The sequence below is a fragment of the Corapipo altera genome, unplaced genomic scaffold (genome assembly GCF_003945725.1).
Source record: "Corapipo altera isolate COAL_440 unplaced genomic scaffold, ASM394572v1 22, whole genome shotgun sequence".
Classification (NCBI taxonomy): Eukaryota; Metazoa; Chordata; class Aves; order Passeriformes; family Pipridae; genus Corapipo; species Corapipo altera.
Window position 1 is genome coordinate 2,702,723 of NW_020884886.1, and position 279,085 is coordinate 2,981,807.

The 279,085-nt window shown below is 40.4% G+C and overlaps 7 protein-coding genes and 1 long non-coding RNA gene across 12 annotated transcripts in view; 2 read left to right on the forward strand and 6 right to left on the reverse strand.

Annotated features, from left to right (window-relative positions):
- SORCS2 (sortilin related VPS10 domain containing receptor 2) overlaps positions 1-18,883 on the reverse strand; it is a 543,833-nt gene extending 524,950 nt beyond the window's left edge. Inside the window, 3 exon segments of the mRNA XM_027642785.1 lie at positions 18,369-18,773; positions 18,775-18,825; positions 18,827-18,883. Of these exon segments, the coding sequence (XP_027498586.1) occupies positions 18,369-18,773; positions 18,775-18,825; positions 18,827-18,883 (513 nt within the window).
- Positions 18,884-66,037: 47,154 nt separating this feature from the next.
- GRPEL1 (GrpE like 1, mitochondrial) lies at positions 66,038-71,896 on the forward strand. The gene is made up of 4 exons (XM_027642792.1): positions 66,038-66,139; positions 66,941-67,109; positions 68,299-68,380; positions 70,688-71,896. The coding sequence occupies exons 1-4, from the start codon at positions 66,060-66,062 to the stop codon at positions 71,032-71,034; spliced, it is 678 nt and encodes a 225-aa protein (XP_027498593.1). The 5' UTR covers positions 66,038-66,059; the 3' UTR covers positions 71,035-71,896.
- A 2,124-nt stretch (positions 71,897-74,020) lies between these two features.
- On the reverse strand, positions 74,021-79,572 carry TADA2B (transcriptional adaptor 2B). Its single transcript, XM_027642791.1, has 2 exons — positions 79,274-79,572; positions 74,021-77,972 (listed from the first exon to the last, which is right to left on the reverse strand). The coding sequence occupies exons 1-2, from the start codon at positions 79,541-79,543 to the stop codon at positions 76,980-76,982; spliced, it is 1,263 nt and encodes a 420-aa protein (XP_027498592.1). The 5' UTR covers positions 79,544-79,572; the 3' UTR covers positions 74,021-76,979.
- Positions 79,573-82,019: 2,447 nt separating this feature from the next.
- On the reverse strand, positions 82,020-152,891 carry TBC1D14 (TBC1 domain family member 14). Of its 3 annotated transcripts, XM_027642786.1 has the most exons (14): positions 152,655-152,891; positions 146,548-147,283; positions 129,895-130,015; positions 112,438-112,556; positions 109,725-109,807; positions 107,593-107,710; positions 105,190-105,296; positions 104,218-104,298; positions 102,709-102,803; positions 101,588-101,659; positions 100,119-100,247; positions 97,070-97,179; positions 86,774-87,032; positions 82,020-85,303 (listed from the first exon to the last, which is right to left on the reverse strand). In XM_027642786.1, the coding sequence occupies exons 1-14, from the start codon at positions 152,695-152,697 to the stop codon at positions 85,238-85,240; spliced, it is 2,139 nt and encodes a 712-aa protein (XP_027498587.1). In that variant the 5' UTR covers positions 152,698-152,891; the 3' UTR covers positions 82,020-85,237. The 3 variants fall into 3 exon arrangements, with proteins under 3 accessions (XP_027498587.1, XP_027498588.1, XP_027498589.1); XM_027642787.1 differs by lacking the exons at positions 146,548-147,283; positions 152,655-152,891 and adding an exon at positions 136,211-136,320; XM_027642788.1 differs by lacking the exons at positions 129,895-130,015; positions 146,548-147,283; positions 152,655-152,891 and adding an exon at positions 116,812-116,932.
- A 228-nt stretch (positions 152,892-153,119) lies between these two features.
- LOC113946932 lies at positions 153,120-160,851 on the forward strand. The gene is made up of 2 exons (XR_003527586.1): positions 153,120-153,720; positions 157,169-160,851. It is a non-coding gene; the product is annotated as an uncharacterized LOC113946932 (long non-coding RNA).
- KIAA0232 (KIAA0232 ortholog) lies at positions 159,098-225,942 on the reverse strand. 3 transcript variants are annotated; one of them, XM_027642994.1, is made up of 9 exons: positions 225,782-225,942; positions 207,334-207,837; positions 193,769-193,906; positions 180,856-180,922; positions 179,447-179,528; positions 174,883-178,180; positions 164,723-164,804; positions 162,718-162,815; positions 159,098-161,748 (listed from the first exon to the last, which is right to left on the reverse strand). In XM_027642994.1, exons 2-9 carry the CDS (start codon positions 207,562-207,564, stop codon positions 161,569-161,571), a joined length of 4,176 nt encoding a protein of 1,391 aa, XP_027498795.1. In that variant the 5' UTR covers positions 207,565-207,837; positions 225,782-225,942; the 3' UTR covers positions 159,098-161,568. The 3 variants fall into 3 exon arrangements, with proteins under 3 accessions (XP_027498795.1, XP_027498796.1, XP_027498798.1); XM_027642995.1 differs by lacking the exons at positions 207,334-207,837; positions 225,782-225,942 and adding an exon at positions 205,496-205,543; XM_027642997.1 differs by lacking the exons at positions 193,769-193,906; positions 207,334-207,837; positions 225,782-225,942 and adding an exon at positions 182,980-183,063.
- Positions 225,943-266,748: 40,806 nt separating this feature from the next.
- On the reverse strand, positions 266,749-270,662 carry S100P (S100 calcium binding protein P). The gene is made up of 2 exons (XM_027642903.1): positions 270,349-270,662; positions 266,749-267,032 (listed from the first exon to the last, which is right to left on the reverse strand). Exons 1-2 carry the CDS (start codon positions 270,484-270,486, stop codon positions 266,883-266,885), a joined length of 288 nt encoding a protein of 95 aa, XP_027498704.1. The 5' UTR covers positions 270,487-270,662; the 3' UTR covers positions 266,749-266,882.
- An 8,161-nt stretch (positions 270,663-278,823) lies between these two features.
- The window catches only part of LOC113946904, a 9,561-nt gene continuing 9,299 nt past the window's right edge, over positions 278,824-279,085 (reverse strand). Inside the window, exon 5 of the mRNA XM_027642930.1 lies at positions 278,824-279,085. This exon is cut by the window's right edge and continues 871 nt beyond it. The gene's annotated coding sequence lies outside the window, so the exon portion shown is untranslated.

The window sequence follows — 279,085 nt, forward strand, 5'->3', positions numbered from 1 at the left end:
TATATGAAAATTAAAAGTGGCTTGGTAAGAAGTATTTTTCACTAATGAAAGTATAAGACATTAAAAATACATGAAAATGAAAAAACATTCATAATGCTCTACTGCTTGTACAGTACAGCATTTAAAAAGCAATACCATGTAGGATGTAAAGCCACATGAAAGCTTGGGATATGGGACTGTGAAATGAGATTCCCTTATATCAGACTGACATCAGAAAAATAACTTTCCTGTGTAGATTGCCACTCTTTCCCTTCTGTTTACCTATGGTAACATGATCACACAAATTTCCAAGGTATCCAAACACTTCATGATCTTTGATGTTGCCCTTATAACCAAAGAGGCGGAACAAGACTTCCGTATGGGACATTCAGACACAGAAAGACTCGAGTTACCTACTCAAGGTAGAACACAAAGCCTCTGGTAGCCCTGCAAACCAAAGGTGGTTCTCCTGAAGTCCAAGAGATTCAAAACAACTGGACACACCTTGTTTGCCATTTCTGCAGGAACGCTTCATTTTGCAACCGCTGACAGTCCTCTGTAGAGAAATCACAACTCACCTGCAGTATGTCTTTGAACTGAGACAGAAAATATGGAAATGGAGGCTTTACGCTGTTGGCAAAAAATTCCTACTTTAGGAATTTACTCAAGAGAAAAACTGGTTGTGGATTAGCTCTAGACCGAATGGTTTGAAAAAAGTATCCAATGTCTAAATATCTTGATCAGAAAGCTGTTCAAGGTTTGAGCAATGCTGTTCTGTTCCATCAAACAGTATGTTTTTTCTTTATTCGATTTCTGTTCCTTAGCAGAAAGTTACAGTCAGATATAATCACAGAGCATTAGCTCAATATTGGCCAGGTACAGCAAGTTTGTAGGAGCACCATTTTCTCTGACAGTAGCACCACAGTTACAGCTGGCAGGAGTGGACAGGCTTTCCCAGTTCCTACAGAGGAGTTGTCCAGGGACTGCCCATCTCAGCCTCTCTTTGAAAATTTTACAAGAGAACACAGTATATTTTATTTATATTTACCTGTGTTTTCAAAGACCAGCAGCTCAAACTTTAAATCTACAAACTTTATAGCCAGAGTAAGTGCCTGAAACAACCTGCATATGTAGTTCCACATACAGCTCATGCACAAAACTGGATTCCTGTGTGAAAACTAAGTTGAGAACATACAGGTTTGGAAAGCACAAATTTCAACAGAAGTTTTTCCATGCCTAGTGGAAAGTAGTTTCATTTCAGTGCAAGTTACATATCTTAATTTTATTTAAAATGTCTTCTGGAAACTATGGAACATCCTCTCCATCAATATCTTACAGCATGTCTCAGGCACACATGGGAACTGCCCAGCAATACACGGCAATACCACATACAGGTCTGTTCACACAGCACAGCCATCCCAACTGAATTTGCCTTGTAGATAAGGTATAAGCAGCACTGCTTACTATGCTTCACAGCTGCCTCTAACAAGGTTTGAATGAAGGACGGAACAAATACAAACAAAATTAACTTCCTTTTGCACTTAAATTTTGACAGACTGGAAACTGTCCAAATTATCCTACTATTTTGTGGCTAAAATAGGAAAATCCCGTCTGCTACAAAAGGAAAATGGTCCAATTAAACACATTTACTACTGAAAAACTGTCGTCTCCGGAGCTGCCTTGTAGCACCATGCATCAACTAATCTGCCTGCTAAGGAAGCATCATGTGTATAATGACTAAAGTTTGTGACATTAGCAAAGACCCTTCAAGAATGAAAAGTGATACAAATTGCTGTAAGCTTTGCTTTCTAAACTTCTGATTGTTCCTAAATATGACACAAATAAAATCAATCTAAAATTACTCATTTTTCCAACATCTGTTAAGAACTCGTAAAAAGTCTGTCCTTAGGGACAATTTGTCACATCACAAAATGATGACATTTCCACCACGACATGCTGACATTATACTATCCTATCAACAAGTAAATGTCACTATTTGTGACATAAACACTGCCCTATGACAACCTCACTGAAACCATAGACAAATATTTGACCATGTAATGTAAATAGAATAAATGACACGTTTGGGAACAAAGCAGAGCAAGTCTGTTCCCTTGTGTAAGCCAATGTCAGCTTATTTGCTCCTAATTCTATAGTACGAGAAAAGCCACAAGTGTTACATGCTCTGATCCAGTGACACAAACCCTCCTCCTCATCTCCAAACGAGAACAGTCTGACATGCAAGGAGGGAGGTCCTTGCAGCAGTCAAGGTAAATGAAGCAGCAACAGAACTCTACAGTCAAAATCTTTAAGTGGTAATAGGGAAGGATGAATCCAAATTAGCCTTCTAATTATTTTCTCCTTAACTTGACTATTTAAGTCATTACCTAACTTACACAGTATAATGCATTGAAAATTTTTATTATAGAATAGACTTGGTTTGCTGCACTACTGTTCCTTCACCAAAAAACTGAGGCAAGAGAACCATGTTTTTTCCCCATGTAGTTAAAATAATGATGCCATATTATTATATCCCCACGTAGATATAATAGTGATGCCTACTAAAAAGTGCACGTTATTCCTCAGAATTATTAGCATGTATGAGACTCAGAAACTACAAAAAATTACAAATAAAATTGGTCCTGCTTCCATTGCCAGGATGCACCTCGTGCTGTCAGCAATGAGAGGTAAATGATCCCTCCTAACACTTTTGGGGGTTAACTATCTCGTAACTAACACAGACCGGTGTGGTCACAGCCCTAGCCCAAGGATCTGATCCAATACACCCTGAATCCTGCTGTCACCTTTCACAGGCTTTGGGCCCAGGAACACCACGTGGAGAACCCCACCTGCCACAGCTCGGTGACAGCGGGGTGCTGCAGTGAACTCAGGATGATGGGACTCCACTACAGGGAGCCTTCTACAACAGGAGAGTGACGAGGACTCAGGTCTTGTTTCTCTCTATTGAATTGATTGCCTGTGCAGGGAGATTGATGCAGAAATCAATTCACTCAATGCCAGCTGGTTTCTCTCTATCTGCAGTGGTGGAAAGTTGATTGGGATATTAGTTTCCTTCAGCTGATGTGCCTTCCATATGTAAGATGCTGACCCCAGTGAAGCTGAACAAACCAATACAGCAGCTAGAAAGATTAAATTAACTTATCCATAGGAAGGAAGGTAGAGGACTAAGAGACAGTAAGAAGACAAAGGCAAAAAACCAACTCTGCTCAAGCAAACAGCTTGGTTTTTCTAGATAAACTCAGAATTGTTTAGCAAAAAATGAACAGGAAGAACAGTAAGAAACAGCAGTGTGGAATTCAACAATTAAAATATAATTCTTGTGATATTAACTGTTTCTAATTACTTTTCACCATTTTGTAGGCTCCTACACCTCTTCTTTTCCATTACTGTTAACATTCCACTAACTATGAGACCAATCAAAGCCAAGAATCCTTCCATAATATGTGAAATTTAAGTCAATGAAATGGTGCTGCTTTAGCCTAGCTGAGAAATACAATCACGGCTTGGGTTCCTCTGGAGTCCATAGACAGACCACTATAACTGAATGCTTTTACTGATGTCCTTCAATACAATATTAAAAATGGAAAAAGAGCACTTAGAAATCTTTATTTAAAGATCATGAACTATTTGTAAATAAGAATGAGCTAGACTTTCAAAATACACCTTCAGTACTTCTTAAAATCTAAAAAACTTGATCATGCCTGTTTAATAAGCTTTTAAGCACCTTAAGAGAAAGAGATTGATTTTCACTTCAAAAGAATCACCAATTTTTACTGAACAAAAAATCTAGCTTAACTATGGCACGCAAACTTAGAACAAACAAGCAGAATTTCTTGTATGTATCAAAACAACTTCATTATACAGCACACCAGAAGATCAGCTGTTTTAAAGTCAAATGCCAAGACATCAAAGGCATATTTTTCATACATGGAAAGGGTAAGACACTTGAATACTCTCAGGTAAACTTTCATAAATTAAAAATGAGACTCACTTGTTGATAAGAACATATACTGTATTGGTTATGCACCAAAAGAATAATGGCTTGAATTTAAAATTAATCCTTGCCCAGACGAGACTGTCCAGTTAATGAACATTTATTCAATTTTAAATAACCAAGGAAAACATTCAGGATACTTTGTGCTTTTTCCATATGACAATACCATCATCCACACTTCTAAAAAGATGCTTTAATAAATTCCATGTAAACAAAAAGACATCTAAACCACTTTTGCCATGCATCTTTCTTTCCAGAAACAACATTCACTCAAGAGAAACAGTATCCTTTAAACTTCCCAAATTGATAAGAAACTTACAGTAGAAAAAAAAATCTAATTAAATTATGCATTGAGAGATCTACTTGTTACTTTATATAATTTGTCTGAACTTAAATACTATTTAAATCAATATAGTAAGAAATGGTTTTGAAATTCCAAAATGTAGCTACAGATCCTCAAAATTTAAATCATGCAGAGAACATACCCCAAAATTTGAACTCATTTAGGTTTGTGGAAAGGATGATGTAATCAATAGAAATCCAGTACTGGAAGTACATAAGCTCATCCTTCCCCTTATTTTCATATTTATAAACAAGGTGTATTTCTTGCACCTGAAAAGCTTTTACAGTTACCCCTGAGCCACAAATTGCTGTTGGTCAGAAAAGCTGTGTGGTGAAGGATCACAAAATATTTATCTGAGTCTGATGCTCTTCCCTAGATATCCACAGGTCTAGCCTAGCACAGACATCCTTATGTTGTTCTCAGAAGTCACTCCCATAAGACAGTATCAATTTCATGTTAGATAAAAGCACTCTAAATCTGTTCATCTTCTTTCAGTCCATGAACTGTAGTGACTACACAGCAAGTGCACTTGCATCAGAGAAATAAGCTGTGCCAGAAACCAAGACCTTACACTTTTCTGCTTTTGACTCCCATGTTTTCAGGGCTCAGCTAAAGCCACAGAGCTCAGATATGTGAACCACAAAGTTTCCCTCCTATGACTGCTTCAAACTCATTTGCTGTCTCTGCTTTCCTCAGTTTGCATTTGTTTTCAAAAGGAGCTTCATTCATTTAAATCCCTGCAATAAGTAACAGCTTATAAATATTTAATTTCATCTAAAGGAAAAAGAATTCATTGTCTACAAGTTGCAAAAAGTAATAATGAGGCACTCTTGGCAAAGTCATATCTCAGAATGACATCACCCAAATATCAGTGACATGCACTAATATCTGAACTTAATCCAGACAGTAAAATCCACAGTAATAGACATTTCAGAAGTTGTGTTTTGCTCGCAATCCCTCATTTACACATTAAATCTAACTGAATAGATTATGATTATTTTTCAGTTAAACCTAGATGAGCAGCAGTCATCCCAGTGATAGGTAGTATACAAATTCCTATTAGATGGCATGTGCAGATCACAGAACTGGAAGTGGAATTTTGAGTCTTTCATTTCTAATTATGATTATGTAAACTCACATGGAAGTTTGACACAGAAGAACTGTATTTCACTTTATGTCCCCAATCCAAATAACCCCAGGTAAGTATAAGAGATCACTCCACAGCTTTCGATTTGGGGCATGAGATAAAAAACACTTCTCCTGGACCAGGTTCAACTGAGATGATGATATTTTGGGGACAGCTGTTTTTTTTAAACACCTGCTATTGCCATCCTCTAGAGCTACAGATACTGCCACAAACACAAGGTTTCCTTAAGTAATGCCATGCATTGTGTCCCAGCCTGCAGACAACATTTGACCAAGTGCGAACATCTATTTTCACTGGAATGGCAACTCCCAAACTGATGACATGTCAGTGTCATTACTAATCATGTCTTTGAAGATCTTTTTTTCCAGATGGAATAGGGAAGATGATGCTATTTAAGCCCTCAGGGGTTAGAAAGGTGATTTAATACAGAGACGGAAATGAAGGCAGAATAACAAAGGAGGCACATAGAGAAAAGAAAGGGAGGAGGAATGAGACATACAAAAAAGCAGACAGAAAAGTAACAGAAACAAAGGATAGCTGCAGAAGTTGCCTAAAGGAAAGCAGAGTTTCTCACTGAGTGATAGTGACTGTGACAATCAGGTTCACTTAATAAATACAAGTCTATTTAGTAGCTACAAAAAATAAAAAGCTTGCATATTTTCTGCAAACCATGCACATACAAGAGGCTGTGGATCAAAGACTATGAACTCTATATAATTTCCTGGCACACAGTCTATGGCTAAATGTGAATTTCAGTGCTCTCATCTCAATGGGCTTGACTTCTGAGCTACCGACCCCTGTGAAACATCACGCTGGAGTGAGTCCTGCTCCCTCAGGGAGCCTCAATATACTTCACAAAGTACAGTAATGCAACAACCAGACTTGCTGGCAGTTTCTGCAAACAAGATAAAGATTATATCCTTCTGTAGCCTTACATTCCCATCTTCAGGAAGAGTCTCTTCACAGGCACGAACATTAGAGCCAAGATGTAATCCCTCACAATAATATGAACATTGATTCAAACAGGAAGTGGAGGCTCTTCTTTTCATGCAGCTCCAGTGTTCATAAAGCATCTCTTGCCTCAGGAGCACACACAAAAGCAGCCTGAACATTCCTGCGTGCTTACAGACCGATCAAGCCGAACCAAGTCCACCCGCTGATGAAGAAACTTGCCTTTTATTCAGTTCTTAAGTTTTAGCAGTTCATGCCAGTTTAGGAAGTGGCTTTTCTGCAGTTAGCAAACTTACAAAAAAAATGTTTGTATTGATAACGTACTGGCTAACAATTCAGTTCTCACACAGATTATATATGGTAGCCTGATATCAGTCACCTCCCTCTTCTCCCCCAAGGATTTTTAAATCAAGAAATGGAACACAGGGCACAGGGTGCTTATACAATAAATTCTAAAAACTCTCTCAGGGTTTTTCAGGAGCAATGAGATTATTAAAAAGAATACCAAGGTTCAAAGCCTTCTAAATGTAGACCACTTTATAAAAAAACATCTGGTTTAAAGCAGTTGGAAGAGGAGGAAGGAAGGAAGGAAAAGAAGATCTTGTTAGTGGCCTCCAGTGCTCTGCACAGTAGCCCTTGAGAGATGCTGCATGAAGATGAACATATGTATTTCATTATGAACTGAAAATGTGTTCACTGAGCTACATCTTACAATTTTTAAGCAGAGGTGCCTGATTCAGCCTATGTGCAGGGAACGTGTTCCTTCTGCATTTTCCTTCACAGAAGCTGGTAGGAGCCAACCTAATCCCTGAATCACGAAGTGGGTTTCACAGAGCTATAGAAGTGCTGTTTGGCTGAAGTGCAACAGACTTTCTTGCTTCTCTTCTTTACAGCAGTTTTAGACAGTCTTTAATAATAGTATCTGTGACCCAAGAGAAATTTAGAGCATTGATAGTGGGCTGCTTGCTCCGAAAGTACGGACGCTTTTGCTCCACCTACATATCCTCTCCCCTCCTGCATGTGCTCAGCAGCACCTCGGTGGGTGTCACATACAAGAGAGGAAAAAAGAAATTGGGCTCTTTCGTATTTGTTTCTCCTATCAGGCTGGGAAACTTCAAAAAGAACAGGATCAGATCTCAGCTGACTCCGCTGGTATTGGCCTCCCTCATCCGGGGGTAAAAAAAAGCTCAGAACCACCAATAGTAAGAGCTTCCCAATTCTCTACCCCAAACAGCAGGACAGCCAAGGGCAACCAGGGAGTTCACTGTCAGTCTTCTGTAGTCTGTCACTGGTGCTCTGGACACAGCTCTCACTCTGAAGCCACCCTACTCCCAACGTAGATGTTTTGCATAGTTTCTGCTCAGCTTGTACTTCTCACTCAGGGCAAAGAACATGTTTCAAGACTGCTCTCAAGGCAGCTGAGACCTTTTGACATGCTTGCCATTATGCAGTTGGGTAACAGGCAGGGAAACACAGGAAACCACTGATTAAAAGCCAAACAAATTAGCAAAATAAGAAATGACCCTCTAAATCAAAAGCTGCAACTCTGATGAAGTCCTAGTGGGGGGGGGGGGGGGGGGGGGGGGGGGGGGGGGGGGGGCGGCATTTGAGCCTGGGAGAAGAGAGCTTCTTCTATGCTCTAAGCACATGAAATACTACAATACTGCAGACTCCAAAGTCCCATGCATAGCAATTAAACTTGTGTGGGTTACAAGACTAAAATGAGAGAGGTCAGGAGGAATGATGTTCACATAGTGCATTCACAGAGCAGTTTGTAACAGCCAAATCTGATGTGAACCCTTACCAGTCTCAACAGGGCCCACAACGTGCTCAGGAAGAGGACAGAGGGATCACTCTCAAAACCAGATGGGTACTTAGAAGTTTATTAATACCAACCTGCCATAATGGGTTTTCTTTAGTTAAGAATCATCAAGATTAGAGCCTGTAAGTACAAACACACAAACACACAAATGCATAGCAGATCCTAATAATCTGATTTTGACTTCCTTTCCCACCTCAGTGCAGGTTGAGGTGAGGTGAGCAAAAAACCATTAGTGTTTCTGTGCCATCCAATTCCATGTGTTTACAGGTGTCCGGCATCTACATTTGCTGCTACACATCTCCCTGGAATTCACCTCATGAACTCTGTAACAGGCTGATTGTTTGGAGAACTGTATATGTGCACTAGATCCATTTGGGTCCCCACTGACATGTGGTGGTAATTGACAGGTAAAAGATCTTATGCACCCAGAAAGTAATCCACCTGTTCCTGGCACATGCTGCTTTTGTTTTATTTCTGTTTTTATGCTTCATTCATGGAGCCCCTCAAAAGCCATGCACAAAATAGAGCTGCCCATACAAAAGTGGTTCACGAGTTCCCTCAGGGTTATACTCTTATCTCTACCTGTGTTAACACTGATGCCTACTTGGGCTTAACACCCAAAACAATACCTCAGAGCACAGAACAAGAACTTAGATAAGTGTTCTGCTTTCCATAAATGGTAAGGTTTAACAAGTACTGCTGCAGATTTAGATGCCTTAGACTCACGGTATCCTTCTGCCAGCTATCACAGGAAAAATATCTTATTGTACTTAAACCCTTGAGGATTTTATGGCAACCTACTCTCCCCGATACAATTGTGTTTTCAATGAAGAAATAACTATTTCTTCAGAATCAGTCATATTTACCAATGTGAAACACTGTGAAACAGTGCCTAAAGCTCAAAGAGTGATTCCAACATATTCCTCTCACCCTCCAGCTCCATTCCCTTGGGCATCTGTCTTGCAGTGACAATTGCTGGTGGAGGGAAGCATGGGAATGCATATCCATAAACAGGCTGGTTTTCAATACCTGAGAAAAGCAACGTTTTTCTAGTGTAGCTCACTTAGGGAGGCCAAGCTACACCCTGCTGAAAATAACAGATGGAACTGCTCAATTCTCAGTCCTCATCATTTTTACTGGTATTACAGAGCACCTAAATGCCACCAACTCAGAGCAGAACCCCAGTACACATCTTGCTCATGGACATGCAGGGAGAAGACTGCTCTTTCCCTGTGGCACTTTTAGTCTGGGGACCAGAGAAGATACAGTAACAGTAACAAAAACTGTGTTTTCACAGAGTGTAGCTTGCCATTTGCTAAAACTGAACACACTGGCCAGTGAACACGTGCCCACTGCTCCACAGGAGTAAGGACACATCAGAGGGGTTGGTGCTGCAAATATGCTTCTGTGACACTTTATGTAGCTTTACTGTGTCCCCAGTGATGTTATGAAAACCAGGAAAGAAACACAGTACATAAAGCAAATGGGGAAAAGAAAACACTAAATACATCTACTTCATCTACTAGAACAAAATTTTAATGATGTTACTGCACAGAAAACACAAAAATTAGCTTTTTTGCTAATGACCGAATTATTGTGGTGTTGTTATGACTTATCTTTAAAAAAAGAAAAACTATTTACTGTTCTGTGGGTCATCTTTTTAGAAAACACAGATAATCACGAGGACGTTGGAGGGAGATTAGATTAGAAGGACGCCAGAAATGAACAATAATCTCTGTGTCTAAGTACATTTCTAAAAATGTGCCAGTCAGATATCCAGCGGACAGGTACTATGTAGGTAGTGTCTTATCCAGCTGGTGGAATTAAAGAGCTAGCAAAAGTGAGCTATAAGGGAAAATTTATAAGGTCAAAATTAATGTTATTCAGAGAAATAATTACTAGTCTACGAGATCTGCAAAGGTACAAAGTGAACAAACACTGAGAAAGAAGCACAGTTATTTCATTATACCACTAAACAAAAGCACAAAATATCATATTAAATACAGGTTAAGTTTCACTGATACTGGTTTTAGTCACATAATCTTAAGTCTGTTCAAAGATTTTGAAGTGCTAGAGGCTAGGCATTTAAATTAAACTGGACTACACATTAAAAGGAGCCCTGATCAAAACAAACATCAGAACAAGCAGAGAAGTTTGCATGACCTGTGAGAGCCTTTTCTTCTCTAATTCCTAGGCTGTAGTGTGAAATAGTCAAAGGAACAAAGGAACCATAGATGTGATTTTCTATGGTCCTGCCTCTTTTAGGTGCTATAACCATGGTGATAACCATTACTTTAATATTGAAGTGCACAGCTTATTTAGAGCAACAGCCACCCTAAGAGATAGGAAAGCACTGTTATTTTCACCTTGCAGGTAGGAAACTGCAAAATCACCTGTGTTAGGCAAGTGGTACCTCAGAGGATACTGGTGAGGTAACGGGCAAAGTTCTTCAGCACTCCTGTTCAGCTTCAATTTAATCCAACAGCTGTTCCTTTGGAACAGCTCTGCCTCCTATGCTCTGCCTCTGACCAAGCCTCAAATTTCCCCAGGGTATCCCCGTGAACACCACACTCTGCCTCAGAGCCCACAGACGTGGTGACAGGGCTGCACAGACCCTCCCCATCTCTGCCAAGGGCGGCATCCATGCTCTCATCCCTCAAGAGAGCAGTGCCTCAACATCCCTCCTCTTCCACAACAGCCTCACCCAGGGCTGACAAAACCAAGAGGATCCAAAGGCATGGTACTTCCACCAAAGTCAGCGAGTCCAGCAGATGTGCAGCACACAGCTACAGCACCGAGCATTTCACAGCGCACAGGAGCAACTCCCTGAGAAACAGCTCCTCACAGGTGACACTGCCCTCCTCACCCTTCCACAACAGCAATGGGGCTACAGTGCTCACCCAGCAGAAGGGTCTAATTCCTACTTCTGCATCAAGAGTTGAAATACACATTTCCTGCCAGAGCAGAGACTCACAACTCTTACAGCTGAAACTGCTTCACTTTTTCTTGGTGCAATTGCAGATCCACTGACTTCGGACAAAAGAGAGAGAAAAACATAAACATACCTACATATATACACAGAGTGGGCATGTTTCTAAGCACTTGATTAACTCTCAACTCAGAGGGGAAATTTCTGGCTCTGGCCCCATGACTCCTTATGTATGAATATGCCAATCATTAGGAAAAAAAAATACGTAAACAGCTGTTGGAGCAGCCCATGGACTGAAACGTAGAACTTTATGCAACCTCTGTCAGAGTACATCCTTTAAGCATACAATTCTGTTTCTCAGGGGTGTATGCAGGTAAAATCTTTAGAGCTGCACCTGCATTTTTGCACTGGGGTTGTGCAACAGCCACCACAACAGAGTCTTAACCCATAACTGAAACTCCGACAGCAATGTCACAGCAAAGGACAAAATAGCTACAGCACCAACAACCTCCACCTATTTGGATCTATGTCCAAAAAGTCCTGTGTTTCATCACAGTTAGTCAGCCAGGCCCCTCTCCAATAGGCTGAGACAGATGACATGCTTTCAGAAGTCAACTCATCCAAGCTTTCTTAAACATAGCTGTTAAGATTGTCCAGGATCAATCCAGGAACCATCCCCCTCTCCCTCCTACTGCAGAAGTCCAAACTTAGGCTTAATGGCTGAATCATAGAGTTACAGAATGGTTGGGGTTGGAAGGGACCTTAAAGATCACCTAGTTCCAACCTCTCACCATGGGCAGAAACATCTCCCACTAGACCAGGGAGATGCAGGTTGCTCAGAGCCCCATCTGGCCTGGCCTTGAACACTTCCAGGCATGGGGCATCCACAACTTCTCTGGACAACCTGTGCCAGGGTCTCACCATCTTTGCAGTGGAGAATTCCTTCCTTATATCCTATAATGAAGTAAGGCACAGCAAAGGATCCCATCCATTATTTCTTTCAAAGTGGTTTTATCATTGGTGATTTGTTAGAGTTTTAAATTATTATTACTGGGGCCTGGGGTTGGGGTTGGGAATGTCTGGTAAAGAATGTGAGTCTCTGAGAATAAAAATGCTGAAGGAATGTTGCAGGTCATCAAGTTTCATCCTGAGCTACAGAGAGCAGTCATATACTGGAAACTACTTTCAACCTATACTTTCATCTTTTGCTTAAATGAAATTGTGTTTTCAGGAACTAGAAGGACCCCACTTGCACTGTAGTGCAGATTCTCTCCCCTTTATGAGAACAACCTTTGGTCTTAACCGGCAGGACCATAAAATATTTTATTTGGACGTGCAAAGGGCTTGGCACAAAAGCTTCTGTATCTGGGCAGTTTTATGTTTTAAATTCATAAAGTTGTACACACCTTAAAGAGCTTCCCATTTTAGCAGAACAGTTTTTCTGAAAAGCTCATAATTTTCCCCTTCTGTTCTTTCAAAAAAAATCTACTAGTCTATTGAATTTTAATAAAATCAAAAGGGAAGTCCTCATTTCTTTCTCTGAAGACCTGTATCAATAGATTACTAAGACCATCAAGCTTGGGAAGTACACATTATGTTCCCACTGTGATATGTGAGCTGCTATCCACAGCCTAAACACACACCTGTAATGATTGTTATTAAGCCAGATTTGGTTTATCATTCACAAGCAATAAATACATTGGCAGTATCAGAGAGAATTTCAGTCTGGTGTCTCTCTTTAGTGTTCATTGCTTAATTTCCCTCCTAGATTTAAACTGAGCTTATCCCAATGTCAGCACAGCAGTACTTCCAGTAGCCTGCTCCTAAGCAAACCAGGTAACACCAGTTAAACGAGCAAACCAGGTAAAACCAGGTATGGCTGCAGGTGTGGAGGGCTGTGCGTGGAGGAGGACTTTGAAGCACGTTTGAAACACACATTTACTAATTAAACTATGTATCAATTTTAAGTGTCTACTTAGGGGTTGAGAGGAGGTGCTCTCTCCTTTAGCCGCTGGAATTTGCTGAAACGTGGAGAGAGCTCAGCAGGCAGTGACATGAGTAGCAAGCTGTAGGGCTGGTAGAGAGGGAAAACAGAGGTTAGTAGAAGGAAATAAATGAAGTAAGCCATAAACTTTGTACCATGAAAAAAAAAAGAAAAAGGAAACATTCAACTCCTGAGTTACTTCAGTCAGATTAATATCATTCTGCTTTCCATGTGGGACTCTGCTGTTCCATTCAAATATGATTATTGGGTTTAGTTTCTGTTTGTTTTTATAATCACACTATCATCTCAAAGAATTTTAAGAAAAACCCTCCCTATGGGAAATCTGCCTTTCACTTTGCAATATATGTGCCATTTATCAAAGGTCTGAGCCGTCAGGATTTTTGACCTCATGCTCCCTTTAGTTTCATAAAATGTAGTCTGGTTACTCTGCAGAAACAGCACCAAAACCTTACCACAAATGGACTTTTGCCCAGTTTGGATAGATAATTACATTTACTATTACAGGTACAGCTACAGTAATATTGCTGTCAATGCTTATTATAGATTCCCTCAGCACAATTTATTGCAAACTGAACAAAACACAAAACCAATTAAATAAAACATCTACCAGAAGAATACATTAGTGATCACTGGGCTCTACAAATGCTGAAACTGTATCCCAAAGAGTTATAGTTTTTAAATTAAACAAAGTATCTGTATATCAAATACAGAAAAATCTGGATCAGTTAAAGATTTTGTGTGTAGCAACTTCTGTAGATGTGCAATAAACCTTCCTTTCTGGTAAGATGCTGCTAAATATTTAAGTCTGGAAAAAAATGTGTGTATATTTATGTTTATTTTCCATAACTAAGACCTACATGTTTATGATGGATCATGACATCAACTTAGGACAAATAAGCACCTGCACGTACTTACTTAATATTTTGACTACAAGCAAAAAAAGGAAATTCTGTGACCATGAGAGTGCAGACTTGGAAGAAGCTGGTCCAAGTTCTGTTCACAACACTTGAGCAGTCTGCACACTGCATGAAGAGCAACCCATGAATCAAAATCAAAATATTTCTGCTTTGGCTTTGATTTTAATTTTTTTTTTTAAATCAGCAGGTATTAATGCAGAATGGGAATTCTCCAGGAGGCTCAAAAAGAACATAGTTTTGCAAAGAAAGTTGTTTGCCTAGCACAAAAAAAGCTCCTGGGATGATTATAAGGCCTCTTCTAAGGAAAAGCAGGGTTTTTAAAAGCTGTCATGAATTGATTATTTTTCCCCAAATCAGAAAGGGTTGCATATTTTTAGTAAATCTGAGAACATACATATTCAGTTTAACACAGAAAGAGCTATTGTTTTAGCACATTACCTGTATTTATTCCGATGCACACCCCCATGTTATTTATCAGTTACATAGATGTCAATTATTGGCCCTTCCCACAGTAAATGGTGTGCTGCACCACCCACCTGTCATGTCTTCAGTTTATGATATTTTAAGACTGGAAAGGAAATTAGTTCCATTTGCATGAGCCTTTGTTAGAAAGTAAGAGTGCACAACAGATTTCTGTGGGCAGAGGGGACAGAAAGCAGAAATACTAATTGCTAGAATTCACTAACCAAATACACTCTTGCTGTTACAAGTACTGGCTTTGTAAGACTTGCCTCACTAGTGATGGCTTTGACTATACACCCCACTGCCAAGAAAGGTCGGGGACAGACTCCTCGTTCATGGAATCTATAAATAATTACGAGAGTACAAAATAAAATAATGAGGACACAAAACAGGAAGCATTTTGCATACCTCCCCGTTCAGCTCTCTCTTGCCAAGGCAAGGAAGTGTAGCATGATCTTCCCAGTGATTCAAGCTCACTTTACAATCAGTGCAACCATATCCTCTGCTGTGCTACCAAAGCCACCATTTCTCTAATTCACAAAACTAACAGCATTACACAAGGATAATAAAGTACACATCAGACTTCTACAGTACAGAAAAGAAAGGGAAGGAGACAGGATCCATTTAATTTATAGCCTCCCTAGTTTCTTTCAAGACATCTCATGCAACCAAAAATCTCATGCTTCTATTATTGCAGCACAGGAGGATTTACACGACGCAAATTATTTTTTCAAAGCTCCATATGCACATCAACCTAAGCTCAATCCCTTCCAAATTTATTTATTTGCCCTTGATCCATACACATGAGCACTCCATGGCAGCACTTTCAATGAACTATTCATGCAGGTGAACACGCCTTGGAGAAGCAGCTGCCCCCTCTGCTTTTATGGTTATTTGTCTCTTCATCACGGAGCTCAAAGGAATAATCCTACTGCATATTTCTTCTTCATTTATTTTACTAGGTGAGGTGTTTAAGAGGATATATGGTCATCTGGAGCTCATCACTGTCAAATTTTCAGCCACACAGCTGTAAAGGGTAAAGGAACTAGTTTAGCTCCTTGGTTTACAAAGTGCTGAGTACCTCCAATGAGGTGCCAAACGTGCGTGGTGACACTTTAAGATTGCTGAGTGCCTCCTGAGGTTCACAGGACCTGATCCAAAGCCCCAGTGTTAGGAATGACAGCCCTCCCCTTGACTGCAATGTGCCTGGGACAGAACAGCGCTCCATGGCTCACGCCTGCGCTTCCAAGGCAAGGAGAGACCATGGATTTAAGAACACAGGATAAGGTGCCAGGTTTGAGAAGCACTGGATCTTAGCATTCCTACCTCCAAACACTTAACCCGGGGTAATACAAATAAAAATATACATATCTACTTAAACAAACAGAAATTCGAGACTACCTTAAATATGTTTGGGATCAGGTGCTGATTTTCAATTGTTTTAATCTCACAAACAAACATGCCCATCCTGCTTCCTTTGGGCTTACAAGAAAAGAATGGGAAAAAAAAGCTGACAGTCATACTGTAAAACATCCAGTGCAAAGACTGGCTGCTTTCATTTGGGTTAAGACAGCAAAAAGTCTTTCATTACCAGGTCACTTGTTCAAATACAGTCCCCCTTGACAGTAATCACTTGATGGCAGGCAGAGTAAGCAACATTATTTCTAAGTAACTCTGCAAAAGTATTTTTTATTAAGTGCATAAATACTGTAGAAAAAGTCCGCAGGCATTCATGATTAGTGCATTATCCTGCAATACTCAATTAGTAGAGAGCAACTAAGCAAACAAAAAACGAACTACGCTGCAGCAAAGACTGTAACTACTTTCATTTGTTCTGACAGTTGCCATTTATCTTTGCTTTTGAAGAGACTACGTGGTAGTATTCTAGTAAGTGAGCTGTAGCATACTGTGAAAAAATAATAACATTTTAGCAATACAAGCCCTCGCTGCAGCATCTGTTATTAAATCTTTGCAGAGGCGAGGAGAGACTGCTAGTCATAACTGTGGATTAGCAAGGTTCTACTATATTCATTTTAGAGTGCAGAGCGCTTTGCATGAAAGCTGTTACTTGCCTTTTATGTCAAAAAATGAACTTATGCCAACTTTTTAATACTGAATTCTTCAAAGCAGTAGTTCTAAAAGTCTGCAAGCACTGTCCGCAAAAAAAAGCAGTCTAATAGCAGAGAAATGGAGGAAGGGCAGCACTAGAATAGCTGATGCTGCTGATTTGCAACTCTCTCTTTTCACAGAAAATGACCATCATCTTGCACTTCCTTCCCGAGTAAATCAAAAACTGCCTTTGAAAGTGTCAAGCTTTATGATGCTGACTTCAACTCTGACACCTGATTATACAAGAGCGTTAACATAAGCGCTCAGCATGCTCCAGGGAATCACTGCATCCTCATCACTGGAGCCTTAGCAGCTCCACATCCTGGCTGACTCGCTAGCAAAACAGGCAAAAAACAGGACTTGAGGTCCTAGAGAAAGGATGATAATTCACATACTTATGAGAAGTACAACACACGCACTCTGAACTGAGCCAAGTTTAAGTAAACTTTATGCTAAATTCACAAAGTTCAAGCAGAGTCGGAGCTTAGCTGAACTGTAGTGAAAACACTCAGGAGCTTTCCAGAAACACTAAAATCCTTCAGGACAAAGTTGATCTTGAGCCTTCATAACCATATTTTCCTGACTAATAAGTTACACAGACGGTGCAAGGTGCTGTGTAATATTTACCCATGACGACCGCTGTTATGATATACTGTTTCAGTGAAGGATAAATCAGACGCATCAAATCCCTAAAACTACCCGTGCGAATACACACCCATTAATGGATCAATACATAAAGAAATGAAGACTAGCTGAAATTGAAAATGTGTTAAAAAATTACTAGGGGCGCTCACAGTGAGAATTGCCGTCTAAATTAGATAAGTAATAAAGGCAAGACGTACTTTTAACTGCGAAAAGTTGTGAACACTGACGCTCTAATGCAATTTCACTAGTTCCAGCGCGTGATTTTTATCCACCGATGTGGCTGTAAAAGCCCCCTCGGAGAGCTGCTGCTATTCTGGAGCTTTGCGGGACGCTCCTCCGCCCCCGCGGCGCTCGGCGGGGCCGCACCGCTCACCCGCCCCTGCCGCTTACATCCACCTCAAACCCGGAGCTGCGTTTTATTTCATTTTCGGTTTGTTTCGGGTTTTTCTTTCCCCGGCGCTTGCGAAGACAGAGCGCGGCGCGGGGGAGATTACACGGGGATGACTGAATCGCGGTGAATCGATTAAGCCTCGACAATTTAATCTGGGACTTCATGCGGGGCCGGAGGAGATAATCCCCGCGCCGCAGTTCGCCCCTGCCCCTCCTTTACCCAGAGACCCTGCCACAGCCCCGGGGGCACTCCGACCGCACACGGACACCGCTTCGCCTCTCCGGGGCCAAGCCGCCCTCCTCGTCCTCGTCCTCGTCCTCCTCCTCGCAGTGCGGTGCACATCGCGCACCCGGCCCCTGTGCGAGATGCGCGCTCGCAAACTTTCCAAACTTCTGGGGAAGTGGCGGGGGATGCGCGGGGCCGGCCCGACCACGGCGGCGCTTCGCCTCCCGGCGGCACCTCACCGGCCGCAGCCCCCCGAGCGCTGCCCGCGGGATCCCCCCGCCCCGGGCCGGGCAGCGGGCGGCAGGAGCACCGGCGCCCCTGTCGCACCGAGCCCGGCGGAGCGCGGGCTGCGCACCGCAAGTTCGGGAACCAAAGGAACGGCAAGGGCAGGGACCCCACACCCCGCCCGCGCTGCCCCTCGCACTCACGCTGCTGTTCTCGCCCGTCCAGTGCACCATCGCCTGGTTGTGAGACGCGTCCCCTTTCAGCACGAAGGAGGTGCTGATGAGGGAGACCTGCTCCCGGCCGGCCGCCGAGGATGCTCTCCTGGAGCGGCCGCTCCCCGCCGCCTCCCCGCTGCCCGGCCGCGGCTCGGGCGGGCTGCGCGCCCCGCGGGTCAGAGCTGCGGGACGCGGGCGGCCGCAGGGTTCCGCGCAGCGCGGCGCGGCGGCGGCGCCCAGCAGCGGCGGCAGCAGCAGCAGCAGCAGCAGCAGCAGCGGCGGCGGCAGCCGGGCAGCCCCGCGCGGAGCGGCGGCGGCGGACACGCGTGGCCCGCCGTGCGCCATGGTGGCTCTCCGGCGTGGTAGTGACAGGCGGGGAGGTGGCGGGGAGGGAGGGAGACACCGCGGCGGAGGGCGGGGGCGGGGGAGGGCTGTAACCGGAGCGGGGCTCGGCGGCAGCGCCGTGCGCGGGGCTGCGCGCCCAGCCGGGGCGGCGCCGCCATCTGCTGGTCCGCGCCGAAACGCCGGGCGGGCTCGGCACACACGGACACGGACACGGGCATCGCGCCCCGCGGGAGCCGCGGTGGGGACGGGTCTCCCGGCGGCGGCAGGACCCGGCGCTTGCGAAGTTTCACGCAGAGCTCCGGTGAGAGGCTTTCGAGAGCGCCCGAACGAGAGTCTCGCAGCCCCTCGGGGCGAGTGCGCTGCAGGGCGAGCACTCCCCGCTGCCCCTTTGGACACGGGCGATGGCCCTGGTTTGGCCGTCCCTCCCAGGAGGCTGCAGTGAAAAGATCGGAAGGGGTCTGTGGTCAGCAGCGGGGAACCGAGGAACAAATGAAGCAGGTGCAAAAATATGATTCATGTGATTAAGACAAAAAGCGCTTCCGCGGGGAAAAGCACCCTATCTGTTCTTCTGCCCCTCAGCTCCTGGGAGGCACCAGGCTCGTCACATGCGTTGTCCGGAGCCAGTTGCTAATCCAGTGTTGCCCACCGTGGGGACATGTGGCTTGTAATTAGGGACTGATCCATAGCACCATCAGGAAATGCTCACGGCAGAGGGGCAATGACTGGGGCTGTGCAGTGTAACTCAAAACTGACAGGTGAAGCAGTGGAAGAAGATTTAGGCATCATAGACTGGGTGCTCTTCCTGCTTCACTGCAGCGCGCCGTGTAACTGTGAATAAATTGGGACTTGTGAAGCAGTTTGCCTCATATGTGAAGAGGGCACAAGTTGGAATCTCAGAGTAACTCAGGTTGGCAGGGACCTCTGGAGGACTCCTGGTCCAACCTGCTGCACAGTCCAGGGCCAACTCCAAAACTGAATCTAACTTCACAGTAAAATAAAGTTGCTCAGACCTAAGTGTCAGAAAAACAAGTTTGAAAGACAGCTGAGGAAAGTACTGACTCCAGGTACAGGCACCTAACAGAAGAGATCCGGGCTGGGTAAAACCAAGGTGAGTAAAGTTAATAAACCAGCTTTAGTTGTAATCTGCCTTTACCCTAATGGCCTAGAAAATTAGGATTACAAAGGCTTTTCTAGGAAGATTAATAGAAAAAATAGTATCCACTGGTTTAACTGTACCATTACAGGCCTGGGATGACTACCACAATGACCTAAAGTGACCTGGTCATCCCAAAGTAATGTAAAAATTACTTTCAGCAAGCTATATGATTACATATTAGCTGTACACTTTCAGTGCTGGGAGACCTATGGTAACCTGTCCTGTTATTACTGTAATGGCTCAAACTAGAAGGTAGTTTCAAATTCAGAATTACTCTCCATTTCAAAAGAAATACAGAATAGAAGTTAAAATATTTTTTTTTAAATCCTGTGTGCTTTTTCTGCAGCTCCCAATAAAGTCTTCTTTCATAGTTTCTAGCACAGCCCCACAGTCTCAAAACAGCTAAAAGAACTAAAAGAAGAAATTGCCCCTTCTCTGCCAATCTCCAGCTGCCACTTTTGGAGATTCTGCCCCAAATACTGTGCCAGCAGGAGCTTGGGCAGCAGCAGGAACTTGGGTGGGAAGCACCACGTGGCCCAGGTCATCAGAAGTTGCCCCTGGGACTCTTGAAGGGGTGATGTATTGAATTCATTCCTGAAGGTATATCTTGTGTAAAGAGCAAGTTGATTAATTTTTTTTCTCAGATCTTGATTTCTGAAGACAATACCAAAAGCTCAGAAGGCCTAGGAGAAGCTATAGAGAGCTGTCTAAAGGAACTGAAACAAGAGCGTGAGACAAGACTGATCTTTGCATCCATTTAGCTTTGTTACAGTGTCTTATCTCTCTGAAACAATACCCTTGTAAGAGGAAAACCACCTGGGTTTAAGTGGGCAGAAAGTTAGTTTTCTAAAGAAACCCCTTATGACTCTTGTAAACTGGTCTCAATGACAGCTGGTGGTCAAACGTTTGTTTGAATCCCTGCTGTTTGGGTGTGTTCTTTAGGGATGCAGAAGCTGGGCAGTGATTCAACAGTTCACAGAAGACACACAGGCAGAGAGTCATTCCTGTTGGAGTAACAGTTGCATATTAAGCAAATTACTTTCCATCTTTGACATCTCTGCACAAAAAGGAACAAGAGAAAAAAATGCAATGCTGAATTGTTAAGAAAACATAGATCAACCACAATTGTATCAACCAACATGAAGGGGTGATTTGCCTATTACTAGGAATTCAGTAATTTTGATTCTGACATTATGGCCTATCTCTTGTGAAATTGTGAAGATTACCCAACATTTGTAGAATAACCTAGAAATACTCAGAACAGGTGGAAGAGCCTGTGTCTCTACATGTTAAAACTGGCATACAAACCCTAATACTTCATCTGACTGAATACAGCTGGACTTTGTTGTGCTCATTCATTTTGCATTCACCACTGTGCTCGACAGGTGGGGCTCCCAGTGAGCAGCAGCCAAGAGAAGAGATGGTAACATCCACATTCCTAAGTCAAGCTCTCTGTACCTGTCAGTTACTGATATTTCCCATAATGAGACCTAAAAGGAAAAAAAAACCCGAGAAGTTGTCCCAGAACTAATGAAGCCTGCATTCCTCCAGCCTTGCACCTTATGCTCAACAGCAAGGTCTGCTTGAGTCTTTCCCCACTGTCAAAATGTCTTTTCCATGATCTCCACAGGAACCTAGCAAATCCACTAATAAAGTCCTCCTTTATCACAAAACTTGACATTTATTTTTGTGACATCCCTAGTTTGCCAATTTAGTTGAAATTTTCTTATGGGTTCAGAAGTTGCAAATCTTGTTTAACTGGAACTTCTTAAGGGTTGGCAAAATGATGGTTTAGATTTAGTTTAATGATTTCTAAAGTAAAGAGGCTTCCCTAAATGTCTGTCACCTTTTATATCTCCTATAAACTCTGGCTCAGCAAATACACAGAGGCAAATAAAAAGACAAATAACTGAGTACTACACACCTCTAACCTCCTCTAGTCCCAGAATAGAAATAGAAATAGAAATAGAAAAGGTTGGGAAAAAATAGTGTTGTAAATTCAAGGCAAGTTTCTTCCTGTTAATGGCAGAATTATTAGTGCTATACTAATAAACATCTACTCGCATTTTTACTGACTGTCAGATTATATTAAGATTTATAAGGCTTCAATTAACCCACTTTATTTTTACTAGATTAATTTCTAATCAAAAACTGAAAGTATTAGAGAAAGCTTCAAGTTCTGCTTGGGCAGAAACCAAGATGCCATGCTAATATTTCTTTTTGCTTGCAATTAAAAATATTGATAACAATTTATTCTATGTTTCATCCTCATAGCCTTCTGAGGTTGATAATGCAAGAATACTGCAGATACACAATAAGGTAGAAAATCACCGAAGAATTACCCATTTAAGCATGCTTCTTGTACAGTGTTCACCTCTTTTAAAGGTTGATTTAAGTTAATGTATCAAGATGCATTTAGGATACCTTATTCCATTAATTAGATACAAAACAATTTCCAGTTACATTGTGTTTATGTTAACAACATCATTAAGAGCACAGTGACCTGCAGGGTTTTTGACAAAATGCTCATGCATGAAAGCAACTTAATCTCACACGATTCCTATCAAAATGCCTGACTCCAAAACAGCCCTATTACTCACTGTGACCACATTCTAAGCTAACAAATTAATACATGCCAAAGCTTTATTGCCTTGTTACCCAATTAACAATGCTCAAATGCTTTATTTGTGTTAAATGCAAATTATTATAAATAATGCCATACCCTTATGCCAAACAGCAGAGGTTTTATTTGGCTAGGCCTCTCAAAATAATTTCTATTTGTATTACTACAACTACCAAAAAAACCTTTCTATATTCAACAAATCTATGTGTCTTAACAGTTTTCTCAATAGTTGTTCCATTTGAGAGAACAAAAAAATCAAGCAGGTGTCAGATTGTTTTGTTCACATTAATTCATTGATACATTGCTGTCACCAGTCAACCCAGATGCCCACAGAAGAAAGCCTGATTAATAGGAAGCATTCCTTGTCACTAGAAAAACAAAACTCTACTTCTGTGGGCAGTTCTGAAGTCAAAAAAGTAAGTAGCTGCCTTTGTTTTATGAAGAACTGACAAAGCTACAAAGTACATGTTCAATTATCCTGTTCAAATTTGAACAATATAAAAGAGTGGATTTCAGTGTAGTGTATTGTCTCTGATGATTACAAGGAGTTCTCTTCAGGTATGGGTGTACTGACATACACTTACGAGAAAAAATTTGGAAGAGCTGTAAATGATTTGAGGAAAAGCTGAAGAGCTTCCTATTTTACCAGGATCCAGTTAGCAAATGGCATATTTGCAGTAAAAACTGACACAACCACACACTAGGCCAGCAGCCCAAAAACAGGGATTCACTGAGGTTGTCTAGAAACCTCATTCTTTGAGCATCATCAGCTCTCCTCTAATTCAATTACATAACTGAGCTGCTCAGCACCTTGCAGGACTTTTACTAGTGAGTAAGTGAATATACACTATAATTTTCTCTAGTTCTAGCTCATAAAATTAAAGAGGAAAAAAGTTGTAAAATTACTGTCACTTAGCAAACAAGCTGGCAATAAATACAAGCTGCCTTAAGCCCCTGAAGTTTTATCTTCCATCAATCAGAAGAACAAAAAAATGCAACTAACCTGTATACATTTGTTTTGTCACAAAGCCTGAAACAGGGCTTAGTCTGAAACAGAAAATGTAATGTGAAGCGTAATGTTTTGGTGGCTAAGATTACCTGTCTTCAACCTTCATCATTTCTCATCAGCAATTAATGAGCAGAGTTCTGAAAACATGAGAGAATTGGATTCATTGTCTACAAGAGCTCACAACAGAACAAAAGGTTTTTCTTTTATGAGACCAACTAGACTGTGGGAACTTGTTTTTCACAGAATAGCTTTGCACTTGTGTTTTTTCTGCCCTAAAATTCAATGAAGTTTATTTGAGAAAATATGGAAAGTTGAGAAAGATTTTGGTATTTAGGTAATTAAAATGGGATGTGAGGGATATAATTCTCAGGTTTACATTCAGCTTCATATAGGTACAACCATGCAGTTCCTTTTCTTTCAAAAATACTGTCAATGTCTTACCAGCCACTTAAATTCTGACCTAATCTTAACAGTACTTTTATCAGTGTCATTTGTTAATCAGTTTGCTTAATACAGTTGCATTTCTGAGAAAATTGTGTGAGAAAAATAAATAAATACTAAGCTCAACTGAAACCAACCCATTCTAAATCACTCTTTTAGTCTTTTGCAAAGGAGCCCTGAAGGCACCATTTTTCTAATGGGAGATGTTCCCATCTGGTAGATGTTTCATGGGAAGTCAGTCTGACATGTTTACAGCTACCTCAATCCCCTTCAACTCTTCATGGAAAGAGCTTAGTGAGGAATGCAGATGTGAGTAGGCTCCAATTTATGGTTAATAGGTTTTGACCATGGAGCAAATCCTTTCTATTGCAAGCACACCAGCTTAAGTGGGTGTGGGACTGGGTCCCAACTGTGTGGTCTTGCGTGCTTATTTTAAGGGATGGGGAAGGGGTTTGCTCCAAGTTTTCCAGGGAATTTGCTAAATTTTGTCTCATGGCTGAGGTCTGCAGATATAGCACTGACTGGTTCAAAGCCAAACCAAGAAAAATGAGAGGATTTTCTGCAAAGACATATTGCACTAAAACATCACAGAAGACCACACTATTTTTAATCTGTGAAATAGATTTACTTAAAGTAACAACCTTTAGGAGTGTCTGCTTTAAATAATTAACAGAATAGTGCATGAATTTTGTTTAGGTAGTACCTTTTTTCTGAGCTGGCTCTTCTTTTTCATGTCTTTTCTTTTTTTCCTTGTTTGTTTGCAATATAGATTTGCATGGTTTCAGTGAAGAGATAAAGGTTAAGTCTTTCCGCAGAAAAGGAAGTTACTGAAAGCAACGTAGCACTGTGAAAAATGTGAACTATCAGATGCCAGGGAACCTGACTACCACACATTTTGGGGAAGATAATTTTCAAAAAAAAAGCCGTATGGTTAATAGTGAAAATTAAAGTAATAGAAACATAAAAGACAACTGGTGCCAATTCCTCTCCCACAAGCCATTGTTTCTGAAAATTGAAACAGCTGAAGGCAGATGTTTTGTGTAAGTAAAAGGCTGGAGGGCTTTGGAATCGTGAGCTGGAAAAATACAAAGCACTTCACACTTTCCAAGGCTCCCCTGATCAAATCCATTTCTCCATTTAAGTATTAATTTCTTTAAGTCATTCTTGCTCTGCATTTGAGGTAGTAAAACAACAAAAAACCCCACAATATTTTTAATATCTTAAAAGTCTTGGTTTTTGCACGAGGTCAGGTTACCTATATCAAGACATTATGCTAATTTTCCCAAAGAAAAGGTACCTTTTATTATTGTCTTATGAATACAGGATGACCTAACTAACTTCAAAAAAACAAATGGGTGCATAAATATCATACTGTTCTGAACAGCCCTCTATACAATCTATTATTGGTACCTCGTAGAAACACACAGGATTAAAAAAAAAATAACCAAAAGAAAGGTATTTCTCTATCTTTTTTTTGTTTTCTACACAATATTTTCTCTCCAACCCCAAACGATTGCAGCCTACTCTGAAGTTCTCTTTGATCCAGAATCGTGAAAGAGTCTAAATCCCTAAAGATGCAGGTGGGCATTTTCAATGCTCTTGGCTCCTAATTTCTACAAAGATCAATGGGAGCTAAGAGTCCATGTGCTTTAGAAAATTAATTTGCATTTAGAAATTTGGCATGAGTCCTGTTTCAGTTTTCTTTGAGATTATCAAAACCCAGGGAACTCTGGGAAATTTCTGTGTTTTTCCCATATACCTGGTATATTGTTCACTTGGACTCTGGGAATAAGGACTGTGTGAGAGGTAAATAAAAGCAAATGTGTATCCACAGGAAACAATTCTCTTGCCCAGAGAGGTTGTGGAATCTCCATCTCTGGAGATGTCCAAGACCAGGACTGATGGGGCTCTGAGTAACATGGTAGAATTTTCCCTGCCCATGGCAGGGGAGTTGTAACTGGATGATCTTTAAGGTCCCTTCCAACCCAAACCATTCTATGATTCTAATATATATAAAGCTTATACAGCACCTTACAGATTAATATTATATATTTTTATATTTATAACATTATATATTTTATATATTTATATTTATAGATTAATATTATATATTTTTCTTAGAGCTCCAGCTGTAGGAATCAGCTGCATAAAAATCTCAGTGCTGGGTTTAGCAGGTGTGATAGTCTTCATGTTTTCAAAGACTGAAAACACAGAACAAATTAATCTTCCACATTCAGGACGTTGGAAGACAAAGAAAGTGGAATCAAGACTTTGATTTTAATGTCACATTCTTTAAGACATTCTCATGATTTTTCAGCATTTTAGTCTTTCTTTTGCAGTACTGTGGCAGAAATGTCTAGCACGGTTTTCTCACCATCTTCTGCAGCCTGACTAAACTTATAAAAGCATTTGGTGGTTATTACATTACAGGACCTGAGATGATTGCTTCTGCTTTTGAAATGATACTTAGAATCACAGAATCCTGGAATGGTTTGAGTTGGAAGGGACCGTAAAGACCATCTCGTTTCAACTCCCCTGCCATGGGCAGGGAACCTCCCACTAGACCAGGCTGTTCAAAGCTCCATCCAGCCTGGCCTTGGGAAATCATTTTTAAGAAAAAGGGACCATAACTAGGATTTTTTTTTCTATCTTTGGTTGATAATTCTGCATCCCTGAACTACAGAAGACAGAACCAGAAATCTGAGAAAGGTGACATTAGAAACACCTAACAACACAAATCTGCTTAGGGCTCACAAAAGAACATATGAAATTTGAATTTGCATCACCCAAACTGTAAAAATTGACAAAGAAACAGAGAATGACTTCTATATACATTTTAGTGACAAATCTACTGCTAAATTCCCTCACTTCACTCTAATTTCATATATGATTCAGAGTGTAGCTAGAGAAGTAATACATTTATCCTCCAAAGTACTTAAAATAAATATAACTGTTAAAAAAATATCAATTGAACAGAAGGATCATATCTTTTCTTCCAAGACAATTTGCTCAAGAAAAATGCAGTAAGGCTGCAGATTTGTTTCTGCTATTGTAAAGATTCTGCAGTTTTGGTCTGCTGTAATCATATAAATTCATCCATCATTAAACTTAATTACTGTAAGTCTTGTTCAAGAAAAGCCATTGAAAATAGCTGAATAGCAGAGCAAAGACACAAGTCTGAAAAGCAAACAAAACATCCATAGCTATTTTTATAAGACCTAAACAACCTATACCATACTGTCAAAAATTACTTTTCCCCATGAAGTTTAAAACTGTTTCATGTGGCAAAAATAATCACCCTTTGTGCCTATAGCGCAGTGTTTATGTGTTTTCCCTTGTTCCGCTTTCAATCCAGGAATAAATCATTGTTCCTGCAATTTTCCAGCAGTGCTCTTGTAGTTTCAGCCTGCACAGAGCTGCATCACTGGACACAAATGTCCTGGTTTGGGAAGAAAAAAAAATATAAAACAAGACTTCTCAAGGGGTCTCTGTTGTCAGCAGAAAACAATATCAGAGAAGAGATACAGTTGTAGTAGGCTTGATACAGAATATTTCTCATTCTCAGTTTATCTCTACCACTTCATTTTCAAGCACCTTAATTTTCTAGCTTTTCCACCTCAGCTGGATTCGTAGTTATTCCTAGGGATATGAGTATTACTGTGAATCAGGTGCATATTTGATCTTTTATTTTTTTTATATTGCTTGAGTCTCTTCCTGTCTCCAAAACCAGTCTAATTCTTTGTCAAGCTGTGGAGTATTGCACATGGCTCCAGACTTTATTAGCTTGATCAGTCAGCACAGCAGCATTTGATACAGTGCTTGTTGTTGAGTTACAAATTATGGAAAATATGTTGAGTACATTACTTTGCAATGAAAAAAAAAAAAGACCACTAAAGGAAGGTCCTATGTCAAGTCTTGCAAATCAGCAGAGACCTTGAGCACGCATTTAAGTGAGGCAAGTAAATCCACTGATTTCACCAGGAATCTTCCTTTGAATCCCTTGAAACAAAATGTTTTTATGCATTTTTAAAAAGGGTTAAAATGGTGAAAATACTGATGTCATGCCCATTGCATTCACTGAGCATTTCAGCAGAGAAGGATTGACTTCATGGTAGTATTTCCCACACTAATGGTGCCCCCATGCAAGCTGTCATATTGTCATCTGCACTCTGTATTTCCAGCTTACTCCAAAGTCTTATTCATGCTGTGACCCCTAAGCTAGGTTGGAAACCCATTTGCAGCACAGTTAAAAGGAGTGGCCACTTATTAATCTGAGGTTTGTTTTGTATCTTAGAGGTATGAAACCTTAGAGATACCTGGATCCCAGGACTGCCATCAGGTCAACAGACCAGCCAAATTAAAGGACATTCCAGTGTATGGTTAATCAAAGGATGCTAATCCAGGACAGGTCATGCAATGCCATAGAAATACAGCTGCTAGCTGTGGTCACTGAACACCTACCAGGGAATAAAAGTAGCCTGTGGCCACTCAGAAGTTGACCACCTTTGACACATACATCAAATTTAATAATGTCCTAAGAGATACTGCCATTCACTTATTCTTCTCCTACTGTAAATGCTGGGTTTGAACCTTAGGTAGCCATACTGCCAAACAAAGCCTACAGGGATCTTTTTAGGTGGATGTATGCCTTAAATAAGCTCAAGTGTAAGAAAATGTGATTCCATTAGAGCCACAATGCTAATGAGATATGTTTCCTAAAAATTTTGTTTTGACTAGGTTCCATTATTTCCAGTTATTTAGTTACCCTTTCAATCTCTCTGAAAAGTTTAATTCTTTCCCTTCACTATGGTTATTTGCTTTAAATAGTTCTGCCAATATTCCCCATCATCATCATCTTATAATTCTGGTTTCCCTAAGTTTTACACATTAAGCCAGATTCACACCTAGGGTTAAAAGAGGCAAGTAGCTCTACTCAAGTGCAGTCCTGCCATTCCCAGCTGTCACCAAGGCTGCTGGGCTCATGCTGCCTCACCCAGCTGACACTGATTCCTCCTGGAGTCTCTTGTGTCACTGGACACCAGGAAGAGATTCACGCCCGCGCTTGGTTTTTCCTTAGGGAGCTCCCTGGAGGTGCAATTCAGGATCTGACTTCTCTTCATTAAAGGTTTACTGACTATGAATGTTCTGTACCACTTTTAATCTTCTTATCTCATCCAGACCTCCATAACATACATACTGGGCACCTGTGTATCCTGTACTAAAAGAGGACCTTGCTTTTCAGCAGCAGAGCTTTCATGAGGGTCTGTGCAACTAATACTAGATTTTGCCATGCAGATTGTAAACTATGCCTTTATAACTTCACTGAAATCAGTAAACATACCACTTACTTCTGTAGTTATTTTGACCCTGCAATTCTGAATATTAAACTAAATAAATCTACAATAAGATAACAAAAAAATACAGAAGGCAGATGGAAGTGTTTCAGTGTCTCCCTTAAAACAAACAAACAAGAAAGAAGATATTTGCAAAAGTTTTAATTGGAAGCTCATGAATGTGAACTACAATCTCATGAAATATTGCTGAGAGATGACCCAGTAATAACAAGATGAGAACACCGTTATTGCCTTCGGAGGGAGAAAGATGAGGCTTTTTAGATAATCATACACTAGTCTAGTGAGTCAGGGCCAGAGTCTGCAGGTAATCAAACACCTCCTGGAAGCCGCTGTTCTGATGAGCATGAGCAGATCACGTCACCTTCTGTGCCATACACATGCTTTACACTTCTCAGAACAGCATCTTCTTCTTTGATATATGTGTGCATGTGTTGCAAGTGTTCGGGCAAGGAATCCCTGGACAATAATATTTTAGAAGAGCTTTCCTTGACTCTATTTATTTTCTAAACAAGTGCAGGTGTGAGAGGCAGAAGGGTTTGGCTCTTGATGCCACAACATTCCTCATTTGCACACCTGCGCTTCTGGCTAACGATCTGAGAGTCTGTAAGTGGCACTGCTGTATGATTGATATTAATGTTTAATATGTACCAGCCCTGTGTATTGACTAAGCTAAACTAAATAATGTGTGGCACTATCAACAGGCTAAAAATAGAGCAAATTACATCAAATTCCTATCCCTTTTGAAGTCAATGGTTAATTGTTCCAAACACCACGTGTTGAGATTAGGCTTGGTTGTAGAGCCAGTACAGCCACAGCACTGACCAGTATAGAAAAGGCATTCATCTGGCATGTTATCTGAACATCCTCTTTCCTAATCCTCAAGGAACCACATTGGATGAGATACTTAAAGATGGTCTTGTCCTCACACAAAATTTCAACATAGCATCTGCTGTATTCAGCAGCAGCCAGGACATCAAAACACATCAAATCTCTAAAACTCCCACAGGATTCTCCTGTGATAGGCATGTGATATGCTGATTCACTCAGGATACTTTGTCATGTGGCTGGACTGGGGTGCTGAGCTTCCTTTTCAGAGCACTTTTTATTGCCAAAAGAAGCCTGTGAGCATTTATCTGGTTCTAGAAAAGCAATGAGAACAACTTTCTCAGTGATTGTTTCACATGAAAACTGAATTTTCCTCTCTGCTATTTTTATTATGTATTTCTCCAGTAATTATCAGTAAGCCTTCCATCATCAGAACACTTTAAATAAAACACATTCAAACTAGAATTCAGCTATGAATGTCCCCTCCCACCCCCCCCCCCCCCCCCCCCGCCGTGTTATTCCCAGGTTGGATTTCTCCAGGAAGCATTCTCCTTTTCAAGCTAGGATTTTCTTTGAGGCTTGATACAGAGGATTCATACCTTTTTGATTGGCTGCTAGATAGTCAGGGTATCAGTCGAAATAGTAGCTACCAGTAGCTGTCAGGCCAATGTGCAAATGTTTCTTTGTAAAATTAGACAGAAATACAGCATCTGTACTGTTTTGCTGATGACCCGAGTTCCCTGTCTCCAGAGGTGAGCAGGTCACTCGCAAGGATATCATACCGACATAAGGGCTGATTTTGGGAGGACAGGAGTGAAGCTTGAGATTCCAGCTAATATGGCAGCAAGATCTCATTCTAGTCAGCTGAGGGTGTGGCCAGAACCAAAGGGTCTGAAGTGCAGAAAGAAATATTAAGGTTAAGTATCAGGAAAAGTTCCATAAAGTGAATTGCCAACACTTGGAAGAGAATGGTCACTCTGCTGACCGCAGATCCCCAGGAATTTTTTAAGGACTCGTAGAACAAGGCTTTGTCGAGAATGGGCGAAGTACAGCTGATCCTGATTTGGAGCCAAGAACTTCACCAGATGGCCATTACCAGCCACAGTTTGCAAGTGAACAGGCCTTATTTTAAACCAGAACACCACAAATGAGAGTTTAGCCCTCAGCTGCAGGGATGTCATGCATCCTGAGCAAAGCGTTCAGCAACACCTTTGGCTCAGCTCTTCCTCCACCCCTTTTCAACCAGATGTTCCTTTAACTCCTTTCAAGCTACAGTCCTTCCTGTATACCTCAGTCTCCTGGCTCATTTGCATACAATTTTTCAAAGCTCTTCTATGCTTTAGGCTTATATTATCATTTAGTTTTCCAGTCACTCTGCTCGCCAGCTTCTTTACCCTCCATTACCTTGTCTGATAGAGTTTAGATTGCTGTTCCAGTATCTACTTCACCGAACCATTTAAAAGTCATTCTTGAGCACTCCTGTATTATTTCTATAGCAACTTTCATTTATTATTCTCAAAACCCCTTACATGTTGTACATACAGGTCTAAGATTATGAGGAGAAAAATATATCTTAGGTAGAAGATATGCAGACATTTCATCCATCAATATCATGTCATAAGTACAAAAGACTTTTTGTGCATAAAACCATGAATACAACACTATGATAGTGAGTGCTCCTTATTAACAGTGTATTTAGTGTTTTTATTTAGTATTTTTATTGCTGTAGCTGCAAAGACCTGGTGGTTTTTTAAAGTCTTCACTTGAAGGTAGGTCTGAGACACAAGAAAATATTGTCTCAATTGTCACTCCATGCATGTGAAGGCAGTAGGAGGAGCCAGATAAACAAAGCAAAGGAGAAGGAGCATATACAGCATATATATATATATATAAACAAACACAGTATATGTATGTATGTAGTGTATGTACCAGAATATGCCAGATATTAGCATGTATAAGCTGGGAAGCATCTTTGCACACATAACCTGGGGAGCAGCAGCTACATCAAGCAAGCAAGCAGCCAGAGGTAGCTGTGGGGCTCAGAAGTGAAAGGGCTAAAGGAAGTACAAGTCAAAAAAGTATCTGCTCCAGAGCCAGTCATATCCAGTGAAGTGATCCCAGCCATTTGGAAGCTCTGAAAATCTTTAAGAGAAGGAAAGGGTGCATTAGAGGAGATAGAAGGGTTAAGGTCTCACCCTCCTGGATGAACTGCACAGCTGATTGTAATGTAAATGCCCTGTAAAGACCTTGTAACTGGCATGAGAAAGTACTCAAACATTATTTTCCCCTAGGATGGTCAAAGTTTTAGAAAAGAAATTGAGAATAGATGCAAAGAGGGTTTTCACTGTTTTGTCTACCTTTTACTCAGAGAAGCTGTGGATGTTCCATCCTTGGAAGTGTTCAAGGCCAGGTTGGTCTAGTGAAAGGTGTCCCTGCCCATAGCAGGGGGGTTGGATAAGGTCCCTTCCAACCCAATGAAATAGGCTGTGGAGTGCTGATCTTTCCATCTCACAAAGGATGTAACAGAACCTAAAGAAGGAAATGTGCAACAATGATGATTGGAAGTATGAGCAACACTTGTGTGAGAAGAGGCTAGTCAGACTCGAGCTTGGATGAAGGATAACTGAAGAGGAGTACAGTACAGTTCTACGAAATAATTGGTAGGGAGAAAGTAGCTCAGGAATTCAGCATGCAGAAGGTCTAAAACATATAATATGAAACATTTTTTAGCATAATTAAATTCCACATGAGATGTTGTGGAAGCCAGAAGTATAAAGAGACAATAGAGAGAGGTAATAGCACATCAAGGCTTTCAAGCATCGTGGTACAGATGAAAAATCCAGGTCTGAAAGTCCCCGAGTTGCCATTTACAGAAAGGTTGGATGGCACCAGGGAAAGATTATTCAGTATTTGCCCTGTTTCCTTTCTTTTTCTCCAAACCTCTATTACTGGAGATTGAGAGAAAGTGTTCTATTTATATATCTCTGCTCTGTCTGTATCACCATTTTAACTTTTTAAATGCAAAGTAGCTTAACTACAAAAGGGGAGAGCAGCAGCAAGCACACCTTTCTTTCTATCCCTATGAAGCTACACTCAGATACAAAGCAGTAACAACAAAATAACAACTCAGGCATGTGAAATTCAATGACTGACATGATTTTCCACTACTTCAAGGGCATTATCAAACTACCAGCATTATGTTCTATTCCTACGAATTTCATGAAATTGAATTGACTTTTGCAAGATATTAAGTAAGTCAGCCATGTGAACATCTGGGTTCAAAAGCACCAAGCTTAAAGTCTCCCTCTTATTGACTTCAGTGAAGGAAATGGTGCAAGATTACTGAGTTGCAAGAATTCATTACTTAGTCACAGAAGGATTTAGGAATATGAAATGACTGAGTGTCTCAGAAATCGAGAGGGTAGACTGGAGTATGTGTTCTGGACAAATAGGATTAAAGATCTAATGGCAAAAACAGAACTGCAGAAGGAAGTCTGTATCTGCTGGACAGATTATTATTCTTAGTTACTGGACATTTTCAGCAACAATTTGGTTAAAATGTATTGAACTCCTCCTAATGTATTGTGATAGTAAAATTCTCGTAATGCTCACCAGGAAAAAGGACCTGCAAACTATTAAGTTTCCAAACAGTTCTAGCCTCATGCAGGATGACAAGTTTTTAAGTTTTTGCTGCACACCAATCTTCTCTATATTGCCTACTGAACTAAAACATCACATGGCACCTACCTGCTCCTTTGCTTTATAATGAGGTGCAAAGTCTGTTCCAGATTGATTTCAGCAAAGTCTTGTCACTGATAACATCAGAAATTATGGTCTCTACCATATAATTAATATCCACCTGAATAGAAGTAAGGTGTAGACTCCTTGTTAAAATCCGAGCTCTAAACCATGAAAAACATGTATAATTAATTTCACAGAAAGAAAGCCCATTCTACCAAAATCAAGTGCCCTCTCACCAGTCACAGTGAATGTTCTGTTACTTATGGTCTGCATATGACTTAATTTAATTAATCCTCTTTACTAAAGCTTTTATTATACTAACTTACAATCTCAACATATATAAAGTGTTGGAAGCTTTGATTTTACTGTATTTAATGACCAGTCCTTCTGAAAAATATCTGCTTTGCTGTTTGAATTACAGCCTTTGTGTATGTTAGAACCTTAGCTTACAGTGAGTTAAGGGGTACAGTCTATTCCAATAATGAACCAAATCACACTGTTTCAAAGGGACTGCAAAACCAAGTTACACAAATTACAGTCCCAGTGATTTGGGGCTTAGTCACGTTGTTCAGCATAAATGGAAAGACAACTCCAAACCCCAGAAAGGAGAGCTTTCAAATTTCAGTCAGATGAATCATAAAGCTCTAAAGATTAAGAACACAGGATCAATATGGTTCCATCTCCTGGAAGAAGTCTTTATTAAATATTTACACTCTGAAAGCATCATGATGTACCTGATTTCTGTGAGTTTGAAAAATGGATCAAATATAAGGATCTGAGTGTTATATCTGCTCTTAAATTACATGGGAGGAGACAGGCACAGGATTCTTAGGGAGACTGAGGTATCTGCCTTGAGCTTCTGCAGTAGAAACTCTTCTTTATAAATAAATAAATTGAATTATTTTTTCAATAGTTTTTAAGGACATTGAGAACCTTTAAAATTTCACCAATTATTTCTTGTGCCATATTCAGAAGCTGTATTTAAAAGCTTTATCTAGTTTAAAATGAAACAATTGCTGAAAAAGTGACAGAGAATCCAGTTTTTCCCAGACAAAGCCTTCCAGTGATAAACTACAATCAAAATAAACTATGATTTAGTCGGTTCCCCTGATTTAAAATATGTACATCAACAATTACTAGCATTAAGAAAACCTGATACTCAAGATGGATTGATACTGATGCCTGAACAACTTCGAATCAAAGGTATTCCAACACTAACAGGTACACCGTCTTCACCAGCCAACCTGTTCTCACAAAATGTGCAGGAATGTTATACTTCTGGTAGCTCTACTCCCTTTCAAATTCTGCTTATTTTAGCACAACTGTTGGTGCAACCAGACCTGGCTATGTCATTTCCCTGGGAAAGAAGCTGTTACTATTTTTTGTCACAAAACGACTCCAACAAATTTCTTGATGCTGTTCTGAGAACAAAGGAAGCTTAAACCACAAGTAAAACATCCATCTGCAAAACCACACCATTGTCTCGAAAAACAGAATGGATACAGCCACAGGAAATAAAAAACAAAAAAAGGCGGGGGTTGGGGGGGGGGGAAAATTCCTAATATTTCAGAATCTGACCGTAAAGGAAGGAACTTCTTTTTACAACAAGAATCACTGTGGAAGAAGGTCAGGGCATGGTACTTCACTCCCTTCTCTCTCCCTACACTTCACAAAGGTAGATCCAGAACTCTGGGTGTGAGGAAAGCAGGGCACCAGGAGGAGCACATGGTTTTACTCAGATGATACAGAAGCAGTTATCCAGCAGCATCTCTTCTTTCAGTTTAGGGCTGCATCTGGTACTGCCATTCTTCTCAGGTCTATTCGTAGCATTCTCTTGACCTTTCAAATCTCTGAATAAAAGCTAATTATTTTTAACCATTTCAAAATCAGAGGGACAATTTTCAATGCAATGGTAACTCCTGAAATCAAAAGCAACTTTGCTGGAGGTCCATGTAGGAAAAATAGTGGAAATACAGCTCCATAACACCTTGAGATCCTCAAACTCCATGATAAGGAAAAGACGAAATTAATATATAACTCATATCCCACAAAACAAAACAGAAAAACCAAAACCACAAACAAACAAAACAATAAAAAAAGCCCCAACCCTGAAAATGCATTTAAAATGAAAAATCATTTAAAACTTTTCCTATAAACTTCAGATGAACAGTATTTTAAAATCCCTCTTCCTTGATATGAGTAGTAGATTCTGTGATTTATAATCACAACAGAAGATGTAATAAACAAAATAGAAATAAAAATAAATTTCTCCCGATATTTTACTTCCTTCTTTTAAAAACAATGATAAATTCTGAGTTCTGTGCAGAATGTATATCAGCAGAAACAAGTAGTTTGAGAAGATGAAAGCTGCTCAAGTGCTGATCGTGTTGGCCTTACGCAGATGACACTGAGTGATGCGAATCCTATGATCAATTTGACAGTTTGCAGACATATTGAGCAGGAGCAAGACTGAATTAGAATTTTAAAATATCTCACTGGGAACTGTAGCTACAGCATTTGCTGTGCAGTGAGCCAATCTAAAGATGAACTGGTGAAAATCAAGACAATCTGTAGAAGGTGGCTGACAACACACCACCAGCTACAGAAACAATGTAAGGGGAAGGAGAAATGGGGAAAGGGAGTTGGATTTTGCTTATTCAGTACGGTAAAACAATCTTTCAGCATCATGAAAAATTACCAGTTTGGGCACCTGTGCTTTGCATAATTAATATGCAAATAATTAATTATGAACAGAGTACAGAAGATGAACAGAGTACATGAAATTAAGAGCACTGAAAGAACAATTCTCAGTCTGTTTTGTATGAGGATTATCAATATACCCAGGTCCTTCTGTGGAGTCAAACCCACAGCAAACTGGGACAAGGGAATGACACTCATAACCTCTGCAGGTCTCTTTCAGTATCAGTGTTTTATGGCTTTAGAATTCGTTTATCTGACCCAGAGATTTAAATTCCCACCAGGTTAGAGCAGAAGCACCTGGGTCATCCCCTTTTTTCATTACCCACCTCTGCCATGAAGCCTAGAAGAAATGAGCTAACATGAACCAAGCTAAATGGTTGGTTTCTCTACTCAAACTAGCAAAAATGGGTGATCCATGCATGTGTGTGCTCTACACATGCAATGGTCATTTGTTTTTGATATTTTGACGTTTCTCCACTTCTCTTTTGGCAACTTCAACCTTAGAGTGTAGAAGCCAGACAACACTTGACTACCAGCCTCATGCAGCATTAAGCAGAGAAAAGAGCTGGTCTTCTCCAGGTCTTCCCAGTAAGACAGACATTAATAGTGGTGATGAGTGGCAGAGTCCTGAACAACTCCAGTACCAAGACAGAGTCATTCTAATGTTGCATGTCTAGGATGAGTCTTGTGTGGACTGACTGCCTAAAGGAGGGAACTCTGAGGATAAAAGCTGATTTTGTAAGTAATAATTGATGATCTCTGGTAAGACTTATCAGGACAGGCTGACTCATGCATTAGGTGAAGATCCTTTTATAATCACAGAAAGTATGTAATAAACCCTCAGATTGTTTTATTGCTGTGCACTTGAAACTTCTGGAAGCAATAAATTCTTTTTTTCCATCCCATATAGAGCTGTCTAGATAAAATGTGTGCAATTTATAAGATGTCAGATGTATGCTACTAGGCAAAAATATTTTTTTAATTTTATTCCCATATCATATATACATATACTAGATATATCAATCTATATCAATCTAAATGACAGGTAACTACTCATATATTGTTCATTTGTGTACCCAGTGTATTGTTCAGCTTCACTCTTTGAAAACACTGTGTACATTCTTGCCATGAAATGAGATTTTCATATCTATATGCACATCAGGACTCAACCAGGTAATAGGCTGTACACTGTACTGCTCCTGTACAGACAGACATTTATTGTCCATTTGAAGTGTTTTGAGGAAAAGGGATATAATTTTCTTCAGATTTTCCTCATTCTGCACTCCTGGACATATTTCAGCTTCTTGCTTATTCCTGCTAATTGCAGCTAATGAAGCTGTGATTCTGAGGCATAGGTGTTTCCTAATCAGGATACATTATTGCTGCTGGATCCTTTGGCCATGGCCTCAGAAACCAGCACATTTTTGAGCTGGGTTTGCTCAGGTTGTTAAGGGAATGATATATCAGAGTTGTCAGACTCATTGACCCAAGGAGCACTGACCTGTTGGAGCAAGTCCAGAGGAGGGCAGTGAAGATGCTCAGAGGGCTGGAGCACCTCTCCTATGAAGACAGGCTGAGAGAGGTGGGGCTGTTCAGTCTGAACAAGAGAAGATTCTGAGGAGAGCTCACAGCACTTTCCAGTACCTAAAGGGGCTACAAGAGAGCCAGAGAAGGGACCTTTGATAAGAGCATGTAGTGTTAGGACAAGGCGGAATGGCCTTAAGCTGAAAGAGAGAAGGTTTAGATTAGATATTAGGAAAAAATTCTTTACTGTGAGGGTGGTGAGAACACTGGAACAGGGTGCCCAGAGAAACTGTGGATGAACCATCCCTGGAAGTGTTCAAGGCCAGGTTGGATGGGGCTTTGAGCAACCTGGTCTAGTGGAAGGTGTCCCTGTCCATGGCAGGGGGGTTGGAACAAGATGACCTTTACTGTCCCTTCCAACTCAAACCATTCTAGGATTCTATGATTTCTATGAAAAGACACTCCGGACATCCCTTTGGGGAGAACAGAAATATCATTTAAGTCCCTGGCTGACAAAAAAACCCCTTCCCTGCCCTTCCCCCAGGCTTTCTTAGAATCAATAATGTAGAGGGAACCTCGGTGTCAGCTTTCTCACTCTGGCCCTTCCCTCAGAGACACCTCCACAGGCTCTACTTCATGACAGCCTTGGCCTCTTGGTGAAGACTTCCTAAAAACATACCAATTATGAAAGAAGTGCCAAGATGTTATCACCACAAACTGCCTTAGAACTGAAAGCCACTGCATGCTTTCACCAGTCCACTCAGCAACCCAATACATGAGGATTTTAATCCAGACACAGTTTGCTATACATTAATCCTGTCTGAATTACTTAGACACGGATAAATTCTAAACTAATTAGAACCTTTCAGGAAAGAGACAGGAGCACTACTGTAAACAGATTGAATACAAAAGCTTCTGATCAACACACAACTGCAAATAAAGAGGCAAACAATGTGTTAGGATTATGGGAGAAAGAGCAGAAAGATTTCTTGAGATCCTCAGACTTATTTTCTGTAATGGACTGATACAGAAAAGAAAAAAAAATTAGCATGCCTTCTTATTCAAGTCATTAATATGTCTTCTGCTGAAACAGTGCATTTAGTTATGGATCTTAGTTTCCTTAGTTTATGCATCTTAGTTTCCTCCATTATCTTTGAAAATAAGTGCTTCAGCAAGATGTCAACAAGAAGACATATGATGGACATATATAAAATAATCAGCAGTATAGCCACAGTCCATCAAGGTCTGGTATACCTTCACTCAGTGAAATAGTGAAGGTGAAAGACAGAAATATTTAAAATATAAAAATTGTCAGTTAACCTCTGAAATTCACTGCCATCATTAAAAGCAAAACTTAAATGTTTATATAAACAGATGAACACATGATTTATATAAGCAGGAGTAAAACAAAAAAAATTAAACCTGTGTGCATTTCTCACTGACAGCCATTACAAAAATGCCTCTCCCACGGGAAGGTCACTGTGCGATGACTCAGAAAAGAGTTTCTCAAATCTCACTCTGGAACAGGCCAGTGTCAGACCTGGGATACTGGACTAGACACACAATATTTTTATATACATGGCAATTCTTTCTGAAGTATATACACCATTGTTCACTAAACTGATGGTTCATTTAGGTTAGGGCATTAGTTATCTTCAGCAGCCTGGCAGAAGATAAAAGAAGCAGCAGTGACTTCATCTGTTTTTACCCATTATCAAGCACTAAGAGGCCCAGAGCTGCATCGGTCTGTTAAGGTGATTATATGATCAAACTGCTTGCAAGACCAGAGGACAGGATTCATTGACGAGGCAGGATCCTTCTCGTCCTAAATTACTAAATGCATATTGTACTGGAAAAGCAAAGGGTATCAAGATTTTTACCTGAGGACCACGACTGCCATTCAAGACAGTCAACATCAGTTGTGCCTGAATCTCAATCAGTTTGGTTCTGCATGCAAGGCACATACATGGAAAGAACTCTATAGCTTTACATCTGAGCCCACAAAAAGCGATGCAGTGATGCTTGACTGAGCTTGAGCCACTGGCAAGACATCTGTGCTTATTAAAAGCAAGAAAATATGAAATTCATATTAATTTTTTTGTCTGATCAGAATTTGAATTTCATATTAGTTATATGTGTTCAGATTTAGAAGCATCTGTCATCCAAACCCACCAATCAATATTTTATTCATCTCAAACCATTTAAGTCCATTGAGAAACAAGCTGAAGTAACAGCACAGAATTTAGAAGTATTACAATTAAAAATATAGCTCAGCATTTTCAGTCCAAATTTATGGTCTTCTGAGGGCTTTTGTTGTTGTTTCTCCATTAAGCTCATATCCAAAGGTAAACTGCTTTTGTTGGCCTTATTTCCTTCTGGTGGTCAGTTTATTTTTATCTATTTATAGTTAAAAATACAGAGAAGGTGTTACCAGGAGTAAGAAGGCAGAAAGTGAAAAAGCAAGAGAGCATGCCTAGTCTCAGCCTGGCCAACCACCATATAAGTGAACAGGACACTGCAGTGGAAGGGATTTCCTGCAGGGTAAGGCAGCATTTCAATATATGGAAGAACATCTCAATTCTCCTTGAACTGCTGAGTAAGCCTTTTGCCACTGAGGAACTACTGAAAACATAGTTGTCAGGCTCCTTCCACTGAATTTTTCTTCTATTTCCCACCTTATCACAGAAATTTCTATCTTTGAATACTGAAATTGTATGAAGAGTAAAGAAAGTCATGCTGCTGCCTTTGAATTACAGACAATTTGTAGCCATGCTAATTGCCACAGAATTCAATAATCTGAATTACCATGTAGAAAACCTTAAATAATAATTGCTTTTGCTTTGCAATTGTATTCTTCACTTAGTTCCTCTTTACTGACAAAAATAAATTAAGACCTTATTTGAGTAATGCACTATTATTTGGACTCTTCAGGGTATTAGAGTCAGACTTCTATGAATAGCACCTGTCTTGTTTATTAAATGTCTGCTTCTGTGTAACTTCTGTCAAACTGAATTAGGATTAAAAATTCTGATTAATTCCAAATGCATAACACAGCATTTGAAGTTATTTTATGATAAGTAAAAATCTTCAGTCTGCTGTATACCTGAAGAAAAATGTCAACTCACATTTTCTTTACAAAATTTTCTCATTGATAAGGAAGTTTTTGCTAACCTAAAATTAGCAAACTAATCTGATTGTCTCTTATTCCTGTTGTCTCCAAGTGTTTAATTAGTAGATCTGATCATCCTATCAACAGTTCGAGAGAAAAACAATTTTTTTGCTCTTTCAGCAGAGGTCAGTTTCTCAGCTTGGAGTTAAATAATTACTGAACTGAACTATTTGAAAATGCCAAAATAAGGCAGCATTTTTTTGTGTCTGCAAAAAGAACCAAAACCTATATTCTAGCCTCAGTAACCTATGGTTTCAAACACTTACTTAGTGACTGCAGTGGTTTGACTACTGAAAATAGACAACAATATAATAAACTTTTAAGAAATAAAAATAACTAAAAAGTAACTAAAAGTAATTTTTACTAATTTCAAGGCTTAGTATATACTCCTATTTTAAAGGGTTTTTTTAAGATGTATTTTCAGAAGAAAATATGTTTAATTTCAATTTTTAAAATAATTTTAAATTACCTGGGTTTTATTCTTTACCATTACAAGCAAGCTTGATAAATAATTAATGGCATTGGAATGGGTTGCACAGGAAGGCGGTAGAGTCTGTCCCTGGAGGTGTTCAAGGAAAGACTGGATGTGGCACTTACTGCCATGGTCTAGTTGACAAGGTGGTGTTGGGTCAAAGGTTGGACTCGATGATCTCAGAGGTCTTTTCCAACCTAATTGATTCTGTGATTCTGTAATTCATCAGAATTGTTTTTTTCATTATCACAAAGGCCAAGAAAGAAGAGGAAAACAAGCTAAGTCTTAATTATGGCTGGTCACCTAAAATACGAACATAGTTTATGTACTAACATTTAGGATGGCATTGATCTTATGGTTTGGCTTCTTTAGAATTAAGTTGAAATTCAGGGTAACATATTAACAGTGACAGAAGACTTGGAAGTTTTCTAATATAACAGCAAAACAAGACGAACCCTTGGCTTGATTTCAGAAATAAACCCAGCCTGCACTTGTTCTTCAAGGGGAGGAGGAGGGATCCTTAGTGTTGCTGTGCAGACATGTTCTTACCTACAATGAAAGCACTAAATCTGACACAGGGGACTGGCCACTGCAGACGGCAGATAAAAGAAATATCCCTCAGTGTCGACACAGGAGGCATGTATGGGATTTGGCTTTCCCTGGAGTGACATTTAGAGGCTGAGTTCTCCTCCAGAACCACTGCACTGTGATCCCAAGGACACAAGGTGGAAGGATGTCAGCCCCAGAGGTGTAGTCCCACCTGAAAAGCTGTTAAGATCTCTTTGGCACGGGTACATCCACTGTGTCTCCCTGAAAGCGTAGTTATTGTTATCAAGAGAACTTCATTTTGCAGCACTCTGTACACCACTGACTGCCTGCCCCTTGCACCAGAGGCTGTGCTGAGGTTAGCAAGCTCTTTGTTCTGCCACTGGGTTATTCTGCCACCAGAAAAGTTTGCAGGTTTCTCACAGTACAATAATAAACATGATCATATTTTTCTGGGGCCTCAGAATGTACCTTGTTGGATCTTCTGGGAGTCTGAAGCAGCAAGACATTTCCACCTGGGATGACAGCAGAGAGTGGGCTGAAACAATAACTAGATGGAAGAAAAAGAGATGCTGTATAAAAGACCAAGGTACTGTTCAGAACTAGGTTCAGCAAAGACAGATTGCAACACAAAGTATTGAGGCAGGTGTTGTCCCAAGAAAAAAAGAAGGAGCAAATTTCAAGGTGGTCAACAGCAGCAAGCACCAAAGCACATTTGCCATATGGGCCTTTATGTAGCAAGGGAAGTACCTTCCAAGTGCTGCACAAGCTCCCAAATGTGCAAGAGCCTTTTAGTGTGCATTCTATTCATGCTGGAGACCTTCGTAGTGCTGAGGGCAATTAATGGTTTCAGTCCTCATTATTAAGGATGGGGGCATATTTGGTACATACCCACAGTGGATCTTCTGGTTTATTCTAAGCAATCCAGCTCAGCCAAACTGCAACCACTCATGACATAAAGAAATGCACAATAAATTTTGACAACTAGGAGATCTGCTTCAAAGTACTGTCCTTCTTCAAAGTGGGCTGACAGTGAATCCACTAAACGACACATTGCTCAGCCTGGATCTTCCTTCCACCCAGACCATCATGCTGGTCCTGCCACATGGTAGGATGTCATGGCATACAAGGAGGAGGAGGGACATTGTTTCATGTACACCACCACACAAAGGCTTAACTCCTAATTTCATCCACTGTGAGATGGGAGCCCTGCACATCAAGGCTAGATGTGTCTCTTTTGGAAGAGGTAACATTCATTCTGACATTTCCTGAACTGATCTTTCAGAAGCCACTCATAATATTTATGTGTGCAATCAAACCCATTTGCAGAATTCCACAATAGCATAGGGATGCTGATCTAAAGAAAATCCTCTTTTCTTACATATGGTAGATGGAGGAATACACAGGAGCAATAAGCCAATATCGATCTGCACAACAAGCAGCATTGCTGCAGGATGGAAAACAAAGACAAAATATGGGCTACACTTAATAATAAGGTTCCATTTACAAGTATTTTATAAAGGTTAAATAACCATAACATGTTACAAAGATGGTATAGATTTCTGTTTACAAGATTTACATATTACAGCTGACAAGATCATTAGATTTAATAGCTAGTTAAAGGCAATGATCATAAACAACCTACTGGATTGTAATTGCTGATTTGGCTTTTACTCAACTATCTCTGAAGTTTTTTATTAACCCTCTGTATGATCCTCACTATAAGTCAGGATCACAGCATGGATTTTTGAGGTTTTTTGCATCCTATACACTTGACAATTTCCATAGGCTAAAAAAACTATTTTAGACAGTGCTTGTAAGTAGGTGTCATCAGTACACAATGTTATGCTATTGGGAAAAAAACCAGTTTATTGTAGTTCTTCTCAATAATTTTAAGGTCTCTGCCACTGGGGAGGACAACACTGCTTACAGAAAGCATGTTTCAAAGCAGTTTAAAATTAGTTGCTTCTTTCTGCTATTTACTGGCACTCTTTCCTTTCTCTTTTCCTTTCTCTATGTTCCCTTGGGATAGATGGAGTGAGTAACAGTGAATAAAATGATACAATTGAATTAAATGCAGCAAGCTTCGGCAAGCACAGTTCCTGATCCTGCAAGATGCCAAGTACTCTCAAGTCAAGATAAGGTACTTAGAGCTCTACTCTGAACAAAACAAGCATAAAAGACTAAGTACAGAACTCATGAATATGGAACAGGCACCAAAGAAGAGCATCTCTTGCCTTACCTACAGGACTTCTACTGAATCACTGAAATGGTCCATTACCCAGGTCATCACTGCAATATCAATTTCCATTTTTGACTCCCACAGCCCTGTGAAAATCAATGACTACACCATTGGTGCATATTGGCTTTCATACACTTTGACACTCCCATTTCCCAAAACTGTTGAAGCCAGTAATTGATATTACAGTATGTTCTTTACAGGTTGCTTAATAACAAAATATGTTTTTAATGAGCCCAGTCATACCCCATTGTTTTATTTATTTTTTCATAAAGCTACTTAATGGTAAGGAAGTGACAGAGGATAACTCCATGGGCCCCATTCAAAGCAATGCCTGTTTTCCCCATTAGTTAATCAGTCAATGGAAGACAGAGGAATTGCAAGCCAACACATGGAGTGGTTGGTTAGCAACAGCAGCTGGTTAGCAGCACACCACTATGCTATTGTGTGTCAAAGCTTAGAACAGTACTCATGTCTAACTGCATAGGGAAATTAAATGTATTGGACTCCTTCAGAATCAATTTAAAAGCCCTAAACCCATCAAAAATCTTGAGTCTTCTGACAAGTTTCACTGAAATTAGTTACACTGCTTGTAAAAACACAGGAGTAAGGAGTTATCCTTGTAGAGTGGGTGTATGTCAAGGGCACTAAGGTTAGTGTCTGTTCTCAAATCCCATTTTTATCAATACAAATTTCAATCAACTGAAGGACAGGCATGTTGTCCTGAGTTTAGCCAGGGTAGAGTTAATTACTTCTCAATAGTTGTTACAGTGCTGTGTTTTGGATCTGGAATGAGAATGGGGTTGAAAACACACTGATGTTTTTGGTTTTTTGCTAAGTCATGCTTATCCTCAGTCAAGGACTTTTTCCTTGTCTCATGCTCTGCCAGTGAGAAGGTACATAAAAGAAACTGGGAGGGAGCATAGCTGGGACAGGTGACCCGAACTGACCAAAGGGATATTCCACACCTTAGAATGTCATGCCTGGTATATAAACTGGGGGCACTTACCTGGAAGCATAGCTGATCTGGGTTTGGGAAGGGGGATCTGGCATTGGTCAGTGGGTAGTGAGCAATTCCATTGTGCATCTCTTGTTTTTCCCTTTTTATTCTAATTATTATCATTATCATTTGCCATTATTACTGTATTTTACTTTATTTTCAATTATTAAACTGCTTTTATCTGAACCTACAAGTTTTACTTTGATTCCCCTCCCCATTCCACTGGGGTGGAGGGCAGAGAGAGGGCCTGAGTGAGTGGCTGTGTGATGCCTAATTTCCAGATGGGTTTAAACTATGACACATGTAAAGGTACCACAATCATAAGCTTAAGGAAAAAAATTTACTCAGCCTTTTCTATGCTGCAAGTCAATCCATTAGCCCCACATAACTTTAAGAAAACTACAAAATCCTTGAAAATACAGAAACTTGAAAGACTTATTTGAAAATCATCAGACCAAAGAAAATTTATTCAGGAATCAGAATTATCCATACTGCAGTTAAATGGACTCATGACTCCAGAATACAGTTTGAGATCAGTATAGTTCGACTGATCTTTCTGGCTCTCTTACCACCTTATTTGCCTCTCTTCATCACATAAAAATTACTACTAACAAAAGTCCAACTGAATTTTACAGAAGTATGTGCATAGATATTTCTTTTTCAGCCAACATAACAACAAACTATGTTATCACAAAGGTATTTCAACAAACAAGGAAAGATGATAGATTATGCTTTAGAATAGTCTCTTTACACAGCTATTTGTCAGGTGTCACCACACACAGCAGTTATCATAGTCTACAACAGAATGAACCAACCAAAAAAAAAGCCTTAATCAACAGGGCTGTTGTCTTTGATAAAGACATCAGGCTACTGCTGGCCATCAATTAATCTATTTTGTGTGCAGAATTATGCTGTAGATCAGCTTTCCCAGGATTATCACAGGTCAAGAATTTCTTGTCATAAAATTTGCTAGTGAAAGAGACCTTTTGTCAACTATGTATTTAGTCAAGATATTCAAATTATAGCCTATTAATTTCAGAAGGATTTAAATTCCTCTTCTGAAGCTACACTGCAATACTGACAATCATACAAACAGTGTTACTACAGACAGCAATGTAGCTGCACAGAAAGGCAGAAGCTGCATCGTGCCATGTGTCTTCATAGACTTTAGGCATTGTTGGCTTTCCTCCCTTGCACACATTTTAATCCAGTTAGCAAACAACAGAGCTGAGAATGGCACGGTTTGCACCAGAAACATGCTATACCTGGGTGAGGTCTAATTTTTGGGTTGAGATTTACAAAATAGTATCATGAACTTTCACACAACAGTCCATTAAAAGTTCATCCCATCTGTATAAATACCAAGTCTCTGTTGTACCTGCCAGGGCTTCTGATGCCACTGGAGTACACAGGTATGGTGAGACACCAAAATCCAGTGACTTGCTGGAGGCCACAAAGATAATGAAGAAGAAAAAACCTAAACTCCTGTCATCAAGTCTTGTGATTTATCTGCAAGACCAGCATTACCTTTCTAGTTGCATATAATTACAGATGACTTATAGATCACATCCTGGAACTTCACAAGGAACAATGAGTTAAGGAGAGGCAGTAACAAGGTAAAATTCAAACCTTTTTTCTTTTTTTTTTTTCTTTATGAAAAGGGTGAATTCTGACAAATAATTGCTGTGAACAAATATTTTTAAAAGCTTCAGCCCCATCCTGAGCTGTCTCAGATATAGGCTCTCAGTTTGGGAAAGGTAAGGAAATCAGCAAACAAGGTTCACACTTCCCTTATCCAATGGTCAGAAATTAGCTTGGCAGACGTTGTTGTGGGAGCAAAGGGGGCTACTCAGGCATCTCATACTGCTGAAGCACCACATCACGTCCTGGTGGTACCCACAGTTGCACAGACCAGGAGAAAGCAGTAACACAGCGCTCTCCCACGAGGGAGTTGATCTGCCCCTGGCCATGGAGTGGTTGTATGTGTGGTTGCTCTGCTGTTGCCTCATGGGCGGCAAAACAACCAGAACTGTTCACTGGTTTCTGAACTCTTCATTTCAACACTTGTTCCAGCTGCCTTTGTAAGCAGCTGCAGGGACACGGCATCATCAGACATTTCCTTCCATTCTGGAAACGGAAAGAAAGGAAGCTGCAGTACTGCCAAAAACAATTCTAGTGGCAGCAAATTTGGCTACAAGAGAATCTCCACAGACTACGGCAGCAGTCCACATCAGTTATTTTTCTTAATTATGGCTCATAAATCCTATGAGCACTTGACACCAACATTAATTGGAAGTCAAGGGTTCACAGTCCCCTCCAGGAATTAACTACAGAATCCACAGAAAGTCTTCTACCAACTCACATAAGGATTTCAGACCCTGTGGTTTTATTTTTATTTTGGGAGGAGGGAAGAGAAGGGAGCCAAGGTACAAGTAGAGTCTTATGAGCAAATACAGATTCTTCTCTTCTCCCCTGCCTTGCCCCATTAGCTGTAACAAGACTCTTCAGCCCTTCTCCTCCAGATTACTCTAATTCAATCCCAGTTTCCAGTCACCATTGCTAACACTTCCATTTACAATATGAGTTTATTTAAGTCTCTCTCTGGGAGCAGTACAGCACTGAGGACTTTTATTTTCTCTCAGTATTACACAACAAATGTAATCTGACAGAAATTCCAGCTATAACATTTTGCATTTTTACAGCACTGTTCACTTTCAGGCGGTTTTACAAAAAACAGCACTTAGAGGCTTACCCAATATGAGGTCCTGGTGTGCTGTATGCTAAACAGCTAGTTAAAAGTCACTTCCTGAGCCAAAAGGTTTGCAGTCTAAATAGGGAAAGAATGGGAAAGAATGGGAGAGGAAAACAAACCAGTGGCTTACACATTATCAAGGCAGCAGCATCATCAAGTCCAGAAGCCAGCTCAGTCTTGCACACTGCACCATGCTGCTATTCTGGCATTACCTGAGATCTGTGACACTTCTAAGGATCAACACACCCATGAAAATGAAGAGGAAAGCTGACTCAAGGACTAACCTAGGATCTAAAACATCTTCTAGGAAAGTACATGGAATAAATTCCAAACCTCACACTTCTTTCCCATCTCCACGCCACATCTCTCCTACATTTCAGATGGATGTCATCTCCGGAGGTGAAGACCTATTATAGAATGGGATAATTACAGAACAGTTAGATTGGAAAAAACCTCTGAAGATCAACAAGCCAATGTCGTCCTCAAAACGTGGTTAGTTTCAAAATAAAACTGGGTTGCTCAAGGACTTAGCAAATTACAATATCCGCAAGAATGGAGACTCCACAACCTCTCTGGGCAATCTATATCAGTATTTATTACCCTCCCCTAACTGTGTTGCCCCTTCCTGCTGATGCATTGGACCAGGCTGCCCAGGGAAGTGGTTAACTCAGCATCCCTGGAGATACTTAGAAGACACGTAGAAGTGATGCTTAGGGACATGGTTTAGTGGTGGACTTGGCAGTGCTGGGGTAGCTGTGGGACATGATGATCTTACAGATCTTCTCCAACCCAAACAATTCTATAATTCTATGATTCTGTGGAGATGCTGAACAGTCTCAGCCCCTATACTGATCACTGAGGAAGATCACTTACCTGCCATTTCTATTCCAAACCGTAGAGGAGTCTCCTTGAGCAAACAGTCCAATTTTTCAACTACTACCCAATTCATGTCTCACCAATTTAGCTACAAAGGTGGTATGGGAGACCATGTCAGAAGCCTTGCCAAGGTAAACAACATTCACAGCTATTCCTTCAACCACAGAGTATTCATTTAATTTCATTCTAGAAGGTAATGAATTGGTCATTTGTCCTGGTAAACCAGAGCTGTTCTCAATTATCTTCTCGCTCTTCAAATGTCTGGGAAGTAGATTCCAACATGACTTGCTCCACAATCTCTTCAGGGACTGAGATGCTACCAGAGCTGCAGTTCACATAGTTCTCCTTCTTGCATATTTGTAGAACCTCATTCATTTAATAAACTTGTGGAAGGATTGATAAGAGGCAAAATAGGAGCAATCAGAATGAAAACCAGCACAGTAGAATATGAAACTACAAAATCCTTACAATGTTTCCTGTGTCTTATTTGGCAGCAGAGGGAGGAAGAACTCTAAGTATCCTGAGCTGACACCTGCTGTGCCAATTGTCCACGTGGAATGGTATTTGAAGCCAAAGAACACAATTATTGAAACAGAATTATTAACTGCCAGATTTTTTCCACAGTGTCATACAGGAGAACACTGTAATCAAGCGTGTATCTGGTTAGAACAGAAACAAGACAAAAAATACTTCTGCTTCTTCAACTCCTCTTGTAGACTTAAAGACGCTTCTCTAAAATCTCACTCGTTCATAAAAGATATCAGGAAATATATTTAAAATTGTAGAAAGGAAACTGGATGCCAAATTCTTATCTCAGAGGATGCTTTTTTTTATTTTTTTTTTTACTTTGAGAATTCCCACACCTATTAAACAGTAGAATACCTCCTACTGCTTTCAGTATGTATTAGACTGAGCCATTGGTTGCACTGAGCACAAGATTAATATGAAGGAAGAGACCAGCATATTTCAATCTGATGCTGTTTGTTCTGACAGAACCAGAAAAAAAAAAAACAACCTTGCCTCTAGAAAACGACCAGGAATTCAAAGTTAACAACTATTTAAAACCACCTGTATTACTTTGAGGACACTTAAGCACAGTTTAGAGACAGGAAAAACTGGAAAACACTATAGTATTCAGCTCAATGTGAAGTGCATATGAAACCCTCTTTCAGACTCAAACTACACTTCAAGCTGCAAACGTGTCTGCCTCTCTATACAACATTCCTGTCTCAGAATTCATACAGCATTTGCCACCTTTGATTTCTTTGCCATTGATCTATACTATGCATTTGAGTCACGTTTAGTTTATGAGCTGTTTTTTCTCTTAGGCCCCTCGCGGGGGTATCATTTAAAGAATCAAAAAATCAGAAATGGATGGTCAGGGAATGATTGCTCCTTTCACAGGCATTAGTCTAATCTAGATCATTTCCCAAAAAGATTCAGTAATGTACAAAATGAGTCACAATTTAGTACAGTGCATGACATTTAAAATAACATGGGTTACCCAGGAGCCAAGTATTATTGACTTTTCATGACATTTGTTCTTTCCAATGCCCAAGTTGATTTAGAGAGTTGGGCTTAGTAGTTTTTGTAATGTAGTACCCTTTCTTCCCATAAATCTCTTTGTGACTTGAATGAGTCAAATGAATTACATTTTGAAGATTATGCTTAATTATTATTACATTCTTGCACTACATCTAATCCGGTTAACACCTGTGTAGTTTGAGCTTATGAGAGTTCATATTTTTATGGTACAAAACTAACAAATATAAACTAGATTTTCAGCAGCTGTCTGGAAGAGTTGCTGCCCTAACACTGCCTTAGGCCGTGTCACTGCCCTAGAGCCACATGTTGCCATGGCTTGGCTGGAAGTTACTCCCATTGCATGAGAGTCAAGATGACAGCATATGAGTCCTCCTCATTTCTTCAGGACAAGGTCAAAGCTTACCTTAAACCATGTCAGCCTTGGCTGGGGCTACAGTGGCTGATTTTGCATCACACTGCACATCTACCAATGAGATGCTCTGCGTGAGGCATGCCAGCCTCCAGCTGAAGAGTGTGTCTGTCCCTTCACCCACCTGCTGGAGAACAACTCTGCCCACACTTCATCAACGCCTACACAGACTCCAGCACAGATTCAAACAGTAGCTCAATAGTGCCCTTACAAGTCAAATCAAAACTGACAAAGCATGCAGAGCAGTTCTAGTACAGAAGTTAATATTTCAAAAAGCAGAAAGATAATTACTTGTAAAATGCTGCCTTGAAAACAAACAAAATTATGCCTGCTACAGAAAACCAGGCTGTGTAACATACCATATAACCATTAAGATTTTTACATGTTAGTTATCACACAGTTAGCACAAGTCCCTTTCCCTAATGTGGAAAGATCCTAAAGCCCCATAGTCCATAGCTCTGCATAATTTTCAGCAATTTAAAGTAAGGCAGAAGTGTTCAGTGTCATTAACTCACAATAAAAGTGTTCTGCATTCCCATTACACTGTTATAGGCAACCTGAATCACTGCCCTTACTGAAAAGTTGCAGAAAAAATCAGCATATTTGTAATGCTACAAGTTGTTCTTCTATTTCAAAATAAGCCTGAAGTATCATTGAACAAGTGAAATGGAAGTTCAGGTAACAGTTCACATCCATATTTGCAAGCAGCACGTATCAGATATCAATAATTTACAGTGGCTTGTTCCTATCCCTTGCCACAGGGTGGTGCCCCCAAACCTCTCCTAGTAGAAGAAACAGGCAAATATTTTTCCTTTCCTTCCATGCAAAGCTAGCTGCCTGAGCTCACTTTGCCAGGAGACAGTTTGGGATCACCTGCAGAGTGCAAAGCACAGTGCTGCCATTTCCAGGGCCTGTGGGGATGACTAATTGATGCAGCTTCACCCGAATGACCACGCCCATCCAGCCACAGCACTACATTCTTCTTTATAGGCTGTATCCTACACAGCATTTTGCCTACAAGGTTGCCAACTTTTTTAAATGCAAATTTCGCTAAGGAAAGATTCCTAAATTAAATATGGTAACTAACACTTCTGCGAAGGAAAGCCCACAAAATATTTAAAATGGCAACAAAGCTTCGAAAGCAATTTCACATTAGAACTCAAGTTAAGTGAAAGAAATAATGAGCTGACTAAGCTTTACTCTTCTCTGTAATGCCTGAATTGCTTTCAAGTGAACTCTTCATGACAGCATTTGACATAATTAGGAAGTTCTGCATTTTAATTCAACATTCAGGACTTGAAAAAATATCAAAAGGTGTCTATCTATTTATTTTATATAATTGCTGAAATTTAAATTAAAGTGGTAGAATACCAATTTAGGTCCCAGCTTGGTTGCTGCAAAAGTGCTGAGAGACTCTGCTGCCATTTAACACTCAAGAAGTAATTCCATACGGAGATACTGACAGTGAGCACAATGATGTTTCTGGATTACATAATGCACTAAGAGAGACCTCAATTTTTATTAAGCAGATAGGGAATTCTGCTCACTGAAATTTTTCTATTCCATTTCCAAAATGGAACCTATACTGTCTCATTTATATATAAAAATAAGCATTGTCACTAAACAATTCATAAATTTTATGCTGCTTTATAGTTTCTTTATTTAGAAATAGGATGGGGAGAAGAATCTCAATTTTTACCTATATCTATAATTAATGTTTTTAGAATTTAGTTTTTTTAAGTGTCTTTCATGGACTACAAAGCACACAACTCTACTGGGTCCCATATAACATTCTTTCATTGTAAGATATCACTGGAACCATTAACAAAGTCAATTAACACAAAGCCAGATCAGAACCTTGTGAAAAACTATGTGGGTCTGTTAGAAGTCAAATCACTCAGGACATAATTTTTATGTACTGATAAAAGAAAAATGTGGAATATTGCTGCTTCTTATCAAATATATTCCACAGAAATAAAAGAAATGTAGTAGGTTTGTGAACATTTTGAGACAATCAGCATCACACAGGCAAAATGAACTTCAATTCTAGATACACCGTTAGTCAGAACACATAAAAGGTGAGACTGCAAAACTGACCATCACAGCTGAGAAGGCAGAGAACCAACAGAAAGACCTGGACTTTTGGGAGCCACCTTAAAAGCACAGGACACTAATAGTAAAGGTTACATTTCGATAGATTACAATATGGCAAAATCTAAGTGGCTTTTCATGAGACCAGCAGCAGGGAAGCATCCTCACCTTCCAAATCAGCACTGAAATGTATCAAGGACAGAAGGATACAGTACAGTGAACAGAGTAAGGAGGAGAGAGATGCACCAGAACCAGTCCCGTCCTTGCGAAGGGGTTATCAGATTTCAATCTACAAAAATTCTGAGAGGACTGTGCTTTGTAACATCACAGCTGAAAGAGACATTGAACTATCTGAACTGTTTATCAGCATTAAAAAAAAAAAAACCAACATGATTCTAACTAACTTAGATCAACAATCTGAAAGTCAAATCTAATGCTGCAGTCACCAAGGTGTGCTGTATGGAAACATCTGTGACACTCTGGGAGTCTTTAAACTCCAAGGTGAAACAGAGTTGAGAATGCTTTATATTTACAAAAGAATGTAGTGACTAAGTTACATTTCCTTTTAATATAATGTATTTCAGTCCTTTAAACAGAAGGGATCAGAAAGTCTTCCTTGCTTTACTAGTCTCTTGTCATTCCACTAGCAGCACTGTTCTAGCAAAGGGTGAACAGAGCTGTTAAATCAGTGTACATATACATGTGACCTTCAATATGGAGTGTTTTTTCCAGCAACCATGAAGTGTCTACAATGGTGACAAGTTATTTTCTGAGTAATCTTGTGTGTATATATATCACAAGATGATATAAGATTTCATGTAGTAATCTTACTCTGCTCAGTGGAGTTAGGGTGACATATGCTGCTTTGTGATATAGAACAGAGTAAAATTGAGTTTTATAATATAAGTCCTGACAAAAATAGCAAGTGAAATACCAGTATTGCCAATGAAGATGGGGCAAATAGAGCCACTATTATGGGCTTTGTAATATCTCAGACACAGTCCTTGATTTTTAGAATTAATTTCACTGGGAAATTGAATGTCTGACAAGACACAGAGGTGATTTTTAAGAGGGCTATTGACAGAAGCGACCTCAATTTAACATATCAGCTGAAAGATAGTACCTCTCACAGTGTAGCTTCTTCTAAAATCACTCTTCAGTGACAGCATCAAATACGAGTCAAAGTCCCAGGGCAATACAACAACCACCTCATAACTTTCTGCTCCAAAAGTGAATCCACAGCGAAAAAATAAACACTGTCATAACACCAGGGACTACCTGGATGAATAGATATTTGTCAGAAATCACAGGCTATGCAAAAAAAAACAACCCTACTTCCAATCCAAAATACTTCTCTTTCCTTATCTCCCAAGAAAGAAAGCAGCATCGGACTCATTTCACAATGAAGGACCTGAGTTTTAAGAGATACAGAAATGTGAATTTTCAAGAATGTCCTAGCAAGTAGCTCCCATTGAGCTCAGTGAAATTTGTGTAACTGAGAGTGTTTAAAAATCTGCCTAAAATTACTTGTCTAGAGCTGCAAGTTAGGCACAAAGTCATAAAGGCACCCCTCCCTGCCTTGAAGCTGACCATATCTCTTCACACTCTCTTTTCTATATTGGATTCAATTGGTCACACTCTGATGCAAAGAACTGACTGCAAATGGTCCAGAAATGTAAAGAAGGAGTTTAAAATTTGAGCCTTGGTTCCATTTCATCAGTTTATGTCTGACCTCCTATTGTCTCTGCTTCACAGTCCAAATATCCTACATTTCTGTGCCCTTAGGCTGCTGTATTAGCACTACAGGACCTCCCTCCCAAGACATGTTGCTTTTCACATTTTTAACTCCATATATCATTTCTATCACGTCAGAAGCAGGAAAACCTCCAAAGCAGTGTTAACATCTCACTTCCCAGCTACTCATGTTTTAAATTAATATTTAGAATGCTAATAAAAAATTCATGTTTACCATAGCAACCTGCATCATACATATGCTACTGATGAGAGTGAGAGAATCCATTAAAAATAAATAAAAATAAGCATGCATGGAAATGAACCATATACATTTCTGGAAACATGATCCTTCCAAGGAAGGAGAAAAAAATGAATCAGCTCTATTAAAAAACAAGATTTTCATATCAATACAAGGGAGACTGGAATAGGAAATGTTGGGAGTGAATTATGAATCTTCATTTTATAGGGAATTTTCTCAACTTGGGTCTCTACAGTTTAATAGTGAAAAAATAAATAACCTCAAAATAGAAAATGGATGTAAAAATCTCAGTTTGATCCTACTTCTGTCTAAACTTTGAACTCCTTTATTCCTTTCTGACACATTTCTTTTATTAAAATAGAAGCTTTTGAAAAGCTCCCATCAGCCTATTTTTTTTTTTTTGTCCCACCTGTTGGTTTGGTTTTGTTGTTTGGTTGGGGTTTTTTAATAACCACAAAATATTCTGATACAACACTAAAAGCTTATTTTAAAAACCAAAGCTTTACCCCGCCTTGATTTCTGGAAACTCTATAGAAAATACCAAGCCTGGACACCTCATGAGTACTAAACCCAAGTTATTTCTAAAGAAGGTTTCTGCCTATCAGATCTGTGCAAAAGCATTTTAGATGAAATATGTGCCAAGGAACAGCATCCCTCCCCTGAAACAACAAAAGTTCATCTAATCCACCTGAAAGGCACAGATCCAAGTTCCTGTGCTCTCCTGTCTGTGCTGGCTACAACCATACAAGCAAATGCAGAGGTAACCCCCTTTACCTGTACATGTGTATTCAACTGAAAGGAAAAAACTCTGCTCGAGTGCAGCCCCCCCTGCCCAGAACAACACCACAAGCAGAGCAGGTCACTCTTGTGCCTGGCAGAAATAACTCTGCTGATTTCAGAAAAATTACGCCAAGGATAAATTTAGCTCTGCACAATAAAAATAAGAACTTTACTGCAGCTGAACAATTGTCTGTACTCTGTCTTTCCTGAGCAGACATAAAACATCAGAGGATGAATTCTCAGTATGGTTTATTATTTTTTGTTGTTGTTCTTGATGCCAGTTACTGTCAAAAAAAGAAATACTTTCAGAGCAGAAAAAAAAAAATCATTCCTATACTTCCTACTCTTCTTTAACTATGGGAAAAATATATTAAAACATCATGAATTACTATTTTTGATATAGGATTTTTATGTGCAATGACTTGTTTCCAACCATTAATAAATCAGGTGGAAAGGCTTGGTCTCCTTGCAAAACAGAGAATACATTAGGTACAATTTGTTTTTACTGATTTTCAGGGGCATTTACAGAACACAAAGTACAGTATAAGAAGAATATATTACTTAAATATTTTCACAGGCACGTTCTTTTCACTTCAGAACTTTAGAAAAATAATAGAAGACCTTTCCAATCTGGTGTATGCTGGCTGCCACTTCTGTGTGGTACACGGGGCAGCATTTCCTGTGAAATGCAATTGGGTTTATTTTCAATATGGTCCAAGCATCAAACATCTGATTTCCCTTCCTTATTCACTTAGAAGGAACTAGTTATCCAAAGCCACAGAAGGAGGCTTTTAAGGAGCATCTCAAGCCTTCTTAGGCCAATGGTTTGGTTTAAAAGCCTGTGTCCTGATGTTGTCTTAAGGTTCAAAGCAAGCAGGACATGCTGGTAAAAACTTAGGAATTCAACATGAGACACAGGGATGCACTCAGGTGACTCAAATCCAGGTTATGGTGACCCTCACATTTCTGGCCAGCTCACAAGACAGAGCACAAAATGGAAGAGTCAAAATGCAGAATATCTCCTGAAGCAACTGAGTAAACCACTGACAAGAGTCAGAGTCACAAGAAATACTGTGAAGCAGATGAGAGCAGAGCCAGGGAAAACAGACTGAAGACCAGAAGCCTGAGCCAGACAAAGGCCTCAGGATGATTCTGCAAGGCAGACTGGAAAGGGCATAAACAACTTTGCCAAAAGCCAAGCAGACACACTAACACAGGGGATGCACAGGCAGACCCAAATGAAGTAGAGCTGCATACTGACTGCAAGACTGAGAGCAACTTTCTGGGTCTTAAATATCTTTGAGATGCTCTTCTTTTGACATGCAAAGGAGGAGCTTGTACACCAGCTGCAGTGATATGGCTGATGTAGTACATGCAGAACTGTGGCTTACAGGATTTGTGTAGACTTATTTGCTAGAACTGATGTTTGAAGTGACTCAGGTCCCTAAAAATAGATATAGAAAACCATTAGTATGGGGCTGGTGGAAATAAAAGAAGACTTACTAAGCCTTGTGCACTTCTGGAACAGCTGTTGGAGGCCAGGTGGGATATGTGAGGTGTCTACAACAGGACTGCACAGATTTAGCACCTGGATCACTTTGTAACTCACACAGTGGAAAAGACAGAAAACTGTTGTCAGCCCAAATGAAGTTCCCAAACAGAAGTTCCACAGTGGTCTCATTGGCCAAAAAAAAAATAAACCCTGATGCTCAACTTATCCTTTGGTCCTTTGTAGGTCAAAACACGGCTTGGTTTTAATAATGTATTACTGTTTCCAGCATAACACCACCTTCATCTCATATCACATGTCATCTCAGCTCCTCTGCTCCAAATGATCTTCCACTCCAGAAATAAATGTAACAAATTTCACATAAAAACCTGAGTTCATGTAAAGTAGGAGTGCTTACAGGGCAAATGGAGGAATGCTAGAAATGTCAGTATGCTAGAAATGTCAGTCCAGAAAGTCCCTAAACAGAGTGAGATTTCACCACAGGGTGGCACAGGCTTTTCTAGAAGAAAACTTGTTCCTGTAGAACAAGTTTCTTTAAACCAGAGGTTTATATTTATCTAAATTTACAGATTTATCCAAACTAGAATTTCACTTAAATATACCAGGAAAATATGTCATGAAAAGCAAACAAAAACTCATGAATACACAACCCCTGTAAAATGAAGCCAATTACAAATTTTCTGGAACTACAAGTGAAGAACATGTCTGAAGACCAAAATATTTATGTGCACAAGTAGAGCTCAGATACACAACTTGAGCCATTCCACTTGAAAATTTTGCTTATAGCTTTCATAAAAATTATCAGTAGTTTAAGATACTGTTTTTTTCTCTGTCTCAACTGGATACATGTCACTAACATGAACCACAGAAAATAAGAAGAGAAGATACAACTACAGTAGGGTCATATTTAGAGTTAGCAGAGTGTTGATCTCATTGAAAGGTCAGACCTATCTATTACATTATGCACTGGCTGTGGCTGGGATGGAGTTAATTTTCTTCACAGCAACCTGTAAGATGCTGTGTCTTCAATTTAGGATTTAAAAAGTGTTGATAACACACTGATTTTTAGCTAACACTGAGCAGTGCTTACAGTGTGCCAAGGTCACTTCTGGTTCCCCCCTTGCCCCCCCCCAGCAAACAGGCTGGGGGCAGACAGGAGGCTGGGACAGCTGATCCAAATTGTCCAGAGTTATTCCATGCCATATGCCATGCTCAGCAATAAAGGCAGTCATTGCTCAGACGCTCTCTGTCTGTAGGTGAGCAGTAAACTGTCTTTATCTCGACCCACTAGATTTCCTTGCTTTTGCCCTTCCAGTTCTCTCCCCTGTTCCTGCTGTGGGAGGACTGATGTGCTGGTGGGTGCTTTGCTGCTGGCCGGCGTCAACCCATCCCATTGTGTCACCCGAGGAAGACAAATGTATCCTGTCTCTCCCATTCACTGGCTCTGCCTGAGAAGCTGAGACTGCCTTAAGTCATCACCTGACAGGATCAGCATTTTGCATGCACTTAGTGATCTGCAGAGCCCTTACAAAGGCAGGGAATAGCTGAAAAGTAAAAATCTGGGTAAATTTATTTGCTGCCTCAAATTGCCCCCAAATGGAAAATTATTCCTTACAAACCATGAGCTGTAACAAGGAAATTGTCATTAATGCAGAAATGTTTCCTGTGCTGTGTTCTTGCCTGACCTTGCTTGTAGCTGTGCTGGCCAAATGCTAACACAACCTACATAGTTTAGCTGGACTTTATGGAAAACTTGGCTCTGAAAAACATTTGCAATGCAGAGAACCAAGAGAACAGACCTTCTGAGTCTGTCATGCTGTCTCCTGGCAGAGGAGTACAGCATCTACAGCTCTCAGAGTTATCTCTGAATCCTCCACTTCTTGTTTAAACATCTTTTATTCACTTGGGTTTGTACCAAGGTATTAAAAATTGTTATTGAAAAACAACAACCAGCAGTCCAAAACAGCTCCTTCTGTTCCAAATAACAGAAAAACTGTCAAATCAATGTGTGGATAGTCACTAATTTATCTGCAGAGCATTACAGAGCTGCCTGAGATAGAAGGTGCCTCAGATACTTGTAGCTTTCCAAAAACACAACCAGCTGGGAGTTAATTAGCATGACAATGTACAAGGACACTTAAGCAGGTTTTCCAGTACATACAGAATTCTTTGGTACTTCCTGACTACTGTCAGCTTTCAACTTTTACAAAGTTAGCCTGGGTGGATCTACCCTACAGAGCAAACAGCACTGTAATAATAGCACTGATGCACCATTCAGCATATGTGCATAATGCAAAATTAGGAAGACCAATGCTTCAACAGTTCATACCTGCAAAATAATCTTACAAATATTTTTCCTTTGTATTCCTATTTTACTTCAAATAACTTCAAGATACCTACATTCTATGATTCTATAATTCTCATTTTCCTCAGCTTGTACAAACTCACATGTGCCATTCCAAGGAGGGAGTGTATTTTTATAGCTATAAAATGACAGTAATTTTATTCATTAAGACTTTGCCAGCCAAAGCACTTGGGGAGTAGTAGAAAAGTAATAAACACATTTCAAAAGACACGATAGAAATATCTTTTTAAAAACAGAGTTAGAATACAAATGAAGCAAGCAAGGAAAGGTGGTCTAATAAAGTACAGACAGTATTAGTCATAAAAAAAAGCTGGAAGTTCTCTGAAATGGAAGAGTCTGCTTTGTTTGGTAATAATGATGACCTAAAAGAGAAGCCACAGTGGGGTGGGGATTCTCCACCTCAGTGCTTTACCACAGCACAGGCATAATTCTCAACCAACACTGATATCATGGACCAGAGCAGGAGGTGCCAGTCACACCATCTCTAGCAATGAACACAGTGCTGTTGAAGCAGTGCTCAGGAGCAAAAAGGGGAAGGTGCTCTTATCACAATGAGGTCTTAGGCAAGGATAGCTTGGCAAAACCTAGGAATGAGTAAGCAGAGATGGAAGCACTGTGTTAAAGAGGCTCTCCCACTCTGAACACAACAGACATGGCAATGGCTTGTAAAGGTGATGAGAAACAGCTTGTCTGGTCAGACTGCAGAACAGTGCAGAGACTAGGAGCTGGTAATGGAGTCAGAGACAAAGCCTACGTGGTTTCAGGTACAGCAGCAGAATTCCTAAACTAATTTAACACCTATCATGGAAGTACAGATTCCCTTCCTGCTATTTTATTTTATATTCACCTAGAACAAGAGAATTCACAGTGCTGAACCAATCATTTTCAGCCAGTTTCTGATTGATTAATAACACATTAACCTGAGGTGATTCATAAATCTGAGGCAACCTTTAGAACAGCAGCGACAGCACCGTGGGTGACAACTATTAGAAAACTTAAACCAGCCACGTTCTTGCTTTCTGAATAAGGTGCAAGCAGTGTGTATGTAAAGCAAGTGCTTTCTTTCAGTTCTGTCTGTACCTGCCTGGCACAGGCTTTCTATTCAAATTTTATATCCAAAAAACAGAGATACACCATAGTAACAGAACCCAACTGACTTGGAAGACACATATTCCCCTTAGATTTCATTGGCCTAGCTTTATTGATGATATAAGCTCCTAGAAGAGGGTTGAAGTTGTGCCTTCAGAGATGCTCGTGGAAAGCAAACAAAGTGTGAAGCCATCATTTTAGGGACAGGTTTAAGTCCAGGTTCAGAGACTGTGACCTTCACACAAAGCACCAAAAACGTGTTAGGGTCATTTATATGGCAATCAGATTTCTGGAAGCATTTTATTCCCTCCCACTCCAGCTATTTTTAGCTGAACTCTATGTCCCCATTCTGGTCAGACTCATCTAGCCAGATTAGGACTAAATGGAGCACAGCAGTGGTCCCACAGGAGTGTTCACCCACTCCTTTATTATGCATAGAAACACAATTAAAAGCTCTTTCTGCTCTCTAGAGTTGAATAAAAGTAGAAGATAACCTTCTTAAGTTTTGCTTCATGCTTCTTTCATTCACAGCTTTTCAAAATCTTTGCACAACACCAGCGGAAGGAGCATTCCTTCTTTGTCATCCAGCTGGGAGCACAGAGAACAGCCTTCCGAGAGGACTGCACTGGGAATGAAAGCCCTCAAACATCCCACTGCAACAGAGCTCTGTGCACTGGCCCAACCAACCTGTCGTTCAACATCCTGCCAGTCATCACAAAAAATGTGTCAAATCAAGGGAGAAACATTAGCACAAGTCAGACTTGAGCAATGAACAGCCACCTCAGGCTTTTAGGGTGCTCCTGGCAGACTGTTTGCCAGCATCTGGCCTGGCAGTCCTTCACTGTACAAGGTTCCCTTTGACTAATACAAATCACTTGTACACAGTGGCAGGAGAAACAGGTCCACAGCAACTAATTCATCAAATCATAAAGAAATATTAATAAAGAAAAATGTAGATCTGAATGAATGTCAAAAGTACCATTCCAGTAACAGCACCTCCATTGTTAGCCTGTGTGCAGAAACAGACACCAACAACTGCTGCCTTCTTGGCAAATGGGAACGTGACCACAAAGCTGATCTCCTCTTCTGTCCAATTCTTCTGGTAAATCAAGGGGCAACAACTGATTTTTACAAAAAATATTAATAAAATCCATGACACCACACTAAGAGAATCACAGTGATTTGACAAGTCTTCTCCAAATGCTCAGTAAATTTGTCTCAAGGTGGAAAGCCACATCAGCGTGACAGCAGGTTGTTTCTGTGCATTTGAACAGCTTGGTTCTGACTGGTAACTAGACTAAAGATAGACAATGCTTGATTGAGAGAGTTTTTCCATTTTTGTATCTCCAGGAATGTTACAAGGCATACACGAGTACCCCTGATAACACGAGAGCTAAGAGAATAAACTGTAACACATACCCAGGTTTGCACATCCTTGGGATACCAGATGACTTATGCAAGAATATTACAATAAATTGCCTCTGAAATTGTGGCATGCTGCTCTGGGGAAGGATCTCCTCAGTGTTCTCCCAGGAACAAAACTTTTGTTATTCTAAATTGCTCTAATTAGCTCTCTTCAGAGCCCTGTGGCTATAGCTATTAGATTTTCAACACAGCGACAACACTCTCCAGGCAACAAGATGGTTACAAAACGTACCTTTCAAACTAGTCAGCACAAAGCTATGGGAACTCAAAAATGCTCCTTATAATCACAGCAAGATGTATGATTCTATATTTTCAGCCTAAGGAGAAACTAGGCAGAAAGTGGGTATTAGACATTCACTCTTGGGAGTTTTCTTAAAATATTTGCATTAAAAATTATCAATTCTGAATGTACAGATCAACCATTTTAGTACTGCTCTAACTAAATCTCCCTACCCCAACCTGCATTACAAGATTTAAAGCTTCTAGATTCAAGTAATTATTTAATCTTTATTGTCCTCTGTCTAAAATGGACATAGGGTGTAGCTGATAATAATAATTCTTGCCTCAATAACCCCTGTAGAAGAAAAATTGTTATTATTTTATACAAAAGGATCAGTCCCTTAATTTTCTCCTACACATCTTCCCACAATGGACTGTTGGATACTATGGTCATGCGGTCTGATCTGAAATCTTTTGTAGAGGGCACAGATATGAATGTTTGTCTTCACTGCTATATAGTTCAGTAACAGTCTTACAGCTAAATTAACAGTTTTAAAATTTGGTTTAAGGATTTCCTGGTAACTGGCCCGACAGGTCACTGCTAGAATATTTACAGAGATATTTTTGGTATTTTTTTCCCCCACACAGTTGCACCCACCACAGTTCAATATTTGGTTCTGCTTGGGAGGACACATAACATGTCTGATCAGAGACGATATGATACCCTTTTCCTTTACCCTCAAAATATTAACAATAAAGTTCATATTTGAAACACAAATGTAATGGTATTCTGTCTGCTGGTTGAATATCAATAGACTACATCTAGGAGACAGAACTAGGTTTGGGGTTTTTTTTAGAGAAACAAAAAAGCCTTAATTTTTCATTTAAGCACAAATCTTACATTTGTGGCATTTTTCATCTTGAAGGATTACAAGTCTCTTTACCACAAGTGCAATATTAATAATAAAAAAGAGACATTCAGTTGGAGTTTTGAATTTTCAAAATATCACAGTAATTCCCTCACGCTCACTAAACAACTTTCTTGTAAGGTACTGAAAGTTTACTGACCTTAATTGTAGTCGTAGAAATGTGGAAATGAGGTTAAGTAACAAGACTACAAAGTTAATCACTGGAGAAACAGGGAATGATATCCAGACTACTTGATTCTATCACTAGCCCACAGAAATTAGCGGTTAGAGTTACTTTTAACCACAAGTTGAAAAGCAGCAGCTGGCTGATGGTTTAGAATTGAGGATAAGCATTACTTACCACCAAATCATATTCAAACCTGGTATTTATGTGAGCAGCCAAAGCTTGCTTGACATGGAGAGGAGTGTTGGAAAACAAAACTGTTCTATGTTACTGAACACCTGTGACTGCCAACCAGGTCCAGCAACAGATGCTCAATGCTCCGTGTTTCAGTTTAAAAACACCCAACCCACGAGGTGGCACTGCAATGAAACCAGAACAGCCTTCAACAGTTTGAATCAGAACAAGGCATGAAAAAGTCGGGGGGTTTTTTTGATCAAAGTGGGATGGTACCTAGATCCAACACCAGCCATGATGCAAACAAGCTCCAATAAACTTGCATGCTTTTCTTCTGTGCTGTACATGTTGTTTGGCCTTGATCCACCAGCACCTGTGCTAGCTGTAGATTTTTCTTGAGAGCTGTTCCACTTGCACAGATCACAACAAAATGCATTTTCACTGCGGGGTGTCTGGAAAGTTTGCTTGCAGAAGGCCTATGAACTGTCATTTGGGGTAAATGCGTTCTAATACAAGAAGGAACTTGTTCCAGATATATTGAGTCCAATATATTTCTTTAGTTATTAACGGAGACAGGCTGGCAATGGGCTCTTCTCAATCTCTGGTTATCAGTTCTGTGATTTTGTGATCAATCATTAATCAAGCACGACTTCCAAAAATGGTAGGCAGTGGAGAATGATGAAAAGCTGGAACAGGTAGGTACATGCTAAGAGTGTCAGGGAAAAACAACCGACAATAAAGATGAGACAGACAGACAGCTTGTCTAGGTTTTGTACAGAACTAATAATCTTTTCAGGAAACATTTTAAAAACATCAGACCTAAAGATCCAATTGCTTTCTCCATCTCATTTCATCATGGCCTTCTGTGAATACTGTCCTTTATGGCTATTCTTGGTTTTCTCCTTGTATTCTCTGATCCTTCCTCAGCATTATCAGCATCTGAAGAGATTTCCTCAACTAGTGTTTCTGAGGATGAAGCTTGGAATTTGTGGCTCATCTACTTTTTGGAAAGTGAATACTGACAGCACTACAGCCACTCGGTGTACAGACAGCACATCCACACTTCCTTTCTCTTGCTGTACAGGCCATGGAACTGGACTATTGTCACATCACAGAGCAGTCATTGGCAAAATAAGACTCCTTGGGATCAAACACTTGTCATGGTATGAGGCCACTGGCTTCATAAACCATTTATCCTGCTTTCTGCAGAGGCAATGGCACAGCTCACCCCAAACAAACAAATCTGCCCAACAAAGACTGGTTCACTCTGCTGAAGTTTGACTGAACCAAGCAAGGTCCTGCAGGGTTCTCAGGTAGCAAGCCAGAAATGTCTTCTACAGCTTCTTTTTTAGCAAATCCTTGAAGACATTCCTTCGACTAGAACATTTACTGAATCTGCAGTGTGGAATTTGCACTTTATCCCTCAGACTGCCTGGAGAGGGCACAAACACACAAGGACTCAGGTGAACAGCTGGTGTTCAGACATCTGTGCATCATCTAACACCCACTTCGAGGCTGTATGATAAATACGTGACCCTGATTTTTTTTCTCCCTTTTAACAGGATAATGACAAACCAATTGACAACACTGCCAAAGTTCAGCCATCCCAGCACAACCGAGCAGGGCTCCTGCAGCCTCTGGTCACACGGGACACTTGCACCAACAGCTGGCACAAGCAGGTGGCCAAATCTGGAAGTAGAGGATTAGCAATGTTATCCTATTTAATGGAAGCTCAAGACTTCATTAAATCGAATTATTATCCAGCAAGAGCACACATGGCAGTTACACAATGAAAATCTTTGCACGAAGGTTTGCAAACTGCTGACCAGTGCTACTGGTAACAGGGTTATCCAGCACTTAAAAAGAGCTGAAACCTCCCAATTTTCGCAGGCACAGCTCGCACAGGATGCGGATCACCGAGGAACACCGAAACCATAACAAACCCCTCCCGGAGCCTCGCGCCCCTCCACCCAACAAAATGGCGTCGCCGCGCGCACCCCGCCCGCGGCTCCACCCCCCGCGCGTGACGGCGGGGGCCGAGCAGCGCGTGCCCCGGAAGAGCCGAGGGCTCCGCCCCCCGCCCCGCCTGTTCGGCCCGAGACCGCGCGCCCGCCCCGCCCATTGGCTCCTGGGTGCGTCACTCCCGGCCCGCCCGCCCGCTGATTGGTGGCGGCGCGGGGGGGGCGGGCGCAGGCCCGGCGGGCAGGAGGGCGCCATGGCGGCCGTGGCCCAGTGCGTGCGGGGCGCGCTGCGCCCGCGACTCCCCCTGCACCCGCTGCTCAGCGCCGCCATCAGGTGAGGGGCGATCGCGCCGCGGCGCCCGCCCGGCACCGGGCACCTGGGACGGGGACTGGGCCGCGCTCAGCGCCGAGCCGCGAGGAGAGTGAGGCCCGGCCTTGCCGCGCGGCCGCTGGGGCCGCCCTACATTCCCCACCGCTTTCGCTGCCTTCTTATGCTCTCCACCGGGAGGGCGGCCCGGCCCTGCCCTGCGGGGAGTATGAGGGGCTTCAGGCACGGGGTCGCGGGCCGGGTATTCGAGCCCGTGTGTCAGCGCGGTCTGATCCGGGGCCGCTTTGCTCGGGCGGCTGAGCTCGCAAAGCCCGAGAAACGTCACGGGGGGATAAACAGTCATTATTTATGCGGGCAGGCCCGAGATGTTTGCGGCGGGGTAGGCACCGCTTCGCTGCTCCCCAGCGGTCCGCGGCCCAGCCCTGCTCTGCTCTCCGTTTGTTTTCTGGGAAGCTGTTGCAGGCGATTGCATCACGGAACTTCTTCCTGATAGAGCACTGCGCTGAAAACGAGATCATATTCCCCTTAAAAGTGTTGTGACTCTATAAACTGAACGTAATGGACATTTACAAGCTGATATCTTGCAGGAGTTATTTTTTCCTATAGTTTAAATGGCCAGAGGTCTGTTGCTTTTTATGGAGGGTTCTGCACAGTTTTCACAGGCCTAGGATTTTTGTTTTAATTTGTGCTTTGATGTGAGAATTTTGTAGACACTGATGTGTCAGATGAAATGTCCAGTGTGTCTAGACAATGCTAATATATTACAAAATAAGCAGCTGATTAACGTTGTCCATGTTTTTGCCTTAGAACTTCTCCACGACTCCTCTGTGCAGCAACACAACAGAAAAATACTGGCCAGAACTTGGAGGAGGACCAGAGTCAGAGCCAAAATGAGCACAAGGCTGAAACCAGCTCTGCTGAAAAACTCTTAGCTGAAGAAAAGGCTAAACTGGAAGAACAACTAAAGGAAGTCACTGTAAGTGTCTCTGGGTTATCGGTTGCACACCTTACAAATTGTGTGCCCAGGTGCCTTCACTGCGGGTTCTCAGTGCACAGTCTGGATACAGTTGTGTGACTCCTGTTTAGCTGTTGAATAAAACCTACAATTTGACCATTTCTTTATACCTAAGACTAGACGTACTGCAAGACTTGAGGTGCATCCCTGGTCCAAAATTAAAGTTTTGGATGGTTTCTTTTCAGTTTCTAAATGGAATTGGACCCTCTCCAGCCTTGAAATTTATTACTGAGTTTCACTTAGGTTTTGCTCAGTGGAGAAGTAGTTTTTAGAGGTCATGAAAGGGTTTGAGTGTGTCTCTGGTATGTGCATTTGTGTGTGCTAAGAGATGGTTTTCTGGAAACAGCTGCCAGCTTTTCAAAGGTCAGAATTAATGATGCTTATACAATATTTTTATACAGTAGTGTACTTATGCCATACTTAGCAAGTTTTAAACCTGTCTATTGGAGATAGACATGAGGCTGAAGGGTCACATCCCCTCTGTCTGGCCTCATGTGTCTTGCATTCTTTCCCTTGCACAACTCCAGCCCACCACGGAGTCCTGGATTTGGTGGTGAAGCGCTCAACCTGAATTTTTATTTTATTAATTTTATTGAATTTCAGTCTTAGTACATCTGCCATATTGCTGGGAACAGACCAAAACTTGACCTGAGCAACAGAGGAGTTAGACTTCATTAGTTTGTAAAGGTTGGAAAAACTGGAGGGCACTCTGGTGTGTAGGAGAGGGAAGAGATGGTTTGAGAGTCATGGCTAGGTTGACTCTCGTTTGCTATAGTGTCAAAGTACCTCATGACTCAGGAGGGCTTTCCGTGAACACACAGCAGAAATCTTGGGTTTATAAAACTTGATAGATGCATAGAATGAAAAATGTATTCCAGCTAATCTGTTGTCAAATACTGAAAGTCTGGAAAACCTTCTTATTTCCTTTACCTCGTTTCTTTCTGCTCTAAAGCAAAGCAAACATCTGTCCTGGTAGGAAGGATGCTGTGATAATTGGCATGTGTTGTCTTCAGATTACTCTAGATGGTGGGTTTAGGCTATGAAACTGTTTAAAATGCTGCTTTATTTTGAATATGCTGGTTTGAATTATTGTCACCTTCCCAATTAGCAGGAATAAAATCTCTTCTGTCACTGCTTTTTATTTCTGTAGGACAAGTACAAGCGTGCCTTGGCAGATGCAGAAAACGTGAGGCAAAGAAGCCAGAAACTAGTAGAAGAGGCAAAGTTATACGGTCAGTGGAGGCTCCTGTTGTGTTTACTCAATGAGACCTGGGAAATGCAAAGCCTGGAAAAATTAATCTGAGTGGTCTGCAGTACTGACAGGTTGTACTTCCCAGTGATTCTGAGTACTTGGTTAAAAGTTGCATCTGGGGCAGAGAGGTTTGAACAGTTCCTCACTTTGCATCAGAATTGTGACCATCTCCCCAGCCAGAGGCAAGACTTAAACTGCTGGAGTCAACAGCTTTTGGGGACATTTGCTTTAAATTTGGTATCTGCTTTCCTACAGTGTGTACTGCACTAGTAGATTTTTTTTTAGTAAGGTTTGCAGCTTGAAGTTTGCTGTTTTCACTCACTTTGGTTTCAGATCTGAACAGGAGCATGGAATACTGCCTTTTCTTCTGGTTTGGTTTTTTTTTCATCCTTGGTGTTTATTTTGGATTTGGTTTTTTTGTGGGTTTATTTTTTTTTTTTAGCCTTTTTTATTGAAGGCCATAGCTTTCAAATAGAATTAATACATTTAGATGGATGGATTCATTTCTGTAGTAGGGATGCACAGTCAGACTATGAGGAATGCTAGAAGCATGTCTTCCTTTAAGAGCCAGGCTACTAATATCTGATTTAGCTTTTTGACATTTCAAACACAAATCTGTAAAACAGAAATTGTATGCAAATGCTGCAGCAGAATAATGCTGTTTCATCCTGGTGTTTGACTGCCACTCTCACTTGAAAATGAGTTGGTCTTTTTCGCCACACACTGTACCACAGCTGTATAGTTTAATTCTGAATGCAAAAGTTCTAATTTCTGAATAACAGGGTCTTCAGTTAGTGTGTACTGTAACAAAGAGTAGGTATTATTTTTGTGCCCTTTTCCTGGACTTTGAATGCTTCGTTCTGAAGTTGATTTGCAATAAGTATGGTTTCACTAATGTGCTACTTGGAGCTCAGACCTGACTCAAAGTCCCTCTGCACTAAGATGCTACAATATAAATAAATATTGAAATAAAATTTATCTTGAAAACTGAATTACATATCATCTGTAAATTTTATTGTTTGTACATGACTGCTTCTTCTGTTGAAGTAAGAGAAACTCATTTCTGAGACTTGCATAAATTCAGAGTTGCAGTCACAGATATTTGCAAATACAACTTAGGCAATAAAAAACCCCAGCCAAACCACCCTCTGAAGAGTTTGGTTATTTGGTTTGATCCAGACCACTAAGCAGCTGGTTTATCTGTGTTTGGGATACTTCAGCCCTAACCACAGCTTTAGTTTTAAAACTGTGGTTGTTTTGTCCATATTTTTGGAACTACTTGGACACTTAGTTACTGTTCTTTCAAGAGCTCGAGTCTCTATGGAGTTAAGCAGTTATTAAAGTGACCCTTTCCTGAGAACTAGCAGATCCCTATAGAACTTGAAAGGTGCTTCCACAGTTCTGGGGTTTTTTTGTTTAAATCAAAGACTTGTCCTCTGGTAATGCTCATATCACTTCTTGGTAAGGAAAAAACCCATCCAGAATGTGAACTAGAATTAAAAAGACTGTGTGGGTTAAAAAAGGGTAACCAAAACCCAAACCACAATCCAGTTCCGTTTGTTCTTTGTTTAATTCTATGTAGAAATGTGTTATTGAATTGTGTTGATTGTTCTTGACTACTAGATACACTTTGCCTTAAGTGAAATCAGTCCAGATTCTCTTAGTGTGAGCCAGAGAACATTTTCAGAACAGGGACTGTCATTAGCTTTGGAATTGCTCAGTCTTTGCAAAGCACAGCTGCTGACTCTGTAAAATTGGTTTATAGTGGGAGGGAGAGGTGGGAGTTCTTTTCATTCAAGGAGGAATCCCTGTTCATCTCTTGGACTCCTCATCAGTCTGACCACATGCTTTGTCTTCTGCAAATATTTTTGTCACATCAGATTAAAGGGTAGGAATAGGGCAACATAATGCTTTAAACTTCAGGTGAATCCCAAGATGAGAGAGACGTGAGGAAATTACATGAAGCCATCCTTTGGTAACTTTGGTTGGAGTTTTAACTGTTCATGTTAGGTCATTAGCATAGCTTTAACTCTTTTGGAATAACTTTTTTTTCCCCATAGAAGTAGAGGGGATGATGTGGATATCTGTATCAGTATCTGTAACAGTTGTATATAGACATCTGAAATTGGAAAGGATGTTTTACCCCAAATAGTTACAGTATCACATATCATCTTAAAAATCTAAAGGAGCACAGATTATTGCTGTAGGTTTTGGGGTTATGGGGTTTTTTAACTCTTCTTTCTGTCAGTGGACTAATCCCATTCCCTTCTCTTTTACATATTTTTAGGGATCCAGAGCTTCTGTAAGGACTTACTAGAAGTTGCAGACATATTGGAGAAAGCAACAGAAAGCGTTCCAAAGGAAGAAATTAAGGATGATAATCCTCACTTGAAGAGCTTATATGAAGGTCTTGTTATGACAGAAGTACAGATTCAGAAAGTGTTTAAAAAACATGGCCTGCTCAGACTGGATCCTGTCGGAGCCAAGTTCGATCCCTATGAACACGAAGCGTTGTTCCATACTCCCATGGAAGGGAAGGAGCCTGGCACTATTGCATTAGTATCCAAGATTGGCTATAAGCTGCACGGGCGTACTCTGCGGCCTGCCTTGGTGGGTGTTGTGAAAGACCCTTAGCTGCTCAATCTGAGAATTTAAAATGCCATACAACTATTAAAACAGCTGGATGGTTTTTGTCTCACACCATGCTTTCCTTGTTCCTCTGCTCCCAGAGAGGTTTAAATGAGTTGGTTGAGGCCTCCCAGTGAAAATGAAACAACTGATGGAATTCTCCTGCTTAGTGGCCTTCAACATCACTGTTCCATAAGCTCTTCTTTGGTGTAAAAGAGCCATTAAGCCCTCTAATGCTTTAGATTAGCTTTTTACCATTGCTCCTGAAGGTGCATTAAATTGAAAAGAATGAAACATGAGAATTTTGCAGTCTCACGTTTATCACTGTGTGTAGATTGAAAATCCAGATAGTGGTTCAGACATTTCCTTTGGTTTTGTACAATCTCTCATTGCAGAAGTGGGTGAAGTAGTACCAATAACCTGCTTTCTGCAAACACCCATCAGCTTCTACACACTGATGTGATAAATGCCATGTTTTCCCTATTCAGAAATAATCTCTCTCAACAACTGAAATTGAAACCTTTGTGAATTCTGACCTGTAAATAAATGACAATGGAGATTAGTTACCTTTTGTAATTGTTCAACCCTTTTGTCCTCTACTAACATTGACTCAAGAAAACCATCTAATACTTGTATGGCATTGAAGAACCAATAGAAATTATCCTATCTCTGGATTTTTAATTTAATATTGTATAAATTGGTTTAAACAATTTTGATAGTCTTGTAACTTCTAGCTTTGCAATCAGTTTGTTATGCAAACTGTAGTTACAACCCTGCTGAGAGCCAGAACACTCAAAGGAGCTGAGATGGGCATATGATTTCTTTCACACATAAATTGCATGTGAGTGGCTCAAACAAAAATGTGAACTCAGTTTCATTTTCGTTATTTCCTGCATTCACTCAGCTTGGATCTTAGGTTGCACCAGAACTTTTCCCATTGCCACGTCTAACTCCAGCTGCTGCTCCCAGTCCTGCAGAATCAGGCTAAAATACAATACATGATTAACTGAATGTTTTGTTCTACATCTGTCTGGTCACCTGGATAGGAGTGGGTAGGACTTGGCAAATTACACAACTGACAAAGCATCCGTCCTCTTGTATCCTCAAAGCCCGTATGTTTCACACACAAGACAGACACTTCAAACTTAGGGAAGTTATTAGGACCTGGTAAACAGTAAGTACTTCTGAATTTTTTACCATGTTTCTGGTTATCTTGGATTAAGGAGCTTCTTATCTTAAGGTTTTTTTGGTTCAGATGCAAGTTGCCAACAGCTTTTTGAACTCTAGACCTACTCACAGTGAGAAGTGATTACTTGTTCCTTAAGATTTTTTTTGCAGTATTGGTTTGCTTCATGGGAATCAGACAATTAACTAGGAACAACTCAAGTGCATACAACTGTTTGGAAGGTAGTCGTGTTTAAGGATTCATTCTTTCTTTCTCAGCTCTAAGAAAGAAAATCCATGCTTTGACTGGGCAGAGGAGAGAGAGTAATTTTTTGGGATGTGTGCAGACAACTACAATGTTAATTTCTTAGAACTAATCAAGTACAGGGATAAAAATGCAAAAGTTGAATGTAAAAATTCAGGGAAAAAAGGGGATTCCAGACACTGAAGTTGAATTAACTTCCCTCCTTCTGGGTTTTAAGAGTGCACTGTAGCTGTGTGAAGTAGGATTGTGTACTTTGATCAGGACCCATTCTAAACTGATGCCATAAAGGGACCAGGATCAATTTTATATACCTTTTAAGAACTGTCATGTGTTGTTTTGTCCCCTCCCAACCCCTCTGGATCTAAACTAAATGTAATAATAACTTCCTTAGAACTTTTTCAATAGGGCATTAGAACAAAGGGACAGCTCCTTCCCTAGTGAAGATTTTTTTTTTTTTAATGAGCTTCCTAGTGCATCAACGAACTCATTTTTAGACTACATTACTTCATTCAGGGTGTTCTTAAGCACAAATTCCTGTTAAATGTTCATCCCAAGATTCATCTTTGAAGCTGATAACTATCTCATTTAAGTGATATCTTCCCTGGCCTCTGCCCTCAGAGAGGCTTCAGCACAGAGCACCTTAGTCTGTACAGAGAGCTCCAACCACCTGTGCACTCTGCCATACCACAGGAAGGAGCACTGAAGAAATCAAAGAACAGAGGGAAGTGTTCTGAAATTTCAGCAGCCAACAAAGCTACCACCAGTACTATCTATTCCATAAATACCACTTTTCCACCCATCACTGTTCAGCTACACTGCATCTCCATTTGTCATTGCAAAGACTTAAGCCATTTTCCTCACTGCAAAAGCTGCGTTACTGTTAAATCAATCATGGGAAGAAATTGTAATACAAGTTTATTTAGCAATACACAATGCAAAAATGTAGTAAAATGCTGTGTGCACAACATCAGTTGGGTTTGACGTGATTTCAGCACAGGCATTTGTGTCTGGCATAGCTACACCAGCACACAATTCCAGTGAGTGCAACATTCCCTTTAAGGAAGAAAGAAGCTGATGAGCTGAACATGCTCACAGGGTGCCTGCCTTCACAGTATTTAATGTGTCATCACATGAGCCAGTGGGGCACATGCAAAAACATTCTGTGAGAAGAGAGTAAACAGAAAGGCTCCTGAAGAAGTCTGATTCAGTTACAGAGAAATGGGATGCAGTGGCTGCACAAGAGAATAATGGCAGAGTGCTTAGTTTGTGTGATTTACAAAGCAGTTTGTGGTCAAAGACTCGTGCAAACCCACTGACACTTGTTAAGCTTGCTGGGCCTGCCATGGAACATGGGGCAGGAGTGGCTGCAGCCAGAACAGTGCAGCAAGGCAAGCACTGTGCTGGGCAGTGCACCCAGGATGGAGTCAGGGCTCCTCCAACACATCCCTGGGACTGCACAGACTTATTGTGGCCTCTGACCGGAGCAGAAGGTCAGTATTTTGAACAGCTTAGAGAGTGTTGCTTTTTCACAGGTTTACATCAATGCTGTTAAGACAGATACTATTCATTAGTAATAACTTTAATTAGAAAAGTCAAGAGCATTAAGCATATAAAACACCTTGTCATTAGCAACATGAAGGCTGGGTTATTTGTACAGTACAGGAAGCACTTCCAGATCAACACAAGATAGAAGAGCTCTTTGACATATTTCTCCTCAGCCCCTTCACCATAGAAGAGAAGCAGCATAGCTCTAGTAAATTGCTGGATTAACATTAACTGCATCTCAACTTAAAAACAATCAAACAGAAAACCAGCAGCTCATAACAAAGGAATGCTTAGACTAAATCAGTTCCATGTGAAATATGGAACAGCAGCATCCTCTAGTGCAAGTCACCTTTAAAACTAAAAGCATAGCTGACAATGAGACACTGCTTCTATGGAAGCCCTTTCCAAGGGACTAGTATTTGCTAAAGCAAACATTTACCACCTTGAATTTGCTTGCAAGTACAAAATAAATATTGATATCCATATTTCATACATTAAAAATACTTTATTTTACATTCATTTTGATGTTCAATAAGTTACGTCTAGCACCAAAGAAACATTTTGGAGGGGTTGAGGAATTAAGCTACCAAGTGTAAATGCAGAATTCATTTCAACATTTTAATGACTCATTGGTGCCTAGATTTTTTTCCTAAGTTATTGTTCAGGTGGGCTTGACGCTATTGCTTCAGTTAGACTTAGATGTGCCAAAACAGTGTAGAAATATGAAAATCACAGATCTGAAGAAAAAAAATCCCAGAAGAACCAACAACAAAACAATTCTCCTAAATTCCCAGCTACATGCAGAGTTGAGGCTTCACAACACAGTTGGGTAACAAGTTGAGGAAGAACCAAATTGCATAACTAGAACAATGGAAAGAAAGACTGAGCTTCCTTCCCACAGGAGTAGGGCAGAGAAAATAACCAGGGGTTTACACCTCATCAACTTGTGTGCTGCTTGTATGTGCGTTTAGGGTGGAAGTGGTTCCTAAAGCTGCTCAGCACACTGTAGTTAGCTCTGCTGCCAAGGAGAGACAGTTTGGTCTCAAGGAGGCCACAACAAACCACTTACGGAGAAGCCAAACGAAGTATTACATCCAAGAGGACATAGCCCTTAACTTTTTTTGAAGGGACATAATATCATAAGCTCAAAAGAAAAGGCACTAGAGTTTTGGGTTTTTTTCTTCCTTAGAAATGCTGGCTTTGTAATTGTACCCCTTTTATTCTAAACTCACTGGTAACACTATTTTGGTAATGCTGGATGTATTAACTGAAATCCAGTTCCGATCAGAATACCTCTGCCAAACTGCAGAATTAATACTGTTTCAAGATTTTGCGATATCCTCACTGACTACAGCCCAAAGCATCAAAGCAAGATGACCTTTCCAGTGCTTGCACTCATTTTGAAGCCAGTCAGGTTCCAAGTTTTGGCACACCTACACTCCAGAAGATCCACCCAGCTGGTCTCCAGTCACAGCTTCCAGCTCCAGACACAACCAGCAGAGAGGCTCAGGCACAAGTAACACTGTGCCATCTTCCACATGTGACAACCACCAGTTTTTATTCATTTGGTTAAATACCAGCACAGGAATTTAAGGATGAAATGAGCACAAAAATCCTTTCATAGTCCTCCTTCAACATCTTTCCCTTAATCAGTAGATCTTACTAGAACAGTACTGTGGATCTGGCATTTCTGTCACCTGCTGTGTTACACCCCAGCTGGTGCCCAGCTCCAGCATGGCTGCAGGCTGTAGCTGTCAGAGCTGGGATGAGTTCCCTCTCAAGGTGCACTGTCCTGCCTGTCAGTAATTTCAGTTTCAATGTGTGTTTCAAGGTACGTGCAACTAGAACCCTGTAGTAGCTGGATTGACCACTCCATACTTTGAGAACACAGCTGTGCATTTTGACATGATCTTCATCACTTCTTTCTTTTGTTTTTAAAGACCAACCTAGGAGATCATGCCCCATTTGAGAATCTCTCTCCCTTTCCCTGACCTTCCCAGCTAAAGTCAGGAGGCAGCTACACCTCCTCAGCCCATTTGAGCTCAGCAGTTACAGATCCCAAAGGAGGAGCAGGCTCCCCCAACAAGAGAAAACAGTGCTTTTGGTGCCTGAGGCTTCCAAGTGCTGCAGGATAACTGGCTGCTTATTGTCCTCAGCCCCATTTCTGGCCCAAATCAGGGACCCCCACCATAGCACTGACTCCTCCTCTGGAACACAGCACCACAGCTCCTGGGTATTCCTGAAACTACAGTATCAATCAGGTCACATCAAAGCTTCAGAGGGGTCTATTTCAGGAAAAACTCAAGCCAAAACGATGCCCAGATTAGCTGGGTGTGAAGGGAGCTCCTCAAGAACCTCCTCCACAAGTCTCTGAAGCCTCTCACCTGCCACATTTCCTTCCACTCCCTGCTGTACTCTCGACAGGAACTCTCACCCTGCTGCCCCTGTGCCTTGGCTGTAGTTGCCAAGGAGAATGTTCCAAAAGCTTAGCAATGGTCACAAAAGTCCCTTCTCACCCTGCTCCCGAGCTCAGGACTTTTGCAAGCGTCACTTTGCTGCCAGCACTATGCCAAAAAAAAACAAAACAAAGGATGAAGAAAGTTCCCAGCAAATGAAACTATCTCCTACCTTCAAAGAAAAGCAAGGATTACACTGATACTCATTTATCCAACAGTATGGACTAAAGCAACTACTCTGGGACTACTGGACTTGAGTAAGTTCACATGAAAAAATCTGTTCTAAGAATGTACCAAAAGCAGTGAAATCCAATGTAGAAGTTTCACAATTGAGTGTTTTCCATGATCCAAAGAAAAGTCTATTTGAACCACCATGGATCATGATGAGTGAGGGGTTTATGTATTTGCTTTTTCTGGTTTTAAGTGACATGTTTCCTGTATCTTTGAGGAGGGAAGGAAAAAATAACGGAGTCTTTGAGGCTGTAATGGGCCTCTGCTGTGTTTTCTCAGATAGCTGAGTTTCATGAAGCATCCCTGGATATCCAACCACTTTCTGTGAGAAAGTTTAAAATCCTTTTCTTCAGTACCTTATCTAAGTAACTGGGAAGGCGACTCTTTGAAGGAATTCCTTGTCTTTTTTGGAGATGGTCTTTAATGATAATAGTTTTTACAGTCAGATAACGTGCAGGACTCAAGTTTAGAGAGCTGCAGAGCACCTTTTCCCTGTCCGATAAGAGTTCAAAGCCAGGCAGGTTTTCAATGGCAGCAAATTCACCTTCTTTACCCTCCTCCTTCCCTCTCTTGGAACTAGCTATGTTTTTGTTCTCCTTCCTCTTTTCCCGTTTGTGCCTGGCTGCCTCGTACTCTGCCGACTCTTCCATTTTGGTGATCCCATTCCGCCGATACCGCTGCAGCTCCCGAATCTTGGCTCGGAGTATCCTCTCCTTGTGCATGTTCTCAAAGAAGTCTTCAAACTCCTTACAAGACATGAACTGGTACAACGGCCTCAGTTTCAGCCTCAACTCCTTCTCTTCCTTTGTGATCTTCCGTTTGGGAGTTTTCTCCTTGTCCTTTTTGTCCTTCCCCAGGAAGGCCGGCACCAAGTTATAGTCCCGCGCGATGTTCTTCCGCCGCTGCCTCTCCTTGAGTTTCCTGACGTACATGTCCACGTGAGCCCTTTTTAGCTCTATCTCCACATCGTCGTCGTCGTAGTTCACCGAGAGGCCGCTGATCAGAGTCTCGGCGTCCTGGTCGTACTCGATCTCGTAGTCGTCCCGGAGCGGCATGTACCCCAACTGCTGCTGCTCCGCCACCGAGATGTCCAGCGGCGGCAGCGGCGTGGTCAGGCTGGGGGACAGCGGGCCGCCACTGGGACACGTGTGGTCCGTCACTCTGTTTGGAATGGTGTCAGGGATGCAGGCTTTCCCCAGGTTGCCGTGGATATACATGCTCACGTAGTGTTCCATCACCTCCTGAGGTGTCCGGGATGCTCCCACGTGAGCAGCCATGTCCTCCTAAACAGAAAGAAAGGAGGAGTGATAAAACGATTCTCATCACATCTCCAGCATAATGAGCACTCAGGTAGGAACACAACTTTCTCCCTGCTCCTCCAAAGACAAGTGCCAGTGCCTAAACTTCTCTAGTGACGCTCTGACACTGTCTGTGTTTCCATCAGATCCATGTTTTCAGGTCCAGGTGAGCATTTGCAAGTGCCTGGGGGCAGATAAGCCATGAAAACAGCACCAGGAACACAAGATACTGGATCCACACAGTGACTCCTGAGCATCCACCACACTCTCAGAAAGCAGCTTACCGTCAGCAGGAAGCTTCCCAAGTCCCAAGGAGCACCAACAGCACTACGCAGCTTGGGGTTTGTTCATTTATATCACAGTGCTGAGGTGCTTTTAGAGCAATGTGGAAATAAAGACAGACAATGTTTACAAGTGAGAACGACAGTATTTACTCTTTTCTAGTTATTTAAGAAATAGGCAAGCTGCAATGATCATACACTTTAAGGTTTTAAAAAAGTCTTTATATTTCATGAAGCAAAATATAATCAAGTAACAATTAATGAATCAAATGAATCAAACAGTCAGTGGAGGACAATGAGGGTGACTGGGGCACTGGAGTGTCTTTTTTTGGAGGAAAGGCTGAGGGAGCCGGGCCTGTTAAGACTCGAGAAGATACGACTGAGAGGGGATCTCATCAATGTCTACAAATATCTGAAGGGAGGGTGTCAAGAGGATGGTCCAGGCTCTGCTCAGTGGTGCCGAGCAATAGGACAAGAGGCAACGGACAGAAACTGATGCACAGGAAGTTCCACCTGAGCATGAGGAAGAACTTCCTTACTGTGCAGTGACTGGAATAGATTGCCCAGAGAGGGTGTGAAGTCTCCCTCGCTGGAGGTATTCAGGAACTGTCTGGATGGAATCCTGTGCTATGTGCTCTGGGATGAGGTTGGACCAGATGGCCCTCTGTGGTCCCTTCCAGGCTCACCCATTCTGTTACTCTGAAATGATGCTGCTTCCTCACTGCTGGTGTTCGCAGCTCGGCTGAGCGCAGGTGACAGGGCAGGTGCGCAGCCCGTCCGCAGCCGGGACACCCTGACGGCACAAGCCGAGCAGCGACCAGAGGGGGCTCCAAGGTCTGTGACACGGGCGGGCCGGGGGAGGCAAACGCAGACCTTGGGGCAGCGGCAGGTCCGAGCCGGGTGCGCCTCGGGGACCGCCCGGAGCCACCGACAGAGGGGCTGCCCGGGGTCCTGTCAGTGCCGCCCGCCCGCGGGGGACCTCGCCCCGCACCCTTCGCCCCTTACCCAGTTCCCGAAGCCGAACTGCTCGATGGCGTCCAGCAGCAGCTGCTCCTCGCGGCTGCTCCAGCCGCCCTCGGCCTCGGCGCCCCAGAGGGTGAAGCGGCCGCCGTCCACCAGCTGGTATCCGTGCCATCGGCGGTGCGGGCCGATCTCGGCGCCCGCCGAGAAGCAGTCGGGGCAGAGCTCGATGTCGGCGCACTCGGTGCAGCGGAAGCGCAGCGGGCTCACCTCGGCCAGGCAGTACACGCAGTACTTCTTCCCCAGCTCCGCCATCTTACCCCGCCCGCGCGCGCGCGCAGCCCCGCCCCCCGCGGCACGACGGCCAATGGCAGCGCACCTGGAAGGAGGTGCCACCCTGAACTTCGGCCAATGGGGACAGAGGGCCCCGGCGCGGGGCGTGTCAGAGCGAGTGAGGGGCCGCGATTGGCCGAGCGGGGCCCGTGCACCTTCCCCGCGGCCAATGGGAGAGGCGACCCCGAGCGAACCCGCCGCGGATTGGTCGCCCGGGGAGAGGGGGCGGCGTTGCCCGGCAACAGGGGAAGCGGTGGGGGCGGGACCGCTCCGGTTCCCTCGGAGAAAGCGGAGACCTTTAGTCCCGTTTGCGTGCCCGGGGCTGGGATCAAAGGCACAGATTTACGGGTTCAGCGGCTGCGGAACTCACAGGAGAGAAGCCACATCCCAGCGGTAAATAAGTCCTTTCATTTTCCAGCACAGGCTGGAATTGCACCCCTCTGGGACCAGGACTGCTGAGCTGTGTTTGAGCTGCTGGTTCCGGCTTCAAAATGAGGTGTGTGTGCATTTAAATAAAGCACACAAATCTCTGACTGCACATATATAGGGATAAAGGGCAGATAGACTGACATAAAGACAGGTGGGAACGGCTCACACCTTCCCCTTTTAAATCGCCTCTGAATTAGGTTTTCTGAATTGCCTGTAAATTTGAGTGACAAAAGAAAGTTGTTATTACCCTATTGAACGTTTAAAACTTGTTCTTTTCTCATAGTGAAAGAGAGACTATATCAGTAATTTTATACTCCTCCTGTAGTAGTGCCTGATGTTCTCCTGAGGTCCTGCAGCTCTGAAGAACTATTGCACAAGCACAGAGGAGCAGTGCAGGCTCTTGTTCTGCAGATGACTGAGATACTTCATATCTGTGGCAGCTCAAACACTCAACTCTTGAAGGGACATGACACAACTAATATTCAAAAACTTTTCACAAAGTACCAGTAGATCTGTCTCTGTGGTGGTTGCTGGACAGTAAATGGAGAGAAGTGTAATTCAAACGACCTCTCTTTGAAAAAAAAACAACAAACAACAACAACAACATGAAAATCTGTACCTTTTATCTTAAGTCCTGTTAACGAAGTGAGCTCCTCTGCTGACAGAGAGACTGTTGCACAAGTTCAGAAGCCTCCTGGAGCTCCGTGATGTTTTCATAAATCACTTCAGATGATCAGTGGCCATCTCTCCTTTTTTACAGCTTCCTGCCCGGAAAATTCTTACACTTCTTGTTGCTTTTGGGTTAAGACACACAAACCTTCCCTTAACTTTGTAAATAGTATTAAGCAATAAAGGTAAATAGATAAAGGGAGGGGAAACAGGGGAAATGAATCTCAGGTGCTTTTCACTGTGCATGTTTGACATTTGGAGAAGGCAAGAAGGGTGCAGGCAAGGTTGAAGGTGTAATTCTCTGAACTGAGTGTTTCTGCTGAAACAAATACTCCCAAGACATTGTTTAACTTCACACACCTGCCTCCAGGACTTTTTCTCTCAGCCCTGAGCTGCAACAACCCTCTGCTACCCTAGCCTTCCAAAGCACCCTGAGGATGAAGATCAAAGATTCCTTCATTTTCCTCCTGTAAATACAGGAAGACATTCCATTAGGATGCAGTAGAGACAAATGTCTTTTTAGTTCCTAATCTCATGTGCTGGCATGGAGGAAAATACTTCCCTTCAAACAGACTGGAATTCCTACTGGGAAAACAGGAAAAGGAAAAGTAAATCTAGTTTTGAACAGATTTGTGCAACTCCTGTAAAAGATACAATGTAAACCTCTATTGGTATTGGCTTATGGAGAGCAATTCTGATTTTACATCCTAATTCAGCAAATCAAACAGCAAAAGATACTTCAGCAAAAGGAAGTGGGACATGTGCTCACTGGAGAAACCAGAACCATGGCAGCCAAGGCCTCCTTGTTACCCAGGTACTGCCTTCTCTCCACTCTTTTATCCATCTTTTATTTGGTGCTTCAGCCTCTTTTCAGTTAAGCAGCAGGAAGCCTCTCCACTTCAGGCTCTGAAGTTACGCCTATGTAAGAAGTAAAACAGTACCACCTTAGGCACAAAACCGCTTTGTGATTATAAAACCTACAATAAACCAAGATTTCTTCTTTTCAAAAAAAAAAAAAAGACAGGATAATGTATTCAGGCATTTCTGAGTTTTGCACATCACAGAAATGTATTTACAGCTATTTTTCATAATATATTTATCAGCTCTCAGACCTAGTCCAGAGAAAGGTGTATGAAATGGGATTAAAGCATGGGCACCATAAAGTATTAAATCTTCTAACTGTCTCATATAATTTAACAGGTATTTTATCTTGGAAAGCATCAGTAAAAAGTCCTCCACCTGCAATACATAAATGGTCTGAAGTCCTCTTTTTGGACAGACAAAAACTGCTGGAGAAGCTTGTGAAGAAAGAGAGAGGTACTGGGATTTTGGGTTCTGAATTACACTGACAACAGGTGACTAAGATAACTTTACATGACTTTATTTAACAAAACCATATATTTACAGTTGAAAAAAGTTTCAGTTTGAGACACATATCTAAACAAAACAAACGTGGTAACTACAGAAACCCAATTTAACCATGATGTACAGGGGATGTATCAATAGTTCTCTATATGTCATTCTACTTTTTAAAACATTCAAAAATAACCTGTTACAAGGTACCATTTTTTCTGATTGAAATTGTTTACTAAGTGAAATAATGTTAATGATTGACTGCAGATCAAAGTTGCAAAACTGCTTTATTATAAAGTGCAGACTGTAGAGAATCTCAAAGCTGGTTGAAGTTTTCTGGTTTCTCTGATCTGCTGCATGTACAGTGGTACTTCTGTGCATTGCAGCAGTTTTATTTTTCCTTAAACCCATGAAGAAGTTTGCTTGATGGGGACATTTGCTCAATGAAAGAAAATCTCATGCATCTTGTTACAGATACTCTCAAGCACCTGAACAATAAAATTGTCAAATTCTTTAATCCAATTCCCTGAATTCCTTAAGGAAGGTTTCTGTAATAGCTAATTAAGAGATTTGGTATGCTGCAAGACACTTAAAAAGCTAACTGGCAAGTAATTCTATGCCCTTACTACTCATCTCTGTTTTTTATCAAAATTCAAGCATTACCTTCAAATCAAGTTACTGAGAAGTTGAAACAACTGCATGTTTAGGCAGGTGATTATTTTTTTCACATGTATTTTGTCTGAAAACAAACTGTGCAAAGCTCCTTATTGCATTGCTGTTTCTTCATTAAAGAACATACCTTATATACACAGAGAAATCATTTAGAAAATATATACAACTTCTAAGAACAGAAAGATCAAATCACAAAAGCAAAATAATTACATTTGCAAGTAACAAACAGTGCACAAGTGTTGCAGCAGGCCTTTTTCCCCACAGCTGTGCCCACTGTCACTGTTACATTCAACATCTTATTGAGAAGAGAAAAAGAACAGGCTGTCAATGGCTGCCAACATACCTAAGTAGCTAAAAAATGCATTTTTAACCAGACAAATGAGCCACACCTGTAGACTTGTTTCAAAAGGAAATACAAATGTGGTTGCAAAGAAAACTTAAATCGCAAAGCCAGTTACAGTACTACCTAAAAATGTATACTGAGGAAGAAGTTCTCTCCGTGTTTAATAAACCGTTTAAAAGCATAGTGCAAATGTTTTGGATGGTAGGCCTCTCGTATCCTTCATGGAAAGGCATATTTATTGTAGCAATAGAAAAAGTAATATTAAAAAACACTTACTGACCTTCCTGCTTTCTACTGCACTTCAAAGCAACGTAGCATACAAGTACCAGTCACTGGAGGACCTAAGCTGTACAAATTCTGGGAGAATTAACACATTTCCTATCAACGTCTTAATGTCTATTTTCAGTAAGTGATGACCTAGAAGAAGTCTTGTGGAGCAATTAAGATGACCAACAAAAAATCCACGTCCATTACACCAGGTACACGAAGTGAACAGGAAAAGAGGTCAATGAGGTATCAGACTTGCAGGCTGTATTTGCATTACACATCTTTCAAAGTGATTACGAGTCCTCACTTACCAGCAAATCTTGTTCTCACTGTTCTTAACATTACAATCAAATTATCCCTCACAGTAACGCTGTCTGTACCAGAAGACAGTATTTTGATTATGTCCCACAGTACTTAACATTAAATGTTGAGTTGAGCAGTGTACAACTATTCTTCTCATTATTTCATTCAGACTATGCCAAAATAATCAGCATAAACCAGACTGAAGAGCATTGGGAAACTGCTGACCACACAGCTGGAGGATTTAGCAACCCCTGTTTACAGTTAACACAAATATTGCTTTAGTTATGTTTCCCTTTTCAGTGATCATGATTATAAAATAGATTTTATACTACACGCTACGCAATAAACATTCTTGTAAAGCAGAGGCACTCGTGATTTGCCCTTCAACATTCATCTGGAGGCAGAGGGGATCTGAGATGTGTAAGGGGTTTATGTAACTGCGGTTTGCTGCCGCTGTAATTTGCTCTCATGTATTAGAGGCCAAATAAAACACTCGGAATGACAGCTTGTACTCATCCTGATGGTGTTTGTCTGGTACATTTCCCAATAAACTTCTTTCACTTGTCACTGTATGATTAGCTGCACATAACGCTTTTCCCCTGGAGCAGGAGCAGCAGATCCAGGAGATCCCACAGAACCTTTTCTTTCCAGCAGCAGCGTTGCAGAACATGACTGCTCCCCTCACCCTTCCTCCTCAGCTTTGCCAGGGAGCAGAGCTGGGATTTAACGTAACTATCAAAATTGCTTTTAACCATTTCTCAGTTTATCTGCTCAGCCCACAGTTTTATCAGTGTGACTGGAGACACAGAAACACGCCTCTAGTAGTATGTGACCCTGGCTTTAACCAGAGGAAAGAGAGTACAATTGGGAAATGATGCCAGCTTAAAACTAAAACCCTCTGGGTGAGTTTAGAATCTAGTCTGATTAATGGAATTTCCTCCATATGCATCCAGATTTCCAAGGCATCTTGAAGAATAATTGGTTTTGCACTGCTAGTGTGACTTCTCTTCCAAGGTTACTTTCTACTTAACTTTTTCTTATTAAAGAAAGGAATGTAATTCTACGTCTACATGATTTCTTTGGTAAATGGGACCCACAGCCTATAAAATAGAAGCATTTCTAAAGAAATGGTCCTCACATCATTGAACTATAAATTCCAGCACCAGTTATTTAAAATCCAGATCCAGTGACTTTTATAGGTATTGGAAATATATCCTGCCTAAGAATGAAACAGGGGAATAGCTTTTACAGCAACCAACATTGCTGAATGTCCAGTCTTTTAAAACATCACAGGAAAGAAATTCAGAAAAATTTAAACCCTTGATATTATTTTGTTTCACTGCTCTCATCAGAAGTACAGAATGTGTAATGCTCTCCACAGCACATGCTCACCACTAAAAGTTTAAGGCTAAGCCTAGGTTTAATTTATAAGGGGTTTATCCCCTGATTTCCTTCCTTTTTTTTTTATTTTTTTCCTCTTCCTCCTCCTTATTTTTCTTCTCTCCCTTTTAAGGCTATCCTACTACTAAACAAAACTCTGAAATAACACTTTGATTTGCAGGCTCATACATGTCAAACAGTACTCAACAGTTTTGCCACTTTAGCTCTTTTCCTTTGAGTCACAGGAGGCAAACCCAACGTTAACGTTTGAGTGAAGGGCTTCCTTTTTCCATTTCCCGATTATCTTTCTGCAGAGCAGCCAGTATCTAGACATTTCAAGGAATGAGAGAGAAGAAAAAGATTAGATTTTAAAAATTACTCAATAATTCATTGTCTGAAGAGCTACCAATTTAATTATGTTATTTAATTATGTATTAATACTATTTTAACAACTAAATGTAATCAAATTTAGAGAACCTCTCCACTGACAGAGACCTCTGCCATAAGCCCTTGTGGTGTGGTAGATAGAAATGGATTTAACAAAGGTTTAAAGTCCACTTTTGAAGCCTGTTATTTGGGGTACTTGGCAGAACAGGACCCCTATCTCTCCTTCCCTGCAAGGGAAGCAGCAGTAGGCTGAGAATTTATTTGGAATGCAATCCTCACGCGCACATGACACATTTAAAGAAGGTGAGTGAGGTCAACTGAATGAGGAATGAGACTGGGAGGATACTTGCAGAGACTGGCTGAAAAATGTTCTTGAGGAAAGAAACAAAGCTGGATCTGTGCTTATGACTTAGGACCAAGGCCAGAGGTCAAATGCCAACTACTCTGTGAGGAAGGTGGTGTCAGGGAGGACACGCTGTCCCTGTGCTGCTCTGGGGTGGGCAGTGCAGGCTGTGCTCCCTCTCACACACCACATAAGGCTCAGAGGGCTACAAGCTACTCCTGCTGTGAAGGTGAGAAATCTTCACCTCAAAGAGCAAGCTGGCAATCCCCAGCACCTACAGGCAGATTTCTACCCTAGGAAAGGACCATAAACACCCAGTTGCAGCCAAATTGCCCCAACCACCACATTTAACATCACCTTTGCTTTCACTGCAAAAAGATAATTGGGTAGGATGGGCAGAGCTCTGTTACAGAACGACTAGTGAAGTGGGTTGTATTACTGCTTTGAACAAATTAAAAACAAAAATAAAAAAGGGGGTTTCCGCTCTCCAGCATGAATGGCTGTTACAGCCACTTAGCCATTTCCACATTCAGATGACATATCCTTTTTCTTTAAACTGGAATTTAGCTGAAATTACAGTGATGAGACTATTTCTGAAATCACATGACAAATCTCAGTAAAGAAGTCAGAGATGCAATCACTTTTGTACAGCCCTAAATCAGCCAGAAGAGATCCTCAAGAAAATTAAGATGACAACTGTATGATAATGTGTCCTGATAAATTGTCATCATCTCCCAAAGAGTGAATTTCTGCTTACAAATATCAACTTGTAATGTTGCCAGCAGCCTTTGTAATTGATAAATTTTAAAAGCTGTGTGACACTTCATCAATTGCACTCAACATTTCAATTTTGAATGTTGGCTGAGTTCTCCCTTTCCAGAGGAGAGTAAGCTCAGGGAATCCACTCACCTCAACCTATGCTAAAAGCATGGAGTGAGCTACACAGTCCCACCTACCTCTAAAATGAAACACTAGCTCTGCTAAAACATTCTTCCAGATGTTGCCAAACCCCATTTTCATGAGTACAGTACAATCATCAGTTATCAAATATTGACATCCTCTTTACCTGAGCCCATTTTTTGTTTCTACTTTGCATCTGAATGGCAGCAATAGATGTGAAGAACTCTTCTGAAGGCAAGTCCTCAGGTAGCTTTGTTAAAAACTGGGCTATATGAATGAAGTCCATTTTAGTCAAAATATCTTCAAAAAGTTTTAATATTCCCAGTGCTGTACGGAATAAGAACTCTTCTCCATCACGGCAGAACACATCCCAGACACGACATGCCAAGTCTAGTGGCAAAGATTTGCTGTACAATGTGAATATCCTGAAAAATGGAACAAAATTTTCAGAGTTACTGGACAAGAAAAATGTCTTGGGTAGTTGCAGAAGGACACAGACCGACCACCAGTTAAGTTTGAGGCTTCTCAGATATTTATAACTGAATATTCCTTTCTGGTTTTCAGAAGTACTTCTCTTCATTGCAGCAAACCTACCCACAAAACAATATCAAATTGTACAACCAGTAAGGCATCTTGCTATCAGCCTGGGTCTCCAAGTTTGATTTTCTTGGATCACACCAAGGACACAACATATACGGTTTTACGATGGGCATGCACTGATCACAGGTATAATCAAAGGCCTGTTTAATCATCAATTCAGAGCTGAGGATCGATGAAGTTTCAGCTGCGAAAATACAAGAAGATGAACCTTAAGACAAACTGCAAAGGGAATTTTGTGGATCAGATAAAAGAGATGTGTAAAATAAACTCTTGTATTCTAGGCTTGACTGACTGGTAAAATAATAACAGCATGACTTTTGGAGGAAAGATCAGCTTAACCTCTCACAAGTTGAGAGAAACAGCAGGATGTCCAGAGAGAAGGTCCAGATAGCTGCGATAAGATGGTGGCTCAGTGTGGCTGAAGGGGTGTGATCCCCAAAGAAAAAGGGTAATGGCAGAAGCAAGAACCTCCTCCCGGTTGCTAAAACTGTATTTTCATTAACTACCCAGAGCACATTCCTTCCTTCACCAAAATGCTGACAGCCTTGCAGGCAGGAACACGAAGCTGCTCCCCCCTGTCTCTCTATCCAACACTGGCTACACAGCAGAGCACAAGCTCTCATTGCCACCAACAACGACCCAACAGCAAGTGATGAGAATTGAGTTTCCTGGAATCACTTTACAGTATATAAGGGAAAAGAATTACAGGGGTTCTTTTCCTTCAGTATTCAGAGAGAACTTTTCTCCGCAAATGCACCGCACAAAAATCTCTGTCAAACTGCAAAGAATTCTCTCCCCGGCAGAGGTCAGCAAAGGCTCAAATTTAAATCAAACCTTTCCATGGCTTTTCACAAAAAAGTCCCTTTCAAGTATGTTGAATCAAACAGCAGCTATCCTGTGTTTAAGACTATCCTCTATCCCCTCCAAGTTTTTCATTTAAGAAACTCGGATTTGCATTAAAAAATAAAATTGAACAGATACATACACACACATATATAGGTATGGAACATGAATTAATGTATTTTCATAGCAAATCCTAATAATCAAAGGTTTTCTGCAGTATCTGCTTTGTACAAGATTATTTGAATGATACATCAAGTATCCGGCTTCTGTATGAATCAGCACATGACAGAAAAAAGGGAAAATATATTCATTTTAGAAACATCAAGACAAAACTAACGTTTGCACATGCTCAGGTGACAAGTGAATTGCAGGTTTATGATCCTTAGGATTTTACTCTTTTTGGTTTTTCTCATCTCATTGCAATCTTTTTATAACAAGTGGAAATCATTTAAATTCTGTTCTCCAAAGAGCTAAATTAGAACTATAAAAATAAATAAACAAGAGTCTGGGATGAAAAAAACCCCCACAAAATTGCTCATGTATGTATTTTACACACATACACAAATGTGAAAGAACAGCACAATACAAGCTCTTTCTTTGGGTTACTGGCTGATGGTGCACTGCAGACTTTATAATCTTTCAATATTTTTGTACAGCCACATACCACATAAAACTGTCTTGCTACAGAATACCTACACAGCACAGTTAAGACTTGTGTCTATACACACACATGCACAGGAAACAGCAACAGCTTTTCAATTTAAAAGGAACAGTGTAATAGGAAGCAATTCAACTGAGTCCTTTCCTGGTCACCAAGCAGCAGGCAAACACCCGGCCAGAAATGAGTCCTGGTTAAAGATAAGTAACAATGCCAATTTTTTGGAACTGTTTTTATTCTCAAAAGGTATTATTCTGTCATGATTCAGACCTAACCGGAATAACCCATGTGTATTAAATCTACAACTATGTGGGAAATTAACTGTCAGAAGAAAGAACTATTTATTAGAACACTACTTTTGTATGAGAAGATTTGCTCACATCAAAAAAGCTGTCACATCAAATAAGGTATTTGCCATTGAGCTCTTCATAATTTGGAAGGAAGCACCATTTGCAGGAACTTCACAAGGCAATTAACTTTCATTAATCCTTGGATGGAATTGAGGCATGAAGCCCTAAGAACAGAGACTCGGCCCCCTAGAACAAGCAATGAAACATCAGTAGGAATCACTGCTAAGAATGGATACAGCATTTGCTCCTTTCAAAGATTTCCCATTAAAAGATGTTTTTTATTAGACATCTGAGCTACTGGTCCGAAACCCAGCTGAAATTATCACAGCAATAAAGCAGCTGCCTGACTGAACCAGTTAGAGCAGTGGCTCTCAGCAGCACTGGCACACTCCCTGCACATGATCTGCTCCCTCTGTACTGTGGATGATTTTCTGTCTGCAGGTCTCTTCCAACCACTGTAAGTCCCAGGTGCAGACAGCACAGCCAACTCACACAGAGGTGTCAGGGTCACAGGAGCACAGGTGCAGTCTACTGGCCTCTCTGTTTGGAAGAGGGAAAAAAGTATCAGAAGCTCCTGTTCCTCCCCAGATCTACTTCTGATGAAAGTGTTCTTTGAGGTAGATGCATGAAGTCCTGGCTGGTTTGCTGCTCACAGGAAAAGCAACAACATAATGCTATCAAGAAAGCAAAGCACGGCTACCATGATAATCACAGGCTCTGTGCTTTCATTCCTTTGTTCTGTCCTCCATCCTACCCTTTTTTCTCTTTTTTTTCTGCTTAAAAGCTCTTCATAAGATATTGTTACCAAGAGCAATGCAGACAGGTATCTCATATTTCAGATTGGCAAGTCACGCACAACACTGATGCAAATCAGATCTTGTGTATTTCTTGCACTACACATTCTTTTCTCAGGTCTGTAAATTTTAAAATCATTACAGTTAAAAAAAAAAAAAGTGGAAGTATTTACTTTGCTCCTTACAAGGAAAAAAAAAAAAGTAAATATTGTGTAAAATAAAATACTGACTGCAACAGAGCAACTTCTTAGCACTCAGCAAAGTGGATTGCATTGTAAAATGTATCAATCTAATATAAATACTGTGCATGTTTCTAAGCAATTTCCAACCAGTCAGAAGCAACCAAAAAGCCTTGCTTGTTCACCTTGCAATATTTCTCTTGATTCCACCCCAACCTGCAGTGACATAAGGATAAGCACACTGTAAACTGGGCTGAACACTGGGATCTTTTGGAGTCTGGTAACAATTCCAACTCAAAAAATCAGGATGTCCCCAAAAAACTTTAGACAGAATTACAGTCCATTTTTTCTTTGATATGGAGGCATGCACTTAAAATATCATCCTAAGTGGCATTTTTTGGCAGCAGTGTGGACTATGCTTTTCTTAAAGTAACACAGAGCAAGCTTATAAATATTTTACTGGAAGCGCCCATGGAAAATGGCCACACAAAGTGGCCTGGACCTTTATCATAACAAGCACACGGTGTCAATACAAAGTTCATGTTCACAGAGCACAATCACAGTCCATGTAATACCACAGAATCACTGATCAATCCATCAGTACAAACACAGCCTTTGGCTATAATTATTGCCAAAATCATTTTTCTGAGTAGGGATAAAGAGGTGTTTGTATAGCAGCAGCAGGCCATAAATAGACAGCATGTGTCCTTGGCAGACCCACATTATGCTCTGCTCACAAGAGCCTGCAGAACATCAGCTGACAGAGTGAGAGGCCAAAACTGGGCTATTCAGACACACTATTTCCCTCTGTTCTCTGTGAACCTGACTGCACATTGCTCTTTACAGCTCTTTCACACCTGATCCCCTTCATATTCTCAAAAAAAAGTCAAAACCTGTATAGCCTTTGAATTCTTTCTGTGAGATTTATCAGTCGGAGTTTGGGTTTGAAGCACATGGGTCTTTTTGTAAAAAAGATAGCTTACTTGTGGCAGGTATCCTCTGATAATCGTGTCACTGTACCTTTTAATAAAGCAACTCAATCCTTGGACTTTTCCCATCATGGTAGGCAGTGGGGGAACTAAACTGGCAGGGGGGCTCCCCTTTCTAAATCCTCTACCCAAGAAAGCCCAGAGCAGCAGTGCATCACCTGCACAGCTGGGCCCATGCACAGCATTTCTTTTCCTTGGAACACATCCCTTCAAAAATTATTTAAGCACACCAATTTTACTGCCATTCCCTGCAGCACTGGTTACAGGAAGAAGCACAAAGGAGACTAGTTGATTCCACTGTAATTGTGGCAGGAATAGGAGGGTTTCCCAGCAACTGATCTGTGCAGTACTGGCTCCTAGAGCCCTCCCAGAGCTGGCACCAGCTGAGCTTTGCTGCACACATGCCTGCACAGTAACCACACCAGTCACAGGAATAGCAGCAGGCATCCCTCTGGGGCTCAGAACAAATGCTCATTTAAATAAAAGTAATGCTGTTAGAGCAAGGCTGTTTCACAAAGATTCCTACCTACAAGCAAAAGGTCTGCCTACTCAATGTGACACTGTACCTTATTCTTCTCTGACTTTAAACTCCAGCCACACTCAGTGGTGATTTTAAAAAAAAAAAAAAATCTAAATCTGTTTCCTACAGGATCAAAGTATTTTGAAGTATAAAGTATGCATGTGTATGCACACACACGTATACATCACTTACACACATATAGATGTATACATTTAAATGAGATATGAAAGTTTTACATAGATAAATACAACCTGCTCTGCCTAACAAAATTAAGGACAGAGGTGGTACAAGCTGTCTAGCTCAAGACAAGTGTAAAAAAGTTTAATACAAGATTGGGCAGGTCCATCTGGAACAGCCTACATCCCTGTGCAAGTCACAGTGTTGTGACTCTCTAGGGACAGGAGTAACACAGTAAATTGTCCTTGGAATTAAAATAAACAGCTTGAATATGGATGCAGGTAATCAGCAAGAAATGCTAAGGGTTGTCAGTCCACTGATACAAAGACTTTGAGAAGTGCCATCCACAGTCACTCCTGACTGAAGTTTCTTTCAAGTGCTCTTAACAACACCCACAGAGGGAACAAAAAGGGGACCTGATGTGCTTCAACAGTCAACAACACTTCACACAGACTTCATCACTTCAGTTCTTTACTCACAAGTCTGTAATTTTTTCTTCTTTTGGTGGTTTTTGTTTTGTTTTTGTGTTTGTTTTTTTTTATCCTACATATGTGCTAAGAGAGAACAACTGATCACATAAAGGTTTGCTCAAGAAAATACAATAGTCTATCTACTGAAACTGCTGAAAGGAACATAAACCTTCAACCTTTTGTCAAAAGAGTCTGTTTTTCTACATCTCTGATTTCTGCTGTTGTTCCTTATATATGTTTCTCCTCATATGGCTTCCCCTCAAGGCCCTTTACCATCTTTGTTGCCCTCCTTTGGACAATCTCTAATGGCTTAATATCTTTCTTATTTTGTGGTGCCCAAAGCTGCCACAATATTCAAGGTGAGGTCACCCCCGTGCAGAGCAGAGTGGGACAATCTCCCTCGACCAGCTGGTGATGCTTTGCCTGATGCCCCCCAGCACACAGTTGGCCCTCCTGGCTGCCAGGGCACTGCTGACTCACATTCAATTTGTGATTGACCAGGACATCCAGGTCCCTTTCCTGGCACTGCTTTCCAGTATCTCATTCCCCATGTCTGTACAGGGTTGGCCCATCCCAGGTGCAGAATCCAGCACTTTCCCTTGTTGAACTTCCTATGGTTGGTGATTGCCCAGTCCTCTCATTTGTCCAGGTCTCTCTGTGGGGCCTCCCTGCCTTCCAGGAAGTCAGCAGATTTTCCACTTTAGTGTCATCTGTGAACTTGCTTCGTATCCCTTCTAGTCCTGCATCCAAGTCATTCATGACAATGTTGAAAAGCACTGGGCCCAAGATGGAGCCCTGTGGAACCCCACTGTGATGTTACCCCATTCACCATTACTCTCTGTGCTTGACCCATGAGCCAATTACTCACCCAGCCCATGATGTGTTTATTCATTTTGTTCAGAAGGATCCTGTAAGAGAGGGTATTGAAAGCTTTACTGAAATCTAAAAACATTACATCATCTTAGGAGGGTACCTGGGTCATAACAGGAAATTAAGTTGGTGAAGCAGGACTTATGCTTTGTGAACCTGTGCTGGCTGTGACCAACGACTGCATCGTCCTTCAGGTGTTTTTCAGTATCTCCCAGAATAATCCTCTCCATAATTTGACCAGTTCCTGTAGTGAGAATGACAGGCTGGTAGTTTCCCTTTGTGCCTGTCTTGAAAACTGGGACAGCGGTTAGCCAGCTTCCAGGCAACTGGGACCTCTCCAGGTTCCCAAGATCATTCAAAAATCATTGAGAGAGGCCTAACAGTGACATCAGCCAGTTCTTTCAGTACTCTTGGATGAATCCCATCAGGCCCACAGACCATCCAGTTGGTGCAGCAAGTCCAACAGAAGCTCAGGTCAAATGGGAGTTTATCATTCTCACGGCCATGGTCTTCCAGCTCAGGGCTCCCCAAAACCCATTACCGGTGCTGAAGCCCAAAGCAAAGGCATTAAACATCTCTGCCTTGTCTATGTCCTGTTTGTGAAATGCCCACCCTCATCAAGTAACAGGTCAATGTTATTTCTGGACTGCCTCTTGCTATTGACATTATTACCCATTAAAAATACAATAACCTGGTGATTTCAATGTTGTTTATCCAGTTACTCTCCCACATGTTTACAGTCATCTTATTCTGATATCCCTTTTATTCAATTGCTTCCTCCACACACTGGCTTTTCACAACATTGTCTGAGGCAATACAATTTCAACATCTTTCCTCTTATCACTGAACACACCAGCCTCTGCTCTCTTTCTTCCCTTCTATCCTATCCTAGTATTTTTTCCATACTCTGGGCATAGATCTAGTTCAGTTTAATATTCTCAGCCTTCAGTCAAAAAATCCTTCTAACGGTATTTCTCCCATTAAATGTTGGGAGAAATGAGCCTGTACATTACACACCCTCTCATTGCCCTACTCATGGTGCATTAATATTTAATCCCAGTGTAAAAGCCAAGTCACATAAAACCCATGGTACACCACCCTCTGTACAAAAGGCACATGCAAATCAAGGAACTCAAGCAAAGGCAGCAGGAAGCCTGTAGGGATAAACAAGGACCTCCTGACAAAACTCAAATATAAAGAGGAAGCATAAAAAAAGGCTGAAGGAAGAGGAGGTGACCCTGGAGAAATGCAGAGACATTTTTGAGTATACAGAGAAGGGGCTAGGAAATAAAAAGTCCATTTGTTGTTGAATCCAGCAATGGATGTTAACAACAAGAAGGATTTTCCTGCACCAGCAGGTAAAAAGATCAAGGAAAACACAAGCCCACTGCTGAACAGGGCAAGGAACCTGGTGACAAAGGTCACTCAGAAGGCTGTTGTACTCACTGCCTTCACTGAGACCTGCCTTCAGGAAGCCCAGGTCCTCCAGACCAGTGAGAAAGCCAAGTGCAAGGAAACCCTACCCTAGCTGGAGGAGGATCACATTAGGGAATATTTAAATGAATGGGGGATATAAAAGTGTGTGGGGAAACTGCCTGGTGTCGTTGTGAGGCCACTCTCTATCTTTGAAAGACCCCAGTTATCAGGACAGGTTCCTCAGGACTTGAAGGAAACAAATGCTATATTCAAGAGGCAGGATCCAGCAAACTACAGGCTGGTTGGTTTCACTCTCACCCCTGAGAAAGTAACAGAAAAAAAAGTCCTGGAGACCATTTCAAAAATATGATGGTCAAAAAGGTGATTGGGAGAAGCCAATATGGATTTATCAAGGCAAAATCATGCCTGATCAAACTTCACTGCGTTATTCAATGATATGACTGGCTTGGTGGAAGAGGGGAAAGCAATGAAGGTTGTGTATCTTGATGTTAGCAAGGTTTTCAATGCTGTATCCCATAAAATCCTTGTTGATAAACTGATGAAGTATGGATTAGACAAATGGACATTGAGGTAGACTGAAAACCAGGTGGCACTGCCAAGCTCAGAAGGTTATCATCAGTGGCATGAAGTATAGCTTCAAGTCAATACACTGGCAGTGTACTCCAGGGTTTGATATTCATCCAACACTTTCAAATGTCTTCATTAAGGACCCAGATGATGGGTCAGACCATACCCTCAGCACATCTGCAGGTGATAAAAACTGGGAGGGGTGGCTGATACACCACTCCACTGCAACCTGGAGACACTGCAGAAGTGAGCCATCATGAATCCCATGACATCCTGCAAAGGGAAATGCCAAGTCCTGCACTTGGGTAGGAAATAAGCCCAGGTACCAGTACATTTGGGAAACCAAGTGGCTGTAAAGCAGCTTTGCAGAAAAGGACATGGAGGTCCTGGCAGACACCACACTGAATTTAAGCCAGCAATCACAGCAAAGACCACCACAAATCCTGGGCTGCAGCAGGAGCAGCACTGCCAGCATGCCATGGCAGCTCACCCCCTACTCAGCACTGGGCTTCTCAGTACAAGAGAGACATGGATATACTGGAGCAAGTCCAGCTCACCACGAATGTGACTAAAGGCTTGGGGCACCTGACACACACAGGGAGAGGCTGAGCAGGCTGGTACTCTTCAGCTGGGAGAAGAGATGGCTCAGACCTAAATGTCTAAAAATACTTGGTAGGAGGATGTAAAGAAGACAGAGCCAGACTCTTCCCAGTTGTATCCAGTGAAAGGACAAGAGCCAAGGAGCACAAAATGAAATACAGGAAATTCCATTTAAGCCTAAGAAAATAAAAAGCTTGTTGACTGTAAGGGTGGCTGAACACTGGAACAGACTGAAGAGACTGTGGAATCTCCTTCCTTGGAGATATTCAAGACCCAGCTGGACAAGGTCCCAAGCACCCTGCTCTAGCTTTGAGCAGGGGTTTAGACTAGATGATCTCCAGAAGACTGTTCCAATGCCCCTGCAATTCTATGATCCTATGAAAAGTCATGTATTCAAACTCTGAGCTGTTGGATTGGACTGATTTACTTTAAATCTATTTCTGTCTAACAGATGAGCAACACGATCAGTGCTACCAACTAGATCTTAAAGATCAGGATACTGCCAGTGTGGTTCAGCTAGAACTGCATTAACAGCACAGATGTTTTCCAAAATAATAACTTATTAATCTCAGAGGAAAAAAAAAGCTGTTACCACTGGGCTTTTAATTCTTTTACTGAAGGTATTCGTCAGATACCCGAGAACAGAAAAATTTGTCAACAATTTAAGGGCAAACCAATTTTTCACAAAAAAGCTTTCATGTAATCCCAAAATTAACAACAAAGTCTTATTGAAAAGAGACATTTTAACTGCCCTAAACCAAAGTTTGGTAGGCACAAATGCAAACATTCAGTTTGGAGTGCCTAATACCACAGTGAAATTTGGCAGAAGTGCAATTAAGATCCTTGTCTTTTTTCCTCTCTAAGGAAAAAAGTTCTGAGTATACTAGAACTAAAAGGGAAAGCAGTTTCAACTTATAAAAAGACTGTAATTGCTTGTCTGCTAAGTGGAATAGTTTTTCTGTGGTTTTATGTCATATGGACAAATGTTTTAACTATGCTGTTCCTGTTATGTGCAGGACAAACTGTACATTTCAAAAGCAACACTAGCAATACTTTCTGAATACACAACCCTGGTACACACCAGCACATGCAATAGAAAGACTAACAGGTTTTCTCACAAGATATTCCAAACAGGCACTAAATATGGATAAACACTGCTATACAGCAGTATTTCCAGATAAGCTTCCAACTCAACGTAAGTACAATAATACAGGTTAGACAGATGTTAAACATCACAGAAGTATGTGGGAATGATTTGGAATGACAACTCAAGTACTGAACAAAAAAATAATGCCTTTATCTTGAAAGAACATTAAGCCAGGTAAGAACATCCCAATTTCTGTCATGAATACTGACACGGAGCTATATGTTATTATGCACATTAGTAATTACACTTTCAATGCCTTACCAATCAATTAGATAGATGTCTGGAGTTAAGTTATTTTTTTTGAAGTGAGCAAATAACTTTGGCAGATTTTCTTCAAAGAATACCTCAAATGCGGCAAAGTAAGTCAACATCTGGGAAAACACAATGGGGAGAAAAAAAGCAGTTAGCAGTTATTAACAGGCTTAAATGCATTATCTGTTGTTGGATTAATGCTCTTTAAAATAGGATCAGATGAACTACATGATACTGTAAGGAGCTAAACATTTACATAAAAGACAGCATCTACAAGCATGAAAAGTTTAAGATCCACTCTGTATATCATTCTCATACTAAACAATATGATTGGTTTGGGTCTTAGCCAGCTTCCTTTGGAAAGAAAAATACCAGCAGGAGACAAGTTTTTTGCAGATTTCTTAAAATAAATATAACAGTGTTTTTTTAATGCTTGTGGCAGTAATTTAATATTATACTGAACAAAATCCGAGACCCAATGGAACATAATAAAATACAAAACTAAAATAATGTTGATACTCCACAGCAACAGGGAAGAGTCCAGTAGATTCCAGTCATAAATCATATTCTAACATCAAAGCTATTTTAATATTCTAATACCAACATAATACCATACATTTTAAAATTAGATAATAATTTAAATTGCAAAAAGGAAGAGATGAAGTTCACACAGAAAACTCAAAGACTAGGACAAAACAGATTGTAACTCTGTCTGATATTATAACCCCCAGAACTGCACTGCTTTTAACACAAAGACTTTTATGCTATTTTAAAATTCGAGTATTTAGTAAAATTCCATAACAGGCGGCACAGAAAAAACAAATCTTCCAATTCAACTGGGGTTAAAAACAAAAGGTTATTTAGCCACCCTCCTTAATACTACAGAGAGAAAAGTTAGGCGAAGTCCTTGAATGATGCAGTAACTACAGTATCCCAATAAAAGCAATAAGGAAAGGCTGTGATATCCTCAAAGTATGAGTTGCAGCAGCATACTTCTCCCCAGAACACCATGGCAGGAAAGGGAAAAGAGAATCCTTTTGGAGACTCTTGTCTGAAATCCTGACAGATTTATGTCCTGCATTTTTTTTCCCAGTTTTTTTAATTGTCCTCATAGAAATTTTTCCCATTTCCTCTAAATGAAGTAACAGATGGTGGACTACCTTCATTAACATGGCAAATAAAATTCTGAGCCTGGTAGTCAGTATGAGTGTAAGGCATTAAGCCAATCAGAGATGGGTGTATGCTACAGAAATAACCAAAGTTACATAAAATATCTGAACCATCAGTTACTGAGAAACAGCTTCATGTCAAACATGACAGCAGAAATCCAGGAACCCACTTAGAGGAACTGTGCACCTGAAACAGCTTCCCAGTGGGGATTTTTAAATGCATGAAATCCAAACACCCATGAGATCTGTGAGTATAAACAAGGAAGCAGGTAATGCATCAAAAAGTTCTGCTTCCACAGTGACCTGCTAACATGCTGGCACCACTGTGAGACAGTTCCACTGGAGCTCTTCCTTTCAGAAGCATTTTAGAGACAGGACCTTACACATAAGTGCTACAGTCACATCTATTGATAGTAATGTGGGCAGTAGTACAGGTATCTGTATGATCAAATCAACAGTCAACATGACATTTATTCAGTGTTAATTGAAAAATAATGTCGTTTAATGAAACTAACCAAAAAAAGAAGTCAAGTTAAATTGGTATAAATTACTACAATTTACACAACTAACTTACACTGGTTTCATTTTTTCATTTATTATACAACAAATCAGCGTTTGTTTATTAAGCTGTAAAACTGACACAAAAAGATGAGTGTAGACAGCAGGTCACTATACTAACCAGAGGAAGCCAAAACTGTCTCACTTTAGTGTCACCACTCCCTTAGGTACAACATTTTCCTTGGGATGTTAAATCATGGCTTTTGCTTTCATGATATATTAATAATATTTCATCTATCACCATCTCTGCCCTTCTGTAAGCACACATTTTTCACGTAGTCTCTATTTGGACAGGCTAATAGAACTAAACAGCACTATGCAAGAGCACACCAAACTCCAATTCTCTCAGCTAAAAAAAATATTTATCTTATTCTAGTCAATTCAAATCCAAAATCAACTTCCCAAGAACCACATTTACACAGTGAATGCATGAGCATGTCCTCTTCTTACACGTGCTATAATGGAGACAGCTGATACTGCTACTAGTGCTGTCTGCACTGTGGTGCATCTCCCCATGGCATTTACAACTCATGAGAATCAGGGACTGCAACAGGAACTACACACTGCTTTTCCAGCAGGAAATACTGATAGGATATCTAGTGTCCTACTGTTTAAGCAATGAAAGTTACTACTGTTGATGTCATGCATTCCCTTGCTTTATTTCTCCCACTTGAACTCTTGAGAAGCAGATCCTATTTCAGAGCATTACAAGGTGAGAAAGAAATAAAGAATACCATATATTTTACATAAAAACACCTTTAAAGTAAAATAGAGATGTGTCTTATTTTGCTATAACAGACCAGTAGCTCAGTGTACATGCCAACACAGAATTTTAGATGCTCCAGAGAGAAACAGGCAATCAGTTCCCACTGAAAACTGGAGGGGTCTATTCCTCTGAAAACGAGCCTGATGGACTCAAACACAGCTGCTATAGGGAAACCTGGTTCTCCTTGCAACAGTCTGTTTTTAGCAACCCATTAGACTACAATAAAAAGCACCTTCAAGACACTTCCGACATTAAGGTGTTTTCAGCTTCCAATTGCTGGAATAATATTCTCATAAATATTCTCTGAGCATCATAAAATAGCTGCTCAAAAAATTTCATTCACCTGCCTATTCAAAAAGGTAAATGGGGTGACCTTTGGTTTAGTCTGACTTTTTAGAGGGAGTCTGCATGTGTGCGTTGGGGTTTCTTAGTTTATCAAGCGTGTTGCTTTAAAATAAATTCTGACTTATTTTCCAAGCTACTGATCCAATAATTTTTTTTTCTTTTTAAACTTTCCTTACACATTATCCACAACACATCAATTACAGTTTTCTTGCATACTCACAAGGCCATGGTCCACACGGAAAAACGCCATCTGACAGGGTTTATTTAAAAGGTTAGAAAAAGCAATGAAGGCATCTGCAGTATCCAAGTTCAAGATCAATACTGCTGCTATGAATGACATGCCCTGTACCTGAAGAAAGGAGAAGTGTTACCATTCAGCAATGACTGTATTCTTCCAAGACTTCTTCATTTTGTCCTCCTGATCACTAGTGTTTAATGCACTCACTGAGGGGTTGAATTTTGAGAAACCTTCATAAAAGTAGGATTTTTTTAACCCACATGACCTTTGGTATCACATGCTCAGAGCATGGAAGCTAACAATCCCCATGATGCCTCCTTTCAAAGTATCCAAGTAAAACTCGTAAGACAGGTTAGGATGACAGCACTTTCAAAGACAAAGAATAAAGATTTTCTTTTTTTAATAATAAGGTGTTTCTAAGTAATCCCTCTTCTCCTAGGGATGGGTCACATATAGCCTTATTTGTGGAAAGCTGGACTTGGACCCTAGAGACAAAGCCTGTACTTTCCTTTTTCCATCAATTACCAGCAGTTACAGACAACTGCAGTGACTCATTTGACAAACAACACTGTTTTAAGATTTAAACTCTTGTTTCATTTACCATAAGCTCACGACATTGTTCTCTTTTTCTACAAAGCCTGTTATGGAATCCAGGCAAAGCTCTCTCACTCTGAGGGTGTAGTGCTGCCATTGCAGAGTCACATGGATTAAGGTGTGACAGCCATTCCTGCAAACCTGAGGAACCAGCTCCTTCCCAACACAACAGGTTGTTGCTGCGCCAAAGGAAGCACATCAGCTGACCTGCCCTTTGTTTCCTTTCCTGGCAGTCATGTTCAGCAGCTCTTGCCAAGCATTATATGCTACCTACAGAATAGAAACATCACCTTTCTACATCTGCCTTGTCTAAAACACTGCTCCTGAACAAAGAACAAGCCTCCATACATAAGCCTGCTCTTGGAAAAGAGACTAAATGAAGCATCTGAAATCCACTCAGTGCTCTCATAATCACTACTTCAAACACTAAGAGGGAGCTCATGCAGCTTCAATGGGCATTGCTTTAGAGGCTGGTCCAGAAGCACTCAGTGCTAAGGCACAGAAAAGCCTATCATTTCACCTCAACAGCAGAGTCTCAGACTGATATTAACAATAAGTACTTCAATCAATTTAACTACACCTTCTCTTTGACTTCAATTTTCAAAGTATGTATTTTTGAGTACAAATATGTCCCTTTGATTTTTCCACTTAACCTGTTAAAAAGCTTAAATTTAGCAAGAGAACTGTTACACACACTTTTCAAGCATGTATTGAAATAGAGGAAAGCACACACAGACCCCAACAAGCTTTCATAAAATCATTTAATATGTGCCCTACAAAGGACTGATTAACACAATCCTTCCTCCCCATAATCCTCCCCCTCCACTCCTCAAAAAAAAAAAAAATTCTTCACTTACATAGCCTACATCAGGTCTGTAACAAGTATAGGCTCCTAAAATACTGTGCAACGTGTCATGGTAAGGACCACCCTATAATTAAACAAAAACAAGACAATACATCTGATTATACAACAAACATGTTAAAAATTCTTCAGTGCTAAAGATGGTCTCTATTACTGCTGATGAAGGACATGTTCTTTCCCAATGCAGCTTAGAACAGCCCAAAGTATTCCAAATAATTTTGGTTTTAAGAGCATGAAACAGTCCTCCAAACCCATTTATTAGATATAGGTACAGTTCACCCAATACATCGATTACCTATTAAACACTTATACAACAGGAATGCAAGCCTAAGAGATTTCTTATAGCTCAGCAGCACTTTGACAACAGTGCCAAGAAAGAAGAACAACAATGCAAACCACTTAATTGTCCTTAAGACTGGAGGCAGAATTCGACCATGAAAGAAACAATCAAAACAACAATCTGCCACAACACACACAGAAGGTATCAAGAATGACACGTGCAGCTAAAAAGAATTTCACATTGTTGACTATTAACAGCTGCCATATTTTGCACTGAGTACTGTGACTGAGAATTTCAAAAGGGAAATTTTCACCAAAAAATGGTGATTTATCACAATCTAAACTTTTTACAGGACTGCTGAAATCTGTGCAGAGAAGGACAAAATCCGAATAAAGTGAGTCACTAAAGCACACCAAAACCATACAAGCTAAATTAGTCTTGCATTGAACCAAAAAAAGGCCAACAAATGTTGTTTGCTTGAGCTATGCTCTCTCTCTCAGCATCTCTTTGCAACCCAGTGATGCTGATTCACTGACTTGGAAACACTCACCTGCATCACTTCACCAGACAGAAACCAGCACGAACTAAGTTAAATGAATCACAATGATTAACCAACACATTGGTTTCTTGTCTCTTCCAAATGTATAAGACAGTACCTCGAGGTTACTCTTTTCTAGATTATTTACAATTTTCCAAAATCTTTAGGAACTTTATCCTCTCAAGATGCTTACTGCTTCAGATTTGAACTCAATGGGCTGTTTCAACCAAGGGGCAGGCAAAGTTATGTAAACTTAGTTTTTCCCTGAGAAGTCAAGACAAAAGTTAACATTGTTTACCTGCTGGAATATACAAAGACTAGGAAATGTCCTTGAGATATCCAGTTTTATTAACTCCAAGCTTGCTTCTCTGTCAGCTGCAGAAAATCCAGCATCTGCAAAAGCCAAAGTTACTGCATTTATTAGATGGATCAGTGTACACTCTTTGGTTTTTTTTATTTTCCAGTAAGGGTTAGCTTTTGCACAGCTCATTTATTTTGATGTGAATGCTAGGGAATAAGGTTACAGACAGAACAATTCCATGAATTCAGTACACAGGCTAAGCAGCAAGTCTGGCCTGACCTAGAGCAACCCTACAGTGCACAGTGACCCTTAATTTGTTTTGAAGTGATGTGGGGAAAGACACAGGGCAAGGCAGGTCAGGCACTTCACTGTTATCTGCTGAAAATCATTAGACAGACACAAGCCTGTTAACCTGTGATCCCCTCACCTCCAACAAGGCTTCCCAGTGGCTCCTGAAGTAGCTGCCTCTGTGGAAAGGCTGTGGTGGGAGAGAGAAGTCCTAAAGCAGCAGCATTTGATGGATACCACCCATCTCTACTACCATCAGTTCTCCTTTCAAATTCATAGATTTTGGTCTTTGTATGTGTCGTTAAAGATAATGGACACTATAATTCACTCTCCATAACTGAAACAGATCTCATACAAAATACATTCCTATAGCGTCAGTTTTGTTTCTGATATCGAGGGTTTATTGGTGTTCTGTCTGTTCTGGTAAGTACAGATGGGAATTACCTACTGCTGCTTACTGAGCAATCAGAAAACAAGAGCTGTCACTAGCCAATGTTTGTACCAATCACATGAGCATCTACACTCCAGAAAATAAAGAGGAAGTTGGAAACGTACTAGATGCCATCTTACTTAAGATGTAGACAATCTTAAGAGAACAAAGTGGGGGATTTCCAATTCAAAATATTTTTCTGCTTATAAATGACAGTATGTGTGTTCTCCTTTTTCTGCTCTGCTCAGCATAATTACTTACCAAAGGTAATTTCATTTGCATGTAGTTTTATACTCTCTCAACACCAGACAACTCTTCCAATTAATTAGTAAATCTCAAACCACTTTGTCTGCAAAAATAAATTGCTGCTCTCTGAAACACACCCCAGAGATTGGCTCAAAGCTGCAGTAAGGGACTAAAATACAACTTTCTGCTATAATTTGAGTTTCAAATCTAAAACTACAGACGCAGAAAAGTATTTTAGTGTTGCAGTTAAAATGATAATCCCCAAACTTCCCCAGTTTTCCTACAAATTTATATCAAAATAAGAGCTGTACCTAGAGATTGTTTACAAAGAAAAATTAATAAGTGTGTTTTATAAGAGACCATCATTTCAGTGAGAATGATACAGCTATTCCTTGCTTCCACAAAAAGACATTTCCTTTTTACCAGAACAAATCTTCATAGACGAAATTTTTGGTTTAAAATAAGTGCTTTTCATTTTAAGGAACGATTTTACAAAATCTCTTATTCTTTAACACAGCATAAATCATTTGCAAAGAGCATACCTTCACATTCTACTTCAGCCCCTCCTGTGCTAAGTGATCGCCACTTCTCTTTGGCACGAGCCAGGCAAATGTCATACAGTTCTGGACAAAGTAAAACAGAAAACCAAGTCCATTATTTGAACATGCTCATGTCCACTACCTATCACATGGGCAGTGCTGCACTAATCCTAACAAGTAACATTTCTCTCTAACATAGTAGCTGAACTTCTGACTAGGTTATGGTTTTGAAAGACTTGTTCCACTGACCTCTAAATTCAGACTAAGTGAAAAGGAAAGGCAATCCAGGCATAAGTTGCATTTTATGTTCAAGTATTTACTTTTTCTTCCAGAGCATGGATATTCAAAATTATAGTCTGAATGGATAATTAGGCAAGTCTAGCAAATTCCATGTAAGAACTACACCCAAGGTAACTAAGCCAAAAAAAGCACAGAAAAGCAGCACCATAGAGCAGGCAGTCTACCCCATTTCCATGTTGGAATTAATTACATATATTAGTCTTTCAGATCTGTATTTTTCTGCACTTGGAAGTAGAACATTATTTCTATTTTCACAAACACACAAACAAAAGTACAAATCTTCCCAGGGGTCTTTTAATCTCTTACAAACCTCTTGTCTTGCTTCAAATAAAAGGGAGCACACTACATGCATATTTATAGGCATTACAAAAATTAACAACAGTTCTAAGTTTCAAAAAGAAAAAAAGTTTGAGTCATTAATTCTGACCATGTCCATCCAACATCAAAGCAAGAAACAGTGACAGCAATTATCAGGAACAATTCACAGCAGCAGTCCTAGAACAGCTACAAGATTAAAAGACACTGTATTTTTGAACAAAACACATCAAAGCACCACGAAAAGGCATAACTAGATAACATTTCCTCACACCCACACCTCAGGTTCTGATACACCATAGCAGATACATGTCCCTTTAGTATTTGTTGCTTTGTATGTCAACAAAACAACAGTCTCACCATGGGTGATGTTTAACTCGTTGCCAATTGCCAAGCTCCAGACTTTGCCTCTCACACTCGGGGGAATGCCCTGCCACCACAGCTCTCGAACTTTACGGGAACAACACCTGTTTAAAGAAAAATGGATCATTCTAAGAAATATTTCATTGCCTGATGAATCACAAATGTGTCCTCCTACCACTGCTGAAGGGATCTCAACCAAAATCAACAGGCCAAGAATGCAATTTGCACACACCCATTCTTTTGTATTATTTTGTTTTGAACTGCGAAGGAAATCTTACTTCCTTCCAAAGTAATGGCTTATTTTGACAGAGGCACTGCAATCACAGCACCCACAATCTGCAACCACACTTGACCAGCAAAAACCATAGGGAACAAATGAAAAGAAGTCCATACCTATGCCACTACCTATGCTAAAGACTGGACAGCTCCATGCAAGACTTAATACAGGGACAAGTTACGGAAGTCTGCCCTCTGTCACCACCCTGCTGTGCAAACAGATGTGCAGCTTCCCACCCATCTTTGCAGCTCTAACCCCCTGGAAAAATGCATGAGGATGTGACAAGGAGTAACTTTTAGGGGGGAGCACAAAAGACATTTTAACAGAACACAAGTTCTGAAATGGCTGCAGCTGATGTTCATCAATCTGAGAGCCCAGCAGGAGGAACTGAATAGCACCTAAGCACCAACGAAAGTGGTAAAACCACAGCAATCCGTTTATATAAGAGCAGACTCTGAACTAAAATGTAAAATAGTGAACGCATTGGGGAACTTCTGGATTTATAAACCAATAAAGGAAAAGGTGACCTTATTTTTACGGCAGACATAACAGATGCATCCTCAAACACTAAAGACAAATGTGTAAAGACAAATACACAATTTGCTTAGGCTTGATTTGTTATACTTCAGTTCTCCAGAAATTTCCAACAAATTCTGTCCATATTTTTAACATATATTCTCAGGAAACCGAATTCCACGGTTAGGTAAATTGCAATTTTGAGTGCCATTGGTTTATGCTGAAGGGATAAATGGTGGTTGTGTTTGGAGGGGTAAAGGGGTGGCTCTTTTAAGATGACTAGCAAAGACCATGAGGGCAGCTTATCAACTGCCTGTGCTGTCTTTGTACAAAACCTTTTAGCACTTAATATAAATAACTTTTTCCCTATTCCTCTTTTCCATCATTTGATTATCCCAGCAGGTATAACACTCTGTAATTAAAGAGGTTTCCTAAACCATAGAGGTACTTCAATCTACACTGATAATACAAAATGAACAGCTTAAGTAGTCAACGAAAGCTCATTTCTGATAAACGCACAGTGTTCAAGTATGATGCTTCATGCTTGTACATTCTCTACCACAGATCACTTCTCAGTGCTTCAGTTTCTGATTATCCTGAGCCTTCAGTAAAGACAAGTAATAAGATTTAGCACTGTATCACTTCCAGTCAGGTCGCCGCCCCGGGCATGGCCACCAGCGGCCCCCGCCCTGGCCCCAGCGGGAGAGAGGAGAGAAAGAGGTGGAGCCTCGCCGGCGGGTGCAAAGAGTTTGGTGTAATAAACGCCTGAAGAAAAGTACAAAGATCAGTGTTTACAGAGGCATAGTGCTCTCTGCTCTCTTATACGGATCTGATTCATGGGTCATCTACTGCCACCACCTGCGTCTCCTAGAACGCTTCCATCAACGCTGTCTCCGTACAATCCTAAACATCCACTGGTCAGATTATGTGACCAATACATCCATTCTAGTCACAAGCATTGAGGCCATGTTGCTGAGAACACAGCTGCGTTGGGCAGGGTACGTCTCCAGGATGAAGGACCACCGCCTCCCTAAGATCTTGCTTTATGGTGAACTTGCCACCAGTTGCCACAAGAGAGGAGCCCCAAAGAGAAGATACAAGGACTCCCTGAAACAACATCTCAGCCTTGGCCATATTGATCAACATAACTGGTCTACTCTGGCCTCCAATCGGGAAGTCTGGAGACACACCATCTATAACGCTGCTAGTGCTTTTGAGAACACACACAGGTTCACTCTTGAGGAGAAAAGACAGCACAGAAAGAATCGTGTCTTGTAGAATTTACCACCTAAGGACTCTTTCTGTTGTGCCTTTTGCTACCGGACGTGCCTGACTCATATTGGCCTTTTTAGCCACCAGCGCGTTTGTAACAAATGTGGGTAGAGCCCTTCCCAAATCTTCGTTTGCGAAGCCCAGCCATGATGATATGATACTTCCAGTCACCTTTCAGAAAGACATGTGTTATTTTCTTTGTACCTGTCCAAGAGCGACTTTCAAAGAAAAGCTTCCAAGACCATTTAAAATTATGCTTCCTAACTTTGTAACTTCTCTTCAGGATAAAGACTCCACAATTTTTAATTACAACTCAGTATAACATACTATCTTACATAGTTTCCCAGTTGGGCAAGATTTCATTGTTCCATGTTAAAACAGCATTCCCAATGCTGTCTTCCAGTTTACAGCGTTCTTCCAGTTGTTTCTTTCTCTTCTGAGCTTCTTTCAACTCTGCAGAAAAGAAATTTTCTTTTTAAGTAAATGAAACCAGAAACTAAATATTTAGAGTTAGCCATGGCTATATGACCATGTAAAAGCACACCATTTTCACCTAAAATTACTGTTTGAATTCTAAAAATTTCCCAGGCACAGTTAACTAAGCAGTGATGTCAAATGTGAACAAAGAACAAAGTGGAACTATGCACAAGGCTCATTTTCAATGGATGGGACAAAGGGAGTTGGATAATATATGGTTTCTTTGACCCTCCAAATCTAACCACACTAGTAATTTTGAATTAGCACCTCTGACAGCCAGCAGCCTCACCTAGTAGGACAGGTCAGAGTATTTCCTAAGAAAGCCCCACCCTTTTAGTTACATCAGATTCAAAAACATAGGCCAAATGGATACAAGTTTTGTATTTCATTTTCATATGTATATTACAATTTAGATATTCTGTCAAAAAATCACATTTTTGATGTTACTTGGCACATGGATCATCTAAATGTCATCCATCACAAATGGGAACCTTCAGTTCATTAAAAAGAACACACTTCTCATGTCTAGTTTAGATACATTTTACATTTTTGCATTATCTCTCAATGCATCTTCCTGCATCACCAGCTACTACTTTTTCCACTGGCAAAGATGTTGGACATGGATTTACCAAATGCAGGCAGACACAGCACTACAGTGGAAACAGAGGACACACATGTGCACACACACACTGTCTACAGCGTGGGAAGGTACTGACCTGGCAAGTAAAACCAACTTCAGAACAGCAGCACTGTGAACAAGGTCTTTGGAATGAACATATTCTGCCTGACAGGTCCACTTTAAAGCCCAAGAGAAGCTGAGCCAGAGCAGAACAATCCCAGTTGTCTCCAACATTTTCAGCTTTGATACAAGCTTTCAATTTTTCTCTTAACAAAAAGAGGGTATTTACACTTTTTGACCTCCTGACCTCTAAACAACATAATCACTCCGTAAATCTGTTCATCTGGAGTGGCTTTAGAGAAAATGGGTTTGTCACAGTATTTATCTGGACAGAATGACACACTCCAGGTCCAGTGAAGACAGCACAAGGACCTGGCCCATTGTGTAATCATCCTCTCAGTTCTCTCAAGCCACCCACCCTACATGCAAAGAAAGAACAGAGAAACTCCTTTGGACTACTAAAGTGGATATACTAAAACAGGAGTCATATGAAGTTAAAACTTCACTGGTAGGTGTACGATGTTCAAAATCACAAAAGGACACTTCTATTAGTATGTCAGCTGTAGAAAGCAAGGAAGTCCTGTGTTCATATCACCTTTCCACTGTTCCATACTGTTCAAAGGTCTGGTTGGCTGGAAAAAAATATTTCCAGCAGCTCCCACTGAATACAAAACCTCTGTGAGTCCAAATTTCCTATTACTGCAAAGCATGTTTTTAATTAGAAAATCCAGATGGTCAGAAATACCAGCAGAAGGAAACCACCACTACTGTCACCTCTGCCTCATATGCATGGTACAGTGTTATTAAGACACTTGTGTGAACAATGTCAGACAAGAAATTATGAGCAAAACTCTGGGAAAGCTGTAAGTGAGAGATATCAAATGAACATAATTGCATACATTTTCCTATGTGGAAAATTATATGTTTATGGACTACAGCCTGAACAGGTTGTTCCCAACGTGACACTGACAAATACCCTGCAGTTTTAAGTCTAGTCTTCACTAATTTGACTTACAATCAACTTCACTATATTAGTAAGTTTTTAAAGCCACAAATAGATGCCACTCATTTATTTAAGAGTTACAGATTAAAAAAGTCTTTCCTGCTGGATTCTAGGATTTTTATTTTTCAGCTTAGGGTGGGGCTTTTCAGTGAAACTACCTTTGTTCCTCTCTCTTTGGATTGATACTTCTTTAAAGGCAGGTACAGATCACCCACATTACAGATCAACAGACTGTCACAAGTGTTATTTCAGGTTTAGAAATGCCCTTAACTTTACTTTTCTCCTCTGAAGACAAGAAATTCCATCACCTCTTTTTTTTGCTTGAACTACCATTTCTTCGTACTGTTGTCTGTGTTTCTGAGCTTCTTCTGCTGGTTTTGCAGGGAGGTTCCTTAAATTTAAAAAAAAAATTAAAAAATCAGTATTTAGAGTTGGCATGCCTGTCTAAGGAAAATTCTAGGCACTTCTAAAAGAAAAGCATACACTGCTTCTTGTCAAAATATGCAATCAGTGAGCAGAACAACAGATCCTTGGAAAGAATCCTTTTTTGCCAGAGTCAGCAGAAGGGAAGAACACTGACCAGCTATGACTACTTTTATACACAAAATATGCTGAGTAATTTCCTTATGTTTGGTAATTTCAGCATTTTTATTATTAAACCAACTGAACCCATAGGCTGATCTTCATAAAGGGTATATACCAAGCTGGTAATTTTGATTTAAACTGGTAAGATACAGGACCATACTCTCTCTTACTGTGCACCTCATTTACGGGTCACATGCACAACTTTCTTTACCCACATGTACTGACTCCCTACCCCAGCTCCCTTTTCCCTCCGCTCTCTGAGACTCCATTTCTATTTTAAAGGCTTGACTCTTCCCCCTCACTCCTAGAGCAACAAGTGGCACTGGAGTCATCCTTGATATTGTCCACTCATCAATACCAACACAACATTTTGATTTGGGATTAAGGCTCTGCCATACAAATACAAGTGTTCATATGTCAAAACACGTTACCTTTAAGCTACTCATATTTGTAATTAACATAACCATAAGTATCTCTTTACAAATACAGGATCACCAAAACATCAAAACAGGAAATGACTAACTATTTTGTTATTCTGTATTGTAGAACACTGTATTTTATTCCTAGGACAGTTTGTATCTTTGGTTAATAGAAAAGCTATGCAAAAATTCACTTTCCTGTTCCTGTAAGGTGTCGCACATCAGGCAGCTGCTTTCCATCAACACAGTCACCATTGAGTGGGTGTCACTATTTACCCAGACACAGTCATGAAATACAGGTCTATGACAAATCGAGATTTGTTCACATCTTTCTGTTTTTTCAAATTCAAGATTGTTACTAGAACAAGGAAAGTAAATTTTCACATTTGTGTCTTTGTTAGGCACAGAAAACAATTCACTCTTTATCCAGTTTCACTTTTGTAAATTGATCATCATCTTTTTTAAATCCAAGTCTTTAGAAATGGTTCAAGTTAGGAAAAGTTTGGAAAGGAAAATCAGATGAAATAATACAGTTCTGCTAACTTAAATTCCACCATTCAAATTATCTGTCCTATCTCTTAACATCACCACCGTACAAGTGAGATGTTTAGTATCTATTAAGATTCAACTAACACTTTTTGGAGTTGAAGCTAGAGGAACTATGGAATATTTACTGATTTTTTTACTATAAAGTTTTACCTAAATCCTACAATTGAGTGTGAAATCAAGAGCAGCCATTCTGAAAAAAAAATCTCACTGCATTTTTCTTCCAGAAGTCTTAAAGCTTTTTGTCATAGGAAATCAAAAAGAAATTACTTAAAGTCTGCTAGAAAAAAAAATAGTATGTAAACTGCAAGCAAACAATTTAAAAAAAGATTCTTTAGAAAGAGTCAGAGGACAGCACTGCTGCCCAGAGCACTTTTCCCTACTAGACAAAAGAAATGATGATTCACTTGTCTAGAATCTTAAAAATACCTACTCTGTAGAAGTTTCTCAGTCTATCAACAGTAGGAAAGAAAGTAAAACCTGAACATTCTCCTGTAATGCATCACTAATTCCATCTGTGTGAACACTGTACTTCTCAGATTATCCCACAAGAAGAAAGATTCTTAGCAGACAGGTTTTGAATACAACAGATAAGCTAGCATGCTTTGTTTCCAGCTGTACACAATAAAGCCTGCTATAACAAATTATCACTCATGTTGTTCTAGACATCCGAGTTCTTGCCACACAATTCATCAGACAAGCCAAAAAGTTATTTAAATAACCCTAGACTAGACTACTTTGACATGGGCATTTTTCACACTGTGTTGATGAAAACACAGATCTGTGTTATGCCAGTTCTTCACACCAATGCACAGCTATACTAAAAATGCAGACATCATCCCCATAAAGCCAGATAACATTCACAATCATAGACTAAACATGACATAATTTGTGTAATTCAGAAGCAAAACATGGCAAAGCAACTGCCAGTAAATCGCTTTGGACTCAGTTTGCATATGGAAGAATCTCCTTGCAGTAAAAGAGGTATGAAACAACTTATCAAGTACTTGACAACCTTTAAAATGTGATGCTGAACTCCTGCAGAGCAATCGCTATTCATGTTTCATTATTTATGGAAGTGTTCTCTTTCCCTGTGCAAACAGGACACTGTATTAGTGCTTCTCAATCTCTTTAGCATGTACCAGCTTCATTTTTATGCTTATGTGCTCTCACAGAAAATAAAAATCTCTTATTCATGTTTAAAAGGTAGAATTACTCAAAACTAGAGCTCTGCTCTCTTACTTACCTCCTTTCATAAAAAGCCATTGCTTTTATTATTAAATAAGGTTCCTTCTGTTTGAATAATTTTTCTCATAATCAACCCACTTCCATATTCACTACTCTGAAAAAAATTCTACTTTAGATTTTAAGTAATTTGTTTAAGTTAGAGTAAGCAATTACGCTGAGTTAGAAAAATCTTTGCTAGGTTAATTTTAAAGAGACCCTCACTGTGGCACTTTCCAGAACTTACGCTGGTCTGTCCTCTAAAATAAGTGCTGTAGTGGAGAGTGGTTCAAAGTCAAGATTCTTCCTCACATTCTGTTTAGGAGAGAGAGGTTTGTGAGCTCGTCCAGTTTTTTCTTCATATTCCTAGAGAAAAAAAAAAGACAGGGTAACTTACAAGAGTGGAGAACATCAAAATGATGCACATGAGAATTTAAAATGGATCTAAAAAAGTCTTCAAGACAATGCTTTCACATCTCTACCCTGCTGCAGTCCCTTTAGAGCTTTTCAACTAGATCAATCTCAGAACTGAAAACAATGGCAAATTTATGTTCAGGAGTGAGTTTTGATTTTTTTTTTCATTCTTCCTATTTGTAAAAACATCTTAAGTTCCTCTGGCTGACAGCCTGCTTTTACACAGTACTACTCAGGAGTTTACAAACAGCAGATACTATCTGAGGTATAAAAATAAGACCTATTTAAAATATTTTTCTTTTAATTTACATGGTTTTGAAATTGAAGCCAAACATGACCACAAGCTGTTTGTCTTAAAATCTCATAGTAAGATTTCTCCCCACGCAAGCTGTTTTCACATGCAACAGTTCAACAATGGAAAAAAAAAAAAAAAGGTTAAAATCACAGAAAGCCCATCCTTGGTATGATGCCTTACACAACTCTACATTATAGAGCATAACATATTAACTTGTGTCTGTAATCAGACACTGACACACAAGAGCAATACCAGCAAAGAGGCACCAAGGTGACGGGGGACTGGAGCCAGCACCATACAGAGAGAGGCCGAGAGGTTTGCTCAGCCTGCAGAGGAAAAGCTTTGCAGGGATCCTTGGCAGACAGCAATAACGGGATGTGGTGAAGGCCGAATACAAGTCTCTGAGGCACTTGTATAAAGAACACAAAGACAATAGGCACAAACTTCTACCAGGGGAATTCTAGTCAAGCACTGGGACAAGCCTCCTGAGATGCAGTAGAACTTCCAGCCTCAAGGGCACTCAAGCTCAGGTGAACGAGCCCCCAGAACCTGGTCCAAGCAGACTCTGTTCTAAGAGGGGTGTTAGTCCCTCAGAGGTCCCTCCACTCAATTACTGCCTCACCATGATCTACAGGAGAGGGCTTGGCATTACACATACAATTTTATTTTTATTTTTCCTACAAGCACTCGTTTGGAAAAAAAAACACACTAAACCCATGACCTAATAGGATAAACCAACCTTTACACAGCTTCCATCTACTCCACTGTTTGAAATACTATAGCAAACATTAGGTATGCAAAGTATCAGTGATATACAAATAACAAACACAGTCAAACAGTCCCATGGAAAAACTACATCTACATAATAGTTACGTCTACATTCAACTTTATAATGATTTTTGCCACTTCCAAAACTCAAGGGCTTTCATGCACAGCTTTTTTCTATAATTTCTACTGAAATTAAAAAAAAAAGATAAATGAGCACAATGAATGTGTTATGAATAGGGTTCCAGTCACAGACTTCTCCCTGTCAGCACAAAGACCTTCTCAGATGCTACTGTTTGCTTACTCTCAACCTGTCAATTACATCAAAGCCTCCTTGGGCAATAGATCCAACCCTTCCAACACAATCAGAACAGTCTGGATCATTCAGCAACTAAAATGGGATCTAGAAAGGCCTTCTCCTCCAACCCTACCTTAAAAAAAAAAGGATGGATGAAAACCAGACATAAGTGAAGAACAACACAACCTTAATATTCTACTTTATGTTGTACAGTTCAATTCTATCTCAAGTTAGTTCTGTGGGACTCATGGGTGCAGGTCTGTGCAGCCCTTGGGACACAAAAATCCCACTTTTTCCTTGTGTGTTAACCGGGCACTGCCTCAGCAATCAATCCTATGATGCCAGCATTGCTGTGATGGGAAACATGGTCATGAATTTGGAATGTCTGGCTCATTAATACCAGCTAATACTGCTATGCATGACATCAGTTTGCAAACCAGGAAAAGAACCAAGAAAAATGTATTTAAACTTAGCTTTGTCAAGTAAAGGGACAGTGCTCACGCTGACAAAGTTGTTCACTAAAAAAACCCTCCAGTGAGAAAATAAGCAAAGAAAATTGTAACAGAGGTATTGTGATCAAGAGCATATTCAGAAAGCACAGGCACTGGTCTTAAACTACTCACTTGCACCAGCAGGCAGCTGATAGTGACCAGTGTGTGAGAGCACCATCATAATGTGCTTCAGCTGCACCAGCTGAGGAGTAAATCCGCTGTGCTGACAGCAGTGAAGCAAACAGCTATTCTTTCTCTCCATTTCTATTAGGTGACTGAGTCTTTTTATGAACCCTTTCTCACAAATTAACATAGTCAAATATTAATCTCTATTTACTGCTTCCACAGACAAGGTGAACCTTGTGCCTAAATCTAACATCTTTACTCTTTTGAGACACTGCTAGTGAAAGAAAAACCATTCGGCATCCACAAGGAACTGTTAATATGCAGAAATCATCATATATAGATCTCCCTAAAGCATCTCAGAACTTGACATTAAAATATATGCACCAATGCTTATTCCAGTACAAGTTCCAGAAAAGCTGCTTAATTTTGGCTTAGGAAAATTATTTTCAGGGTCTCCTTTCACTGAAAACCAACTGGAAAGCAAAATTGCTTTTGGAAGGTGAGAAACAATGCCCACACCGGGGATTTTCTTCTGTACAGCAGAATTAATTTGGAAATCTCTTTCAGCTAAGCACAAAGTTTCTCAGACCAGCACTACACTGCATATAATTCAAGAATTTCTTGGTTAAGAAGACGTTTTATTTTTGAATGTGGGTGGCTAGTTACAGTATTAGCACATCAGTACAGTTACTCAAAGCACTCAAAAGCTCACCCTGCATTTCAGCAAGTACTCACTGACGTGTTCCACTCAGCACTATCCTACAGTAAAGAAGCCAGACCAGCACAAAAATGGGAGTGGCACATTTTATGAGATTACAAGTATGATTCCTTTGTAGTAATTTCATCCTTTTCAGTGGTAGCCAAACATGAATAAAAATGTCTGAGGATGATATTATCTACACAACTGTTTTTTAATTAGGTAAAATAATAAAAAAACCCAAGGAAACAAAAAACTCTTCCCCACTTCCCCCAAAAAACCAAGAACACAAAAACCAAAACCCCCAAAATTCACAGAAGATAAAAGCTCATGAAAATTATCTTTTATTCCAGTGAGAAGAGAATGCAATTTCAAACAGAGCACAACATATGATACAATAATGAAACACACCGAAGCCTTCACAAACTCATATTAAGACTATCTGCTGACTGAGCAAGTAGAAGTATTTGCACATACAGGCATACTGCAATAGGCTGAACCACACGATAGCTCATTTTAAGCTTTGGGTTTTGGTTTCTTTGTGTTTGGTGTATGGTTTTTTTTTTAAGCCAGACTCAAATCTCTCACAGGTACAAATAATTCAGCATCTGTTTAAATCCTATACTATAATTAGAGGTTACTAACCTGACACAGTTGCAAGCTAATTTTAGGACCAACTCTGGATGAGCTGACCGTTTACAATGCAGAATACATCCCTATCACTGAGATCACTTAGGCTTTCTTCCAGGTTTCGTCTTTACCTGTTTACAACAGCTGGACTAGGGTTTGAAGATGTTCTGTAAGAGCGTGCTGTCGATTAAAGCACTGATTTAAATAATCGAAACCAAACAAAGAAAACCCACAGAAACACCCCTCCCCAAAGCAAGTTTAATTCCCGGTGGAACCTGGCAGCTTTGCAGTTCAGATGCAAGAAGCTCCAGTCGTGATGATCCCCCGTGAGTCTCTAAGAAAGAGAACCCAACCTACAAAGGGATCCTCAACCATCCCTACGGAGGCGCAAATAACCCACCAGAACACAGGGCAAGCGCTGACCGACCAACTGCGCTACCCGGGAGAGCGCCGTAGGACTTCCCGCACGCCCTGAGCCTCCCCGGGCACCACAGCACGGCAGAACTGAACCTACAATAACACAGAGTGCTCTATCAAGGTCATCTTGTTCTGGCCCTGCGTGTTTAAAGGCAGCCACTCTCCGACGGAGCCGAGTATGAAATATTCATGCCGGGCGCCGGAGCGGCAGACACCGCGCTGCCGGGCTGGGGCTGGCGGGCAGGGGGATGGCTGCTACCCCGGGGCACTCCCAGGGGTGGCTCCCAGCCCGCAGCTCCCACGCTCCGGTACCCCGAGCCCCCGGCGGGGTCTCGCCTCGCACAAAGGGGATTCCTCTTTCCCGGGAAGTTGATTCTCTCCCGAACCCGGCGAGGCGACTGAAAAGCGGGCAAGGCCGGGTCCGCCGACCCGCGTTCGAGTCCGCGCCCGCCCCGACCCCCGAGTCCCGCCCGGCCGGCCCCGCTCACCATGAACGCTGCGGTCCCTCAGAGGCGGCGGTGCCGGAGCCCCATTGCCCGCCGCTCTCCGCGGGCCTGGCTCCCGCCGCCCGGGCCCGCACGGCCTCGCGGGCCGCCCGCCCCGGGCCGCCCTCCGCGGGTGGGTCCGGCCGGGCCGGCCCGCCCCGCCAGCCGCGCTAATCACCCGCGGGGCCGCCGCACACCGTCACCATCGCTGCTCCCCGCCCCGCCCAGCGCTGCCTGGGCACGCTCGGCCCCGCCCGGCACACACCGCCCGCCTCCCGCGCCGCCCCGGCAGCGCTGCCCTGCCCGCCCGGGATCCGGGCCGTGACGGATAACCCAAACCTCGCACAGGCTCCTGAGCATCAGCCGCAGCCTTTGTCTGCCCAGAATTACACGTGCTGGGTTAGGATGCAGCTGCATTCCTGATACACTGGCATCTCTCTCGATTCGTCTCCCACCCAGGCGCTTCCCATCCCCGCGTCCCTGGTCCCCGGCTCCAGCCAGGCGTTTGCTGGTACCGAGTCCGATACTGTGCCTTGCTGAGACAGCCTCGGAAACAGTCCTAACTGCAAGAGCAGCTAAAACTCACCAGCCCTTAAACCACTGCCGAAGGAAAAGCAGCAGCTTTATGCTGAAATACTTCTAACAGCATAAATATCTTTTCAGTACCACTCATGCTCTCTCCACTTGAAACAGCCCTAAAAGACACAATATATAAACCCATTCCACAGTTATGACAACTTTCACATCACATCTTAATAAATATTTTGCCTCAATCTAGATTAATTAAGCTTGCTACTATTCCTTGGTCGAAAAGCTCTTTTACTTAACTTAGGGGAGAGACCCAAGTAGTGTACACTTGCGTAGACTTTGGTAGACTTGCATCTTATAGTATTACCTATTCACCTGCAACTGTTGTCCTTTTCTCAGCCCTGTACTAAGGATTTCATTTTCCTGAATTTCACTATGGTTTGCATCTGCCAGGCTGAATTGTTCATGGCCTTTATCAAGACCATGTGTATTCTGCTTTCAAAGGGTGGCTTTGCAAAAGTTGAGATAATTTATTTTCTCAGAATTGCCAGGTGTTATATCACTATTGTTTTCAACCTGTGGCTTCGCATCTATTTCATGGATGCAGTGATACCTCACCAAATGTGGAACAGCTTACTGTTTAAAAGTATCTAGGCTTCATTTCCACCACCACCCCCCCAATTAGTTACAGACATTTAACATCCAAGCGTCCAGTGTCAGAGCACAAATTATCCCAGTGGCAAGTCACCACAGCTCATGGAAAGCACTACAGCCTCCAGGGCTAATGCTTTATCTCATGAACTATCTGAAGCAGTAAGTTATCACGCATATTAAAAAACATTCATGTAAAGATACAGATATTAACACAGAAAAAAAGCAGATCACGAGAAAAAGCACCCTCGGGTGGTATATCCTGTGGTAGATCTCTGTGCTGTCACAGGCTGAAAACAGAATGATATTGCAGCTCTTCTGCAAAGCACTGACTGGGAGAGAGGGATGCCTGGTGACACGGGAAAATACTTGTGTGGAGTGGAAAGCAAAGTACCCCCTGCAACTCAGACCACAGCTGGCCACGTCACACATGTAGTTTGTAGCAGCCACTATTTTAGGCTGCCACGATTATAACCTGAGGCTACTCAAACAAGTTATGTGCAAGCTTTAATTACATTTTTTTATTTACTGGAATTCTCACCTCACTCAGCATATGAGACAAGATTGCACAAGCAAACAGAAAATTATTTTTTCCCTGGTTAGAGTCTGACTGCTACCTAAATAGTGCTTCAGTGTTCCCTTCCATTGCTTCATAGCTGCCTACTGCATGTCTACCTGCAATCTCTTATCTTTTATAAATAGTTTACCAGACAAATTTCAGCTGGTGCACACCCAACACTTCACTGCCCTCCTCCCCTAAGCCCTCACACCATTTTTTGTGCCACCATTAAGCAGCTGTGTGACGATTCCAGACTCACGAGATTGGGGAAATGATACTGCCGAAAACAAACGCTCTGTTCCGTTGAATTAGTCTGGTTGCTCTAACGCTGTGGGGCGATGTAAATGTCAAAGGAAAACGAAGGAAAAGGAGCATGCAACATGACTGTTTCTTTCAGTGGTTTAACTGAAATCAGATCATGAAACTTGTAGATGACCTTTGGGGCTGGGAAACTAAGATCTGATTCTTGATGTGGCACTGGGCCATTAATAAGTCATTTTAATGGAGACTCTTATGTACAGAATAATCAAAGAGACTTTAAGGAGACTGACACCTCAGGCAAAAATCAGATTATGGGAATATCATTCAAAACTTAAACAGAATACAAACTGCTGATCTCAGATATTAAACTTTCAAAACAACTCCTTAGGAAGCTTTTTATATAACTTCAAAACCAGTACAGAACTATTCTGAAATGCAGTTAATTTATTAGTTACTGATCTAACAACCTGAGAAATCTGAATTTCAGCCTGGACACTTTGCCAGAGCGATCTGGCAAGCTCTACGATTCAAGAACCATCATCCCTACTTGCTTTACCCAGCTTTCTGTCTCTATACATATTTAATCCTCCCATGTTATAGAAGAATACCTGAGCAGAAGATAGCAAAGAGGTGACAGAATTTGATGGAAATAACATGTGTGAAGTTTTATCTTCCACCAGGATATCCTTCTCCTTTTCAGTACCACAGTATTCTTCTGTTCCATACTTAACAAATTAGGAATGCTTAAGCAATGTAAGGAGAAGATACTATGGCCAGTTCACGAGGAAAACCTCACACTATTTTTAGGCATCATTTCAAGTGCTCTGAAATTTCCCTCTCTTCCCCTGAGAAGTGTCTACTTCTTCCTTCCAGTTATGGGTGATATGGAGCTTGGGCTGGCAACTGTCATCCCACACAATCACACTGAAGTTAAGTGAATAAAATAATCCATGCATCTTCCAGAAAGTTGAGAGAGAATGGGAAGCCACATACTCAGTTCTGTGCTTCAGCCACTGGACTAATTTAGCAATTAATCCATATACATATTTTTATAACATGGCATTTTGAGCAACAGAGGCATTGAATCAAGGAACATTTATAACCTAAGCATAGATAAGGCCAAGTTAGGTCTTCCAAGAAAGAATAACAGTTTGTTCCAAGAAAGAACAACAGTTTGCTGTTTTGAAGTCTGTTGCCTCTAATCATTCATTGTGCTCGTATCAGATGTTTCTCACCCTCAGGGTTCACATTTCATTTGCACTGTACGTAAATAATTTAAGTGTTTTTTGGTTCACAGAGTGTGACATGTTTCATTAAAAAAAAAAAAAAAAAAGGAAGAAACAGAAAATAGATCCCTCTATTTGAAGTACTCAGAGACAAACCCGACCTATGAACCATGAGAGACACACCTATGAACCCTGTAGCTTAAGAATAGCTATTTAATGTCAAATATAGGATCTTCAATCAGATTGAGCAGCATCTGGTTCCAAGTGATTCCAATGTGAGTCACAGTAGCAACAAAAAAAACAACACCCTACTGGTTAGAACACTGCAAAGGACACAATTTAATCTGCATATACAAACATGTGCAGAGTTTCCCTATATACTGACACTATCTGGTACACTGCAGCATCAATCAAAGGGAAACATCTGCAAGAAAGGCCTCCAGCAGGGCAAGCATCTGCTAAATGCTTGAGAAAGAGAATACATGCTAGATGGTTATTTTACTTTTATTTTTTGTGAACATCTGCCAGAATAAAATGCTATCAACACCTGCTTTCAGCATATGCCTTAAATGTCACTTCCAGGGACTGGGATTCCAATGAATGCAGACTTCATGTAAAAACATGATTTTACATAATCTGTACACACACTCACTGATCTTTCCACCTTAATTATCCACACAGCCTCAGCAACATCCCCTTCCAAATAGTCTCTCAGCAACTTTTTCTTCTGACATTTCACATTAGTGCTGATGTTGCAGGGGAAAACTTACCTTTCCTATCTAGTATCAAATAACACACTCTTCAGTCTGGCTGAAGATCATGTTGGAACTGTCCCCCTCATTCTGAGTGAGATGCAGAAATAAAAAGTTTCTCCATGCCACATCAGCTTGATGCTGATGCCATTCTGAAATGGCCAAAGAACCAGGTTAACTCTGGTATACAGGAAAAGAGTCACAGGAACACGGCATTTCATCTTGCAAGTTCTCAAACCAGTTGCAAATACAACCTCAAATACTTGTACACTTCAACACAGCCTAGAATTCACCCAGGAATGCCACCAGCTTTGCAATGCACAACAACTTGCATTATTATGCTGTTGGGATGCCCACCACAGCACACAGTCACTATTCTTGTTTGCAAACACCTGTCTGTGTAGGTAAGTATGGGCACACTAGTACTTAGCTCCATGGCTTCAGTACATATAACAAACTAGTGTAGGGAAAGGTACTTCACTTGATACTTTTAACCATATTCTATTTCTCCCCTGTTTTCAAATCCCTCTGCTAGTTTCTATTCTGCTTTATCATCAAGGTTTGGCCATCTCTAAGGATCTCTGACTTCAAGTTTGATACTTGTCTGCTCTTTGAAATTATAGAAAGGCAAGGCAATGGGTCTACTGCACTACAGCCTCTGAGTGGATTTTTGCATCTATGTTTGCTTCTCTAATCCCTGAAATTACCCTTGAAGACGTTACTGGTGCCAATTTCTTACATGTCTAATAAAAGTTTATTTTATACTCATATTGATGGTGTGCTCCATATTCTCTCTCATCACCTGCCCAGTCTTGTAGACCCTTGTGCATTCTGTTTAATTTTACAAAAAACTATATAAAAATGTAAATTTTCCTGAATATAATCTTTTTTACAACTTAAGGTTCAGTCTTGAGAAGAAGACATTGTAGCTTTTCAAAGCTACACACAAACATAAATACAATATTTAAAGGAATGCAACATACTTTCATAGTGTGCCTTAAAGCAATGACTATTTTCAGGTTTTAATATTCATGAAACTGTTTCCACTAACTTTGTCATGCTCAAGTGACAACTTCTCAATAGAGCACAAGAAAATTATGTGGAAACTACTATAGGCACAGAAAAACTGTAACAAAATCAAGTAAAAAAATCAGATCAAGAGTCCCCTGAGAGAGAAAAGAAGAACATAAAATTTGCTAGTCTTTCTTCAGAAAGACACTTAGGGAAAAAGCACCAGTCTGGCTTTTTAAAATCCTTATACCCATATCTTCAGGGTTTCCAGCAACACACATACAATAACTCCATTCATTTTGTAGAGCCAAAGAACATCAGTTTTGTTTGTTGTTGCTAGTGAGCATGGTAAGAGTTAGCCTTTCAAAACCTCTACCTACCCCCATTCTTTAATTTTAGATGAAGTTCGAGATGTATAAACTGGAAGACAGACAAAGAAAACCTTTGGGTCGGGTTTCTTGGAAACTTGCTTCTGCTTAACACAAAAATAGCACACTGAAGTCTCGCAAAGCTTTCTCAGTTTTACATGTCAGCAATGGAAGGTTCCAGTCTCCTGTTAGAATAGGCAGTTCCATCACAATATTTAGGGGCCAACACACCTGCCTTTAAGGATTTGCTTTGCTTCACAGAAAGGCTTTGCCAAGAGTTTGTGCAATGCAACAGTCAAAGGCACGTGCTGTTATTTCCAGGCTTGCTCTCTACAGGCATCTATTTTCATTCAAAAACCCATGGGGGGGAAGTCTGAAAGCCTCCTGTGCGTTGCCAGGGGAAGGTTACTACATGGAAAAAACTTACTGACTGTACAAAGATATAGGTGTCTAAGTATCTATCTCTCAGCACTGGCAGACACACAAATGCCAGCTGCATGTTGGATGTCATTTAACACAAATGAGAGCAAGTTTCCACTGATGTATCAGCTCTCCTGAAAAGTTGTATCCCTTGGCCTTGAAATTTTGGGGTTAGAAAGAGCTGTATACTTCATACTCAAAAGGCAATCATTTTCCCATGAATTTGTGGCTTCCTGCATTTAAAAATAGTCTTGTGCCATGAGAATTCATATTCCATCTAGTGCTAAGTATCAACTTGGGCTACAAAGTAACAGTCTGAATTGAGCCAGACAAACTGGACAACTTCAAACTTACTGCACTTCCCCCCAAAACCTCTCACTGGCATTGAAACAGATCCTTCAGTAGAGAACACCAGCTGACATTGTAACTGCAATAACAACTAACAAAGCTCATACTTCTTTCTATGTAGTATCTTTATTCCTGAAAGCAGATACCTATCCTTAAACACCCCCTGTTACACCACTTTAGGCTCACTCCAGCTTCTAGGGTTTTTGACTCACACAATTTACAAGTAGTTTTAAAACGATAAAGTGAAAATAAAAGCTTTAAAACTGGAAAAGGGGGAAAAAAACCCTCTCACTTCTTTCAAAAATACTTTGTAGCCTGTCACAGCTATTTAAACTGGTACTCAAAGCTTATTATTTTCTATTATTGTGATGCTTGAAACATATTCTCTGCTTTCACATGTTCTTAACATAAGGGGGAAAGTTCCAATAGCATCAAAAGCTGCACTTCGGCAGCTAGACTCTGCTAGATTATTATACCTGGCTGGGTCATATTACATTCTTTTATTATTAAAATACTCCTGAACAACACTCCTGCCATAGTATTAAATTACCCTTTCATTTACTGCGGATGGAAGATAGTACTCTTGCTTTATCTGTTTAAATATGATAGTAGATTTGTTTGAGGCAGGCAATTTTCAAGACAGGACAAGGGCAACCCCCTCTTTGTAGAGTAATACAGTCTACTGGAATTGCTAAATAATCTATTTAGTACAGTTCTTGTTGAGGAAAAAGAAAAGGCTTCTTAGGACTTCATCAGTGACAAAACAGGTTTCCTCTCTTATTTTTATTTATTTTCACAAAAGTTAGATGCCCTTTACATATGGTTACAATAAAATAAAAACTGTTGTGACTGGATCAGAAGGAAAGACATGAAAGAGCAATGCATTAAGGCAACTTTCAAGTTTTGGGTTGTAATTCTTAAGTGGGGAAATCAGTTACATCTTTATTTCCAGAGATTGTAACAATAATAGGCATATGTTAGTTTTAGACTAAGCACAGTAACTATGCCTTCTTACACTGCACTTGCTTCTTCTTAAAAACAAAAACAAACTCTGGCACACCGTGAAAGATTTAAATCCTGCCTTTTTGAAGGCTGACAAGTAGAAATGAACCCATCAGAGGAGAACATAGGAAGTGAATCATTCACACCCTCAGATTCTTTGTGCTGAACAGAAAAAACGCACTCCACGGTTTATAGCCAGAATGCTTCAAAGTGGCAATACTACATGCAAATGCTCACCCTATTAACACCTATAGCCATCAGTCACAATGATTTATCCAGGGATCTCTCCAAAGACAAACTCAGGATAAGCAGAAGACAGTGCTTTATCCAAAACTGGAGGTCTAGCTCCTGCCAGAACCAGCAGCCAGCTTGAACCAGGCACTTCCCCTTCAAGAGGCCCCGTGTGGCCCCCGTGAACAGAGTGCAAAGCGAGGCCGAGGCAAACGCTCAGAACAGCTCAGGATTCACAGCTCAGGATTTTTATCAAGTGCCCCCGTCAGCAGAGGCTGCGGATGTGCAGACGCGGAACAGGAGGCAGCAGCTGGACACGCTGCACAGCTTCCACCCGGAGTGCTCCTGCATCCGGAGCTGCACAAGAAGTCCACACATCAGCAGTCTGTGGACTTTTCTCTGGTTTGGGTTTTTCTGTACTTGGAAAAACCACACTACTTTCAACGGGAGCTTTTATCACTGGCTGCCTAAAGCATGGGTTGTAGTAAATTCTTTCTGCATTTCTTGCTGGGTGTTGTTGCTCTGCAACTCTTTTCCATCTAAGAGGTTCAAGCCAGAAAACAGATTTTATCAGTCAGCTAGGTTTCTAGCTTGAAAGAAAAATCAAGTGAAGATTGACTTGAATGACAACTAACCCAACTCAACCTCCAAAGGTTTTTCCTAGAGTACTGTTATAAGCTTAACTGTTCAACCCATAACAAAGCATCATCTGAGCCAAGCAATGTATTTTGCTGTTTCAATAACTCATTTGCACTTTATCACATGCTGCAGAGTAAGCCTCTTCAGTACAATTGATTTCAATTGACTGGAATGTTGACCCCAAGCATATCCATCATCTAATTATTACAGAAAAACATAATTGGTAAATGATGTTGATTTATTTCCTGTTACTGCATCACTACAAAAAGAAGAACTGTTTTGCCTCCAGTTGAAGACAGTCCACTTGGGAAATTTTACAGTTGACACCAAGAAAGAATTTGACTTTTCCACCTCCCCCTCTTCTCCAAAGAAACAAATACAGGAATGATTTTTTAAAATATCAAAACAGTTTGGTAGGAAGGGATGGGAACACTGCTGGCAGCTTGTATGACAGAAGCAATATTGTATTAACGGGATTACCAAGTCTGAACAATCTGACTCACAGAATCACAGAACACGCTGAGTTGGAAGGGACCCACAAGGATCACTGAGTCCAACTCCTGGACCTGCACAGGACCATCCCCAAGAGTCACAGCATGTACCCAAGAGTATCATCCAAATGCTTCTTGAACTCTGCCAGGCTTGGTGCTGTCACCGCTTCCCTGGGGAGCCTGTTCCAGTGCCCAACCACCCTCTGGATGAAGAACTTTTCCTGATATTCAACCTAAACCTCCCCTGACAGAACTTCAGGCCATTCCATCCGGTCCTGTCACTGGTCACCACAGAGAAGCTGCAGTGGCAAGGGCAGAACAAGCCAGGTGTCCAGAAAAGCCTGGCTCTGAGCTCTTCTGCCACCACTGCGCCTGCAGTCTGCTCTGGGGGCCTCACACAGAGACGCTTGTTACCCACAGCTGCACATAAACCCCTGCAGCTTTCCCCTGCACCTGAGGTGGGCAGGCTGTTTCCATCAGCAGTGACTTCAGGGCAGGAATCCAACTCCCCAGCAATAGATTTATTTAAATCCTTATTCCTAGATGGAGGAGGAAGAGTCATCCACTCTCATTTCCTCCAAGAGCACACTATGACTTCTTTCAGAACATAAATCCTCATAAATTTGAATATATGACAATCCCTAAGTTAAAAATAATAGCTAATGTTTTATTATTAAAGAACTGCCATTAGAAATTTTAATTATTACTATATGGAGTGTCAGCAAATGACATCATAAAATATTTAGACCTGAATTTATGAGTAAAGATTGTTATTGAAAGGCCTCAAGTGTTATATGTGCTGAATTTTACTGATATTGAAACTCAAAGAAAATGAAAATATTCTATTGAGCTCTTATTGGAATTCATATAGTGGAAGTTAAATTGATCAGCCCTCATAGGGTCACAGCACATTTGGAAGGGAAAAAAATATGCACTGATTAAAAATGGATTCATCTATTGCAGAAAAAATGAAAATAAATACACTACAGAAAAAAAGCAATTTCATTTTTTGGGGAAGAAAGCTATAACGCGTCCCTAGGATATAGCCAAAATCTGACTTTCCTCTATACCTTAGTCTTTTAATACACAAAATCTTGACTAACCAGTTGCAAACAAGTTCTGTGAAGACAGATCACATGAGAAGAGACAACCAAATTATATGCTGGTTGCCTCTTCTTGAGGTTTTTAAAGGAATTTCTTTTTAAGAGAATTCACTAACAAAAAGGGGGGAGGAGAAGTTGCAAACATACAATATTCAAACCTTCTGTGCTTGCCAATCTTGAAGTGTTTCTAAAAGAAGCAGTGGCTGCACAGCCCACCTCAGTCTACTGGAAGGGAAGAGAATTCCACTTTGGTCATGATTCTCAGTGAGGTACCGTCATCTGACTTTTAGTGCATTTTCACAGTTGCAAAAGCAACTGGCATAACCAGTTCTGCTCAAGCAGAATTCCTGAAGATAACTGATATAAAAAATTAATCATGTAAACCTCCACTGCAAGCGCACTTCCAGCTCCTCCAAGACTACTCGTTCTGACTGCTTTTAAGCTTTAAAACATTTAACTGGATAAAAACTGTAAGAAAGCTCTTGGTGACCAGTAAAACAACTCAACCTGAGCATACACCAATATTGATTTTTCATCAGAAGACTACTATTCATGTATATTATCAGCATTAAAAGTAGGATAAGCAACAGCTTAGCTGCAGTGATTTTAATTCCTACATTGTTAAAATAACAGTATTGATGCTGTGCTCTATATACACTTGCTGAACAACAGTTTTTACAGGACCTGAGAAAAGGTTTATGTGCTCAAAAACCTGACTACTCTTTTGGTGCGAGGTCAAAGGGGAAAAAAATGCTTCTTCTCCTTACGTACTGTGCCTGGCTCAGCTGTACATGTACAGCCATCTCCAGCCACGGTTTAACGATATGCAACTTGTGAATGGCAACTGATGTTTGAGGGTCTGGAGTTTTCATCATTCATTCATTTATTTATTTAGCAAGAAGGCAGGAAGGAAAAAAGAACTGGTCTTCCTAAGATCAATTTTTAACTACTTCACAATTCAATTATCTTTTTTTCCTCTTGTACTTCACATAAGCACTTATCTTAAAACTGCATTTTTCCTTGGAAATTGCTTTCAATCCCAGATGAGCTTATTATGGGGAAATTATAAGAACAATGTACAATAATAACATATTTTAAAGATTGCTCCCCTTACATAAGTTTTAAAAATATGCACAAAAGCACATCAATCCTTATCATTCAGAAGACCATTTAAGTTTGCAGTCAACTTTGCTCATCTCATTCTGGAAAACAAATAATCTTTCATCGATATAAAAAAAGGTATGAGAAGATGGAACTACAAACATACCAATGAACTCCATTACAGGAGCACAGAGCCAAATGAATGGGATAGTCACAGGGTCTAATTAGTGACCTGGTACAAAGGGAGGTTTTTGATGTCTGTACAGAAGCAAATGCAAAAGCAGACTTGAGAAAGGATCGCTTGGTGGAGCAGTCTTCTTAGTTCTTGCGCACAAAGAGCTCATGCCAAGGAAGTAAGATCAAATGGGTTTCCCCAGATACCTGGTTATCAATTCCAGACCTCAAGGGAGAAATAGAGCTGCAGCATTAATTCCTCTGGCCTACTACTCTTTTTTCTAGAGAGGTGAAGAAACTGCTGTTGGCCAACAGGCATCATCCCAGTAGCCCTGTGCTGTCACCTCCTTCACTTAGACACCCACCACTCCTTTAGGCACAAAACAAAGGGCTAAAATTGTGCCTCTAAATGGGCAAAAACTCCACAACACAAGTGCTATTCTGTCATTGTTAAAGCAACTGTGAGGGATAACCTGGACTGTGCTTTTAGATGTTGGTGAGGTTCAGATTAGTGATTTACAGCACGACTCCTGTCTCAGAAAGTCTGCATGTCAAAAATAACTTCAGGAAAGTGCCAAATCAATTCGGAAGGATTAGTTATTGTTATCCAAGAGGCACTGGAGACAATTGTTTTTTAGACTTGCAGTCTTGCCAGAAACTCAATAATGTTTGGATGCCATATCACATAAATCTTTAATAGCTACTTTTTTCTAACACATTTAATACAACCATTCAAAGCTGTAATGCTCTTGGAACACTGAACATTCACTATTTAAGACAGTTTGGATGTATAGGAAAAATATTCACAGTACCAGCAACAACCAAAAAACATTAATAAATTATTTATCCACTTACTAAAGAACAGGTGCTACAATAAAATATACTGCTAAGTGTCAGAGTACTGTGATTATTAGGCCTCTTCAACTCTGTCATGAAAAATCTTTGGTGAACACTTCAGAACTGTTAATTGTATCAAGACAAGCTGTAGATAAAGTCTGAATGGTTGAGCACAGTGACAAGTTCAAAAAGCTGCCTGAATTTCATTTCTATGAACAGCCCAACTACAGCTAAGCCCAGTGACATGACACATGGATTTCCAGAGTACTTTACCCTAAATTAAGCAGCACAGTCCTTCAAATGAGCATTTGCATTTCACACACTGCAGCTGGTTTTGAAGTTCTTACTACATCTTCTCTCTTTCCATGCAAACCTTCCCATTCCCACGAGCAAAATACGACAAAAGCCCAAACCCATGACATGCCTATATGAAATCCAAAAACCCCAGATCGAGTCAGGCAGATTGAAAGAGGCTGTTTTCTTGTCACTGAAAAAGCAGCTCATGAACTGCTGCCCACATAGCTGGATTTCACAAGATTTTCCCCATTGGAAAGGCAGGTCATTTGATTCACTAACCAAATGCCTGGGTTTATCTGTACTAGAATCAGTTCTCTGAAATGTTGTTTTCAACAATGTTATAATGCCACAGCTTGAGAAGTGATACGCAAAGAAGGAACCATTTCAATAAATAATTTCAATACACACTCCATTTTGAGCGTGTATTGAAATCCAGCTCTTTGGACAAGGAAAAAAATATTTATTCCACTCACTTATCCTGAACTGTATTGTATTGTTTCAACATTTCAAGTCAATAACCAAATTCTCATCAAGGCCAATACATGGAAAATTTCAACTCCAAACAGCAAGTACTTCAGAAAACAAGGAATGGGCGAAACAAGTATTCTAACATAAGTTTCTGGCACTCTATCATGTTCACTTTATCTTGAATTTATGTACTTTTAATTACTATTTAAGCAAAAATAAGCCAAGGCCAGAAGACCACAATTTCCCTTCAAATGGTCTGTTATAGATGGATCTTTGACATGAAGGCCACAAACCAGTGAAAGCCAGAAGAAGAATAAGATACTAGAAAGATTTTCAAATTAGATAAATGATTATTAAAAGAAAAAAAAAATCATATACTTTGAATCTTCATAAGAAATGCTTTATACCCAAGTGGTATGTGTTTTCATGGAGCAGTCAATATAATGACCACATTTTTTTGAATGGCACTGTTGTAATGGAAGTAAAATTTCAACTAAGAACCTTCTTTGCTACTGCCAAAGAAATTGTGCACAATAGCCTGCTCAGTCATATATACAGATCATAAACTTAACTGGCTTCTACATTCACCATTAATCCTAACACAGAATTAAACAAATACCTTTTGCATTTTCTTGGGATCTTTCTGTGAGTTTTCTCTGAGAGGTACTTTTCCAAAAAACTTCCATCCCACATCATTTTGTTTTTCAAATCTTGCACTTTGTTTTCTGGTAAACAAATTCCTAAAAAAAAAAAAAAAAGGTTTGATTAAGAAAAAGGGGTTATTAATTATAACAAACAGAAGGACAGACAATCTGCTGACCTTATGTATCCCAATCAAATAATCCAATTCCTCTTGTGGTTGAGCTGACAGACACTGTTTCCCATTCTCAAAAGATAAATCATGCAGTATTATCACCATACCAGGCAATGGACTTTGTTAAATAATAACTTCTAGTAGATGAAAAAAAAAAGTTCATTTTCCAACTTTCTGTAGGTGGCCTTCCTTTTTGGCCTCCTTCTAGACCATTCAGCCTCACTCCTTTAAAAAACACTAAGACACTCAATCTCTTGCTGAGTAAACATTCTCTACCTGCCTGTTACAACACACTACTACCAAAAATCACAAAAAAGTTGGAGACATAGTAGCCTTTTACTGTATTTGATCTCCTTCCATAAAAGATTATTTTTCCTGAATAAGCTTAAAAGCTGCTATCAAAACACATTAATTCTGAAGACATTTTATTAACTCTGAAATGTCTCAACCAGCTTAAACACTGCAGGAACAGTCAAAGCCAGGCACAAAGCCACTAAAAATTGAACTAGTTTTATGGATGTTGCTAGTTTTTAATCATAAAGCAATAGGCCAGACTTCCATTTTTACACCACAACAACATTTTTCCAAAACTGGACATGCAGTACAGACCAGACCTCATGCACTCAGCTCCTTCAGCAGCACAACAGATATTCTACACCCACAGCATGTCTGCATTATTAATGTAACAAATTTTCTTTTGTCCTATTGTCTAGTTTAGCAAGTATTCAAATATATACAGGTTGGCTCAGTTATTTACTCACCTCGTGGTAGGTTTTTCTGGAAACCTGACTACAGATTTTAAAAGAAAAAAAATAATCCAGAGACAAAAGTATTTTTGCTGCTGCAATTAGCAGGCAGCTCTAGCACCTTCAAACCATGGATGCTTCCATTCTGCCATTACTTCTTTTCCTTACATTTACTACCCTAATGCCCAGTGTGTTGGCCCATCAAGTACAGATTGTTTCATACACATCCAGTGTGGAAGTTTGGTAAATAAAAGTATATTGAGCTGCATGTTCCAAAAGGGCTGAATCCATAATAAGAACAACCTAATTCCTAAATCTGTAATAGGAACAACCTAGACACTAAAAAGTCGTTTTTCCTGGCCACTTTGTATCAGCTGACACGAAAAATATCACAGCTATACCAACAGAGATAACACTGCTGCAATACAGGAGAAATGTTTGATATGAGGAAGACAATTGAGGTAAAAATGTCAGCCTGTTGAAGTGTACTATAAAGTTAATAGGGTGCACTGCCATCCTTAAATATGCACATATTTATACAAATTATCACATGATTCTGTATCACAAGGATACAGTTACCTTGAAATTCAAACCAGGAACAGATTATCATATTAAAAGATAAGAACAAAGTGTTTAGGTACAGAAATCATGCAAGTCAATTACAACTGATGTCAAAGCTAAGCAGGAACTGTACTTCTACAAACCCCTCTCAGCTTTCTCCTACCCTACCCCACACAAAATAAGAAACAGTATAAAGATACAGAGTAAACACTTGTGGGGAAAGCACTAAAGAGTAATAACATGAAAAACATAGAAACATGCTGCCATTTCCCCCCCCCTTTCACCTTTTTTCAAAGCATGACATTATAATCCTACAGGTAAGCTACTGGATCAAACCCAAAGTTTTCCTTTTTTTCTAACTAGCATACTCCTATTTCAGTGTTATGAGACTTTCCTGTGGCTCATCATTACAGCTGTGAGACTACTTACAGATTTGTAAGCTAACTAAAGTATTCATCAACTGCTGGGAAACAGAGAATATCACAAAAATAATTTCCAAGAAAGGTATCTCAGTTGAATTTAATTTCTTTCCACCAGCAATTCCTTCACCTGGTCAATAAACAGATTCCATTCTGATTGGCCTGAAGGGCTTCTGCATGTCATTTTCTCACCCTTGCCCATTTCCCAACATCTAAAACCAGAGAGGATGGATTTATATTATCATTTGAGCCAGCTACCAGGGAAATAATATATAAAGACAGACAGAAAAGAGATTGATTTTTACATATGTGTTCAGTTAATTTAAAACAGAGAAATATCAATTAAGTTCTAAAATATATATAAGAGTAAAAAGGAAAGCATGACAGGAATAACATCATAAAAATCACGGCATGTAAACAGGGTAAACAATGCTAGGCAGGCTGGCTGTTCTTGCAAGAAGTTTTCTTTCAGGTTGTTACTGCTTCAAAAGCGGACTCCAGACTGTCTTAAGAGAAAACAAGAACTTGTAACACCAGGGACAATGAAAGAGCCCCCTAAGGAGCACACCTGTGCGACAGTTCTGTGCACATTCAAATCCTCTTCTGCAAGTAAAAGGCTTTCACCACACCTCATTAGCACTGCAATAATAAGAAAATTAAAGGCAATTTTCTCTCCCTATCTATCCACATTAGAAGTTGCTAGCACAAGGGTATATACAAGCAACAATCCCCCCAGTCTCCAGTGAGGGATTTTAAGAGCAGCAGTAGGTCTTCATCCTCAGAGCAAAACAAAGATGAATTGGAATGATAAAATAGAACAGCTCTCTGCTGCAAGGGCCTGCATAAGATGAACTAAACTGCAAAGGTCAATCTCACTCACTTGCTTTCAATTCAATTCCACAATCCTATCTACTTTCCCTTCAGAGGGAGCATCATAATAAATAATCTGTTCCAGAGCTTATCTATCAGATGGCACTGCACTTGCTCAGCTCACTTTTCTCTATCCCTACATTCTAGGGCACCAGGCATCTCTTCCCCTTTTTGTACTATGTCAGTTCACTTTTAATTTAAAATATATATATACTGAACTGAAAGCACCAGGCATGGTCAACATACAACTCCCATTCTGCACTCTCCTTTTCCCCTGCTCTCTGTCCGGGCCCGAGTTCTAGTGTTTTGCTAGTGTCCACACTCCTTACGAACTCCAAAAAGTCTCAAAACTCCCAAAAATCATAATATTATCAGAGGCCACATATCAGTACAATCAGATGTAGAACAGCAAACTACAACCTGTTCTTGCTTTGACTGAGGACATTAAACCATGATCTTCCCTGACTGCAACAGGCCAAAGTAAACCACAAGATAGTCAGGATGGCATGGAAGGAGCAGAAGAGATGCCACCTAATTTGCAGTTGACCTTAGAAAACTGAACAGGAAAAATAACCCAAACAAACAAACTATGGAATATTCTCCAGTTCAATTTCTGCAGAGCTTTGCAAAAAATCAGGACACCACCACAGGGTCCTGACAAAAACACTACTTGAGATTTCTGGACTGAAAGCAAACCCTTAAATATGATCAAACTTCCCTAATTACCACAGAATCAGAGGTCCCATAAATAAAAATCAAGAATTTAATTTATAAATTAGTTGTAGTTCCAGGCTACAATTAAACCTAAGTAATCCTAACAGGAAAAGTTGTGCATGGACCCAGTTTCTACCTCACCACTAAGTCCTCTTTTTAAGGTCTAAGTGGGTTTCAGAAAACATCCTGCAGAAATAGGGTATCTTTATGAAGGGAATTTCTCCCAGGCTCATGGTTATTTAGCCTACTTAATACCTACTGCAACTGCCTTAGAAGGAAGTAAGGATTTCTGTCATATATATAGTAAAACCTTCAATTTTTCTGCTGCCACAGCACAAAATGGAATTACTTTCTTCCCATGCTAACACAGTTCCCTTGGATTTCCAAGAAAAGTACTAAGCAGTCTCAGTTCTGAAAAAATTCACTAGGAAAAATTCCACTCTAAAGGTAACTTAAGAAGACCTTATCTAATGGAAAATACAGGTTAATAATAAGCAAAACTTCTCTACTTGGAAAAAAATGAAAAAAACCCCAACAAAACCAAACCAAACAAAAAAAACCCCACAAACAAAAACAACAAACAAAACAAAACAAAACAAACAAAAAACCAAAAAAACTGAAACAGACCTTTACTCCAAAGACAAGCTCAGAAATGCTAGGCTAAAAGATATCAAACTTTCATTACAAGTGCTTTAGGATAACAAAATTAATTTGAGATCTTGAATGTAAAAAAGGGTTGAGGTGCCTGGAAAGAAAAGATCACATGCTGATCGTTATCTCGGTCTCATTGTCCTCTTCACAACCATTAGAGCACATCATGCTGATTTACAATAGAGATATTACCAGGAATTTCTGACATGACACATCGTGTCTGCAGTATCATTAGTGTGGAGCCATTAAAGTGTCACAGGTTACATCTGCATTCCCATTGTACGTGCTAACTATTTTACACTAAGTGTCTGCAGTTTCTTATTTTAGAAAAGCCAAGCACAGAAGTTAAATTGAGGTCACGTTTCAAACAGAAAATTGCTTTTTGCATAGTCCCCTAAAAACGGTATTTGGCACCGAACAGCTGTTTAACCTTGTTATTTTAATTGAGCTATGAAGAAGAAATACCTGCCTGAAGAAATTTTAATTCTAACTCCAGAGTTAATTTCTACATACATACAAATACCATCCTGTGATATAGGACAGAGATGGAACAATCTTTTGCTTGAACACACAGATATGGCATCACCACTGTATCTTAATCTGCCCAGCTGCATTTTCTGTGGGGAAAAGAGGAAGTCAATATCAAGAGACAAGTTCAGCAGTGTCAGGAAATTCTTATTTTTTAATAAAACTTAAGAACCATTTCATTTTGATTCTATAAGCACTGCTAAGATAAACTTACTGAATAGTTGCCATATATGCACTGCACATTTACGTCTTGCCCGTACTTATGTAGCTTTGTGTGCTGCCACGGACAGGCTTTAAGCCTCAATCAAATTTAAAAAAAAAATAAATTATAACCACATCAATAACAAGTAATCAAGTCAAACCTACCCATATGGCACCTGCTACAGCTTTTTCAAGCTTGTGTTTTTAAACAAGGCCCTGCATCACCACCGAAGCAGCAATTTTATCTAGTTCTTTCCAATTCTCCTAGCAAACAGACAGGAAGTCTGTAACACAACTGCCAGCAATTACTGCCCTGTGACGAGTTGATAGCAGCCACTGTCAATGAGCATGTGAGGAGCTGTGAGCAGCAGCTCCACAAAAATTCAACTATTCACTTTTTCCACGTTTCAGCTGTGCTTTGTCCCAAGCAAGGTTAGCCTCTTATGCGAAGTCACCTCTCAAGAGGTCACCACTTCCCACCAAGCCCTCCAGTTCTGTATATAAACCTATCCACTAAAAGCAGCAGACAGTGTTGCCATGGTTTCTGTTGCCAATTTATTCCAGGTCTTGAAGTCAGCTGTAAACCTCCTCCCTGAAAAGTCTCTCAAAGTCTCCTCTAGCCAGGCAGGTTCAATACTGTGCCTAAACAGATAGTCCTGAAGTTGGTACCACCAAAGTCAAGGAACAGTTTCTCTGGTAAAAACAACAGGAAAAAAAGGATGGGCTCCAACACAGTAGCTGTCAGAGGGTGGAGCTGAGCAAGGTGGACACATGTACACCCACTGACACCTGTTGGTGCACACACACCCCTACACCTCGACTTCCAGGACACGCATAGGATGTTTTTTTCCCCAGAATTTCCAAGGTATACCAATTTCCTGAAACAAAAGGGTAGAGGAGCTTAGGATTTAGGAGTTTTCATTACTAGAGTATTTGAGTTCTTCAGAAAATCTGAATTTTGACTGTGTTGCTGTGACTATTTTGCCATGGCTCCTTAGACAAAGTTCTGCAGTACCTGAACTCCGGGCATGAGGCACAGAAGGACAATTGTAAGCAAAAGAAAAGTGAGATGGCACATGTTGCTCTATGGTAGACTAACACTGATCTAGCATAGATTACATTTGCAAGTAAATGGGTTCCTTACTCTTAAAAAGACAGTTGGAGTATAGAAACAAACAAAAAAGTATGAAAATTATCTAGAAACTGACCCCGCTCATGCAGACTGATGTAATTTCTGATCTGTGTTTACCCGACACTAATTTGCAATTGCAAGAAATTTTTGTTACAAGTTTTAAAAACACACCCAACATTTCCTGCTCCCAAGATGCATGCTCACATTCAAATTTTAATTAGTCTTTCAATTGAGAAGGTTATTTTCAGAAGACAAAACAAGTGGAATAGACATGTACATTAACTACCAGAAGGACTTACCAGTCTCATGAGCAGAGCAGATGAAAAATTAGGATAGTGGAGAGAGTTCAAAAGGTTCATATTTTTTAGAGCAAATTTATCTTGAAAGACATTTTTTCAAATGAGTATCAGACTTGTATGTATTCTTAAGAAGCCAGAAAGAAACACAGGCAAGTCAAAGTTCATTTCAGCTGTTGCTGGGAAGACCCTGACAATCCCTGTTAAACTACACAAGGAGAGAGCACTAAGGTCTTGAGCCACTCACCTATCCAAGGCAGACAAATTCCATGTGTAATGCACTTTAGATAAAGTAAGCAGATACTAATCCTCAGAACTAGGTAAACCCACACTGAGCACATAAGCAGTGTAAGAGATGTCTCCACAGACATTATTCCACAAGGCATCCAGAAAACTACACTGAAACAAAACATTTTAAGTAACATAGAGCATTTATTAGGCAAAAAACATAAGATAAATTTTATTAAATATTTGCTACATTGTGAGCAAAAGTGTCCAGTCACGTTATCTGACATAGTATTAATTCAATTAACACTACCTAGGAAAAATTCTATTATGGAATTTAGGCAAAAGGTATAATAATATTTTCTTCTCATCCTCCAATGACCATTTGCATTTTGTACCAATCATAACTCTCCTAATTTACCCTCAATAAACCGAATAAAGAGTTCTCACCTCTAGATATTGCAAATTAAACAACTTCCAGAGGCTGAGAAAATAAATCCTGAAAAACCAGCAACATATTCTATCAAAGAAATTTTTGTTACCTAATTAGTGGAGGAACAAGACTGACACATAAATCACAGTGACTGGAGAACTGATGGACTTGAGAAGGCACTCTTGTCGGGAGACACACCAAAGTCTCCTGAAAGGCCCTAAATCTACATCCTCCACAGGTAAAAGCCAGCACTTGGTACTCATGACCAGGTAACACTGGTTCCTAGAAATAATTCACTAGACACAGTGACAGCCAGTTCTTACATTCCCTGCTCCCAACTTCAGATCACCTCTAGGTCAATTTAGACTTTGGAAAAAAAAAAATAAACCCAAACACATAACAAAAAATCCGCAAAACAAAACAAAAAACCCCCAAACAACAGAACAGAACATCATAAAAAAAGTTCAAGTATTTTGACTATGGCAAGGAACCTGCATAAACAAGTCAAAAGTTATGCTTCGAAAAGGATTCCAAAAATACATACAAAAACAGGGGTTGCAGAATTTTATCTCTGGGAGATTGCCAAAGGTCAGACTAAAGGAAGAACAATGCTTGGTTTATGGATAAACAAATCTAACAGAAACAGAGCCAGACAGCCTACATGTTGACCTACCTATGGAAAAGGTAACTAATAACAGAACCATATTTTATAAATTCCTATCACATTTTATAAATACAGTTTTCCAGCCACTGACATTCCAGTATGCTCAGTAAGAATCAAGGACAACGACACTTTATGGTGTAACAGATACCTGCAGGTTTGGGGGGGGAAAAAAAAAAAAAAAAAAAAAGACTTCCACAGTTAGAGAAACAGTAATACAATACAAGTTAGCAGTACAGGACACCTGATAGCTTGCAATAGGGTAACTTGGAAATTTCTCTAGAATTCTGGCAAAAAAGAGCAGAGTTTAATAAAATACTTATCAAACCCACGATATTCTGCATTTACCTTTTTTCTTAGCAGGTAGCCCTCATTTCACAGGAGAACAAAGCAGAGCTCCCTGCACTGAAGTGTCCGAGACATGCAAAATAAATCAGACAGTAACCCTGCAAGAATTGGTTGTAGCAAACCAAGAACTATTCTGCACATGGATAATGCACAGTGCTAGCCTACTATGCAAATACTACAGAATTCTCAGAAACAGGAGTTTCAGGAAGTTAGGACTCTCATATAAAATCAACACTCAGGTCCAACTTCAAACTAATATATTACAGTCAAATTAGCTATAATTAATGATCCTTTTCTAGCTGGCAAAATTCCCAGTTACCCTAATGTTCTCAGAATAATTCAAAATTTCATTCCTAGAGTCTGAAAGCAGCTCTCTTCATTGATTTGAAGTAGTATTACCACACTAATAAAATACAGAATGCATACATGAAATGTCAACCTAAGCAAAAAGCTGAACTCCAGTAAACTGTAAGACCCTGCAGCTATAAGAGTGAAACACGGACTGGTTTGAGTTGATCAAGAGGAAAAAGTGAATAAAAGGTCTAACTGGTGCCCACGAGACTATATCTGTATCCAGTTTGAGGCCCCTGGACTACAAAAAAGAGATATCAAAAACTGGAGGAAGCCCAGTGGGTGAGCACTGTGATGGCTGGGTGGCGAGGCCTATGACAAACAAGCAGGGATGCTGAGAAAGGTGCTTTCAGTCAGTCTGGAGGACCATTCTCAGAGATACAACGAGTTAAAAAAGCAAGAGACAAAGTAGCAAGTTGCTGCAAGGTAAATTCCAACTGGATAAAAGGGGAGAGAAAAAAAAAATTCACAGTGGTAGCAGATAAATCCTGGACCATGTAGTCTAGAGAGGCTGTGGTAACTCCAGGCTTAGATGAAGTCACGATGACTGGACGAGGTCCTGAGGAACACGCTCCAGGGCTGAAGCCCTGCACTGAGCAGGGGCTCACACCACCGGGCCCCAGAAGTCCCTTCTGACCTGAACTGCTCATTGATTCCCTATTTGTGGAAGGCTGCTGCTCACAAAGGGGAGTCCAAGCACTAAGCAAATACCTTGTCTTACCTCACGATTGTCGCCAAGTTCTTTTGTTTATTTTGTCAGTTGTCAAAGTAAGGTGTGAATGACCCTACTACTTACTGTAGGGTTTTTTCTTTGTTATTCTTATGGTATGGGTCGACAACTTTTGAGGCACTTAATGACTACAAAGAGAGGCTTAACATAAATAAGGAATGGTTAGTTCACTAAAACAGCAATGTCACTAATGCTCAAATTGAAAGTAACAGTTCATAAAAATGAACTTGCAGATTTTTTTTTCTGCCAGCAAATTCAGCATTTAACAGGACATTAAATATCAAAAGTAAGGCATAAAAATATATATTCCTGCTTCAGAAAATCCATGGGAGAGTAATAGGTGAATGTTGCAAGTAACACAGAACACTCATATATGTTACAGATCTCATTCACCATCCAGTGTGAGACTTCTGTAATGCTTCCTACCAGCCACTAGAACAGAAACATACACATTTTACTTACTTTTAAATAATAACTAGACCACATTAAGTCAGTTTTGTACCATTACTAAAAAAACAATGCCAAAGCTCAAAGTACCACTGAGCAGATTTTCATTTAACTTCCATAATAAACAAATAACTTCAACAAGCCTCTTTGTTTAAAGTCTCATTTGTGCAAAACTGTTTCCATTATTCGACAGCAAAACTAAGACTTTAATCTATAAAAGTAACTTCCCTTAAGAATAAAGAGCCACATATCAAGTAAGATTTAGTGCAAAGTTTAAGGTAGAACTAACAGAACAGTAATTATTCCACAATACGTTATTCCACACATAAGGGAAAATAAGGACTACAGTTAATGTGGATAGTTTCAGTTCAACACCTAGTGGAGAACAGACCACATGACAAAATTCAAAACATGCTCTGAATTAGGGGACAGCAATTTTGGGAACCATATCATACAAATTTCTAATCTTCATCAAAAGCAAAGGCTGTCGTCTTTGTAGAACTCCAGCTTTGCAGCTGTGGAAGATTTGCTTTGAGAGAGAATGTTTATTTCAGAAAAAATCTGCAGCTTTTCTTTTGTTTTACACAGAGCTGTGAAAATAAGTACAGATGAGGGGAGGACCACTAGTCTGTCAGTTCAAGAAGACAGCATGGCTTTCAAATAAGTACTATCCAAAACCACACTGTAAAGACTGAAGCACCCTTCAGATGAGTACACCTGAATGCCCCACGGGCTGCTGAAATACTGTTGCCAGGATCATCTGTTAAAACAGATCCTCAGTGCCTGTGCTGCTTCCTACACTGCTGAAATATGAGCTTGTTTGCCTTATCGAATGAGGCCTGTTAGTCTCACTCCAGTGCCTGGTAAACTTACAGAAAAGATTATTCTGACAGGTATCGAAAAACACCTGAAAGACAACACAGTCACTGGTCACATCCTGGCTTCATTAGAGGAAAGTCCTGCTTATCAAACCTGATTTCCTCTTATGACGAGGTAACACACCCAGCTGATCAAGGGAAGCCAGCTGATACAATCTTCTTTGATTTCACCAAAGCTTTCTATACTGTCTCTCACAGGATCCTTCTGGACAAAATGTCCAGTACAGCTGGATAAACACACCATGTGGTGGGTGAGCAATTGGCTCACAGGTCGAGCACAGAGGGCAACAGTGAGTGGGGTAACACCAGACTGGTGACCTGTCACTAGTGGGGCTCCCCAGGGCTCCATCTTGGGCCCAGTGCTTTTCAACATCCTCATAAATGACTTGGATGCAGGACTAGAAGGGATACAAAGCAAGTTTGCAGATGACACTAAAGTGGAAAAATCTGCTGACTTCCTGGAAGGCAGGGAGGCCTCACAGAGAGACCTCAACAAATAAGAGGACTGGGTAATCACCAACCATAGGAAGTTCAGCAAGGGAAAGTGCTGGATTCTGCACCTGGGATGGGGCAAACCTGGATGCATGTACAGACATGGGGAATGAGATGCTGGAAAGCAGTGTCAGGAAAACGACCTGGGAGTCCTGTCCAATGGCAAGGTGAATGAGTCAGTAGTGCCCTGGCAGCCAGGAGGGCCAGCTGTGTCCTGGGGGGCATCAGCCAAAGCATCGCCAGCCTGTCAAGGGAGGGGATTGTCCCGCCCTGCTCTGCACTGGGGTGGCCTCACCTTGAATATTGTGGCAGCTTTGGGCACCACAAAATAAGAAAGATATTAAGCCATTAGAAAGTGTCTGAAGGAGGGGGTAACGAGGACGGTGAAGGGTCTTGTGGGGAAGCTGTATGAGAAGTGGCAGAAGGCACTTGGTCTGTTCAGCCTGGAGAAGAGGAGACTGAGGGAAGACATTGCAGCTAAAATTTCCTTGTGAGGGGAAGAGGTGGGGCAGGCACTGTGGTGACCAGTGGCAAGACCCGAGGGATGACCTGAATTTGTGTCAGGGGAGGTTTAGGTTGGATATTAGAAAAACATTCTTTACCCAGAGGGTGGCTGGGCACTGAAACAGGCTCCCCAGGGAAGTGTCACAACATCAAGCCTGACAGAGTTCCAGCCCTTTCAGATGCCCATTATTGACAACAATCAGCTAAAAATGCACAAAGATACGGCAGCAGGGAGAGACAAACCTGGCACCAAATTCCTCTCTTGCCTCTGACAGGTCAGTGAATCCCAGGGGATCAGACAACTACAGCACTGGAGAGCCCAGCCCCGCCACAGGGCAAAGCAGCCTGTGCTGGGTGTCCATGTGGGTTCCCTCCATCAGAGGCTGGGTTTCTGGAGCCCTTCCTCCCTGCTTCTGGACAACTCCACCTGCAGCTCAGCTAGTTTTTGTTCATTTGTGGTTAAAAGCAGTGTACTCATATCCTCCCCCACAGTGCATCCAGCTCTTTCTGTCCCTCCTCCTACACACTTCATTCCTGTTCTCAGCCTGTCTCCTCCTGAACAGCCAATACTCTAAGAGGCCTCATTTAACAGAAAGGCATGAAAGAGGAGACATCATCATATCTAATATCTCAGATTACTCAATCACAATTATTTTCATCCTTTTTCTTCCCTTCTGTGGTCAGTGAATTCCCATTTTTGGAGACATGAAAAGTGAGAAATCAACAGTACAATGCTCCTTCACATTCTGCCTTCCTTTTAACACCAAAACTAGAGAAGTACACAATAAGCTGTCCTCTCATTAAAAGCAACAAACAGCATTATGAAAGGGTCCTATTCCTTAACACAGGTGACTTATCTATGCCATTGATGGACCTAATTCCCTAAGTTCAGAACTCCAAATTACACATGACCAGTGATCTCAAAACATATGTGTGTGTTTGTGTGATATAAACATATCAGATTCACATGATTTAAGACTTAATGCTGAAACCAGCAGCTACTATTTTGAAACTTAAGCCCTTTTTCTTATCAGATTACAAATAAGGTCACAGCCTGGACTAGGTGTGTGCTTCTATGTATGGTATAGGACGCCAATCCTGCTTCAGACGCTTTCTCTCAGAAATACAGAGATTCTTTGCAAACAGTAAAAGGTAATGTTCTTCTTAAAGCCCTTTATTAAATGTGTAGTCCCTATTCTCTGTAAAAGTTTCCTAAGATCCTCCTCTTTAGAACAATTGGATCAAAAAAATTCTAGGAGTAGCCTGAAAAGAAAGATGATCCAGATTCCTGGAAAAATAGACAATATCCATGGCAGTGGACTAAGTAAAGACTTAGGATTCCTGTAATCCAGTGAAACGAAGGGAATTGCATGGCTTATTATTTAACTGAACATAGTCCTAGTCCTTTTTATGATCACTCTGTGTGTAACCATAAAAATCCTTATCCTTAGCCTCCAAAACAATAAATGAAAATGATAAATGAGAGGTACAACTTCTGCAGTAAGATCACAATGGTCCTGATTCAGCAGAGCTGTTTAAAACCCGCTAATTGAAAAAGTTTCAGCAGTACTGTACAGAAGCGAAGTCCAAAGGTAAAACTCATTAACCCACACTGCTCTGGGTCAGCAGGGCAAAGGGGCAGACAAGTCAGTGACTCTTTAGTCTCCCAGCCAATTATCTCCTCACACTATTTTTCAAGCCAAGTTCCTGCATATATTCAAATGAAGGAAATTAACTCCAACTGATGCTTTATATGAAAGACTTCTGGGCTTTGAAAGATGATACAAGTGACACTTGAAAACAACCAACATGTCAGGTTTTTTTGTCAACAGTCAGCGTTACAACTGCTTTTCAGAAGCAATAATCCATTTTCATGTGCTAACCTGGAGCCTAATGAGAGCACTGTACCTGTGACGCCTTAAGCTCTTCCAAGAGGAAAGCTATGCACAAGCAAGCAAGAAAGTGGCCTCTTTTTCTCACTTTTGATATTCCTGCCACACCCAGATGCATCAAACAGACAGAGGAAAGAACCAGACCTTTCAGAGCCTCGAACTGCTGAAGAGACAGCAACTGAGCCAGAGGAGCAGTCCAGGAAGCTTTCTTCACCACAGTGGTCAAGAAGGCAGGACAGGAGCACCCCATTCCCGAGTGATCTTGAAGGTGCCAGGACTGACAAGCAACAAGCCAATGGGGTTCCCCTTTCTTTGATTTCTTCTACAACTCAGTTTGCAAACACAGCCTCAAACCAACACTTCAGAAGACACCACAGATATTCCAAAATTGATATGTAACACACAACCTCATGCACAGTGCACATGCACACATGCAAGGAAAAATAAATCTACAGAGTGCTAAGAAATAATTTTACATTCCAAAGCAAGTCCTTCTCTAAGCATTTTCTTGATACTACAGAAGATTTACCCTTAATTGATTATGCAAGTAGCTTAGGCACCCGTAACCAAGCACTGGAGGCATCTAATTACTGTCAGCATTATCTCTACAGGTAACCACAAATCTTAACTGACACATCAAGACTGAGTTTGCTCTGGATAAGTTCAAACAAACTAACACATTCTCAGATGCCAGATGGGGTTCAATACAAGCACAGGTACCATTTCGAGAAGAAAGGTTTCTCCCTTTTACCAAATATCAGCAACTTGTGCAAAAACTTAAGCTGACTCATCTTTGCTCTCAGTGGTTCAAATCTGTATCCTATTACTCAGAGAAGCCCTCCAAGAGCTAAACCTGCAGATTAAGGCCGAGTTCCTGCACTGCAGCCTTACCCCATGGCCATCAGGCTCCTGGAAGGTGGAAAGGCTGTGTACAAACCACTCAGGTGCTTGTTCTTCCACACTGTACATGTGTGGCAGCCACTCACCATGCCAAAGTTCTCCTGTTATAGTTCACCCCTGGTTCTCCAAAGTGAAGATTTATGCACTTAACCTGCAAGAGTGTGAATCTCAGCTGAAAGTCCTTTTGGCAGAGAGTGCAGTGCTAAGAACACACTCCTCTCTAGGACTTGATTTATACCTACCACTGCAGCACTTCTAACAAACTGCTTTAAGAAGCTTCCTCTCAGCAAGCTGGTCTTCAACAATACTACTCAATATGCCTCCTCCTCATGTCACAGTGCACACAAACCCTGGTGCTCAGCACAGGGGTGAGCTGGGTAGGGAGGCCTCTAGAAAGCAGCTACTTTCAAACAAAACAGTGCAAGACCCAGGTTCGTTTACTTCAGTACTCACTGAAGTCTTTGGAATCCAAGGGGCCCACAGGAACTCCAGGGAACAGGGAGTACCTGGGATCACTAGAGGAAGCTATTTCAACCTCGTGGATGGCAGATTATACAAACCAACAAAACCTAGCTACAGTATGTTTTGAACCTTAACAATGCTGACAGCATAAACACAAATAGTAGTCCCTGTGTCACAGAAGGACCTCAAAAGCTCCCTGCTTCTTCAATACCTCTGAACCTCACCACCAGGTCACATGGCATAAGAGAACAGATGCACAAAATATGGAGGTGTGGTGTGCAAGCACAGACAAAAAGTGAGCAACTCTTGTTTTCAAAACAGAGTAAGGTGAATGGTAAAGGGAAGGATATTCAAGGTCAGGTTACAGATGGAGCACCTGGAACTTCAAAGCCGATCACCTAGTTTGAACTTAATCCTCATATTATCATGACGACATCACCCAGTGACCAAGATTATCTGTTCTCCATTTAAAAGGCACTCATGACAGCCTTTATTTCCTGGCATTCAAGGTAGCCAAAAAGATACAGGTTAAAAAGCTCAGTCTAGTGAGCATCACAGTTCCTGTAACACTGATAAAACCACTACAGACTACACTAGACCAGGATTTGGACAGATGGCTTCACTTTGTTAGATGAGAAAAGTTGAGAAGCGGTTAAACATCCCACTCTGAGCAAGGTCTAAATAGCCTGTTCCACTGTGCTCCCTCCAGGCTGAAGGACAGCATTTGTTTGAGTTAGCAGTTGTGCTACTAGAATGGGTAACAAAAGTTCATGCTTTGAAGTGCTGAGAAGCCTCCTGCTTCAGAATTAAGTCTGGTTCCATGGCAACAAACAGACAAGGGTCCACAAAAGCTTCAGCACCTGAAACATGACTGATGACTGGAGTTCTGCTGCACAGTACTTCAACCCAAGAATAAAAATCAACAAAGGCTTCAGCCAGTTTAGGAGGTCTAAAGAAACTGCTTCTCTTAAGCTTTGCAAATAAGGCAGCCTTTCAAGGAACGATGTTTGCCAATTCTCTACGTATTTTATCAGCCTATTCATATTAGCCTATTTGTCTCAGGTAAAAAACCCCACAAACACAAATATGAGGAAAAAGAGATTAGCTGAAGCAATTCCATGTGCAAAACAGGTTAGATGCAGCCAACTCTGCCTGATGCCTAAAGTTTATTTCTACAATGGTTTCTCTAAAATATATCATACTTCAGACACCATATCCTAAAAATAATATGAAGGCCTTACATAAATAAAACAAAAAACCAAACTTACCAGCAAACAACCAAACCCCCCAAAAGCAGACAGTCCTTTTCCTCATTCGCCAGTTCCCCTGGGCATCTGCATTTAGAACACCTTATTGTTCACACAAGGGCCACGTTTAGAAGGGGTCATGTAACTGCTTTGAGTGGACAGTGCTGTCATTTCAACAAGTGACACAATGTCAGATGATTTCATGCCATACATAAATGAAGGAAAAAGGTATTAAAAAAATTGTAGCTGAGATTTGGAAAGATCACAGCAGTCACGCAAGTGTTTGGCAAGTATTTGTATTTTAAGCTTCATACACTTAGAATGATCAATAAAATATTCCACCACTGCTAAACTGCTTACGAATCCTCAGATGCCAAAGCTCTTTAATACATGTATGGATCCTACCTATATTTATCTATTTATGTGCCATCAGATTAAGGACCTTGGCCAAAACCACAAAAGATATTACTGAAGAAGCCACTGCCCAGAGGAAAAAAAGACCTCGTTCAGAACTTCTTTTATTGTAATGCAGAAGGAATCTTCCAAGATTTAAGATGCTTCCATAAAACATAAAGATAGGATGCAGAGCCTTAATCCCTAGCAGTATCTGCCTACTTACTCGTAACACAAAAAACATGTTGTTAATACCAATCTAAATTAAAATAGCAAGCTATTATATCTTTAAAAGTAAAATATCACACAAGATCATTCTCCTATGATCTTATGTAATCTCACTGTTAAACTACAGCCATATTTCACAGAAGCATTACCTGGCAAAGAAGTTCGTAAAAGGTCCCAATATTTTCCGTTTACTATCCACATCCACCTCCGGACAACACTCCTGCTGGCTCTGGTCATTGGTCTCTTTAGTGGAATTCAGGGTAACGTCCGAGAAGTGTGCCTCATCAGTCTCAAGATTCACAATTGCACTTGAACTGCTTGTGACCACAAAGTCCAAAATGTCTTCATTGCTAACCGATAAAGTTGTTGACAGTTCCGTGCTAAGACTAGACACACTACAAACAGAGATATCATCACTTCGATGCAGAGTTTTTGAGGTTGGACTATAAAGTTTGACAGTGTCATACCCAGTCCTTGGGAAAGTGGAGGATTTTCGCACAGCATGGTCGTGCTCAGCAGCCAGAGAAGGTGGAGGCACATACGGTGGCAGTGTGCACGCGCTCTGAAACGCCCTGTCAGGCACAATTTCAGGTTCCGACTGCTTTCTCTTCACATTTAACACACTGCAGTGAACAGGCTCTGGATTTCCTATTTCTAGGGTTGGAATACCAGAATCCACTGATTTAAGGCTATGACAATCTTCTAAAGCACTGGACAGCTGGCCAGGCCCAAACTGAGGCAATGAGAGATCTCTCGGGGTCCCGGAGTTCAAGTTTGGAAGGCCCTGGATACCGCTGCCCACTCTTGCATCCAGAATTCCCATGAAGGTCAAACCATTTAAGGAGTTGGACAAATTTGCATCAGTTGTCTTGGCCCAACCAGTACCTGGTTAAAAAGAAAGAAAACATAAGTGATTATTTGCAGGAAGGTTGTGGTTTGTTCTTGACTGTTTGGGTTTGTTCAGTGGGGTTTTTTCGGTTGCTTCTTTTGTCTGTTTCTTTTTTTTTTTTAAATACACTCAGTCCTGTCCTAATTTAGGCTTTCAATTAAAAATTGTTTTTCTCTTGCACATGATTACTATCCCTTCCCCCTGCTTGAACAACTGGACAATGGCAACTTAAATTAGGCTTCTAGAAAATGTCAAGCATGAAAAGCTTTTCATAAGCAGTTTGTGTGCCAGCGTTTGCTTCTTACACATCTCCTGAAAGCAAAATGACATACTATAAAACCTGCAGTATTTTAATATTCCATTATAATACTGAGACAAATATTTGAAATTTACTTCTATAAAGTCATAAATGCACATTCACTGATTCCAAGGGTCTACAAAACTTGTTTACATACACTTAGACCAAATTCTGAAGTGTTCATTTAAACAGAATTTCTTAGCATTCTTCTGGAAATCAAATAACTGATAATAAATTTGTCACCAAAATAGAATGCATAATGTATCAGTTTTGCATTAAGCAAGAGATGCGAAATCTGAACAGCTACAAAGCTATCCACACAGTTAATGTTTTGACAATACACATGATGCACTTCATCAGTGCATGTACAGTGCATGACACTTGCAAGTACATTGTAATTACTGCAGTCAGGGACTGCAGTCCTTCATCTGTGCAATATCCATTCACAGTGTCTCCCTGGGGGCTGCCAGTAAGTCAGTTAATCCAAATCCACTGTAAATCTGAGTAACCCTCAAGTGAGGGCTGTCAATAGGAGCTACAGGTTGGATGCACCATCCTTATAAGCAACTGTGGCCTTCCATAAACTTGGAACCCTGTCAGGACTGCTGCCCTGGCTTCCAGAACTACTACAGAACCTTGAAACACTACACGATTATTAGAGTGACATTGTATACATCTTCTCTTCCTATATGAATAGTTAAATTACCTACAGCTCTGCTGAAGTTTGCAATGTAATCACTCTGCAGCAGTTGGCAGAACAAATATGCACATATTGCTTCAGTTTCTTCACTCTGAAACACTCTGGGCTGAGTGTGAAGGAGTGAAGAACACTCCTTCCATCTTGCCAACAGATTGCTTTCTAGACAGATTTTTCTCTAGCTCCTGAAGCCTCATCTCCTGCTTCTGGTCTCCTATTCTCTCTAGTGTAGCACTAGAGGTGCTACTAAAGGTGACAGTTGTTCTCTAGGAGGTCCTCCCCACATCCTGCTTTTAAAAAACAACTATGCACATACCCCAAAAGAAAACCCAATTTGTGAAAATCGGTATCTCACAGCAGTTCTAAACCACCGCTTAATGTCACCTAAGCCCTGCCAAACATCAGGGTTTGACACACAGTCCGTTCTTGGATCTGAGCTCATCAATACACTTTGGCATTGTGATACTTACAGGCAGGAGGTGAGAGAAAACACACTTCAAACATATTTAAACAGTCCAAACCAAAACATCTTTTTCCACAAGTTTTCAGTCACGTGGGACGTTCATGAATCCAACCGTACTTCATATGCTACACTAAATCCTGAACCTCCTACCCAAATGCTATTTGCTAGCTGATATGGCACTCCAGTTCAATCCACTCCTAAGCACAGAGAAAAAGTCAAGGAGAAATAATCCTGGGTATTTCCTCTTTTAGACTTTTCCAGAACTTTGTAGCAGCCAACTATATGCTACCCATACAAATCAATCAACACATCAATTGCCTAATCCTCTGCATAAGCAAGGTTTCAAATGTATTGTTTTGACTAAAAAGCTTGTGAAGATGTACACTTTACTTAAAGAGTTGCTATAGCAACTTTTTTTTTTCCCCCACATTACCATGGTTTGAAAAGTTTACATCCCCTGCAATTTAAAGTGATGTCTTGAGATAGCTAGCACACCAACAGGGTACATTATGAACTCCCTGTTCACTAAATTAAAATTGCAAGGGCCAGCAAAAAAACAAACAACCCCTAAACAGCAATCCTGGAACACAGGCAACAAACTATACTCAAGAAATCAACTGTGATAGTTGAAGTGTACACATAAGATATAAAATGGAGCACAAGTTAAATTACTGTTGCATATACTTGGATCTCCTGCTTTCAGACCTTCTTGCTTGGATTCACTTGTTCTTCTAATGCAAGTCTGACTGTTTTCTCTTCCTTGTGCTCACCTTACCCCTTCATACACACTTTATTGCTCTTCAAATCCAGACCCCACCCAGCCCCAACATTACTCTAAAGTATATGCACACACACACTATGGAACAACATAACCAAGAGTGTAGGTGCTTTATTTATAAGAATGTACACATATAAATGCACCTAAAAAATGCAGTAAAGAAAACAAAGGACAGAAATGTAATCAGTCAAGACCAGTTTTGATGATGTTTGGGTAAACAGCACAAGCATGTTCCCATAATGAATTCCTCCCCTGACTGACATCACTTCTGCTCAATGATTTTCCCAAGTAGCAGCCAGTCCTTAGTTTAATTGCATGGCTCCTGTCGACGGAGCTTACAAATGGTAAGCATTCAAGCAGCCTTGGCAAAGGCAGTAACAACAGCAGCTCAAGAGGCCAAACAATCCTGCAAACAAGAGAGTTCAAAAAGAAGTGAAAATAAATGTTCACGCCGGGTACTGAAGGTATTTTTTCAAGCAATAAATTTAACAGGAAGAGATCCTTTAAACAGGCAACCAGCAAAGGCAGAAGTGTGCAACAGCTACAGCTTGCTGGAGCAAATTATGCAACATCAAGCTACCAAGGTTTTACACAGTTCAGCGAAACTGTGGGAAGCTTTGAAGTGTACCCATCAAGGGCTTTAAATGAAAACCTGAGATGCAATCAGCTGTCAAGAACATACATGAGAACTCCTTGATTTATTTTGCTTTAGGTTGTTGTAGGATTGTTTTTAAGGATGTAGCAAAGTGCTATTTATACTCTTTGTTTTAGCTGCCTCACTGGTAAGTGCAAAATCTGACAATTGATGTCAAATACTCTGTCACGTGCTCCAATGATAAATGATTTATGGAAACAAGTTATTAATGTAACAATATTGTAGCATTATCATCTGAATAAACACGGCATTATTAAAATATTAGTATAGTAGACTATTGAGAAATAATAAGCAATTTTGTCTGCACAACATTCATAATCCCTACGGTTTATTTCAATATATATTAATCTAAATAAAATTGATATTTGTAAAGTCTTAACACCGTGATCTTGTAAGAGTGAATATTCCACAAGCGAGAAAACAGGGGAAAGGGAGTTAGGGAAAAACAGGCAAGGTCACACGTTGCAATGAGAGGGCAGGTAGAGATTATTTGCTCATTAACACTTCCAACGTAAGTGCTAAGGGGCACCTGATAAAGACAGTTTTGTAGCCAGGTTTAAAATTAACATCGTGACATAAGGGGCAGCTGAACTGCATAAATCCTAGCCACAGAACACCCAAATGTTTATGTGTAAGCTCGGGAAGAAAAAAATTGCTGATGATTCCTAAACGAAAAGAAATTTGTTAATTCCTTGAACTGCAAGTGTCAGAACTTCATGGAAACATCAACGTACATTAGTCCTGCTTGGAGGCCCTCCCTCCCCCAGGTAAATTCTTCCCTCTGACAGGTGGAGTTTTGATCCGTCTCAGTGTGGTTGTCCATACAGCCTTACATTCCCCAAATTCTGATCACAGCATGCAAGAAGGCATGTTCTGACAATAACCAGAAGCTTTAAAACAGATCTTGGCTCTGCATATTGCTCAATCAAACAGAGGGAACAAGTCATATTTGATTATAATTCTAAGATCTACAATAAGATGGCTTTTAACCCATGTTGATATGAAATTTAAAGAAAGTTAACAGCAATGCCAATCATTAGAGTAAAACAAAACCAGAAAGATGCCAACTCAAGCCCCATTCTTCCAAGTTTGCTGTGAGCTGCAATGCAATTTAGGCAACCAACAAGAGTGAGACAAATATCTGCAAAACAGGCTTTGTATCTTCTTGCCTCACAGGAATGGGAAAAGGAATGATTCATATACACTGCTCAGTTCTCAAAGAGTTAACATTGCCATTTTTATCACACACCTTGTCTCTTCAACAGTTATCTCTGCCAGCAAATTTTTTTAAAAGTTTTTAAGAACAAGGAATTTCTTCAACTATATAGCTGCAACTTTTTTTTTCCTTCTTAGAGGAAAAATATTTTTTTTTAAATCAAAGGTTTATATTCTCCATTCATTTAACAATATTTTTGTTGCATGTACCAAGCAACAAAATGCTATCAAATGCAGCTGCAGATAACCTCGGTGCACAGGGCCATCAAATCCAGTTTTGTTTATTAAATATTTCTTGGTTCACGTTGTTTGTGTTCACGTTCTAACAGTCACGGCATTGCCAAGAGTGACGAACTCCTGAAGCTAGAAAAGTCTGACTTTCAACAAGGTGCGAGATAGAGCGATTAAGGCTACATATGTAAGCACTGCCGAAACTTTAACGGCAAAAAGAAAAGAAACACACTGAGGTGGTTTTTTCCTTAGGAGGTCTTTATCTAACTCTCAGCTGATGCTCTCCCGCGAAGCCTGAGCTTTACAAATCCGCCTTCTGAGTGGAGTGCTCGGAGAGCGATCATAAGTAAACCCTTCACTGCTTTTCCACTGATTTACTACGTCAGGCCGGCAATACAAATCAGCCACGGTGTTTTTCTAAAGCCTCCGCTCCTGAAGCAGTTTACAGGTTTTTCCTCCCCACACCATTATTACTGAAAACTTTGAGACCACATTAAATTATCAGCAGCGTCAGGAGAACTTCTGCTCCTGTGAGCTGTAGTTTTGTTTGGTCTGTGGGAATTGCCTGGGAGACTTCAACTAGAAGAGAGGCAGCGAGATGAAAGTTTCTTCCTTCTCACGGGTTCAGCCTGACTCGCACTGCGAAGGTTCCCGAGCTGGCGGCCTTCGCTTACAAAACAACCCAAAGAAACTGAAACAAAACAAAACAAAACAAAAAAAAAACACCCCACGACCAAAGCCTTGAGGAAGTTACGCTCACGTCCCTCTGCGGTCTGTAAACCACTCGGTGAAGACTCCGAAGGCTCAGCTTTCCTGCTCCTCTTAACTTTTGAGGGTAGCCGCGGCTGGGCAAGGCAGCCGCCCAAGTCCCAGCCCCGCCGAGCCCCTCGCAGCCGGGGCTGCCCCCGCCCTCCCCGCTCGCCCCCCGGGCTCTGCCCTCGCACCAACAGGTGCCACCGACACCCCCGGCCCCAGCCGGGCTGAGCCGCCGCCCGCGCACGCAGAGCCCCGCGAAGCCCGATCGCCTCACCGGGGTAGCGCTGCCCTCCGCCGTTCTCCTCCCGCTGGGCCATGCCCGGACCGCCCCGCAGCCGCCGCTGCAGGACTAGGAGGCGGCCGGCGGCTGCGGCGGGCGGTCCATGTCGCTGCCCTCCGGTCCCCGCGGAGCAGCGCCGGGCTCAGCGCGGCTGAGGCGGAGCAGCCGCAGCTCGCCGGGCGCCCCCTCGGCCCGGCGCGGGGCCTCCCATGGCGACCGCCCCCGCGGCGGGAGCGGCGCACACCTGGCTGCGGGACAGGTGCCGGGCTGCTCCAGGGACGCTCCAGCCCCCGCGGCTTGGGCTCCTCCCGCCCCGCCGCCGCTTCTCCTGCCCGGCACGGCGGGGGAAGCACCGCCCGCCGGGGGAGGGAACGCCTGCGCGGAGGGGGGCGGGGGGCGGCCGCCGGCCGCCATTTTGGATTGTCTCAGCTCCCGCCGAGGGGGCGGCGGTGTCGAGGGTGTCCGCACGGACCCGCCGCGGAGGCGGCCCGGGAGCGGAGCGGGACTGCGGCTGAGGGCGCTCCGAGGAGCCCCGCGCCCGGGCGGAGCCACTGTTACTCTGCCCGGCGGCTGCAGCCCGTCCTGTGTCACTGCCGGGGGCGGGGGGTGGCCCTGGCGATCCCCGGGGGGAGCAACACTGCGGCCGGGCTCCGCTTGTGTTCCCGCCTGCGTTTAGGAGGAAAACAAACTTCGGTGGGTTTGAAGGTTTGGGCTGCGGAAGGTCTGGGGGCGTCCAGTGCAGGTGTGTCTTTAGCTCTGTGGAACTTTGGCTTTACGCTCTGTAATGCCGAAAGTGGAGGCTTTAGGGTGGTAATTGGCGATTTTTTGCATGTGTGTCTTTCTTTGGCTTCCGCCTCAAGTGCTCCCCTCGCACAGCGGGGCTGCGGTGCACAGCCTGCTCTACGCCCACACTGAAGTCACAGGAGTCAGGAGCAGTCAGCACCTGGCAGGGGCGGAGCTGTCGTGTGTTCCTTATCATCTGGGAAACTCGGGGCTGCGTTTTTTCTGCACAGGTCACATGTTTCGCACCTAGGCTTGGTGATGTGTCTCTGCAATGGTGGTAAGGTAAAGCGGACACCTGAACCGTCACCTCACACTTCAAGTCTACGCTGAAGCAAATGCAGAAATATCTAACCTTTTGTTAGTGTAATTAGTTTGACACCAAGCAGCGGCAAACTCATGATTATTCAAGCTTTGATGTGGGCTAGTTACATCTGAATGAATTGCGAGAGGCAGAGGGAAACCAAGAAGTACTTGCCACCATGGCCCTATTGAAACCAGTTCCATCCTATCAAGATGACTACACTGAAAACTTATCAATCAAAAATTATATCTCTGCAGGTAGTTTCTGTGACTGGATCTGAGACCAGTACTTATTCTGATGTATTTCAAAGATGAGTATCAATATAAAACAATTTAGGATTGACATTAATTACTCCATATATTTTTTTGAAAATCACTGTTTCTAAAAGATAGCTTGCATGTTACTGTTAAAAGTAGGTAAATAGAACCAAACCAGTTTTGAGGCACTAAAAACTTGTTTATGTGCAAAAGTCTTTTGGGCCATATACTGTCACTAATTCGTTTTTCAGTATTAATATTTTTCTTTTGTTTTTGAGAGTGGGAATCAATATTTCTATTGGAGCAACCGGAATAGTGTATTGTCATCGTGGTATTGTTGAACTTGGGTCAGAATTGTTTGGTTTCTAGGGTAAATAAGAGAATGGAAATACACAGTCATGAATTCTGTAAGTCTGTAGAATGTCTGCATAGGAAATAATGATACTTCCAACTTCATAATATAATTTAGGCTGAAGAAACTATTAGAAAAACCTGCTGCTGCAAAAAAAAAGCAGTAGCAGAGCGTACAGAAACTCACAGAAAATCACAGCCTGGTCAATATAGAAAAATACTCTTTGCACGTGAGTTTGATGGGAAAGGGTAAATAGTGTTTCTGGTTGTCATGTGGCTATTGTGTAGAAATGAAGCACTACATAGAGCAGCCTCAAACTGGCTACTGATGTTCACCTAGTGGGCAAAAAAAATCTACATGGTCTAATAATAGAGTGGTGCTACAGAATTTAATTTTTTTTAAAACATGCAATTCCAGAGCTCTGTCGTACAGACTCTCATCCATGCCAGCAGAGTTCAATATGCCAGTTTTATGGTTACTCTGCAAGAAAGCATGAAGAGTTTCTACTCTGTTCTGTCTCAATGATTTCTCTGGAATATACTACATATGATAAAAGTACCCAAAATAACAGTCCTTCCTCTGTTTCGTTAGAGCTGAGGAACAGAAACACAAGTTTCCATCATATTTCTTATGCCTGTAGATGTGAGAAATCATTCTCTGCTTAGGCTTTCAGTTCTGTTTTCAAGCTTCAGCAATTTTGCAATTGATACGACTTCAAAGTTATTTTTTTAAGAACTAGATGAGAACATCTAGATTGACTTTTCATTCATCACAAGCCAAGTGTGATGCAAGCAGCTTTCAGAGCCAGCCAAACTGAGCTTCATTGGAATCTGCTGTGCAGCTCCTGATCCATCTTGAAGACGGTAATTTTCTGTCATAAACTAGAAGACATTTTTTTCTCTAGTTAGCCAGGGATTTGCATATTGTGAAGGTACAAGAGTTGGCTCCTGCCTCCACTTCCCATCACTGTCACTTAAGGCAGTTTTAGCTCACCCAGGCCAGAGAGCAAGTGTTGCAGTGCTGGATACCGTTACCCTCCGTGCTTTACAGAATTACTGCAGGCACGGTGAAGTACCTAATGCATGTTCTATGGTGCAAGAAAAGGGAACAAGGAATAAATTCAGGTTTCCACTGTCTTGTAGCAATGAAAAATATCAGTACCTCAGAAGCAAATGGTGATGCTTTTGACAAATGAATTCTTCTCTGTCAGATTCATCACAAATTAATTTTGTTCACATAAAACTAGTTTTGTCTGTGTTTGATAGCAGTCCATTTCCTGCACAGCCACCATCGGCACAGACATTCCTACTAGCAATGGAATGCCTGTGCACCAAGCCATTTTAATAGGTTTGGGATGAATCAGGAACAGCAGGAGAACGTGCCATTTCATTATCCCAAAACACTGCCTCCTCCTATAGGAACTTAGACCTGATAAAGGCTGAGAAAGCCAGGTCTGTAGCTACCATTACTGTTAATGCTTCTGTTACCACTGGTTTTAAGTTCACGTCCATGAGACAGCAAGAAAATGAAGAGCAGGAAAGGCAGGAAAAGCGTGTGAAGCTTTCCAGCATGTTTGAATTGATATTACTGAAACATGATGCGTGACAGGATTGTTTCTATCACTGTCTACAAGCTGTTTAGGAAGGACAAAATGAGTAATAAGGTGTGAAGAAGTAAAACTTATACAAACTAAAAATATTACTTCTTGTATAATATCTCAGAATTGCAGAATCCTAAGTGCCCATAAACAATTGCTGACAAAGCCTCCATGGTACCTCTGTTACAGATCTTCACTCATCACTAAATCACACCAGAGAAGGAAATGGGGCTGTTATTATGCACAGCTGCATAATGAAAAGTTGGAGTGCTATAGCAGATTTATTCTCTTAAGTAAGCACAATTTAAATTACATTTCACAAAGCAAATAGATCTATTCTATAACAGAAAAGGCATTGGACTCAACATGTGGCAGTTTTCTATTGGAATTCACTAGGGAGAGAAAAAAAGAAGTACTGAACTAAAAATGAGTTGTTGTCTAGAACTAGTAGTGATGAATGAAACTAAGTAACGTTTGTTTGGGGCAGGTAACAGATGCCATTAATGTGTCTCCACGGATCTTCAGTGCTTAAGAGAATCTAATATTTTTGTATTGAATAAAATTACAGGGAAAATGGCAGAAAAATATTTAAAAACCATGAATGACAACTGAGACTTCTTGAAGACTTTTTGTCAAATAGATAAGAGTTCCAGAGTCAAACAACTGAGGGCTCAAATCCCATTACAAAGGACAATTAGAAGCCAAACAACAATGCAAAAATTAAAAGTTATGTAAAAAAAAATGAAAAAGGTAAAATCCTACTGAAAGGGTGTTGGGAATATAAATGATGCTAACAGTCCTTAACATTCATTATTGCATGAATACATGAACTGTGCAAAAATGAAAAATTCAATACCAATTTCTTTCCATATCAGGAAGGGATCAGGGTGGCCCATCACAGCAGGTAGGAATTTATGAGGCAAATTTACTCTTTGGACAAGAGGCTTAACACGTAAGTTGTACTTTTTTCAAACACAAGTTGGGGATCAAACTGTACGAGTTTGTGTGGGTCATTGCATCATTCCTGACACAATTGTCTAATCTGTCCCTAAAAATCTCCAGCAGTGGAAGTGGCATCCCTTTTTAGGCAGTGCTTATGTATTTGCTTTCAGTACTGCTGCTGTACTGTACTGCTCTCTGCTTGAACATTTCTGTGGCTATGAACAAGCAAAGCACTGAAATGAGTCTGAAAATATGCTCATCTGTACTTTTTAACAGGCTTGATTGCCTACAGTGGTTTTAGAAGAAATTCAAGAACTTGAGAGTGCTCAATTCTGTGAGGCAAGGAGAGTTGCTACTTCCTGCTGTGTCTGTTTCCTTGTAGTGAGTAAAGGGTCTGTGCAGAAATGATGGGCAGATAACCCTTCATTAACAACTCCTGAAGTCTTCGTGACAAGCAATTGTAGCAACATTGAATGCCGGTTACTGCTGTTAATAGAAGGAACCCTGCCTTGTACTGAGAGGGAGGCAGAGACTTCCTGCAGCTTTTGCACTCTTGGATTAGCTGGGTCCTATGGCTGCAGTACACAACAGTACCAGACACGGTCGTTCCAGCAGCACCTGCCCTGCGGGAAGGCTGCCAGGCGGGAGGAGGCAGCACCCGCGGCAGCCTCTCAGCACAGCCTCCGTCCTCGGTGTGTTTATAGTGAAGCTGTTACGGATGAAGGAGGGCAGGGAGGCCAGTGTTTTGTCACCCAGTGGCTTTTTCCCATCAGTGTGCTGACCCACTGCCAGCTCTGCGAGCTGTTTTCCCCTTTCATCCCATTATCATCCTCTTGGAGCATAGAGGTACCTCATAAAATTTATAAGCACTTGCACATAACAACACATTTTAGGAGAACCTTGAACGACAGAACAGGAGGCTTACTGTAGGAAGCTAAAATATGTCAGTAACGTCTCACTTGTCCCAAACTTCTGGAGTCTTGTTGCTACTAGTTCCATGGATCATAAAAGAAAATTATGTGAGATGCTGTACATGAAAGCTAATGACTAATTAATTGGGGATAATACTTAACTATGCTGGTCCTGGCAGGGAAATAATGAGCTACTGTCAAGGAATCCTGGCTTTCCAGAAGGTGCAGTCCCTTCCCATGTATTTTCCCATCGGACAGCACCCCTGTGAAGTCCCAGTGTGATGTGCATTTACAGCTGCCCCACTGCTGACAGGTGCACTTGCTCCCTAGGACTGTGCAGTGGGGTTTGCATGGCAGAAGCATTGTTTACATTGGAAACTAATTCTTTAAGAAATGTGGAGTTAATTCAGATACAGCAATTGAAAAGTCTGGCTGATTCTTTTATCAAGCATGTTCTATAAGCACAATGAAAATATATTCCTTCTGCTGTATTTAAGAAATAATTGAAAATAATTTATGCCTTTAAAAGTTTCAGCTACTAAGTTTGAAGCATGCTAGATACTAATGAACGAAAGTATTCACCCAAGGGCCTTACAGAGCAACTCTTTTCCATTATTTCCAAGTGTGTATTTGTGGTATTTTCACTGCACTTCCAATTCAGCAGAGTCTGAATCATTCTGCACAGAATCCCAGGTCCCGTTGGCTGCAGACCTACAGCACCAGAGTGCACCAAGCTCCACCAAGTGAAATGTGAGCTGCTGGGAGTTTTTTTCCTTTCTATGAAAAGAGGTGTATCTGTGGAATGAGGAGAGTGCACTTTCGTGGAATTTACTGACCATTTAATGGCTGAACGCAAGTTGAAAGCAGAAATAAAAGTCTGCTGGTTTAGATCCCCTGCTGTATACAAGTTCTTAAACTGTTATGTGTGAGAGGGTCTGGGTTTGTGTGGGTTTAATTTCTTTCTTAAAGAGATTTTGTGTTTTCTAAATGTGAAGTTGTCCTTACAAATTTTTGGAATGAGATTATGATATTTTATGCAGAAATAAGGTGAGGACTAAGCTTATTTTGTCTTTTTTTTGTTTTGTTTTGTTTTAAGAACAGATGCAGTGTATTTAATTTTCCTACTTTGTATTGAAAAAGAATAAAAAATAGTTTTAAAAATTACAGCAATGAAAAGGACTCCTGAACTTGGTATCTCATGCTATTTCTCCAGAATGTTTAATGCTTAGCTGCCATGTTGTATTTAAGCTATACAATTAGCCAAAGAAAATAAAGACACACACACACCATCCAATTGTCCTTTTATATTTTTATTCGGTGTTAAGTAACTCCACAAGAAAACAAAATCAGTTACTCTGGTGTACGTGAAATCAGAACAATACAACCACTTGAAGCAAAAAGTAGAAACAAATTTCAGCCCAGGAATGGAAAACTGATACTTCAGTGCTATGGATATGCAATGCGCTTCATCCCACAGTGCGGTTCAGCGTACGCCAACCTTTAATGCTTTTGTTGTTGTTGTTGTTGTTGTTGTTGTTGTTGTTGTGTGTTTCTATCCATATAGAAAAACTAAAAACCACACTTCAACTCTCACTGAAAGCCTTAGAGCTTTAGCCATTAAACTATGAAAACAAGTAAAGACAATTTGTTATTGCCCAAGCTCAGTATAGGATTTTATTTTCCCCAAAGGTGCTGGAATCATTACACACCACAATGTAACTACGAGCAACACCTTTGATATTTTGAGCCCTTTCTTACCAAAGAAGCAGCTCAAGCCAGTATTAACTGAGCTGAAGTTTGTGTTTGAAATATGTCCATTTGGTCATTTCCTGTTCTCAAATGAAGTTCTATTCCATTCTTCACTGTAGTGATTTGAAGAATTTGTGTGTAAAGTTCTTTTTTTACTTTCATGTTACAGTTAACTAGTTCTCAGTGCAGGTGCTAAACAACCTCTCAAGGAAGCTCCAGAAGAAAGTAAAATATATAAAAATCTATTCAAAGTCTGCAAATAAATTAAGAAAAGAAACTGTAAAGTGTCAAAAGATTTGTTGTATGAATACAAACCCTAAAACATAGTCTAAGAGGAGGACCAAAAGAAAGTCCCCGGGTAAGGGCAACCAAGCCAATTTTAGTAAGGATCTCACCAAAAGCGTTGCACAAAGACTGGCATGGTTCCCCAACCACATATTTAAATTCTTACACTGTCAACTGAATAAAGGCAACAAAACCCAGTTACTCAGAAAGCATTTCTAGCGCAGAACATATTTCAAAGGCAGTTCAGCTCACATTTCAAACAGCTACGTTTCTTGTGAGGTTTATTGCCTGTCAAAATTAATGGTGAAGCTTTTCAAGTCAGTGTTGGACTCTCTGCACTTCCTGGTGTTCTAGACATGCTGCAATCGTGTAGACTAGTTAGTTGTTGTCATTTTTTAAACTAGGAGTTGGCAAAAACTTAGAATGTTTAGTTTTGCAAATATTGCTCCTCCTGGCTTATACATTTTGCATAATGTGTTAAAAGCACAAGGAGTTGATAGTCTTGTACAGATGCAACTTGACAATGTATTGACTTTCTAAGTTAACAAAATAAAATTTAAAAGCAAGTCACATAAAGCAACAATCACTACTGCAATCACACATGTTATGTTGTAATTCATCACCTTCCCTACCCCCACCCACCACACACAGAACTTGCCCCACACATTCTCTCAGGAACACAAAATGAACTACGAGATTTACTAAATTACAGCCACAACAGCAGCTAACTGCAGCAGCCACAGGATTTCTTTCAAGTGAAGCACTGACCCTTTGCATTTAGAACATTGAACACTCTGAGCATTTTAGAGAGTTTCAGTCATTCAGGCTCAAGTTCAGTTACAGGATGCTTTTGCAGGTTACATGAATGCCTTCATCTGCAACAAGACAACATTCTCATTACTCGTTAACAAAATTCACAACAATCCACACATCACCCCAGTGGTTTATTATTTTTGGTGTTACTTTTTAAACTTCTGCCCCACATTGGCAAGTTGCTAAAAAGGACAAAAAAAAGAAAAAAAGGAAAAAAACCCCACATTGCCTCCATACCTACAAAAAATCCTTGGCTTCTCCAGTTAGCAAAAATACAAACCATGGTATCCTCAGTGTTGGTTTGCGGGAGGGGGGAATCATAGGATAGAAAACACAGTTTCTGTAAGTCTCTAAAGCACAACCCTGTTGTTCCTACTTCAAAGTTATGAGATTTACTGAATGAAGACTGGACAAGTCATTCATGCTTTTCTCCTGCATTCAGAAAGGCACTGATAGATTACAGTGTTAAGTATTTATCTCCCAGTTCTTAGAGAACAAAGCCTAATGTGCAGAAAGCTGAAGTCTCTGAATAGCAGAAGTAGTTGTAGACACTGCGATGCTAAGAAGATAGTAATAGTGGTAGGGCTACAGTTACGAATGAAAATAACTGCAATTAAGATGCAAAAAAGCAGTGGTACTACTAAGACAAGCACATGCACATCCATTCTTGATTTGACAACACAATCTAGTCTAGTTCAAATAGCCAAGAATTTAACAGTATTTTTTGGGGAAAAAAAATCTTCAACAGGACAGCTGTGTCCTCATCTATAAAGTAAGCAAGAAGAGAAAGATAAATACACATCTGAATCCATTAACTGAAGAGGAAACTCAAGTTGTTGTTTTAGAGCTACAGACCCTCAAGAAGGATAGTTTTCCATCTCATGTTACTTTTCAATCATCTTTTCTACTCTGCAGTTTTTACAGTTGAGTTCGAGAAAAAAGCTCCTCCTCACACGGATCAGCCCATTCACTTCCACCTTCTGAAGCTGTGTCTTCAGAGCTGGAGCTATCACTGGAGTAGATCTTCTTCCTGAAGCCATTTGGTTTTGCCTCAGCATTTATATCATCTGCACATCTTGCTTCATAAACAGAAGAAACCTAAGGATTTAAACTGACAGTGTTGATGGGGAACAAAAAAGAACACGCTTGCTTTTCTCTGGGCAGGGAGGTTACATGGTTTTGTAGTTGTCCAAGAGAGATGCCAAGATTACAGGGCAAGTCCTTCTCTTTCCTAAATTAATCCACTATGCAGAAAGGACTGCAGAACAACAGGATAAAAAGGTGAGGCTTTTATTATTTTTTCCTATTCCTTAATTTTAGGATTTGCACAAAAAAAGCAAGAGAATCAAAAGCAAACTCAGTTAGGATGTATCTTTATCACAGTTTATGTTAGAAAAATTACTGTAAAAGGTATCTCCCAAACTTGGTAGTAAGTATTAAATAGCAAGAAAACACAGCACAGATCTGACTTCAAGCAAATGTATTTTCAGTATATGTTCAGCTGAATCAGTAAAGCCACAGCAAGCATGTCATAGTGTAAATGTAGTGCTATCATCACTATAAAGTTTAAAGGTGTATCAGTAAATACATTTGAACATGACAATTTTTCCCTACAGAAAAAAATCGTGGTTTTTTGCTTGTAATGAGGACAGAATTCAGCAAAAATTATCTTTATGCCTTCACTTACTGGTTCTTTCTGCCCTCACAATGCATATCAGCCCACTCTACGCTTACTTAGTTGAGGAAAAGAAGACTCATGTTTAGCACTCATGACAAGCAAATGCCAAGCATTCCCAAAGGAAACTGGCTTTGCTTATCTACTAGAAGTACAACTATTCGTACAAAGGGTTGTACTCCCCAAAGTACAACACCTTGAGGAATTTTCAGAAGAATGCCCAAGATGCAGAGGAGATTAAAAAACAAAGTAAGGGAAGAAAAGCTTTTGAAGGTTTTTGCAGGAATTTCATTTGAGGTCAGACTGAGAACTGTGATGAAAGAAAAGATGCAGCAGCCCACCCTTATAAAATAAGCAAAAACCTTCCTCCCCCAAACCAATGACAAACTTACCATATTAAAATCTAAAAGATGTTCATCATCATTGGATATTTCCTTTACATCTGCAAGTTCTCCTACACCATTCTCTCCCTTGGCATTTGTATAGCACTCTTACATTGTGTTTGTGGGGGTGTTTCAGAGGAAAAGGAAGAAAAAACAGAATTGAGGAACACTGTTATTTACATTTAGCCAAAATGAAAGCATCCAGAGATGTATTCTTGAAATTCATACTCTAAACCCCTGTGCTTCTGGGGGATTTTATGGTCTGACACCCTGACAGAGATAAGCATAATACCTTATGGAAGCTTCATCAAATCCTACCTGGATAACAAAATAATAAAAGAGGAAGCTACTTAGTTAATGAAAACATCTAAAATACTAAAGTATAAAGAGCAAGAATTACTTTCTTATCACAAATGCTTCAGTGCATTTTTCAATTCTGATGCTGCACGGTGTTCCAGATCATTCCTATTTCTATCCTCATACAGTACAGACTGCAACTGCAGCCTGATCCTCACTGAAGCTCAAAAAAAACCCCAGTTGATGTGAATGGCTGTGGTTTCTACTTACCAGAGTAAACTTCTGTACAGAATATCAACACTTATCATATAGATATACATGGATCACATGCATCAATATCCATTTATAAAAAATACCCATACGGAAAAACTGGATACAGTTTGTGAAAGAATAACATCAGCTCTGAGGATAAAGTTCCTCGTTTAAAAGCCGAGTCTGGAAGAGCGAATCCCGGGCCTGTTGTACCTCACGCACACTCTGCCCCGCCCCAGCAGGTTCTGCCCGCGGCCGCGCTCCCCGCCCGCAGTTACGGGCCCTCACCGCCAGGGGTCAGCACGAGCCGCTCCCGGCGCCGGGAGCCGCGGGTGTCACCGGGAACAACCCCCGGCTCTGCCGCAGGACACTGAGCACCCCCCGCTTTGCAAAGACAGGGCTATTTCGGACATGGGAGGTTCTGTGACCAGTCCTGCAGACATCAATCTCTTGTCTTTCGTTGTGCACATTTCTATAGTTGGGAGCAAAGTAAGTTAAGATGTTCTTAAACGTAACCCAAACTGTCCTGAACAACCAAGTAAGGGCGTTTTGGCACCGAGAATACAAGTTCAGTTGCACTCCTAAAGTAGTTCAGTATCAACCACTGGCTAATCTACTTACATATTATTTGGGAACCAGGTCTCAGATCAAAACTTTCTTGCCCTGAACCTCTACCAAGAGAAAGCACCAGAGAGCCTATCAATTCAGGATACAAAATGTTCTGGTTTAGCTTCTTGCCGTCTCCCAGAAAAGGTGAACTGGTATGCAGACAAAAAACCCCGCCTGGATTCTTGCCTATCCACTGAAAACCTGGGCTGAGTCAGCTGTCAGATACTCCAGATTCCTGGAGGTGCTGGAAGCACACCTGCTTCTGCTCACGAGCAGCCTGCCTACCAGGAGTGGACTCGCTCTCTGTGTGGCACAGAAAAATTCCCAGCCTGTCAGTGTGAATGAAGGGAGTGGCCAAGTGGCAAATCCCTCTCCTTCCCAGTCTGAGAGAGATTCCACACATTCACTGAACAACTGGCATGTTATTTATGCAAACCCATAAAAGGTAATTGTCATGTTTTCACATTCTTATAAAATTACCTACCAAGTAAGGATTTTCTCAGGATGAAACATTAAGAAACGTAATAAAGTATTTTCAGAGTCAGAGATTAATTTTCTGTTTACTTAATTGCAGGCTCTGGAATTAAGTAAACTTGCATAAATATTAAGACTACTTTAAAACCAATTTCTTTTGAAACCAATTTAGAATCATGCTAGAGATCTACTACAAGTGCAACTGAAGCATCCCAGTTCTCTCTCTGATAAGAGAACTGATTGTGGAGGCTTACTGGTGTGGGCTTTTTATATCTAGACAGTAGTTCCAATTTATCTGCAGCAATTCCAGTCCATAACAAGGAGTATTTTGCTCTAACACAGGTGCAACAGCAAGTTAGTTCTAAGAGGCAGAGGTGCTTACCTTCACACTGTGATGCAGGAAAAAGGGGAGAATAGAGCGCCTTTTCCCACCAGCATTGCTTTTCCTGGCTGCCACTCATTCTCTGCAGATTAGTATTCAATATAGGAAAGTGTTTAGACAATAATCACACTTCATTATGCCATAAATAATATACTTACATGTAAAGGAGGAAACCCTGATATTACAACTAATTTGCTAGATCTTACAGGTCACACTGCTCAATTCCTAATCCTAATGGGAAATGACTGTCCAACTACAGCAGAACATCCATTCTCTGAACTCTTACAGCCAATATGAACCATGCTGGGGCTCAGACTTTGCCATACAGAGTTGTACAAATCCAGAACAAAAAAAATTAATTCCAGCCCTACACTTTACAATCTACAGAGAGATGGAGGCATAGTGAAACATTAGTCAACATGATGAATAGCTAGTGTAAAACGAAACAGAAAAGAAAGAAAAAAGAGTGGCAAAATTTCTAATGTTCAAAGTCTGGAAGGGTGAATCAGCAGTACCAATACCCAGTGGGATAACACAAGATTAAACTAGAGAATTATGTGTCAACATGAGGAAAATGTGGTTATGAGGATGATCAATAATTTGTCTTTATGCTAGAAATAATCAATTCACTAAGAATGCCAAAATACTTCCTCTCTCCTCTATATTTTAATGCTAATTTAAGTTTACCAGAGCCCTTTCCTTATGACAATAATGGACATAGCTAAAATACCAAGGGTTTGTCACAACAAACATGTCCCCAGTTTTATGGCTGCACTGAGGTAACCCCGTTAACCTTCAAAAGATGATGCCAGCTTGTAACATCCTCTATAGGTATTAGACAGAATGATTAAAAAACCAAACTACAGTGCAATTACCTACAACAAACATTAACAAATGAGCTTCAACACTGACTTTCTATCCAGCTTCCTCCTCTGTAAGCCTGAGAACATTTAAGCATGGAAAATTAATGAACCTCCTTTTGTTCCTCCTTACACTACTGTAGACTAAACACCTATAGAACTTATACACACTTATTCCTTAATAAAGAGAAGTTCCTCTCACAGCAAAGGAGCAACTCAAGAGTGTTGTATCCACATGCATGTACCAGATTCAACTTATTTTTTCTCATGAAATTGTGCTATAGTGAATATTGAACTTATTCATGCTGGTTTCCTCTCATAAGACTGAGGAACAGTCCTTTTGGAACCACTCTCCAAAAATTCAAACTCCAATTCTAGAAAAGCGAGTTCTTAGACAGTTAAACCACAGGTCGGTGTCTTTTTCAACATTACCAAAAAAAAAAAAAAGGAGAGAAAAAAAAAAGAAAGCTCAAGGGTATTTGAAGCAGGGTTTAATAAGAAATATGTGCATTTACAAATAAATTCAATCATGGAAGCCTCACTCTGTGCTGACTGTAGATAGAGGTGTCTAAACTCCATGGGGACAATGCTTTATTAACTTCAAAGCCTCTTCCATCGCTGTTGTCACACCTGCACAGGGGATAAGCTGGATGAACCACAGCAGGTTACAAGCAAAGCCAGCTGGAGTCTGGCAGAGTGCAACGAGCTGCAGTGGACTCCCTTCCTGGGCTAAGGCACCTTTGGAGCCCATGCATGTGCTGCAGGATGGCTTGGGAAGTGAGCCAAAACTTCTGTGCTCCCCTCACAGCCTCAGTGCCTGGAGAGCAGGAGGAGGTCAGACAGGTCCCAGCTTGGAGCAGAGGCAGCCTGGCAGGACTTCACTCTGGGCTCAGACCCAGCCCTCCTGCCCTCACATCAGCCCTCATGCTGGGTGTTATTTCTAAACCAGCATTAAGGTCAGGTGTGTGAAGCAAAAGGACAGATGTGTAAAGACCCGCTATCCATACTAAAGCCATTTGGGGGTTTAGTTTGGGAGTGGATGAAGGGCAGGAGCTGATGTCCATTTTATATGTTTACTGAAGAAAACAATTTTTTTCCTATGGATCTTTAAATGTTTACTATAACTGCCCAGTCTGTCATCAAAACAATTTTTGTGAATTGAAGAAATACTCCCAATCAGTAAATACAAAACATCAACTCCAGAATAGCACCATGAGTCTACCCTCCTTTGCTGGCAGTCTTTCCCTTTTGAAACAGCATTTTCAATTTATATCTCCTCCTCCTCTCTCACACACATACTCACATACACTTCCAATGTTTTATGAAAAGTTTTATTGAATTGGTCAGATACCCACCTAAATAGCTATTATTCACAATGGTTCTGGTATTAGAAATTGCAACTAGAAGTCTCTCCTCTCTGAAACTATTCACTTTTATTTTACTTTATTCTTAAGCAGAACTCAAAGAAAGCAAGGCAAACCCAACTGCAAAGCTGTTCCACTCCAGTCTTGCTGCAGGTCAGAGAGAACACTGATAGGTTTCCCTTCTTGTTTTACAGGTAGGCATAGGGTAACTGAGGCTATAGGGTAACTAGAGACTCTGGTTGAACCAATGTAAAATCACTTCAGGACCTCAGCATTCACAAGCACAAACACTACTGTAACGTTACAGCAATGTAAGATTCTCCTGCCCCAAGTCTTGGCTGATTTAAACCACTATCTGTGAGCTCTCTGTAGATTTGAGTCTGAACTGCACAGTTACATGCAGAAACTAAAACTCCAATTCTGCTTCTAGTCCTATCACCTTTCCCACCCCAAAAGCTAAGCTAAAATAACAGCAGAAAAAACAAATTTAATGATTGCTATTGTCTAAAGTTTGAAAGGGTAAAATAGTTTCAAAACTTTAAATAGTAAATACTAAATAGTATGTCTTTCATTGGCCTCTACTGCACATTTGTTCCTTGTAACATCACTCTATGTCTGCTTTCTCAAATGAGCCTTCCCAAGAACTTCGTACAACAGCAGGGCTGTCCACTTAAGTCTTTTATCCAAAACTTCACGTGAAACCTCTGGTATACAAAAGAACAATTACTCCTTGCAAACATCAGTACAAATACTTTCTAAAGGAACAAAAGCAAATATTATGGGTTTTTTTAACTAAAAAAGGAAATTTTAGTGCAGCTAATGCAAAGGAGGGAGTTTGTGAGCTTAAGTGGGTAACAACCATTTTAAAAAGTGTATTGGATCTCCAGCATAACGATGGAAAAGCAATTCACTACCTTAAGGATACATCTGAATAAAATGGAAAACCAACGGAGAAATGAAAGATGTTTCCTGCACTGTGAATGCCATTTCCTACAGCTGACAACATTTTTCCTCACTTCCTCCATTCACACACACAGTTGAAATAAGGGAGCCCAGGAAAATTCCTGTTCTACACACTTCTATTGTATTGCTGCTTTCTTGGCAAGACTGCTACGGACAGCAACATGAGACTGATTAACTGATGAAGCAGCATTGCAAAAATGCAGCAGGATATCATAGGATATTGATCTGGGCACAAGGACAAGCACTTGGGTGAACACACCTCAGCCTGGGAGCTGGGCTGGCCAGAACAAACACCCAGTAGGTGCATTTTACTCTTTTGCTCATTTTGTTTGTGTAAAGTGTTCCATGCTCACTACAGCCAGGGATGTATCCAACACCACTGTGTTTAACTGGGAACAGCAAGCAGCCTGATAAACAGCACATTTCAGTGGAACTGTGTGTTTGCTGGCAGAGCTGAAATGTAACTGAAGTTTCTGGATGACAGGACACTAAGACAACTCTTAGGAATATCTTTGACAAGGGCATTTGGGCAGGTGAGGAAACTGTGACGACTAAAGTTGGGAAAGACCAGATCTAGGAGTATGAAAGCAGTTAGTCACAGGAAAAGTCCCACCCATAAGGTAAAATAATAAAGCTGGTACTGCCCTGTATGAGGTTTGGTTACCTGAATGCTAAATGCATAGATGGAAAAGCTACAGAAAAAAAGGTAGGAGAAAGTTGGAGGGGGGCAGGAGGTTGAGGTTTTTCCCCTCTCTCCCTATGATTACAGATGTATTTGATAAAAAAGAAAAAAACCCTCTTATTTTATTTATATTTTGTCATATATATATATATTTTAAAATATTTTTCCTCAGATAAGAGCTTGATTGCTCATACTTTATTAGGAATTTACTTTATTATTTTTTCTTGGCAGAAAATAATAGTTTTATTTTGCAACATCACAAATTTCTAAGAGAGCATTTATGAATATGCAATATGGTTTTTTCTCCACCAAGAACCGGTACAGCTTGTGCTTAACAATTTAAATCTTATTTCATCAACAATCTGCATAGGGAGAAATATTAGTATTTTTTTAACTATTCCTTAACTAACAATTTTGTATGAGGCAGGAATAATTTTTTTTTATTTCCTTGATTCCATCAGAAGTTTTCCCCTACAGTTACAGGCAAACGACCAGAGCAAGTTCATACAGCAGCTTAGTCATTTGCCAGTCAGAAAAGGTACACTGCTCACAACTTTGTTCTTCAAGCAAAATTTATGCAAAGCATCTTCTCAGAGCTGGAATCTAGAGCTGAAAAGACCATCTGCTGAAGGTCTTGAAAAAAGGGCACTTCATTATTTTACAGAAAAGTTTAATTAAATTTTACATCTACCCATGTAAATAGCTGTTATTTTTTATCTAAATTGGTATGCCTTTCAGGATAGGCTATTTGTGCTTTAGATACTAATTTGGAAACACCATCACAGAGTATCTGTACTCCTTCAGGATGCATGCTGACAAGGGTCACGGCCGTGACAAGAGGTTTGCACAATGTGAACACAATAAGCACTAAAGCCTCAGTATGGTCTGAATGGATATTATCAGAAGTGTTACAATCGACAGTTTCATAACCAAGCACAGAGAAAGTCATATTAATCTGGAAGTACAGATTTCTTGTTGCTCTGCAACCCCTTACTATCAGGAAGAATACAAGAAACACATGAGTAATTTAGAAGTCAAAGCAGCAATGAACCCATTGAGTCCCATTCCAAAAGATCAGATGCTAATTTTAGTTCAGCCACTCAGTGAAGATACACTTGGCTCAAGTAGCTGGTCATAAATAAAGAAGGGGACCTGAGTCTGGATTTTATGTTCTTAAAACCTATTTGGCAGTAACCTAATTGCTGAATTTCACTGAAAATACATGAGCAAGGGACCCTATGAGATAATCTAGTCTCTGTTCCTGCAGAAAGCTGGAGTCAACTACAATGCACTGTTTCTTTACTCAATCTCTTCAACGCAGAATTTCCACTGCTTCCCTAAAAATAATTGACCCTTCCAGTAATGCTCGTTGTCTGGTTAGAATTCTTATTCTTCAATTTCCCTTACTGTGACTTAAGGTCATGACATCCACTTCTGTGTTTACCAGAGCCTACAAAGCAACACAGCTTTTCCCTTATCTCCTCTAACGTGGCTTCTGCAAAACTGCTGCCTCTGCTTCAAGTCTCTTACTTGAGATAAAACACCCCCAGTTCCTTCACTCTGTTTTCATAAATGGTGATCTTTGTGTTGCTCTCCTCAAGATACCTTTCTTGATAGACAGAACCAGAGCTCAGCCCAGTACTCCAGCAGAGCAATTCCATCCCCTCTTAGAGAAGGGCATTCCTGTTTCTGTATCTCAGTGTTCCTTTTGCAGTGTGTCATTCCTGATTTACACTCAGTTATGGTCTACTTGGAGATGCTTTTCTATTTCATATCATTTTCTCCGCTGTCACTCGTCACACTGTGTTTGTAAAGAGGATTATTATTTTCTTTAAAATTTTAGTTGTCCCTGCAGAATTGCCATTTTATGTTTTAGGCCGCTGCTCCTATTTAACAACCTTTGGATTCCAATCCTGTCTTCCACTGCAGACTTTCCCTGTTTGTTATCATCAGGGATTTTCATAAACATACCCCACACCAGAAAAAATTATCAACTTTCTTGTCCTCCAGTAAACCACTGACTGTTATTTTGAGAGTGCAATCTTTTCGCTAAACCAATACTTTAAAACTTTTTCAGTTTCTCATGCATTTGGGCCATCTACAGCTTAAAATATTTCTTTAGGGAATTTAAGAGTCCTTGGTAACATCCCAAGTTCCATTTTCCTCCTTTAAAAAATATTTGCTTTTTATATATTTTCTATCATCCATGTGTTCTCAAACAAGTATACTACTGGACTTTTCTCAAATTACTTGCTGCTCCTCATGATATTCAGCTGAATATTGCTATGACTAGCTGAAACAGGTGTAGTTAATCTGTACTACTCCTTCACTTAATTTCAGTAACAATGACAATAAATGCACTAATCAATACCTTGGACATTACCTTTTCACAGCTTCCCAAGCCTGTTAGTTCTGTCTCTCAAATATCTTTCAGTCATTTTTCTGTTTCTGATTCACTTCTGGGACTTTAAAGTGTACCATATCTTTATTTTATTGGCTTACTTTAAACCTTGGGGGTTTTTCTCATGATTTTGATACTGTTGTTGTGAACTCTTTTTTAGGTCCTCTCATACAGACTAGTACCACCCTTCAATACCTCAGCAAATTAATGTTTTCTTAATTAGAATGTTAGAGCTTAGCGTATTTGTAGGTGTTTTCATCATCTGCCACGATCAGCACTTACCAAGAACTATCTGGATCAGTCCTTTCTTAGATAGCCCCAAATTACTCTCTCTTACAATGAAATCTTTTGCTTTGTAAGTGGATGACTACATGCTCTTTTTCCACTTGATTCCCCTGATTTTAAGGCACACAGCAGATCCCTCTGAATTTTGTGTCCCTCTTACCGCTACCTGGATTTATGGCAGCTTACCTGCTACACTGCTGACCTCAGAACCAACATAAGACACCCCTCCTTCCCTTCCTCTCTTCACAGCCCTTCCTGGAGGGGGGGTTGCACACTTACATTACTCCAGTGAACACGGTCCCTCACCAAATCTCATGGCCAATTCAGTCATGAGATCCACAAACACTTGAACTGTTTTTGCAAGTAGAATTCCCTCATCCCCCAAACCATTGTCTTAGGCACGTTCAGACCTGAAAAGTGTGGTACCGATCCCAACCAAACCCACAGGTCCTTTTATCTAACTCAAGGACTCAGCAGCACAGGCATTCTTAGAGCACATCTACTAGACTGGGGCCCATAAAACATTTGTTGACAAGAGATTCAGGGTTGGTATATTCATGGTATATATTCAGAGACCATTAACTGGTCCAGACTGGGTACTTACCCATGATTCCACAGCTAAATGGTCAGAGCATTTACTGGGAAAAAAAGGACTGTACTTTTGGAGGGTCAAGGGAGTGTGTTTGTGAGGTTTTATGTCGGTTTTTTGGGTGGCATGAGCTTGTGGTTTTTTGCAGGAGTAGTTTGGTTTGGATTTTTCTTTGTGTTTTGTTGGTTTGGTTTTGTTGTTTGGTTGAGTTTGATTTTTTTTAATCTTGAGGCTAGGTATATAATTATCATTCATGTTTGAAGAACTTCTGCAGGAGCTATTAGCAAATTCCTGCTGCAAAATACACTGTGATTCTAAAAGAAGTGTTCTAATACAGAAGGTAAGAGGGAGGAAACTGAACCAGATTTCCCCACAGTCTTATAAATAGGAGGTATTCAGAGACGTGTGTTTGCACAGCACATATATAACTCAAGTTTAACTGATGCAAAACAGAATGTGTTACTATTACACTGTGGTCTATATTAGTATCTTCACAACCATTATTTATGCAAAAATACTGCAGGTACCTCAGAACATAACTCAAACTTCATGTTAAATGACAGTGAGTTAAACAATAACTTTAATTTCTGTCATAAGTCAAGCAGAGAAACACAGAAGTTTCACTTAAAAAAAATCTTTACAAATATTGATCTATACTAATCAGTCAATACCACAGCTTCTGCTCAAGTTTTCTTTCCCATGCATGTATGTGTGGGGTGTCCACAAAAAATGTTTCTCCTAGACTGTCCTAATTCTAGGGATTTCCTATTGATTTTGTTTAATGCTCATGAAAATAAATAATACCACTCTTAAAAAGAAAAAAGTTCACACACATCTTTTATAGACACTTAAGTAAAACAAGAATTTTAGATAAATGTTCTTGAGCCAAGAAGTCAATTCTTTTCAGACTCAAACTACTGGTGCTTAGGAAAGCCCAGAGTGTGCACACACCTCTTGAGACATGGTAGATACAGCCAGGTAAATTAAGCCAGGCTGTCTCATTTTAGGGTGCAATCAGGCTCCTCAAGGCCCCCAGGAAGAGCTTAATTGCAAACCAAACTGGAGTCTAGACTGCTGAGAGGGTTGTTGGCCCTTTGTACTTCTCAGTGGTTTATCAATTTGTAGCTATGAAAACGCCTACAAAATTGTGAGACCTGAGCAAGGGAAGTAGTTTTCCTCTTGCACTAAGGAACTTAGAGAAAATAAAACACCAGAGCTTTTTGAGCACTATTCACTCCCAAAGACTCAGAGCTACCATAAACTATCAAACCACTGTTAACTTATACCAACCACTTACTACTTTCTAAAATGGATAAGTGGTTGAAGGGAAGATGAGAATAAACATTCTCATGGAGCACTGCACATCCAGAAAGGAGATCTGGAAAGGGCTGAAAGGAAGTGTAGTAACTGTACTACACCATTTGTTCACTCATTAGGCCCTAATGCATGATGAAGTCAAATTGCATTTACTCCTGGTAGAAGGCAATTCCAGAATCTGTTCTGACTTACAGTCTAAGTTTATCAATTTTTTCAGTGACTCTTTCTGCAAGGCCTGGCACAAACACAGAAACTTCCCAGACTCAGTAGAGATTTCTGAAGACACTTCATCTCTGTCAACTTAACAGAGCAGCAGGAACCAAGATATCTAGAAAAGGTCTGAAAAGTTACAGATCTGATTCCCTTGTGCAAGCAGCTGACATCAACTTACTGACACAGGGAAGAGAAGCAATTAACTTAAAGGAGGATGAGAGCAGAAACAAATAGGAAAGAAAGAAAATAAGGAAGTCTGATTTTGTTCAACAAAAAGGTGAACTTTAGTTTTAGCAAGAGGAAGGTTAGCTTTCCATATATGAGTTAGTGTTTCAAACTTATAATTGAGGAGTGTACCATTGCACAACATAAGCTGGGTGCAACTCTTCAGCTGAAAATGAAAAAAAATTCCCTCCTAATGTAAATAAGATAACTGCTGAATGTGTGAAGAGGAGGCTGAAGAGGAAAAGAAAATGTAAGATGTAAGGAAAAGAAAATGTAAGATGCAACTTACACTTGTCCAGACAGTATCTCTGGGCTGGCCACACAAGTAATTATTTTGATAGTTTAATATTTCTTCTCAAGAGCAGAGGGAGCTCACAGAAAGAAAAACTTGGGATATTTTTGGCTGGAAAGAATTTTTGCTCTTGATTATTACTGAACTTATGCTATGATTACCTAAAAGAAAACTCTGAGCTTAACCCATAGTTATACTGAGGCTTTCTTACAGTACTGTAGCAGTGATGGATATTTTGAATTCATGTTTTATTTCTTTTTGTGTCTATGCTGACAAGAGGATGTTGAAATTTCCAGAGAATATATCCTTTCTACAAGTCTTTCTTTGCTCAAGTTTACAACCAGCAATTCAACTCCAAATTCTTCCATTTGGAAGTAACTATATTGAAAAGATTGGCTTCAGATCTTTCCCTTCAGAATTTTAAAATATGTTTGAATCAAAAGCAGTAGTATTTCATGACTCAAACTTTATGCACATTTTAACACTTTATATGTAAATCAGATAACCTAAAGACCTAAGGTAAACAGATTTAAAAGTCACATGAGTGTACACATGCATATATTTCTAAAGGTATGCAAGATGACACCAAAATGCCTGAAGATGGCTGATTTTTCACAGAATCACTGAATGACTGAGGTTTAAAGGGCACTCTGGAGGTCATCATGTCCAACTCCCCCTGCTCAGGCTGGGCCATGTAGAGCAGGCTGCCCAGGACCTTGTCCAGACATCATTTGAGATCTCCCAAGGATGGAGACTCTACAACCTTCCTGGGCAACCTGTGCCAGCACTCGGTCACCTTTACAATAAGAAAGTTTATTCTTATGTTCAGATGGAACCTCCAGTGCTTCTACAATACTGTATTTTCTAGAGATCTATACAATCACAAACATTTAAATTGAACTGTCACATGAGAAACTGCTGGTTACCAGCTGCCAGCTGCAAATTCTGTAATTTTATATATCCACATACCTCTTCATGCTCTCCTGAAGAAACAGGATTATCCTCATACGTGGGGAAATGACACCCTGCTTTACAACTGCAAAACCTGCCAGTCTCCTCACGTGGCTCCACTATTCTGCAGTTTACTTTAGAGCTCTCCACCGCTCTCCCTTCTAGAGATTCTTTCATACTGCATTCTAAACAGGGATCTTGGTTTCCTACTGGCAACATCCCGGCCGACTCTTCTTGGGAATCCAATGATGTTTGTGCACTCTTCTCCATTCCAGACTTTTTTAATCTGGGAAGGAATTTTCCAGATTCAAGCTCTGATTTTCCATAATAATGCCCTTCTTTTTCTGCATCTTCTTCCAGAGGTTTGAGATCTGCTTGCGGATCCTCAAATACATCTACTTGAGGAGGGACAGCAATACCTCCCTCATCTTTTTCTGACTCAAATTCTGACTCGCTTCCAGCCCCTGGAGAAAGTTCAGATGCAGAAATTGGGCGAAAGTGAGTCCTCGGAGAAATCCGTATAGCCCTGTACTGAGTTCGATCAACACCACATATCCTGGGGTGTAAAACCTCACTGTCTGAATCAGAGCACAGAATTGACTTAGGTTTAAAACTAGGGCTGAAAGATGCAATTCCTTCTGGCTCAAATGAACACTCTACATGAAGAACTTGTGAAAATGGATTGTTCAGGTCAAAGGAAGAGAATGAGTATTCAAGCCCTGGTTCTTCGACTTGAAAGTTACCACAAGTTCCCAGTAAGTCTTCATGGAAGATAAAAGAAAAACCCTTATTTAATCCGTTATCTCCACTCTTTGATTGCTCGTTCTGTTCAAATGATACAAACGGCCTCCACAATTGCCTATGGCCAGGGGCAAAGCTATTACCTGGAGTCATGAAAACATCTGTACCAGCAATTGTCACCACATCGGAGGCTGCACATTGCAACAAGCTCCCCTTTGAGTGACTAGGTGGCACCACTGCCCATTCTCCATCACTGTTAAAAGTTTTGAGCTCCCCATACACGCCACCAAGTATAAATGAGTTTTCTTTATCCTGGTTAACATCCCAAGGTTTTGATGGTGTGGTATAGTCACCACCATCTACTTTTGATAAATCATTTGAGACAAAGGCTCTCTTCTCTACATTCTCCTTTTGACCTTCCCAAAGGTGATACTCTGATCTCTGCACTGCTTTATTGGGTTCCTGGAGCGTTTCAACTTTTGCTTCTGTATCCAAACAGCAGCAATAGTTATTTACATCAGTTGAAAACAATTCATCTTCTATTCCTTCTATTTCTACCATTGCTGCAGAATTTCTGTCTGTCATATTTGTCCAAATATCTTTAATAACCCCTGAGCTGTAGCCATCTCCATGTGGACTGCCTTCACTACACCCTTGTGTAGTTTCATAGTCTTTACTTTCTGCTTTTTGTTCTAGCTGAATACCACAGACAGATTCTAGCTTAGATTTCTTTTTGAAAATCAAAGTGGGCATTTCTCCTAAAGTTCTAGCTTGTTGCTGGCAGGTTTCTTCTGGCAAAAAATCTAGAATTTCTTCATCTACATAATTTGAAGATACTCTAGGAACTACATAATTCATATCTTCAGCATTAAATTGCGTGGATTCTTCATATGGAATATTTAAAGTCTCATTGTCTGAACGTGTTTCTTCCGAGTGTGACCATGGACTACAGGTTCTTGTTGAAAGATTGGAACAGTGTTCATTTTCATCAAAGGCACTATTTTTGGTCCATATTAGCAATCTAGACTGTGTTTTCCCAAGAATATTAGCAGTGCTACTAGAATCTGCGTTTTCATTTCCCAAGTTGAGTGTTTCAAAAGAAAATGGTAAAACAGAGTTACTGCATTGCACTTCAAACACTGAAAAACAAGAGTTTATACCAGACCCTTCATTAATATCTGAAAAGAGCTCTTGATTGCCAGCAAGCACGTGTGAATTAAGCATTGTGCTGTCTAGGATGGGGGAGAATCTGATCGGAGAATCTCCTCCAAAACTTTCCCCATCTGCATCACCAGAACTAGAAGATGAACAGCACTCCCAAAATTGAGCTAAATTACTAAGGTCTTGCAAGAACCACCCTTCAGCACCAACAGAGCTGGTCGAATCAGTCCATATTGCACTTTCCCCTTGCAACTCCATTCCATCTAACACTATGCAACATTCTGCCTCAAAATCAGTTTTTTCTTTACTCTTCTGTCGAATCATATTTAAAATCCGACTCTCCCCTTGCATCGTATCTGAGGCACCAGGATCCAACATGGATTGATCAATATCCACTTCATAGAAGTGTGTTAGTTCTGACAGATGAACATCATCTAAATATTTGTCGTCCTCTGGTTGAGAACATATTGAGGTCCCAGCGAGGTCAATATCCTCATTTAGAACTGCAGGCATTTCTACAAAGTGACCATCGATGAAAGTACCTGCTGCGAGGTATGTTTTATGAATATTATTGTTGCTAATACAAAGACCATGCACTGATTCAGACAACTCTTCCACAGCCTCTGATGTTACACCACATATATCTTCTCTGTTGCGGTACGTAGTCTCCAGCTTGCTTTTTCTGCTGAGAGGAACGAAGTACTCCGTGATCGGCTCAGTATACCACAAGGGCTCTTCCTTATATTCCTTCTCATTTCTGCTGTCTAAATACAAATCTTTTCCATCGCTACCGCCAGCTTCTTTTCTTCCTATTTCTTTTAATGGCCTTTTACCTCTTTTGCACAGTTGTTTGATGGACCCGCTGCTGCTGCTGCTGCTGCTTCCGCTGTGGACTTTTCTGTCAGCCTTTTCACCAGCTTTCACCGACAGCCTGCTCTGCCCATTACGCCCCTTTTTGTTCCGAACCTCTCTTGTTTTGTGTCTTACTTTAATACATTTCATTGATGCCTTGTATTCACCTTGATTACCACTAGAACTTGAGCCAGCCTCACTGGATCCAGACGACCAGGAGCGGGGACGCATCTTTCCCTCAGACTTATGTCGGACTTGCTTTTTGTACAGACCAGGCTTCTCTTCAACAGTGTTGCTACTAAATTTGTTTTCTTTCTCGTTTTTACTTTTCTTCTGCTGGGTTCTTTCCTGTACAGTGGCCGATACTTTATTACTTCTGTCTTTAGTTACTTCACTTTCACTGTGGCAGTCCTTTGGAGAAGATGTATCCGTGCTAGTTGGTGGAACAGTGGATGAAGATGAGGAGCTAGAGTAAGAGCATACTTTGGATTTATTCCATACAGTCATAATTTCCTGCAGGCAAACTGGCTTTTCAGAAAGAGGAGGAAATGCTTCATAGTACCTAAAAGCAAAACAAAAGGGACATTTGGATCATAGAGCTTCAGATGGGCATTAAGATTAGAAAGTATTACTAAAAACAAACCAAAACACCAACAACCTAAAAAATCTAGTTCGCTCTATATATGCACAAGCCACTCATTGCACTATCTGAATGATATCAAAGGGGAAATAAGATAAGCTTTAAAAGTGCTTAGAAATATACTGTCTACAAGTAAAATAATTCCCTTTTCAGACTATGTGTCACTGTATAGAGAAATTGTGGATGCTTACAACAGTGAAGGCCTCTCTCTAGGTTTATTAGATAATGATGCAGTTCACTATAGTCTTCTTAAACATGTTTGATTTAGACTATAAATGAAGAAGTCCTGAATTTCAGTTAGTTGAGTCCTGAATTCCAGTTTTTAAAACTCTCCTTTATGAAATGAGTCACTACCTGTTAAGTTCTACATAGTTTGATCATCCAGTTATTAAGAAAAAGCTATTAAAAAAAAGATTAGTTCTTGAGTACTTTAAGATGCTTAACAGCTTTATGCAACAGGGACAAGATTAAAATATAGTTTTCTGCAATGTTTAAAGTAGTACATGTTTGACAGCAGAAAGATTTATACTGAATCACATATATTTTATGAAAATCTATTAAAAACTTCTACAAGTCAGTTACATGCACATTAGCACAATCAGTTCCCTGAAAAAGTATCATCCATTTAGTAACAATTCTACTAGACTGTTGCTACCAAAGGTTATTATTAAGAGATACAGAAGCAGTTGTATCTCCAAGAGAGGTCAATGATAGAATTCCTGGGTACTTCAGTAACACTGGACTCGGGTACTCGGTAACTAGGAGATCACTTCGGTTATCAAGAGTTTAAAGGCTGTAAAAAGGTTTGTTTGCCATTTCTGCAACAGAAGACAGCGAGTTCTGAATCCAGGAAACTGATTTTCTCCCTGGAAGTCCAACATGTCAATTAATGCTGTTTTAAAGGCTTTTAATCTGGCTGATTGACTTAGTCTTAAGGAAACTAAAACACAGTTGCATATAGTCAAACGAAAGTAGTCAGGACTATGACAGAAATTAAACTAGCCCATGGTACCAAGTGCTTATATTTAAATATTTAAGATTAACAAAAGAAGATGGCAAGAAAAAATGTATTTCTTAATATTCACAGAAACAGATTCCCCACTAAGTTAATTTTACTGCGTTAAAATATGGGAATAAAAGGAGAAAAAAGAAAAGTGTCTCAGATAATAATAAGAAAAAAATGCATACATTTCTACTTGATCCTTTGCTGTGGGAGATAAATCAGTCTCAGGAGTCAAAGAGCCTTCTAACTTTTTGTGAATCTTCTCCTCTGTTTTGGAAGAAAATTCCAAATGCTTAACAGAAAAATTCAAAAAGCCAGTGTATTTTATAACAGTATTTAACAAAAAGCATCAGGATGTATACGTGTAATAGCAGTAAAATTTCCATAAATCACTGAAAATAATATAAAGAAATTACAACCTACCACCCAAGATTCAAGTCTTCCACAGCTGTTTTGTTAAGTCCTGCAAATTTGACCTAACACAACTGGCCAGCAGCTACATGCAACCTCATGGCTAGCAATGCCCCCCCAGGAGACTTCCTACTGAATTTTTAGTTGTTTCCCATCCAAATCCCTACCTCATTCCTGCATTGCCTGCAATTATCTGACTAAATATTTTTGTGTTGGTCACATCTAACTTCTCACATATTTCACTAGAAGGAAATATTCCTGCAGTAATTGCTGTACTTTGAGTGGATGTAAAGTCATAATTCCTGTGTGAGAAGTGATTCTCAGAATTTCTAGTTCTTTATATTAAAACCTTTAAAATAGTAAAAAAAATGCTGTGAGACATAGTATTTTTTTTTCCAAGTAAATGCTCAACATCACCTTCGCTCAGGAAGAAACTGTCACATCACAGCACTATGAAATACTAAGAGCTGAGTTCAAATACAGAAAAAGGGAATGGAAACAGCTAAAATCATGCTTTAAGCAGGTAAATGTCTATCCCTTATTTACAGCTATTTATAGTACATGATAAGCATATTAATTTTACTCTAAGTGTCCAAGGCTGCTGCTATGTGTCTGAACAAACAGTTACGGGCAATGCACTTGCACTGGAGACACCACAACTTTACATTATGCTCTCTACCCTAAGCTTGACAACATAAAGTCCCCATGACCATTCCCCTAAAGCCCGGGAATTTTAAATACACCTCTCTGTGAGGGCTACTTGGATGCTTTTCACAAGAATAGTTAGTACATAACTACTTTGAGGCAAATCTACTCCTTGCAAGTACCAATACACAAATGGAACAGAATCATGCCCACTTTATTTTCGTTACTTTTGGTAGGGAGGGGGATGCTGAATTTGGAGTATTTACTAAAAAACCAGGCATAATGGATACAAACAGTAACAGCTTTTCATGAGGAAAACTCCATTTGTGATTGGCTATTTCTAAGGTAAATAAAGCATACCAGTACAGATTTGCTTAAACTATTTGAATGAAATTATTCAAATGTATTTTAAAATCGCATGGTTTGTACTAAAAGCTACTGAAATAAAAGCCTAGTCCCCCATTCCCAAGCCTCAGAATGTTGCACAGTTGATAAATACAACACACGGCCTCAGAAGGTTAAATATTTTTTTCCTCACCTTGCTTACTCTGAAGGTCTTTCAGTTTGGAGCAAAGCTCCTCCACTAATGTTTCAATGCCAGAGCTCTGCACAACAAAACCACAGGGGAGAAAAAAAGAAAAAAGAAAATGCAACTTACTAAAAAGAATATTCATTTTGTAGAAACATATCAACACAGTAAACATAACTCAGCAGACACGCTTTTTTCTGTTTGCATGGTAACTACATATTAAAATCAACTGAATTTATTAGTATGTATAAAACCATTCCTATAAATACGTGAATTAGAGGTCAAAATGATTCCAGGAAACAGGGAGACACATCCTCACAGAGGTTTCAAACTACAGGTCACATTGTTGCACTATTGGATATCCAAGGTTTGCGAACACTGCGCTGTCACCTTTACTGCACTGTGTCACTGAGGATTTAGCCAGGAGTCTCAGGATAAAAGTTCGAGCACACATTAAACACTAAGACACATTTCAAAAAGCTAAGCCTGATCCTTTAGGTTGCACAGTTTATACCTGTGGGAAAGGGACTGTTAAAAGGATACAGAAAAATCAGGCATGATTTTCTGCCTGGAGAATAGTAGGAAGAACAGTAGGAAGGAGAACAGTAGGAAGAGCGCACGCCTCGGTGGCAGAGAGGGAGAGGAAATGCTTTCACAATATCTTCATGCAAAACTCATCCCACAGTTTTGCCAGTTTACAATACTCATGTATTTTTTATTTTTAAACATTGTGTTATTAGCTCAGGAGAGCAGAGGGAAAAATAAGCACCTTCTTCATCTTCCCTATAAGCCTCTATTCTCCTCCTCTGTTCCTCTACATAAATACTGAAATACTGAAAATAAGCACACATACAAAACAGTCCAATATATTTATTACCTATCTGGGAAAACCCCATGCTATTCCAATGGAATAAAAGTTGAATTACAGTTAGTGAAATACTAAACACCAACCTCCAGCCTGAAATGGCCATCCCTATTGGAAGGAAAACTAGGTAAGATGGGTACTGTGTAGACGCCTAAGGCATCAGTGTAGATATTCATGTTCTCATTAATTCCATGTTTGGGAATCATGCTTGGAGATTGCACTTCCCACTCTCTGTAACTGCAAACAGAGCTGGAATCACACCTAAACACAACAATCCAAAACTGTGAGGAGGATAGAAGAGATCCCCTGCAAATCACCAAACAGCCAGGAGTGGTAATGAGGGAGAACCATGCTGCTTCTTGTATCCTATGTACAGTTTCCTCAATATCAACTCCATCATCACTGGAATTCCAGTTCCAATCATACTTGGAGAAACTTATACAAACTCCCTAGAAAATCATCTCACCTTCTGAATTTAACATGATCTTCTGTGCATATAATTATGGAACACGTATTCTCTCCAAAAGCAACCGAACAAATATCGACTTACAGAAATGCATTAAAAAAAAAGTTTGATTTGCTTTGTTACCATAGTGGTAAAAAGATTTCATTTTTCCAAGATCTAAGAGTTTCTCCTCTCTCATAATTACTGGCCAAAAATTGATGAGAAATACGAATATATGTTGCTAAAGCACAAGAAAATATCATGGAAAAGAGAATGCTAATTCATACAGTGAAACTAGCTTGTTTAATTCACTGTCAGAAACACACACTCAAAAAATTATATACTGAAGCAATGACTTATATGCTAACTTCTGAACTTTAATTATTTGCAGCCAAGTGAGAAAGAAAGCAATTTGCTATTCCTAACTGCATTGCTGCACTGAAGTGCTAAATATAAACCTTTATGCCACATACTTAACTGAGGATGACTTAGCAATATCAAACTGTAGAAGGCATCTTCTACATCAGGAAATTTACCAACACAAATTAAATTATTTAGAAAGAATCAAGCAGGACAGTAATATGGATGAAGCTATGTAGTTGTAATAATTTGTCACTTTATGCCTATATCACTCCTGACTTCCCCCTCCTCCCCCCAAAAGGTCAACAGAGGAGGAGCTGGCCTTGGTTTTCCTCAGCTCCCCGAACTGTCTAATCGAACAGACACCTGTAGCAAACACTCCAAAAAATACAGATTTACTTTCTTAGCTTAATTATAACATCAAGTCAAAAAAAATGCCCCAAACCAGTAACAATATGCTCACCATTACACCGAAGGAGTGAAAACTTTTGGAAACAAATGCTTCATTTCCCCCTGTACCATGAAACTAATACTCGAGTCAGCTGATGCCGCTGTCCTGCACTGCGCTGAAGGAGACAGCACTCGCTTTGAAAGAGGGGGGGTGGGAACCCACTGTGCAGAACACCAAGAGTCTGGAGACCCCTTGCTCAGCTCCTTACTGCAGTATATTAAAACAAGCTGCCGACTTAATGCAACAAATGCCATGGCAATTATTTCCTATATGACAATGGTGTTCTCGGAAAATGAATTTGCTTGCTGTATTTTTTTATTGTTTAACTTAAGGCATTGTAGGCTGTAACAACCCCACTGCCAGAAAGTAAGATGTTCCAGGCACCGGCTTGGTGCAATACGACACAATTAGTTAACAAAACTACGTGATCTGCTTGAAGTACTTTGCTTATGTTCAAATTTAAAGACAGTCCCCCAAATAGTACATTTTTCAACATGGAAGTCTTAGTGCCCAATTATGATTGCTTTTGTAATTCCATCACAAAAGGCTTAAACCTCACAATTGTCTGTCCCAGATTTCTACCAACCTGTTTCTCTCATTCAAACCACAAAGAGCAGCATGTAATTTTTTAATTCATGTTTTTTATTTTGCATAACAATATTTCCTGCACACCAAACATATTTTATTCTGTTCTACTGTTTTCAACATATTTCTTTTTCCTTCCCCTGATTTAATGTACATCCAGTTCTACCAAAAGTTGTTCTTTTTGGCTTTTCATCAGCTGGCTGAAGCAATGGGAGGATTACATAAAGGATAGGTGTTATGTTACTGGCATAGGAGTGACTGTGCTAACAGATAAATTAAGCTTCTGAACTCACCCAGCATGAACAAGAACAGTCAATCTGACTGCTGGAGTTACAGGACTCCAATAGCCAGTGTCTTCCTCACTGACCAACATGACTCTATTGAGAGACAAATTAATGCAGTTCTACATAATGAAGAATGAAACCAATTAAAGAAAAAAACAGAAAAGTTCACACAAGTTTTTATATATATTTGTAAATATGTTTGTTGGTTTTGAGGTTTTTTGGGTCAGGATTTTTTTTTTTTAACACAAGAGTGCACACACACACGCATATAATGTCAAATATTAAATTGAAGACCTTTTGAATACGCTCTAGTTTGGAAGTAGAGCAGTCAGAGATGACAAGTGGTAACTCATTAGTCTAAAGCAATCCAACTGCTTCCGTAAGTACATTCACACCTCTGTAAAGCTGCAAAAAATGTTCCCAGAAGATATTGAATCTATAAGCGTAGCTACTTCTGAAATATTTTTACGAATTTAAAACATTCAGTCAAATTGTGAACCTTGGAAAAACCCAATATTATGTACACCAAATTCAAATCCACTAAAAACTGCTGCCTATGTTAACAGTGGGCACTGGCTTCTGCGTTCTGAGAGTTTTGAGTAAGAAGTTGTTAAATATTAGATCCTCTCAGATTCTTGACACATCAATTCATGTCGATATTTGTCTCTGCTAGCAGGTTAGTTCTGAATGTTGCAAACAAGCAGAGCCCAGTCACCGATGGGAAATTTAACAGGCTTTTCCTGAGTTTGATCACAAATAGCACCACTATCATTTCACATAGTTACAGTAAGGAACTGAGGATAGCATTGCTCAGCAAATTTTCCATTTGCACTGAGCTTTCATCTCTTCCCATCATCCAGTAATGATGTCTAGTTACAGGTCTCATACTTCCATCCAAAAAAATGCCATGAAAATGTATACTGTGTCCTGCAGATTTGCATACATGCAATAGCCAAAAATTCTAGACAGAGAAAAGGGAAACAAAATTCTGATAGCCTCTACTTAGAATGAGATTTCCACACCTGATCTACTGCAAATATATACCCAGAAACTGAAAAATTCCATCAGATTGTACCACTCAAAGGGCTTTGGTTTGGGGGGTTTTGTTTGAGTTTGGGTTTTTGTGTGGTTTGGTTTTTCACTTCCAGCCTAAGTTAATACCTTCCTCCAGAAGCTTTGAACTGTGCAATGTAAATATTTACTAAATATGTCTTGTCACTTCAGGCCCCAAAGGTCCTTGCTCTCTTTAAGCTTTCTGAAAAGCAAAAGCATTACACTTCATCTTTCTTGAACAATTAAGGTAATCACTCATTTGCTTTTAGGGTTTTGAGAGCCTAGCATACACTTTCAAAACAAATCCTCATTTCCCTTTCCCAAACATACAGAATTATTTAGGTTGGAAAGGACCTCCTGAGATCCAAACCTCTGCTGAAACAGGGTAAGCTAAAGCAGAATACTGATGCTCCTTTCACAGAATACGAGTTCAAACAGTCTAGAAATTAAAGGAAATCAATATATTAGTAGTTTCAAATAATTCACTTAACAGGCCATAGGACTCTTCAGAGGAGATGGTTCTCTGACTGTACCAGGACAGTTTTCTTGGCATGTGGCCTGTCACCAAGTGCAGGATTACATAGCTGTTCTACATGGATCAGCTGTTAAGCCACGTGAACTGAATAAGGCACAAAATGTGATTCATTGCAGCCACACATCTATTTCTATATTTTGTGGGATGATGAAAGCTAGATAAAAGTCTAGGTTTTCATTTTTTAACATTCTGACACAGTATAATTCCTTTGATTACAAGTACTCTCACAGGAGGTGCTCAAGAAAGACTAAAAAAGGACTAAAAAAAAAAAAATCAGCCCAAGATCACCACTATGTGAATAAATTAATGAATAAATAAATCCACCAAAAGAGCAGCCTGCCTGGGGTGTTAAATCCAGGTGGAGTTCAAAGGAATAAAATAGGGTTCCAGTGTGCATGCTGGAATTTTCCTCCATCATCATAAGGGGGGTGACACAAGGAAACATTTAAGAGTGTATACTTACATGTACAACCTTTTTGATCCTTTAGTAGTGAGAACACAATTAAATATTTATTTTTTTCACTTGAATACATGATGATTTAAGACAAAGATATTAAACCAGTCAGAAAAACAAATTCTACTTATTAAACTTCTCTTTCAAGGCTCATGAATACTTGATGAAAGTAATCTTCAATAAATGTGTGACTTTAGAATATCAATTTCCAAGCAAACTGACTTAGTATCACAAAAATCAAAGCTTTCCAAAAAGGAAATAAAAATACTTGCTTACAACTCTCTTAGTTCTGTCTTTTGTATTAAAACAGCATTAGGAAAGATAAATTACATATCTGGCATATAACTAGAATCAGACTCAGATTTTCAGAGCTGTTAATTCATCACTTCACACAACACCTTCTAAGAGAGAGAGATAATAAATAGCATGTTATTTACTAATTCTAGATAAGAGATCAACTGCCAGCTCAAATTAACTTCAAATGAACATGCTATCCGTAAATGTAGGTTACTAGAGCAGTTTAATCTGACTTCTGTTATTTAAAACTTAATTCTGGTAGCTCCTTCCCATAGCAGGCTACATTGAAATAAAAGTTATCCCTTCAAGAAATGATAATTCCTCACTAGAAACTATTCTTCTCGATTATTATTACTCGCTTATAAACAAACATGCTGACTTCAAACCCACAAAGGACGTACTATCCTTGTAAGTAGTGTTGCTGTGAGATTTCACTTAATCACAGTACTTCAACTTGCAGATGCTGAAATGTTCTTATCTGTATTATCAATGCAACAGGAGTAACTTTTAAAGAGTGTTCCCCTCAGTTATGCAAGAGCTCTTTTCTGCACCCAGTGAAATGCAGAAAGGACGCTTGAACTTTCCTCAGCAGGTACTCTGCCACATTCATTCAAGTCTGCTTGTGTGTATGGTAAGAATTCAGAATGGACCTCGATTCAAATTTTTGGTGAAAATGATTGTTCTAAATTAAGGAAAATTATAATCTAATGACACTGCTCTGTGATGGAACACAAGGCATTATTCAGGAGAGCTCCATAACACACTCCCCTGGCATCTTCACAGCCACACCTGTGTGCCTGTAGGACTGTGCTGCCTCCTTCCTCCATGAGGTGCAGTTGCCAACTTTCTGTCCCAGACTTCCCAGAGAAGCTTCTGTGAGGGGAGAACTGCCTTGCCCTGGTTTACTCCCATTATCACTGGGAGTACATACAAGGTGAAATAACTTTCAATCATACTGAACACATACTTTCAGCCTCCAAGACAGTCACCTGTACTATGGGAAATACTTAACATTATGAAGCAGCTTTTGTGTAGACTAAGCTCTTACAAAGAACTTATCCAGTTCTATAGATACCTTTTCTATATCAAGAAAACACATACAAAAATTGGAATAATTAAAACTTTTGTCAACTTCCATTAAAGTTACTATTACAGTTGGCAGAGCAGCTTCAGTAACATGACAAATCATATGTGGTACTAGGAATATCTGTTAAAATGCCAAAGTCATAAGGAAAAAGGAATTGATTTATTGTAATTAATTTATTCTGTGATGGTTACCTTGGCAAGACAAATTCACTTCAATTTCCTATATGGTATCTGAAGTTATTTTTAAAATCCCTTTCTAGAAACAGCTAGTACATCCCTTTTCAGAAGCCCAACTGGATACAACCCAAAAGGAATATGATATTCACTAGTTTTGTGAAGCATTTTGGCATTTCCTGGAAAAGGACTGAACAATCATCCTCAGACACATACAAATGCTTACTACTGAGCTAGTCAGGATAGGTGCTTCAAAGAAGCATTATGGTTGTTTTGGAACCTCAACTTCATTTTTTTTGCTTTACTAAATTCAAACTTCTCAACACGCACTTCACCTTTCTGATTTGTTAAAATGGCTTTTACATAACTTGCTTCGTTCTTGTCTGTCCTGTATCTTTACATTAACACTCTTGTTCATGTCACTTCTAATTATATGAAGATGTGTAAATTCAATCACCTAAGAAACCATTTAATGTTTACTATCCTATTCCCTGGTACCCCAGTGTAGTGGCCCTGTGTATTACCTAATTAATACTGGCTTACCTCAGAGAAGCAGGGAACAACAGTGATTAAAATTAATTCTAAATCACCTAGTTAATGTGGCATCGTACATAAAAAGAAAAGAAACAGAGTCCCTGTGCTACAGACTCCAGAAGTTCTTTTTCCACAGTTCTTGCACATCACTATTGCAAAGTGCAAGGCAGATTATGCGACGGTGCCTTGGTCTACCTGGCACACAGATACCATAATCTTTGGAGACCACAACAGTCAGCCAGAGTAACCCAATGAAAAACACACTCAGATGTGGAATCATAATCAATTGATTCATTAGGAGATTATTTCTTCAAATAAGGTTTATGTGAAGAACTGTAGTAACTGCACGGATGCCCCATCCCTGGAAGTGTTCAAGGCCAGGCTGGATGGGACTCTGAGCAACCTGGTCTACTGAAAGGTGACTCTACCCATGGCAGGGGGGTTGGAATGAGATCATCTTTAAGGTCCCCTCCAACCCAAACCATTCTAGGATTCTATGAAAGTTTTACAGTTCTGCACTTTGTGTAAGAAAGATGACAAATGCTAAGAAAATTTCAACAAAATCTTATTTTAGACACATCTCAAGTTTGTGCTGACAGCAAGGCACATTTGAGAATAAGATTACCAGGGAAAATTTTTAAGAAAACTGTTCAGTAGAGCCACACTTGTTCCTCTATTTGCTCCCATATGAGTACATAGATACACAGGTATCAGAAGTTATATTCCCCCTTCATAACTCAAAGCAAGCAAAGCCAATGCTCTATTGCTGTTAGCATGCCCACACCTAATGACATTTAAAAGAAATCACTGTTATGAAGTTTCGCCAATTATGTTTCCATGTTACCCCCAAGCAGTAATTTCTTAGAACAGTGGGATGGAAGGCACTGTGTGTTCTTGTCAAATATATCAGAGCAGTTCTTTTTCAAAACTCGTTATTTTCATTAGCTAGATATTCGCTAATATATATCAACCAAGAGTAACTCTGACACGTACATGGTTTCATGTGGCAGTCAGCAGATTTTGAGTGCTTGGATAGTTCAGAAATGGACCACATTGCCTGATGCCCATTCCAACATGCCCTGGGAGACGAGCAGCATTAGACACCAGGAATGTCACCCGATGTACTGCAGAACAGCTTAGGTGAAGTGGCCACCTACACTCAAAGAAGCTCTGGTTTCACCTGCACAGAAAGTAAGATCCACAGGAAGTTGTTTCCTTTGCTCATCCTTAAACTGTCCTCAAACATTTCAGCAAGGGACACAGCAGCTGCTTTAACTGAAAATCTGGCACTATCTTGGGGTGCAGCTTCACGTGTCACACTGGAAGTGTTCAGTGAATTAACTATATCCTTGAAGAACTGCAACAGCACAGCTGAAGACCAGCTCTGTCTATTGAGCAATGCAAATTTCAGCAGAAAACTAGTCAGGTAGAAGTTAATTAAGCTCTTGGATTTATGACCAATGGACAGGCACATAAATAATTTCAGTATTATTACTAGGAAATATACCTACTGAAAAGCCTTATACATAGACTTGACAAGTAACCTCTAATTCCAATCTTGCTCACAGTATCCACCTTGCAAAAAATAATACAGGTGAATTTCTAAATTTTTTTCCTCTAGGTAAGAGTTTCAAAGGCACTGCTTTCTGCCTTGCTACTGACAAGTTTCATTATTCAAATCCAAAATAATTAAAACTTTCAGAATTAGGAGGCTTAAAAAATCCCAACATTTCAAACATGAAACAAATGGAACTCAGTTTTAGGTGTACCAAATCGGAATTAAAAACAACAACAGCAACAAAACTAAACAAAAAAGATATTTATAATTGACAGATCAACTGGTTTTACTTAAAATTTGAGGCAATAATTTCAGGATAAAATTTCTTACTTCCCTCAAGGACTTTTGTATAAATATTCCCCACTCCTACACATTATTTTTTTTACCCAACATTTCATTAGAATGGATATCCCTCTTTTGCCAGTTAATTGCAAACCAACATTTGAAAATTTCTTCTACACTTCGGCAGGATAAAAATTAAGATAAAATCTTTACTCAAGGTCAATATTAATAAGCTTTACAAAATTTGAGCAATTCTTCAGTATGTATTTTAACTGCTATTTATATTCTACTCAAGTGTTTCGGAAAAAATAAACTTCAGAACTGCAGTAAGAATAGCAATTGATTGCTACATTAAAGTACTTGTCTTAGAAGTTCTTCTCACCATCATTCAGTCTTCATTTTCTGGCAAGCTGCAATGTACTTACATTTGTCCTGCTGCTGACTGCACCAAGAGCATCTGCAGCCAAGGATTCATTCACACGAATATAGACAATTTGAGACACCAAAATGCTTGTCACACAAAAAATACTGCCCTCAGAACATACACACATGAACAATTTGCATTCTTACATATGCCAAGTAGTATCTGTCAAAGTCAGGCCTCCTCTCACAAAAGCACTTAGTCCACAATGTGCTTTGCCACTGCAAGACACAGTGAGGCAGAGCAGCTTCTCTCACTTGTCATACTCGTAACTTAGGAAATGTTTTAGAAATAAACACCAAACTGCAGTCTTTTTGAAGTCAAATGTTTTTTTTCTGCAGCATAAAATTACAACTAGAACCTTGGATTTCTGTCTCAGACTAGTGTTTTACAGCATTACTCTTTTTAATGAGAGGAAAAACTGAATTCAAGCAAAACTAAGCTACCAAATAAAGTACACATAAAGAGTGAATAGTATGTAAATGAAAATGCACAAGGCAAGATTTCAAAATATTTGCTTCAACCATTAAATGAAAGTCTGACAAAGCAGTGCTTACTGCTATCAAGCCAATTTTCATCGAATCCATTTTATGACTTCCCATCAAGCATCTTTCTGAAGAGATCACCCAATTTTAAGGCCTTCGATTACTGGTAAGAAGAGGGAGGCAGACTGTCTGCAATTTCTCAACACATTACTGGTTTAAATAATTAAATGCAAAAATCAAAATTACATTACCCAGATCCCTGTAATTTCCTACGAGAGTCAAAAAAGTTATTATTGACCCTCGTCACCTTTTCATTCTCTGCGCACTTTTCCCTCTAAACCGTCAGGCTGCAAAATCCTAAAGTTTTCATTGAATTGTGTTCCTATTTTGGTTTTTCTGTTTGTTTGTGTATAAATACTCTGTCTACAGACATATGCAGGTTAAACACCGTAATAATTTCACTTAAGTAACATTTTATTTAAATACATTTAGGTTGAAATACATTAAGACCTTTTTCAATTACTCCCAATAATGGGGCTACCCCAACCTTGCTTGCTTTGCTCCAATGCTAAGGTAACAAGAAGAACAAGTGATCCATATCCATGTGAGCATATTGGTATTTCCATATCCAACTACTTTGAAAAAAGGATCACAGAAGGACAGCAAAACTATAAGCAAGCTCCAGAACTGCCCATGTGGACTATCATCAGACCACTTACAAAAAGAGAATAACCTAATGAACACATCTACCTAATTTGACAACAAAAAAACCTCTACTGGTAAACATTTTCTGATGATTCAGAAAACTATTTTAAAAAATTCAAGTGGTACTGGGAAAAAAGTATTTATTTGTATCTCAACAATTTATAATTTATAAACACTCCTCACATACCACTAATTAACAATTTAAACTACAATTCACAGAGTGTTTTTATCTTTTTGCAGAGACAAAATCATGAACATTGCCTGGAGCAGCTTGAATGCCTCAGCAAAAATAGTATTTTAACATTATGTTTCACAATCCAAAATCTACTGATTATTTCCAGCAGAACAGCACACAAATACAAAAACATGACAACATGAGAAATGTGTTTGTAAAAGAAGAAAAGATATCTTACAAGGTACTTTAAAGTCTCACTAGTATCAAAGCCACTAGTATCCCCCCAACTCTAGAGTAAAAATAAAAGCAGTCTGTATTTCTCTCATGAAATGCATGTGATAAACTACCTACAGAACAGCTTTAAGTAACAATTTTTTTTAAAGTTAAAAGGTTCAATTCTGTTTGAAAATATATAAAAAAATTATGACCAACTTCACTAATGACAACAAATGTGCAAGCTTAATTGTCTGAGCATGCAACAGAAGTCAAAATAGCTCTGAAATAACACAAGTCTACAGGTTGCAGATTACAGGTTAATGTTGAACACTCTAAATTCTGACAAAGGGACAAGAATCAAAGGCGGAAGTTACTTGTTCAACCTTTCAGATCACATATCCTTTTATTCTTTCAAAAGTCTAGTTGAATGGTTTCTTCCCTTTTTCTCCTGTTTTAGGTTATTGATAAATTCACCTTCTTCCTTTTTCTCTGCAACTAGATTTCTCTAGACAATATAAATTTAACTCTTAAGTGATGCTGCTTGATTTTCAGCTATGGGGAGATGCATAGTACTTTCTAAAGCTAAAAATCGACCATCAGTATTCCTGTGGTGTATGTATGTAAGTTACTTTTTGTTGTTCATAAAGTAAGTACATAAAGACAGTCATATCCTCAAGAAAGACATTACTTCTTGCAATTATTTCTTCATATTTGCTTCATATTTAAATTAACTGTTACAGTAGTCAGAGTGCTTACCTCAGTATTCTGTAACAATGAGAGTAGAGCAAATTACCAACAAAATTATACTTGCATCACTTTGTTTGCATAATAAGTAATGGGAAAATGGGAGTTCAGAAATCTCCCAATTAGTCAATTAGGAATTTAGTAACTGAACAAATACTCAAGTAGCTTCACAAACAGTAAGTCAGTACATGATACCAATGCTGCTGAAAGGTGGTGGGAGTAACCAAATCATCCCCACCTTCTTGATTGTTCTTGGCCACATACCTTCCACAGCCTTGTGGTACAAGTGTCTGTGCCACAAATCTGACCAGGAAACATCTCTGGGTTAATATTTCCTCCACCTCAACCAGGTTAATCTCAGGAAACTGATTCACTTTCCCAATCCAGTTCTCCACATAACCACCCAAATGCTTGTGCAAGCACAAACCATGACTAGGAAGGTGTATGGAGCAATAATGCAATCAGGCTACATGGGTGGGGTAGTTTCTTCCTACAGTAGGAAGAGATCAGAGTATTTGTAGTTCTATAAACTAAAGGACAGACTTTCTCATTTTTGCTCCATGGGGAGCTTTTTTTGACCTGTGCTACATATTTTTTCTTTTTAAACATTTCCTTCAACAGTCCTTTGTCCACTTTTCCATTGAGCTACATGGTATCTCCTGCCTCTGCTATCTTCCTTCAACCTGTTGCCTTCACCTCTCCTCACCTTCTCCAGTCAGTGCACTTCAATTCCACTTCCACTCACTCCTGTAATCTGGGAAGTGAACACTTGCTACCATACGTGGTGTTTTATTTAGCAATTCTGGATGACACATGTAGCATGCACACAGCAAGATGGCTTTCTGCCCAAATATTCCAGTCCTTTCTATTCAAACACAACGCAAAGTCAATTTAGAATCTTGGGAATTACCTTTACGCAAAGCTTTGTTGTAATTTCGACACAAACTGGTGCATTGCAACTGTCCCTGACAAGAACAGATGAGGGCTTACAGGAAGGAAAGCATGAACTACACGGTACAGAATCTTTTGTGAAATCGTGCTGCCATACACAGATTTCATAATTTCCTAAAGAAAAATAAAGAAATCTTGGAGAACTTTTGGTGAACTTGCATTTTAAGAAGGCACAAATTAGAAGACAAGCATCACGAGCTAAATATATCTAACACAAAGAAGGACATAAAACCTTAAGAATCTATTAATAGTGCAAACTTACTTCATCAGAAGCAGAGCGAAGACACTGGACAGCAGCCTGTTTTTTCATTTCCTCTAGTGTTAGATCAGAGCACTTCTTCTTACTCTTTCCCCATTTCTTGTAAGCTCCCTTTTCCCAGCCCAGGAAGATGTCATTCTCCTAAAATCAAAATAAAGAAATTACATTATTTGAAATACATTAATATCTCAGTACTACAGCAGAACAGGACTACAAGTAACATACTGTTCAAAATAAAACTAACCCTTTTCTATCTGCTAAAAACTACTTTTTGCCCAGTTAAAGATTAGTTTGATTACATAAAACTTGCCCTTACTATTCAGAAAAGCACATGTACTTTTCACAGGACATGGAGTTTACTCACACTTCACTGTAATATTTTCCATGTGCAAAGCATATTCATAAAGGTAACTTTATGGCCAACTTATGGTTGAATGTATTACTGTAATTTACACAAAATATGTTAGAGAGTTTCCCTGATCTCTGAAATAATAAGGATGAAAAGCAAGTAGTTCAGAGTTAAGATAAAACTTAAGAGAAAGCTAAACTAGCCAAAAGAAAATGCAATGTTAGATCCCAAAGCCTTCAACTCAAGTCTCACAATGAGCATCATTACGGCCAGAGAAAGCAGTGCCTATCGTAAAATAATCCTGAACTAATTTCAGAAGAAAATTCAGATACTGGGAGGTGGGGGTGAATGAGTGGGGTTGGTTTCTCACACATGGAAGAACAATGAAGAACAGTAAAATCAAAGCAGAATGCTATTGTATTACATGCAATCGTGAAGATATGTAGCATCTGTTTTATATGGCTTCTTGGAATTTACAAAATTTATTATCAGACTTGCTTATTCTTCACTGCCTGTTCACATATATATACATGATTTCCCACTTTCATATCATGAAGGAAATGTTTTGGCTACCAGGAAAATAGTCTTTAACGTCTTATAATGGATGCTGATCTAAATCATCTTCTTCAGAGAGACCCACAAACACCTGATGCTTTTCAGCATACCTGTTTCAACTCTTTCAACATACCTGCTACTGCTTCTAAAGAAATCCAGGCTAAGGCCCACTCTCATTTAAAAGAACTTCCAATTCCCCATGGTTTCGAAACAAAGTAAAAACATGTTGTCAGTGAAACTAATCGAAAAAAACCAAGTTGAAACTGATTGTCTCTGTGCAATCAAGGAAAAAGATGGGAAAAAAGGGAGCAGGGAGAGACCAATCATCTTCAGAATCAGCCACTGAAGGGCTCTCGTTTGTGACTTCACGTGACTGAGTCCACCAAGAAGGAGTAGAGCAATTTGTTGAATTTACTTCTTAAAGTCTTATTTGAGCACCAAAACTGGAGAATTGCACTTGGTGCTGAAAGAACAAAAAGCCACAGTCACTCTGTTTTTCCTTATACTTGTGCAAGGTGCCAGTGATTCATTTAAAACAAGAAATTTGAACAGGCTATTGTTCTGTTATTAGAAGGACTAACAAAAAGGAATGATAGAAAAAATAAGAAAAAAATTATCGGAAAATAGGTTCAAGAGACTCTCTGCACATCTACATTTCACTTTTAAAAAATAAATTTATATAAGTCTTTTCCAAAATTGTAATTTATGTATTTCTTTATAGACCATGAGGCTACAGAGCACTCTAACTCTTTCCAGTATTCATGTGAAAGCAAACAAACTGATGAGAACCACCTATCCCCCACCAGCTCCAAAAGCCTGTCCTGCTTATCCAAATGGACCCATTTGGAATATGCTACTCAAAATGAAAATCCAGGCAAACCAGCAAATGTGTGCAAGCAATTTATTCTGGTTTTAAGTGGAAAGTTCATTAAGACAACATCTACAGCAGGAAAACATTCTCGAAATGCTATATATTAAAGTACTTTGTTTTCTCTATGCCAACAAAGCTTTCCTTTGTACTGGTACATTACAGATCCCCTCTGCAGAGCAGCTTTACTAGCTGTCTGTCAGCAGAGCAGCAAGAACTTTCATGCTTACAGAAATTTATGTCATACACCCTAGAGAGTGAGTTTGTAGAATTGAGACAAAGAGTGAAACTCTGCTTTCATGATGACTAAATTGACCAAAGGAAAAAAAAAAAGACTGACAATCCAGTAGTTTCAAGTGTTGAAATCAGCCTCTTGACTTTTCTCCCTTCTTTTTTTTCCCATCTCTTTGTCTGCAGTGGTCAGGAGCCCATCAGTAGGTTTACCCTTAAGACTGGAAAGTATTAAGTCCATGACAAACAGGCAAGAAAGCAGTTTGACAAAACATTTTGTATGCATAAAAGCAAGTAAACCAGTTCCTCCACGTGGAAAGAATCACTACAGAATTCTGCTCTCTTCACTTATTAGATACCTTCATTTGCCTTGTTTCCTAACAGAACTAGAGACCATAAGATAATGCTCATTTTAATGCAAGAGCTCCACCATAACTTTGAATTTTCGCAATTCTGTTCAGTGGTCACTGAACATTTCACAAAAGCAATGCTACTCCAAACTTACAGATTTAAAGAGTGTGCATACACACAAAAGAAAAACTAAAATTTGGCTTATAAAATTCAAATATTTAAACCAAACAACCTGTACCTTAATTTTTAGGGGATGACCACCCAATTAAATAAATATCGACTAAAAGCCAATGCCACCTGGATACTGAATAAAACCAAGTTTTTGAGTGTTTAATTCAACCCTGAATTAAGATACAGGCACTAATTTTAGAAAGAGATTTTGAAATCATTTATCCTATTCAACTATGCAAAAGCAGCAATTCTACCACTTCCCTCTACATTGCCAAGAAACTGGAGAAGCAAAAGAAAAGCAAGTTTGGTAGTGATTCTTCTTTCATTTGCTGTAATAAGAAATATCTACCTTCTGTAGGAAAAAATGTGCTATCTTGCAATAAGACTGACATAAAATCATTATGCAGCTCACACTCTACATAAATGGCAAATCAGCTCATAGTTCACATAAATGGCAACATTAGAAAGGGAAACATAACCCCTATTTTTAAAAAAGAAGAAAAGGAAGACTCTCTGAACTACAAGCCAGTCAGTCTCACCCCTGTGTCTGGCAAGATCATGAAGCAGATCCTCCTGGAAACTGTATTAAGGCACGTGGGAAATAAAGAGGTGACTGGTGACAGCCAACATGGCTGCACCAAGAGCAGATCATGCCTGAAAAATCTGGTGGCCTTCTACAGCAGGGTAAAAACACTGATGGGTAAGGGAAGAACAAATGGCATCATCTACCTGGACTTGTGCAACGCTAGTGACACTTTCCCACACGACATCCTTGTCTCTAAACTGGAAAGACATGGATTTGACAGAAGAACCACTCAGTGGTCACACTCAAAGAGCTGCAGTCAATGGCTTGATGTCCAAGGGGAGAACAGTGACAGATGCCATTGCCCTGGGTCTGTATTGGTACCAGTGCTGTTTAACATCTTCATTGGCAACATGGACAGTGGCATTGAGTATTCCCTCAGCAAGTCTGCTCAGAACACCAAGCTGTGTGGTGCGGTCAGCACGCTGGAGAGAAGGGATACCATCATCCAGAGAGACCTTGACAGGCCTGGGAGATGAGTCTGTGCAAACTTGCAAACCTCATGAAGGTCAACAAGGCCAAGTGCAAGGTGCTGCACCGGGTTGGGGCAATTCCAAACAGAAACACAGGCTGGGCAGAGAATGGATTTGGAATTGCCCCAAGAAGGACTCAGGGATGTTGCTTGATGAGAAGCTCAGCATGAGCCAGCAATGTGCTCTCACAGCACAGAAAGCCAGCCGTGTCCTGGGCTGCATCAAAAGTAGTGTGGCCAGCAGGTCCAGGGAGGTGATTCTGCCCCTTGCTCCACTCTCATGAGACTCCACCTGGAGTGCTGTGTCCAGCTCTGGAGCCCCCAACACGAGAAGGACATGGACCCACAGAAGCGACTCCACAGGAGGGCCAGAGCACCTTTCCTATGAAGACAGGCTGATAGAGTTGGGGTTGTTCACCCTGGAGAAGACTCTAGAGGGACCTTACAGCACTAACCAGTATCTAAAGGGCTTATAGGAGAGTTGGGGAGGGACTTTTGACAAGGGTATGTAGTGGAAAAGGTTGCACAGAAAAATTGTGGATACCCCATCCCTGGAAGTGTTGAAGGCCAGGATGGATGAGGCTCTGAGCAACCTGGTCTAGTGGACGGTGTCCCCACCCATGGCAGGGGGGTTGGAACCAGATGATCTTTAAGGTCCCTTCCAAACCAAACCATTCAATGGTTCCATGACAAAGTGTATCCAAAATGGAATAAGACCTCACTGTCCCTAGGATGTCACAATTGAGAATCTGGGGAAAACTGCAATAGATCACAAGCATATTTCACCTTTAGGATTATTCAACAAGCAGAACACATAAATACATTCAGTGATCTCCCCTGAAAAAATGCTTCTGCTAAACTGAGATTCAGGAAGAACTCTCATACATTGCTTAAAGCCACAGGGATGGACACCTTTTTATAAGAAAATTCGCTATAATTATTGCGAAAGGTCTGATGGGCCAGGATCAGCTTATACATTCCTTACAGGCTGCCTCAGACTGAGACAAAGAGAAATGGGAAAGATAGGTCAGAAGAAAACACAAGAAACAGTAGCTCAAATTCAGCTTATTTTCCCCCCAAAAAAATGCAACAAGAGGTTCTGCAGACAACGAGCAGGTTCTTCAGAGAGCAGCACAAGTTTTCTCCATGATAAAAACCATGCTACCACAGAATAGAGAGGACTGGGAACCATTCTTTAATGTTAGATAATTACTCCAAATCTAGGTATTACCAGGGAAAGAATTCATCTTAGACTTTTAGTGAAAAGCCAGGGAACTGTCTACTCTGGTCTCCAATCGGGAGGCCTGGAGACACACCATCTATAACGCTGCTGATGCTTTTGAGAAAGCATGCAGGATCACTCTTGAGGAGAAAAGACAACACAGAAAGAATCGTGTCTTGCAGAATATACCGCCTAAGGAGTCCTTCTGCTTTGCCTTTTGCAACAGGACGTGTCTATCTCAGATTGGCCTTTTTAGCCACCAGCGTGCTTGTAACAAACGTGGGTAGAGCCCTCCCCAGATCTTCGTTTGCGAAGCCCAGCCATGATGTCTGGTCAGTACAACCACCTCTTTCCCAGTTGCTGCAACTGGAACTTTACCATCCTTTGCAGCTGGACTGTAACAGAACAGCTGATACTGTATCAGATCACATCATGAACTACTGCGACCTCAAGGTCATCACGGTATTTGGGACTGATGGCAGGCAGGGAAGAACTCCACCTATCAAAATTAATCAACCTAAGTATAAAATCCTGTAATCCGAGTTTCCGTCAATTAAAAACTCTTGCTTATAATCCTACCAACTTGGAAGGGTAGTCTATGTGATATTCACTAATTAGAAGTAACTCTAGGTTAAAACCAGGCAGAAGAAATTTGTCACACCCACTCACAAGAATGAGAGAACATGCAAATGCTGCATCTGCTGAAATCTTATGTTTGTTGAGCAGGCTGCCTTTAGACTTTTCCCACTAAAGCAGAAAAGAAGCAAATTTAGCAAGGCTATAGCTACAGCTATAAAGACATCATTTTACTTACAGGTCTGACCTACATAGCAGAAAAGACAAAAACTCAAGAGAAACTGCCACTACAGAGTCAAGGTGCCTGAAAGGGACATGTTTATGGCTGCTCTCTTGGATTTAGAACTAAAGTTGTGTGACACGCATCACAGACCACTGTAATCATCTCATCTCAGAGAATATAGGCAGCATACATCCATGCTTGGAGAAACGTGGCAAGTGAACTGTCACAATGGTCTATACACCAAGAACACTAAGGAGGTTCTCAGCTCACCCCAGAACCCCAAACAGTACAGTTGTATCAGCACAGAGATGGCTGCAAATAAATCCTGACTGTTGGGAGGACTCACCAGCCTGGCACTTGAGCTTGTATCTCTGCTTTGCACTATGTAAGCCTTTGTGAGAATACATCAGTAGTCATAGTTTAACAATAAAGGAAGGAACAGTTCAACATGATCACTCCCACCAACACAAACACGGAAGAGAGCTTGAAAATACAAGTTTCTCAGATAACCACAGTCCTTGAGAACAAATGCTTCTCTTCTGCACTAACAAATAAGCTGAAGCTGATTACCCTGAAACCTGTGCAGTCCATGCAAATACAATGCCCCTGAGAGCCTACTGCTCAGCTCCAATCCCTGCCACAACAATTCCCACCCACAAAACAGGATAAGAATACAAATGCATAGGCCATGACACTCCAAATCTGTCTCTGACCTATCTGTCAATCACCAGAGAAATACAGAACAGATCAGTTATCACATAACTAACCAGTCAAATGCCAACTAAAATTAATAAGTAAGTTTTGTGAGGAATGTGCTTTTACAGTAAAGCCCCTTCAGTCATTCTCTTCTGCTTAACTGATGAGGAATACACATCCAATCAGTTTTTCTCACAAAATTAATACTGCACCATAAAAATTACTTCTCAGAGTTTTAATTACATAGTCCCCAGTTAGAGTACCTCCTTCCTAGAAAGGGATGGAGGGCAGGACCATAGCTAAGTTTTCCTCTATAAACTTTTTAGCTACCTGAGCTTTTAGAAAATAGTTTAGTTTTTGTATTAATAAGCAGTAACACAAACTAAAGTGAAAACACTTTGCATTCAAGACATTTACTGCTACATGTTGCTGGTAAACTTTGAAATTTACTGACACGTGTGCAGCAGTCACACAGCACTTCCCTGCTGTAACTGAACTCACTCTGCACATTGTAATGCGTTAAGAAAATTTGTGTTTGAATGACCCAAAGCTATTTCTTCAGGACGATAAAAGAACAGGTGTAATTATACCAGAAGCAGCACTGTCAATTTTTTCTTACATAGGCATAGCAGCCAGACTGACACTGAATAACGAGGTTAGTGTAGTACAGAGGAACTAATCCTCATTTCACCTCCTATCTTCAGGTTATGGATGCGATTTTCACTTCAGAATGCACACAAAACCCCACACCCTCTTCCCCCCAAAATATATATGTGTAAAACTGATATCTTTTAGTAGCATTTAAATCCAGACATTAGGTCCCTCTACTGGGTTAATATGGGATAACAGGAGAACAAACATCCCACATTTGACTGGATCTGGGAACCTACAAGTCCATCACAAGTATGGTCACCAAAGTGTCCTGTGTCATCAGCACATGCCAGCCTAATGCAGAGTAAAAGCTGGCAATGAAATCCCCATCCCAGCTCAGAGGGATGGGCCAAAAGAATTTACGGAGATAAAACCACAGGGTAAAGCCCTAAAATGTATCAAGCATGGGCTGAGGTCTCTCTTCCACTGCTGTTATTCTCTTAACGTAAGAAAGAAAACTACACTTTGGACTATAAATATTTAAGTACTAATGATGAAAAAGTAAGAGCAAAAACTGTGACCAAAGTCAGCAGAAGCGTAGCTATGATTCGGAAGACTTTTTATGCCTTCATGTAAAAGATTACCTGAATGGAACTACTTTGAATCAGTCTGCAAATAATTAGTCTTTCAGAATAAAAGCCTCCTTGCTAAAAACTGAAAAATCAAAAGCAAAAATCTCATCCTGGTCACAAAAGAACACGGTTTGTAGTACAACAGCTACTTAATTCGGAGTTAAGAAAATACTACCTTTTTTAATTTTTTTTTTTTCTTTTTTAGGATTTTTATTTTTGAGAGTCAGGAAAAAAAAAGTGAACTTCCAGAAATGAGTTGAAAGAAGTAGATCAAAAGCAACAGAAGACACTTGATATGGAAAGTATGCATAGCAAATGCATTTAGACCTTCCTGCTGCATGACCAAAGGCTTACAAACAAAGTCTTTATCTCACAGAGTGTCTAGCTTTTGGGTTTGGGTTTTTTTTTTTTTTTAAATAAAGGCTCTATCCCTTCTAAAGAGAGAACAATCTACAGGCACAAGTCAACATGTCTAAACCATAAATTTGTTACAGTCAAGATCAGCTAGGCTTACAAATAGTTTATGAAAGATACAACACAGAACACTGATTTTAATACTGTACAAATAAAATTCAATTAAATAATGTTTCACACAATATATTTTAAGGCAATGCCTTCTGCTTCACACAAATTATATTAACTTAACATAATATTTACTGTATCACAAAACTGGTTTGAGAACACATGCATCTACAAATATACTTTTAATTAGCATTTAAACAATAATCAGAAATCTTCCACTAGGAAAGTAAGAGTAAGGTATTCTGATTAAAAATCAATCTAGTGTGAAGTCAAAAGGCTGTCTCACAATCTTGAGATGTCCACCAACAGCAATTCTGTGGGTTCCCAAAAGATAAAAATTTGTCAGTAATTTCATTTTTTTTTTCCTTAATTTATACTTTATTCCAAAGTAAGAAAATTCAGTCATAAAATGAAAAGATGAAAGCACATATACTTAACAGAAACATTATGCACTTTACTTACATTAAACAGTCTGTAAATACATATCAATTTTATGAGATTTTTTCTTAATGGACGAAAAGCAACTAAAAGGTCATCTACCTCAGAACAAAATACCAGTGGTTTGTAAGCATTTTGGACAGACACCATTGATAGGCCTCAAATCACATAAACAAAAAACCCTAACACACCTAAATAATGAATGTTATATAACATGGTTCAACAGACTTCTTTAGTAAATTCTATCACGTAGACATCAAATATATGTGTAAATCAATTTGAGAATCATGTTCTCTAGAAATTTTGTAAGCAAGCACATATTCGTTTATAGTAAAAAAAAAGGGCAAAACTATGACTGAAGTCCTTACTTGTCTTCTGATATGACAAACCTAAACTAACTAGCCACAAAATGTCTCAAACTATTTCTATGAAGTGTATCACAAAAATCAAGGAAAATATGCAAACCCAATTCATACTGTTTTTGTATACTCTAATCCATCTGTCAACACTGGGGAAAAAAAAAATCTCAAAGAGCCTCCTCCTTCTGCCTTCTTAAACCCTCCCACCAGCAATATCATTGCTGCTAACAAAAAGCAGGAGTGGAAAAAAAAAAAAAGGAAAAAAGTGTACACACTAAGAATGAAGGACTCTTTAAGAATTTTCACATTATAAGCTTTTAGACTCATTCCCAAAAGTAGCAAGTCTGGCTTGAATAACAATTGTGCTCTAAATGCCAACAATGACTAAGTTACCTTCAGTCCTTGAGTATTTAAAAACAAAGCAAAACAAAAACCCCAACAAACATTAAAAGTGTGTGTATTTAGAGGATGTTACAGTAATTCTTCACAGGTATGTATAACATATGTATAACCATAGCAGACCTGAAGATCTTGGTACCATAGTGCAATTTATCATTAACAAGTTTCTTTCCTTGAAAGCTCTCTAGTCCTTTGAGACACAGTTGGGCAAAACATACTTGCTTGTAAATTTTCCCAATATATTAATAAATATTACAGTTTAAGCCAATGAATCAGAATAGAAACTGCAAACCTTCCAGTAAGATTTGGTTGCAGTGAATTAGGGGTTTACTTTCATTTATGTTTCCTGTACTTGCAAAAACTCTCTGGAAATTTGTGACTTACTGATCTAACATTTTGTGATACTGAGCCTGAATCCATGTAATGATACCCAGCACAGATATTTCTAATTGGGCTAGGCATGGAATTAACACTACTAATAAAACCAAACAAAACACAAGCAAAGCCCAAAATCAAACCAAAACAAACAAACAAACAAAAACCAACCAAAAAAACCAAACCAAACCCAAAAAAAACCCAAAACAAAAACAACAAGAAAAACCCCCACAACTCCAAAAAAACCACAGACTCACACACATACAAAAAAAAAAAAAAAGGGGGGGGGGGGGAGAAAAAAACCCACACAACACAACCTCCCCCTCCTTCCTTAATCTTATCTTCTATCCACACATCAAACTAGCACACTGCCCAGAGACAGATAATACTGGAGGAAGCCACAGAAGTCTGCATCAGAATCAAGACCAAAACCCACCTATTAAATATTACTAACAAACCAGAAAGGGACACCCTGCTTATTCTCAAAAATAACCCTGAAGACCTAGTTAATCAAGACTCCCATATTCTTTTGAAATTCTTACTTTAAATGTAAACAGAAGTGACTCATGGCACAACACTGATATCTTAAACACCTGGGTATGCCTGGTAAGGCTGGGAATTGTTTTTTCACTCATTTTTTTATATTAAATCTTTTTGTACTTACCTGACAGAACCTCAGTTCAGGACTTCAGAGTTCCATTTGTCTGCTACAGCTGATGACACCAGAACACTACAAAAAAAGCACTGAAGGAGGTTCCCTGAAGCAACTAACATCGTGCTAATGATGTCATCAACATTCCGAGGTGGAAAGATTGTCATGACCATCTTAACTTGAGTTTTCAGCATTTCTAATGAAAATGACAGTATCCATAAGACTTCCTAAATCTGCCCTCTTCATCATTAGCACCCCCAAAAAAAGCAAATTGCAATGGATTGCTCATATGTGTAATCCCATTGTGAGAACATGCATTCCTTCTAACCTGCTCAAAATAGAAGTCATTGTTGTACTTTGAGGAAAAAGGGATGGCTACTCACTCCCTACAAAAACAGAGTTCTAAAAGCAAAGATTCACAGAATCACAGAACAGCCCAGGCTGGAAGGGACCTCGAAAAATCGTCTGGTCTACCCTTTCAAGGGAAAGAGCCTACACAAGACTATCCAGCACATGTCCTACTGTGTCTCAAAAACCTCCAGCAATGGGGACTCTACCACGTTCCTGAGGAGGTTGTTCCACTGAATGATTGTTCTCACTATAAAAGAAACAACAAAAAGAAAAACATTTTCATATCAAGATGAAACTGCACCCACTGCAACCTATACCCATTTTCCCTTGTCTTCTCCATGTGACTCCATGTGAAGAGAGTGCCTCTTTGTAGCTGTCCTCTAAGCTGGAGAGAAATCATTGCAATAAGCACACTATTGAAAACAGTTCTTTCCCTGGAAATTCTTTCTAAAGAATTAAAGGAATTGTATGGGAGAAAAAAAATCCTGAGATGCCAAGAACCAAATTTATGATGAGAATTAATCTGAGTTAAAGGAGCTCAGCAACTCTAAATACTTTACTCCTAAATTATTTCTTGTTTAGGTATTTAACTGCTGCTCTATTCCCTGATTTCTATTTGTAAACAACACTAGTATTTGTTTTTTCCCTTTGTCCTAAAATTGTACTCATCATCAAAATTGGACTGAAATTGCTTAGATGTAAACATGTTTTAGAGTATAAATTTTCTTGTTTCCGAATGACTTAAATAAACCAAAACTAATTTTAAAATGTCAGATCATACAAAGAAACAGTAGGAAATAAGTAAAATAAAAATAAATTTAAAAATAAATAATAAAATAAGTAACAGAACAACAGTGTGTTTTAAGATTCCTCAATTTTCCCTATAAGATATTTGTACTTGCAGGCTTTAAAGACTAAGCTATTTGAGAAAGCAATTAGGTAGCAGTATGTTTCACAACAGATGCATCCAATCATTACTGCAGAATATCATCCCAAAACTAAACTGATATTAGGTCTCAAAACTTAGAAAATAGTAATTTGAAGTAGGGTGAACAAATGCAGTAAAACTATGTTATAAACAGGATCAAATTGGAGAAGATGGAAAAGAAACTACCAGGTTCAAAGCTCGATGTCGTTCAGAAGACATCCTGTACACGGGTACCACAGCACCCGCTCAGCAACACGGGTTTTGGCTACCCTGCCAGCATGTGGTATTCTTCTCCCTTTGGCTCATTAGATAACCAACTTGGAAAAAGAACAGACACATTCCTTAAAGCTCTGTTATCAAACCCACAAAGGATCCAGTTAAGGTATCGAAACGAGAAATAAACAGAATGAGGTTCTCATAATACAGTTACCCTGCTTCTTGCAAAGCCTGATAAAAAGAAAACTAATTTTGGCACTTCAGTAATTTGAAATTATCACAGTAGCAACTTCACAGTTATGACTGTGCTCTAAAATGGACTGAAAAGAAACATGTCTTCATTTTTCCCCAAGGCCACAGGGCTATCTGTAAACCTCCTCAAGTTCTGATGCGGTTTCACTTGGTTTCTTTTTTTCCATCCTCATCCCACACACTCCTTTCAAACAGATTTTGTAACCTTTTTCTGTGACCTTCAAAAATACAGCTATTCATGTCTGACCAAGACCTAAATGTTAAGGTACATTCTAAAAAGTGCTTACACTGTTTGGTTTTTTTTTTTCACATTATTATTATTAATCATGGGGTTGTTCCTGGTGACATCCACTGCTGCCAGATAAACTTTTGAACCAAAAAAACTTTTACATATAAAGTTTTCTGGTTTGTACAATGGAGGCATGAAGGCCTTTATGCACAGTAATGGTTGCTAAGAGTTCAAAAACTGGCAGTATGAAGTTTTTTCTGCTTCACTTACATTTACATCTATTTCATAATACCCTGCCCTACTTTTGCTGGATTTTTAAAAAGATAAACTAAAAGACAATGAAAGTTCTGAAGCAGTTTGGTAGTAATGTGTGAGGTATAACCAAAACAACAGCAACAAAAAAGAACTAATAATTAAGCCACCAAATAACAGGTATTTGCTTTCCCTCTTTCCCACTGTCATCACAACCACCTTCCAAGACAAAGCCTATGAGAACAGCATCACCACCCCTTCTTAAAAACACCATAACTTCCCTGAGCCCTGTATCTACAAAACTCCACTATTAAAAGTATTTGAAACAGGTTCATGATCTGGAGAAATTAAAAAAAAAAAGAGAGAAATAAAAAAAGAGATGAAATCAAGACTGAAGAGTATGTTGCAGGGTCATACAAAATCCACAGCAATAAATGCAGAAGGAAGCACTGTGAGCTGTGCCCATCTGATACACAGTTTCACTTTTCTCTGCCCTTTCTGAATTACAGAACAACTCTCTTGCATGCCTTTTATCAGCATTAACATGATTTAGAAGAGATGAATAATGCATGTACAATAATGTAATTAAAATACCTGAATACTAAAAAAAAAAAGTGATTTTTTTTTTTTTTAATTCTTTACTGAAAATAGCACAAGATGAAATCCAGGAGAAGTGATGAGGGGCAGGTCTACAAACTACTGTGGAGCAGAGCAATTTGACACACAGTTCACAAGAATTACATTAGTTTACTGATGTTCCAATATTAAATTAACCTTATAATCACGAGCAGTGAAGGTCTTCCTTTACGATACAGAACATTCCAGTGTTAATAATTCTGGTATCAACTGTAACAATGTGAAAACTTTGTTCCATGTAATTGCTCATACAGCGACCTTACTACCTTAATCTCAGTTCACCCATCAAATTTGACTCCCCTGTGGTTTATACCCCCCTTCCACCCACACACTTAAAGACAACCACCCCCCCATCTGAGGCATACCAAGGTATAATACACAAAACATAACTGATACAAAAACTCACTTTCACTGGACAACATCTAAAATATGTAAATACCTGTTCCTGCAGGTCGTAGTCATAGCTATCATGCAGCAGAAGACTGAGGACATACCGAGTATAAATCATGGCATCAATGCCACACTTCTCTAGCTCTTGTCCCAGCCAGGTCTGCACTGGACCCAAAGCATGTAGCAGAGACATTTCAGAAACAGATACAGGGCCTGGATAAGAGCTTGAGGAGCTTTCAGATGGCAAACCATCCACAACAACTGTACAGATAGGGCGCATGAATCTAGGTGGTTGGCATCCTTATAACGTGAAGCATTTTCTGCAGTTGATTTTCCGACGATATCTGGAGGTGATTTTCACTCCAGTAAATAGGAGAGAGGCTTGACTTCTAGGACAATCATTTATATTTCCTGGCAGTTAGCCGTCTAGAGACGAACATCACTCTTCAGGCATGACCAGTGAATAAACTAAATCCTAATAGCAAACACATATGTAGATGTGTTTTTCTACCTTAATTTCACATTGAGGCCAGATGCAAGTCCCCAGCAGGACCTATAAAGAGGAAAAAATGATAAGTTGTGATAATATGTATCCATACATGAATAATATTAAACAGTGAAAAAAACCACCCGAAGTAGAAAGCAGTCATTCACATACTGCTTACTCCAAATACAAAATACATCTACTCAGAGTTATTTTGAAGAGTGACAGGAATTATTTCAAGTTTAAAAGTGACTTTTAGAAAATGTACTTTTTAATGCAGGAAGACAGACTCTTTCATCAAAGATTTCACAACTAATCTGCTGACTGAAATATATGTTTGACCCAGCTTTATGAGAAAGCTGAGATTTTATCACTTTATCAGCTGAAAAACCCACTTTGATTAAAAAAAAAAATCTATGTAAGTTTGAATAAAGAGTGTCTGCATATTTTGCATCACTAGAAGACAATATAATCCTACTGTTTTGCAGTGATTCTCACTTCCAGAATAGAAAAAAGTGTCATGCTTATAAAACACTGAGTTTATGAAATTCATCTGGCCAGGAGTTTCATAAATCCTACCACTAAATACCTTCAGGTTCAGGTTTCTTGGTGGTTTGTTTTTTGTGGTTTTTTTTTTTTAGTTTTGATTATTTGCCTTGATTCAGGGCACCAAAACATTTTATCATCCAAAATCTGTCCTTATAAAAATATAAATCCCTGGAATAACTTTAAAAATATGAGCAGAACATAATTTACCCATGCCAGAATTAACATTTAACACTCTTTACACAAAGCATACACCTGTCTTACCTGAGAGCTTACACTCTAAACCATATCCTAAAATAGACAAACTAAGACTTACACCACCCACAGTCCCAAATCAATCTCGATAAGTAAGGGGCAGAAGGTGCAAGCACCACACACGTCAGCACATTCTGCTCTCTAACGCAGAAGACAACAGTCCAAAAAAGGCATTTCTGGATTGGTCTGCACATCAACCACATGCCAATCTGGCATTTGTGTAGGCCTTCTCTCTCCTCTCCAGCTTCTCTCAGCAAGAGAAAACAAGGCTCAAATCCTAGCAGGAAATATCCCTCCTCCAAAAGGAAAGAAAAAAGACTGATGTATCTAAGCAAAATCTACTATTTTGTTTCAACCCCACTGCAAGATAACCAACACACTCAAAGCAGACATCACCTAATATAACCATATAAACTACATACTGTGGGAAACATTTCATGGGGACAGCATGTGTTACGTGGCAAAAGAAAATTGAAAGTTGATACATGTCGACACAACAAAAGATGGCAGTTTTTAGGAGCTGACTTTGCACCACCACCCAGGTACAACTCTATATTCCAGATCTTTACTGAGTCAATTGCAACATCACCAAAAAGAAATCCATTAGGATCAGCTGCTACGAGTTCACAAATCCCTACGCTCTGCTGAAGTGACCTTTCTTCTCTGGTGGCAGTGTGTACTTTGAGAAAGGGTATTCATCTTTGTCAGCAACGTGCCTGCATTAGTCACAATCTCGTAAGCAAGCACAAATAACAGTAAATAGAAACATCCTGCAAGGTCCAGGAGGTTACTGCTTCACCACAAAATTAAAGAACAGAAAGTATGAGAAAAGTCTAATATTGTGACCAAGATAGTCCAAACCCAAAACCCACAAGTCCAAACTCTTAAGAAGTCCTTACTATCCTAACTGTTGAAGGACAGCATTCCACTCCAAGACCTATTTTGTCCTTTGTGCTCTCCACATCACAGCACGTCATGAACACTCTCCCTGAGTCAATGCCACAGTCAGAGTCAGCCCCCCAAGCCCCGCGTCTCAAACATATGGGAAAACTGACACATTTCATTTGTCTTGTTTGAGACATCAACCAGAACTACCTTAATGTTCAAGAAATGAACAACTTTCTGCCACAGAGTTCCACCGGAAAAATGAATTATGAAAGGACAGGGAAGAAAATCCAATTAAAAAAAAAAAAGTGAGAAAGTGACTGAATGAGAAATTAGTTTGTTCTGATTCAGCAGGTCTCCCTGGTCTACTGGGGACTGGTGGAAAAAGGGAAGAGCATCACAGGCTTGCTGAGATGGAGGAGACAGCTTTAAACTGAAGTTGCTGGGGAAGGGGAGCCTCAATCCATCCCACTGCTACCAGTTTGATGCCAGAGCCAGCAAGAGATGCTCAGAGCCTGGAGAGGGATCGTAGGTCAGCAGGAGAGCATCTGAAGAACGCACAAAGGAATTCCTGCCACTCCAGCCACTAAGTTGGCTTCATTGGGAGCCCAACCTAAATGCCTCTATTGCACAGGCAATGAAAAAGAAGTTAGAGACGTGCACATGCACACAGGGCTGTCATCTTCCCAGCATCACTAAGATGTGGTGGGACAACTCCTATGACTGGAGTGTTGGAATGGAAGGATACAAGGTCTTTAGGAAGGACAGGCAGGGGTGACAAGGAGGGGATGTTACCCTCTATGTCAGTGATTCACTGCAGTGCACAGCGCCAACTAAGGCTATGGGTCAGGAATAAAGGGAGGGCAGGGACAGGTGACATTACAGTGGGGTCTGCTACATGCCACCCAACCGAAGAAGGAGTGGATGAGGCCCTCTATAGACAGACAGGAACAATCTCCTGTTCACAAGCCCTGGTCCTCATGGGGGACTTCAACCACCCCAAAATCTGTTAGGGGGACAAAACAGGAGGGCATAAACAATCCAGGACCAGAAGGTCCCTGGAAGGTGATAATAACTTCCTTTCCCAAGCTATACAGGAGCCAACAAGGAGAGGTGCTATGCTGGGTCTTGCTCTCCCCAAACAGAAGGGGCTCATGGGGAACATGAAGCTCAAGGGCAGCCTGGGCTGCAGTGACCATGAAACAGTGGAGTTCAAGATCCTTAGGGCAGCAAGGAGGGCGCACAGCAAGCTCATTACCCTGGACTTAAGCAGAGCAGTTTGGCTTCTTCAGGGATCTGCTTGGTAGAATCCCTGGAGAAAAGAGGGGCCCAAGAAAACTCCTTAATACTCAAGGATCACCTCCTCCAAGTTCAGTAGCAACACATGCCTACCAAAGGAAGTCAGGGAAAAACACCCGGCATCTGTGTGGATGAACAAGAAGCTGTTGGACAAACACAAACAGAAAAAGGAAGCCTACAGAGGGTGGAAACAAGGACAGGTAGCTTGGGAGGAATACAGAGAAATTGTCCAAGCAGCCAGGAATTGTCCAAGCGGTTAGGAAAGCTAAAGCCCTGACAGAATTAAATCTGACCACAGACATCAAGGGCGACAAGAAAAGTTTCTATAGGTACATCAGTGATAAAAGGGACCTTCTCTGGAAGGAAATGGGAAACATAGTTACCCAGGACATGGAGAAGGCTGAAGTATTCAATGATTTTTTCTGTCTTGCTCTTCACCAGCAAGTGCTCCAGACACACTGCCCCAGGCAAAGGAGGCAAAGGCAGGGACTGGGAGAATAAAGAACCATCTACTGCAGGAAAAGGTCAGGTCTGAGACTACTTAAGGAACCTAAAGGTGCAAGAGTCGATAAGACGTGATGACATACACCCACAGGTCCTGAGGGAACTTTATGGGGGCTTGTAACAAAAATGGGAACAGACTTTTTATGAGGGGCTCTAGTGACAGGGTTTTAAACTGAAAACTGGTAGATTTAGATTGGACATGAGGAAGACATTTTCAACAATGAAGGTGGTGAGACACTGAACGACTTGTCCAGAGAAGTTGCAGATAATCTATTTCAACTACTCAAGGTCAGGTTGGGCAGGGCTTTGTGCAACCTCATCTAGTGAAAGATGTCCCTGCCCACAGAAGTGAGAATTGATGATCTTGAAAGATTCCTTTCAACCCAAACCATTCTGATGCTACAATATTGCAAAGCTTCTGGATACTATGTCACTTCAATCAAAACTTTGACACATTGTTAAGCTCTTTAACACCTAGTAAGGACCGAGCTTATGCTTCAGCTTTTCCGTGAATGAGATGATAATGTGGCCTCTCTTTTCTATCTTAACACTTATTTATGTGAGCCATTTGAGAAACTCAGTTGTTGAGATCTAGGCTAACAAAATGTGATTGACTTCAGTTAAAGTGCATCTTGCTTTTATTAGGAGGAGAGGGAAGAGACAGCAACAGAGAGACAGGTTATAAGAGGAATTAAGAAATTGGACAACAAAATTTTTAAAATGTTCAAATATTATAGTCCAGCTTTTTTAAATATCATATTCAATTACCTATTTTAACATTCATTTACAAAATATATACAAATTTCCTAAATAATATTTGAGTGTTCTCATTTTACATCTCTCAAGTACTTTGTTTTAGAGAAAGCCTTAAACATTTCCATTCTGTTTTATAATTAACAAAATTTTATACAAACTGAGTATTTTCCCATGCCAGTACTAGAGAGAGACTTTTCATATCAAATTAATGTAAGTCACTGAAGGACTAAACATTTCTACTGATAGATGAGAAGCTTGATTTTAGAGATAACATTTTCTGACAAATGAGTTATTATCCCTTTTAAATCTTTTTCACTGTCTCACTATAAATAACTTTCTCCATCCCAAACAATGGCCAGGGCTAATCTGAACAGGGGGAGCACTTCACAGCCTAAATAATTAGTGCAAGGCTAGTTATTTTAACTCCTAAGTTAGAAAGAATTCTTAATTTCCAGTTATAAAATACAATAGAGGGACATACCTTATAATTAGAATCACCAAATAAAAATGTACACATTTCTATAAAAAGTTTGTGAAAACTACTTTTTATTTACAAGCACAAAGTAAAAAGTACATTATTATATCAAAATAATTTCTATTTACTTCACTTCCTAGTATATTTTTTCCTTTTAAGTAACCTTCAGTTTTTGCAATACTAATCAATGACCTTACAAGGTCACAGTAGATAAACTGTCAACAGCTTAACCACTAGAGGCACAAGAGCCAATTTATGAAGTGTCTTGTAAAGGAATGAGAATACAATATTGTGTAAACACTAGGATTTTTCAACTTAGATTTTCTTAGAATAGATGTATTTCTCAAAATTCTATTCAGTGTGATAGTCACTAAACATTCTTTTGATCTACAACAGACAGCAGAAGACAACAACAAAGCTTTAGTCTCCTGAGATCTAGGTACAGTAAAACAGCAATTTTAAATAACCTACAGCAAGCAACAGAAAGGAGGATCAATGGCACAGAAACCGAAGCTGGAACACTCCAGGTTTGTCCTCTACAACAGACTTGCTCTTGCGCGGTAAATAACCTTTCATGAAGACTAAATAATCCTAGTCTTTGTCCTAAATAAAATTAAATAGGGGTATTGTCATAGCAAATGCATAGAATGGGTTTAAAAAAAAAATGTCTTGGTACCACAATAATCAGAGCAACACAAACAGCTTCTTGTGAGAGTTGTGTCTGTGGAACACAGCATGGCAGTGTAAAGTCACAGAGATTACCAAGGAGCACAGTAGAAGAAAGGTGCAAGGAAACCACTCTTCAATGAAGCTTGATACAAGCACACCCAGAAAGTGCTAGGGTGTGGAACTATCCATATCAGACTATCAACAGAAACATTGACTAAAAGCTGATGCCGAGCAAGTTAATTCAGTATCTTGAACAGCTTTTTGCCTCCATATTCCCTTTAATTTAAAAAAAAAAAAAAAAAAGTTATTTTAAGGTGTTTAAAAGTAACTTCTTTTTTTTTTTCCCCAAATTATTTCTAACCTTACAAAACAGTAACCAAAGCCAAACCACAAAACCCACTGAATTAATCTAAGGTAACCTCATCTGTATTTCATCAGCACCAAGAGACCTCTGAAAATTGTGTATCCACACAGCAAGGTCCTAAACAAACATGTTTTGTAAATGAAAAAAGAATTAATGTTTTAACAAGCTTTCAAATTTTCTTAAAGATATACCTACTATCAACTTTTAAAGTAACGGAAAATATTGGAATAAGAGCGTAAAAACTATACCCCTTAAAAATGTCCTTTCAGGTGCACTAAAGGTCCACAGATGATGTCTTGGAGATCATCAAAGGTAACTTAAAAAGGAAGTAAATTGTCTGCAGGCTTAAATTCACTACACTGGGATCTACACTCTCAGTAGAAAAAAAAAATCTTACTGGATTACATATTGAAGGAAGTTGAAAACTAATATACTGCTAATTTGCATAATCTGCAAATAATTCTCTGTAGACTCAAACTTACTCTTATACATTTTGATATATTACTACAGAGAAGCTGATCTCTTGGATAATGCTATAGATGGTACCTTTTTCCTTCCTTCCATTCCCAAAAGGGAATCTGTGTTTCCAGTGCTTCATTCTGCCTCCTGCTACATGTTAACAATTACACCAAACACATTCTCACACAATAGTTAAGTTGAAACTGCTGTTTTATACAAAGTTTCCTTTATTATTCTTTGAAATATACCAGTACATTACATAGTTTACAATTAACAGCTCTCATTTCAAAAGTTTTTGACCTCCACTATGGTCTTTGACTACGTATGACAATTATTCACTGAACAGAGAAAAAAAATTATATACTTTTTTTTTTAAATGTCGATGTAAGTATCCATGTATTTAAATCAGGAAAGTTTTTTCAAAGTAGCATTTTTTCCCAGAATGGTTGTAATAAAAGCAAACAATCCTTCCTCTCCCTGACAACTAAAGGTAGGAATAAATATGCAAATCCTAATTAGTATAAATCAAAGTAAAATGTTATCAAGCTTGCGCAACAACGTACTAAAATCACACACCCCAGTAAATTTTAGTTCCCTTTAGAAGACTGATAATCAAAAGTATGACCACATCATATGATGGCAACATAAGTCCAAACTGTTCTTCTATATTATGGGAGACTCTGCAATTTTACCATAATTTCTTTTGTTTCTTTCCGTGAAAAAAAAAAAAAATCAACAAATCCTTAACATACAAACCGAGTGGCCACACACTGGGGAAGGCACTGTCAAAGCCCAGAAACAAAGCCTATTTAAAGTCTAGCAAACAATAGAATCTGTGTCCTTAATAAATTTCACATGGCATTTAAAGGACGTGTGATTTCAGAAGTAAGAGAAGTTGTTATTTTTTAACCACATTCCTTGATAATCTAAGAAATTTGGCTGTATAATCTTCAGAGCAAGGACAACTTTTTTATGCACTGGCAAAGTCTGATGTTATTGCACAATAAACAGTGGAGCACGGGCTTGATTCGTGACCAAGGCACTGAAGCACTACTCTAAACCAAAAAAAATACGATAATGTTTATGGCTCTCTCTCCATCTCAGTTCAGACAAGTCCTACCACAAAGCTTCAGAAGCATTGCCCTGCTACGAGAAACACAGATTAAACACCCGGCAGGAATCAAAGAACTAAAAGTGGTCTAAAGCACAAAAGCAGCTCTGTAAATTTACTTTTAGATATATAGAGAGCCACCTTTTTCAAGAAGCATTACCAAGAAGTGCAACAGTGATAGAGTCTTACTTTTAATGGATATATGTTCAGTAGTGGACTGACGTCTAACAAGGCTGGGCTTACAGTTCTAGCTTAATTCAAGTTAGAGAACCCACAGGGCAGATAGAAACCAGTGTGTGGCTGTTACTGCAGCATTTTTTTTCCTTGCAAATCTGCAAGCTTATTTTCATAACACTTATCCAAATGAAAATCTGAAGCTGTTAATCCTGTATAAAAGCTTAATGGAATTACTCCAAGGATTGAAGAGCTACCATATAAGCCTCAGTTACTTAGGTTAGCAAAGGAAAAAAACAGAGACATAATCAAGATGACACTGGGGGAGTCACCAGCACAGTTCTGAAGGATTCTGCACTGGGACCCACATTACCTGATAAATTCCTGGAAGATGAGATGGGTGACACAGTTAGCAAGGTGGCAAAGGGTGTCAAAGGACAGCAAGAGATCAGGGATAGTGAGCACAAAGTAACTGAAAAAATGCAGAAGGACCTTTTGAAATTGGATTGGGCAACAAAAAGGCAAACAAAATTCAGCATAGGTAAACTTGAAATGAGACACAGGGGGAATAACCACCTGATGCTATTAATGCATAAATCAATGTGTTGTGAGCTGACTATTAATCCCAGGATCTATTTCCTAAGTAGTATGTTAGATATTTCATGGTACTATAAGCTCAAACTCAGTAGTAGTCAAAAGAACAAATCACAGAACAAAACTGAAGTCATTTTTGTGTCAGTGAATTAATGTTTTGCATGCATACTGTACAGAACATGCAAACCTGGTCCTGTAATATCAAAGATAACATGTCTCTCCACGGACAGAAACTGACTGTTAAATGTCTGGTCTTTATTAATAAAAAGTACCAATGAGTTAATAAGAGCTACATACAAAACTTTGCACAACAACTACTAGAGTAACTTGTCAAGAGATATTGAAGACTCAAATAAAAAAAATTAGATGGGCTTCAGTGGTAATTGAATAAGAGAGATCCCTCGAGAGTTTCCAACTAGACAAACCACATCAGGGTCAGGAAATCCCCTGGAATGAAAATAGCGGGAGGCAGAGGGAGTATTTAGGAGAGGTATCACACACACATGCACCCTCCCTGTTCTTTTTTGTCCCTAACTGCTCCCTTACAGATGCTGTTGCAGACAAGTGCTGGATTTGTCAAAGCCTTTGTCTGAACCAGTACAGCTGTTCTTATAAAACATTCATGTTCACCATCATACAAGAACGACACTTCAAAAACCAGTAGCTGGAGGAGTTCAATTAGCTGATCCACTCACAGGGCTGCACATCATTAACATCCATGAACTTTGTTACAAGATGTCAAAACATCAATCCTGTCAGAGAGCAAAACCTGAGCCCTGGGAAACGACTGTTAATGGACTGCAGGATTAGCAGGTGAGACACCTGCACTGAGGGTTCAGTTGTATATCAAAGACCTCAAATTCTCAGTAAACTGTTTATTCTTCACTTTTGCAAAACAAATAAATTATATAAGTTGGATAATGCAAAACTTGTAAGAAAAAATATCAAGACAGAAAGGGTTTTGAAAAAGCATGACTAGCAGCAAAACCTACACACACTGTGAAGAACAGTCACAGCATACTATGTCCACTACATCCCAAAATTTCATCACTTCATAGAATTATAAGGTTTGAAAGGGGCTTCATAAACAGACTCTTTTGGAAGGGTTCTTACTACATATAGCAGACTTGTGAAAAAGCATCTCTGCATAGTGGGGACTTATGAGGTAGTCCTTCAGTACACATGATATAACTGAAAAAAAAATAGTTAATAAGCCCCTAATAGTTGGCAAGTTTCACAGCTCATTCAAGAAACTGTTTCAGGAGGTCAAGACTCAATATTAAAGATGCATTAAAAAAACCCTTTGTTATGCAGCATGTAGCCACCAGTTTTATATCAATAAACATAATGGAGCTCAGAGCATTTCTGACAAAATAACACATGACAAATAAACCACAGCAGTAGCACAGTTTGTTGTGCAATTGTACCAGATTAAGTACCGCACATCTGTAACCTGCAAGCCCCCAACCCAAGGAATTTTATCTCAAAGAATTTTGCTAATTAATTTAAGAAGGACTTAAAATTGTTAAAAACACCTTTATTGATCAGATTTAAGAAATGGAAAAATATCTGTCAATTGTCTGAATCTAGAGGAGTGAAATACTGCTTCACTATTTTCAAATGCCCAACTGCCATTAACAATGGCAACAATGACATTATTTTAGCACAAATTTATCCAAAAGGTTATCCAGCTACCAATACAGTCCTAATAATTCTATTTTATTATTAAAAAACAACAAACATAAACTGACACGAGAAACTTTTTTTCCAGTTTAGTTTGTTACTGTCCATACAAGTGTTTGAACTAAATTTTACTTTATTTAAATGTGACTACATTTTATTTAAACATGATTACATTTTTTTTTAAATTCTATCTGAAAAAATAAAAATGTACATGTATGCATGGTATTTTTTATAAGTTTAAAAATACAAATCAGTATCTAATGAAAAGGAATTTAAGTAAATATTCCTCACATTAAAAATTAACTTAAAACGAATGCTGCACATAACTGACAAAATTTGAAGGAATTACTACTACTGCCGGCACAAATACCAGTTTGCAAAAACCAGAAGTGATGGTTTTTATACCACCAATAACTAACTTGCAGGAGAACAGCAGCAGCATCTTGACAGAGAAACCTATGTGGCTGACTCAAAGGCGAGTTGGTGTAACGCGAACGGCAACGCCGCTGCCACCACGAGAGGACAAGACGTTCTGCTGTTTCTCTCATCCTCCCTTCCGTGTTCTCACCCTTTTGTCCTTGCACTTAACACACCCACTGTGTGGTTGCAGGGACGAACTGCATCAGCTTGTTCCAAATGGAAAAAAATTCATTTTTGGTGGACCAGTCTTCAAAAAGCACAAACAGAATTCCACTGTAACAGTAGCCTGGAGACGACAAAGAAATTACTGGTTGCTTCAGTTTTGCTGAGAGAGGCAGGCATTGCACTGGAACTGGCCTAGAATGGGATGGATCACCCAAGTGTGGAGAATCCAAGGGAAAGAGTGTTACTGAAGAAGGTGACACGTGTGCACCTCAAAAACTCACCTCATACTCTACAGTATTCCCCAACCATCAGCGTAATTTCAGTACCACTGACATCAGGTTTCAGACTGTCCTGTTAAATTTCTTTTTACCATTGAAGACAATGCTATGATTTAAGTTGGTCAGTTTAAAACCACGGATTTTATCAGCATACCAGAGCAAGGGCAGTGACAAGCATCTTGCTCTCCCCTGCTTCCCTCAAGCCTATTACACACAGAGATCACCTGGATGGACTGACTGCTACTGGGCCTGAGAGATCCTGGGAGAAATATTTGTCTAGATCATACTTCAAGGAGGAGATAGTTACAGTCTTTTCTGTTCAGTCCCATGAGAATCTTCACAGGGACACTATTTATCAAAAGCTATATCTCTCCTTCCTGCCCTCCTGATGTCTTACTCAACTTTTAGAGCAGTTCAAACTATCTGTTACCAACAGCTATCTGCCTGTGTTTGAACTCCCTTCCCACGTGGGATGCCAATGGCTTGGAGGCCCAAGCAGCAAGGTTCTTGTGCGTGCATTAAAACAGATCTGCCTCCAGTTTTGAACACCTCAGTGTACAGACACAGCACCACTGTGCCACAGCAGTGTTGGGGACTCTTCCAAGGCTCAGGCAGCCACCAGATGGAATCATCCCCCAGGCCACCAGTGGGGCCACCCTGATAAAATATTCAGTGCTATTCACGTCAGCTGGAACACTGCTGCAGCACCAAGTAGCCCAGTGCCCACTCTTGTAGTGCAGCCACACAGGATTTATTTCAGTTAATATACAATTTACTTTTAGGCATACATTGCATCTTTCAGTCAGGAAAGGAAAAGCAGAATGAATTGTGAATGCCAGAGATCCAACCACCAGTGCTCATTTAAAGGCTACGGTATTTGTCCTGCTATTTATACTTCCAAAGTTAATAACCCAGCTGTATATAAACATCTAACTAGACAATGACCACACTATACATTTTGCTTTGGTTTATTAGTTTCTTTAATTTCTCTGAAGATCTTTTCTGAATACTTACTATTGAAGTTTTCTATACTTTCTCTGTAATTCAGGGAGTTAATTACTATCTTTTTGAAAAGCTTGAAATAGCCTCATGAAGGGTTTAAAAACAAATGCATCTTTGCCTAACCATATAGTCTTTTCAACAGTTCTTTCAATAAAAAACAGGTTACCATAACTCAGTTGGAAGTCACATATAGACAATGTTTTCATTAATAACCATGTAAAAACATACAAGATGTGTCAGCCACAAGAGGCTCAGTAAATGCAAAGAGTTCTGACGAGCTGAATTTGCAAGCTCTATAACTTAACCAGTAGAGAAGATACTGACTTTACAGTACAGACAATACAGCAGGCCTACAAAGGAAATGGCTTCAAGTGTTTTTCTCCTGCACTTCTATCACCTCTAATTTTTATTCCCAAATATTAGTAAATTGAATTCTATATATTTATGAAATTGAGATCTGAAGTAAGATACTCTGCTATTTTGAACAGAATAGCAAGTCACATGAAATAATTTATATTTTAGCATTTGAATGCATTTGCATAGGCATTGTTTGTTCAGTTTGTGTTGTAAAACAACCAGGATGTCCTTTTCCATTAAAACATTGGTGATTTTTGTTGTCATCTTATATCTCTACTTCTATGATGAAGTATATTGCCTAAAAATGCTACCTTCTAAAAAAAACCTGAATAGGTAAGACAGTTTAATACTGTTCTTAAAATAATACATTTGCTGTTTGCTACTTCAAATGAGAACTGGAAAGCTGTCATTTGCCTAAAATGCAAAATATTAAGCTATCACAACCACAAAACTTCTTACAAAAACAGCAGGTCAGCATTACATTACTTCTCTTCAAGGAAGTTACTGTATTGTTAACCAAGGCATTTCTTTCACAATTCAAGAACAAAGTTACTAAAAACTGGAACTCTGAGGTTTCTCTGAAGCTGGTAAGATATTCTGTTCAGAGAGGCTGGTGGAAAAATGAACTACATGTGACAATTAAACTCATATTTGAACTTATGGAGACATTTTAAAACTTTTGCCACCTCACACAGTTCAACATGCCTTCCATCAAAACAGCTATAAAAACATTAATAAAACAAAATTACTAAAGGTAACTCAGTTTCGCTGTCAAGTGCAAGAGTTGAATATGCAGCAGAGTGAACTTCTACCCCAGAAGACAGCACCAGGAGAACAGGAATTCACTCAACAGCAATCTTTAGCTAATTGGTAATGGTCATTAGCTCAAAATCTTCAGACATCAGAATTAAAATATCACGAAACGGTAAAAGTTTTTCCAGAAGTTTCAAAAGTAAAGCTATCAACCAGACAAATCACTGGAAGCTGGCTCCATTTCTTTCAGGATACCCCAGTGTCCTAAATACAATGCAATGTTTTAAAGTTGTACTTCCATTCAGCCACAGTCTTCAAATTTGTTTCAAGTTTATAATAACAAATTACAGGGTCTCAAGGACCTAGTGAGGATTAATTACTCATCCAATAGCAGCAATACGCATTACTGATTTCTTTCTTAGTGATGCTTCAAGCAGACTTTTTTCTTTAGACTAATAAAACACTTTCTTTTCTTAAAAAGTACATATGCCACATGTTAAATGACCAAAATAATTTCTTGAATCAATCTGTGTATGTTTTCCCACTTTACTGTTGAAGATTACTATCTCAATCCAAGTCCCGACTAGGCAACACTACCTGGAATAACCCTGCACAGTTTACGCATCTTGCAACTCTGCTCTGCTGCTCTGATGTTAAGACTATACCATCTTATGACAGGTTGCTTTATTTTTTCTGGCCTTCAGGTACCCCTAGTCTCTTATTCCCTTCTCTCTCTCTCTGTACCTTTTTCCACAGTCTATATATGCAAAATCTCATCTGCAATGTAACTGCATCTCCCTTCAGAATTCTTCTACAACCAAGCCAGTCCATCTATTCAAACCATAAAAACAACAGAAAACCCATACTCACACAATTTAAGAAAATACTGAAGGCATAACAGCTACTCCTTTCTATATAACACTTTAAACACAGGCACATTAAAATGAAACTATTCACTTGACTTCGCTCAGTGATAGCAAACTGCAGGTTCTTTCCTCAGTCCTAGCCCAGCACTCTATCCAGCAGACCTTGTTCCTTTGACAAATTTAATACTAACTACAGGAAGACTTTTAAAAGCTATAAAAAGAACACAAAACTATTCAGATTTCAGCCCTGTTACAATTTATTTTTATTTATTAACGAGGTTTTTTTGCAGAATATAACTTTTCATATGCAATCCTTTCTAGAATAAGGCCTAGAAAGTTACAGACACAAGTGACATTAGCATGGACTGCATATTTGAAACTTCTTCCTCAATACAGTAAAAACCAGAAATTTAAACATTCCCCAAATTATATTAAAAATAAAAATCATTATAGCAAGCCTGAGTACAAATCATGCATACACTTAGAAGGATATAACTAAACTATTACATGCAATATCACAACAGTAAAAGATGTATTTAAATACTTCACAGTTTAAATTTCCACACCACTGTCTTAGAAATAAATGTCTTGGAAACACAGATAACACAGTGGACATATGGAAGCTAAGTTATGAACAGAATACAGGTGATGCAGAAACAAACAATGTATAGTTTTATGCAGGTAGATCCAAACACCTTGCACATGAAATTATAAAGGAAGTAGATGAATAAAAATTCAAAGTATTCAGTAGCTTCCAGTAAAGCTACAGAAATAACTCCTAGCAAGAAATCTGTGAAAGAATAACCTTTGTACTGAATGTTCAAGCTACTCAACCCTTACCCCCACACCCCCTAACCATCACTGTAGACCAATAAAATACACATTCAACCTCCCAACATCCATTAAAAATGTACCCAACCAACTTTCAGATAAATAGAACAAGATGTTTTTCAGGAAAAATATTATAACTAGCTCATCTAGATCTTTTTCTACTAAAACACTCTAGCAGTTCCACAGTTAAATGGTACTTCGGCCTTGAAAAGTCTGGTAAACTATCTCCAAATTAAGAAAAAACCCACACTTTCCCTTCCAATCATACAATTTCCTTTTTGCCTGTGTACTGAAATGCAACTGAACATTCATATATTCATTTGAACATTTGTATTTTGTATCATGAAATTGACCTTACTCGGAAAAAATTCTTGGGGTGGGGCTGAGGGGATGGACACAACACAACAACTGGTTTCTACAATTACATTTACAAATTATCTAACCAGCGTGTCACTGGTTGGACTAAAAGGAAGGATTCCAATCTCTGTTCCACAAGACAGAAGAAACTATCCCAATAAACAGAACATATTAAATAGCTTCTAGAAGATCATTTGTATTCCAAGCTCCACTGGCAGTGCAGATAACTGGAATTGTTCCTGCTACCTCTTAGCCTACAGGAATTCTAAGTCATGGTGCCTTCACCACATTGTGCTTTAGCAGGCATTTTTGCCTATCTTAGCATAGTACTAAGTTGTTACTTTTAGTTATTAGCTACTGCTTAAAGAAGCAGCAAACTGAGATATGATTTTGCTAGGATTGTAGCTAAGTAGACAAAAAGTCTATTCTGACTCTACAACACTATGCCTAAAACCCAGTAAAATCCCACAAGAAAATTCACCCATGCTAAGTATAAAACCAACCTCTTGGTTGCTTCATTCCCCTATTCACCTAGAAAAAAGATGCTCAAGAAGGACAAACAATGAAGTTTTGAACAGTATCTAGATCTTTCACAGTCCCTATTCCTGCTAGAATGCACAGCAAATGAGCAAATGAAAATGCTGACATCATTTTACCCCTATGGAATTTCTCTTACTTGGAAGAATAACAAATCACAACAACAACAAAAGCAGTGGGGAATACAGACTATGAAATCAGCATATTAAGATAACATAAGAAGTTCAAGGCCTCCATTTTCCCCTCCTGGGTCACATATAGACCTGTTTGATCCTTATTTTCCTTCTGATTCCTTCTTACTCCACCAGCAGAAAAGTTGGATGGTAACACACTAAACTCAAATTTGCAGAATCTCTGGTCTCAGATGCACAGTGCACCAAACGAATCGATAAAGTTCTGTGACTGCACATGTGGGAATATCTGTCAAGCAGAATATGGTGGGGATATAAACTGCTGATGCCTTCAATGGACTGTAGTAATCAGGATTTCCCCTATAATTCTCAAGTCTTTGAAAATCAGTAACATTAAAAATATACGGTGTGCTACTCGTTTTATTCAAGTTTACCTAGATCCCCTCTTACATCTCAATGATCAAAACAGAAGATTTTGATACCTATACAATATGCTTTATCAATTGGAAGGGAAGGTTTGTACACTACCATTTTAGCATATCCATACTGACAAGAAACGGCAGATGGAGGATTAGTACAAAATAAAATCTGTACAGTTTCATGTCAAGTAACAATCAAGTTCCATGTCATTTACTATTATAAGGCATATTTTTGTCTTAAATAATAAAGAAAAATGTCAATTACAGACTCCCATGGATTGTGAGGAGCCCGCAATACTTAGGGTTTAAGCACTGCAGTGAAGTAGTTTGTTTTACACAATTATCTACTGAATCATCACGAGCTCAATTTTGACAGCTAAGAAACCAAAGTCGATCTGCAATTCCCACTTCAACCCAGGAACACAGAATTGATATATGGTATGCAACAGAAGGGCAAAAATCTAAACATTTAAAAGGGTTTGAATGAGGAAAATCAACTACCCATACCAGTGTCCTCTGATCCCAAGCTTATAAACCGCAACCCAAATTACTTATACACAGAAAACATCAGAACACAGGAATGCCTTTTATTTAAAGGAAGGACAAGCAAATCACACTATTTTTACCCTTCAGATCAGTATCAGGTACTGCAATGAGTAATTAAAACAAAGACAAGACCGGGGAAAAAAAAGCACCGCACTTTGGCTTTTCCCAAAGTTTCATAACACGACTCCATACGTGTATACTTTTAATCGTAGGCGACACGAGGAGAAGATGGAAACGAGTTAGCCGGAGCGAAGTGTCAGTTCGTGTCACTTCTGCATTCAGCTGTAACCTTCGCCAAACCTTGTCCCCCACCCCGCCCATCGCCCGCGAGAGGCCGCGGCCGCGGGCCCGCCCCGGCGGCGCCGGCTGCCCGCACCCATAGGATGCGGCTCCCGTCAGTCCGCCATCAGCCCAGCTCCGCCTCCTCAGCAGCAGCCCGAGCCTCCCTATCCGCCTTTTGCCTTCAATAGGCCCTAAAGGACAATGCTGCTGGAAAGGGGAGGAAAAAAAAAAAAAAAAGATAGGAGGGGAGCGAGTCCCGCCAGATCGGCCCCCGGGGCAGCGCTGCAGCACCGCGGCTCGGCCGGGGCGGTTTTCATCTGCCCGGCCCGGCCCCGGCTCCCCCTCGCCGGTGCGCGGCCGCTGCTGCGCTCTGTGCGATCGCACAGGATGAAAGGTCACGGCGTGAGCGCCGGCCGGGCCCGGCACGGCCCCGTCACCTCAGCCCCGGGGTCAGGCGGGGCAGGGGAGGCGCTGCCCGGCTCGGGCTCTCGCTACCCCGACCCGAACCGCCGCATCCTCCGCTCTCCCGTCCGCTGTCGCCGAGTGACACCGGCGCGGGCCGGCACCCGCGGCGGGCGGGTGCTGCAGCTGCCGCCTTCGCCTCCCCCCCCCTCCTCCTCCTCCTCCTCTGCTCCCGGGCGTGACCCGGACCGAGAGCACCGGGCCCCGGCTCTCCCGCTCCAGGTCGGCACCTCCCCCCCGGCCAAGTCGCTCAGCTGGCGCCGGGTCCCGCCGTGATGGAGGAGTGCGGGGCCGGGGGCAGCCGGGGAGGGCTCCGCTCCCCTCCCGGGCAGCGCTCGGACCGGGGCACCCCGGCCGGGCCCCCGGCCCCGCCCCCGAGCCCTGCCCGCCGCCGGCCGGCAGCCGCCCCCCGCCCGGCCCCCGGCGCTCCTGTCAACCCCTCCCCGGCCCCTTCCTCCCGCTCCCCCGGCACGTTCCCGCCGCGCTGCGCCAGCCGCAGCTCAGGAGCAGAACGCGCCGTCCCGGGAAACCATCCTCCCGGGGGGGCCAGGCCCGGCCCGGCAACTCCTCCTCTTCCCGGGCAGTTAGCGGAGAGGGCAGGGATGCGCGGGCCTGCCCGGCCGGGCCCCAGTGCTCCCGGGGGTCCAGCCCGCCCGTCCCAGCGCGACGGCGGGAAGGAGGCGGGGGAGGGGAAGGGCGCCCGCCGCCGCCTCCCGGCTCCGTCCTCCCGTTCCACGGGGAGGGCGGCTGCCGCTCCCCCTCCCTCCCTCCCTCCCTCCCTCCCTCCAGCCCTGCCCCTCCCTCTGCTCCCCGGGCCCGTGGCGGGCATTTACCTGCCGTGGCGGCGCAGAGCGGGGCCCCGGGGCCTCTGGCAGCCGGAGGAGGCGGCGGACTCCGTCCCGCTGCTGCCGTCCCCGAGTGAGGCGGGCGGGACGGAGCCGGGACCTGCCCCGGGAGGCGTTACGTAAACCGGCGGCAGCGGCGGCTCCAGCGCCACGGGGAGGGAGGGGGAGAGGGCGGGAGGGGGCCGGGCCGCCCGCGCCGTCACCCGGCAACGGGACTCAGCGCCCCGGCGGACCGCGCCGCCGGCTCCGCCCCGTATCCCTCCGCCCAGAGGGCGGCCCGGATCGCTGATCCCGGATCACTGATCCCGGATCCGTGGGGCCGCGTCGGGCGGGCCAGATGAGGGGGAGCCGTGATATGGGACAGACGTGCTGCTGTGTCCGGTCCCATCCCATCCTTTGCCATTCCCACCCCCGTCCGTAGGGCCCGAGCGCCGGCGAGCCGCCTCCGTGGCGGGTCCGCGGCGCAGGAAGGGCGGGGGGAGGGAGGAGGGGAAGTGTCCCTTTGCCCTGGTTGTCCAGCCTCCCGCCCGCCGGGACAGCGCCGCGCGCTCCGCCGGGCGCCTGAGGGGAGAAGGGAGGGGGCGGGCGAGGCCCTGGGAAGGCACCGCCCGGGCGGGCGGCGGGAGCGGCGCCGGCCCTGGGGCGGCCGTGAGGCGGGAGAGCCTCCCGCGCCCCCTCGGGAGCGCTGGGGACGGGAACACCTAGGGCCCGGGAACACCTAGGGCCCGGGCGGGAATGCGAGAGAGGAAGCGGGGGATAATGATGGAGCGTAGCGCTGGTGTTTGTCATGTGAGGTCTTTTTGAAATCCTCCGAGCGACTCCGAGGAGGGCAAGGTTAACAAATAAAAAAGTTTATTTTGCTGCGGAATGAAAGCCCGTCTGGGAGGGGAAGCCGTCTGTTAGGAGATTGGTGCCATTGAAATTCTTGTTTAGTAGGTGAGCTCCTCGGGAGCCACGGAGAGATCTTATTCCAATTGATTAAATGCCAGTTTAATCAGAACTGTTTACACAACCGTGGAGTAATGAAAGGGCAACATTTTTAGCATAGTAGATGGGTGAAAATGGGCCACTGCGAGACTGAAAATATGACAAGACACACCAAAGTACTAATTAACCTTCTTAATTGGGAAAATAATGATGCCCTTTTCAGGTGTACACCACCACCCCACATTTCTCAAATACATGAACACATACGGGCCTAAGGAAAGTCAATATTATGTAAGATGTCAAAGTAAGTCTTCTGTCTGTGTAATCCTGAGGTTTCCTTCCTTTTGTTCGCTGCTCAATATGTGGCTCCTGGAATTCCAAAATGCTGTGTGTCATCCACGTTGGCTCACACTGTTTCTTTTGTGCACGACATCTTCAGTCACTGGAACCAAGCTTGTCTTTGACAAGATGATCCCCCCCGCCCTGGATGTAGTCCTGTATAGGCTTTTCAACAAGTGAAGTCTGTATATAAAAACACATCTCATAAGAAATGTGAACACAAGCCAGGGTAGTAACCACTGCCTTCTAGCCTATATACTCATTTCCTGATAGAAGAGCAGCACTAATCTTAGTTTTGTTCTAGCTAGGGTTTGCCTATTTTGAACATCCTTAGTGCTTAATTTAGTCATAAATCTGATTTAGGCTAGCCAAAAGTTAAGTGTGCAGGATTGTGTAGCTACATGAGGTACCAACATTCCCTTAAACGCCGCTGAGGCTGTAATTCATGTGTGTGAATGGGCAGTTAATCAGTTACTTTCTCCAAACCTTGCAGGAGTATTTTGGGAGAGATCTAAAAAGAAACTAGTGCCTTAAACCCTGAAATAGAAGGACAGAGTTGTTCTCAGAACCATTTAAGTACTGTTCAAGTTATTTTCTTGTTATGAAAAGCTCAAACCGAAGAGCTTTGGGGGAAAAATCCTGCTGACTGTTTTCTGCTGAGTCATTCCCCTGGTTTATCAGAAGCATTTCATCACCACTGTAACACTACTCGCGCCAATCGCAATCAAATCTCCTTTTGTTCACGAGCTTAGACTCTGAATTCCCTTTTCAAGGTAGAAATAAAATACAGTGAAGTGTGGAGCACCTGGGATATGTCTGTAGTAACAATTGGCACCAATTTAAATCTGTCTCCATTCAATCTTCTGCACATATTCTCAATGTGTGAGTAATGTATATCAATACGAATCCACTTACCTTATTTCACCCTTTCTATACTTTTTTTTTTTAATGAAAGATCTATAGAATGGACAGATGCTCAGAACATTGGTGTTCTCCTAATGGAGCAAGTCAGAGCATGTAGGCCAGTGACAGATTATTCTGAATGTTCACGTAGTTTCTGTGTGACATTTCAAACTGACAGTTCTGGTTTTGTGGTCAGATCTCAGGAATCCTGACAGTGGCATTTTTTGTTTGCTTGTTGGTTTTTGCTGGCTTTTATTTTCGTAACAACCCACCCAATTCTGATCTCCGTTTGGCAAGCATTTCAGAAACAGCTGGTACATGACCATATGCTGCTCTGGCACTGCTGTGAGCTTATTTCCCACTTGTCCTCCTGGTCAATCAGAGCTGCTCCATGTGCTGAAGGACAGCTGGTCCCTTGGCATGCAAAGCAGCTAATGAACTTTTCCTCTAAAAAGCCATAGGGGTAGAGCATGTGAGCCACAATCAGTGGCTTTTCCTTTCTGAAGTGCTATCAAAGATGGAAGTTCTCTATGGGAACCCTGTTTGTTGCCTCTGTGTGACAACCTGCACACATTGAGAACAACTATGTGGGTGTGCATTATAGGTGACAGCACTTGTTTGGAAAATCTAAGTGATCTATGTTGAAAAGAATGCTAAACCACAACTGAGTGACTGATGGACTCGTGCTTCTAGCTGTCAGCCTCAGCAAGTAGCACTGTTTCCCTTTTTCATTGTGCCCCCTGCCAGAAAGAATCTCCAATAAATTTCTAAAAATGTATCCATATCATCATACAATATTTTTTCCTTTAAGGAACATACTTATATAACGTAAGGAACATAAGGAGAAATTGCACAGAAGTTCAGTGTTGCATAGCCACAGCTTGTAGGCATTTTACTATCAGCCATTCCTCTTGCTTCCTTAAAATCAGTCAGTATATAATATTCCCTAAGATTTCCTTGTAGGTGCAATCAAAACCCCCTAATTTTCCTAAGCAGGGATTCTGTATCAATTAACTTTGAAAGTCATGATAACCAATCAGTCCTCTTGTTCACACTTCATAAACTGTTCATAAGAAATGCTTGATAAAAACAATCTGCACATTCAGCGTTTTAGAAATGGAGATAGAGTAACATTCATGAGGGAATAAATGTAGTTTAAGAACAAAAAAGATCATTTAATTGTGCATGATCTACATCTATACATAAATTCATATATGTTTTTGAAATTCAAAAAATGGATGGACCTTAATGTAAGGTGAAACAAGTAATATCCAACAGAGCCATGATGAGTTTTATTTGGCATCTTGATATACAGCTTCAGAAGTATATAATTATCTCTTTGCTTAATTCCATGAAAGCTTGCCTAACTTTTTTACTACTTTTCAGAGTCCATTTCAAGTTTTGAGCAAAGACATTCACACCTCCCAGAAGTAATAACTCGGTTCAAATGACACATTCGAAAGGCATTCCTCAGCACTAGATCAGGTTTCAGATTCCTTTTTACTGATCCCTCTTTCCTAATAATATCCCTATGCAGTGAAAAAGCAAGCTGTAGATACCCACAGGATCAGAGGGCCACTTTGTTGTCAGCATCAAGAGCCTCATCTACTGCAGTGAAAGGAATGTGACATTAAATTTGAGTAGAATCTGCGTTAGGCCACAGTTAGACCTTTTTCCTCTCAGACTTTTCTCTAAGAGATTTCAATATCTTTAATAGCAACACACTAGCATGGTGGGTTTGGAATATCTGAGTCACTTGAAAAATCAATTACATAATTCAAAGTGAATTTATTTTCTGTTTAAAGCAACTCGATCACTATAACCTCAAAATGTATTTTTGCTTTCTTTGAATCCAAACTGCATGTAGAGAACTCACAGAAAGTGCAGGTCAGGCTGTGCTGTTCTGTAACAAGTGTGTCTGGGCTTGGTGTTGGTATTTCTTTGGGACTCTACTTTTTTTTTTTTTAATTATTTTGCTTCAGTGTGCTCTTACCCTTTTTCATCCTGGAGCACTAACAATTGGGAAACCCTCATAATACCTTGAGAAACCTTTGGGCAGTCCAAAATAATACATGAACAAGACTCTGTCTCAACATGGTGCTGTGTGCATAAAACAGACCACCTGAGGTCTACTGTGAAAAATACGCAGAGAAGATGATAAAGAACCACAATAATTGCCTACAGCAGTTTGGACAAACAGCCAAGCAGTACAAAAGATAAAGAAAATGAAAGCTTTATACTACGTAATGAGGGTAAAATTCCAAGTACCTACATATAGCATTTGAAACAATACACCAAGGAACAGCTTTCACTGGTAGTGTAATGAAAAGACTACAGGAAGTACACTGTTACAAAAATGAAATAATTTCCACAAGTGGTGAAATACAAAGCAAGTATTACATTGATTGCATTTTAAGGAGAGTTAGTCACCATTAAATATACCAGTGTCTCAAAATCTGATCTTTTTTTGTCATGCATATATAGAAGAATTTGATGTCATAATAAGGTACAAATTTAATTGTATTATATTCGTTGCTACATCAGCTATTGTCAAGCTATTAAGTTAATTACATGTTAAGTTTTAAACTAAATGAGACACATTATGACATCTGTTTTTTCCTATATACCATAGCCATTCCAGAATTACCATGTTGGAAATGTCTGAGGTTTTGGCAGCTCACTGTCTTACAAATAGTTCATGAATACAATTAACCGTCCTTGAGTAGCCTGCAGCATCAGCATCCAATCCTTGCCTTGCTCGTTAGAAATACAATTATTGTTGCACACTAATTCCATCATTTTTTTAATTTTTTGTTTTTTCAGATATTGGCCACCTTCTCAGTCAATGAAAATGCTGAAAACGGAGTTGATTGCATTCTACTAGCTGACGATCTGGCCACAGATTTTGGAATGAGTGTATTACAAGAGTCATACCATCTTTATTAATGAGCTATATAAAACAAGAAGTGAAAGAAACACATGAAATTGTATTGAGTTCTTAATTGAATTGAAGGTGTTATTCTTTTCCTCGACATTTTCTGAACAAGATATTCTGTTGCAGACCCTGCTAATAGAAGAGATCCTTTGTGTATTAATGGCTTGTTGTCCTGGCACTTTGACATTATGTTTTGACTGATCAGAAAAGCTTTGTTTTCTAATCCTATGGTAAAAAACTGCAAAGCAAAGAGATTGCATGTTTTCAGATGCTTAAAAAAAAAACAAAACCAAAAACAAACCAACCAAAAAACCAAACTTTTTTTGAAAGATGTGGCAGGTAAGGGAATCTGTATACATGACTTATAGGCTGTAATAAGATGACTATTATTATTGTTGTTGTTGTTGTTATTAATAATCATTATGTTGATATTTTTGTGTGTGTGAACTGTTTTTGTGGGACCAAAACAAAAAATGACCATTGCTACTTTCTGATAGAACTGATAGGCTGGGAAGTGCTGCCATTGAAAATAACTAATTCCATAGATATCAAAGAACCATTAAGAGTGGTTGATAATACCAGCAGCTGAAAAAGTCAAGTTTGACAAAAGCAGCATTTAAAAATGGTATTGAATCCAACCAAAAATATTAACTATTTTGATATTAGAAAAAAAATAAATTTGGAAATACGTGTGGATCTCTAGTACCTGCCTTTCCAAAGCTGTAATGCTCTAAGGAGAGATTTCTAGCTAGTGTGATTGACTACAGGACTGTCAGCCTGAAATAGAAAACACTTGAGCAGCATGAGAGAAAGAAAGGGTATTCTTCTGTCAAGAAGTAGCTAATATTTCGATATTTTGCAGCTACACTGATATGCTCTCTAAAGTATCTTTCGTGATATTTTGGCTTCTAATTCTGACTAAATTAGATTTAGATGCTCATTTGAAGAGTTACTCATTGGAACTTGTTAATGGGAAGAAAACTATCTCACTTTCCAAGGCCAGTTTCATTAGGATTTTTTGTTGAAATAGACGTGTCTTTTGAGTTTGATACTATTTGAATATCATCAAAAAAGCAGGCGTACTTCAACTGGCTGAACAAAAATTGCTGTCTTGATGTTATAAAAAACCCACACACATTTTGGCAGTTGAAGAGGTCATGAAATAAAGGAACAGTTAAATGTCTAGACCCAGCCAGCTTTTCCAGGTGTACAAAATTCATTTGTAGAGGTCAGTTCCCTGTAAGAAAGCACCATGTTTTTTTCCTCTGAGGCTGACTGTAGGCCCTACTGTGGTCACATAACACAAGGAGGAGCCACTAAAGACCAAGCTAATCACACTCTGTAAGGTGGTGTGTCCAAGTGGAATATTAGATGCCAGGAATGGGCTGCAACTACAGACCACCGATGGGAGTATAATCCTGCAAGATGGATCACTCAAATTTAATTTGTCAAAGGGCTAAAATGAATGCAGTAGCATTAAATAAGAGAATAGTTTATCTCTCAGAATAAATATTTTCTTCCTAAATGTCAATGTCAATATTCACTGCAGTGAATAAGAATTGGCATCCAAGGACATCACTTTCTGGCTAGTTGCAATATTTTGATTTTATATATTTTTATTCCTGGGAGCACACTTTCACAGATGCACGTGCTTCTATACATTGAACAGTACTTCACTGCAAAGTCTTTCAGGTAGGAAACGATATCCTTAAGAAAAAAGCTGAAAATTCCGTGCTTCACTATTGTGCCTAAAAGTGATTTCTGTATCTGGAACTGAAGCATTGCAGTGCCAAAAAATATTATGGCAACATTTATTCCACAGTTGATGAAAAACTATAAGCCCCTGTAAAGATGGCACCTGTATGAGGCACTGGCTTCTCTGCCCCAACTGCCTGGATCTGCCAGCTGATCCAGGACTCCCACATGCTGAAACAGAGAACTACTTGGAGCTCATCAGTGGAAAACACTGTTGAAAATGATTTGAGGAGTCAGCAGGATTGGCTCGGACAGAAATAATTCTGGACACCAAGACATTTTTAAAAGTAAGTAGGAGAAGTGAGGCACGCCCACTTCACATCCACATGGCTGCTCTTTCTTCTCACTCCTCAAAACCAGTGTGGCTGTATCCAGGTATCCTATCAGGGATGGTTCTTGGCATTTGCTGCCTCCAGATGATGCTAGGCAGTTGTTGGCCAACTGTGCTAACAGCTAGGTACTGTATAGTCCTGTGCAAAGTTACCTGTTGATTTGGGCATCTGTCCTGGAAGACAGAAATGTTTTCTCCAGGACCTTTGCGGTCTTGATTAAGCTGAACCCTCTGATTCTGATTCTCCCAAGGAATGACCAAATAGCAGAAATTCCAAGGATATAGGCTACTCTCCATCCCTCTTGTTGCAGCTAGGTTATTGTTCAGAAAGGAAAGGCAGAACCAAGAAGAATATAAAACCAAACCCAAACTCCCTGTATCTTGTTGCTGAAGATACTCCTTTGAAATGAATGTTCTGAAAGTCTGGGGATTCAAACTCTTTTTCCATTTACATGTGTGCAGTTTACCCAACTCTGCAACGCAAACTGTAAATACTGTGTCTCATGAGTGAGTTACTGGGAGTTAAGAAGAGGAAGGATATGGTCTTCATCCTAAGCTGCTCTCCACACTGCTGGTTAGAGCAACCATCTGGAAGAGCTCACTCCACAGGCAGCATAAGAGTGCTAATGTCAGCTGGGAATACTAAATGGATTTTGAGCTAAATTCAGAGCTATTCATGGTTGCTAGGTGTGGGAATGGGCTCTCTGGGGATGAACTAAGGCATTTATTTCTCAATTACAGCTTTAAGAGTTCAGTTTGGGATACTTTTAAGTATCTGTGGGGGTCTTTATAGAAAATTTTGGAATCTGACATGGAAAAATCTAGTAAATTTTAAGCTCTTCCATGGATAATAGGTGACCTGAATAGCTCTCTTGGATTTCAGACGCCATGCAGACTGGAGCTATTACAAAGCTTATAGGAAGACCAGTGAGCGAAGATGAACTCTTATAACTGAAATGTGTTCTTTGCTCTCTCATCTTCAAGACATGCACATTTGGAAAATTAAAGACAATTTCCCTGCTTACAGTCACCCAAATTTTAATTGAGGGATTAAATTCCTGAAACTTGGATTCAGCTCCTTAAGATATTTGATACATTTTCTGTGTGTCTGTGCAGTATTTCTGCTGTGGATGAGCCATATTTACAAAACTAATCTCCATGTCCCTTGTTTCATAGATACACCACCAACTGTCTGTTAATGTATCATGCAATGAAAGTGAGGTATTCAGCTGCAAATTCTTTTCAGCAAACTTGTTAACTGACTTTTGTAGACAGCCACTACTTGTCATTATTCGTGACAAGGGAGTTTTGAAAACTAGTACATGAGCTAGTGGTAGAAAAAAGTACTTCCAATGTACATTAAAAGTACTGCCTCATTTGTTTTACAAAGAAAATCTTAGCAATAGCTTGGCTGAAATTTAATAACTGCCTGGTTTCACTGCTACTGCTGCTGCTGGTCTCTTCCAAAGTCAGTGATAAGTGCTTACATTTTTTCTGTGATTGGTCTAAAATTTGAAGTGTGTGATAGTTTGCATCAACTATTCTACTTTGTATAGTTACATGAGATGATAACAAGCTCCCATGATTTGTTTTTGGTTTTGTTTTTTTTTCCCTGTAGATGCAGAGAACATTTTAACTGCTTGCCATCCCATTTCAGGGGTTACCCTGAGGTGTGTCTCATCAAGGGCAGCCAGGTTTTGAATTTATGCAGTCATATGTTAAATCAACATTCTTCTTTGCTTGTGATCTTTAGTTTGGGGGGATTTTCTTTTAATTCTGTAATGATTAGGTTCTCCAGTGCACTTCTGTTATTTCTCACAGTGGTAGATTTTGTAATGTCAGATGATATTATATTCCTTTGGCACACCTATCATTTGCATGTACATAAGGCATTGAAGGTGCTTATTATTTTCAGTTAACAAGTAATCTTGTTCCCACTTAATTTGAAATACATTGTTCTCTCTATCCTAATTTTGGCTTTTACAGTTACTTGCTTCATTGCATTTGGATTATGCTGCACCATGTTTTAATACATCATATTTAAAACCCACAAGATAAAACACCACAGTAAATAGATACATAGATGTAATTGCAAAGGATACATAATGGCAGCTGTGGAGGCTGACAAGATTTGTCACCTGTCAAGAGTACATCATCACTGGCATAGTGGACAGTATGGTGCTGCTCCTTTGAGTAGAAGCTCAGTCTTTTCACTGATCTCACGAGACTCTCAGGCTTCCCAGGGCTGAATAAGAGTGGTTGTACCAACACATTTCTGCACTCACATGGAGCAGTGGCAGAACTTTCTATAGACAGGGTTTTGTGATATTATTGTGGGAGGAACTCATTTCCAGAAGGAGCTGGAAAGTTTTATCGGAGTCATGCACCTACATTCTCCATTTTTTAACCCTTGAGCTGCTGCTGGACAAATACACCAGTGTCTCCTTGCCAAGCAATGCCAAACCCTCTTTCACGTGGAAGAAACAACTTCTGCTGAGATTCAAGCACCTCCTGAATTAGTAATTTCCTTTCATCTGCAGCCCAGGATTGTACAACATGGTAATGGCAGTATGAGTGGAATTGTCTTGTGGGCTGTATTTGGCTTGCACAACACCCATGGTAGTGTATCATATTTGCAGACAATATCAATTACTGTTTGCAGTGGCTTAAATGTCTTGGTAAGAGGGTACCATAATGCCAAGGAAAAAGATAAGCTTCATAATTTAAGTTATCTCTTTGGGAAAGTTTTGCTGCATACAACTGTGAATGCTCTTTTCATCTTGTGTAAGGGTTGCTTCTTTCACTTTCACCCCCTTTTCCATGTGACATCAGATAGAAAAAGCCATTTGTATGCTACAATATAAGGGAGTCCAAAAGGAGACACAGAAGAATATTTATGTTGTACTGGAAAACCTGCTTCTGAAGATAAAGCATTAGTTAAAATATACAGGTGCAAGAAACAATATGCCATATGCTTGGTTTTCTGGAAGGGAACACACCCTGTAAACCCCAACACCTGGAGTGTCTCTGGGGAGGGACTATATGAGCTTTACCACACTTCAACAGGGTGTAGCATATACGGAAGTTTCTAATAGTTTCCCACCTTCAGCATAATGACAGCTTAGTTGTGGACTTCTAGAAAGCACAGAATAACACTGATGCAGCCAATTTTCAGTTCAGAAAAATGTCAGAGAAGGTGCTGCACAGAGATGAACCTGTTTACCTGGTTAATATACACAAATTCCTTACTTCTCTGGGAAGAAGAAAATACTGGTGTTGCAAAGTTTGTTGCACAGGTTCATAAAAGTGAAAGCAGAAATCCGTAAATATATATGTATATGTTAATATATATTCATGTCTATAAATTATACTGTTTTTTCAGCAAGGGGTAGTGAATGGTACGTCTCTGCATTTTCCAGTATAAGTGTACATCATTTCCATGCGTGTTTCAAGAGATCAACTGAATTCTTGAAGGTGAATGATAAGGGAGTGTGGGTTGTGGAGCACTGAGATAATGCCAAGAGTCACCTGCAGGGTATGGAAAGGGTGGAGCTACCAAACTTACTTTGTCAGACCTCACAGAAGTTGAATATTTAAGTTGTCTCAGTGTGATTTAATGTATTTTTCAATGTCTTATGATCTCTTAGATCTCTTTTGGTGGATTGCCTGGAGACTGTGTCCCAGTCACAGGGAAACACTAGTTTACCATGATAAATATTCCTTTAGGAATGTGTTTTTAAGCTTCTCTTTTAAACACTGAAGTGTAGGCTGAGCCTTAAATGTGTGCTGAGATCTTGATTTCACTGGGATTTAATCACAGGTTAAAGTGGTTTCCTAAGTTAGAGCCAGAAAGATCTACAATTTACAACTAACTGACAGGAAGAACACAATATGTTAAGATCCTACGCTGCTCTTGTCATCCATATATACATGTCTACAATATCATTTTCATACATATCTGGGCAAAATTAGAGCTTGGTAAGAGAAGGGAGTATATCAAAGCGTACCTCTAAACTTAATTGAACTGAGAAGTCATTGCATTTGGAGAAGTACTTCAAACCCATCTCTACCAAACGATTTAGAATGACCGGAAGATGCTGGCATGATATCCAAAAGATAAATAACAAAACAAAAGTTAGTAACATATTTCATGGTGTGCATCCTGGCAAACAGCTCAGTAAAATTCATATTGATAAACCCTGTAGAGTCTGGGTCACCAGTATTTGGGACTACACCTTTAAATGTTGGAAAGACTTACTGGGAATTGTGTAATGAACCATTTTCATACCAGCAAAGCTTCTGTATTGTGGAAAGTAATGTTTTATTATAATTCAAAGATTCAGTGACATATAAGGAGAATTTATTGTATTTACCAAGAACATAGAAAACAAAAAAGTATAGAGTAGTCTGTTATGAAATGGATTAAATAATTTGACAAATAATGTATTAAAACATATGCTTTAGATTATTTTCTGTGCTCTATCAACAAAAATATCAAAACAGAAACATTTCAAGTATAAAATGTGTAATTAATATGCATACATTTAGCTGGCATATACAAAATAGAGACAACTGTAAAACAGGAATAAAGACAATTTCAATTAAGCAAGAAGAGGTTTTCTCCCACACCTGGCATAGAAACAGGTGAGACTGGTTTCTCTTTCCTTTGTCACAGTTTAATTGTACTTCTATTTGATCCATTATTGAACTAAAGAAGTGAAACTGACACCGAATATGATCTTACAGTGACAGAACCACTGCCTGGAACTTACACACAGGAATACCTGACAGTGTGGAAGGTGAAGTCCTGCCTGACCAACATGGTGGCCTTCTATGATGGAATGACTGCATCAGTTGGCAAGGGAAGAGCTACGGATTTCATCTGTATGAACTTCCGTAAGACCTCTGACATAGTCCCCCACAACATCCTTCTCTCTAAATTGGAGAGAGGTGGATGTGATGGATGGACTATTTGATGGTGGATGAGGAATTGGCTGCATGGTCACATCCAGAGAGTAGTAGTCAGTGGCTCAATCTCTGAATATAGATCAGTGACGAGTGGTGGCCCTCAGGGGTCTGTACTGAGACCAGTACTGTTTAATATCTTCATCAACAACATAGATGGTGGGATCAAGTGCACCCTCAGTAAATTTTCAGATGCCACCAAGGTGAGTGGTGTGGTTGGCATGCCTGAGGAACAGGATGCTGCCCAGTCCCTCAGACCTGGACAAGCTCAGGAACTGGGCCCATGGGAACCTCATGAGTTTCAACAAGGCCAAGGGCAAGGTCCTGCGCCTGTGTTGGGGCAAGCCTCTGGTATCAATACAGGCTGGGGGATGGTGGCTCTTGCACAAGAAAAGAAGGTATAGAAGCTAAGAACAATTCCACTCAACTAATAAATAGCACTTGTTTGCCATCATTATTTCTTAAATTGCTTTTCAAATTGACCTTCTCTCATTTTGTACAGGAAGAAACTGAGACACAGAGAGAGAAGGTGGTTTACCAAAGGTTTTACAGAAGTCCAGAGGCAGGGGACCAAGCAGAAGCCCAGGCTCTGCTGCATGGTTCTGCCATCTCAGCACCATGATCACTGGAAAAAAAAATCTTCTTCAGAGAGTATTAAGCAGCTTCTACCATAATGCAGTGTGTTTCTTATTCATATATCCATACACATTACTTTATCTGAACTGGAAGAATGAAAATTGAAGGAAAAATGGAGGGAAAAATCCCTCCCATTTTCAAGATGAGAAACTGGGATATTATAGTAAAATTAATGCTAATAGAAACATTTATCCCTCTGTGACCTTTCACTGTTTTCTTAAATGAGCAGCTTCTTCCTCCAGCCATAATGATTCCCTCTTCGTTCCTATGCAAAGAAGCAGTTCAGAATGATTCAAGTACTTTTACAGGCAGCCGCCAAATGAATACGTTGCATTTCACTGAGTTGCAAATGCTGGTTAGGTCACAAGTTGCTCAGACATAAAAGTCTCTATCATAAACACTGGGCATTTTCACTTGTCTCCTTCTCGCATGCAACAGGAGTGAGATTCATCCACTGACATTAATCTGTGAAATAGAGAGTCTGATCTCTTCATACATCATTTACAAATTAACTATGTTATCTCAGCCATGTGAATCTTTACAACCCATTTAATTATACTATTTAAAATTATGTATGCTTATACTGGTACAAAAGTGTTTTACACTGCTGCTGGGTTTCCTTCTGCTGAGGAAAAATAAGCTCTTCTGATACAGTTCCTAAACTGGAGATGTACAGCTTTAACTGTACTGATGTAGTTAGGTCAGCACAACTTTCTGTTGTAAACAAGGTCTATATTGCACAGCTAAGGCTAGATTACTCAGTTTTTCAAATGGTCTGCCTGCAGAATATGCACAACCAGTGTAACTAGTTGTGTTTTAATAAATACTAATAACACGTGTCTAATTACGACAGTTCATCTCGACATTTCCTGCCTGCCTCTCACAGAATGACTAAGCGCTTCTCTCTCACCACTGAGCCAATTACTGACTACAGGCTGTTATTAGGGACAGTCCTATATAATTATCACAATTATAATATGTGTCATTTCATAGTTGTGGACTGCCAATGAGTGAGCACTGTCCATCTAGAAGGAAAATACTGCCTGCAATCTCTTTCAAGGGCTGAGAGAGGCAAATGTTTACTCACAGGGCACAGCTTTTCTGACCGTGAATAGTCCCCCTGATTTCAAAGGGATTAAGCCTGGTAGTAAGTATTTGCAGAATCAATGCCTTCATCAGCACGCTTAAATGTTTAATTTTACTCTCTGCAAACGTGTCTGAAGGATGCTAAAGTAGTCTCATGATTGCACACATGCAGGTTAGCTCCTCTTTTGGAATTGTATTTCAATTTTTAAAAAGCTCTATCAAGCAAACCCCACTGTTACACATACTTCAAGGTGTGTTTTCTGTTGGATGCAGTGGTCAGAATGTCACACAGTCAAATACTTCAGTAGAAATGTGCAAATAATCAGAGAGAAATGTGCAAGTAATCAAATGAAAAAGTTCCAAAATATCATTAAATAATGGGATCTAGAAACTGTGGGTTAGATTTATTGCTGTAGTGAACAGACATCATTCATGGAAATCACAGGATAAGGTAAAATTGAAAAAAAAAAGAGTAGAAAATATGGCTTTTGTGGAAAGAAAATTTACAATAATATCTTTTTTGCCTTCCTTTCCCTCTCCTGTTAACATGCAGCCAACTCCCACTGTCTGTTTTTGCCCTGTGCTCTTGCTGTCATCTTTTTCTGTCTACACCCTTTCCATAACTCTGTCCAGTTCCAGATCCAAGATATCAGTTTCGCCTGTTACTACCAAATCTGCATGGTTTTTTGAGTGCTCTTCTCAGCCAGAAATCAATTCTGTAACTTTGGCTCTTCTTGTTTCCCCGTAATGCTTAATCCTTTGTAGATCACCAAGAAGTTTAGCCACAGAGGTGCTCACTTTCTCTCTTGTAAGAGGAAATGCCCTTGAAGATGTCTTGAGCCCTTTCCAAGGAGCTCTGGGAAGATAAATAGCATGTCTGTGCTGTCTGCATTGATCAGCTGCAAACTTTGCACCTACCTCTTATCTTCAGTTGTCCACAAAGCCTGCCTGTCACTGTGCACATGCAAATTCAACCTCGATAGCTGGCTCTGTAAATGAGAAATTCAGATGTAGGTGATAGTTGCATTCATACCTCAGCTCTGTCTCTTTGCTAGCATGGCTGATACTCCTGCACTCCAAAAAGGTGTCGAGAACTCCACACAGAAGATGTACTTGCTGTTCAGCATCTGAATTATGAACACAATTTTATATTTTGGCGTTTTGATTAAAAACAGGGTCACATCACAGAGAACCAGATTTCTAGAAAATGTTGCAAAGAGGGTGAAGTTATCCTACAGCAGTTGTGTATTGTATGAACTTAATGATGTCTTTGTTCCAGGAACTGTAATAATTAAAATCTAATCCATGGTAGAATCAATACATGTTGCCATTGTTTTCACTAATGTATGCACATAAATAAGAGTGTAGGAAGAAGCTGTAAGTATATGTGATGAGGTTAATGAAGCCTTTGATAATGCTTCACTTGGTATTTTCATAGTTGAGGTACATTTAGGTACTGATAAGCATTCAAAAATGGGAACTGCTTATTAACATCAATTCAGTATAAAAATATTTTAAGATCATAGAGGGGGAAAAAAGCACATATGAGTAAACAATGTCATACTACTGCACGAAAGTGTTAAACATCCTGTGAGGTTGTCATAGGAGGAGTGTTGTATGTAAATAAAGCCAAGCAATCCTTCCACACTACTTAGTTTTCTGAAGATCTGAATCTAAAAATTGCTCGTCTTCTTGTTTTTTTGCAGATCAGTGAGAGCAAGAGTCCAAGGAGAAGCAATAAGATTGATTCATTCCCTTCCCTGACAGTTCAGTACCAGAACCACCACGAGATGCTCAGAGAAGCTTGCTATGCACATTTTTGGATCTACATTATGTGCTTAAGTGTAGCATGTTCATAAACTAAGCAGGGAATAGGATATTATTGATCTGAATGCCACTGAAAGCATTTACACTCACTAAAAAAAAATAAAGATCTCCCAGTTAACAAAGCAGCACATGATTTGCATAAACAGGGGATGAAAATTTAGAATCATAGAATCCCAGAATATTCTGAGTTTGAAGGAACCCACAAGGATCACTGAAGTCCCACTCCCGACCCTGGACAGAACCACCCCAAGAATCACATCATGTGCATGAAAAAATTGTCCAAATATTTCTTGAATTCTGGGAGGCTTGGTGCTGTGACCGCTTCCCTGGAGAGCCTTTTCCAGAGCCCAAACACCCTCTGGGTGAAGAATATTTCCCTGATGTCTAACCAAAACCTCCCTTGACACAGCTTCATTCACTGGTCACCAGAGGGAAGAGATCAGCACCTGCCCTCCAGTTCCCCTCACAAGGAAGTTGTAACTGCAGTGAGGTCTCCCCTCAGTCTCCTCTTCTCCAGATGGAACAGACCAAGTGCCTGCCCTCAGCTGCTCCTCACACAGTGTCCACTCAAGGCCCTTCCCCATCTTCACTGCCCTCCTTTGGACACTCTCTAAGAGCTTCATATCTTTCTTATTTTGTGATGCCCAAAACTGCCACAATATTCAAGGTGAGGCCGCCCCAGTGCAGAGCAGAGCGGGACAATCTGCTCCCTTGACCAGCTGGCAAAGCTTTGCCTGATGCCCCCAGGACACAGTTGACCCTCCTGGCTGCCAGGGCACTGCTGACTCATATTCAACTTGCCATCAAACAGGACTCTCAGGTCCCTTTCCCGACACTGCTTTTCTAGCATCTCATTCCCCAGTCTGCCCATACATCCAGGAATGCCCCATCCCAGATGCAGAATCCGGCACTTTCCATTGTTAAATTTCATATGGTTGGTGATTGTCCAGTCCTCTGATTTGTAGAGGTCTCTCTGTGAGACCTCCTTGCCTTGGAAGAAGTCAACAGCTCTTCTCAATTTAGTAGCATTTGGCAAACTTAGTATATCACAGGTATATATAAGGGTCTGCATAAGAAGAATAACTTAAAAAGAGATTATTTGGAACAATATTGAAGTAGCAAGGCATATCCCTCCTGACCAAGACTGTCAGTCACAAGCAGCAGCATAAAACAGAAGACTTGACTAGAAGCCAACAGACTGAGTTCAAACCCTTCTGTTCTTGATCTGCTCAGCAGTTGTAAAGAGGTCAGTGTATCTCTGTTTCCCTTCCCATTGTGTTTCTTAGTTTCTCCTTTCTGTGTTTTGACCTTTTTGCTACCTTTGACTTTTATAACTTTGGAGCCAGACCATCCTTCCTAGTGTTTCTGTGAAGTTTAGTACAAAGTGTAGCATTGGATATTTGTGCAAGACTTTAGACACTACCACAATAGTAATTTAGCAGGGAGGAAATTAATTTCTTTCTTAGGCAGAGAAATTATCTCAAGTATATGTTAACATCTGAGACTTGAGTTTTAACAAATGGCTCTTTGGTTCTGTGGCATCTACTTCAGCATGCCATTGACTTCACAGTGGGTATGCTGCAGACTGAAGCTATACATATGCTGCAGACAACTTTCCTTTGGCTGCAGACTACAGAAAGATAGACTGGCATTAACAGCTGCCTGAAGCACAGGTTACAGTAAAGTATATCATGTTCATATCATCATTACATACCTTGGATTCCACCATAAGCCTGAAGTCTGGGGGTGAGGAGAACTCTTAGGACCATAAATACATCAGCTTGGCGTGATGAACTATGTGGCTCTGTCCTTCAGCTAAGGGGAATAAAAAAGTACTTTTATTCCACAGTCACATTCTTGAAACTGCTGAAGTGCAAATCAAGACACGATTTTCTCCCTTGTCACAGAAAACTTGGAGACATTTCTGTCTGTCACAAATATTACTGATATTCTCACTGCATGTATATATCTGAGGCAAGGTTAAGTGTAAATCTTTGTTTGCAATCAAACTCAGGTGATTCAGGAGTGTGCTTACAACAAAGTTGCAATAAAACAGTCCTTTGTTATTCATTATGTGTTTTATAGAGTGTTGGCAATTTTCTTAGAGGGAATAGGAGAAAAATGGTAGAAACAAGTGAGAGATAATTATCAGAAACCTAGAGAAAAGAGAATTGTGGCTTTTATGATGCAAGAAGGCTGCAGAGAAGAAATGGACCAAAGGAAGAGAGAAGCAAGGATTAGGATAAAAAGAGGAATGATGCTTTTATGAGGGGGGGACTTTGCAGCAAAAGAAATGTTTCACCTTCCCTAATACTGAATCCTTCATTAGGCCAAAATGAGCATGAGGGAAAAATAAAGCCAGAGGTACAAATCCATCTCACTGAGAATGGATCCAAGAGATAATTTTTTTTGGTCAAAGTTCAATATATAGTTAGGAGATAAAGATTTTTTAAAATAATGCATATTTGAAACTGATTGTATCCACAACTACCAGGAGCAAGTTCAGCATAAACAGAAATGCTTCATTGCTTTCCCTAATAGGGGAAAGAAAGGCATAACATGATGTCTCTGATTGAAAACTACTTCTCTTTTTCCTCTCATTTGCTGTCAAAGTTTAACAAACTTATTTGCATTCACTTCTGCCAAAATTTGTGATAATTTTGTCACTTGCAGCCAAACCTGTGTGCCTTGAAGTGTGACATTGTCAGCTCATCCAAACAATCTCTGAGCGGCACCATTCACTGTATGAAAATTGAGATTAAATAAACAAATTCTGAAAATAGGGCATTCCGGTGTTTGTTTGCACTTGGAAATCATCGTTGGTTTTCTATCTTAACAGAGAAATTGCCACGCAAACGATTTCCGACCCTTGATTCAGCATGCTGCTTCGGCATCGTTCCCAATCCCTGTTAATCCTGGGCATAAAAACCACCCGAGGCTACTGCGTGCTGCTGCAGAGCACTACACTGTGGGTCAAAGGGACAGCCCTTTTCACCTTTCTTTATTGCCCTCTATCGAACAAATAACTTATAAATGTTAAAAACATTTGGAGTTAACAGAAGAGACCTCACCACCACAGGCAGAGTGTTTTCAGCGAACGGCAGTGGGGCCACGCAGGTTTCACCTGTGTATTAGCTCAACCGTGGGCAGTTCCAGCAAGGCTGAGAACATGAGGCCCCTCTAGCAGGGCTTGCAAAAGCTAATCCACAAAATGTTTCTGCTAATTGCGTCATGTGCTTCAATGTGTGGAAATTAGAAAGTAGCTCAACCTTTTTATCTAATTGTTAAATTCAGCTTTACGTACCTCAACTCAGAGTAGCAAAGGGGACCTTCCCTCTGCACAATGTAGTTGTTGGACTGTATGTGGGCTGAATGGGCATTTTAAAACAGGTATTTATTTAGTGTATTTCTCTAATAGAACATATTGAGTGTATTTCTTTTCTTTAATTCTCACACTGTATTTCTCTCATATCTATATGTATATTTGTGCACGTTTCAATGATGTTTGAGCATGAGCATCTTGAGGACATTTTTATACAATTGCAGGAGCATTTGTATTGACGTAATTGGATGTTGGGAAAATAGGAAATAATAATGGATTTTTTTCTGTAAATATGAGTAATTTACAGAAAGATCCTCTGTCAATGTTATCAGTTTGTGCTACTGTAACTTACTATCAAGTTAAGTATGAGCAGTGCAGTAGCTCCAGAGGGCACTAGTCATAAATCAGGTCTGTGCTGCAAGAATATCAGTGGCTCTGGAAAAATGTGTTCTGCTGGGGAACGGGGGAGGACGCCAGAGATAGCTGCTTGTTCTTTCTGGCTGATTAGACATCCAGACCCTGACCAGTACAGCTGGCTTTGTCATCTGCAACATGCCAAGGCCAAACATGGCTGAACATGGAGAGCTGTTCTTTCTTAACTCATGAAGTATGGTCCTAGTCCTGCGAGGACTGTGAGGGCAATCTTTCTGAGCCATACAAGAGCATATGAGTAATGCCCAAGTCATCCAGCAGTAGATGCTGAGCTGGATTAAACATTTGGGTGCCCACATACAACTTTTTTATCTGTTGACAAATCTCTAAAATTTGAACAGGAATTAGGGCATTAAAAGTGGAAACTCTTTTATAGGCAAAAAAAGAAGGCATGGACATGGTTTGAAACAGAACTTTGAAAGCGACCGTGCCCCATTACTACCCAGAGCCCTGCCAAGGCAGCTGGTGGGGCTCAGGCTGAAAGATCAGCCCAAGCACAGATGAAACTACACAGTGAAGCCCCCACACGCTTTCACAGCGAGTTATCGCTGTGCTGCAGCATTACAACTGCAGACAAAAATACCACCCTAAAGCAAGTAAAATACGAGTGAAGCAACACAGTTATTGATGCAATCTTGGAAGTGCCAGCAGTGCCCGAGGTTTTCCTTTTGGTTTCTCTGTGCAGAATCTGGGTCTGGGTGATCCAGACGTTTAATTCTGAAACTCCCTCTGTGATATTCACTCACTTCCCTAAACTGAAGATTGCACAAATTGAAACGTGTGAATGTCTGTCCTTCACTGATCATTCCGTGGGAAAGTGTGTCCGACAAAAAACTTTACTTCCTTTTTTCCCCACCCTCAATTCCCTCTGTTTCTACCAGGTTTTGCAAAAGCAAAATCCCAAACACTATATTCCCTTGAAAATATTCCCCCCCCCCCCCCATCAGACCTTAAATTTCTGCTCATGACCACTGATTGCTGTTCAAATGTTCTATAAAGAATTCAATATCTAAAACGTTGAAGCTGGGAGAGTCGTACTCCGAAACACCGACAGTTTTCGCAGCTGTTTTTGCAGCGTGAGCCTGCGTCCTTTCCGTGTTTACGAAAACACGCTTTATCCTGTTTTATTATGACTAAACTCCTGCAGATTGTCCGCTTCAGGGAAATATTGCCCCGTGACCTGGCAGGAGTCCCCGCCGGCGATAACCCCGTCCCTGCCGGGGGCCCCGGCTAATCTCACCTCCCCACCCTGCCGGCCTCCCCCCCTTCCCAAAGCCGCCTGCACAACCCGCCCTGCACAACCACGACATCTGTATTTGCTGTTTAACAGAGTTAGTTGTTCTGAACAGCAGCTTGTTTCCAATGTCTCCTTACAGGGTTACTGGAGTATGAGGGCTGTCACAGCTTTCCGTGGTTACCTCGCGTTTAATCCGAACTGCTTCTGTAAATATGCAGCTTGAAAATACTTGGTTACAAACTCCCATCTAGGCAGAACTGAGACTGGATTTGCAAAAACGTGTGGAAAAAAAAGATGAAAATTTTCAAGATTCCTTTAGTGCCGCTGAAAATGAATCATCTATACATGAAAATTATGAAAACTCAAAAAATGGCACATTAACATACATCTAAAGAAGAACTGCATAACAATTATATAAATACTAAGTCTCTATCAGGATCTAAAACATAATTACAGGCTCAATTTTCTGAGAGATGAAAGAGATAATTTTCCAGAAGTTTGGCTCTGTCTATGCCTCGAAGATACTGAATAAAACCTTTTTTTTTGGTCCTGCTACATTGCTTCTACTAATCAGGAACTGTATATTTTTTCATAGTGTCTTTAGTAATACAATTACTTCTCAGAGAATTGTGGCAATAACAAGATATTTCAACCTTGATGACTAGGTAATGTTAAAATATGGATGTGGTACAATAATTCAGGTTATTGCAAGTATAATGAGCACTTTTCTCATGATTTTGTAAAAGTCTAACTCTTTTTTGTCTAAAGTTATGTCTTTATGGTAAAGGCCTACTAAATTTTTTTGCTACCACTGCTTTGAGCCTTGTGACAGTGAGCCCAGTGTAAGAAAATTTATTTTGAAAGTAAACCTGAAGACAGTCACCTCATTTAAACTGTTTTCTTGAAGGTTTTATGTACAACTTTTAAATGTTAGTTTCCTCCCTCAAGAGAAAATGAGGGAAACAGAACAGGATTTTAATCCTGAAATAAATTTAATCAGTTCTCAGGGGTTGTCACTAAACTTAAAATTTTCTGTAGATTTTCAGCCTTGTAGGTGCCCGTTCTAGCAGTCCCCTCTTCATGTGAACTAGAAGTATGGTGCTCACTAGTGTTTGAATTTGATTATTGTATTTTATACTGCAGTTTGATTTCCTTTTGTGATAGATATATCAAAAAAACGTGTCAGTCCAGGTTTTGCATGAAGCAGCAATCAGCCACTCTCAGATTGGCATTAAATGGCAGTGTGGGCTGGATTCCTGAAACACCTGAGAAGTGTGCTGGTGCCTGATATTTAAAACATATTTATGTATATCTCTGCCGAGCACATCAAGGCTTATACAAACTGAAGGACTAAACAGCATTTCAGAAGTACTAAAGATGCTACCAGCCTGAAGATGTAGTGTGACAGCATGCAAAGGTACCCAAATTAGAGGCAAACAAGGTCACAGCTAGAAAACAAGCCAGCTCTGGAACTGAATTAACCCACCAGCCTACCCAGACTAATTGGCTGTGCTGAGGGTGAGCGTGTTCATTAACCTGGGTGCAGCAGCATCCTCATACACACTGCAAGACCGAAGGTACTATTTTTGCCAGGCAGATCACTGTGATACATAGATGTAGTAATTTGTGCAGAGGCTCCTGATGCAGCGTGTCATGACTGGAGGGAATGGTGCTGTGGGTCCCTCTTGGCTTTGGGTGACACTGAGGCTCCTGAATTGTCTCAGACAGCAGAGGCACACCTTGATGGCAAGGTAAGCCAGTCCCAGAGGGGGCCAAGGCCTGCTGCTGGCAGGTCCTGAGCTGATAAACTCCACCAAGGCTGCTTGGCTTGGCACCAGCCCTGCCTGAAAGAGATCCAGGCAGGAGCAGGAGAGGTGTGGGGCAAGGTGGTGGTGGCAGATGTCAGGGAGAGGCTCAGAGCAAAGAGGCAGCAGGTGGGTGCAGAGAAGGGTGTAAAGACAGAGAGACGACAGTCTCATGGAGCCTGAGCTTAAAAAGTAAAATCTTAGAGGCCTTTCAGAGCAATCAGTTAACCCATCAGTTAACCTCCAGGGGTACCTGGTGGACTCTGTATGGACTAGCAAGGCCTTGTCTTCTCTGTTCATCAAAACCAAGACTGGGCTCTTTGGAAAATGTATCCATGCGGCACTGGGATGGCGTTTTCTGCTCAACACAAAAATATGCTTTGATGATTCATCTGATCAGGTGGAGAAAGGCAGAAAGTGGTGAAACTGGGAAATGAAGGGAGAAGGCAAATCTACTTTGGGGGTAGGGCTAATCTGACAGTCCATGCCTGATGGACTTTAATCTGAGAGGATAAAACTGTAATGTTAAGGTTATCTTGGTAGAGTACCCAAAGGAACTGTCACAGAGTTGGGGCTGGTTGTCACCTTGACTTGCAGGTCTGTCTCTTCATTGAATGCTTTTGAAAATAAATCATCCCTTCTAAACCACATGCTAATGCATCAGTAAACAGTGTTGCAAACTTCTCAGTATAATTTTATCCTGTCGTGGAAGCACATGGTAACCATCCAACTGCTATTAACACACATTAGTTTGGGGTTCCTCTGACTAAGGCAACTTTGTACTTCTTAATAGAGAACTTCTGAACTTCTTAGTATCCTTTTTTTCCACGGTAACAGGCTAGAATTTGCATTACTTTTTCATTAACTAAGGTCTTCACTCCTCTGAAGTACATCTCTCTTTGAATTTCACTCTGATAGTTCTTAAGTCTCTCATAGATTGTTCTTTAAATCTGGATTGCATCCGTGACCTGAATGATCCTCTGAAGGCTGAATTCCACTGTTGCCTCTTTGTGCCACACAATCTTTGGCATGAGTTTACTGATATTCCTGAAAAGTTTTAGGGTTTCTCTAAAGTCATGCTAAACTATTCAAAGTCAGTGAGTATGCCACTGCTAGAGGTGCAGCCTTGAGACACTGGGCAGAATCTTAGTGTAAATGAGACCTTTGTGCCTGAAAATGTCTAGGACAACATGTTGCTCTGATTTACACATTTACATTGTATGTGATGAAAGGGTTTTCCCTTGGACTTCAGGGGAAATATATTTTGGGCCTTATACAATGAGACTGCTCTTGGTGCAGAAGAGACTGTGGGAAGGATTTAAGAAATGTAAAAATCTGTTCAATAATATTTTATTTGTGTTTAATACTTACCTTTTATGACCTGTAAAAATCCTAAATGTTTGCTAAATGTTTGCTACATAAGTCACACTCTCTGTGTAAGAGATAAAAAACATCTGTAGCACATCCCATGCACTTTATATTTCTGACCATTCTGTCTATACAGCTGGCTGTATCCAAAGGAGTCCCAAAGGAGGGAAATGACAACAGCAAGGTGTTGGGCAGCCTTTATCCCTACACTTTTGAAACTCTAAGCCTTGGTAAGTTCAATGGGGTGAAAATAGGACTTTCATGCAAAAGATGCTTTGACGAAGCATCTGTCCCACATTTGGATTGGAAGGGACTTTGGAGATCATCTGGTTCCACCCCTCTGCCATTGGCAGAGACATTTTCCCCTGGACAGGGTTGCTCCAGGCCCTGTCTGACCTGGCCTTGAACAGTTTCAGGGATGGGGCAGCCGTACCCTCTCTGGAGTGCTCATGCTGAAACAAACTCAACATTGGATGTTTTCCTGTTGAGATGTTCAAGGAATGACTGGACATGGTACTCAGTGCTCTGATCTAGTTAATGAGGTGGTGATTGGTCAAAGGTTGGACTTAATGATCTTGGAGGTCTTTTCCAACCCTAATGGTTCTGTGATAGAAATAGGAACACAGCCAGAAGGTGTGTTTTTGAAAAAATTTAGGGATGCAATAAGATGTAGGGCAGTATGACAGCATGACTTGCCACCTGTTAGAGAAGTTTTTCCTGCCCTTTTCCAAATTTGCATATGAGTGGTTATAGGTTTTTTAAGCTGAGTCCTAACAGGACAAAGCAGTCCCTGTATGAATTTATTTTTTGTTCTGGTTTTGCAGGGATTCTTCTGTCTGTCTGCTCATCTCGCTCTCAATTCCACCAGTGACTTCTGAAGCTGTTTATCAGATTTGATTGAAATAAGCCAGAATTGAGTCGTTAACTGTAAATTAGATTATTCCAGTCTCACTGTATTCCTACAGTACCTGGGTTTTATGCCATTTAGTTTGGCTTGATCTTTCATCAGTTTCTTGCTTTGTCTGGCACAGATGTGCGCATGGCAGGCAGGACCACAATGGTAGTGACTGTTCTGCTGAAAAGATGCTGGTCTGTGCTGTTGAGACAAATAGTGAGACATTGGTTAGAAGAAATGGAGTCAGTGTGTGCCCACAGCTAAACCTGCTTGAGCTGAAATACACATATGCTATATAAAGCCAGCACTTTGACTCTGGTCTTTGTAGTTCAAGAATTGTGCGAACAGCACGCTTGCAGCAAGAGTCAAACCACAGTAGAAACCTTGATGCTGGTCAGCTATCTATTCTTGTTAGCTTCTTAGCGCACAGGTGGCTTTTTTTCAGCTTAAAATCATGAGATTAATATAGATTCCTTGGCTTCATATTTCAACCAGCAAAAGAGCAATATATTTGCCTTGAAAGAAGAAAATATATTAGTTGTGGAAAATACTCACTGGAGAACCTTGGAAAAAGAAAATGGTGTTACTTCTTGTTCTTTTATTAAAAGTGGTAAAGCCCAGGCTTCCTTCCCTGCCCTGCCACATAAAAAATGGGCTTAGTTCTAATTTGAAGAGACTATACTTGTGCAGAATGTTCTCAGCTAATCGGTCTAGGTACCGATCTAGCAAAGGATTTCATGAGGCTTGAATGCTGTCACAGGTGAATAGGGCATTTATTTACATGTGTATGACATATATTTAGCTCTTATATATTAAATAAACGTTTTTTGAAGGTATGATTAATCGAAGGGACATCAGGAATCAGTCTTTTAAAAAGTTCTTCAATGGAGCTACAGCATAACTATTTTCCCCAAATGGAATATCAAACTTTTCAACCAAAAGGAATCTAGTGTTAGATGTCTCAAAGACAGTCTGATTTCACAGCCTTGCCAAACTTCATCAGGGAGGCAGGTGAAAATAAGCATTCCCCTCAGAAAGCCAGATTACACTGTGAAAGCAAATGTGTGAGTGAGTACCAGGGAACTCACATGAGGGAGGAGAGAGCTGCAGGAAATGTTTCAGTCGCTGCCTGCACGTAATTACACACATAATAACCCAGCCCAGCACACAAAGCCCTCTGAAATCAACCTTCACATGATCTGTCATTCAAAAATTATTTATTTGTAAGACATGCCTCGATTCCTGCTCATAGGCCAGTGCATCTGAAGCATCCTCTGGAGCACAGATGTGTTACTCAGTCATGTTCTGCAGGCACACGTCAAGTACCTGCTTTGCTGGCAGGCAGGAGTGATGACAGGCTGCTCGGGGACCAGCAGCCTGCTGTGCAAACACAGCACGTCTCCTGCATTTTCAGCCCTGTCTCTCCCTCCCTCACTGTATTTTTCCCTGGGGTTGCAGCACTAGCAGCATCAGTTAAGCCCAAATATTTTCTAGCTACAGAAAAATTATTTTTCATCTCCAGGTGACACTGTAAGCATTCTGATGGATTTCCTTTTGCAGCAGCTGGCCAGCGGTTTACTGTTGAGAGAGAAAATGCCAGAGAGTGACTCCTCTTTTTAATCTGCTTTGCAGCTTCAGGAATTGAAGACTCTTTGCTTTCTGTCCTCCACTGAAGACATTCCCCCCCAGCTCCCGATCTTCCTCTTCCCTCCAGCTGCGGAAGGCATCACTGTGCTCACTGAAGGCTCTGTCCCTTCCCTGCTGCCCTCAGTCCTGTGGAGTTTTGTCTCTGGACTCCTGATATGAGCATGCAGGGGATGTGGCACACTTCCAGCACGTCTTAGAAAATGTTGAAAGATGGTGACTGAGATCCTAGTGAATTAACTTCAGCTGTGAGCAGTCTACATTCTGGGTGCAGTTACCTGAGCAAGGACCAACCACAGGCACCTTAAATTTTGGATTATAATATTGTGCAAGCTCATCTGTTCACCTCCACTTCTCTACCCCTGTAAGAAGCTAGTGTTGAAAAAGCAAGCCTGTGTCTGTGTGTCTGCGTGTGTCTGTGTTTCAGGGCAGAGGTATGCTATGTGAAAAACCCCACAACCTTTGGATGGGAGAAGAGGTGGTCAAATGAATTACCGGGTTGGAGGGGAGGGGAAAGGGAAACCCAGAAGAGCAGTGGCTGATTCACACACAAATCAGCAGAGTCTGCTATCACCCAGCCAGATTACCGATTTATCCATCCTGAACATGGACAATTTCCAAATTCTACACTGCAGATTCAGCTTATCTAATTAAATGTGTTTCAGAGGCTTTGCCTCACTGTGTACCTTCCCAGAGTTATTTTGCAAAAAATGTAGGAAAAAGAAGTAGCTACCATTCACACCACGAATCCTAATTCTGCTGTACTTGGGAATGCTGTATAACTGCTGGCCGATAATTGGTTAATAGATGTCTGTATTAAACAGAAAAACCAAGATTATATTCTAGGCAAGTTATTTGTAATCTGTATTTGAGACTTGGCTCCAGTTATTTCTGATTACTCCTTTCAGGGAACAGCTCCATGTTCTCTAAAGTCAGGCAGCAGTCCCCTAAGGCAGGGTGTACCTGGAAATTGCCCTAGCTCCTTTCTAACCCACCCCTCAACAGAAGGTATTATCTCAATATCTTAAGTCAAAATGACTTTAAGGGCAGGTCACAACAGCCTGTACAGATTCTGTAGGAGTCTCACAGTTTGAGTAAATGGTCTTGGGCTGTGCTCAGAAGCGTGTTAGAGTGAGAGACTTCGACAATCCTTCTCCCAAGGTAGGGAAGGCTTAGGCAGACCTCTGTCTTGCATTAGCCAGCTGAGTCTGCAATCTGTATAATGGCTTGCTCCTTGCAGTATCTTCAACAAAACTCATGGATGTCCCTTAAACATCTCCTGTGCCTCCACCAGCAGCAACCTGCACAAAACTCCTCTTTTACAGTTCTACATCACTCCTTCACACAGAAATTGGGCTGGTACAATGTATTCTGAGGAAAGAAATATGTGTCCTCCCAGGAGAAAAAGTATGTTCTTTAAATATAAAAGCAGATTTATTACACGAGAAAAATGCAGGGTGCATTTTGTCACTATGGTTTTATTACTTTCTGATCCAGAGGGAAAATATTTTATTACAGCAGCAGTTGCCAAGTCAACTGCTGTGTTCCAGCCATCCCCATAGAGAGGGCAGCATGTCACCTGGATGTAGGCACAGAGGCTGAGGAGAAAGAGAGCTTTTTTTAATCACATATCACCAGTTTTAATACAGCCCAGCCTTTCAGTCATTATTTACAGGCTTGTTTATGACCCCCTGTGACATTATTCTGGATTTACTCCAGTTCTTAGTAGACAAGAACTCACATGTTTCACTATTTTGTTATTCTCAACCAAAAGGTCTGAAAAGACATTGAAGGTGGATTCTTAAATTATTGGAGCACAGCCTGTGCTTACCAGTGATGGGAAAAGGCTGCTCATCCCTTCCTCATTGCCTCGGAAAGAAATTCTAGTCAACTGGTCAATATATTCTCTCAGATTTTGGGATGTATTTGCCAGGATTTCTGGTACAATCTCAAACAGGGATGTGCTTAAAGACTTTATTTAAAGCCCATGCCATCGTAGAGAAGCTTGGCTGGTGTACCTATACCAGTTAATCTTTGCAATTTCTAGCAGTAGGTACAGGCATTTGCAGGAGCTTTACTGTTTGCCTTCTTATTTATGACCTTGTCCTCATACTCAGCACTAGAAATTCTCTCTGAGTCTTCCATATATCACCCTGAAACAAGTCTTTTAAAAATGTCTGTTCTACTTTCTGTTGCCACAAGCCGCCTTTGCAAGAAGAGACCTCTTCCATTCCTGGATGACTACAGAGTGTATGTCCTGGGCCCTCCTGGGAGCTCCCCAAGTATCCAGCTTCAGGAGTTTTTTGCCTTGGTGTTGTTGCTTTGTTATTTCTTAGCACATGCATAGTAGGTATGTTATCATTACTTCACCACTGTTTCTGCACTCACATCTGCTGGAAGCAGCTCACCTGGAACAGGTGAACTTGGCGTAGGGGAACGAGACACTTCTGTCCCTTTCCTCTGAGCTGGGAGCATGGAGTGACAGGGGCAGGTATGTCCTGCTAAGCATTTAGCAGCCACCATAACTGTGCTGCTCCTGTTCTTGTGTTTGATGAGGTAGCAGCAGCAGCAGCAAAGATGTGTTTTTGAGAGGTCTGTCCCTTGTCTGGATGAACTGAGGACAGAAATGCAGTGTGGTCAGTGTCACTTGTAGCTTTGATTAGGATACTATTGTGATGCTACCAGTAAGCCATTCCCCCTCCATCCTGAAGCTTCAGTTTACAAAGCTGAGCATCTATAAGCATGAGTATGTAATTCTTTCCCCACTTATATTAAAAAAAACCCAAAACTAAAATAGACTGTTTTCTTAAACTCAATAATGAAAGAGAGCATTAAGTCTAAGTTGGGTCTCCTCAATTTCTCTGGAAATCTCCTCTGCATGAACCAGAAGAATAAACTGGGAATTTGTTTTTATCCAACTTCTCTCAGCACTAAAGTTTGCTCAGTGTATATTGCTCTGTAGTGAAAGTGTTTGCTTATTTCTGGATATTTCCTTTTCCCCTACATATTATAGAAAGCAATACTATGAGCAGTAAAAGCACAGTGTAATTTAGTCCTATCTGCTGCTGGAGAAAAAGTTATCCTTGGCCCTGCAGTACAGGCTTTATCCTAGGGCTGGGATAAGTGGGCTTGAGAGAGCCCTGTGTGAGGAGAAGAAAGGTACAGAGAAAAGCTCTTGGGCCATATCAATATCAGAACTGCTAGTACCCAAGTTTGTTTAATTATCTGTTCTTTTCTTTCTAGTGATTGTTCACACAGATAGGGGGATAGATGATGATGGGCTCCATTTGAGAAAAAAATCAGCTATTGCTCAAAGTAGGCATGATTATGTGCTATTCCAGCAGCTACCTGTTTGGCAAAAAAAATGTGTGTGCAAGTGCATATATCACAAACACATCAGTGTTGAGTCTGGGAATTAGGGCAAGAAGGGAAGGAGTCATGGATGGTTGGATTTTCTGGCTTTAACAGTCACTTCAAGTCCTATTTCCTCATAAATTGACAAAAAGGAAGAGAGCTAGAGGAAAAAGTTGAAGTATTCTGTCAAGACAGTGAGGGGCACAGCATCCAAAGAAGTTCTCTGGTCTATAGTGTTGGGAAAGTTTCTGTTTTGGGCTGGGAAAGAAGTGGGATGGCTGAGCAGAGAGCACGGCTCTTCCCCTTTCTGAATAATTTTAACATTCTGCTCTGAATATTAGAAAGTACATTTGCAACAGATGTTTCATGGGGAGAAACCTCTTTAATCCCTTCCTTCAGGCTAAATAGCTTTACAAAATCCTCCCCACGGCTTTGATAACCCAGTAAAAATAACAGCTGAGCTACAGATGATCACTAATCTTGCTGTATGCGTTCGATCACAAAATGGATGGCCAGTAATTTCTCACATGTAAGGGCTTTTTTGCTTAGATATGTTATGAGTTGCACTTTTAAAATCTCCTGATACAAATTAAGAAATTATATAATTGACCATGTGCTTGGGTCATCAAACATCAACCACTTTCAGCAGCAGCAAGATGAACATAGGATCTACCAGGATAAATGGTATCAGGGCTGACAGAAGACTCAGTTAATGTGATTTAATGATCAAAATATTACTTCGCAAGAGTAGAAAAAAAAAATCACTTCCATATCCCAAATTATATATTCATATTGGGATCTATTTTGACTGAATGCCTCAATCACTTGCAGCAACAAAGTTGGAGCTAGACCAACACTGAGCAGCTTGGAAAATCCCAGCCCTGAAAACTGTTGAAAGACTTGTAAGTAACTAGAGACATAATGAGAGATATTATTAACATTTCTTACTTATCTTGCCTTACTGCCTGGAGGCTTAGGTCAGGAATTTGGACCTCCTTTGAGCTGGGCAGCATGCATAAATTAGAGTAGATCTCTTTAAATTAATACAAAGTACTATGTTTAGAAACTGTTAAATATTGAGAAATATGGTTTCTTTGTGCCTCCATCTATGTATCTGCCATTAAGAACTACTAACATCTTAAATAGGGATTTTTTAGCTGCAAAATCAGCACTAGAACAGGATCTGCCAAGAGCCAGGTAGAGATTAAAACACTGTCTTTAGGCTCTGCAGCTTCTGGAGTCACACAGCTACACTAGAATCTAAATTGTTTCTAAACTTAGATTATTTTTAAAAGGAAGTTTATCTTTGCCTTTTATTGCATTGAGCTTTGCTGCTCTATGTAGGTCAGTGGACAGTTTGTTGGAGCAAATAGTCCTTGATCTTGCAGAAGTCAGCCTGGAAAGAAAAAGAAGGCTCAAGACTTTGTTGGAAGGGTCACGTTAAGTGGAGCCAAAACCTGATGGCACAGCTATTAATTATAGTTTTAGTTCTGGGGTTTTTAGAAGGTCAAAGCCAGAGACGTGTCTGCTAATATTGCCTGTCTTTTCCAGAATCCTCATTTTTTTCCAGGCCCCATACTCCATATGTCCCAAATGTTTGCTTTCAAGGTTTTTCAGGGTGGACTGGGAAGGTAGAGTCTGCTTCTGTCCAGTGTATCAAGCCAGAACTGATTGCAGGGCGACATGGCCACTGCTGTCAGTCCCTCAGCTGCTGGTTGTGCACAGCACTTCTTCACCTGTGGTCTATGGAAATGATTACATCTGCTTTTATTTGGACAACAGCGAAGGGGTCTGATCCTTCCTGCACTAAAGGTGTAACTGCTGTTTTGTTTTAATGCCCTGAAAGGTGAGACCCCCATCCCCATCTCATCCCCACACTGCCAAGAAGAGTTCTTTTTTTTTTTTTTTCCACATTATTTTCTCCTCTCTTCCTGGGGGCTGCCATGATTCCCAGCCTGGCTGCAGACAGTTCCTGGGGCAGAGGCAGATAGGCACCAGATGGCACATAGGACAGCATGGAGGGGAGAACAGGGGTAACAGTTCTCCTGGTGGAGGGTAGATAATGACAAGGGTGAGGCAGAATCTCTTTGTGGAAGGAGGGGGCAAAGGGCATTAGCAAAGCAGCTATTTGAGGGACAAAAACAAAGCTAAAATGATTTTGCTAAGTACTACAGTGTTTCTCATAAGGTCAGACACATCAGTAGTGTCTGTAAATGATTCAAAAATTGCAGCATCCGTTGCAATGGGGTATTGCAGACTTAGGCACCATCATGAGCAAAGAAGAACACTAGAAAAGGTCTAAAGTAGAGGTAGACATGGTCTCTGCAGCTTACCCCAAGGCGATGCAGCAAAAAAATACTTCCTTATCATTCACGATTTCATCTCTAAATATAGCCACAGGAACCCATTTTCTTTATTTTATGCTGCTTCTCCCACTGTCTTGATTTTTTCTTTTCCTAAGCCCAATCTATTGTTCTCGCTGGGGATCCAGAGCTGATGACTTGTTTGCTTTCATTGTCAAGTATTGCTTTCTGTTTCACCGCTGTTACCCTTCACTTGTACTTTGAAACAAAGGCACTAGGCAAACAGAGAACAAACAATGTCCTATAACAAAGCATTTAAGGCTCTTTTGTGTGTTATAATGAGTTGTCTTCTATCACCCCATATTGTTGACTAATTGTGAAACTTAGTACTCTCTGCTATCCACTGGATTTGGGGACCCAGAACTTTTTTCAAATCACTTTGAGGGTTTTTCCCAAGCAAAAATCTTAATCCCCACATCTTTATGCCAAGGGACAGGGCTTGGTGGCTCTGTATCAGCATTCCTATAGCCAGACAAGAGGAAGGCCACCACTTCTGATCCAAGTACAGTTGACTTTTGATGCTATTTGGGAAGGTCATGTGGTTATAAATTGTGACATACTTAGCAGGCCTGTACTTCTTTTTTTCTTCTTGTGTTCTTTTCTAGCTGCCATTCATTTTCTAGCTGTTTTACCCTGTACATTTTCAAAGATAAAAAAAAAAATTCAGGAGGATGTGGGTATCTTTTACAAAACAGTTAGACTGATAAGTTCTCCCAGGCAGTACAAGAACCCCTCCAAAACTTCTGTTTTACTTATTAAATTGTTTAGGTTTGTATTCACTTACTACACTATGTGAAGCCCAAAATTTTTAAAAAACTTTTTTTTTTTTTTAATTTTTAAAAATCTGAAATCTAAAGAAAATCTTTTAAAAATACAATAATGGACTCTGCAGGATGATAAATACACTAATAATTGATTTCTATTTCTTTGAAGATAATTCTTTCAAAGAACAGGTGGATATAGAAAAGAGGCAGGGGTCACACCAGCAGTTACAGAGCACAGCAGGGAGTAGCCACCATTAAACCCTTTGTTTCAAACATGACCTCCCCGAGTTACACAGAAGTCTGTGGATGGGACAGTGGTCAGCACTGCTGAACCTCAGTCCAGGCTTGGAGCCAGTTCATAGCAGGCTCCAGACATCATCTCACAGGACATCAGTCTTCCATCATGTCTATGGTTCTGTGCCTTGTGCTGCTCCATGTGAGATGGCTCTGCCTGTGCTGATTCCTTCTACAGAAAGCATTTCCAAGCCCATGTGTTGGGTGTTTTAATCTCTGAGAGGCAGAGTATTAAAGTGGGCAAAATCGTGCTTTACAATAGCAGAAATCTATGTAAAGCTACCTCCTCTTACTATCACCTTGTCCAGTCTCAAGGCCTCAACTCTGGGGTGGGTGGAGGGGGTGACACTTGTCTCCCCTTCCCATCCAGGGGTCAGCAACCTCACTCAGTTTTCTCTGAAGCACCCAGTTATCAACACCTGCATGCTGCTGTCAGCAACCTGTTCCTGATACCCCAGGAAACTGGTCCAGAGGTTCCCTGGATCTCTCTAAAAACCCTTCCCTCAGCTTTCCTGAGTACCTGAAACACTCCTGTAGAGGAAAACTTAATCCAAGAGTGGGATTGTAGGAGACCCAAATGGACCCTGGACTTGCTTGGTGGGGGGAAGCACCCTGCTTATTATCCCAAAAGAATGATTAAACAGTTATTTAGAACTGTGAACTGTTTCTTCAAAAACTGTCCTTTCAGAATCAAAGGTATCAGGAAAATGAAATTATTCATCCTTCTGCTGTCATTAGCACTGAACTCTTCAGAGGACAGGCTGCCCATGGGGAGATCTTTAGCTCATGCTTCCATAGACAATATCCCCCAGAAAGAAGGTTAACATTGCTTCACTTTTATTACTCTAAAACTGAGAGGGCTGCAAACCCCAACCTAAAGCACAGCTTTGTTTTGTCTGAACTCTGCTTCAAACCAGTCCATTAATAAAGTAATTGGGCACAGCCTGAGCAAATTGGAATCAAACATTGCTTATATTCAGCTCCTAATGTGCTCATTCTCTGAGGGCTGAAAGACTGAGCTGCGATGCAGCAGGGTGAGACTCTCCAGAAAGGACTACGTTGTGCAGGCTGGACTGTGAGCCAAAATAGCAGCCGCCTCTGTCGAGAAGAGGACAGTTCATTTGCTTGTGTTTGCGGGACTTTGCAGGACAGAAATGCTGTGGTTTGTTATTTACAGAATAAACCACAGAGTGGCTTTTCTGCTGAAAGACTCCTTCATATTTGGGCTGCAAGAAAATAGGAAGGAAAAGAAGGAGAAAAGTGTGGAAAGCAGGGGAAAACGAGGATATGGGGAAAGTATCCTGTCCTGCAGGTCTGCCTCACCCCACTCTGCTGTCTTGGCTTTATCCTGCCCTTTGTTATCTTCCCTGCCTCTCTAGCTCAAGGAGGTGAGGCGATGTGCCTGCAGAGTCTGTTAGCAGGGACAGGCTGTCAGCAAGGATCTGCTGCTGCCTCATTACATGGGAAAGCTGACAGTCCCTATCAGAAGTCTCTGGTAGGACAGTAGCTGGGTTTGCAGGAATTGCCCTTATCCTGACCAAACCAGACTAAAATCCTCCTGCCCCTGAGATAATGCCTGGGAACAATACCAACCTAAGGAGTGTGTGGTTTTCAGCATCCTTGTGAATTTGGAATGTAAGATGGCACATGGCCAGGCACCCAGCTCCATGTTCAGGCCACATATTCAAGGAGCAGCCCCAAATTAGCTCTGGAAGATGCTTTCCAGCACCCTAAACCAGCAGCTTGGGCTTTCCTTTTCTCCCAGTCCCAGCCACAGGGTGAGTCCCAGGCTGAGCCCCAGGTAAGGCACTTGCCTTTGCCTCCAACTACAGAGCCCTCCAAGACAAGTCTAGCACCACTCCTGCTTTACTTTGGATTTTTCATTTACTTTAGATCCTTTCCAGTTCCCCTACAGCTGCAACTCTGTGTTTTTATTTTCTCTCACCTGTTTCATTTGGGAAGTCAGTGATGGGAAAGAAGAAGTTGGTTTTGTCATGGGAGATTAAATATTCATTTCAGACAACCCTCTTAGTAGTTGCAGAAAGAACAGCAGAGGGCATTGAGTCTTTGACCTTTTACCTTTTCTGCAGATTTTACTGCTCAGTCTTTTAAACCTATTAACTTGGCACTGACAGATAGGAAATCTCACAGAGAGGATGGGAAGACTGAGGTCAGCATAGGTGAGGAAGTTGATTCAGAAACACAAAATTGACTTTTGTGATGTATTGGTGGCTTCCACAACATCTCCATCTGAAACTGCTTAGTCAAAGTTAAGCCACAGACTTAAATTACAGAGTAGGGTTTGGAATGGAGGAGAAAAAAAGGCATTATAATCACTATAACAGGGATTTTGCAGCCCTAAGGAAAATAAATACTTAAACATTAAAATGCTTCCAAAGCAAACCCACAATTCCAAGATTTCAAGCCTTCATCAGGTTTAAACCCTTTTAGGTAGCAAGGCTAAAACTGCGTAAGTGACCTGCAGGTTGCTTCTTGTACTTACATCCTGGAGAGGAAGTTCCTGGCTCTCGCAGCAGACCTCTGCTCAGCTTTCTTACTCATTTCTTTTCAGGAACCTTTTGTTCCTTCTGAAGGCAATAGTCAATAGGTACCTAACGTTCCAGAGACCTACTTCTTCTTGTCATAAAACAAAAGAAAATATTATTGGCAATTTTATCTAAACAGAAAGTTATAGATTCATGAGAAAAAAAACCCAGTACTTTTTTCACATATAATAGAAAGGTTTAAAAGGCAAACTGAAATCCATTTATAGAATATTCCAGTGCCTAGTCCTGCAGCATAATATGGTATATGCATCTATTGATCACCTGCTGGAGAGTAGCAGAGCTGTGTCCTTAAAAAATGAAGTTTTCTCTCCCTTCAGATAATGATCAGCTTCCAGAATGGAGCTGTGACCCAGGGATTTGTAGGTTGGTACAGGTTTTAGAAAAAATTATTGACTAGGAAGAAAAAAGAAGGGAATTAGTCTGGTGAGGAAAATGGCCCGAAAAAGCTGAACAAAAGCATAGTCAATTAGCTGCTGGAATGACTAATTTCCAGGTGGGTGGATCTGAGCAGCCTGCAGAAACCTGTGTAAAGCCCCAAGGCTCTGCTCCCAGCACGTGAGAGAGGTATCTCAGAAAGGGACCCAAAAGCATGAGCACATCTGCTGGGGAGCTTCATGACACAGTCAAAAGGGGATGGCCCAGAGGAAGCCAGGCAAGCTCAGAACCCACTTGGGCTGCAGTCATGAACCCTCTTTAGCAAAATAGAGACATAAATCCTTCCTTCCAGGTACTTGAGCAGGAGTCAGCTTCATTTTTTTTCATGGAAGAGCTTTGCTGAGCTCTGCGGAGTGGTTAGGGTGGGGAAATGTGCCAGCAGGACTTTGACTCTGCTGGTGGTGGGCTGAGTATTACCCGCTGTTTTATGGGGCAAGAGGAGAAGGTGCTCCCTCGGGGAAGAAGATGAGGGTGAGGAGGAGGAGGAGCAGGAGGAGAAGGAGGAGGACATGGAGAAGGTGCTCCCTGTCCTCCTCTGCTGACACCTTTTCAGCCTGTTGCAGAGAACATGTCGAAGAGAGAGGACCGGGGCAGTGACCATAGTTCTACTGTTCAGTGGTTTGGGAACTCGCCTGGCAAGGAATGTCTTTTCAATTATGCCAGCTGTGTATTTTGTATTGAACAGTTACTAAAATACAGAATCTGCCCTTATCATGTATTTGGGACACAGACACCTGAGCAGCCAGCTATATACTCCATCTACCAGGCTATAGAGACATAATGCTTCTCATGTACCCTGTTTCAGACCTCCTCAACCTCACTGGCCTCTGCCACAATGGAGGGAGCCAGTGTCAGGTGCCCTGGGCCTCCTCCTCTTTTGTGCATGCAGCTGGTATGTGTGGGTTTCAGGCAAGGAAAAGTTTGAACACAATTTCCCAGCTCTTACAGGAGCGTTTCACAGTGAGACTTACATAAAAGACAGGTAACATCTCCTCCTCCTTCTCTGCCCACCTTTTGTAAGGAAACCAGCAGCTAAAATGTATTTTGTGAAGGGCTTGATTTTGGCACTCTAGACCAAGTGGTGAAAGTGTACATTGCTAGTGTAGGATGCTCAGAGGGCTCTGGGAAAGAAATCTCCAGTTTCCGTCCCCAAACTGCATTTACTGGGGAGATAAATGGGATGGTTGACTGGGTGAATTATTTTTTTCCATGAGCCTCGATGAACTTGAAGGCAAAATAATGAGGAATGTTCCCACAGCATGTGACCATGAGTGGCTGCAGGGTTAGGTAATATTATCCTGTTTTCTCCTGTATTTACACTCAGAAATAAGATTTCAATATGTCATTTTAAAAACTGAAGAGTCACCAGATTTCAAAATGCCAGCTATAGATACTGGAGGATCTTGATCCATAGAATTGATTTAGTGTTAATGTGAATTTATCTTTTTTTCAGTATAAGATAATAAAAATACTTATTTACTGGTTTACTGACTTTTGTTGACTTCTACCTTTAAGCCTTGCTTAATTTGGAGCTCAACACATATGATGATTTCCCATATCATCATTTGCAGGTATATATATTTTCCCATACATTTTATTTTCTGTTAAGATAATTAAGTCAAATATGCACAAGCCACAACTGTTAGCTTGTATATGCCAAGTTGCTCTTGAAGTTGTCTTTTCCTTTCTCTTACAGTTGCCTATACTGTTCCTTAAACTATCTCATCCTACATAATGCATTTAGGTCTAAGAGCTGAGATTAAATGGCAGGTATAAAACCAGGTCTAGCATCTCTGTAACTTGAACCGTGAATGACAAAAGTTTTCTGAAAGAAGAAAATACACGGTATGTTCAGGGTAAACTGTGGGTTCATAGTGAAAATTAATAATACTGTGAAAGAAAATTAATAGATGGAAAGATACTAAAGTTACTCTGTTCGGATGCTTTTAGGTTAAATAATATATTCTGAAAAGTCACTTTTGTTCTATGGTAAGGTGGGAGCTATATGTTAATTTCTTTTATTCCTGGATCATTTTCTCCCTGAGGTGTCATCAGTTGAATTTTCAGTACTACATTGCAATGAATATTCATTACAGAGTTAAGCTTTTGAAAAATCTGCAGGGAAAAAGGAAAAAAAAAAACCCTAAACCCCTTTTCTTTTGCCTCTTTCTGCAGCTGTGAACATGCACAGCTCCTTCAGGTTAGCAAAGCAGCTCATAGCATCTGTGTGCTCCCAGGCACTGGCTCTGAGCTCTCAGGTGTCCCCTCATGTATGGTGGGACCAGAGGGCCTAACGAGAGTTCAACACAGGAGTAAGAGTTTGCAGGGTTGGGGTCTGTAGGAACAATGAGAAATAAGATCCCATGCATTTTAGAGCACACTTGAGCTGGTGGCAAGAGGGGTAACTCAGGTACTCCCTCAGGGAAGTGAAGGTGCTTGAGCTCATCACGAGAGGTCTGAACCCTTTTGGGAGGTGGAGCGGTCACAAAGCAGCTTCAGGCTTCTGTGAGCAGAACTGCAGATAAGCAGGGTAAGCCAAGTCCTCAAGCACAGAAAAAAACCCTGTGGAATACAAGGAAAGTGGTCAAAATGGCATTAAAGAGTGAGTCAAATAGTATGGATATTGGACACTGGGGGCTGGAACTTCAGGAAATAAGAGTGAAACGTCACAGCTCTCAGTGCTCAATAGTATGGTTTTAAAAATCCAATACATAAAAAGGAGTGACAAGGTGAATCCCTTGGCTGACAAGACAGGAGGAGCTTTTCACCAACCTTCTCTTTAAGGGATATATTTTAAAAGTAATTTCAGTGGCGTGGAGAACAACACTACAATAAATTGCACAGGGGGTTGCAAATTACAAATAAGGGGAAACTCTTTCCCAAGAGTGGGACTGGGCTGATGCAGCCCTTCCAAAAGCTCAAGAAACTGAGCCTCTGCCTGGCCCTCAGCTCCTGCTGTTTCCACTGCAATCAGTGAAATGCTCTCAATGGGACATGGCAAGTATTTGTCCAGACATAATTATACCACAATGTTAAGAACACTTCTGATTTTTTTAATCTTAGCACAGATTCTTTACATTCTGTCTCAATAATGATATATGTAATTTTGGGCTCAGTGAGAAATAAAAAGGCTGCATTTAGTGCCACACAGTGGTAAAAAAAATAATTTCAGTGAGGATGGATATTCTGAAGCAATGCAGAACATTAGATATTAATGCTAAACTTAAAAAAGGAACCATACATTTTAAAAAATTAGGACACACCAATCAACTAGTGATAGATATCACTGAGATTTCCTCACTTGAGGACGGTTTATACCACTAGCCAGCTAGATGTGCAATATAGGAAATTTGACTCTGGAATTTATAATCAGCTTACTCTGCAAGAAGCAGAGCGCTTTGCTCATTTATAGCCTTGACAAAATAGTGAGGGATGTGACACTGGAATCTGCCAGTCCTTGCAGGTGGTGAGCTGAACAGAAGCCATTGGGCACAGCCATGCTGGATTAGAGCTGTAAAAATATCTCAAATAATATGGAGTAGTCTCTGAAAAAAAAAAGCTAATTTGGGATCCCTGGATTGGGAAGAATTTTGCACATTTTGGTGATGAGTAGTTTTCTTGCTTATGTAGTGCAGAGAAATATTACTGTTGTTAATTACACAAGTAATGGTACTTCTGCAAGTGTGATGCATTTTATAATGTATGTGATGCAATTAATCTCCATCCATCCAGGACCTTTAGCAACCCTCTGAGTGTTGTCCAGAATGACCATGTGCCACAAGGATTTGGGGACTAGAAGGCAGACCCCTGCTCAAAACGATTTATTGCAAGAGCTCAGTCTCACAGGGCCTCCAGCCAGAGCTGGTTATAGCTCTACCTGCACAGCATGTGCAGTAAGACAGGCAAAGACTTGGCTTTTGGTACAGGATAGGAATAGCACCAAACAGGACATAAAGAAACTAAGTTTAATGGTTTTGCAGTTTGCAGTGGGATGCTCACCTGCTTGAAACTACAGATTGAGTCAGTCTTGTTCCAGCTGCAGAGTTCCAGCTGATGCCTGTTGCCTGCTCCTCTGAAAGCAAACTCTTACAGTTCTCCACACAGACATTTTTCAGGTAAAGAAGCAATAATTGCTGACATTAGTCTTGCTTCAGGCAAAAACAATATGGCACACTATTTGGGAGGATATTTAAATTTATTTAAAATAAAATGGTTGTAGTGTACAACCCTACCTACATTGCCAATACTAAAGTAATGTCAATATATTGGTATAAAAGTCTTATGGTGTTATAGGAAAAAACTCTATATGAGCTGGGTGAGATGGTTCACCAGCACACAGAACTGCACAGAATCCTCTGTGCTGAAAAAAAAAAGGTGTTTGGGTTCGTTTTGTTGTTTGAACTGAGAAGGAGCCTATGAGGCAGCCCTGGAACCACCATGCAACTGAGGGTACCAAACAGGCCCGAGGCAGCACCAGTGACACCTGTACAGCTGTGGTGGCACAGGTGTGGATTTGGGCTACAGTCTGTCAGCGGAAGTCTGGTGGCTACATCCCAGAGATGTTGATGTATAAAAGCAGCCTCCAGCTAATCCAAGGCTCCAGCAACCTTCACCCTTGTGCAACCTCCGCACTGGGATGAATACTGAGCCTTTTGGCTAAGAATAGAATTTTAAAAAGCAGAGAGAGAAACTACTCCATGTGAGTTAGTGGGAGCCACTAAACCCAAGCTGTTCCACAAATGAGGAGGAATTAACATTCAGGACAGGGATGTAAGCACAGTAGAGTTTATTTTTACAGCCCAGCATGCTTGCAAACTTCATGGCAGTACATGGAAGGAGTGAAGGGATCCATACCACTAGCATATGGAGCACAGGCAAAGACAGCTTCTGTGAGCAGTTTGACAACTATTTGGCTGCATTCTGCTCGAAATATTTATGACAGCAACAAGTCAGAGCTGCCACAAAGAGGACAAATTCTTTGAAGTCCACTTGGGAATCTCCATTTTCATCCAGGTTCTTGAAGACTCTATCAATAGCATCCTTGTCCTTCCCTGACTGCAAAAGAAAAGAGTAGGTTGAGATGAGAGGAGGCACAACCCTAATGAAGCAGCATCTCTACCCACACCCCAAATAAGGTCCCTAGTGGGGCTCTGGGCCCTTACTGAGGTGGGGAGGGGCACCCATGGAGCATGGTACCAGCTCAGAAACACGGTGCCTTTGGTACCTTTCTGTTGCGAATCATGATAGAGTTGCCTGGGAGGTGGATGTGTGCTGGAGGTGTAAAGGCTCCTGCCTGCAGCCCTGCCATCAGCCTGCCCAGAACATCAGGTTATCATATTTTCTGCTAGTGAGACCTTTTTTTCCTTCTTTTTTGCTTATTTTGTGCGTTATATTTCTGGGTATAGAGCCATGAGTTCCTTCACACTGTGCTTGGCTGAGGCAACTGCTCAGCACCCAGCACAGGATGTGGGACCATGTGGAACTGCTCTACCTCTCCCTGCCCATCTTGGTGGGAGCTGCACATCTTCTCCTGCTGCCTGAAACACCCACCCTTCCCATAGGAACTCAGGCCACTGATGGCTTCAGGCCCAGGCTGGGAACTTTGGGTGACAGGAGGACCAGACATGAGTCCCACCATCTTCAGGGCACAAGCGCAGTCTCAAGTCTTCCCATCCTCTGCACGGGGAAGCACGTGCTCCCTGGGTTTGTTACACCTGAGAGCTGCAGTCATGGAGAGACATGTTTTCTACATTTAAAACCACATTCATCATGATTAAAGCTGTGTGACATAAAGCCCTGAGGACATCACCCAGATGAATTAAATGCTGTGCGTTCCCCATCCGCCCCCTTGGAGAGGCTCAGCTGGAGCTCAGGCAGTTTGTGGTTTTGTGAAATGATGCTTTCCTGGGGCAAATGTCAAATTTAAGCTTCACTGAATACCTCCACCCCAGAAAAGGTACAAAGAGCCTCAAAAGTGCTTCAAGACCTGCTGCAGGAGCTGGTGGTTGGGAAGGTGCCTCCTGAAGCCAGTGGGGATGCTGAGCTTCAGCTACTGCAGCAAAAAATAGTAGAGTAATCTTTTTCTAAGTTTTGGTTTTTTTGTTTTTATTTTGCCAAAATTTACTGAAAAAAAAAAAAAAAGATATTTGCTAAAGTAGCTAACAGGAGTGCTTTTCAGTCTGAGTCCTAGCAGGGGTTAACTCCGCGGATTTTCAAAAGCGCAGTTTTAAAAATAAACAGGAGGTGGCAGTATAGACCTATCTAACCTAGGAGACAACCGTGAGGACTTTGTTGCAGATAAATCTGATATTATACTAGAAAGAAATTACATAACATTTTGGAAAATTTCTGCCAGTTTAAAATATTTACTACCTTAATTTAAATCTGAAGGCAATTCTTGATCATGTTCTAGTTAACTAAATTTCTCATTCTGTAATTTCATGTTTCACTTTAAATACATGCGCCTTTAAAATCACTAAAAATTGAACCAGTTCTCTAGATTTGACTGATGAATGTGTCTGGAAGTTTTTAATCCTTTTCATTTTGTAAATTAAAATGAGTTTTAATTTTATAAGTGAAATATATGAACTAGTTTTAGCCTCTGAATTACTTCTGAAATGCACAAGTGGGAATGGTTTTTTTGAAACTCTTTATAACTTCCTTCAGTCTTGTGGTATTTCTGCCTCTGACTGATTCAAGACCTTTCCAGACAGTTGTGAGCTGTGTCAGCTATAACCAGTTCTAAGGCCAAAAGTATACATGAGCATTTTAAAAACACTGTTTCCCAGAATTTCTTGCAAATAAAAAAACACAGATATAAATTTCAGGAAAATGCAGATAAAAGTTTTTTTCTGAAGTCAGTTTTATGGTTTTTTGTTGCAGTTACCTGTCTGGAAGGACAGCAGGACATTGTTGGTCTAAATTTATTTGAAGTACGGGCATAAAAGTGCTGGTTTTTTTCTAGAAAAGGTAAAGTAGGAAAGGAAGATGGAGACTAGAACATAAGAGGACCTCTGGTTAATTATCTTCCTTGAGAATTCCAGTTTTTGCAGCAGTTGCAGGAAATAAGTAGAGCCAGTAAAAGCATCTGTAAGCTGGAAAAAGTGGTGCCTGACCAGTAAACACAGTCAGGAGAGACCTTTGAGCATCGCTCCATTTGGTAGGTATCTAGTGCAGTGGCTTCCCAACTTTATTTAGACCAAATATTGAGTGTCTGGGGGATTTCCATGCCCTCTTAGAACTGTGGTTTTGTTGTTGGTTTTGTTTCTCTTTACCTGGGAGTGCTATAGGTAACACACAGCTCTGTGCTCAGGAGCTGGACACTTCTATGATGCTGTTTGGTCAGAAGCACTGATCTGTTTTATACAGCTTTTTCAGGAACATTTTAATCTATTTCCCCTGAGCCACCCAGGTGCTTATTCTGAATATTGCACCTCTGTTTCGTTTGTGAGATACAAATCCAGTAGCCATGGATTTCATGCAGTGAATTCATATAGCTTGCATGGAAAGACACTAAATTATGTCATGCACCCTGGCTGCAGTGCCCTGAAATAGTTATTAAAAACCTGAATTATTCTGGAGACAAAAAGTGGGAGCCACACATGGACCACTTGGTTCTAGACTTTTGTCATTAAGAACAATAAATGCACAGACAGAGAAACATTACTCTGATGTGGAAAGAAAAAGAACATTAAAAGTATGTTCTGGATTTTTAGTGAAGGGAAGCAAATACAAAACAATTAAAAATGGAAAGCATTCTGTCTCCCTGGCAGCTAAAACTTTTACTATAACATATTAAGTATCTTGAATACCTCCTTAAATGCACCTGATCATCACATACAAATCTATGTTGTAAAATATATTTTCAGGTCTTTCTTTTGCTATTAAAGACAAATGCCAAACACTCTGCTCTGAATTCATCTGTTGTTCTTGTTTATGCATCATTTTGGTGAGCATACTCTGTATGTAGTATAAATACCTGGAGAAGGTAAGTGTACAAATATTTAGAGAGATTCCCCATCTGTAATCAAGACCTTCAACTGCTGACAACACAACCACCTTCACAGCAGTTGTGACATGATGTGAGCTGATAAATCCAGAACCATAGAAGTAGTAGGTGAATTCTGAAGTTGAAATTCAATCTATTTCAAAGCCATTGTCCTGATAGCTCAAGTGATGAATTTAGCAAACAGAGAATGGCCCTAAATATTAGAATCAGTTTTACACAGTATGTGCAAGGCATCTTTTTTATTTTACATTTTCCTACAAACCATTGCATATTTCTGGATGCAATTTCCCTGATAATGTACTGAAAACTGTGCCTGCAGGCAGCTCTTGCACCTGCTACACAGAAACGATGCTGTTCTCTTACCGCAAGGAAGTTTGGGAGCTCTTTTTCCAGGAGAGTCTTTAGTTCTGCTTTGCTGAGGGTTTGCCTGTTGCCATCAGTCCTTGCATAGTTGTCAAAGACAGCTATGATCATTCCCATTGCAGTTTCCAGCTGAGACATGTTGTTGCTGGAGTGTGGCTTTCTCCTGAACAGGCACAGTCAGGGTTCTCTCAGAGGATGGAAACTGGTCTGAGTTTGGGGTTCTTTAAGCAACTGTCCCATCCAATGAACAGTCACACACCAGAGGGACAGTTACCCCTTGGCAAACATCCATATCTGAGCACCGCCTGGAGTACACACCTCAGTGCTCACAGCTATGCAAAACTCAAGTTTTATCGCCCTGGTGTGACTGGCACAACCAGTTGCTCACCAGTAGAAACCAGCCTCTCCTTCAAGATACACAGTGTGACTAACAAACAAAAATCAGATTTTGTTATTGGCTGTTTGCTCAAGATTTGTTCTTTCTGATATGCCCATGGGAGCAGCAGGTTGGTAGCCCAGCTTTGGCACAGTATGTGCCGGCCTGCTCAGCAGGAGGAGATCTCACCTCTCCTTCACTACCATAGTTAGGGACTCTGTGAGGTGCTGCAGACACAGACTGCCCCCTCTGCCATACAGAGGAGCTTGTTACAGACTAGATGGCTCACCAGCACACACTTGGGATGAGATTCTCTGGATCAAAGTAGAGGTCTGCCTTGCAGACAGCTAACATAGTCCCCCTAGGCTTGCACTCAGTCCACAGTGGATGTCTCAAACATGTCTTATGAACCAGCATCTCTCCAGGGCCAGCAAAGGAAGTTTTGCAGAGCCCCTTCACAAAGAACTTGCTCAGGTGGAGATAGCTGAAGCAATAAATATGATACTTGAGCAAACAACCAGTATCAAAATCCATCTGCAGTAAAATAACTTATTTACCCTATGCAGCATCAAATTTTACAATGTCTTGTACTGAAAAGAAAAGTCCTGTTGTCCTCTATAACTGATGAACTTTGTGATTTGCTTGTAAATTGTGGTCCCCCATCATTACACACCAAACACACTGGACTCACATCTACTCAGACCAGAGCAGTTTGAGGGGCTGCCCTGGGAGCTGGGCAGAACCCCCACAGTGCGAGCTCAGGTGGTGAGAGCTGATCAGCTGATTAAACCTGAGTTTGGATGTCTTTGGACACACCTCTGCATGCTTGAAGATAACTTTCCACTCATGATATGCTATAGACAAGTTAGTGAAAATTGGTTTTTGATTAAGAAAAATTTTTAAAATCAACCTCTTTTCTCCCAAATGCCTATAGCCACCTGTTTCCCAGGCAAAATCTGTCCTGTAATATCAACAACATCTCAGAGCAAGACTGTGTATCACTTGTACATGGAAACCTAGAACCTTTCTGAAACAAAACCCCTATGATTTTCTGTCTTACATTTTCCAACAAGAGATTTTGCATTTCCAAAAAAAACAAAACAGCATCTTAAGCTGTGTGCTTTATTTAAACAGTTCATGAGAACTATTTGTTCCTGTGACTTCAAGCTCATAACATAGTTGCAACTGATTTGTGTTACAGGGGTAAGGGTTTTAAGTAAACTTTGAAGTTTTTACATTTAAGTGTATCTTGAAACCTGTGGGGTTTCTTTAGAAGGAACAAGGAGAGAGCAAACTTGTTAGCTATGAACATCATCTGGTGTTTGCACCAGGTGTCAAGTGCCAGAAACTTTTCTTTGTCCTTTTCTGACACGTATCTGTAAAATGAATATTAAACAAGACAGTAAAGAAAAACCAATTCCTCCCTCTAAAGGAAAAACTAACAAAATAAAATGTTTACTTCACAGTTTCTCATGACTTTGAATCATGAACATCAGTGTAAGTTGTAAGGGAGGAAAAGCGCCCTGAAATGCAGAAAGGGAGAACAGCTTCAGTCAACAGGATATGTCAGTATGTCCACACCTTTGCCACATAACCTGGGAGAAAAGGTGTCCTCGACCCATTTTCCTCTGCAAACACAGGTGACTCACAAGTTTTGAGAATATGTCTGCAAAAGTGCTAAAACACAAAATAAGCCACTGGGCTTGAATTTCTACAAACTGAAAGGTCATCATGGTAGCACTGCCTGGTTGACTTCCTTTATTTTTAATGTGTCATATTTGTATTCATGCCCATGCACACATATCAGTGCTGTTCAGAGTTTTCAGTTCACACTTTCTGTATTGTTTAAATATTTTCTTATGATTTGTTATTAAAAATAGCAGCTCTGTGCACACAACACAGACTATTACAACTGTTTGCAAAACCAAAGAATACAAATATGAGGCCCACACAGGAAAGCAGGCAGCGTTTTGATGCCAACCCATCTGTCCAGCTTCCCAGTGAGATAAACCATTTTCTGTGGGCTTATTTATATAAAATTTAAATTTTATATTATTGTTTTAATGTAAACAATACCCATTATTTGCTTCTTTCAGGTTCCTTTCTTTGAAGAATGGTATAGGCAACAACTTGGACGAGTATTTACTAAGGGCTTATACAGAATTAGGTCTTGTTATTCCTAATTTGGACCAAAAGTTTAAATTATTTATGTGATACAAATGTGGACTGTCACACACATAATTTACAAAACCCATTCAGATATAGCATTTTGTCAGATATTCAGGCTTACATGAGATTTGTGTGACTTCATGCTGATGTTCTCTTAGAGAATAGATTTTATCCCATGCTTTTTGCAGCAGTGACTGTTTTGGAAAAGTCTGAATAAATAGATTTATCAGCTCTACTGTAAAGAGCCATTTGTGTCACAGCCAGCTGAACAGGTGAAATGGGATAGCTGCAATTGTCAAAAAGGGACTTTTTGACAATTTCCACAAATCTGTTACATATTTGGATGGAAGAAGCACATGAAGAAGAAAACACAACCCGAAATGATAAACTCACTATTTTTCTTTTTTGTTGGCAGCAGAATGAAAACACTTTATTCTTCTCTTAGCAAGAGGGTAACATCTGAACCATAAAAAACCACTGCATGTTCCATATTGAGAAAAAGTTATCAAAACCCTTGTATTTTCCAGTGTCCTGGATAGTTTGTTGAACTTAGAGTATCAACACAGTTTATTTACTTTGCACTTCCAAAAACTTGCTCTAAGTCTGGTTAATGGTTTTTAAAGGTCATTTCATTTCTGCAATACATGATGAATTTATTTATGTCTAGTGAGCAAATAAGGCAATTACTACATTCCTTTGCAAAACAGTAAGAAAGATCCAACTAAACAGGCGGTGGTGAGGCACAGGCAGAAGAGGAGCTCATACAAGCACAGTGTGATGTTCAGAGACACCCTGGACACATTCTGTTAATTACAGACATACAGGTTGCCATTGTTTTATTATCATTTACTACCCAAAATATCCTTAAAATATATTTTAAAAATTCAATTAATAAGCTCACATACTATTTAAATGAAGTTTAAAGGCAGGTAAGGTCAGCTAACTGGCTGTGTGACTTTCTGAGTTGAGAGTTGAGGTAATGACACTCTTGTCTGGCAAAGCCGTGCCATGGGAGACACACTTTCATCATTGCATATTGACTCTAATCAAACACATTTATTAGTGCATGAGACATAGCCATATTAGACTGTAAAATCAATGAATATTTAACAGCCAATCAATTAATATTTGCAGTGTAAATACGTCTGTCTAGTTTTCAATCCTCGATTGAATTATTTCCTGGATGCTATTCTTTACAGGTTTTTTTATACTTCAGTTTTAAGGTTCTTGATATTAAGGCTTCCAAGACTACCTTTTTTTAAAAACTGTAATGACATAAAAAGAGGTCACATTCTAAGGTAACTGACTATTGTCCACACAAGTGCTGTAGTCATGATTTCTAAGTATGTGTTTCCTCATCCAGTCTCACACAAGCAGCCCGTCATTTGCTCTACTTTAATACTCACATAAAATCCCATTCAGCTGTCAGGCAATCATGTTGAGCTGTGGTGAGCATAGTAAAAAGTTGGTCTATGGCATGGTCAGAAAGAACAGGAAAAAAAAGAAAAGAAAAAGAAAAGAAAAAGAAAAAAGAGACAAAAAATCAGAAAGGATCAGGAAGAGCTGTGAAGGAGAATGGTTGTTTTGTAACCTTTAAAACAGACTGAGTGAACCTTTTAAAGGTTCCTCTCTATTTGCTAGAGAGAGGTAAGGACATGTAAAAATGACTAAGCCAATTTCAAGGAAGCTTTCAAGAGGCTTCTGTACACAGAGAGGAATATTTTGGTCATGTTAACCTGTCATAAACTAAGCAATACTCTTTTTCTTTCATTGTAAAAAACATTTTCTCAGAGGGAAGGAATCCCTAAGAGAAAGTTGGCTTGTGTTGAGTGTCCACACAAGCAACACATCAAGAAAAAACTCTCTGCATTCCCCATGAAAAAACTTTTTTTTTTCATTTTCAAACATTACTTTATGTATACATTGAAGATATGGATAGGGCTGGCCTGCTATTGCAGAACTGTGTGTAAAGTGAGCTGATATCCATGTATGCCACCAGAAAGATTTACAAGGTAATTTTATGGAGTGGAAGTTCCCCAGGTACACATATTTTACAGAACTGGCTGCTTTTGGCTTCCAGAAAGCAATCACAGGGTGTAGTGCAACTGATAAGCAGTGGGGATTTTTCAGCAGGCAAACAGTGACATTGTTCTGTCATTGTTAACGGGGCAGCAAGGCTGCTCTAATGCTGGGCGCAGAAATACTGAAAGGGGGGGTGGGAAATGGGAACCAGAGCATGCTTTTTGTAACAGACCATTTTAACTTCAGACTTACCAGAAAAAGATAAGGCCTTCAACAAACAGAGAAATAAAAAATTATATGCAGAGATCTGGGAGAGTCCTCACCTTGGGGAGAGGAACCCAACCATGAACGGACTCCCACCTAGGAGAAAGGATGCGTGACTGTGTTGAGGAAATGTGGTCATGAATACAAATATAGGAGTTGGATTACTTTGGCCAAAATGTGGTTATGTCTACCTAGATGGACTGCCTACTATGTGTATTTAATAGAGGAGCCATTGGTGTGACAGGACACCGGTTATGGTGTCTCAGAAATAACCTGCATTTGTCTGAGTTCCTCATGCTCAGTGCCCAGGCCCACTGCTCACACAATTTTGCCACTACACAAGATCTGAAGGCAAGGTAAGAAAGCAGTTGCAATTTTTTCTGCCCAGAGGCAATTGGTCTGAATGAATTGGTAACTACTCTTTCCATTTCGTTCTTGCTTGATAGCAGCTCCCATTTGAGATTAGATCTAGAGTCTTTTGGTTAAGGTTAGTATGTATTTAAAAAGAAACTTGAAATGATAAATTATAATGTTGTACAGATGCTAAACCGACAAAGCAGAGTTTTCCTATCTGAGTAAACAAAATAATTTTAGTATTTTTGGAGTGTCTGTCATCCTACTACGTGGCCTTTTTCTGCCATCTTCCTTAGAGAAGTTTATGGCTTTTTTCCACTCTTCAGCATTAAAAGCCATAAAGTAAAAAAGAGAGCAAGACCTATTACTTGCTTTCATGATTTATTCCCACAGTAGTATCAGAAGTCCTAACCATGGACCGCAATTGTGAAAGGCCAGGCAACACACAGATTTGGCATTCCTGGTTTGTGGAGCTGGGCATTCACATTTATGACAAGACAAGCACATCAGCAGGAACATACAGCATTTCAGAGCAGAGTTACCTGACAGGCCCAGTTCCTTGTTATGATTTTAAACCCCTAAATTATTTAGTTATACCTCTAATCTCTGGTTGGTTTAAGTTCATTAATAATACTTAGATGCTGCACTTGCTCCCCATCTGCCTTACCCTTTTCATACTCCACCTCTGTGGAGTTGAATACTTCCCGAGACAGAGTTATGAACTACGTTTGATAAGAGCAGCTTGGGCTGTATAAGATGCTGCCAAGCCTTGCCAACAGGCTCTGCTTTGGAAAAAGCACGAGGAATTAATTGTTGTCACATCGTATCAGCCAACAATATCCACCAGCACCCACCACCAGACCAGCGCAATTCAGCCAAAGCCCTGTTACTAAAATCTAGCAGTTCACTAAAATCCTTTACCCCATCTCAGGATTTCACAGAATCACAGAATCAAGTAGGTTGGAAAAGACCTCTGATCTCATCGAGTCCAACCTTTGACCCAACACCACTTTGTCTACTAGATCATGGCACTAAGTGCCACATCCAGTCTCTTCTTAAATACCTCCAGAGACAGTGACTCCATTACATAGAAAACAAGAAGCATTTACGTATGATCACCTGTCCTTTCTCTTGGTTACAGAACTTAGTTAATGCTCTTTTGATCTGCAATTTGTTTGTCAGTTGTATTTGCAGTTGCCTGTTTGCAAAGTACTGACAGAAGATCACTTACTAAAAGCAATGATAATAAAATGCCCTTTGCAGCCGCCCTAGTTGTAACTGCCCAAAAGAGGCAGGAGTGAGTGAGTGTCGCCCAAGAGAGGCAGGAGTGAGTGAGTGTCTCCATGGTGCTCCATTACCAGCAGCAGTTAAACCACAACGACGTCTCTGCTGTTCTGCAGCACCGTTATCAGGCACAGGAATATCAGTCACAGTGCCACACATAAACAGGGCTATTTTGCCAATACACTGGTTGGGGCAGCCCATCGTCCTGCCTGCTACTGCGGATCTTTGGTGTAATGGGGCCAGGAATACCTGCTCCATACTCTTCTTCCGCAAATACTATGAGAGGAAAGAACCCCAACCTAGGGCTTGGAACAAAAAGTGCGGTTCAAGTCAGACTGTACCCAGTTGCTAAGACTAACTGCCTAAGTGCTAGGTAGATTACCCAAGCTGCAACTCCTTGGCTGTTTTTGCAATGGATTAGGAAGAGAGAGTTCAGGGCTGTAGGCTCAAGTTGACTACACTGGCTTTCCAAACCAGGGTTGTGCGTGTGACAGAGAGGGAGCCTCCTTCTGTTGCAATATGACTAAGCCAAGTACATTGATGAGACATTAAAAGCACAGAACACATAAAAGGATTTACAATCAATTGTGCCAGTCCTGCTCCTAAACCAGTGTGTTTTAGCCTCTGCTTAACACAGGACTTTGAACCTCAGATTAAACCAGAATGGAACCATCATTTTGCATCAGCCTGTTCAAAAGGGAATAACCAACGAAATTGGCTAAAAGCAAAAGCCCAGGACTCTCTTCAAGTCCTATTATTAGACAGATGTGCTCATTATATACTCATCAGTTAAACGGACAGTTAAAACTGAGATCATACTGGATGCTAGAATATGACACTGAGGTTAATTACAGAACTCTCTTTTGCTTTAAAGATAACAAAGCAACCATGAAGAAGAAAAGAACAGAAGGGTTTATTGCTTCCCAAGTGGTACAGAAGCAGAGAGGATAATATATTTGATGCATAGGTGTCAAAAGTGGGAGCACTAAAAATACTCTGCTGGCTCACAGCCACTGTCAGCCACAGATAAAAATAGGTCATGATAAACTGAGTGTAGTCTTCGACTGCCAGATGTGGGAAATGACCATGTTAACACACAAAATGTGAACAGCTGTTAAAAAGGCAGCATTCTTTGCTGTTAGGAACCACATGTAATCAACAATGGAATGAAAATACAACTTGGAGACTATTAAACTGTGGTTTAGTGGCAATTTCTTAATTTAGTGGTTTCCTTTAACAATTTCTTGAACACTGTACATCTCATTGTGATTAAATAGAGAAATAAACAGCAATAGAGAGAAAGACCAAAATTCACTACACCCGCTTACAGCTCTGGTGCATATCTGAGAGCTTCTTTGAACAGAGAGCTGGGCTGAAGGTCATCATCCTTTTACTGATTATGACTTTCCCTGTGTAGGGGACAAAGTTACAAGGTTTGTGGAAATCCAGAGTCCCGTTTTTGAGCCTCAAAGGAATATGGTACATGATGGTGTTTCATCTGTAATAATAAGTTTCAGGACAGAAACCAGCAAGATTTTAAAGTAACTGAACTTCAAAAGAAAGAAAAGAATAACCTCTTGCTTTATTCAATTTATACATAAATACCATGAGATGTACTGTAGCAAACAGTTTCTCTCAGATATATTCACAGTGCAGTGATTACAGTCTAGTTATGACAGTAGGATATTTACTGCAGAAGGGGATTCAGGGCAGATTACAGAACAAGCCAGGAAAGAGGATCCACACCACGGAGTGAGCCACAGCCAAGCTACAGTAATTTGAGAGGTAGCTTTGTGAACTGCAGTCACTCCGGCATAGGCAGAGCCAGACCATGAGCTATGCTGTATGGCCACAAAGATTTTGTTGCCAAATATTTAGTAGCAAGTCAGCCCCACATTGAGACTACACAAACTGTTTTTTAAGGGTTATGGGAAAGCTAGTTTCTGTCTACTGCAAAGGTATAAACTACTTAAACTACTACAGGTATAAACTGTAAAAATCTCTTAAGCAGTGAAGTCGTTTCTTCCTGAACTGCTGGTAAGATACTCTAACCTCCAGCTAAGTTCTGAGAAAACATTAACAGAAGATGACATAACCCTGGTACATAAACAAATTCACATTTCAGATGTCCACTCTTGGTATTCAGCAGCCCTTAAGACAACTGCCATTAGATTTGCTGTCAATACTCTTCACCTCTGTTCAGACCTGGCTTGCAGGTCTCCTTAACTTTTTCAACTTCGATTTTTCTCCCGTGAGTTTTTAAAAAAG

Bases quoted from the DNA above. Each gene is read 5' to 3' on its own strand.
- GRPEL1 (XM_027642792.1), top strand. From the start codon at position 66,060: ATGGCGGCCGTGGCCCAGTGCGTGCGGGGCGCGCTGCGCCCGCGACTC. The intron at 66,140-66,940 runs GTGAGGGGCGAT...TTTTTGCCTTAG, and splicing joins CTGCTCAGCGCCGCCATCAG to AACTTCTCCACGACTCCTCT. The intron at 68,381-70,687 runs GTCAGTGGAGGC...ACATATTTTTAG, and splicing joins AGAAGAGGCAAAGTTATACG to GGATCCAGAGCTTCTGTAAG.
- TBC1D14 (XM_027642786.1), bottom strand. From the start codon at position 152,697: ATGGCCCAGCGGGAGGAGAACGGCGGAGGGCAGCGCTACCCCG. The intron at 87,033-97,069 runs GTAAGGCATTGA...TCCATTTTTCAG, and splicing joins GACATCTATCTAATTGATTG to GATATTCACATTGTACAGCA. The intron at 85,304-86,773 runs GTAAAGAGGATG...TGAAATGTCTAG, and splicing joins GAAACAAAAAATGGGCTCAG to ATACTGGCTGCTCTGCAGAA.
- TADA2B (XM_027642791.1), bottom strand. From the start codon at position 79,543: ATGGCGGAGCTGGGGAAGAAGTACTGCGTGTACTGCCTGGCCGAGGTG. The intron at 77,973-79,273 runs GTAAGGGGCGAA...CTTTCTGTTTAG, and splicing joins AGTTCGGCTTCGGGAACTGG to GAGGACATGGCTGCTCACGT.
- S100P (XM_027642903.1), bottom strand. From the start codon at position 270,486: ATGTCTCAGCTGGAAACTGCAATGGGAATGATCATAGCTGTCTTTGAC. The intron at 267,033-270,348 runs GTAAGAGAACAG...TTTCTTTTGCAG, and splicing joins AGCTCCCAAACTTCCTTGCG to TCAGGGAAGGACAAGGATGC.
- KIAA0232 (XM_027642994.1), bottom strand. From the start codon at position 207,564: ATGCGCCCTATCTGTACAGTTGTTGTGGATGGTTTGCCATCTGAAAGC. The intron at 180,923-193,768 runs GTAAGTTTGCAC...TTTGTTGTGCAG, and splicing joins TTCGCTCTGCTTCTGATGAA to AGCTCTGGCATTGAAACATT. The intron at 161,749-162,717 runs GTAAGTTTGTCA...TTAAATCCTTAG, and splicing joins ATCTTTTAGATTTTAATATG to GTTTCTTCTGTTTATGAAGC.